Raw genomic sequence first — 288,358 nt, forward strand, 5'->3', positions numbered from 1 at the left:
TTGGCCAGATGGCTTCTGAGGAAGGGTGTCTGGCTCTTAAAAAAGATCCACATGAGAAGTGTAAGTATTATTTTCTTCTGCAGGATATTTTCACTCCAACATGTGATGCTATCTTGTGACTATGAAAAGTACCGAGATCAGTCAGAAAGCCACCATGCTGAGGATAGCAGAACAGGAAGAGAAAAATCCTGGGAATCTGAGACTGAACTAGTCCTAAAACATTCCAACCTTAAAACTTCAAGAATGTGAGATTTCAATAGGCCCGTGTTTAAGCTGCTGAGATGAATGCATTTGTCTAAAACTTGCAGAGAGTTAATTGATGTAGAATGCATGCGGTCACAGAGAGATTTTCCTGGGAGGCAAACATTGGGAAGCATTTTGGTTCAGGAAAGGTTTCTTAAGAAGTATTATGTAGAAGACCGAGGAAAGAAGTAGCTTCAGGTAGAAATGAAACTGTTAACTAAGCAGTATGAATGCCATGGATCAAAAGATAGACCAAGATAATCAGACTTTTATGTGCTCATCTATTTTAGTCATTAGAATATATCTCTTGGGGGGTGGGGGTAAGCATGACCTTGAGAAGCTTAGACAAACACTAAAGGGCCAACTGTCAGCTGTCTCCATTGACAGCACTCTCAGCAACTGAGGCATGAATTTCTTTATTAAGAAAAATTGGATGGTACAATACAGTGTCTATTTTGATACATGTTTACTAGAACCATTCAAAGAATAGATGTCAGACTAGACTCATAAAAAGTACAGCTTGTAGACCTAAAATACCTGCACAACGTCTGGTAGACTGTAGTTTATACTAATGATTCCATTCATGTATTTATGCTATGCTTTCTTTTATTTAACTTACCTTTGCTGATTGCTGAAGGCTAATAATGGAATAGTCTATAAATACCCATGCATTATTACTAAGCTGTTATTGGTCTGGATTTAAATAAAGTCAATCTGGTTTGGTGATTACTAAATGATTAGCTGAACTTCCAAGACTTTCTGACTCTTGAAACTCCTCTCTTGGCTTCTCACTCACCTCTGACCCTTTCCTGCCATTTTGCTCTATCTTAGGTATTCTCTGAGGCAGCATCTTTGACACCAACTTGGCTATCTCATTAAAAGTTTGTGTAATTAGCATACCCTGCCATGTTCTTAATTTCTTTCAAACTTACCAGATTCTCAAACCATTTCCAGTACTGACATTTAAAACAGACATTAGCTCTTTGTCTTCCAGGACATTCCAGATGTTTTTGGAGGACCTAACCACTTTCAACTTAAGACCATCTAGAAATAGTTCTTATTGTTTTTGATGAAATGAGCTCACTTTCAACTTTCTAGTTACATTTTTATTCTATTACCCTTCAATTATACTTATTAAAAATCTTAGATTTGATGGAGCAGTTCTCAGTGCCCCACACCACAGCTTTACCTGCCTCCCAAGAGGCAAGCTATAACCAGACACACACAAGTGCAACACCCTGACAACCATGCCCCAATATCCCCACCAGCAGGAACCCCAGCAAAACTAGCAGCCATGAGTTTTGCCTGTCTGGTAGGAGCTCCATCTTCCTTTTGGTCTACACCTACCCCAGCTGCAGTTGTAAACACTGCACTATGCCCCATCCCACAACTCTGCCTGCCTCCCAAGAGGCAGATTCTAACCCAGCAAGTTCTAACAGCAGTTGTACCCACAGCCCTACTTGCCTCATAGGAGGCCTGCTCAAACTGTAGACATACAGCTGCATCTGACTCTTGGGAGACATAATCTAACACATAAAACTCAGACCAACTAACACCAGAGAAACTAGATAACTAAAGGCCAGCTAAAGAATGTAATTAATGGAAGCCAGTGTAATATGCCACCATCAGAATCCAGCTCTACTACTACAGCAAGCCCTGGATATATTAATACAACTGAAGAGCAAGACTGTTCCCTTAAATCCCATCTCAGAAAGATGATAGAGGCCTTTAAAGAGAATGTAAATAATTCCCATAAAGAAACACAGGAAAACACAATCAAACAAGTAGAAGCCCTTACAGAGGAAACAAATGAGTACCTTAAAGAAATACAGGAAAATTCAATAAAATAGGACAAGGAAATGAATAAAATGGTTCAAAACCTAAAAATGGAAATGGAAACAATAAAGAAAACACAAGTGGAGGCAAACCTGGAGATGGAAAAACCTAAGTAAGAGAATAGGAGCTACAGACACAAGCATCACTAATAGAATACAAGAGATGGAAGCTAGCATAGATGATATTGATACATTTACATAGGTCAAAGAAAAGGCCTAATCGGCCATCACTGGAAGGAGAGGCCCTTGGTCTTGCAAAGATTATATGCCCCAATACAGGGGAATGCCAGGGCCAGGAAGGGGGAGTGGGTGGGTTGTGGAGCACGGTGGGGGGAGGGTATAAGGGACTTTCAGGATAGTATTTGAATTGTAAATGAAGAAAATATGTAATAAAAATTGTTTAAATAATAACAATAATAAAAAAGTTCCTAACTCAACACATCCAGGAAATTTGAGACACTATGTAAAGACCAAACCTAAAAATAGTAGGAACAGAAGAGGGTAAAAATTCCCAGTTCAAAGGGCCAGAAAACAACTTCAACAAAATCTTCAAAGAAACTTTCCCTAACCTAAAGAAAGAGATTGCTATAAATATACAAGAAGCTTACAGAACACCAAGAAGATTAGAACAGAAAAGAAAATCTTCCTGCTACATAATAATTAAAACATTAAATGTACATAACAAAGAAAGAATATTAAAAGCTGCAAGGGGAAAAGGCCAAGTAACATATAAAGACAGACCTATCAGAATTACATCTGACTTCTCAATAGAGATGCTAAAAGCCAGAAGATCCTGACCAGATGTCTTCTGAAATCTAAAAGAGCACAGATGTTAGCCAAGACTACTATACCTAGCAAAACGTTCAATTGCCATAGATGGAGAAACCAAGACATTCCATGACAAAAACAAATTTAAATGATACCTTTCAACTAATCCAGCCCTCAGAGGATAATAGAAAGAAAATGATGACACAAGGATAGTAACTACACCTAAGAAAACACAACAAATTAAACAACTCATAGCAAAATCAAAGAAGAGAATCGCACACATTTAGTAATTCCTCCAAAATCAAAGTAACAGGAATTAACTATCATTGGTCATTAATATCTCTCAACATTAATGGCCTCAATTAAAAAACAAAAAACAAAAAAACAAAAAGACAGATACTAACTCAGAGTAAAGAGCTGGAAAAAAGTTTTCCAAGCAAAAAGAACCAAGAAAGAATCTGGAGTAAACATTCTATTATCTAATAAAATAGACTTTCAACTAAAAGTCATCAAAAGAGATTAGGAAGGACACTTCATACTCATCATAGAAAAAAAGTTCACCAAGATGAAATCTCAACTCTGAACATCTATGCCCCTAATGCAAGGGTACCCACATTCATCAAAAACCTTTACTAAAGCACAAATCACACAATAAACCACACGCACTAATAGTGGGTAACTTCAACACCCCATTCTCACCAGTGGACAGATCATGAAAACAGAAATTATATAGAAACACAGTGAAACTAGCAGATGTTATGAACCAAATGGGTTTAACAGATATCTACAGAATCTTTTACCCTGAAATAAAAGAATATATCTTCTTCTCATGATCTCAAAGAACCTTCTCCAAAATTGATCATATAATCAGACACAAAGCAAGCCTCAACAGATACAAGAAGATTGAAATAACCCCTTGCACCTATCAGATCTCCACGGATTAAGGCTGGACTTTAACAACAACACAAACAACAGAAAGCCCACATACACATGGAAGCTAAACAATGTTCTAATCAATGATAACTTGGTCAGGGAAGAAATAAAAAAAAACAAAGACTTTCTAGAATTCAGTGAAAATGAAGCCACAACATACCCAAACTAATGGGACACAATGAAAGCAGTCCTAAGAGGAAAACTCACAGCTCCGTGTGTCTCCAAAAAGAAACTGGAGAGAGCATACACTAACAGCTTGACAGCACACCTAAAAGCTCTAGAACAAACAAACAAACAAACAAACAAACAACAACAAAAAAAGCAAATTCACCCAAGAGGAATAGATGGCAGGAAATAATCAAACTCAGGTCTGAAATCAACCAACTGGAAACAAAAAGACCTATACAAAGAATTAACCAAACCAGGAGCTGGTTCTTTGAGAAAAATCAACAAAATAGATAAACCCTTAGGCAGCCTAACTAGGAGGCACAGAGACAGTATCCTAATTAACAAAATCAGAAACAAAAAAGGGGGACATAGCAACAGAAACTGATGAAATCACCCCCCACCCCAAAATAAATCATCAGATCCTACTACAAAAGGCTATACTGAACAAAACTAGAAAACCTGGATGAAATGGACACTTTTCTAGAGAGATTCCAGGTACCAAAGTTAAATCAGGATCAGATTAATGATCTAAACAGTGTCATATCCCCCAAAGAAATAGAAACAGTCATTAATAGTCTTCCAACAATGCCACGTACTCCGGTCGAGTAAGCTTGACAGACTCTGAAGCCTAAAAGCCACTCATGAGGCAGAGAGTTTCAAAGAAGCTCACCTCCTAGAGTTTTGGCGTTCTCATTTATCCATATACTCATACTCTATTCCCGAGTTAGTCTGGTGTATGGATCTACAAGCTCTCTTTTAATATTTTATTATAAATGCCTTTTAAGATTAAATTTTGTTATAGTTAGTCTCCCCAGTGCTCCAAGATCCCAGAAGCCACTGAGCTTAGAATCCTGTGAGAAGGCAGTAAGGAAATAAACCTATTCAGTTATTAATTAAGCATTACAATAGACAGAGCCAGTGACTCAACTGGTCTGCAGAAAGAGCCAGGGAATCTCACTGAGATAGAAATCTTCAGTACAGGCTACATTGCATATTAAAAGCAAGTTGGTATATTCTCCTGACAAATGGAGATTCTCCAGATACTTAAAAGTTACACTCATATAAGAATTTAGCAAGGCCTAGGAAATTAGGGGTGTTGTGATATTGCATTATTCTTGAGGCCTGCCAAGAGCAGAACCCCCTGGTGCTAGCCTTCACAAGGTTCAAAGGTATAACACTAGAGTGTGAAATCCTTGCCAGTCACTAAGCTGATAATAGGCAGGACTACTTTATCCTTACTGTAAACATTTATCTGGTTCCTGTAAATCCTTTTGAAGTCATTCCTTTGTTTTGTACCTGGTAACTTCAATGTACCTTGCCTGCTGTGACTTCCGACCCCTTGTACTATATAAGATTGGTGTTCACTTTGTGACAATACATTCAGATTCTACACAACCTCTCCTGTGTGCATCTGTCTGTCATTTCATTCAATGCTTTGCCCACCTGCAACTAGAGACCAGTTCCATGCAGACATAGGGACCCAGAGGGTCTGCGGCACAAAAACAACAAAAAAAGCCCAGGACCTGATTGGTTTAGTACAGAATTCTATCAGACCTTCAAAGAAGACCTAATACCAATACTTCACAAACTATTTCACAAAATAGAGGGTATTCTACCCAATTCATTCTATGAAACCACAGTCACTTGATACCTAAACCACACAAAGAACCAAAAAAGAAAGAGAACTTCAGGCCAATTTCCCTTATGAATATCGATGCAAAAATATTCAATAAAATTTCTTGCAAACTGAATAGGCTTGAGTAGGCTGGCTTTGACCTTTCTGCCACTGAGTATGAGACCACCTGTGGTGGAGCCTTCCACTTAGATGGCTCTATCACCTGCTGCTGCTCTTCTCCAAGAAGAGCTACCTGCTACCTGCTGAGAGGCCCTTGAGATATTCTGGAGACAGCATCTGGCAGATCACCTACAGGCTGGCAACAGGCATCAAGAATGGATTGTCAGGGAATGGACCTCCCCCCTTTATAAGCACAGACTCTTACTAAACATGGGGGCATTGAACAGAAACATGTCTTGGCCACCATTATTTCTCTCCCATTTCCTTCCATACAGCTCCGGCCTCCCACTCAGGAACCCAGTTAGTGTGGCCCCAGGCAGTTACAAGAACACATTAAAACAATCATCTATCATGATCAAGTAGGCTTTAATCTAGGGATGCAGGGATGGTTCAATATACAGAAATCCATCAATGTAATGCACTATATAAACAAACTCAAAGGAAAAAAAAAACACATGATCATCTCATTATATGCTGAGAAAGCATTTGACAAAATCCAACACCCCTTGATGATAAAAGTCTTGGAAAGATCAGGAATTCAAAGCCCATACCATAACATAGTAAAATCAATATACAGAAAACCAGTAGCCAACATCAAACTAAATAGAGAGAAACTTGAAGCAACCCCACTAAAGTCAGGGACTAGACAAGGCTGCCCACTTTCTCCCTACCTATTTAATATAGTACTTGAAGTCCTAGCCAGAGCTATTAGACAACAAAAGGAGATCAACGGGATACAAATTGGAAAGGAAGAAGGCAAAACAATAGTATTTGCAGATGATATGACAATATATGTAATTGACCCAAAAAATTCCACCAAGAGATCTCATAAACCTGATAAACAACTTCAGCAAAGTGGCTGGATATAAAACTAACTCAAACAAATCAGTGGCCTTCCTCTATTCAAAGGATAGACATGTTGAGAAGGAAATTAGCAAAACAACACCCTTCACAATAGTCACAAATAATATTAAAAAAACCTTGGTGTGACACTAACTAAGCAACTGAAAGATCTGTATGATAAGAACTTCAAGTCTCTGAAGAAAGAATTGGAAAAAGGTCTGAGAAGATGGAGAGATATCTCATGCTCATCGATTGGCAGGATTGACATAGTAAAAATAACCATCTTTCTGAAAGCAATCTACAGATTCAATGCAATCCCCATGAAAATTCCAACTCAATTCTTCACAGATTTAGAAAGAGCAATTTTTAAGTTCATCTGGAATAACAAACAAACAAACAAACAAACCAGGAGAGTGAAAACTATTCTCAACAATAAAAGAAACTCTGGGGGAATCATAATCCCTGACCTAAAGCTGTGATAAAGACTACATGGTACTTACTGGTACAGTGACAGACAGGTAGATAAATGGAACAGAATTGAAGACCCAGAAATGAACCCACCTACCTATGGTCACTTGATCTTTTACAAAGGAGCTAAAACCATCCAATGGAAAGAAGACAGCATTTTCAACAAATGGTGCTGGCTCAACTGGATGTTAGCATGTAGAAGAATAGGAATTGATCCATTCGTATATTCTCATACAAAGCACAAATCCAAGTGGATCAAGGGTCTCCAAAGAAAACCCAAGACACTGAAATGTATAGAGAAGAAAGTGTGGAATAGCCTCAAACATATGGGCATGGGGGGGGGGGTGCGGAATTCCTGAACAGAACAACAATGGCTTGTGTTCTAAGATCGAGAATCTACAAATGGGACCACATAAAATTGCAAAGCTTCTGTAAGGCAAAGGACACTGTCAATAAGACAAAAAGGCAACCAACAGATTGGGGAAAGATCTTTACCAATCCTACATCTGATAGAAAGCTAATATCCCATATATACAAAGAACTCATGAAGTTAGACTCCAGAGAACCAAACAACCCTATTAAAATATGGGGTACAGAGCTAAACAGAGAATTCTCAACTGAGGAATACCAAAGGGCAGAGAAGCACCTAAAGAAATGTTCAACATCCTTAATCATCAGGGAAATGCAAATCAAAACAACCCTGAGATTCTACCTCACACCAGTCAAAATGGCTAAGACCAAAAACTCAGGTGACAGCAGATGCTGGTGAGGATGTGGAGAAAGAGGAACACTCCTCCATTGATGGTGGGATTGCAAGCTTGTACAACCACTCTGGAAATCACTCTGGTGGTTCCTTAGAAAATTGGACACAGTACTACCTGAGGACCCAGCAATACCACCCCTGGGCATATACCCAGAATGTGCTCCAACATGTAATAAGGACACACATGCTCCACTATGTTCATAGCAGCCTTATTTATAATGGCCAAGACCTGGAAAGAACACCGATGTCTCTCAAAAGAGGAATGGATACAGAAAATGTGGTACATTTACACAATGGAGTACTACTCAGCTATTAAAAACAATGAATTTATGAAATTCTTAGACAAATGGATGGCTCTAGAGAACATCATCCTAAGTGAGGTAACCCAATCACAAAAGATCACACATGATATGCACTCACTGATAAGTGGATATTAGCCCAGAAGCTCGGAATACCCAAGATATAATTCACAAACCACATGAAACTCAAGAAGAAGGAAGACCAAAGTGTGGATACTTTGACCCTTCTTAGAAGGAGAAACAAAACACCCATAGAAGGAGTTACAGAGACAAAGTGTGGAACAGAGACTGAAGGAATGACCATGCAGAGACTGCCCCACCTGGTGATCCATTCCATATACAATCACCAAACCCCAACACTATTGTGCAAGCCAACAAGAGCTTGCTGACAGGAGCCTGATATAGATGTCTCCTGAGAGGCTCTTCCAGTGGCTGGCAAATACAGAGGTGTATGCTCTCAGCCATCCATTGGGCTGAGCATGGGGTACCCAATAGAGGAGCTATAGAAAGGACCCAAGGACTTGAGGGGGTTTGCAGCCCCATAGGCAAAACAACAATATGAACTAACCAGTACCCCCAGAGCTTCCAGGGACTAAACCACCAATCAAAGAAAACACATGGTGGGACTCATGGCTCTAGGTGCATATGTAGCAGAGGATGGCCTAGTCGGACATCAATGGGAGAAGAGGCCCTTGGTCCTGTCAAGGCTCTATGACCCGGTGTAGGGGAATGCCTGGGCCAGGAATTGGGAGTCAGTGGGTTTGTTGAGCAGGAGGAGGGGTGAGGGTATAGGGGGAGGGGGGGTTTGGAGGGGAAACCAAGAAAGGGATAAAATTTGAAATGTAAATAAAGAAAATATCCAATAAAGAAAAAATCAGTAATGAAAATGGAGATATAACACAGAAATAGAGGAAATCCAAAAATCACTAGGCCTTACTTCAACAGCCTGTTCTCCACAAAACCAGAAAATCTAAACAAAGTGGATGAGTTTCTAGACAGATGCCACTTACCAAAGTTAAATCAAGCTCAGTTAAACTGTCTAGTCCCATAACCCCTAAGGAAATAGAAGCAGTCATTTAAAGTCTCCAAAACAAAAGAAGCCCAGGGTAAGATGGTTTTTGGGCAGAATTTTACCAGATATTCAAAGAGCTGATACCAATACTCCTCAATCTATTTCACAAACTAGAAACAGAGCAAACACTACTCATTCATTCTATGAGGTCACAATTACCAGAAACCTAAACTACATTAAGAGTCAACAAAGTAAGAAAACTTCAGGCCAATTTCACATATGGACACTGATGAAAAAATACTCAATAAAATCCTTGCAAACCAAATCCAAGAACACTTCAAAAACAAACAAACAAACAACCACGATCAAATAGGCTTCATCCCAGGGATGTAGGGATGGTTCAATATATGACAATCCATAAATGTAATCTACTATATAAATGATCTGAAAAACAAAAACCACTTAATCATCTCATTAGATACTGAAAAGGCCTTTGACAAAATCAAACACCTCTTCATGTTAAAAGTTTTGGAGAGCTCAGGGATTCAAGGTACATACCTAAACATAATAAAATCAATATATATCATGCTAATAGCCAACATCAAATTAAATGAAGAAAAATTAAAGCAATCCCATTAAAATCAGAGACAAGACAAGGCTGCCACCTGTCCCCTAATTATTTAGTATAGTTCTTGAAGTTCTAGCTAGAGCCATAAGACAGTGGAAGGAGATCAAGGGAATACTAATTTGAAAGTAGTAATCAAGGTATCAGTATTCACAGATGATATGATACTATACATAACCATTCTCTAAAACTCTACCAGAGAACTCCTTTAGCTGATAAACAACTTCATCAAAGTGACTGGATACAAAATTATCTCAAAGAACACAGTTGCCCTCCTTCATACAAATAAGTAGGCAGAGAAAGAAATTAAGGAAACAACACCCTTCACAATAACTACAAATAATATAACTATCTAGGTATAACTCTAGCAAGTGAAAGATCTGTACTACAAGAACTTCAAGTCTCTGAAGAAAGAAACTGAAGAAGATATTACTAGATGGCAAGATCTCTCGTGCTTATGGGCCAGTAGGATTAACATAGTGAAAATGGCCACCTTATCAAAAGTAATCTACAGATTCAATGCAATCCCTATTAAAATTCCAACACAATATTTTACAGAACTTGAAAGAGCAATTCTCAACTTCATGTGGAGAAACAAACAAACAAACAAACAAACAGGATAACTGTAACAAACCTGAACAATAAAAGAACCTCTAGAGGAATCACCATCACCTCTAGCAGTACTATAGAGCAATAGTGATAAAAACTGCATGGTATTGGTACAGAAACAAACAGGTTGATTAGTGGAATTGAATTGAAGACCCAGAAATAAACTCACACTCCTATGGATACTTGATTTTTGACAAAGAAGTTAAAACCAAATAACAGAAAAAAGCAAAGCATCTTCAAGAAATGGTGCTGGTCTAACTGGAAGTCTGCATGTAGAGAATGAAATTAGATCCATATTTATCACTCTGAACAAAACTGAAGTCCAAGTGGATCAAAGACCTCACCCTAAAACTAGATACACTAGACCTAGTAGAAAGCGGGAAATACCCTCGAACACATTGGTACAGGAGACATGTTCCAGAACAGAACACCAAATGGCTCAGACTCTAAGATCATCAATTGATAAATGGGACCTCATGAAACTGCAATGCTTCTATAATGAAAAGGACACTTTCAACAGGACAAAATTGTAACCTACATATTGGGAAAATATCTCCACTAATACTACATCTGACAGGGGGTTAGTATTCAAAATACATAAAGAGCTCAAGAAGTTAAACTTCAGTAAACCAACTAACCCAATTAAAATAATAATGGGACACAGAACTAAACAGAATTCTCAATAGAGGAATCTCAAATGGCCAAAAATCACTTAGTCAGCATCCGTAGTTATCAGTGAAATGCAAATCAAAACAATCCTGCTTAAGGTGGAAACCTTAAGTAAATCAAAATGACTAAGATCAAAAACTTAAGTGACAACACATGTTGGCAAGGATTCGGAGAAAGGGGAACACTCCTCTATTGCTGGTGGGACTACAAACTGGCACAACTACTCTGGAAATCGATCTGATGGTTTCTCACTCCTGGGCATATTACATTCATAGCAGATTTATTCATAACAGCCAGAAACTGGAAACAACCAAGATGTCCCTTAACTGAATAATAGATACAGAAAATGTGGTCCATTTACACAATGGAATACTATACAGTTATTGAAACAATGACATCATGAATTTATGGAAATTGATGGAAATAGAAAATATCATCCTGAGTGATGTAACCCAGACCCAAAATGATAGGTATGGAATGTATTTACTGATAAGTGGATATTTGCCATAAAATACAGAAGAGCCATGATATATCCTCAGACCCAAGGAAGTTAATAACAAGAAGAAAGGTCAAATCAAGGACGCTTGAATCGCACTTAGAAGGGGAAACAAAGTAGTCATAGGAGGAAGAGGGAGGGAACTGAGAGGGAGAGAGAAGGGGAAGGGGAAGGGGAAGGGGAAGGGGAAGGGGAAGGGGAAGGGGAAGGGGGAGGCAGGACCAGGTGTGGGAAGAGACAGGAGAGAGTCTCAGTGGGCCAAGAGAATAAATAGAAATCCTCAGCTTCCTGGGGTATGGGGGAGGGGATTCTGGGATAGGGGTGGTTCCTGAAAGTCAATGTGGGTTACCTTGACAGTGGGGATATGGAACCTGAAGAGGCTACCTCCTGGAGGTAGCCATTACAGGACGCCCAGTGGAAGGATAGGCACAGGAACCCACCTGTAAAACTTTTGATCCACCCCCAATGGAGGAGCTAGAGAAAGTACCCAAGGAGCTAAAGGGATCTGCAACCCTATAGGTGGAACAACATTATGAACTAACCAGTACCCCAGAGCTCTTGACTCTAGCTGCATATGTATCAAAAGATGGCCTAGTCAGCCATCACTGGAAAGAGAGGCCCATTGGACACACAAACTTTATATGCCCCAGTACAGGGGAACACCAGGGCCAAAAAGTGGGAGTGGGTGGGTAGGGGAGTGGGGGAGGGGAGTGTATTGGGGACTTTTTGGATAGCATTGGAAATGTAAATGAGGAAAATACCTAATAAAAAATAATTCTAAAAAAAACCAAAAAAACAAAAAACTTTTGATCCAAAATTTGTCCTGTGTTAAAAAAAAAGCAGAGATGGAGCAGAGACTCAAGGTAAGGCCAACCTACAACCAGCTCAACTGGAAACCCATCCCCTGGACAAGCAGCAATCCCCGACATTATTAATGAAACTGTTATGCTTGCAGACAGGAGCCTAGCATAACTGTCCTCTGAGAGGTTATACCCAGTAGCGGACTGAAAAAGAATCAGATACCCACAACCACACATTAGATGGAGGTAGGGAACACCTATGGAACAGTTAGGGGAAGGATAGAAGGCCCAGAAGTATATGGTCACACCACAGGAAGACTAAGAGAGTCAACAAACCTGGACCCCTGGGGGATCTCAGAATCAGAACCACAAAATAAAGAACATACCTCACCCGACTCCCACCCCTCACATAAGTAGCAGACAGGCAGCTTAGTTTTCATGGCTGCCTTGTCTTGTCTCAGAGGGATAGGATATGTCTAATCTAGTAGAAGCCTAATGTACCAGGGTTAGGGGATATACAGGGAGGAGTCCCAGCCTCCCAGTGGAGAAGAAGAGCAGGTGGTGGCGGCGGCAGCAGCGGGTAAGGGACTCTACTTGGTGAGGGGGTACCCCAGGAAGGGCACAGTGCTTGGGATGTAAACAAATTAATTAATTAATTAATTTTAGAAAAATCTTGGATTCACATTTGGATGCCAGGTGTGAAACACAGGACACATCTATTGATTTATCTAATTTGACTGGCTACTTATTTCAAAAGATACATTGATCATATTTAATAGCCCAGCCACTCATTTTCACTGGTTGCTCTTGAAAATATTTTTAAACTCATGTTTATATTTTTCAGTTGATTAATTTTTTCTGGGTATTTATTACCCCTTACTTTGATAGTGGTCTACTACATCTATCTATCTATCTGTCTGCCTGCCTGCCTGCCTGCCATCTATCTATCTATCTATCTATCTATCTATCTATCTATCTATCTATCTATCTATCCGTTTATTTAGTTATTTATTTGGGAGTATGGCGGTGATGCCCATGCTGTGGTATTTATGCCACAGTGTGTGTGTGCGTGTGTGTGTGTGTGTGTGTGTGTGTGTGTGTGTGTGTGTGTGTGTAAGTCACAGGACTATGTGAGTGGGTCAGTTCTTTTATTTCATCACGTGGGTTCACAGATCAAACAAAAGCCATCAGGTTTGACAAGAAGTATCTTTACTCACTGAGACATCTCCCTGGCCCATTTGGCATTACTCTTAATACATCTGTGTAATAAGGCTTACAATACTACATTCTAAGGAAGAACTACATCATTCTTGAAGGCTTCTAGTCCTTAGAATATGTTACCCTAAAGAAGATGATCAATAAGTAACTAATAACTAACTAACGTAGTAATCATTCTAAGATGATTTTTTACATCTTTGTAGATGTTAAGGCCATCTAACATCAGAACACTTCCATCTCTCTCTTATATCATCTGTAGCAAGTGAGGGATCATACTACTGCTACATTACATTTCAGGTGCTCTGAGCTCCTATAAACCTTACTGCCTCTGAGGTTTTCCTGAAGAATTTAGATATAGCTCATCTGAGGGAGGGGGTTTCAGCTTCAGTGTGTGTGAATGTCAATAAGCCTGTGTGGTAGGCAAAACCTTTTCCGCAGTCATTTTATGTTTTGCATACAGGGCCCTGCAATTGCAGCAGACAAAAGACAGATTAACAGAAGAAAAGGTTCATTTTATTTGATGCTAATATTTTTACATGTCATAGAGATCTCATAGAAGAAAAAGAAGTGAAAAACCACAAAGAAGCAGTCAAATACACCGGCTGAAACACAATTTTAACAAAAGGCAATGAGTTGGAGGAGCAGTGCGAAGACAAAGGAACGGGACTTGAGCATCTAGGCATGGTGAATTGTGAGAAGACAAACACAGAAGATAAAGGTTATTTAGTAAGTTTTGTTTTGCATGTTGCTTTTGAGCTGATAAGAGCCTTGAGTTGTCTCGGGGATTAACAATCCTATGATTAAGAGTCTTTCTTCCTGCTAGCAGAGAGGGGAGGGAAGGCACCTTCAAAATGCCCTGGGTTTTAGCTAAACAGAGAAGAGGGGAGACAGAGGTCCTCTGTATGGGCTGTTTTTTCAGTTATATTAAACTCCCAAATTGGAATGGCATATTATAATATCCTTCTTGCCTTCTTCACGGATGACTATTAAACTGGAAACTGGGGGATAAATGGTCCTTTCTTACCTTCTAGAAGGCACAGTGTAGGAATGTCAGCGAAACTAGTGGCTCTCAATGTTTAATTTCCTCTCCAAATTTATTGACCTCACACCCTACACAAATTATTGTTTGACCATCCACCTACCCTTGCTCCCTCCCTCTTTGCCGTTCCTTCCTTTACTTAATTTTTCTTAAGACAGGATTTCATATGACTCCAGCTGATCTTGAACTCCTTATTTAGTCAAGGCTAGTCTTGGACTGCTGACAATCTTGCAGGCACCTCACGACAATACGGATTATCAGCATGTGCCACCATACAGATAGATAACAGCTTCAAGTCAGCCTTTCATAGGTTCTGTTTTCAAGGGGATCCTACACTAAAATAGCCACCTTGCTTTGGTTTCTTTACAGTAGCACATAGCTACAGTAAAGACTATAAAATTGTCTCCAGCCATTGCTTTTACATACCATTTTCTACCATTCTCTGAAACCCCTTCCTTTTAGGATCTTAGTGTATCCTGTACCACCTAAAATCCACATATTCAACTCAAGTCACTGATGTAATATCATGGCATAGAACCTGGAGAAAATGAGTAAATCCTGGATCAGAACCATTAGAGGCGGCATTTAAGGGAAGTGCAAGGAGTTTGCTCACTCTTTTTACCATGTGAGAACACAATAAAATATACCATCTTGAAATTACAGACTTGGCCCTCACCAGATGCTAAAACTGGTACCTTGGTCTTGGACATCTCAGACTCCACAATTACGAATAATAATTTGTATTGTGTATAATTACTTCTGTTACATTTTTTGTTCTAACAACACAAATGAAGTCAAGATGCTCTCTAATTGTTGAGGTTCTAAGATATAGTTAATAAAAATAGAGGATATCCACCGGAATATAAACTCAGAATTCCTTAGTAGTATATAAATATGTTTCCTGCAATTAATTATGTTTAATACTACTTTTATTTACATATAATTTTAATTTAACTAGGCATCTATTATATTCAGCAAGCCTGACAATTACCCCTTTTTCTTTTTTTCCTTTTTTTAAAAAATGGATAATTTCTTTATTTTCATTTCAAATGTTATCCCCTTTCCCGGTTTCCCTCCCTCCCAGAAATATCCTATCACATCCTCCCTTCCACTGCTTCTATGAAGGTGTCCCTCCACCCACATACCCACTCCCACTTCCCTGCCCTCAATTCCTCTACACTGGAGCATCTAGCCAGCCTTCATAAGAACAAGAACATGTCTTTCCACTGATACATGACAAGGCCATCCTCTGCTACATATACAGCTGGAGCCACGTGTACTACTTTGTTGATGGTTTAGTCCCTGGGAGTTCTAGGGGGGTGTCTGGTTGGTTGATATTGTTCTTCCTATGGGGTTGCGAACCCCTTCAACTTCTTCAGTCCTTTAACTCTTCTATTGGGAAACCTACGCTCAGTCCAATGGTTGGCTATGAATATCCACCTCTGTATTTGTAAGGCTCTGGCAGGGCCTCTCAGGAGACAGCCATATCAGGCTCCTTTCAGCATGCACTTCTTGGCATCCACAATAGTGTCTGGGTTTGGTGACTGTATATGGGATGAATCCCCACGGTGGGACAGTCTCTGGGTGGCCTTTTCTTCAGTTTCTGCTCAACATTTTGTCTCTGTATTTCCTCCCATGGGTATTTTGTTCCCCCTTCTAAGAACTTTATCTCCATATTTGCTCTTGTATTTTGTTCTCCTTCTAAGAAGGATCAAAGTATCCACACTTTGTTCTTACTTCTTATTGAGCTACATGTGGTCTGTGAATTCTATCCTGTGAATTCTATCTTACCACTGTTTTCATTGTGTCCCATAAGTTTTTGTATGATGTGTCTCCCTTTTCGTTAAATTCTAAAAAGTCTTTAATTTCTTTCTTTATTTCTTCCTTGACCAAGTTATCATTGAGTAGGGTGTTGTTCAGTTTCCTGGTACATGTGTGTTTTCCATTGTTTTTGTTGGAATTTAAGACCAGCTGTAGTCTGTGGTGATCTAATAGGGTGAATAGGATTATTTCAATCTTTTTATATCTGTTGAGGCCTGCTTTGTGTCCAAGTATATGGTCAATTTTGGAGAAAGTACCATGAGGTGCTGAGAAGAAATTATATTCTTTTGCTTTAGGATTAAATGTTCTATAAATATTTGTTAGATCCATTTGGTTCATAACTTCTGTTAGTTTCACAGTGTCTCTGTTTAGCTTCTGTTTGCATGATCTGTCCATTGCTGAGAGTGAGGTGTTAAAGTCTCACACTGTTATTGTGTGGGGTACAATGTGTGCTTTGAGCTTTAGTAAATTTTCTTTTATGAATGTGGGTGCCCTTCCATTTGTAGGATATATGTTCAGAATTGAGAATTCATCTTGGTAGATTTTTTTCTTTTACCAGTATCACATGTCCTTCCTTATCCAAAAGGATAAAGAAGGAAAGATATTCAAAAGATAGCTTTAGGTTGAAAGTGGATTTTATTTGATATTCGAATGGCTACTCCAGCTTGTTTCTTGAGACCATTTCCTTAGAAAATTATATTCCAACTTTTACTCTTAGGTAGTATCTGTCTTTGTCACTGAGATGAATTTCTTATATGCAGCAAAATACTGGGTCCTGTTTACATATCCAGTTTGTTATTCTAGGTCTTTTTATTGGGCAATTGAGTCCATTGATGTTAAGAGATATTAACAAAAAGTGATAGTCCTGCCATTTTTGTTGTTAGAGGTGGAATTATGTTTGTGTGCCTATCTTCTTTTGGGTTTGTTGAAAGATTATTTTCTTGCTTTTGCTAGCATGTAGTTTCCCTCCTTGTGTTGGTGTTTTCCATTTATTATCCTTTGTAGGGCAGGATTTGTGGAAAGATATTGTGTAAATTTGGTTTTGTCATGGAATATCTTGTTTTATCCATCTATGGTAATTGAGAGTTTTGCTGGGCATAGTAGTCTGGGTTGGCATTTGTGTTCTCTTAGAGCCTGTATGACATCTGCTCAGGATCTTCTGCCTTTCTTAGTCTCTGGTGAGAAATTTGGTATAGTTCTGATAGGTCTGCCTTAGATTTGGTCTTCTCATTGTGTTCTGGATTTCCTGGATGTTTTGGATTAGGAGCTTTTTGCATTATGCATTATGAACTATGCATTTTCTTTGACTGCTGTGTCAATGTTTTCTAAGGTATCTTCTGCCCCTGAGATTCTCTCCTCTATCTCTTGTATTCTGTTGATGATGCTTGTGTCTATGTCTCCTGATCACTTTCCTAGGTTTCCTATCTCCGGGGTTGTCTACCTTTGTGATTTCTTTATTGTTTCTATTTCCATTTTTAGATCTTGGATGGTTTCCTTCACCTGTTTGATTGTGTTTTCCTGTAATTCTTTAAGGGATTTTTGTGTTTCATCTTTAAGGGCTTCTATCTGTTTACCTGTGTTCTCCTGTATTTTTTTTTCCCCTTGAGGGATTTTTGTGTTTCCTCTTTAAGGGTTTCTACCTGTTTAGCAGTGTTCTTCTGTATTTCTTTTTTTTATTTTAATTAGGTATTTTCTTCATTTACATTTCCAATGCTACCCCAAAAGTCCCACATACCCTCCTCCCCCTCCTCCCCTACCCCTCCACTCCCACTTCTTGGCCCTGGCATTCCCCTGTACTGAGGCATACAAACTTTGCAAGACCAAGGGGCCTCTCTTTCCAATGATGGCTGACTAGGCCATCTTCTGATACATATGCAGCTAGAGACAAGAGCTCCGGCGGGTACTGGTTAGTTCATATTTTTGTTCCACCTATAGGATTGCAGATCCCTTCAGCTCCTTGGGTACTTTCTCTAGCTCCTCCATTGGGGACCCTGTGATCCATCCTGAATTTGCCTGAAATTCCTAGGCAAATGGATGGACCTGGAGGGCATCATCCTGAGTGAGGTAACACAATCACAAAAGAACTCACATGATATGTACTCACTGATAAGAGGATATTATCCCAGAAACTTAGAATACCCAAGATATAAGATACAATTTGCAAAAAATATGAAACTCAAGAACAGACGAAAGTGTAGATACTTTGCTCCTTCTTAGAACTGGGAACAAAATACCCATGGAAGGAGTTACAGAGACAAAGTTTGGAGCTGAGACAAAAGGATGGACCATCTAGAGACTGCCATCCAAGGATCCATCCCATAATCAGCTTCCAAATGCTGAAACCATTGCATACACTAGCAAGATTTTGCTGAAAGGACCCTGATATGGCTGTGTCTTTTGAGACTATGCCAGGGCCTGGCAAACACAGAAGTGGATGCTCACAGTCAACTATTGGATGGATCACAGGGCCCCCAATGGAGGAGCTAGAGAAAGTACCCAAGGAGCTGAAGGGATCTGCAACCCTATAGGTGGAACAACAATATGAACTAACCAATACCCACCGGAGCTCATGTCTCTAGCTGCATATGAATCAGAAGATGGCCTAGTTGGCCATCAGTGGAATGAGAGGCCCATTGGTCATGCAAACTTTATATGCCTCAGTACAGGGGAACGCCAAGGCCAAGAAGTGGGAGTGGGTGGGGGAGTGTGTGGGGGACTTTTGGGATAGCATTGGAAATGTAAATGAAATAAATACCTAATTTTAAAAAAACTGAGCAAATTAAGTGTTTTATACTGTAATAGAAACCATACTAAATTAAGTTGCTGTTGATGCTTGATAATTTTGCTTTCTTTGATCCTTTGCTTAGGGGGAAATATTGATTCTTTATCTACGGTTAAGCAAGGAATAATTATATGGAGTCAAACATTCATTATAGGTTATAATTATTAAACATTGATTTTATATTTCAATAAATTATTACTTTTTGTAGACCAATGATTAAAATGTATTTTTCTTTTCTGATGCTAAATGAGTAAATAGCTCAAAATAATTAAAAAGTTTTATAGTACCAAAGCAAAGAAACCTTATGCTTTTGTTCCCACTGTGATTTAAAGTTTCACTAAAAACTTCCATATTCCTTCCTTGATATTGAAAAGCTGATAATAAAATTATAGAGATTCTTAAATATGGAGTTCAATTGTAATCCTGTGCTGGTCACCATGAACAAGTTACTGTATCTCCAGAAACTTGAGGTTTTTTTCTCCTTCATCAGACTTGTTTTAGGGAGCAGATGTAATGCCACAAACAGTCTGTAGTGGAAGGGGACAACTTGTGTTCGCTGTCCACAATATTCCATGCCAAAGTGTACTCATTCATTGACATTGGTGACTATTTTTTTTCTCAATCACTTCATTTACCTTTTATTGAAGAGACGTGTTGCAAGGTTTTCCCTTTTTATCATATACAGCATTGGGTATCCACTGGCTCCTGTATATGGGAAAACACAACCATGTACCTGCACTTCTATTCTTACAACCAAGTTTTACATGTCTTAAAAGATGTGCCATACAAAAGTGCCATTCAAGGCAGAGTGTCACTGTTTTCATAGTCTGTCAGTTCCCTGCCATATGCTGTTCTCAGAGCATCCTTGGAAGCAGGCGACACTGCTAGGATTCCTACAACTGTCCTAACAAACCATATGGAGGTCAATGCCTTTCTTCAGGGACTGTTTGTTTCCTCCCCAGGGTATCACTATTTTCCCTCCCTCTTCCTCCAGAGGAAATATTGAGATAACCATTCCACAAAATACCTATGAACAAACATTACACAAATTATAATCTTGTATCTTCCGAATGTGTTTTTGTTTCATTTATGATCGAGAATTTCACACCACAATACTCTTATACATCCTTCCCTCTTGATAAAGTTCCAATTCCTGAATATATAGGTCAGAGTCACTCCTGAAAGAAACAGCCAACCACTATGATGAGCTAAATGCCTCATCTTTCTGGATGTTATACTGGGTGGTATCCAAATCTTAGGTTCTCTAATTGACAATGCTAAAATCAACAGGACTCTAACTTTTTAAAACTATGATTTCATAATATGTGCTAGAATCTGTTTTATAATTCCTTTGCCAATAAATTATTCATTTTCTGAGTATCTTTGATTCCTTTCTCTGGTTATCCAAAAAACATATTTGATTAGTGGAATGGCTGTTGTTTAGTAAACAGATTAAACAAGCAGATTTCCCAAGGGCAACTTGCTGTTGCACCAAGCCACTTGACAATTGTAAGGAAAGGAAAAAAAAATCTTTTATCTGCTCATCCTAGATTCATGGCTGATGTCTCTCTAACAAAAGACAGATCAACAATAGAAAACTTAAAAATGTATGATTATGAGCTTGTGTGACTTGGGAAATATTATAAAGAAGTGGAGACTCAAAGAAATTGTTAGATTATAGTAGTTTTTAAGTGGATTTGATGTTGTGGGTGTGTATACTAGAATAAAAACTGTATGGTTGCTAGATTGACTAGGGAAAACTAGGAAGATGCCTTTGTTTAGATTCTTCCTCCATGATCATCCATCTTAACAGATTTACACACTATTTTCCTCTGGGCATAAGGGGGCCATATCTCAAAGTAGAGCTTCTCATTTACTTTAGGGGAAAGCCAGAAAAACTTTCCCAGGGATTACAACCTGCTTCTGAGAATAAGAAACATCAGAGGAAACTTGAGTAATTTTTACCAGTTATTTCAGTTTAAACTACTCAATAAGCTGTAGTGAGACATTTCATGGTGATGCCTACTAAATGATGTCAATTGTTCCAGTATAATCATCTAAAATTCTGGAGGTCCTAGTACCCGGAATTCCCTTTGCATATGCCAGGATATGGACACATGTGTATCTCAAGAATGCCAGGATGGGGGTAAGCAGGAGTGGGTGGGTGGGTAGGGGAGCACCCTCATAGAAGCAGAGGGAGGGGAGAGGATAGAGGGTTTTGAGAGGTGAAATCAGGAAAGGGGATAACATTTGAAATGTAAATAAAGAAGATATCTAATAAAAAAAGAAAAAAGAGAAAATTTCCTTAAGAAAGAAAAAATAAAAAGAATACCATGAGAAAAATAAGAAGTCTCTTGAGGAATTATCTTCATTTGTTTTAATAAAAAATACAAATTGTAACTGATCTCTGCTCAGGTTTCTAAATAGTTTTACCTAATTAAAAAAAAAAAGACAGCTATGTATTCTTTTAATAAATGAGAAAAAGGTGAACAATCCTCTCTTTGAAAGTCAGTCATGTTACCTCTGATTAAGAAAAGGATCTTTTTGCTGGTGAGGATGTGGAGAAAGAGGAACACTCCTCCACTGCTAGTGGAATTGCAAGCTTGTACAACCACTCTGTAAGTCAGTCTGGAGGTTCCTCAGAAAAGTGAACATAATACTACAGGCAAAACCTGTCCTGGGCATATACCCAGAAGATGTTCCAACTGGTAATAAGAACACATTCTTCACTATGTTCATAGCAGCCTTATTTATAATAGCCAGAAGCTGGAAAGAACCCAGATGTCCCTCAACAGAAGAATGGATACAGAAAATGTGGTACATTTACACAATGGAATACTACTCAGCTATTAAAAACAATGGATTTATGACATTCTTGGACAAATAGATGTATCTGGAGGATATATCATCCTTAGTGAGGTAACCCAATCACAAAAGAAGTCATTAGATATGCAGTCACTGATGAGTGGATATTAGCCCAGAAACATAGAACACCCAAGATACAATTTGCAAAACACAAGAAAATCAAGAAGAGGGAAGACCAATGGGTGGATACTTCATTCCTCCTTAGAATGGGGAACAAAATACCCATGAAAGGAGTTACAGAGACAGTTTGGAGCTAAGACGAAAGGATAGACTATCCAGAGACTTCCCCACCCGGGGACCCATCCTATAATCAGCCACCAAATGCAGACACTATTGCATATGCCAGAAAGATTTTGCTGAAGGGACCCTGTTATAGCTGTCTCATATGAGGCTATGCCAGTGCCTGGCAAATACAGAAGTGGATGCTCACAGTCATCTACAGGGCCCCCAATGGAGGAGCTAGAGAAAGTACCCAAGGAGTTGAAGGGGTCTGCAATCCTATAGGTGGAACAACAATATGAATTAACCAGTACCCCCATATCTCACATCTCTAGCTGCATATGTAGCAGAAGATGGCCTAGTTGGCCATCACAGGAAAGAGAGGCCCCTTGGTATTGCAAACTTTATATGCCCCAGTACAGGGGAATGCCAGGGCCAAGAAGCGGGAGTGGGTGGGTAGGGAAGCAGGGCGGGGGGGGGGGGGGAGTATAGGGAACTTTCAGGATAGCATTTGAAAAGTATTTAAGGAAAAATCTAATTAAAAAAAGAGAAAATGATCTTTTTGGAAGGAAATTAAAGAGTATATTTTGTTCAGCAAAAGGTCATCACACATCAAATGATCATCTTGTCTAAACCTAATTTACTTCTAGAGAGAAAGCAAGCAGTAGTATGGGCCAGATAGCTTTTTTTTTTACCCCTTTTTCTGATGATTGAGCTTTGCATGCCTCTGAATAATCAACTTCTACCAGAACATTTCTGAATCTATAGTGAAAACAACATAATAATGTACAATGGTTTGCTTTCTATTATTCAATCATCAGTTGCATGGTTGATTAACATATGCAAATGTCAGATAAAAGTGTACAAATTTTCTATGGCTGTAGTGATGTCGGAAGGGTATCACAGACTCTCATTACACAAAATAGCCAAAGAAATGTTATCAAGGCTTAAAACTGGTAGGTGAGTGAGACAGACACGATGCAGATAGGGCTACAGCCCATTCTCTATACTTGTTCCTTCTTGCCTCCCCCACCCCTCTAGATAATGATCATCTCCAGGAGACATTTAGGATCCCATTGGAACATAATTTGAAAATTAATGACATAGAGTAAAACAGATGGACTGAAGCAATTGATGAAGCCTTGTGCTAATCCTGGCTCCGAAACACTAGCTGTATGAGTCAGTGCAAATTACCAGGACTCCCTGAGCCCTTTTAGCATTTGTGGACTTAAGATGGTGTTAGAGATGAAGTAAGTGAGATAATGCCTATAATGACTCATGGAGATATAACTGGCATGAAATAGTTGTGCAGTAACTGACAACTATGTTATTATTGAGGGAAATACTTGAGACTTCAAATGTTGTTAATGAAATTTCTATGTGCTAGAAGTTGGTAAAGAATCATGCTGTTGAAATCTATGGCTTACTTTGTATGCAATAATGGCACAGAGAAAAACCCTATGTTCCTTCTGAATTCATCAGATCCTGTCCAGATTCTTGTTTGTTTGTTTGTTTATGCTGGGAATCAAGGCCAGGACCTCATATATACTAAGTAGTCACCCAATCCCAGGGCTCCAGTTTTAACAAAGGAAACCTAACTTTTTCCTCTGTTAACTCAGGAAGCTACATAAACATGGAGTAAAAGACAACCAAGAAGACTGCAATTTGAGGGAAAGTGTGGTTGAAAGTAGCAAGACACTTTTACTACCAGGAGATACCTTTTGACCCTGCTAAGTGACTGGGTCCACTTTCCTTTGAGCTAAAAGCATTATCATCTTCTAGAATCAGCAAGCCAAACAACTTCAGCACTGGAAAGGAACTTATACATCAGTTAGTTCAAGCCTTTTGGTTTTAATGCACAGCAAATAGTGGGGATTGGGGAAGTGGGTGGGAGTAGGGAGACAGAGGTGATTTCTGAAACACAAATACATCTGGTAAGACTGGCCTACTTACCTATTAATCCCATCTTGTAAACTCTACTATTGCTTCCATTGCAGGGTTGACTGATATTGAGCAAAGCATTGTGAAGTGAGTTGGGAGGGTATTTAGATGACCAGGCCCTGTCTTGGTCCATCAGGTCAAAAGAAGCAAAAATGGAAGGGGTTTCTGGATAATAAAACCCTGTAAAGTCATGATTATTGTTCCCAGCTGCTTAAGACGGGTATGCTGAGGACTCATTCAGTCTGAAGGAGCCGCCTGCCTTTGTAAACCTTTTTTTTTTCTTTTTGAATCTTTCTTTTTTTTATTAGATATTTTCTTTATTTACATTTCAAATGCTATCCCAAAAGTGACCTATACACTCCCTCTGCCCTGCTCCCCTACCCACCCACTCCTGCTTCTTGGCCCTGGCATTCCCCTGTACTGGGGCATATAAAGTTTGCAATACCAAGGGGTCTCTCTTCCCAGTAATGGCCAACTAGACCATCTTCTGATACATATGCAGCTAGAGACATGAGCTCTGGGGGTACTGGTTAGTTCATATTGTTGTTCCACCTATAGTGTTGCAGACCCCTTCAGCTCCTTGGGTACTTTCTCTAGCTCCTCCATTGGGGGCCCTGTAGATGACTGTGAGCATCCACTTCTGTATTTGCCAGGCACTGGCATAGTCTCACACGAGACAGCTATATCAGGGTCCCTTCAGCAAAATCTTGCTGGCATCCAATCAGTTACCACAGAGCATTAGAGACAGAAAAGAGCTTAGCCTCATCAAGGCTATGTTTCTTGAGAATGGAAGGACTTGGGAGTAGGTGATAAAAAAATAGGGTTCACAAGTTGAAAGTTAAGTGAGATTCAGAGAATTTAGGATATTGTTGTCAAAATGCAAAAAAAAAAAAAAAAAAAACAACAACAACAACAAAAAAAACCTAGGTTTTTCTTCTTTATGCTTTTACTGCATATTGATTCCCCAAACAGAACAAGAGGGATGTAGGGTAGGATCATGAGACAAATGAACTCTGTAAAGATGTGGTCTCATAATTTAAGAACTAAATAAACCATTAATGAAGAAAGCTCTTTTTTTTGTCTTTGAAAATACCCATCTGCTATCAAGATTGAAGAACAGATCTTCACACTATCAATATTAGCAGCTCAGTGGAGAGGAAAACCAGCCTTCTGAGTGAGTCTCAGTGTTGTGATTAGTTCACTGACATCATTTTTTGGGGGTGGGGGCAGGTTGAAAAATTAATTCCAGAAGGCTTAAATTGCCAACAGGAACTTTATGCTACAGATAGATGATGTTGAACATATCACATAAATGACAGTTTTCAAAATTAGTAAGAAGTTTATCTGCAAGAAATGATCCTCGAGACCTTGGATGTCTCTGTAGTTTTATACAAAGTGAACATGAGAGCTGTTACCAGTTCTGCAAGGATGGGATTTGAAACAGCAACTACAACGCCATGAAGATTATGAAGTGTGTGTTTGCAAAAATAAAATTGTAGGGGCTGGGGCGATAAGTCAGTAGTGAAAGTGCTTGCTGTGCAAGTGGAAAGACCTGAGCTTAGATTCCAGCACCCACAGATCAGACTTAGCATGCCATGTGCATGAAGAAGCAAAACTTGAAAGGGGCCCTAGAACCTGCTGGCGTACCAGCCTAGCTGCTGCTGTAAGGTCTAAGGTCAGTGAAAAGATTGTCTCAAAAAAACAAGGTGGGAATAAATTGAGGAAGACAACTGTCATCAACCTTTGGCATCCATAAACATACATAATTGTAAGCAGCAGCAGCATACACATGTGTATTCATATGAACGTAAGTGCATGCATATGACATGAAGCAATAAAAAAGCTGAGGCCAAAACTCTAATGACAATTTTCCTAGATTATTGTTCACAGTTCTCATTGTCTATTAATCAAAAAGCACATTTCTATTTTTCAATTCTAAAGTAGTTTATAAGTTTAACTTATAGTTTGATGTAAATACTGAAAAAATACTAGCTTATTTTGTTTATGTGTCCTATAATGAATTTTTTGAAGCCAATTTTAAAACAAGAATTGATAATCAGAGAAGTTATTTCCAGAGAAAGTCGTTTGCTGAAAAAAAATTTGCTTTAAACTTAGCTCTAGGGAACAAATACACTTCCTGGGTTTGTTGTTGTTGTTGTTTAAAAAATTACGTAGCTGTTGGGTCTGGAAGATGGCTCAGGGTAAAAGCCCTAACCATAAAAACCTGAATACCTAAATTCAATCTCTAGAACCTACATAAAAACCCTGCTGCAGCTGTGTGTATCTATCAGCGCAGCATTCCTACTAGGAAATGGGAATTGGAAACAGAAAAATTGCCCATTAACTCATGGGCCTGCTAGCTTTGAGTACAAGAGAGACTCTGTCTCAACAAGGTAGAAGACAAGAAAAGATTCTTGAAAGTTGTTCTCTCACGTTCACATATGCTGTGGCCAAAATAAGAATGAATGTAACGGAAATCATCCAGGGATCCTATCAAGTTTTCCTTCATTTATCTGGAAAAAAATTGGGAGAATGTTTGGTGGTATCTGTCACAATCTACAGGAACCTCAGCGCAGACAAATCAAGAAGACGGAATTCCTTGCATATTACAGACTAATGAGCCCTTCGTATAGGTCTTTCTCCCCTCAGTGCCCCTTGCTTATGTCTAATACATGGGTACACTCACCATTCTGACATTCTTCTGAATTACTAGCCCTTTCTGACTAATCTTAGACAATGTCATGAAATAGAAACTTGTCACCAATGACCTGAGTCTTTACTCCCAACAGGCTCTCTCTTGAGAGACAGAACTTTAAATTCACAAATTGCTTTTTACTTTTAGTCTTGCATAGAGTCAATTCATCTACAATTAAAAATGCTCTTCTTAGATTATATGAAAGTTACCTTAAGAATTAAGGACTAAGGTTTCTAGTCTGGCCAATCAGGATTTGAATTTACTAGTGTATAACTTTTACAAGTTATTTAACGTTTGTGTATTACTATTTCTTATTTTCAGTGAAAATGAATAGCAAAAGCAACTTCATCTATGGTGGCATCCCTGAAAAAGTAAATGTTCAGAAATTTTGTGAACTGGCTTTTAAACCTAGCCATCAAGACAAATATAACTATATGAAATTCATATGAAATAAATAATATGAAAATAATAAGCATGCAGTACTTATCACTTTCTAATTATTTTACTATGCTCTGGGCTTAGGGATGATTTATGTCTATGGTAGCTGGTACAATGAACTACTACATAATCGCAGACTATTGCACATCTCTTCATAGTCTGACCATGTTTGTGAAGTCAAATTAATAGCTGGATTCAAACAAGGCAAAAAATTTATGCCATGGAGATCAGAAAACACAACAAATTCAGACATTTTGCATTCTAAAATAGTTGTTTATGAAGCACACCATTGCTTGTGTCCATGGTATACAAATAAGTTGAGGTAATGTGTGAAATGCATTAAATGTGTGACTTATATATTCAATAAATAGTAATAATTATTGGTGGTATTATTTCCATCTGATCAGCTGGGGAATTGGTTGATTATTGTCTATTTCAGTGCCTATAAATATTTTTTAGAGTTTATGAAAATTTCTTAGTATTATGTATTTCTATTCCTTTTAAATTTGAATTATAACTTAACATACCCATTTACACAGAAGGAAAAACAGAGTTTTGTCTATTGACATAAGGAGTATAACTAATAATGGAGCATGGCAACAATGTAATGGAAAGTTTCTGGCACCATTCATGTATGACTCAATTGAGAAGGGTTTCATTGTGTTGTTATTTCCCTTTTAAACTGGGCATTACTTCTCATTAGCATATGTTACTTGAATGAAGTAAAGAATTTCATTACAACATGCTAATAATATACTTTTATGGTGTTTCCTCCCTCAATTGCTCTTAATACACTCCCTTCTTCCACCCTTCACATGCTTACAATTTTACCTTTAAGTAAAAAAAGGTCAAATATTGACAATATAATGTTTTGATCTATAATCATATTCAACCCAACAAATCTGATATTCAAACTGAGTTGGTTTTTTCCTTAAACTTTTAAATTTTTTGGTTCTTATTAATTTTCTCTGATTCATATTGGGATTTTTAATTTTTTTATCCTATTTTTTTGAAAATAGAATTTGTTCATGATTGTTACTTTTCTTCATCATTCCTATAGTGCAAACAATTTAATTAAGATAAATTCAATTTATGTATATGAGTTCCAGGCAGCTTAAATAAAGGTGTATAAAATTATTTGACCATAATAGTCTTATGCTTTCTATGCTAAAGAATAATATGTTAGCATCATACCTAAAAAAAAATTACAAGACAAAAGAATTATCACCTAGCTTTGAGACGAAGAAAGACAGAATAAGTAGTTGATGTTTGTATAGAATTTGTGCTATTTTCTGGTTCTGATTTAAGACCAAAGAATGGCTAAATTATATGTATTACCCTATGCTTTAAAAGCACTCACTACATTAGCATTAGCTTAGAAAACCCCAAATTGCTTTTAAAAATGGTCAAGCCAAAATAGAAGAAAAAACATGGTTTTGTGCCCAATGTACAATTACACAATTACAGAATTTATATGCTTGCAGTTGGATTTACAAAAACTCCTTAATGTACTAAAGTATGGTCTAATTGCTCACTAGTAAAAGAGGGAATCACTCTCTAATTAGATAAATACCTTTTTATAGCAATCTTAGTAAACACTGCTCTATTTGCAAAGGGGTAGTAAAGAGTTGGGTCTGTGTGATCAATGCCTGTTTTCACCCTGTTGTTCCTAGTGGGGCAGGGTCAGCTTGGAATGCAGGATTCTTGCCCAGAGCTGCTCAGCATTCCAGACTAAGAGCTCTAATCAGCCTCTCCTTTAGTCAACAGCATTCAAGAGATGAAAGGAAGCAGTGGTTTCATTTTCCCCCCAGCTAATTGAAGTCAAAATAGTAATTGACTCTTATTTGCTTTTCCAACACATCCTCTGGGAATAACCTCAGGGTCAAAGGAGTTCTGAGTCCCTAAATCTTGCCCCCAAATAGAACCTGTTTGCCTTAGTTGAAGATCTTGTAAGGCCTCCTCTTCTAAAACACTTAAGAAAGCAGCTGCCTTCTCTTTAGTTGCACACAATAGAAATCGTTGCCATGGTATCAATAAGGCCCTAGTCCTAGTTCCCAGTCTCTAACCTTGGAAGTTCTGAGTATCTCCATGTTCCCACCTATAACTTAAGATATTGGGTTAAAAATGTTCTTTTAATATCTCATAGTTCTATATGAATTATAAAGTACAATTCTGTAAAGCATGCCAGAGGAGGCGTCCTGTTACTAATTCTACAGATAAACCTTTCTGCTTCTCCAGAATTTCAGGCTCTACCATTTTCTTATCTTGGTTATATCCTTAAGCTATATCAAATGGCTTTCTTGTTATGAACCTTAGAAAAGGGACTGTAATTTGCTCATATCTGTTAGATTAAAAACAACTATAACAAAGAAACCTCTATTTCCATTCATAGAAGAAGAAATGGAGCTGATAACTCCAAATTCAAATGATGCAAATATGACAAAGACATGAGACAAAAGGATATAAGCAATGGGCTGGGAGACAGTTTAGTATGTAAAGCCCGAGGACATGAGATCTAATCCTGAGAATCATGTAAAGCTAAGTGTGTTGGTGCTTGTACTCATTTGCAGTGCCCCTAGGGCAAGACAGGCAGGCAGAATCCCAGAAATATGTGGGCCTTCAGCCCTGCTGTACATAGCAGTGAAAAGAGACCCTGTTTCAAACGACAGGAAAGCCAAGAAGGAACACTTGAGGGTGTTCCCTGATGTCACCTGCATTCCTTGTTACCCACATATCCACTTTCACTCACAAACAAGAACATCCATATACTTAGCAGCAAGGAGAGGGAGGGGGAGGGGGTAGAAAAAAACAGGAGGGGAGGGAATGGAATATACAAAATTCTACACTGGATGTATGCCTCAGGACTGTCTATAACTCCATAACTCCAGCTCCAGGGCATCTGACATCCTCTTCTGGACTCCTTGAGCAACCACAAGCACATGCCCATCCAAACATGCTCACATACTCACATTCACTGGGTTTAAGAAAAAAAAAGCTAGTTTGGGTCCACTGGGTTCTGCTTAACAGAGAGATGGAACAAATGGTAGGAAAGAGAGATGAATTAAAGCAATGTAGAAGTCAAACACTAACAAGCGAATGGTAAAAATAAAGGTTAGTATGAGAAACTAAACTGGTTAAAGATGGAGTGAGTCTTATGTTTCTGCTATGACCCCTAGAGTGAAGTCAAAGAAGTATGTTTGGAGGGTTAGGTTTCTAATTAACTAAATTCTAGGATTCAGATTCCTCTATGTATTTTCTGTGATATCTGTGTGCCTTGGCAGAGGCCTCAGTAGATCCATCGTATCTGTAGCTTTGGATAATAACTTGACTCATATTTGTTTGAATCTGGTTTATTCTGCCTGATATTAATTGAGTTTAACTTACTTCTGATTCCACAAGAGAAAGGTGGTGGTTTCTTAAAACAGCAATGATGACAAACCCTAAACAAAAAGGAGAAAAAAATAAAAACTATAATTATGCTTATGAAAAACATCATACATGTTAACTGTAGAGAACTTGGACAATAAAATAAGATTATAATTATAGTTAACTGCCATTTTTCCTGTGTTTTCATCGAAACATTTTGTGTAGTTAAGATTATACCAAATTTGCAGAAAATTTCATATCTTAACTTTTCTTTTTACTAAAAATGCATAATCTAAAAAGTTTTATATGTGCATTATAGTTTACTTTAAACTTCATACATCTAGCTTTCTTATGTTGTAAACATTTCCATGATGACTATTGGTATGCAGCAAATTGTTTTTCATATTTTAGTTTTGTTTTGAGAACTATTTTCTCAGAGACATTCCTAAGAATAAAATTGTAAATATTTAAAGACTAAAATTTAAATATATATGGATACACATCCCTAAATCAGTTCCTCCAAAAAACAGAATCAGTTGTGACTGCAGTATAAGGCACTTCAAAATATTACTCTTTGACATTGAAATGACCAACTCCCAGAGCTTACTTTACTCTCTGAACCTCTACTGTAGAAGGCTTTTTGTGAGGGTAAGCATCATTGCTTAAGAATAACAAAATGACTATTAGAAATGTAATTTGTTATACCCAGTTCCCTTCAGCAAAATCTTGCTGGCATATGCAATAGTGTCTGGGTTTGGTGGCTGATTATGGGATGGGTCCCCGGGTGGGGTAGTCGCTAGATAGTCCATCCTTTCGTCTTAGCTCCAAACTTTGTCTCTGTAACTCCTTTCATGGGTATTTTGTTCCCTATTCTAAGGAGGAATGAAGTATCCACACATTGGTCTTCCCTCTTCTTGATTTTCTTGTGTTTTGCAAATTGTATCTTGGGTATTCTAAGTTTCTGGGCTAATATCCACTTATCAGTGAGTGCATATCATGTGAGTTCTTTTGTGATTGGGTTACCTCACTAAGGATGATATCCTCCAGATACATCCATTTGTCCAAGAATTTCATAAATCCATTGTTTTTAATAGCTGAGTAGTACTCCATTATGTAAATGTACCACATTTTCTGTATCCATTCCTCTGTTGAGGGACATCTGGGTTCTTTCCAGCTTCTGGCTATTATAAATAAGGCTGCTATGAACATAGTGGAGCATGTGTTCTTATTACCAGTTGGAACATCTTCTGGGTATATGCCCAGGAGAGGTATTGCTGGATCTTCCGGTAGTACTATGTCTGTGCCTGGCAAATACAGAAGTGGATGCTCACAGTCATCTATAAGATGGAACACAGAGCCCCTAATGAAGAAGCTAGAGAAAGTACCGAAGGAGCTAAAGGGGTCTGCAACCCTATAGGAGGAACAACGATGTGAACTAACCAGTACCCCCCAGAGTTGTGTCTCTAGTTGCATATGTAGCAGAGGATGGCCTAGTTGGCCATCAGTGGGAGGAGAGGCCCTTGGTCTTGCAAAGATCATATGCCCCAATACACCGGAATGCCAGGGCCAGGAAGGGGGAATAGTTGGGTTGGGGATCAGGGTGGGGGGAGGATATAGGGGGCTTTGGGGATAGCATTTGAAATGTAAATGAAGAATATATCTATTTTTAAAAAGGCATAGATTGTATGCTTTGTGTGTGTTTCCAGGCTATTTAGTTTTTAAAAGGAAAATGAATGAAGTAGGAAATTACAGAAGGGTTTGTGCCAGGCATCGGTCAGATCATAAAGGACTTCATGTGCCATACTCATAGGCTCAAACTTTGTTATCCAGGCAAAGGGGACATAGTTGAAGTTTTAGTCGGATGTTCTACTAGACAATGCTTGCGAGATTGGTGGGAAGATGAGTGCTAGAAAACAGTATTAAGACTTGGAATCTCCCACTGAGAAATAGTAAAATCTCAAATCAAGGAAGTAGGAATGTAAACGTGTGGAGGGGAAAAGGAAAGGAAAGGAAAACATGCTGATGTCAATGTAGCAGTAGTTAATAACTGAATGTGCTGAAAGAACAATTGTTGAAATAAAGAGTAATGTGTTGAAAGAATAATTTTATCATCATAAAGATAGTAAGTGTTACCAGGAGGCTGTGTTGATCAGGATAATGGCAGATGAGAAATACTGAGGGACAGACTAGAAGAATGATGAGAATTGGGTTGAAAGTGACAAAGTATAAACACCACATGCTCAAAAGGTCAGCAAGAACTAATATAGCTGTCACACAGGAAATTTAATTTCAACAGAAGTTTAAAATTGAAGGAACTCAAGCTTCTTTGTTAAGGTCAGTGAAGCTTTTCCATGTTTGGAGGGGTTCAAAGTTCTTTTTGGAGGTACTAAGTCTTCTTTTTGAGTATGGAAGATAAAAGGATCACTAAGGAAGAAACTGAAGTTTTATAACAGGGAAGAAAATTAATAGAAGGAGACACTTCAGAGTAGATGTGGAGAAGCTGTTGAATCTGAGAGGAAAGAACAGACTCTCTTGAAATGCATATTTCATGGGAAGAGACCATAAGATGATCTACTCTTACTGTCAAGGTTTCCCAAAAGCATCCTAGAGTTTCAAATATTCATGAGAAACACTAATAAAACTCACCAATACTGCTAATATTCAATTATGGTTCAGTATGCAGTTAGAATTTAAATTAAAATAAACAAAATTAAGCCATGCGTGCACATACATGCATACACACAAACACACACACACACACACACACACACACACACACACACACACATTCCAATTATAAAGTTTCAACTGCTTTAGCATGTGTTATCTTCCCAATATTTATGTGTAAAAATATTCAGAGTCTTGCACTCCTGAGAAGCTAACCAAGCTGGGTTGCTCAGACATTGCTGTAGCGTTGCTTTTGTATAGAGGCATGTAATTGGCTGATTGATTGCTCCCATGGTTGAAATCATTTCCAGTTTCCTCCTCCCTGGACATGGTTTCCATACACAGTAAAGACATTCCTATCACTTCAGAAATTCCACTGGTTTAGAGCTTACCTCCCAGAAGGCAGGGACAAAGGCCAGGCTTCTCTATTAAAAGGCCAAATACCAAGCAATGGAGTTGAGATGTCATTTTGTTTTGTACTTATTTATCGTTTTGTGATTTAGGCCTAAGCAGGTTTATATATTGAATAGGAATGGAAAGCTTCTAGTTCAGAGAAAGAAGACAGATTTAAGACGGCAAGATTTTTGAGAAGGACAGAAAGGATAGCTCTAGACAACAGGACAAAAACCGGACCGATAGCCTCCTTCAGTACATCAGGAAAAATGATGAAGACTGAATTGAAAACAAGATGTAAAAAGAAATTTTGATCAGTGGTCTTTAAAAAAAAAGAAAATTGAAAGCTAAATTATTTGCTGAGTATAAAGATCTTGAATAAAGTCAGGACTATGAAAAAATAAGTATGTATTATACCCACATAGTGGGGTGGGGCACATACCTTGTAGTGCATATGGAGGTCAGAGGACAACTTTATGGAGTCAGTTCTTTCCATCTAATTTTATGTGGGTCTGAGTCTCGAACTCAGGTTGGCAAGCTTGCATGGCAAGTGTCTTGATCCACCGATTCATCTTACCAGCAATATTTGAACACTGATCACCAGAAGTTCATAGCAATACTAGACTGTATAGTTTTATGGTGAATATGGTGAGAAAGTCCAGGTTTAAAGGGTTCTGGTGAAGAGAATTAGAAAGAGCATCCTGCCATGTTTCAAGTTACTGTTCTCATTGACAAGTCATAGGCTTCAGGTCATCTCAGTACCAGTAAATGTCTAAAAATGAATAAATAGAACTAAACCAGGAGATGGGGAGCAGAAAAGCATGTATAACAGGAGCATGGGTCAGAATGGGGGTCTACAGAGTCTGGCATTTGGGAATTAACATGGATAAGATAGCAGCCATGCTACAGTTTGCACTGTTTAACACCAAAAATTGAATTTCTGGGCAGGCCTGGTAGTTCCTGCCTCTGAACACAGCACTTAGAAGGCTAAGGCAAAAGAATTGTGAATTCCAGACCTGCTTGGTGTACATGAGGCTACCAATTTCAAAAACAAGCCACTGGAAAAGGACATGGAAAAGGACATGGACTGTACCTTAGAGGGTTCTGTGTGGATTTATAGATGTCAGTATTCAGGTGGAGCTCAGCCATGTCAGGCTCATGGCCCTGAGACTGAGGCAGTAGGGCATAAGTAAACCCAATTCAACAAATTTATATTTGTCACCATTGGTTTTGAAATTGTGGAAGGAGACTCTTTATGAGCAGAAAGCACACAGATAGTGCAAGAATTGAAATTAAACTTAGTGCTACCTATGTGTATTAGGAACTGGTCAACAACAGCAACAAAAGGATTAAGAGTTGGTGAGAATTTTTGCTACAGATTCTGTCTGCGCACCAACCTTCTTCAGACTTTGTAAATTACCGTGCTCTGAACAACCCCAACATGATGTTTGTCCAGAGAGCCTTTCTACCTCCCAACAATGAGTTATAATGACTGAGAAAATTTTAATCCCAGGAGTAGCCTTTGATCAATGACTGACAGAAGTGGGTGTATACTCTCACTGACTTCATCCTGGATTGGGATTGATTATAACAGTTCCTGGAGTTTCCCAAAGTCATTAAACTGGCATCACTCCAGCAGCAGTTTTAATAGACTTAATACACTTCGATGCCCCAGTGTAGGGAAGTGCCAGGGTAGGAAGGCAGGGGTGGGTGGGTGGGTGGAGAAGCACCATAATAGAGGCAGGGGAAGCAGGGATGGGATAGGTGGTTTCCCAAGCGGAGACCTAGAAAGGGGATAACATTTGAAATGTAAATAAAGAAAAGTTAAAGTTAAAAAAAAATAAGTCTTGCCCTGTATTGGCTACCTACACTCCCTCAATAAACGTGGGTCTACTTTGGAGGAACCCTCGAGCTTAGGAGCCTGTTGTCTTGCCTACACCATTTAATTTGACCAGACAACTGTGAATAATGGATATCATTATTTTCATCTTTTAAAACTGGAAGGATTAAGTGCTTAGGTAACTTAGCCCACATCATAGTTTGTAAAGGCAAATGTGGTATTTGAACCTACATTTGCCCTCACTACCACAGGGACAGGAGATAGCCATTCAGCATAAGGAGATCTCTGCACAAGATATCTATCCTTGCTTTTATTTCCTGTAATTTTGGAAGTGGAGTGATTAGTTAGACTGCTTTGGTGGTGGTGGTGGTGGGGAGGGGAGCACTTCATCTGTTTTGTTTCCCTGACTTTAATAAAATTCCCTTTGAAAATATTAGGCTCCTTTTTTCATGTTCAAGTGGAAGTAGAAAAGGTTTTCATTTTCTTCCACTCACAGGGAGAATTGAGTAAGTCATGAGGGTAGCTGTCCCAGTCAGCTTAGCTGCTGTTATTCTGAACCTCATTATTGTTCAGACCTTGTAAGGTTTAGTTTTACTAAGAAATCCCATTCATTATCGAGGACATGCAGCAAAAATAGACTTTGGGGAGTTAAATATAGAAAGTCCAGGACATCATCTAGATGTCAGAGTTATAAAAAAGACAATGATTCATAAAGTGTCAGAACAAAAAGAAATCTTAAGTACCACCCTGTTCACTTCATTTTACTGATGAGAGACCTCAGACCCAGAGAATATTAAGAAATGTGCTGAAAGTCACACTAAGGCAGTGGTGAATAGGGACGTTGCCAGATTGATTACCTGATTCAAATTTTGTTGTTGTTGTTGTTTTCTGTCCATGACATCACAGAGACCCCAATTGTCAAATTCTTACTTCCTTTACTCCAAAGTTCGTTTCATGTTTCATATGGCCAAGTGAACTAAAAAGAACTGGTCTTGACTGTGATTTATTCCTATATCAGAAAGTGAGACACTTCAAAGCAGACAGATAAGAGATTAATAGTTGTGGTGGTTTGAGTGAGAATGGCCCCCATAGGCTGATATCTTTGAGTACTTGGTTCCCAGTTGGTGGAACTGTTGAGGAAAGGTTAGGAAGTGTGACCTTGTTGGAAGAGATATGTCATCTGGGATGGGCACTGAGGTTTCAAAAGACTTATACCATTTCCAGTGTTTCCTCTCCCTGCCTTCTACTTGCTTATCAAGATGTGAGCTCTCAGTTTTTATCTCCCAATTATGGATTAGAACTCTCAGAAACCCTAACTCCTAAATAAACTCTTCCTTTTATATTACCTTGGTCATGCAAAAACTGTTTTGTTACACTAATAGAAAAGTAACTAAGACAGTGATGTTTCTTCAAACTGCATATATCTTTCTCACACTGTTTTGTTCATTTCTTTCCCTTAAGAACGTGTATCCCATAGTTAATAGAAAGCTTTACACCAGAAAGGTATCTGTATCAGGTAAACATTGTAGCAGTTTGAAAACATAGTCCCAAGAAGAGTCTATATGGTACAACAAAGGTGAGTTCCTATTTCCTGTTTTTTAAAGATCTTTATTCTTGGAACCCAGACAGCAGCATGTCTGAGGAAACTAGCATCCCAAGGAAATGTCCACATGGAAGGATCCCAGTGGCTTCATTTAGTATCAAAGGTGGAATGGCCAGCCAAATGAGTGAGCTGTCTTGGAACTGAAATTTCCAACACCATTTCAGAGGCCCCTGCAAAGGAAAGATGCGGCTTCCCTATTGAGCATCTTCAAATTATTGGACGGTGGGAAACAAATACTTGTTGCAAGTCATAAAGTGTTATTTTGTCTTGTTTGTATTTTAAGGGTGGTAGGTGCTGCCTTCAGGTTTTTTCTTACTACTGTCATAAAATGCTCTTGCAAAGGCAACTTAAGGGAGAAGGGGTTTATTTAGCATTTCAGATTACAGTCCACCTTGGCAAGGATGTCAGGCAGCAGAAGATTGAAGCACCTAGGCAGGTCATATTCACAGTCAAGAAACACAGAGGGAGGAATGCATAGGGTTGTTTAGTTCCCATTTCACCATTTACACATTAGAGGATGCTAACCAGGGAGTGGTGCTGCCCACAGTGGGCAGGTCTTCCTACCTCAATCAGCTTTAATCAGGTCTGCGCAAGGGCTCATCTTCCCAGGTGAATCTAGATTTTAATCAACTTGACTACTAACATTAACTCTCTCTATTACATAGCAAATACAACACGAAAAAATTGGTGTGCAACAAACTATGCAAAAACTCACTGGTTTGAATTTGGAGCTGATCTTCAGTTCATTTGAAACAGTTCTATCCTGTGTCTAGGGCCCAGAGTAGTTCAGGTCACATACCTGAAAGTAGCACTTTTCCTAGGAGAGCACAGTGTCAGCAGGCAAATAAAAACTACAGGTGGGGACGCCTTAGCTATTGTTCTTTCTGTCAGCATTGAGTAGAACTGAGCATCTTTGGAGTAAATGAAAATAGCTCCATTTAAACACATTAATAGATTCTCTGAGACCTCTTAGTAGATTATTTTACAGCTTTTAGAATACTTAAGATTAAAATAAATGTAAATTCAGAAAAAATGCATCTATAACATTTCTTTTTACTTTGATCATTGAGGCTGAGAACTGAGAAGTTCTGAACTGAGAAGAAAGAGCTACTTGGAGAAACATTTTTTTTTCATTCCCCCACTGTGTGAACTGAACTCTGTGATAGAATCTTGTGGCAAATACTTATGCTTTGTGAAAACAATTCTTCCAGGGGAAGTATTTTTATCAAATTCTAAGAAAATTCACGGGTTTCCCATGAGACTAAAAATATTCTCTTTGGGGAATAGTAGAAAAGGATAGTAAACGCCTTTGCTTTCCTGTTAAGTGAATGTTTTCTTTTAGAGCACTTAATTTTGAATGATAGCTAAAGAAAGCCAACATGTATCCGATAGTAGATAGGTATCGACTTAGCTGGCCTGAACCTGTGTTTCCCAGAATTTACCCCTTTATACCCTATTTTGTTAACTTGAGTTACTATAAACATTTGGGGCATGACATGGCAGTGGAAGCAAAAGAGTATCCATGGAAGGACAGTACAAGGGGCACAGACCCCATTGTTGATAAACCCAGACTTCCCTTGATTTCTTCTAGATCCTTTAACACTGCTCTTAATTCATAGACCCTGCAGGCAGCTTCTGGAGCTTCTCGGCTGCAGTTGGGTCTTCTAATTCTAAGTTGGGCTTTGTGATGAAGAGCACCAAGTTCTCCTCCATGTCACTGTGTCACCGAAATGGAAGTCTTTGGAAAGAGTGGAAATGTGGCTTAGTGACTGAACACTTGCCTAGCAAACTGCAGGCCCTAGTGTCAAATTTCAACATCACAAAGAAAAATAAAGTTGAGGGTTTCAGAGCAGTTGCTATGCATGTGAGATCTCTAGCTTGTCTCTTTTTTGCATTCCCTTTTGTCCCTTTTCTCCTCTTCTTCTCACCTATCTTCATTTCCCAACTGCCTTTCCCGATGACTTCAGACTTATCACCAGCCATAAATAGCCATATGAGACCTCGTTAATAAGCTTCCTAGATTGTGAGAGGTTTGAATTTCTGTAATGAATTCATTATTTTACATAATTGCTTATGATTTTTCTTATTTGATCAAACTGTTACAGATATAAAGACACTATGTAAAACTGAATATGATGGTTTTTATCAGAGATTCTAATCTTTTAATGTCAAGTGACTGTTTACCCAATGCCAATCACTGTGGCAGGCCCTGAAGAAAACAAAATAAATAAGACAGATGGTTCCTGGCCTGGGAAGCTCAGTCTGGGCCCCAGCATACATGCTGAGCTACCACTATTCACCATGGCATACAAAAAAATATGGTATTATCCAGTTCCTAGAATAAATATATATTCTCTAACCAGGATTCTTCTGTAATCTGTGATGTATTTCTGGTACTGCACAGATGCAAGATGACACACATGTATAACACTGGGGAATAGGATACATGACAATTATTTGCTGTTGCAACCTAGTGAAGTGCCACAGTCTTAGTGACCTAGAAATGGTAAAACAAATTTGTATCATTCCCAGAGCATAGAGCTAGAACTATATACAGGTAGTATTGCTAATAAAATAATCTAGGTTAAGAGGTTAGAAATGCAGCCTTCTCACCAGAGGAGATAAAATGGATCCCGGACATCAAGAGTTTGGTAGCAGAGAAGTGAGGAATGTGCAGGCTTCACGCTATGGGGAAGTCAGCACCAAATTTAGCACCTTTGGGGTATGGCACAGATATCATATTAGTTACATGAACAGGGTAAGAGGAAAACACAGTGATGTTTCTCCTTGCAGTGATGATATCTTATACGCAAATTTCTAAAACTTACAGACGTTCATCCTCATAGCTGGTTAAACATAGTTTAAGCATAGTATGGTACATCCATCTGAAGGCATAAATTGTAATGAAGTCCGTTTGAAGGACAGGTGATTAAAAGAAAAGATAAATCAAGTACAGGGTCCAGCCTATGTACAATAAGCTGCCATTGAGGTTTATGGAGTAATAAAACATAACCTATATCCATATTTTCTTGTCTAAGTATGTGGTATGTTCAGGAGAATTTGTAAGAAAGCAGTGGCATTGGTAACTTCTAGAGGGGTGCACAAATAGGCTAGAGGATACAAATAAAAGGCAGACTTTACAGCGAATATGCTTATACCCTTTCCATGTTACTATGTGAATTGAGTATGTATGTAAAAATTTTAAAAATAAAATGATGAAAGTTGGGGGAATGGGGAGGGCTTTACCCGAGCATCTGCAGGAGCCATCTTCGTTCCCGGATCCCCACAAGACTAGTCTGCACAGGTGGGAGTGGGGACAACAGAAGCTAACAGCTTCTGGAACAGGCCCTGTTTCAGGCCTTCATCTTCTTCAAGGAGGCATATCCAAACAACATATATCTGTGTACCTTCTCTGCAAGAGGAGAGCTTGGCTGCAGAGAGTGCTCTAAACACTGAAAATCAGGAGAGAGCTAGTCTCCCAGGTCTGCTGGTAGAGGCTAAAAGAATCACGAAAGGAACAAGCTCTAACCAGAGACAACTAAAACAACTGACTCCAGAGATTACCAGATGGCGAAAGGCAGACTTAAGAATCTTACTAACAGAAATCAAGACTACTCGCCATCATCAGAATCCAACACTCCCACCTCAGCCAGTCCTGGGTACCCCAACACACCCAAAAACCTAGACCCGGATTTAAAGGCATATCTCATGATGATGGTAGAGGATATCAAGAAGTACTTTAATAACTCACTTAAAGAAATACAGGAGAACACTGCTAAAGAGTTACAAGTCCTTAAAGAAAAAGAGGAAAACACATCCAAACAGGTGATGGAAATGAGCAAAACCATACTAGACCTAAAAAGAGAAGTGGACACAATAAAGAAAACACAAAGTGAGGCAATGCTGGAGATAGAAACCCTAGGAAAAAAACCTGGAACCATAGATTCGAGCATCAGCAACAGAATACAAGAGATGGAAGAGAGAATCTCAGGTGCAGAAGATTCCATAGAGAACATTAGCACAACAATCAAAGAAAATGCAAAATGCGAAAAGATCCTAACTCAAAACATCCAGGAAATCCAGGACACAATGAGAAGACCAAACCGACAGATAATAGGAATAGATGAGAATAAAGATTTTCAACTTAAAGGGCCAGCAAATATCTTCAACAAAATTATAGAAGAAAACTTCCCAAACATAAAGAAAGAGATGCCCATGAACATACAAGAAGCCTACAGAACTCCAAATAGACTGGACCAGAAAAGAAATTCCTCCCAACACATAATAATCAGAACAACAAATGCACTAAATAAAGATAGAATATTGAAAGCAGTAAGGGAAAAAGGTCAAGTAACATATAAAGGCAGGGCTATCAGAATTACACCAGATTTTTCACCAGAGACTATGAAAGCCAGAAGATCCCGGGCAGATGTTATGCAGACACTAGGAGAACACAAATGCCAGCCCAGGCTACTATACCCAGCCAAACTTTCAATTACCATTGATGGAGAAACCAAAGTATTCCATGAGAAAACCAAATTTACACATTGTCTTTCCATGAAACCATCCCTTCAAAGGATAATAACAGAAAAAAAAAACAATACAAGGACAGAAAACACATCTTAGAAAAAGCAAGAAAGTAATCCTTCAACAAACCTAAAAAAAAAAAAAAAAAGACAGCCACAAGAACAGAATGCCAACTCTAACAACAAAAATAATAGGAAGCAACAATTACTTTTCCTTAATATCTCTTAATATCAATAGACTTAACTCCCCAATAAAAAGATATAGACTAACAGACTGGCTACACAAACAAGACCCAACATTCTGCTGCTTACACGAAACCCATCTCAGGGAAAAATACAGATACTACCTCAGAATGAAAGGTAGGAAAACAAATTTCCAAGCAAATGGTCTGTAGAAATAAGCTGAAGTAGACATTCTAATATCGAATAAAATCGACTTCCAACCCAAAATCATCAAAAAAGACAAGGAGGGGCACTTCATACTCATCAAAGGTAAAATCCTCCAAGATGAACTCTCAATTCTGAATATCTATGCTTCAAATACAAGGGCAGCCACATTCATTAAAGAAACTTTAATAAAGCTCAAAGCACACATTGCATCTCACAAAATAATAGTGAGAGACTTCAACATACCACTTTTATCAATGGACAAATCATGGAAACAGAAACTAAACAGGGACACAGTGAAACTAACAGAAGTTATGAAACAAATGGATCTAACAGATATCTACAGAACATTTTGTCCTAAAACAAAAGGATATAACTTCTTCTCAGCACCTCATGGTACCTTCTCCAAAATATAATTGGTCACAAAACAGGCCTCAACAGATACAAAAATATTGAAATTGTCCCATGCATCCTATAAGATTACCATGGACTAAGGCTGATCTTCAATAACAACATAAATAATAGAAAGCCAACATTCACGTGGAAACTGAACAAAACTCTTCTCAATGATACCTTGGTCAAGGAAGGAATAAAGGAAGAAATTATGGACTTTTTAGAATTTAATGAAAATGAAGCCACAACATACCCAAACTTATGGGACACAATGAAAGCATTTCTAAGAGGAAAACTCATAGCTCTGAGTGCCTCCAAAAAGAAACTAGAGAGAACATACACTACAGCTTGACAACACACCTAAAAGATCTAGAACAAAAGGAAGCAAATTCACCCAAGAGGAGTAGAAGGCAGGAAGTAATCAAACTCAGGGGCGAAATCAACCAAGTGGAAACAAGAAGAACTATTCAAAGAATCAACCAAAGGAGGAGCTGGTTCTTTGAGAAAATCAACAAGATAGATAAACACTTAGCCATACTCACTAAAGGGCACAGGGACAGCATCCTAACTAACAAAATCAGAAATGAAAAGGGAGACATAGCAACAGATCCTGAAGAAATCCAAAACACCATCAGATCCTTCTACAAAAGGCGATACTCAACAAAATTGGAGACCTGGATGAAATGGACAAATTTCTAGACAGATACTGGGTACCAAAGTTAAATCAGGATCAGGTTAATGATCTCAACAGTCCTATATCCCCTAAAGAAATTGAAGCAGTCATTAATAGTCTCACAATAAAAAAAAAAAAAAACCCAGGACCAGATGGGTTTAGTACAGAGTTCTATCAGACCTTCAAAGAAGATCTAATTCCAGTTCTTCACAAACTATTCCACAAAATAGAAGCAGAATGTACTCTATCAAACTCATTTTAGGAATCCAATATTACTCTGATAACTAAACCACAGAAAGACCCAACAAAGATAGAAAACTTCAGACCAATTTCCCTTATGAATATCGATGCAAAAATACTCAATAAAATCCTCGGTAACTGAATCCAAGAACACATCAAAACAATCATACATCCTGACCAAGTAGGTTTCATTCCAGGGATGCAGGGATGGTTAAATATATGGAAATCTATCAATGTGATCCATTATATAAACAAACTCAAAGACAAAAACCACATGATCATCTCGTTAGATGATGAGAAAGCTTTTGACATTATCCAACACCCATTCATGATAAAACTCTTGGAAGGATTAGGAATTCAAGGCCCATATCTAAACATGATAAAAGCAATCTACAACAAATCAGTAGCCAACATCAAAGTAAATGGTGAGAAGCTGGAAGCAATCCCACTAAAATCAGGGACTAGACAAGGCTGCCCACTTTCTCCCTACCTATTCAACATTGTACTTGAAGTCCTAGCCAAAGCAATTCGACAACAAAAGGAGGTCAAGGGGATACATATTGGAAAGGAAGAAGTCAAAATATCACTTTTTGCAGATGATATGATAGTATATATAAGTGACCCTAAAAATTCTACCAGAGAACTCCTAAACTTGATAAACAGGTTCAATGAAGTATCTGGATATAAATTTAACTCAAACACGTCAATGGCCTTTCTCTACACAAAGGATGAACAGGCTGAGAAAAAATTAGGGAAACAACACCCTTCTCAATAGTCACAAATAATATAAAGTACCTTGGCATGACTCTAACTAAGGAAGTGAAAGATCTGTGTGATAAGAACTTCAAGTCTCTGAAGAAAAATTAAGGAAAGATCACCCATGCTCATGGATTGGCAGGAACAATATAGTAAAAATGTCTATCTTTCCAATAGCAATCTACAGATTCAATGCAATCCCCATCTAAAGTCCAACTCAATTCTTCAACGAATTGGAAATAAGGGCAATTTGCAAATTCATCTGGAATAACAAAAAACCTAGGATAGCAAAAACTCTTCTCAAGGATAAAAGAACCTCTGGTGGAATCACTATGCCTGACCTAAAGCTGTACTACAGAGCAATTGTGATAAAAACTGCATGGTACTGGTATAGTGACAGACAGGTAGACCAATGGAATAGAATTGAAGACCCAGAAATGAACCCACACACCTATGGTCAATTGATCTTTGACAAGGGACCTAAAACCATCCAGTGGAGAAAAGGCAGCCTTTTCAACAAATAGTGCTGGCACAACTGGTGGTTATCATGCAGAAGAATACGAATTGATCCATTACTATCTCCTTGTACTAAGGTCAAATCTAAGTAGATTAAGGAACTCCACATAAAACCAGAGACACTGAAACTTATAGAGGAGAGAGTGGGGAAAAGCCTTGAAGATATGGGCATAGGGGAAAAATTCCTGAATAGAACAGCAAAGGCTTGTGCTGATCAAGAATCGACAAATGGGACCTCATAAAATTGCAAAGCTTCTGTAAGTCAAAAGACACTGCCAATAAGACAAAAAGGCCACCAACAGATTGGGAAAGTATCTTTACCTATCCTAAATAAGATAGGGGACTAATATCCAATATATATAAAGAATTCAAGAAGGTGGACTCCAGAAAAACAAATAACCCCATTAAAAATGGGGCTCAGAGCTAAACAAAGATTTCTCACATGAGGAATACCAAATGGCTGAGAAGCACCTGAAAAAATGTTCAGCATCCTTAATCATCAGGGAAATGCAAATCAAAACAACCCTGAGATTCCATCTCACACCAGTCAGAATGGCTAAGATTAAAAATTCAGGTGACAGCAGATGCTGGTGAGGACGTGGAGAAAGAGGAATATTTCTCCATTGTTGGTGTGATTGCAAGCTTGTACAACCACTCTGGAAATCAGTCTGGTGGTTCCTCAAAAAATTGGACATAGTACTACCGGAGGATCCTGCAATACCTCTCCTGGGCATATATCCAGAAGATGTTCCAACCGGTAAGATGGACACATGCTCCACTATGTTCATAGGAGCCTTTTTTATAATAGTCAGAAGCTGGAAAGAACCCAGATGCCCCTCAACAGAGGAATGGATACAGAAAATGTGGTACATTTACCCAATGGAGTACTACTCAGCTATTAAAAGGAATGAATTTATGAAATTCCTAGGCAAATGGATGGACCTGGAGGGCATCATCCTGAGTGAGGTAACTCAATCACAAAAGAACTCACATGATATGTATTCATTTTTAAGTGGATATTAGCCCAGAAATTTAGAATACCCAAGATACAAGATACAATTTGCAAAACACATGAAACTCAAGAATAACGAAGACCAAAGTGTCGATACTTTGCCCCTTCTTGGAATTGGAAGCAAGGCACCCATGGAAGGAGCTACAGAGACAGAGTTTGGAGCTGAGACGAAAGGATGGACCCTCTAGGGACTCCCATACCTGGGGATCCATCCCATAATCAGCCTCCAAACGCTGACACCATTGCATACACTAGCAAGATTTTGCTGAAAGGACCCTCATATAGCTGTCTCTTGTGAGACTATGCCGGGGCCTAGCAAACACAGAAGTGGATGCTCACAGTCAGCTATTGGATGGATCACAGGGCCCCCAATGGAGAAGCTGGAGGAGCTGGGGGGATCTGCAACCCTATAGGTGGAACAACAATATGAACTAACCAGTAACCCCCCCCCCCCCCAGAGATCGTGTCTCTAGCTGCATATGTATCAGAAGATGGCCTGGTAGGCCTTCCATGAAAGAGAGGCCCATTGGTTGTGCAGACCTTATATGCCTCCATACAGGGGAATGCCAGGGCCAAGAGGTGGGATTTGGTGGGTGGGTTGTGAGTGTGGGTGGATGTGGGGAATTTTTGGGATAGCATTGGAAATGTAAATGAAATAAATACCTAATAATAATTAAAAAAAGAAAAGAAAGTTGGGAGAAGGTGGTCAGGGCCATGTAAAGAGACTTGGAGCCCCCAGGGGGAGAAATGGTGCTACAGAGGATTTGGATGTACCTGTGTGCCTCTTGGCCTTGTCACATATTTTACAATTCTCTAGATGGCAGATTTTTAAAAGCAGGGAAATTTGAGCTTTGAACAAGAAGTGCTTTGCTTATACTGCACTGGAGTGTAAAAGGTTCACTGGAGTGTAAGACTTAGCTCCAGTCTGAAGCTAAGAGGTCAAGGGTAATCACTTTCAGTGGAAACTATTACACATGAACAAAGTTACCTACTTGTTAAACAGTCTTCTGCTGACAAGCTCCCAACATAATGAGGAAATTGGAAGCTTGGGAGGTCGTCTTCAAAGAGCATACCATCCATTTACCATATCCAGTATTAAAACAAAACAAAACAAAACAAAACACAGACTCAAATCCAAACATCCCGGAGAGAAGCTTAAAAGGCTGGTCAGGGCTTAAACAAAAGAAAACTCTTGCCTGCTAGGAGCCCATTTTCTTGTTAACCACCTCAACAGAACATTCAATCAGTGAACTACATAGTCTTGTATGACAGAGCCTCAGGCCTTCAAACAAAATTGTTGAAGGAGGGAATGCCATTAGAACCTCTGGAGACTAGCTAAGACACTCCCATGCTGCATTCCCCAGGGACTACAATTGCTGACTCTTTTAGGAGACATACTTTTTCATTTGCTTTCTCAATTACGGTTTTCCCCCCTTGTCAAACCAGCAACACAGAAATACCAAAGGCAGTCAGCCATTGCCTTATTCTCTGGAAGAGAGAGAAGCAGAAAACTCCTCAATCTCTCCCTGGCAAACCCCTTCAGGCTCCAAAGAAAAATCATGGGCTATGAGCAGAAAATACGCAGCAGCATAGCCCTGTCAGGATTGCAGTCTTGCTGTTTGTCACTATGCAGATTTTTAAATGTGCAGAGAGAAAGAAGAGATAAAAGGGCCTAGGACCCTCAGGCACAGAGCAAGTCATCCCACCTCGATTAGCCCTTCCTTCCTTCTGTCACCAGGTTTAAGGGGAACATGAAAGGAAACTGCAGCTGCAGGATGCCCCTTTGCCTGTCTACTCCTAGTCCAACCTACTTTCATCTCTTGCCCTAAAAAATAAATAGGACAGTGTGAAGACGGGGAGAAAAGAAAGGAGTTACAAACCTCACCTTCTACCTTGACCCTTTCTCTCCTGTTTTAAGGCCATTTTTTTTTAAATCAGAACCTTCTTCAACTGAAATAGTGATTTTTCTTTCGGGAAAGTCTGAGTTGATTTTACTAAGCAAGGGTAAATTACCCAAAGCAGAAAAAAATATGCTATTTTCTATAATGGAAAATACAGTAATCTTTTCAGAGCCAGGCTTTATACAATTATCACATGTCTGAGCTGGAGAAGAACTTACACATCATCTTTTTCAAATCTCACATTTGCAGACAACTGAAACCCAGAGAGTTAATTGACCTGTCCATGCTAGTTGCTGAGCCAGTTCCCAGAGGGAGGTTGCCTGAATGCTATCCAGGATGTTTATCAATAGACTTCAAGGTGAGAATTACATTTTAAAGTAAGACAGGCCTTATGCTGAATCTTGAGTATATCATAATAATGCTAAGTTCCAAGTTCAATAGTGCTTAATCTTAATAGTGGGAACTACAACCAGTTGAGATGTGAATAGCTGAAAATGGCAATTGCTGCCTTTATTAAGCTATAGCGTCAGGAGTTATGCTCAGCTCTTGAAGTGCATTATCCATAATCCACAGAAAACCTACAGAAAGAGATGATATTTCCATTATATGGTTTAATATGATGTTAAGTAAACTGCTTAAGGTGACCACGCTGTTAGGAGGATAAAATTGAGATGGAAATTCAATTCCATCTAAAGTCAAATCTTGTGTTCTCCCCACAGTATTGTTTCCTCTGTTGTGACACAGGATAATTATGTGTACCTTAGGTTGTTATTATGAATTATATAGCCTTCTGATATATAATTATTAGTTTCCAGTAAGTATAAAAATGATGCCTCTCATGTTGTTATGGACATTGACATAGATATGAATTGCCTAAAGTCACACAGCATCTTGGATTTGCATGAACGTTATCCAGTCCTATTTTTATGTTTTACCCCTTTGTATTGGGTCTACTGAAGTTAGGGATGATGTTTCTACTGGCCAGGATTTAAGCTAAATAATTACCCCAAGATGTAAGAAGGAGGCATATGTATACAAATACATTGTGTTGTATTTATTGACAATACAATATATTGATATACTGTAGTGTTTCCTAACTTTAGCATCTCTTTAGAGTCACATGAAGAATTTAGAAAACCAGATACCCAAGCCACTTGTTGTCAAAGGTATACAGTATTTTGACATTATAATATGATATTGTCATCTGAAAATGAAAAAAAAAAAGTATCTGGGAGGTAACAAGGCATGATAAAATCCCCTCACAAGAATCATTCCTAACTGAATTCATAGCTATCCTAGGATGCATGCAGAGTGTGGATTATAAGTTCACATGCCAAGACAAATGACGTGAGAGTAACTTACAGTGGGGAGTAAGTATTCTTAGAGCTCCGCATTAAGCAAATACAACTGAGAACCATTGGCTTAGAGACATGCTAGGAGAGTTGTTCACCATGATATGCTCTATTTTCCATGGCTTTGCCACTCATGGGCAATCTCTTATTTTAAAGCTTTCTCTTCAAATGATGCGTAGTCTTAATAGCGTTCTCACGCCCGGCCAGGAAGAACACAACAGACCAGAATCTTCTGCGGCAAAACTTTATTGCTTACATCTTCAGGAGCTAGGAGCGCAAACCCCCAGCCCCAAAAGCGAAAGCCCCTTCTATATTGAAACCGAAACCCCTTCCCTATTTAGGAGAGTTATATTTCGCCTAGGACGCATCACTCCCTGATTGGCTGCAGCCCATGGCCGAGCTGACGTTCACGGGAAAGGCAGAGTACAAGTAGTCGTAAAATACCCTTGGCACATGCGCAGATTATTTGTTTACCACTTAGAACACAGGATGTCAGCGCCATCTTGTGACGGCGAATGTGGGGGCGGCTCCCAACATCTCCCCCTTTTCTTTTAATAAGAGCAAATAGGACACCCATATCAATGAGAGTGGAGATAGAGGTCAAATCTCCAGTGTGTAGGTAAAGGAGCCATGTACAGGATTAGCTCTTAGGCTCACAGGCTTTTACCCAGAGCAATCCTGACCTGCTCCCGTGTCGTTTTGCCTGGAGAGAAGGACACTTGGACACTCAACCTTCTTGAAAGATGACATGTCTCCCTAGAATAGGCTCATATATGCCGCAGAGCCCTTCTATTGCAGTGCTTAGCCGTGCAACTCTCTCGGGCTGCTGAAGCACACTCACTCTATCCCGTGCAATGAGACTAGCCTCATGGGATATAAGAGCTGAGTGGCCAGCGACCTATTGCCTAAGCATAGATATATCAGGGGAAGCTCCATGTTCTAGTCCTGCAAGCGCCTGGGCAATAACCACCTTGTCTCTCCTAGTTTAGGCCTTAAGCTTACAGACCAACCAAAGAAGCAACACTAATCCACAGCAAAGTGTATCTCCAAATAATATCAATCCCACCCATTCTTTAAAGAAAGAAAATGCTGAGGAGATCCAATTGGGTAATCCTTTGGTCAGGGACAGGTCCAAGCGCGTGGAGTTGACCTGAAGTCTCAATTCCCGAAGGATCTGTTCAAATTCAGCCATCCAATTCTGTAACATATACTGAAAAAGACTTTTTGACAAATTAGCTGCCCTAGTAAATTTAACATACTGAATGAAAGTAACACACAATCCCGGAAACTTTTGTTTACACCCCAGCTGAGCTATTTGCCATAATACATCTAGTTGTATCTGGACAAGATCTATGAGTTAAAAGACAACTTGAGGACAAGAACAGAGAACCTGAAGTTCCCCTTTATAATCCTGATCTACAACTCCAGGGTGGACAATAAGACCTTGTAGGCTGCAAGAGCCTGTCTCTGTCATTATTGTCCAGTGGCTTCACCTGCTCGGGAGAGCGCCTTCCAGGCCCTAATAGCCTTTTCATCTGATTCAGAACTATTAAGAACTGGCTCCTTGAGCTCACCTAGTGATGAGTATAGGCTCCTTCTCCTAGAAACCTCTGCTGATTGATCTTTTTTCTTTTCTTTTTCCTTCTCCTTCCTTCTAATCTCTCCCCAGGTATTCTTACCTGACCTAAACTTTTCCTCGGGTTCAAGACCCTTGGAAAGGCCTGTATACTTATTTTGTGTAACATATTTTCTCTTTGCTCCTACTCTCTCTCCCCGCTTTACTTCTGATAGATTGTCCTAAATTTCATCTAGAATCCGCCCTGCCTTAACCACTTGATAACATGTGAAAAGGAACAAAAGGGCTTCTAACACTAGAAAAAATTCAAGGCCAAACATACCTTGCAAAGCCATTTTCCACTTTACTTCTGATAGACTGTCTTGAATTTCGTTAGAAAGTTCAAGGCCAGGTGTACCTTGTAAAGCTATTTTCCACTTTACTTCTGATAGACTGTCTTGAATTTCGTTAGAAAGTTTAAGACCAGACTTACCTCGTAAAGCTGTACTCACTGGTACTCTCGTTCCCCAGCTGAAAAGTTCTGAATTCATGCAGTTGAATCCTTCTTAACAGTCTGCTTTACGGGAACCTTTATTACCGCGACCCGCAGTTCTGGTTCTGGAATGAGGGATCTTCCTTGCGCCGGTCCCGAGTTTTCTTGTATTTTTTCGTCCCGGATTTTTTCTCGTCCCGGATTTCAGCACCAATTCTTAATAGCGTTCTCACGCCCGGCCAGGAAGAACACAACAGACCAGAATCTTCTGCGGCAAAACTTTATTGCTTACATCTTCAGGAGCTAGGAGCGCAAACCCCCAGCCCCAAAAGCGAAAGCCCCTTCTATATTGAAACCGAAACCCCTTCCCTATTTAGGAGAGTTATATTTCGCCTAGGACGCATCACTCCCTGATTGGCTGCAGCCCATGGCCGAGCTGACGTTCACGGGAAAGGCAGAGTACAAGTAGTCGTAAAATACCCTTGGCACATGCGCAGATTATTTGTTTACCACTTAGAACACAGGATGTCAGCGCCATCTTGTGACGGCGAATGTGGGGGCGGCTCCCAACAGCGTAGTTGTTGACAAATCACACTCTTTAATTCTCTAGGCTGTCAGAACATAAATACATTTTGATAAGACAGTAACCATCTCCCATTTTCCAGATTAGAAACCTCACACTTGGGTTATAAAAAATTGTGACTAATTAGTCACATGATTAAACCTGAAAACTTGGTTCCAGGATTAAAATTTTTCTGAGACCCCATTTTAGCATATTTCTTTTCATTTCAATATCAAAGAGAAAGTGGAGTCTTACCTTGTTTTTCTCATATTAAATTAATCATTTAAAAACTATCTACTTGGGGCTGGAGAGATGGCTCAGCGGTTAAGAGCACTGGCTGCTTGTTCTTCCAGAGGTCCTGAGTTCAATTCCCAGCAACCACATGGTGGCTCACAACCATCTGTAATGGGATCCAATGCCCTCTTCTGGTGTGTCTGAAGACAGCTACAGTGTACTCAAAAATGAAATAAATACAACTTTAAAAAATATATCTACAGGGCTAGAAAGATGTTTCGCCAGCTAAGACCACTTGCTGCATTTGCAGAGGACCAGACTGGTTCTTAGCATTTATCTCACATCTAGTGGTTCATGCCTGCCTGTAACTCCAGTTTCAGGAGATCCAATGCCCTCCTCTGGCCTCTGTGAACACTTGTACAACTCGAGGCTCTTCCTCTTCCTCTCCCTGTCACCCCTCTCTCTGTCTTACTCTTCCTCTCCTCAATATAAAATTAAATTCTAAAAAAAAATATCTGCCTTTAAATTGAAGTTTTAAAAATGACTTATAGCCACAAGAAAATTCAAAGCCAGTAACTGCTGATCATGTAATGGTAATGTCATGGGTATGGACTAATATTAGGAATATTGCTCTAGCAATGTGATTAGCAGATTTTATTTCTGACTATAATTTCATCTTTAAACTGAATATGGAAACTTCTAAATTGTACAAAATTTGAACAGAACTGGTTCTTGGGAGAGAGTTTGATCAAGTTTTTGTTATCTCACTAAAATCTGATTCTTGATACATAACACAGTCAGGAATTGTTCAGAATTTCAACCAAGTCCTGGCATCATGTATATCATATTTATGGCTGAAAAGATTACAAGTGCTGTAAGTCATTGCTTCTAAATATTAAAATACAGACAAGCACAAGTGCGTTTTTGTTAGGCAAAATCTCACAACCCCAACAAAGTTTCCTTATTTTAAATGTGAATAAAATGAAGTCAGAAGTATGTTTTCCAACGAAAGTGCAAAAATAAATGGTCCTAGGAGGACTATTAAGAGAAGGTCAGTATGTATTTATCACAAGCCTGGGTAGGCTGCCAGCTTGATGGCTAATTCTAACTATCCTTTATTTTTCCATTAGCCAGGATTTATATGGTATATTTTCTGAAGTTAAGAGTCATCTATTTTTGCAAGGTGCTATATTTGCAAAATTAAATAACCCACAACCTTGCCTATTCAATACTGTACAAGACATAGGCATACCTTGAGCTAGGTGAATGCATTACATGTGTCATAAAAACAAGATTCCACACAGGACTTTTAGTTACTAATTGTAAGAGAACTTTAGAGATATTGTTGCCTGCATCCTTCCAATCCGTTATTATTTCAGTGTGTCCTCATTCCTGTAGTTCTTATTATTGCAGTGTGCCTTCCTCTCTCTAGTTCATGAGTGGATGTTGAAGCCTTTGCTTATCAGATTGGAAGCTGTTAAAGCTATGGTACTTTGTCACCTACTGTCAAATCATTTGGCAGTTATTCAGGAGTCATACTTCTCACTTAATTATTAAATATACTTAACTATCAGGTGTGCAATTTGCTGTAGAAATGTAACAATAGACCATCTTCTCTAATGGGATTTCAACAGGGATGGAACTAGAGGGACAAATCTAGTTCTGCAAGTCATTAAGAAAATAGGGCATTCTAGTACCAAAGGGGTTTGTAACAAGGAAAAGTAGTATAAAGAAAATCAAGTATACAGCTAGTTTAACTATTTACTCCTGAGAAATGTATGTTATAGTTTTTTAAGAGAATAATAATTTATTTTGGAGCTAGTTTGAGTGAGCAAGGTCAGGAATTAGGTTAGCCCAAATTCCATGTTCCAGTGTGGAAACACTTTCATGAAGTGTCATAGTTTTAAAGAATAAAGAAAACCTTAAATCAAGGCAAGTTTTAAATATATTAGTGAGTGCATCAAAGAGATGATTACAGCAAGATGGGTGTGGACATTTCTGCAAGCCTAAGATACTATTTGACAAGCTTGCTAGCTTTTAGATTGGTGGAAGCCAGTGGGTTTGCTGAGTTAATAGATTCAAAAGATTTTTATGAGTCACAGGATGTTAGTTCTGACAGAGAGGTGGCCAAGGAATGACTGAGGGCTAGAACTAGCCCAAGAAAAGGTAAATAGTCCCTGGACCTTCAACATTGCAGCCTCTCCACAGTCCTTGAAGTTGCAATCAGTCTCTGCAGGCACTGTGTCTGTCCAGGAATTGTCATTCACTGTCCCTCCAGTAGTATTGTCATTCACTGTCCCTCCAGTAGTATAGCATCACATTTTGTGCACTGGGGTGGTATACATATATATATATATATATATATATATATATATATATATATATATATATAGTTTATAAAATATGTTAAGTTCTCTCATAGCTAGGAAGGCTCATTTTGTAGGATCTCATATGGGTGATGCTGAGTAGTGATCAGGACGGCAGTCTTCAGGAGAGAGGTATAACTGATGAAGGCCATTAAAAATGAAATTTCTGTATCACATCAAAACTACTAACCATCATGGGCAAGATCTATTTTTTTTACCCTTCCTCATATATCTGACATAATATTTACCTGTGGAACATAATAGGACTTCTATACCTAAAATTAAGTAATCAAGAACACAGTGTGCCTAATAGAGTGAAGGTAACAAATGAAAGAAATGTATTTAAAAGAATAAAAATTTATGTACTTTAACTAGATTGACTATATGTTGTCTCCCAGTATTTGTATTTGTTTGGTATGTATGAACTATCTTATATTTAAATGATTAAAGATGGAAACTTAGAAGGAATCACTTTAGTAGCTCCCTTTCTATTAGTAAAATACGAATTTTGATTAATTTTTAATCACTTCTAGGGACATTATAGGCACTAATTAGTTAAGAAACATCAGTACTTAAGGAATAAAACATTCTGAAAATTGTGCTTATTAGATATTGATGTGTTTTGTATAACTTGATTAAGAGTTAATGCAAACCTTTGGTTATCTAAAAGCTAGATTTCTTTGTTTTATCCAAATTATGAGAATGAATATTTATATATATATATTCATATATACACATATGAATATATATTACACATATATTATATATATTATATATGTGTGTGTGTGTAACAAAAATTCTTGAAACTTGTAAGCACAAGTTTTGAATAAGTCAGGGATTTAGGATAAGCAAACAGTCATAACAAAAGGGCATGATCAAACAAAAGGACATAATAGCTTCATTTATAACTCTATTAAACCAAGGTTACTAGGGGGAAAAGCTGGTTAGTGGTGGAGGATGACTTTAATCCAAGCATTAGGGATGCAGAGGCAGGTGGATCTCTGAGTTTGAGGCCAATCTGGTCTACACAATGAGTTCTAGAACAGCCAGGGCTACATAGATAAACCCTGTCTTGGAAAAAAAAACACAAAAACCAACCAACCAAACAAACAAAAACAGCAACAAATAAAAATAAAAACAAACAAAACAAAACAAAAATGAAAGCTAATATTTTATCAGTTAGAAATATTCCAGGTGGAATATTAAATATCATAAACAAATGTTTAAATCTAATTAAAAAACACCAAAGAACCATAAACATTGGGAAAATGTTTAGCTACTCAGATTACTAGATGTTAGTTGCTCTGAAGATGAGTATCCAGCATTTTCAAAGTCAGATGTGTGGACTGTCAGAGAAAGTAAAAAAGTTCATTGTCCTAAGTTTCCTAGTCTAGGAGAGAGTTAGAACTACCTGGATACATTTGTTGATAGGATGTCTTTTTGTTTTCTTTAGTTGATGAAATCATCTGGTTCTTTATCCTTTGAGGAAGTCTTTGCACTAATTTTATGTTAAAAAGTAAAAGCTTTGTCCTATGGAAAAACATATAAAACTAAAATTTAATCACAGCTTTTAAATGTTCACTTAGTAAAACAATAAAGTGAAGTTCTTATTGTTTTAAGTTATTGATTTATTTATTTTTAGTAAGCATTACTAAGAACAAATCAATACTTAAGAAAATATTGTTGTAGAAAATCAAGTATACATTGTATCTAAGGGTATTGAATTAGCTTGTTATAGATTTTAGTGAAGAATATATATTTGTTTTTAAATGAGTAAATTATGATTTTACTTGTGTTTTATACTCTGACAAGAATAAAAACAGGCTTGACTTGATGGTTGAGTAAACTCATCCAGGATATCTATTAAAAATAAGCCTAAAAAGTTTCTTGAATTTAAACTTTATAAACTTCTGATTTTCTCTTTAAAATTGATGGTGACCGAGATGAGTTTGTGTGTACAGAAGGGGTATGTCAAAGTTACTAGAATAGAGATGGAATCCTAGGGTAGAATGAGAAACAAACTGAATCATTTGCTGCAATTATAAATCATGTCTGCCCTTAGGCAGCTGACAATTTCTAAGGCTAACCTATAATTCTTTTCATTCTTGGAATCTTTTCAAACCCTAAACTAGCTTTATATAATCATCCAAAGCCAGTGGGGTTTTTTTGTTTTTTGTTTTTTATTTTTTGTGGTGGTGGTGTATTTATATTTCTATTCATTAATAACAACTAAAAACAAAACATACAAGAAAATAAGACTTAATATGAGTGTAGGTGATGCCATGTTTGTTTGCTGTGTTAGTCCAGTTTTTAATGTTGTTGTTATACCCATTAAGGAAGACCAGTTTTTATATAAAGCATTTCTTTCCTTTTTATTTTCTCTATTTCTCGTTACTTAAGAGGAAATTTTCACAGGAGAACAGTTTGTAGCAAAAATGTACGAATTTGTGCCACAATCTATGGAAACATAAAGGGTTAGTTTAGCCTCATGAGTTGTAGACCTATTTTATGTCATTGAACTGAGAAATTCTATTCCTTGTGCTTCATTTCTTTAATTATTTAAGGTATTTCATTAAGGTAAAATGCATCTCAGGGCTCCTCTTGAGATCATAGCTACCAAGAAGCATGTGGAAGCAAGAAAGCCTTGCTCTAACTCATCGATTGAGAACATGAACCCTCCAGAGTTGGAATTCTTTTGCAAAATGATTACAACAACTGCTACTTGAAAAATAATTTCTTCATTGAGAATTATGATCTGTTTTGGCAAGCTGCTCTGCTTGGATCTTGAATTGTCCCCAGGTTGTTCTGCCATTAAGAAGATGTGTGTCCTTTAAGAAGAGTGGCTGGTGGAAAGTCTGAAGGTCATTAAAGTCATGACAAAGATGGGGATTTTTGGATCCTGATACCTTACTCTACTTCTTTATATCACTATTATTGTTTGTATTATTTTCTGCTGCTATAATAAAACACCACAACGAAAAGTAACCTATGGAAGAAGAATGTAGTCTGGCTGATGGTTCCAGAGGGATGAGAGTCCATCATGGCAGGAAAGCATGGTCCTAAGTGGCAGGCATGGCAGCAGGAACAGAAACTGAATGCTCACATACTTAACCACAAAAAGGAAGTCAAAAGAATAAACTAGAAGTGAGATGGAGTTATAAATTCTCAAATCCCATCCCCACTGACATAATTTCTCTACCAAGGCCATATCTCCTAAATTTCCCCAAACGGTGCCACCAACTATGGACCATCTATTCAGATACCTGAGCCTATGGGAAACACTTTTCATCCAAATCACCATATTCTCTTTGATTTTAGTCACTGAGAGGAGATGTCTTGCTTTCAAGCCAGTACATGCTCCTGATATAATATAGTCATTCACCATAGGCCCTCAAACAGTGGGATCATGGAATGGACCCTCCAAAACAGAATCAAAATTAGCCATTTCTATTTATAAGCTAATTACTTCAGACACGTCATTAAAGACGTGGTAAACTAATATACAAGCATCATAGTTTTATTCTGGGTCAACTTTTTTTTTCAATGCAAAAACAAGAGGTTCATTTTCTGGCACGTCGGGGTTGACCCTCAATTAGTCCCTCAAGACGAGTTACCAAGAAGGCGACCCTGAATAACTATTAAAAGGAGTTTTTATACTTTTTAGGGGCACAGGTTACATTCGCAAGATTACAGTTCTAACTTACTGGATAAGCATATTGACCTTTAAATCTATTGGCTGCCAAGCATGACACACATTTGAACTCTACCTGAGACTTTCCAGAGGGTCAGTAAATTCTGAGAATTTTTTATTCAAGAATGTTCCTGTGGGTGGAGAATGGAACTTGGCCTAGCTTTGACCCCAGGCCGGAGGGGGAATCTGTAAGGAGGGTGTGGGACTGGAAAAAGCCCTTAGGGTCCCTCCTTTCCCCCTTTTTCTTGTAGAAGCTCCAATCCTGGAGCTATGCTCAGGAGTCTTGGGTAACTAACTCATTCTTCAGGTCCTGTCCTCAGGGTCTCATGTTGTTGGTGCAGGACCATCAGCTGCACTGCTCCTATTCTCTCTTTTATGAAGGCTATAAGCTTGTTTAGTAAGCAGGGTTCAAAGGTAATCAATAGCAGGAAAACAATTAGGGGTCCTAACAAGATGGGTAGGAGGGTGGTTAACCAACGGGAGGAGTTAAACCAAGACTCGAACCGCCCTGACTCTGTTCTCTTTCTCTCTTCCACTTGGCTAGCCCTTCTCTCACCTTGGTCATTGAATTGTTAACTACTCCCAGAATGGTCTCCAGTACGTGCTTCCCAAATTTCACACCCTCAGGTAGCACAGAAAAAGTAGTTGGCCCCTTAACACTGATGGGCCTGCTCCTGGCTTCTCCTATCATGGGAGCACACATATATGGGGGTTTCTCTCAGGACACTCCTCAACTGTGGATGTGCACACCCTAAGCCCCACCCTCCAAGGCTGCTTCTGGGACACGGTTTAGAGTCACAAGACCCTTGTCCCCCACATTCAGGCAATCCCCCTGCCATGTTTCCAGGACAGGGACACCCCAGGAATCGAGGCCCACTGCATTCTGGGTCAACATAACTAAACTGGAAATACAGTGCCTTAGAATTTCCTTCCTTGTATAGATTTAGAGCACAAGACATGTTTTTAAAGGACAATGTAGATAAAGTATATTCATCTTCCTCTTCAATTATCCATACAGGACATAAGGTATTATTTAAATTTTACCTCTACCTGTTGCCTCATCTTGGTTGTGGGAAGTGTTTAGTATATTCAACTCCTACAACAAATAAGCATTTATCTTTAAGACAAACAAAACCAGCTTTGACATGAATATCCCTCCAACAATATTGAAGGTGCAAAGTTGTTAGAGTAAGCTCTGGATGGTTGCAGTGGTTCTGGTTCAATATTTCAGTTTAGAATTTATCTTTATTTACCTTGCTTTATTGTTTTCTTTGCTTTCTGACTTTCAGTCTCCAGAGTTCAAGTTCCAGGACGAGACTCAAAAGCAACAGCCACACATACACCATTTAATTCATTTATACAAATTGTATGATGTCAAATTCCTATCATTCCTCAATATAGTTATTTATTGTATTATAAATATATTTATATAATATATTATAAATGATTTATATTATAAATATACTGATGTAACTAGAGATAGAAAGAGTCATGGGCAAGAAAAGTTAATACAGAGAGATACAGATAAGAACCATGTAATGAATCTACTTTCCTGATCAAATACTGCCTGATTCTAGAAGCTTGGATCCCTCAAGAAACTGGAAGGTCTCCTCAAGAGGAGGAGGAGGTTAAACAGATAGCAACTAAGGAGAACATTTCAGACTTCAGTTAATTTCTGTTCTCTTTCTATTGACTTTTTCCTGTCTCCACGGCTGACTTCTTCCCTTTCTTCAAGCCACAGCTGTTTTGTTTATTGATATTGCCTTGATTCCCACCCATTGATTGCCTCAATCAATGCCTCAAATAGGCTGATATGCCTTAAGACAGTTCTGGTGAACTCTGGGGAGGCTCTCTGAAAACAGATCTTACCTGCTTTCTGAATCTCTGCATTAGTTGTTGTCAGACAATATAATTGTTAGCCACCTTCTTAGTCTTCAGATGTGAAAGGACATTCCTTGTCTAAACAGCACTTTACAAGAGAATGAGGGCATTTTATGTGTTTGTAATCATTTCCAACCCAAGTTCAAACAGAAGGCCAGTTGTGAAAGTCTCTATTAAAAATAAGACTGAATAAAAATCAATTCCATTTAAAATATCATAAAAAGGGAAAAAATAGCAAAAATATAAAATTGAGCCAGGCCTTTAACCCAAGTACTCAGAGGCATAAGCAGGCAGATCTTTGTAAATTTGAGGGTAACTAAGCCTCCATAGTGAGTTCAAGGTCAGCCAGGAATGCATAGTGAGACATTGCTTAAAAACAAATTTTAAAAAGTGGTCTTAAATTTATACTATAAAGAGAATGTTTAAAAAATTAAAGAAAGGCAAAATAAATACAGAGATATTTTATAATCATAGAACACATAATATTACTACGATAGCAACATTTCCAAAATTCATGTACAGAACCTATGTAATTCATATCAGAATCACAACTGATTTTTGTAAGAATTTAATAAGTGTATGCTAAAATTTATGTGCCAAAACAAATGTCCCTGAAAAATCAAAATAATCTTGAAAAAGAACACAATGTTTATTAGGGAGCAACAATAGTGAGCAAAATGTGGTACTAGTCTAAGCATATAGATCAATAGGATATAATTAAATGTCCATAATTTTTTTCATGTATTATTATCTGATTTCCCTCAAGAACAACAATATGGTTCAAAAGAGGAAAAGCAGACATTTAAAAAAATGATGTTAAAAATGATGTTGAGATACACATTGAATAATTCACACATACACACACAAAATAAAGTTGTGACTCCAACATACTCTGTCCATATATACACTTATATTATATATGATTTAGAGCCATAAAATTATTGGAAGAAAACTTAGACATGAATAATTTTATATTATGCATGGTATGTCATCAAAACCAGAAGCAAAAAGAAAAGTATATAGATCAACTAAATAATGTAAAAATTAGAAACATTCAGGCTCCAAAGATGCTATGAAGAAAGTAAGTCTATAACTCAGAGGTTGGAAGAGTACCTTATAAATTACATATCTCATAGGAAACTTTTATCTGCAATATCTAAAGGGTACTTAGAACCAATAACAAAAGATAAATAATGTGATTAAAGCCTTACTAGCTATTTCTCTAAAGAAGATATATAAATGTTCAATAAAAAACATGAAAAGGTCTAAATTAGTCATCAGATAAATATGAATTATACCCACATCATGATGTCACTTTATATTCACCAAATTATCTATAATATAAAAAGTTTAATAATCAGTGCTGACAATGTGCCCCCCATATACTAGAGGTAGAAATGGAAGATGATGTAAGCACTTTAAAATGTAGTCTGACAGCTCTTCAAATGTGTAAACACAGTTACCATATGATTCAGCAATTCTGCCTGTAGGCATATACTTTAAAATACTAAAGAGAGAAAACAAAGACCCATGACTAGAATAGAGAAAGACTCATCATTTTCATCGATTGCAGAATTAATATTGTGAAATTTCTTTGAGTAATGAAACCTAAAGAAATGTACAGATTCAATACATTTACAACCAAAATTCACATAAATACACAAAAAATAAAATACAAATTTTAATATTCACGTGGAAGCACAAAGGTCTACAAATAGCCCAAGCAGTCCAGTTCAGAAAGAGCAGTGACATGGGCATCACAATACCTGGTTTGAATTACTACAGAGCTAGAATAACCAAAAAAAAAAAAAGAGTTGGAGGGAATAGAAGACCTAGAAATAGCCCCCGACAGATACCTGAAGCCATGTGATTCTGGACAAAGACAGCCTCCAGTGTCTTTAAGAAATAATGGTAGAGTAACTGGATTGTCCTCTTATGTAGATGTCTAAAGGTAAGTTGCCATCTCTTACTCTATACTCAACTCAGAATGGAGAAAAACTTTAATGTAAGACCTGAAACTTTGAAATTACTAGTAGAATGCATATAAGAAACACTTGAAGATATTGTAGCATACAAGTCTTAGATAGGACTTGAAAACATAGGAAGAAAAACAAGAATTGGCAAATTGGAATTGTATAAAATTCAGAGGCTTCTTAGCAGCAAAGTAGATGATTATTATAGCAAAAATACAACTTATAGAATGGCAGACTATTATATCTGACAAAGGACTAATATCCAGGATATATAAAGAACTAAAAAGCTGTCAAAATAAGCAATTCCATCAATAATGGGTAACACATCTAAACAGACAGAAATATATGAAAAATGGACAGCAGCCTTGGGCATGAGAGAAATGCAAACCAAGCTATATTGAAAGTCTGTATCAAAGAAGTAAGAATTGTTATTAGGAAAACAAACAAGAATGCTGACAAAAGCTGGAGAAAATAAACCTTCTACTTTGTTGGCATGGTTATAAAATACACCAACCACTTTGTAAAACGACATAGAGATTCCTCAAAAAAAAGGAAGAAAGAAAGAAAGAAAGAAACAAAACAAAACTAAAGCTATTGTGAAATCTAGCTATCTCATGCCTGAATATACAACCTAAAAAAAAAATGTTAGAATACAACAGAGGCACCTGCACACCCTTGTTTATTGGTATACTCTTCACAAAAGCCAAAACATATTCTCAGCCTAGGTGTCTGTCAATAGAAGAATTGATAAAAGAAATGTAGTCTATTCATGAGAATGTTATTCATCCATAAAGGATAATTACATTATGATCATGTCATTTACAGAAAAAGAACTGGAAATAACTAAATAAAATATGTGAGAGTCGGAAAGATATGTATTGCACCAATTTTTATATGACTGGAAAGCAAGAGAAGGACAATTAGGGAAAGGATAAAAAGGCAAAGGCAAGGAATGTTGAATGGAGGATGTATAGGAACAAATCATTGTGTATAGAGAACTTTCAGAAGTCCATAATGCAGCTAAGATGACAATAATTAATATATATTTTATATAAAGTTAGTATGATATATATGCATATAAAATGAAGATTGAGAGCACACAGCAACATGGAGAAGCCTTAAGAATATGTGCCGAATAAAAGAAATGAGTTACTAAAAATCACTTATTTCATAATTCCATGTATATAAAATGAGCAGAATCGGCAGATTCATCTGGAATAACAAAAAACCGAGGATAGCAAAAACTCTTCTCAAGGATAAAAGAACCTCTGGTGGAATCACCATGCCGGACCTAAAACTGTACTACAGAGCAATTGTGATCAAAACTGCATGGTACTGGTATAGTGACAGACAAGTAGACCAATGGAACAGAATTGAAGACCCAGAGATGAACCCACACACCTATGGTCACTTGATCTTTGACAAGGGAGCTAAAACCATCCAGTGGAAAAAAGACAGCATTTTCAACAAATGGTGCTGGCACAACTGGCGGTTATCATGTAGAAGAATGCGAATTGATCCATTTCTATCTCCTTTTACTAAGGTCAAATCTAAGTGGATTAAGGAACTCCACATAAAACCAGAGACACTGAAACGTATAGAGGAGAAAGTAGGGAAAAGCCTCGAAGATATGGGTACACGGGAAAAATTCCTGAATAGAACAGCAATGGCTTGTGCTGTAAGATCAAGAATCGATAAATGGGACCTCATAAAATTGCAAAGCTTCTGCAAAGCAAAAGACACCGTCAATAAGACAAAAAGGCCACCAACAGATTGGGAAAGGATCTTTACCTATCCCAAATCGGATAGGGGACTAATATCCAATATATATAAAGAACTCAAGAAGGTGGACTCCAGAAAATCAAATAACCCCATTAAAAAATGGGGCTCAGATCTGAACAAAGAATTCTCACCTGAGGAATACCGAATGGCAGAGAAGCACCTGAAAAAATGTTCAACATCCTTAATCATCAGGGAAATGCAAATCAAAACAACAGTGAGATTCCACCTCACACCAGTCAGAATGGCTAAGATCAAAAATTCAGGTGACAGCAGATGCTGGCGTGGATGTGGAGAAAGAGGAACACTCCTCCATTGTTGGTGGGATTGCTGGCTTGTACAACCACTCTGGAAATCAGTCTGGCGGTTCCTCAGGAAATTGGACATAGTACTACCGGAGGATCCAGCAATACCTCTCCTGGGCATATATCCAGAAGATGCCCCAACTGGTAAGAAGGACACATGCTCCACTATGTTCATAGCAGCCTTATTTATAATAGCCAGAAGCTGGAAAGAACCCAGATGCCCCTCAACAGAGGAATGGATACAGAAAATGTGGTACATCTACACAATGGAGTACTACTCAGCTATTAAAAAGAATGAATTTATGAAATTCCTAGCCAAATGGATGGACCTGGGGGGCATCATCCTGAGTGAGGTAACACATTCACAAAGGAACTCACACAATATGTACTCACTGATAAGTGGATATTAGCCCAAAACCTAGGATACCCAAGATATAAGATACAATTTCCTAAACACATGAAACTCAAGAAAAATGAAGACTGAAGTGTGGACACTATGGCCCTCCTTAGAAGTGGGAACAAAACACCCTTGGAAGGAGTTACAGAGACAAAGTTTGGAGCTGAGATGAAAGGATGGTCCATGTAGAGACTTCCATATCCAGGGATCCACCCCATAATCAGCATCCAAACGCTGACACCATTGCATACACTAGCAAGATTTTATCGAAAGGACCCAGATGTAGCTGTCTCTTGTGAGACTATGCCGGGGCCTAGCAAACACAGAAGTGGATGCTCACAGTCAGCTAATGGATGGATCACAGGGCTCCCAATGGAGGAGCTAGAGAAAGCACCCAAGGAGCTAAAGGGATCTGCAACCCTATAGGCAGAACAACATTATGAACTAACCAGTACCCCGGAGCTCTTGACTCTAGCTGCATATGTATCAAAAGATGGCCTAGTTGGCCATCACTGGAAAGAGAGGCCCATTGGACACGCAAACTTTATATGCCCCAGTACAGGGGAACGCCAGGGCCAAAAAGGGGGAGTGGGTGGGTAGGGGATTGGGGGTGGGTGGGTATGGGGGACTTTTGGTATAGCATTGGAAATGTAAATGAGCTAAATACCTAATAAAAAATGGAAAAAAAATGGGGCTCAGAGCTGAACAAAGAATTCTCACCTGAGGAATACCGAATGGCAGAGAAGCACCTGAAAAAATGTTCAACATCCTTAATCATCAGGGAAATGCAAATCAAAACAACACTGAGATTCCACTTCACTCCAGTCAGAATGGCTAAGATCAAAAACTCAGGTGACAGCAGATGTTGGCGAGGATGTGGAGAAAGGGGAACACTCCTCCATTGTTGGTGGGATTGCAAGCTTGTACAACCACTCTGGAAATCAGTCTGGCGGTTCCTCAGAAAATTGGACATAGTACTACCGGAGGATCCCGCAATACCTCTCCTGGGCATATATCCAGAAGATGTCCCAACCGGTAAGAAGAACACATGCTCCACTATGTTCACAGCAGCCTTGTTTATAATAGCCAGAAGCTGGAGAGAACCCAGATGCCCCTCAACAGAGGAATGGATACAGAAAATGTGGTACATTTACACAATGGAATACTACTCAGCTATTAAAAAAATGAATTTATGAAATTCCTAGGCAAATGGATGGACCTGGAGGGTATCATCCTGAGTGAAGTAACCCAATCACAAAGGAACTCGCACAATATGTACTCACTGATAAGTGGATAATAGCCCAGAAACTTAGGATACCCAAGATATAAGATACAACTTGCCAAACGCATGAAATTCAAGAAGAATGAAGACCAAAGTGTGGACACTTTACCCTTTCTTAGAAATGGGAACAAAACACCCATAGAAGGAGTTATAGAGACAAAATTTGGAGCTGTGACGAAAGGATGGACCATCTAGTGACTGCCATATGCAGGGATCCATCCCATAATCAGCTTCCAAATGCTGACACCATTGCATACACTAGCAAGATTTCGCTGAAAGGACCCAGTTATAGCTCTCTCTTGTGAGACTATGCCGGGGCCTAGCAAACACAGAAGTGGATGATCACAGTCAGCTATTGGATGGGTCACACGGCCCCTAATGGAGGAGCTCGAGAAATTACCCAAGCAGCTATAGGGAATTGCAACCCTATAGGTGGACCAACAATATGAACTAACTAGTACCCAGGAGCTCTTGTCTTTAGCTGCATATGTATCAAAAGATGGCCTAGTCGGCCATCACTGCAAAGAGAGGCCCATTGGACACGCAAACTTTATATGCCCCAGTACAGGGGAACGCCAGGGCCAAAAAGGGGGAGTGGGTGGGTAGGGGATTGGTGGGGTGGCTATGGGGGACCTTTGGGATAGCATTGAAAATGTAAATGAGGAAAATGCCTAATTTAAAAAAAATTTTAAAAAAAGAAAAAAAAAGACTATCGATACTACAAAAAAAAAAATCTAATGCTGATTTTCTATATGTTGAATTGTCCATGATTATACTAAAATCTTGCCTTGAACTTGCCTCAGCCCTTCATGACTGCCTAAAGTGTCAATGATTACTACTTACTTTTGTTGTTCTTTCCTTTAAAAAGGCAATACAGGATGTTACATAGCAGATGGAAATAAAGTGTGAGGGAAGAAATTCAGAATCCTTGAAAAAAAAATGAGCAGACTAGGTAAATGAACAAAGGTATAAGGAAATTCCTCATGGCTCGCACTGTAAGGGATTGGGGAACTGAGAAGTGTGGCATTTGTTTCTGCAGTGATGAAATGCACAGATATTGATCATTGTCGTGTATGCAGAGATGTGAGAACAGTAAGAGCCATTTATTATGTACTTTATGAACTGTACAAATTTATAATTATGTCTCAATAAAACAGTTTTGTAAACAGAATAATAAAGAAAACTTGCTTAGAGAAAAAAATTCCTCTACTATCAGGTAAATCTGAAGCATTGGGGAAGTGGCCACAAGTCAGCACGGAGTGTGAGGGATCCTATGGGCAAATTGCACATTTTTAGGAGCAAACGACTAGCATATTGGGTAGAATTTTTTTCTTCAGGGGTAAACCCAACAGCTGAAGTGAACCCAAAACATAAATGGCATTTCTTTCTACTTGAGATAGAAGAAACCTGTTCTAATTAGTAATATGATGGGTATCTATTTTCAGAATGGACATAATAGTGCCAATAGGAATTTTTCTAAGTTGCAAACAACAGTTTAAAGTATTCTCTTTGGCTTGGTGCATATGAACTGAATGAAAAATGAATTCTCCCAAACGTGTTGGCTATTTTATAACCTTTGACCTTTTGTGCAGACCTCCAGATAATTCTATTGTATTTTTCTGTCTTTTAAGTATTATTTTTAAAATTAAAAACATGTGGGTTGTAGAGATGGCTCAGAAGTTAAGAGCACCTGATGCTCTTACAGAGGACCCAAGTTCTGTTTCCATCACCCATGTCAAGTAGCTTACACTCATCTGTAACTCCAGTTCCAGGATATTCTATACCTCTGGCTTCTACAACCACTAGCACTTACATATGCATACCTACACACATACACACAAGCAAGCACACACACAGACACACACACTAAATTAAAAATAAAATTGAAAAATACTCTCATATGTTAATACTGTAAAGATTCAAAAAGTGTTGTCTCTTATGCTCAAGCACCCAGAAGAGAAGGGAAGATCCAATTAAAAACCTTAAGTAGTAGCTTTTGTATCCAACTAGAAAATAATTCTGGCATAATCAAGAATTCATCAGCGGCAGGCCTTCTAAAGAACATATCATATATCATGCCTCTCAAGCAGTTCAGTCCTGAAGGACTGTAAATTATATGTTCATCTGGATCATATGTCACCTTACATCAACATCACCTGCAGACTTAATAAAGCAAATTCCTGGACATCATTCCCACATGGGATTTTCAGAGTGGGTAGTAGAGTAGAATGACAGAAGGCCTTTTAGTGTTCTCAAAGTTTTCTCAGGGGCAAAACTGATACATAGAAGTTGGGAAACATTTTGCTATGCTATACATCTGTGGCCCTCCATTCTACCTTCATGTGCAGCAAACTGAACAATTTAAAGCCCTGAATTAGAATGTATAGCTGAATGGACTTTTGCAAGGTATTTCACAACAGCCAGCAAAGACTCATTATGACCAATTGTGTTTTATTTTTCTCTTTCCCATTAATTCACTACCTCCACCCAAGCCCCATCTACATCAGTGAGGAGTCACATTGGCGTGAAATCAGGAGTAATAACAATCTGTGTTTACTATAACGCCTTGCATTTGCATAGTAGTTTAAAGATGTCCACAAGGTGTCATTCTCATTATCTCCTTTCATTCTCAGAATAACCATATGAAGCACTATAAGATGTTATTATGATCTTCATTCTACTGACTTAATGCAATTGAGTCTTAGGGAGGTGTTAAGTGACTTGCCAAAGGCAAAAAGCCATAAAAGCAAACAAAGGAACGAAAGCAATTGAGCACCTAAATACTCACTATTCTTTCTTCTACATTATGCTTCTCTGCCTTATTGCTGATTCATTTTGAGAAACTACTAGGTGACAATGGAGAAACTCACTCAAATTGGTTCCTAAATTACATTTCTATAGAATCAAAGTGCGACTGTGGATAACTAGACAAGAAAGACCAGTGAATAAATTAAAGCTACCAAATATTTATAGTTTACCTAGTCAAGGAGGAGTTCAAGGAGCTATGCTTAAAACCACTTCTGGCTTTAGCATGTCAACATTTTATAACTCATAAGATAAAGCTGATTGTTTCACAAAGAGATTCCTCCAACAGGACTGAATGAAAAGTCAAACTCTTACTGGCTAATTTTATGTAAACTTGGAGAGTAGAAAACCTCATTTGCGAAAATGTCTCCATAAGATTTGACTATAGGCAAGCCTGTAGGGCATTTTCTTAGTGATTGAACGGGGAGCCCATTGTGGATGATTCTATTCCTGGGCTGGTGGTCCTGGGTGCCATAAGAAAGCAGGCTGAGCAAGCTATGGGGAACAAGCCAGTAACCTCTTCCCCATGGCCTCTGAATTAAGTTCTGCTACCAGGTTCCTGCCCTGCTTGAGTTCCTGCCCTGGAACTGTGAGGTAGAAGCATAAGCCTAAACAACCATTTCCTCCCAAAGTTGTTTTGGTCATGATGGTTCATCACAGTAACAGTAACCCTAACTAGGACAGATAGTTGTTTGATATATTTGTAGTATAAGTATGCTACGATAGCTTAACTAACCCTACTGCAAAATAGCAGCAACTTGACTCCCTCAATAAAGGATCCAGAGCAGATTAGGCAGATTAGAGTCCATGGAGTTATTCATATTTAAAAATTCAGGATTATTCCATCCTATGATCCTGTCATCAAAAAACAAAACCAAAAACAAGACAAAAAGAGAGGGACAGGAGAGATAGTTTGGTGTTTCTGAGCACTGGCTGCTCTTGCAGCGAACCTGGGTTCAAGCTCCCCACACCCACAGGATGAGTTGCACCCATTTGTAACTTCTTTTCTAGGGGATCTCTTGCCCTATTCTACCTCTCTTGCACACAGGGAAAGAACAAGACATACTTGCTTGTAAAATACTCATAGATATGAAATGATCTTTCATTTAAAAAAAAAACAAGTAAAACATGGGAAGTTATTGGAAGATTTGTGAACTAGGACAGATGTGGCATACATCCCTTTATTTTTTTTATATTCCATTGGCCACAATTCAACTGTAAGGAACCCTCAGAAATGTCTAGTTAATGTGAATTTAATTGTAGTTTTTATGTCTAATAATGGGCATGTTTGAGCACAAGAAGTGAAAACCTGCCATTGTTTACTTTGGGTTAGATTTCATTTTACATAATAGCTGCTCAAAACAGCCTTGCAGAGCCCTGTTTCTATAGTCTGTCACCCAGTCTTTGCATTCTTTTCTCCATGGTTCATTTAGAACTTGCTAATCCTTCTGGTTCTTCCTATAATGGTAGATCTATGCTGTGAAAGATGCCCACCTAACCCTTCAAATTATGCCTCTCTCTCTCTCTCTCTCTCTCTCTCTCTCTCTCTCTCTCTCTCTCTCGTGCTATGAAAAGACTTGCTTTTTATAAAGTGAAGTAGGCCCAAGTCCTTTGGGTCTCTCAGGTCTTCAGGTCAAAATAGTGGTTTTAACTTTGATATTAGCTACTACATATAGCATAATTTCTTTGTTACATTTTCTGACAAGTTTTCTGATATATTTTCACATTCTGGTGATTAAATCCATGGCCTAATAAATGGTAGACAAGAATTCTGCCACTGACTATATCTCTAATCCCCCCCCTTTTATGCAAAATTTTTGTTTGTTACTTTTTGTTTTGAGACAGGGTCTCATTAAATTGCCCAGTCTAGCTTTGAAATTGACTTGCCTTAGTCTCCTGAGTAGCTGGGACTATAAGCATGTGTTGCTAGGCCCAAGTAACTTCAAATGCTTTTTCTGGCGATGCTATCTTGAGAAAGTATCTTTAGTAACTATGATGGAACCCTCATCTTGTCCACTTGACACCCAGTAGACAGACCATCAAACATATCTTTGTCTACAACATTTAGCCTCTGAAAATGTCTTCAAGGGATTATCTTGACTTCATTAATTGAGGTAGGAAGACCTGCCCTCTGTGGATGCTGTTATTCCCTAGGCAAGTGGTCTTTGAGTGTGTTAACAGTGGAAAAGTAATTTGAACATTAGCATGTACAGATGTATTTATTTTTCTCTACTCCTGTCAGAATAATATGGCAATCTATTCCAAGTTTCTACTTGACTTCCTCACAATGATGGAGTTTAACCTGGAATTGTGAGCCAAACACATCCTTTCTACTTCAGATATCTTTTGTGAAGATATTTTATTACAGCAACAGGAAAAATTAAGGGAATAACAATTATGAAAAGTTATGAAGCATATACATGAAAATATTTATAACAGTGTTTATAAATAGTGAATAATTGAAAAGAGTAAAATGTCCAAATGTCCTAAAAGAGTAAGTTCTACTAACATTTTTGTGGTACTTGTATACAAAACATATACTTCATAAATTCATTAAAATGATCACTCAAGTCCATACTTGCCTAAATAAAAACATTTATAATATGAAAATGAAAATGCTTATTTAAATGGCAACTGTAGCATGACTATAGGTATTTATTTATTGTTTATTTACATTTCAAATGTTATTCCCCTTCCTAGTTGCAAACCCCTTTAGCTCCTTCAGTTCTTTCCCTAACTCTTCCATTGGGGTTCCCCTGCCCAGTCCAATGGTCGGCTGTGAGCATCCACATCTGTATCAGTAAGGCTCTGGCAGGGTCTCTCAGGAAACAGCTGAATCAGGCTCTTGTCAGCAAGCACTTCTCAGCATCAGCAATAGTGTCTGGGTTTGGTATCTGCATGTGGGTTGGTTCCCTAGGTGGGGCAGTCTCTGGGTGGTCTTTCCTTCAGTCTCTGTTCCACTCTTTGTCCCTGTATTTCCTTTAGACAGGAGCAATTCTGGGTTAAAATTCTGAGAAGGGTTGGTGGCTCCATCCCTCAATGGGGAGGTTGAGGGGTTTCAGTGCCTAAGCTCTGGATACAGTCTCTATAGGTTCTCTCTCCCCTTTGTTGGGTATATCAACTAATGTCATCCCCATTGGGTCCTGGGAGCCTCTTGCTTTCCTAGCATCTGGGACTTTCTGTTGGCTACCCCTAGTTACCCATCCCCCATTGCTACATACGTCTGTTCAATTCATGACTATAGTTTTAAAATGAATGTTTCTATTGGAAAATTTTAGGATCACACCCAAATATTCAGTGATTATTTTTGAAATTGTGAGATTTATTGTTCTAATAATGCTTTACTCACTTATCTGTTTTCTTCTTTACAGTTAGCATATCAGTAAAGTGGAAAATGAAATACGGGATAATTTAAAGAAGATAGTCATATTTACAGATTAATGGCGTTTCCCTTAGTGTTTGTGAAAGCAGTCACTTTGCAGTATAGCCTACACACTCAGCTATCTCTTCCACTTTAGAAATGGTTAAATGCAACTCTCATTTGATATTTTACTTAAGGTGGAATTTAACGAAATAACATACAGGTTTATCAACTAACACCCTTTCCCAAAGGCAAGAGAGTAAAAGAGTGATTTATTTGTACTTTTGTCAAATCAGTGCCTTTGATTTTAATATGATCTGATAAAAAAGAAACACACAGATATTTCCCTCTTAACCAAAATTTATAGAAAAAAAAATAGCCACCTTACTTAGAAAAAGAGGACTGGTGGATTATTTACATAACTCAAGAGGAAAAGTTAACAGCAACAACAATGAACACTCCCATTGATTTAAAAGCCACCAGGCTAATGAACTGACATGATGCTGTCTTGGATAGCATTTTGCCAAAGTGACATAAGTCTAGAGTTACCTGGGAAGAGGAACCTCAGTACATACAGGAGTTCTATATAAAGCAAAGTAGAGAGGGATTTAAGGAAAACTTCCAAGGTGTTATTACTTACATTCAGATTCTGAAGGTTCTGCACAAGGTGATAAGAGCTCACAAAGATAGCTGGGGGATGTTGAACAGCATAGGATGCTAAAGACAGGTACCTGAGGATCCATTGAGACCAACTAAAAAGGATATACCCATGCAGAGGTACATCTTTAGAGGTTAGATTGGCCTCCATGTGATGAAGTCTATGAAGAAGAGAGCTATTCATGAAGGCATTAGAATGGAAAAGAAGCATCAACAAGGACATCTTCTTAAAAGAATTTCTAGCAATATCATGGGATATAAGCAATGTTTGGGAAAGACAAAAAGAAGAAAAGGAGTACATCAAGGAAAACCTTAAATGTCGACTGAGCAATGAAGAGGGCCATTCAAACCAAAAAAGAAGATGAAAGAAGTGAACATTTTCAAATGAGGATACATTTATTATTTTATTTATTCTTAATTCCATAAAGGTAGTAAAGTGGCTTGCAGAAAAATAATCACATAAAAATAGCAAAGTGAACAAAAAAACAGTAAAGAATACAAATTAGTTTAGAAAATATGTACTAGTTTAAAATAAGATAAAGTATAGGCTAACTTTGATAATTTGAACAGGTATTATCATGGAAGCCAACATAAAAAAAGATTGTATATTTAATTGATCAACTATACTATAGATCAGTTTTCTCATGATTACTCTCAAAGGCAGCAGCTCCAGAGACCAATTTGAATGTAGTGTTTGGAGATATCTAACTAGAAATGTCAATAACATCCTATGGCTGCCTTGTATTCCAGAGTTATATCTAAGCTAAATAGATGTTTGAGTGAGAGTCTTCATCATTCATATGGCCATCAGACAATGGACTGAGCTCAACAAGCATGGCTGTTAACTAAGTAGTTAGCAAAGCAAACTGATAATATGGAGCAAGGTGATGTCTTATGATCCTAAGAAATATGCTACTGGTGTTACTAAATTACTGAGCAGATAAATGTGTATTGAGTACCTATATTGTATGAGGAGTGCATTGTGGAATGGGGATATGACAATGAATGAAACAGGCATAAATCTTACCATCATACATGATGTGTTCTATTGGAACACCATAGTACAGAAATAATAAAAGATCCAGAAATCTCTCATTAAGGCCAACAATTAATAAATGAGACCTAAGGGGTCTGAAGAAATGGCTCAGTGGTTAAGAGCACTGGTTGCTCCTCTAGAGAATCCAGGTACAATTGCCAACACCCACATGGCAGTTCATAACTTTCTTTGACTCCAGTTCTAGGGGATCCATGGCAACAGGAATGTTCATGGTGCACATATTTATGCATGCAGGAAAATAAATGAACCATCATGAAACTGAAAATCCTTTGCCAATTACACATTCAATAGAGGGTAACTACCTAAAGTATGTAAATGACAACAACAACCCCCCCCCAAATGACATCAGGAAAACAACCAATTTAAAAATGGAGTACAGATCTAAACAGATTTCTCAATAGATGAAACACAAATGGCTGAGAAGCATTTAAAGAAATGTTGGACACCCTTAGTCATCAAGGAAATGAAAATCAAAACTACTTTGAGATTTCATCTTACACCTGTCAGAAATGGCCAAATTCAATAAAACAAATGACAGCACAGTCTGTCAAGGATGTGGGAAAAGGGAACACTCAAAGTAGTGTGACAGTTCCTCAGCTATACCACTCTTGGCATATACCAAAAGGACTGCACATCCTCTACATCCTCCTATAAAGATAACCTGCTGTATTGCTGCTCTAGTCATCAAAGTCAGAAATTGAAAGTAGCCTAGATGTCCATCAATTGATGAATGAATAATAAAAATGTAGATATTTATACAATGAAATATTATCAGCCATAAAAAATAAAATCATAAGATTCACAGGTAAATGGATGGAGCTAGAGAAAATCATTCCGAATGATGAACTCAGACGCAAAGAGACAAATATCATATGCTTTCTCTAGCTATTACCTGGATGTTAGCTCTTAAGCCTTTGTTATATGTGCTACACACAACCCCAGAGAATGGTTATAGCGTAAAGAACTGGGGTAGAAGGTAGGATATCCTAAGGAAATGGAAATAGAATAAAAACTTATGGAGAGATTGGGAGGGAGATTAAAAGAGACAGCACTAATGGAAGAAATATAGAGAAAAACAGCTAAACCTAAAAAGGCCATTTGAAGGGTCACATGAAAACCTCATACAGTAGAAACTTCTTAAAATATATACATGTATAAAAGAAACCTAAGTATACTTGCCAAATAATAAGAGAGACATGTCTTTGCACCAAATGAAAACCCCAGTGCCAGAAATGAGTTACATCTAATTGAGTTATTGGCCACAGGAGCACTATGGGAATCTCCAAACAACCCAGGCTGTTGTCAAGGCTATAGGTTGCTCTTCATAAACTGATGGCAATGCCCTATTGGTGAAGAAAACACCTATATAATTAATTGAACATGGAGAGTGTAACTTGTGCCTACCAACAACCTTTACCCTTTCTAACTAATGTTCACGTTACTAAAAGATACTCTTTATATTACCAGAGGAGAAACCTAAACACCATCTGATTTACAAATCCTTTTAATATACATTGGTGACCTGCTTGTAATACACCATATGTTGGTACAATAGTGGCACAAAAGTTGAAGTAACCAGCCAATATCTGATTGGACATGAGATGGAACCTATGCTGGAAATTGCATAGCCCAAGAACCTAGGGGGAAACCAAATGCCACTGTTCTTCCAAAACAGATAAATGTACAAATAAAATGACTCCTAATGACTTTCTGCTATACTCACAGATCAATTTCTCACTCAGCCATCATCACGGAACCTTATTCTTGCAATAGATGGGGACTAACACAAGAGATCCTTAACTGGGCAATATGCATTAACTGAGAGATTTGGGAACACAGTCCTAAATGAGATGTCTTTATCAAATCCTCCCCACAGAGCTCACAGAACTATGCTGAGGAAGAACTATGCCAGAAAGGTTATAGGAGCCAAAGTGGATGGATGCCACCAAGAAAACAGTATCTTCAAGACACAACAGAACTGATGCACATATGAACCGTCAGAGACTGGCAATGTATACAAAGCCTTCTTCACAGATGATGTTTAATCCAAACTGAGAGGGGTAAGTAGACAAATGGTCACACCCCTCAACCAAAAATCTATCTACATTTGACAACTGTTAGCCAAAGAATATTTTTCCCTGTAGTCTCACAGAGTATATAAAACACACTTAGTGTAGGCTCCATGTCCAGCAGTAAATAGCTGACCTAAACTGAACTCAATAGTATTTTTGTAAACTTATTGGTCTCATATTGTGTTGTTTAGCATTTTTTTTCTGTCTTACTGGTCTTTTGCTTGGATGTCATGGTTTCTATTTTGTGGTGTATTTGTGTCTTTCTTATGTTTTTTCTTTGTTTTGTTTGTTTTCTAAACAGAGAGTGGGAAAAAAGGAAAAGGAGTTGTAGAGGTAGGGAAAAAAGCCTCATCAGAATATAGTATATGGAAAAAAAAGTTTCAATAAGAGAAAAGGAAAAAATTCACAAGGTAAAACCACCCTAACACTAAACCACCAATCAAAGAAAACACGTGGAGGGATTAGTGGCTATAGCTGCATATGTAGCTCTGGTTGCCTGGTCGGTCATTAATGGGAGGAGAGGCCCTTGGTCCTGTGAAGGCTCTATGCCCCAGTATAGGGGAATGCCTGGGACAGGAATCAGGAGTGGGTGGGTTGGGGAGCAGGGGGAGGGGGAGGGGATAGGGGATTTTCAGAGGGGAAACTAGGAAAGGGGATAACCAATTATTGGGGCATTGCAACTAAAAAATATTTCTCATGGATGAACCTATAAACAAAGGTTTCTCAAAAATAGAAAGAAAGAAAGAAAGAAAGAAAGAAAGAAAGAAAGAAAGAAAGAAAGAAAGAAAGAAAGAAAGAAAGAAAGGAGGGAAGGAGGGAAGGAGGGAAGGAAGGAAGGAAGGAAGGAAGGAAGGAAGGAAGGAAGGAAGGAAGGAAGGAAGGAAGGGGAAGAGAAGAGAGAAGAGAAGAGAAGAGAAGAGAAGAGAAGAGAAGAGAAGAGAAGAGAAGAGAAGAGAAGAGAAGAGAAGAGAAGAGAAGAGAAGAGAAGAGAATGCATGGGCTCACACTTTTCAATTTCTGAGCAGAATTTCCAGTTGTAATGTGTTGTATTTCTAAAATATAGAAACAGAAATAAATGTGTTCTACTCTCTTCCTGCAAAGAAAATACCAGAAGCTTTAACAAACTCAGAAATTGACTTTGGAGATTCTGCTCATAGAGAGCATTGATTGTTTAACCATTAACTGTAACATTTCATTAGTTTGTCTTTTTGTAAAGTATACCTCTTGTTCACATGGTTCTCAAATTCACATTTATGTGCCTAACAAGCTAAACAATATATAAAAATGCTATGTGAACCAAAAACCAAAACAAACCAACAAACACACAACAAAAATAACAAAAACCCTTTCATACTCTAGAACAATTTAGAATCCCTTTCTTGGACATGGAACTGCTGAAGTCATGACGACAGTTACTTGTTAAAAATACCTGGCAATATCTAGTTTCCCCAGAAAAACAAAAATTATATCCATCAATAAGCAAGACTGTGTAATGGTCTTTATTTTAAGGTGCTCTGTTTCATCATATTCCATATATTATCCTTATGTATTTGCTTTGTATATTTATAAGAAGATTAATTTACTTGTTGAGCAAACAGTCCAAGTATTATTTAGCTACTGTCTCTAGTCATCATTTTAAGGCTCATCATAGCTTAAGAGATGCACTGACTAGAAAGCTTATTCCCCCATAAAAGATAGTCTATGCTGTTCCAAAGACCTCACTAGTACCATATAAAATAGTACCCAGTATACATTACAGCTCCACAAATTTTATGGAGCAATCAAAGCATCTCTTCTAGGAATTTTGGCCATGAAAAGTAAGAAATAATAAGAAAAAGTGACAGAAAACATAAAAAAGATGATGTAGTTATACTGAGAGCAGACAAAGCAGATTTTTTCAAGACAAAGTAGATTTTAAGCTTTCACCAGAGAAAATGGAACATTTTATTGGGAGAGGGAAAAGGTTTATGTTTTTACAGCATGTTCCATTTTCCAGTGTCTGGAATTGAACCACTAAACTACAGTTCCCAGCCTTTTAAAGTGTGTGTGTGTGTGTGTGTGTGTGTGTGTGTGTGTGTGTGTGTGTGTGTGTGTGTAGGTGCATATGCACTTATGTTGATATGTGTGGAGGCCTAAGGTGGATGTTGGCTGGCTTCGTTGATTGCTTTCTACATTATATACTGAGGCAGGGTTTCTTTCTCAACCTAGAGGGCTTAGTTTCAGCTTGTCTAACTAGCCAATTTAATCTGTAGATTCTTTTCTGTGCCTTGTGTGAGCTAGGATTATATGCAGGGTAACACTACCACCCAGCTTTTAAGTAGGGTTTAAGAACCTGACCTCTATTCTTCCTACTTGTAGAGCAAGGGTTTTTACCAATTAAACCATTTCTCCAGTCGCATCCCCAGCTTTCTATGTGGTTAGAAATCATAACCCAAAATGTATAGCTAACCAATATGGAATCTAAAAGAGGGAAAAGAAAACTTACAAACTAAAGGAAAGAATACCAAAATATGTGATCAAAACATGGGAGTTTAAAATTTTAAGATTCTTATTCAAAATAACTAGAATAGAAAAGACAAGTTAAAATGAAGAAAAAATAAGTTTAAAACACTCAGTGAAGACTTGAATATACTTGAAATATTTGTCTATTTGAACTACTATAAAATTTTTAAACTAGTCAACGCACATAAACACACACATACACACACACACACACACACACACACACACACAATTTTATTGTAATTCTGGAAGTTAGGTATTCTAATATTAACAAATGCAATACATAGTGAGAGTTTAATTCTTCATATATGATCACATTTTTCTGTGTCTTTATGCAGCAGAAGGGCAAAGAAGCCAACAAGATGTTTCAAGTATCTTTGTTTATGAGAGTATTATGGCATTCATAAAGATTGAGCTTTCAAGAGCTCATCACCCTTCCCCCAGAAGCTTCACTTTTGCATTATTTTGATGATGAGGTTTCAATATGTAGATTGGGATGGGGATTGTACCACAGCACTTAGTCTAACACTACACCCAAAAATAACAAAAATATCTGAAAAGTATATATAGGTACCAGTAGATAAATTAAATTAGTAATAAACAATGCCTAGTGGTTTGGGTGAGATGACTGGTAAAAGAGCTTGAGTGCAAGGAAAAGGACTTGTATACAAACCATATGTCCTAATGTCAATCACTGGAACCTGCAGTGGATGAAAAATACTAACTCCTGAAAGTTGTCCTTATGTACACTGTGACATGTATGCATGGCCTCTGCACACACTTCATAATATACCATAATAATATTTGGTTAAAATCAATATGGCTGGATGGATTAATTCTACCAAACCTTTAAAATAAAATGGATAAGAACCCTTTATTTTTTTCCAAAGAAGATAACAATTCTTTATCCTTTTTGTGAGACTGCTATTACATTTATACCAAAATAAGGAAAGCATATCTCAAGAAACTACAAAACAATAACTTTTATAAATTCAGCATGAAAATCCTCAAAAAAGAAATCAGCAAACTGTATCTAACAACACTTGAAAATAATTGTACACTGGGCTCAAATGGGATTCATTTCAACAATGCAAGTTTTGTTTTAACAGCTGAAAATCAATTCATATATAGTACTGTATCCTTAGAATAAGACCAAATAAACCTCCTAATCCTAAAAAATTGATAAGATTTAACATTTCTTCATGAATTAAACATTAAAAATGGGAGTAAAAAATTCTCCACTCAATTACAAGTATCTAAAATACCCATAACTAACATTGAATTTAATCATAAGGGTGGATAATTTTCTCATAACATTAGAAGTAAGTTAAGGATAGATTCTCTTGGCCTTTATAGTCAGTGTTGTGATGGAGACTCTAGATAGGAAATTTGACAAGAACAACCAATAAAAAACATTTAGACTATAAATAAATAATACTGTAGATACAGATGACGTAATCTAATATGTATAAAATCATAAGGAATCATTAAAATGGTAGAACTAATAAATCAGTTGAACATGTTAACAGGGTACATATCAACATATAAAGAAAGATAAATTGCTTTTCTAAATACTTGCAATGAAATGTAATTAGAGTAATTCTGATATAATAACAGAAAAGCAATAAAATACTTAGGATAAGAAAGAAGAACAATATATGTACTCTGAAAAGAAAACTATTGAAAGAAATTAAAGATGAAAACAAAATGTAAAAAAATATTACCTTATTTGTGGATCACAAAACAATTATTTTTGATAAATGCTCCTCAAATTACTATATTTTTAATATAGTTCCTGTAAAACCCCAGCAAATACTTATGGACATTAGAAAGACTCAGAATTGCAGGGAAACAAGTAGGCTAACTGCATATCTTCACCTCTCCTTTCTCTCCTCTAAATTCAATTACCCAGTTTCACCTCACCTCTGTAGCAGACCACTGGCTGGGGTCTCCCCCTCTTTCCCCTTGGTTCTTACAATCTCTAGTGGACCACACAGATTTTTCTTTTCCAACTTTCCTCCCAACTCATCCTGTTATCTGATTCCCAAATCCAACAGACATTCCCTGGGAACCTGCCATGCAAGCTTGCCAGAGTAGCAAGTCAGTCAGCAAAGTAAGTAGGCAAGCTTTAAATTCTTCATCCTGCCTCCTCGCCTCCAAATCTAACCCCCAGCCTCCTTTCCCGATCTGTAGTAGATTACTTATATGGCTTCTCCTCACTCTCTGCTCCTATTCCCAAGGACAGACCCTGGTAGATCATCCTACCTTACTCCCTATAGACCTATGAACCCCAACAGTCCTTCCTTCTAGACCATTCTCATTCCTAAGTGTCAGTTACCAAGACCTAGAAACACATTTTACTTGGAACACCCAATGGTCACAACTAGCAAGAATCTAGAAGAATTTCCTACCAGGAAACATACACCCTACCACATTCTCTGAAGAACCAAGGAGTGCAACAGAAAATAAGGAACAAACCCCTACCTACCCAACAAAGACCAGATATCAGTATGTAGAATCACAATGTTCCCAAACCCAGATGCCTAGACAGCAGCATAAAAACACAACCAATTAACAGTCAGGACAATATGCCTCCACTAGAACCCAGCAACTCTACCACAATAGGTTCTGAGAATTACCATATAACTGGAGAACAAGAAGACCTTAAAACAGTCTTTATCAAGACAATAGAGATCCTTAAGGAGGAAATGAATAAATCTCTAAAAGACAGATATGAAAACACAAACAATGTAAGGAATTGAATAAAATAATCCAAGGAAGGCAAGAAAGTGGAAAGAGAATCAATAAAGAAAACCCAAACTGAGGGAAATCTGAACATGAAAAAAAAGTGAAGTTAGAATAGGAAACACAGAGCAAGGCTCACAAACAGTATACAAGAGGATATCTGGGACACTATAAAAAGATCAAATATAGGAATAATAGGAATAGAGAAAGGAGAAGAAACCCAGGCCAAAGGCATGGAAATTATTTCCAACAAAATCATAAAGGAAAACTTCCTTAACCTGAAGAAGGTGCCATGGGATTAACAGTAAAATGGTCATCCTGCCAAAATCAATTTACAGATGTAATGCAATGACATCAAAATTACCAACAATTATTTATGATATTGAAATAACAATTTTAACTTTATATGGAAACACAAAATCTCAGGATAGCTAAATCAATCCTGAAAATCAAAGAACAGTGAGAGAAATCACCATTTAAAGTTCTATTATACTACATTTCAAGTTGTCTACATTTCAAGTTGTACTATATTAATAAACTCCTCATGGTATTGTCACAAAAAGAGACAGGTAGACCAACTGAATTGAACACTTATCCATTGATGATAGTAGTGAAAAATTGTACAGCCACTGTGGAAATCAATGTGGTGATAGGAATCTTCCTTCTCAGGAAGATAGGAATATGTCTACTTCAGGATCCAGTCATACCACTCTTGGGTATATATCCAAAGGACTCTACACCCTACCATATAGACACTTGCACAAGCATGCTCACTGCTGTTTTTTGAAGCTGCCAATACTGGGATTGAATTACATATAATTGAGTTGTTAGACAAAGGAGTTCCATGGGAACCTCCAAAGAACTCAGACTGTTGCCACATTATTCTGTCCAGTACAAACTGATAGCAAGGCCCCAGTGCTGAAGACAACACTTACATAAATCATTGAACATGGAGAAATTGAGCTGGTGCCTACATAAAGCTTTTTATCCCTACATGTATTTGGTTTTACTCTAGGTTTGATGGCATAAGAAGGTATTCTTCATGTTACCAAAGGAGAAATGTAAGGACCAAATCAGCTACAAATTCTTTGGTCTTCAGTATTCCCCGCCTATAATATATGTTAGTGCAATGGTGACACAAAGTTTGTGGGAGTAACAACCAACATCTGATTTGACTTAAGGCCCACTATACAACATGGATTCCAAATCCATCACTGCTTGGGGGACTGAGACCTGAGACTAGATATCCCAGGAATCTAGAGTAAAAACAAATACTACTGTTCATATAATAATGATGATGATAATTATAATAATAACAAAAACAATAAAAATAACATAGGAAAAATGATTCTTCACACCATTCTACGATATTCATAGATCAGTGATTTGCTCAGTCATCATCAGAGAAGCTTCCTCCTGAAGCAGAGAGGAACACAAAGAGACCCATATCAAGACATTATGCAGAGAATGAGAGACTTTGAAACACTCAGCCTTAAACAGGATGCCTCTATCAAATCCCTCCTCTTATAGAACCCTGCCAGAGTCCAAGAAGGGCATAAAGGGATGGAGAACACTGAATAAACAAGGCCTCCAAAAGCAAAAGGAGCAAACACATATAAAGGCACAGAGCCTACACTGGACTGCACCTGATGGGGTCCTAGAGCTGAAAGGAGAAGTGGACACATGCCCCATGTTTAACCCAGAAACTGTTTCCATTGATGCCCACTTATGAATTAACATTATATTTTTCTTCAGGGAGTCTTACTAGGGAAACAAACTACTCTTAAAGTCAGGCTGCAGTAGATGGCCAACAGCAAACAAACATAATAGAATTATTGGAACGTCCTTGTCTCATAATGGTATGATAGGGCTTTAAAAAGTAAACATTATTTATATATGCATTTTCCCTTTTTACCCTATAATATAATATATATTATATTTTCTAGTTTAGTGTTTTTATTGAATTCTTGAGTGTGCAAACAAATGAGTATGTGCATCTCTATCTGCTTCATGATCCCTTTGGAGGGGGTAGAACTCTTCCTTCTGTTTTTGTTGTGTTTTGGTCTTTTCTGATGTATTTGGGATTTTAAAATCTTATTATATTTTATTTTACTATTACTCCTTAGAAGCCTGTTTGTTTCCTAATAAGGAATAGAAAGTGGTGGAATCAGATGAAATGGGAAGAACTTGGAGGAGGAGGAGGAGGAGGAGGAGGAGGAGGAGGAGGAGGAGGAGGAGGAGGTGAAACCATAATCAGGATACAATATGTGACAAAAAATCCCTAATTTTGAGAAAGGTTTGGCAGGGAGGGAGGGAGGGAGGGAGGGAGGGAAGGAGGGAGGGAGGGAGGGAAGCAGGTAGAGAAAGAGAGAGAGAGAGACAGAGACAGAGAGAGAGACGATGTCTATAAGACAGACCATTTTTTGATCTTTTATGTTCCTAAACCTTTCTCATATCTTACAAACATAGACATATTTAACATTTTTTAAAAATGGGAATTTTTAGGTTTCAGGTAATTTTGATATGTGTTTCTAGACATAGTTTTCATATGCTGTTTATGACAAAAATTTAACAAGTTATGAACACTTCAATTTTTATTAATTATGTTATCTACTAAAATATTATTTTTACTTTGCATGCCCAATTAAACCTACATGCAGCCTTATGAATTTGATTATTGTGATTATGTATCTAAAGGCCTGGTAAATAATAAAAAAAAAAAACTCTCAGAATATCTAGAACAGTCTTGAAGGGAAAAAAATGGGATGCCTCTTGCTATCTAATTTCATAAGTTACTACAAAGTTACCATAATCATAAAAATATATTGTCATCATAAAGATAAACAGACATCAATGGAGTAGAATTAGGAGTCCTGAAATCTAAACATTTATGGCCAATTGATTCATAGTGACTGTTCAGTAGGCAAAGGAATGATCCTCTCAACAATTGGTGCTGGCATAATGAAATAACTAAAGGAAAAAAATATGGTCTCACTTTATATCATATACAAAAGTTAACGTGAAATAAGCCAAAGGTTGAATGCTGAAAAAAAAATGAAAGCAAGAACAGCAAACTATTGTAGAGCTCATGGAATAGAAAACAAAGGAAAATCTTCATATCCTGTAACTAGGCAATGGTCTCTTTGTCTTAGACAAAAATCTACAGATAAGGAAAAATAGATAAATATGGATTTTCATCAATATTAAAAAATGTTCATGTTTTAAAAGGCAATATCAAGAATGGAAAACAATAACCTAAAGAATGGGAAAAGTACTTGCAAATTAATATGATAAGTGTCTGTATCAAGATATTATAAACGAATGCTTATAGCTAACATTAAAAGACAAATAATTGAACCCAAAACCAGGTAAAGTAGTAAGGTAAGCATAATCATAGTAAAAATGGTTATCTTGCCAAAAGCAATCTACAGATTCAATGCAATCCCCATCAAAATTCCAACTCAATTCTTCAACGAATTAGAAAGATCAATCTGCAAATTCATCTGGAATAACAAAAAACCTAGGATAGCAAAAACTCTTCTCAAGAATAAAAGAACCTCTGGTGGAATTACCATGCCTAACCTAAAGCTGTACTACAGAGCAATTGTGATAAAAACTGCATGGTACTGGTTTAGCTACAGACAAGTAGACCAGTGGAATACAATTGAAGACCCAGAAATGAAACCACACACCTATGGTCACTTGATCTTTGACAAGGGAGCTAAAACCATCCAGTGGAAAAAGGACAGCATTTTCAACAAATGGCGGTTAACATGTAGAAGAATGCAAATTGATCCAATCCTATCTCCTTGTACTAAGGTCAAATCTAAGTGGATCAAGGAACTCCACATAAAACCAGAGACACTGAAACTTATAGAGGAGAAAGTGGGGAAAAGCCTCGAAGATATGGGCACAGGGGAAAAATTCCTGAATAGAACAGCAATGGCTTGTGCTGTAAGATCGAGAATTGACAAATGGGACCTCATAAAATTGCAAAACTTCTGCAAAGCAAAAGACACCGTCAATAAGACAAAAAGGCCACCAATAGACTGGGAAAGGATCTTTACCTATCCTAAATCAGATAGGGGACTAATATCCAATATATATAAAGAACTAAAGAAGGTGGACTCCAGAAAATCAAATAACCCCATTAAAAAATGGGGCTCAGAGCTAAACAATGAATTCTCACCTGAGGAATACCAAATGGCTGAGAAGTACCTGAAAAAAAAATGTCCAGCATCCTTAATCACCAGGGAAATGCAAATCAAAACAACCCTGAGATTCCACCTCACACCAGTCAGAATGGCTAAGATCAAAAATTCAGGTGACAGCAGATGCTGGCGAGGATGTGGAGAAAGAGGAACACTCCTCCATTGTTGGTGTGATTGCAAGCTTGTACAACCACTCTGGAAATCAGTCTGGTGGTTCCTCAGAAAATTGGACATAGTACTACCAGAGGATCCCGCAATACCTCTCCTGGGCATATATCCAGAAGATGTCCCAACTGGTAAGAAGGACACATGCTCCACTATGTTCATAGCAGGCTTATTTATAATAGCCAGAAGCTGGAAAGAACCCAGATGCCCCTCAACAGAGGAATGGATACAGAAAATGTGGTACATTTACACAATGGAGTACTACTCAGCTATTAAAAATAATGAATTTATGAAATTCCTAGGCAAATGGATGGACCTGGAGGGCGTCATCCTGAGTGAGGTAACCCAATCACAAAAGAACTCACATGATATGTACTCACTGATAAGTGGATATTAGCCCAGAAACTTAGAATACCCAAGATACAAGATACAAAGCACTTTCATGTTTCATCTCAAGAAGAACGAAGACCAAAGTATGGACACTTTGCCCCTTCTTAGAATTGGGAACAAAACACCCATGGAAGGAGTTACAGAGACAAAGTTTAGAGCTAAGACAAAAGGATGGACCATCTAGAGACTGCCATACCCGGGGATCCACCCCATAATCAACTTCCAAACGCTGACACCATTGCATACACTAGCAAGATTTTGCTGAAAGGACTCTGATATAGCTGTCTCTTGTGAGGCTATGCCGGGGCCTAGCAAACACAGAAGTGGATGCTCACAGTCAGCTATTGGATGGATCACAGGGCCCCCAATGGAGGAGCTAGAGAAAGTATCCAAGGAGCTAAAGGGATCTGCAACCCTATAGGTGGAACAACATTATGAACTAACCAGTACCCAGGAGCTCATGTCTCTAGCTGCCTACGTATCAGAAGATTGCCTAGTTGGCCATCAGTGGATTGAGAGGCCATTGGTCGTGCAAACTTTATATGCCTCAGTACAGGGGAACACCAGGGCCAAGAAGTGGGAGTAGGTGGGTAGGGGTGTGGGGAGGAGTGTATGGGGGACTTTTGGGATAGCATTGGAAATGTAAATGAGGAAAATACCTAATTAAAAAAAATTTTTTAAAAGAATTTTTTAGTACATTTTAAAACACTGAAATAAAATTGAGTTCTGTTTGATATTTAATCATACTGGAATTAGGCACCAGGTATAATATGATAAATTGGAAAACTCCAAATATCTAAGAAATAATGTCTGGATTAAAGAAGTCATAACAGGTCAGGAAATGTTTTATGATGGAAAATTAATATATAATATCAAGTTTTGAGAAATATAAGCAAAGCAGCACTTAGATAAAAATGCATAGCTTTAAATGTTTGTGCTATAGAAGATTTAAAACCATTGACCAAAAGTGTGTGAATGAAATCTGCTAAAAAGAAGCTGAGATTGCAGTATTTTAGTACTGTAGATAGACTGGAATGTCGTAGGGACAAAGGTTCCCTTAGTATTGAGCTAGTTCTGCCTCTCTGCAATAGTCATTCCTTGCCCACCTGTGTTGACACTAACATTTTTTTAAAAATGCATTTACATCTCAAATGCTGCCCCCACTCTCAGTACCTTCCCCACAGGGTTCCTCCCCCTCTCTTTCCCCTTCACCATTGAGGGATGCTCCCCACCCCCACCCCCCAGTATCCCCCTACTCTGGTGCATCAAGTCTCTGCAGGATTAAACATTTCCTCTCCCACTCAGGTCAGACAAGCCAGCCCTCTGCTGCATGTATGACCAGGGCCTCAGGTCAGCCCCTGTATGCTCTTTGGTTGGTAGTTCAGCCTTAGGGAGCACCCAAGGGTCCACGTTAGATGATATTGTTGGTCTTCCTGTGGAGTTACCATCACCTTCAGGGTTTTCAGTCCTTCTCCTAACTATTCCATGGTGGTCCCTGACCTCCATTGAGTGTTTGGCTGTGGGTATCTGCATCTGTCTCAGTCAGCTACTGGGTAGAGTTTCTTAGAGGACAGCTATGCTAGGTTCCTGTCTGCAAGCACAACATAGCATCACTAATAGTGTCAGTGATTGTTACCTGCCCATGAGATAGGTCTCAAGTTGGGTCAGTCACTGGTTGGCCACTCTTTCAGTCTCTGCTATATCTTTGCCCATGCATTTCTTTTAGACAGGATCAATTTTGTCTCCGAAGTTTGGTATGTGAGTCATTGTTCCCATCCTTCCCCTGGAGATCCTGTGTGATTACTGGAGGTGGTCTCTTCAGGTTCCATATCCCCACTGTTGGGTATTTTGGCTAAGGTCACCCACACTGATTCCTGGGAGCGTCTCCAATTCCAGGTCTCTGTGACTTCCTAAAGATCTCCCCCTTCCCTGGCAGTTGCTTATTTCCATTCATTCTCCTTAGAGCCTAAGCCTAAGTATTCTGTTTAGGAACAAGAGACAAGTTGATAAATGGGACCTCATGAAACTGCAAAGCTTCTGTAAGGTAAAGGACACTGTCAATAGGAAAACTTCAGCCTACCAATTGGGAGAGGATCTTCACCCTATATCACAGAGAGCTAATAACCAAAATCTATAAAGAACTCAAGATGTTAGACACCAATGATCCAAATAACCCAATTTAAAAAATGGGGTTCAGAACTGAACAAGAATTCTCAAAATGGCCAATAAGCACTTAAAGAAATGTTCAGAGTCCCTAGTCATCAGGGAAATACAAGTCAAAATAACTATGAAATTCCATCTTACACCCATCAGAACGGCTAAGATCAAAAACTCAAGAGATAGCACATGCTGGTAAGGACATGGAGCAAGGGGAACACTTCTTCATTGCTGGTAGGAGTGCAAATTTATACAACCACTTTGAAAATCAATCTGGCACTTTCTCAGAAAACTGGGACTAGTTCTACCTCAAGATGCAGCTGCACCACTACTGGGCATATACCCCAAAGATGCTCCAACATCTCACAAAAATACTTGCTCTACTATGTTCATAGCAGATGTATTTGTGATAGCCAGAAATTGGAAACAACCTAGATGTCCCTCAGCTGAAGAATGGATGAAGAAAATGTAGCATCTACACAATGGAATACTAATGAGCTATTAAAACAAAGACATCATGAGTTTTTGTAGGCAAATGGAACAGCCAAACAGTGGATGAAGCTTGGAGACTCTTATAGAAGAATAGCAGGAAGAATTGTGGGCCCCGGAAGGGAATAGCAACTCCACAGGAAGTTACCTTAGGGCACTGAGAGTCTGAACCTCCAACCAAAGAACATACAGAAGCTGGACTTAGGCATCCCTGCGCATATATAGCAGATGTACAACTTGGCCTTCATGTGTGTCCTGAACAACTGGAACGGGGGCTATTCTAAAAGCCGTTGCCTGTCTGTGGGACACGTTCTACTAGCTGGGCTTCTTTGTCTGGTTTCTAGCCTTGCAGAGACTTGATGTGCTAGGGTAGGGAGATACCCAGAGTGGCCCCTATCCACTCAGAGGAGAAGGGGAGATGGGATGTAGGAAAGATTGTGGGAGGAGTGACTGGGACAGGGGCAGTGAGCTGGATGAAAGGTGAATATTTAAAAAATAATTTAATTAAATTTTAAAAAAAGAAATTAAAGAACAAAAGATTCAAAAAAAATCCTCTATTGAGGTTTGAGGGTAAAGAGAGAACTGTATAGAGCTGGTTGATCGAAAAGTTATTCAGACCATTTGGATATCTCTATGACATTCCTTCCTCCTGAACATGGGGTATGACACCTGATAGTTGCAGATTGTTGTTCAAATAATTCTTTTAAATGTTCAACATCCTTAATCATCAGGGAAAGGCAAATCAAAACAATCCTGAGATTCCACCTCACACCAGTCAGAATGGCTAAGATCAAAAATTCAGGTGACAGCAGATGCTGGCGTGGATGTGGAGAAAGAGGAGCACTCCTCCATTGTTGGTGGGATTGCAGGCTTGTACAACCACTCTGGAAATCAGTCTGGCGGTTCCTCAGGAAATTGGACATAGTACTACCGGAGGATCCAGCAATACCTCTCCTGGGCATATATCAAGAAGATGTCCCAACCGGTAAGAAGGACACATGCTCCACTATGTTCATAGCAGCCTTATTTATAATAGCCAGAAGCTGGAAAGAACCCAGATGCCCCTCAACAGAGGAATGGATACAGAAAATGTGGTACATTTACACAATGGAGTACTACTCAGCTATTAAAAATAATGAATTTATGAAATTCCTAGGCAAATGGATGGACCTGGAGGGCATCATCCTGAGTGAGGTAACCCAATCACAAAAGAACTCACATGATATGTACTCACTGATAAGTGGATATTAGCCCAGAAACTTAGAATACCCAAGATATAAGATACAATTTTCAAAACACATGAAACTCAAGAAGAAGAAAGACCAAAATGTGGACACTTCGACCCTTCTTAGAATTGGGAACAAAACACCCATGGAAGGAGTTACAGAGACAAAGTTTGGAGCTGAGACGAAAGGATGGGCCATGTAGAGACTGCCATATCCAGGGATCCACCCCATAATCAGCTTCCAAACGCTGACACCATTGCATACACTAGCAAGATTTATCGAAAGGACCCAGATGTAGCTGTCTCTTGTGAGACTATGCCGGGGCCTAGCAAACACAGAAGTGGATGCTCACAGTCAGCTATTGGATGGATCACAGGGCTCCCAATGGAGGAGCTAGAGAAAGCACCCAAGGAGCTAAAGGGATCTGCAACCCTATAGGTGGAACAACATTATGAACTAACCAGTACCCTGGAGCTCTTGACTCTAGCTGCATATGTATCAAAAGATGGCCTAGTCGGCCATCACTGGAAAGAGAGGCCCATTGGACACGCAATCTGTATGTGCCCCAGTACAGGGGAACGCCAGGGCCAAAAAAAAATGGAAATGAGTGGGTAGGGAAGTGGGGGGGAGGGTATGGGGGACTTTTGGGATAGCATTGGAAATGTAATTGAGGAAAATATGTAATAAAAAAAAGAAATAAAAAAAGGAATTCTTTTATTACTCCATTTCATGGTGAAAAGCTTGAAGGTCAGAGCTACCTTCGTCCTTGATTTTTCTCATCACTGAAGTGCTCTATTTTAGAGTTTTCTATTCTAAGCCTTATATGTCTGTTTTCTTACGGTAATGGAACCTATTGATAGATTGTAATCAGGACCATAACAAAAACATTAACAGAAGTGGCAAGCCATATCTTTAGGAAGTACTCACTTCCTCCATCCTGCTGCCCACACACAGAAGTCTCCTTTGTGTTATAGGTCACTGCCAACCTCTCTGCTGTCCCTCTTCTGGCCACTCCACTGCAGCCCTTGCATGAAGTTGGGACAGTATTTTGTAATAGACTGAATGTACCGTAGAGAACAGGAAATTGGAGACAGGGCAGATTCTTCTTCTGTTTTTCTAAGTGTTAGATGATTTAACATTAATATGCACATATTAGAATTCCCTGTATAGTTGAGAATTACAATAGATATGGAAAGAGAAACAATCTCAGAAAGAGGGTGTGAAGGAGGGAGGGATAAAAGAAAGAAGGGAAAAAAAAGAAGAAAAACTCACCACTACCATTAATAAACAAAACAAAACAAAACAAAACAATAGCCAAATATGTTTCCCTCCAAATGAAAGGACCCAGTATTTATGTGGAGAGGGATATTCAAATTCCATACTAATGCTTTTGAAAATTTTTACCCACCTTTCAAAGTAGTATTCCACACAGGTCTTGTTTAAGCCTAGGGTATATCTCCCTCATTTCTTATTTATTTCTAACTCTGAAATTGTAGCTCAGGGTGAAAAAAGATATTTGTCCTGTGGAGGCATCCTAAACTACACTGGAACTCTTCTTATATTATAATCTGAGCTTTTATTTTATTTTTTTCTGGTATGAGTTGTGGCTAAGTCTTCTGATTGTCTGATGGTTAACTACTCCACCACATACCTATGTGTATGCACATTCAGAGGACAAACAGAGACAATATAAATGATCCCAGTAAGGAGGAAAAAGCAAAGAATTTCCCAATGCTCTATAATTTACAAGGTCACCCATCTTACAATGGAGCTAATACAGCATATTATTATGTAAAGCAATGTTACTTCCTTTCTTTTATCCCCTTTCTTTCAAATTGTACCTCTTTGAGTCTGCCAAGAATAAGAAATGGCCCATTACTAAGCCATATACCTCTTAATGACTACTCTGTTAGCTACACAAAGACCTAGTTAAAGCTTGAAATTACCTCTTAAAAATTTTCAATTAGCTATCAGACAAAGGCCATCCTTTTCTCCAGTCTCTGGCTAAGGAAGATGACTTCAGTGCTTCAGAACTAAAAGTGACTATAGTCAGATTTCAGGAAATAGAATATCCTTAGTATTATGACATTTGTATTTCCTTACAACCAACTGGAAAATGGATGGGAAGAGCGATGAAGAAACAAAACAGATGGATGTTCATACTGATTTAATTCTAAAGCCCAATAGTTCACAAGGAAAGAAATGGAAACCGGGCAGTGGTGGCGCACGCCTTTAATACCAGCACTTGGGAGGCAGAAACAGGCAGATTTCTGAGTTTGAGGCTAGCCTGGTCTACAGAGTGAGTTCCAGGACAGCCAGGGGTACAAAGAGAAACCCTGTATCAACAAAGCAAAAACAAACAAGAAAGGAAGAAAGGAAGAAAGGAAGAAAGGAAGAAAGGAAGGAAGGAAGGAAGGAAGGAAGGAAGGAAGGAAGGAAGGAAGGAAGGAAGGAAGAAAGAAAGAAAGAAAGAAAGAAAGAAAGAAAGAAAGAAAGAAAGAAAGAAAGAAAGAGGGAGGGAGGGAGGGAGGGAGGGAGGGAGGGAGGAAGGAAGGAAGGAAGGAAGGAAGGAAGGAAGGAAGGAAGGAAGGAAGGAAGGAAGGAAAAATGAAAGAAAGAAATGGAAATTGCATCAAGAAGTTATATCTTAGATGTAAAGGCTACATGAATTTAGTAGGCACCACCTTATAGAAGAAAGACCATTAAGATCGAATGGTACTTCCCAGAAGTCACCAAACAGTGGCTGAATATAAAATCTAGAGACATGAAGAATACTTTTTTTAGTAACTTTCTCAAGGTAGACCAACATGAAAAAAAAAAAGTCCCCAAATGTTGCCTGTGATCATTTAGATGGAATTGATACATCTGTGTGGCTTTGGTTTTAAAATTAAATCCAACAAATAACAACTTTGAATGCACAACCCTATACCCTAGATACTATTCCTAACTAATGAGACTTCAACTTTCCTGACACTAAATTTGGGCAGAAGTGTCAAATCATTATAATAACTACAAGCTGGCCCCAGCTAAAATAGCATCTCAGCAGCCTGCCACTGGCGGATAATCAACTGCACACCCACTGCTGGAATTGATACACAGTTGCAGCACCAGAAAGTGATTAGACTATACCTTTTGGTGCCAAACAATGCAGTACAGCAAATTAACCTTTGCCCAGAATAATTATTTTTCTACTTTCTGGATGTCTAAGTCAGTTAAGCATTTTCAGATCAATGCAACCATATGTCCACCTGTAACACTTGAAAAATTGTTCTTCATTTGCTAAATAACCCTTCTGTCTCACAAAAGGCATGCTATGTCTTCCAACTCAGAAGAATAGGCGACCTGGTATTTCAAAGTCCACAACACAGTAAATAGTCCAGAAGGGCTGATCTATTTACAACATATTAAGATGCCACTTTTAAACGTTTGGCACACTTGATTCAAACTTGTAGTTCTACACAAAGCCAGTTCAATTTTCTTAGGACTGTAACTCTCAATATATTTTTCTATATTGTATATCTTTGTGGTAGTAACTGGCTTTGTAGAATGATGTTTGAGAAAAGTGGGTTTGCATGGAGAAGAACAAAAACCTACAAGTTCTTACTCATGGAGAAGCAATTTCAGGAGGAAAATGGCATAAGGTAGACAGCTACTCCGAATAGTTCAGATTATTTCTTAAGTCTCAGGTTTTCTTATTTATGTATTTCTAGATTTTCATCTAAAATGCAATGATACCAATATTAAATTGATCATTAGAGCAATATTACGTAGAAATTTAGTTTATATCCAATATGTCAATGTTCAACCGTATAACTCTTCTAGTTTATTGATAGCATACTTCTTTCATATAAACTTTGTGCAAATCAGTCATCAAATAAATGTAGTACCACAAACATGCTCCTCTTAAAGGAGATATAGAGGAAGAAACCAAGCCAACAAGAAAAGTAACAGTCTTCATTGGTATGGTGGCTCATGACTATAAAGCCAGTTACTTAGGAGACCATTGTAGAAAGGGTACAAGTTCACAGCCTGCCTGGGCCACACAATTTCATCTTTGCCTAAGCAATGTATCAAGTCCTTGTCTCCAAAATAAAAAAACCAAACAAACATAAAATTAAAGAGACCAGGAATGTTGTATAGTGGTAGAGTACTTGCCTAGAGCTTATTACAAACACCTATTATTTAAGCCTCATTACTATTTTTTCAATTATAACATTTTGTTATATGAAATGTAGTCTAATGTGAATTTCAAATTAAGATATAATGGTTGATAATTTATCCTGGTGCTTATTTTCTAATTTTTAGCTAATACACAGAAACATAGAAGTCATACATATGTTAATAGAATACTATGTAATGGTCAATGAATGCTCATGATTGATGTATATGTATATTTAAATCTCATTAAACATTTACCTCTTCAAGAATATATGCTTATTTGTGGTGAACACTTTCCATAACCATTTCTTCTAGCTTTAGGATGTATAGTACATTGTTATGTACTACAAATGTAATGATTAGTCTCTAGTCCACCCATGTCACATATGACAAGATTTTATTCCTTTTCTAATGGCTGAATAAAATTCTATTGTATATCTACACTATAGTTATTTATTTTATTATTCATATGACAATTGGTAGACACAGGTTTCAGCATTTTGACTGTTGTGATTAGGGCTTCAGTGCATGTGGAAGGCAGATATTTCATCTGGATGCTGGCTTCATCGATTTGCATTTATACTGACTAGTGCAATTGTGAGATCATATAGTGGTTCTATTGTAAAGATTGTTAAGACCGTATATACAATTTTTTTGCATAATGGATGTACTAATATAGAATGTTCTCTCCTCTGGGGATTTGTTCCTTAAATCCTTAAGTCATGTAGAAAAGATCATTAAAAGATATTATCCTGAAAAATGTTCAAGGTATTTATTGAAAAAAAAAATGTCCTGTTGAATTAAACTCAATCTGTTTGGTACCCCAAAAGCAAGTATCTGAACTATCCATGGTGCTGAGCGTTCCCACTGACCATTTCCAGACACTCACAGGACAAGAGATGTTTGACACTAACTTCCTCCAACTGCAATACTAGGTGGTAATTTTGAAGTAAAAATGTACAAATGGACACTGGTGTTCGTTAGACCTTTTACCTTTCATAGATTTTGTGACAGTATAAGAAAGGAGTAAACTGAAATATTTCCCTGCAAACTCATCTTCTATCCTGCTTTGCAGCATGAGTAATTGAGGGAAATTTTAATATTCATGTCTTGGATTTGTGTCTCTGATTACACACAATTCATCAAGATCTCACTCTTCACAAGCTATTTAATACTCAGGAAGTCATTTAAATCATTTTAGAATCTTCCCAAAATCTAGCAGGGAGTTATGTTTCTAAATGACATACAAACCTGGAACACTTGCATATTTCATTTAGATCTAAATGAAGAAACCATAAGAAATTTGAAATGGGAAAAAACCTTACTGTATCTCCTCTCTGTCAAAATGAAGGGTCTAAAGCAGTATCATGCAAGGATGCCCCCTGATAATTTCATCTGGACATGGTGTACAGAATCTTGTGTGTGTGTGTGTGTGTGTGTGTGTGTGTGTGTGTGTGTGTGTGTGTACAGGTATGGGTCCACATGTATTTGTGCACATGTGTTGGTCAGAGGTCAATCTTGGGTATAATTTATTAGAAACTTTCTATATTGTTTCTTGAAAAAAAATCTCTCACTGGGCCCTGAGGCTCATCAGTTTGCCAGTGAGCCCTGTAGATGTGACTGTTTCCATCTCCCCAGTATGGGGATTATTGTTTTGTTTTTTGTTTTCTAGGTTTTTTTTTGGGTTTTTGTGTGTGTGTGTGTGTGTGTGTGTGTGTGTGTGTGTGTGTTTTCAAGACAGGGTTTCTCTGTGTAGCCCTGGCTGTCCTGGAACTCTGTAGACCAGGCTAGCCTGCAACTCAGAAATCTGCCTGTCTCTGCCTCCCAAGTGCTGGGATTAAAAGTGTGTGCCACCACTGCCCTGCGTCAGGGATTATTGGAATGCTACAAAAAACCCTTGCTTTTTATATAGGTATTGTGACAAGCATTTTACCAACTAAGCTACCTCCATATGACTTAGAATCTTATATTATAAAATTATATATGCTGTTCATTGTGTATGACCCTATTTTCATTTCTGTGTCATCTGCTTTAATGGGAAAATTGGGTATAAGAGGAATAAAATTAGACATAAATTCTAATGACCAAGTTTGAGTGCTTGTTTCCTGACCTGTATGATCTTGGAGAAATTATTGTACATCACCTATTATACATACCTTATGAATTTTAAACACATCAAAAGAGATAATGAGCCTGAACATATTTAATAATCATTTAATTGCTAAGCAAAGTTAATTATCATTTTCTAATAAATCTACAGTTGTGCTCATTTATAGAGTTTTAGCTTCAACAAGGATTTTATATTTATTGCATTAACAATATATTTGTCAGGTACACACCTAGGAGCATGAGGGAAATTGGAGGTGGCTAGGAGTTTTACTCAAAACAGACATTTAGTTCTTTTGAGGCCAAGATGGAATGTCAGTACCATAATTTTGTCTGTTAAGTGCCCTATTGTGGTCAGTTCTTAATAAAAGAAGGGAAAAACCTACAAAGTCCTAGGAAAGTTATTTTTATAATGCTTTAATGTTATACATTTTAACATATTTTATGTGAAATTGGTCCAAACTATTGTAATTTTCAAAGAATGTACCACTTATTTTTCTTTCAAGTATTCTTACTTGTACTATGCAGCATGGCATATAATTATACAGAGACACTTTGAAGTACACTCTTGACTTTTACATTATATTTGCTTAAAATGTTAGATACCAACTGTGGTGGTTTGAATAAGAATGCCCCCCATAGGCTCATTTATTTGAATGTTCAGTTCCCAGTTAGGAGACTGTTTAGGAAAAACTATGAGGTGTGGCGTTCTTGGAGAAAGTATGTCACTGGGAGCTTTGAGGCTTCAAAAGTCCATGCTATGCTCAGTCTCCTCTTTCTGCCTCCTGACTGTAGATCAGGATGTGAACTGTCAGTTATTGCTCCAAACCTATCCCTGTCTGCCTGCTGCTATGCTTCCCACCATGAGGATCATGGACTCACCCCTGAAACTGGAAGAAAGTCCTCAGTTAAATATGTGTTTAAGTTTTCTTTTATAAGTTGCCTTGTTCTTGGTGTCTCTTCATAGCCATAGGACAGTAACTAAGGCATCAACATATTTTAAAATTAATTTTGTCTTTTGTATCTTTCATATCTCAAATAAGAGGAAATATGCATGTTTATCAGCATGTGTGAAGGTGAATTTAATTAGGGATGTCAAATTTAAGTAGAGAATTACACCATAAAGATATATCAAGAACACCATCTTGGTAGCTGATAATTTTTTCCTTCCAGCATGCGATAAAATTCCAATCCCACCACTATTTCGTTTTCCAGTCCCAATATTCAGCTGCTAATAGTTCAAGTCAGAAGTTTATCTCTGGAAAGTTGATAGCAAAATAATTTCAAACTGGCAGAAAGTATCAAACAACTTCTTTGATATTTACACCAAAATATTCAGGAAATGGAGAAGCTTTCAGGGAGAATTGCAGACCTAATTCACTGTAATTCTCTATTCGATTTACTGTGATTTTCTCCCTGTATATGTGAAAGAATCAAAGGATCCATGAAAATGGGATCATTTATGGGAAATAGTGCCTGTTATCAAGTACAGATAAGTGGAATGTTATGACTGAGATGTGATGCATACAGGCACAGGAGTAGGAAAACCAGGTAGGCAGAAATTTCTTGGAAGATCTAGAGAGTGAAACAGTTCTCTACAAAAAAAAAATGTGAAGAATAATATGTGAAAAAATCAGTGAAAAGGGGAGATAACTGATGACAGAGTGTGTCAGTAATAATTGAGTTCATTCAGACAAAGCCGCCGGGTAACCTGTAGCTTATAAGAAGGAACTGAAAAGATAGTGATGAGAGGAACATGGCAGGTTACACTTATGTACAAATGAGAGTACAGATGAAATGGGAGTCTTGATGGGCAAAGTGCATGAATTCACTGGAATTTAGGATGAGAATTTACTTTAAAATGTGTAATAAACTTTTTTCCACTGGAGTATAGTAATAGCTTTTACATGCAGCACATATAAAATGAAGAATTGTTGTGCTGAGTAAAAGAAGTCTTACACCACAGAAATACATACATGACTATAGCTCATTCATATGATGTTGTACCTAAGGCAAAACTAATTTAATGTAAAGAAATAAATCAGTGGTTGTCTTTTAGGGTTTGGATTCAGACCCATTGGCTTGGAAGAGGTAAACTGTAAGACTTTTCCTTGAGACATATGACCCAGAATGGGCACCTGTGACAAAACAAAGAAGTTAGTTTATCCCAGTCTAGTCTGATGAACCAATATATTTATTTATTAGGGTAACAAAGTGTGGGTGACTCACAAGCAGGCACTTCATTTAAGAGCTATCCCGGACATGACCAATGGCACATGAGAGTTGTATCACTAGAGCTCCTTGCCCAGTTTGGAGACATCTCTCCTGGAAGGTCTCCACCCAGCAACTGTTTACTGTGTATATAATCTTGGAGAAGGACCTTGAGAATCCTTTAACTTTTTGATACTCTGGGTCCTGATGGATTTTATGAACTTCTGGAGTTTTATTTGCATTCTTCTCCATTCTAGGAGACAATGCTTCAATTTGAAAATCATAGGCATATAATCAGATATGATATTTCTAAAGTGAGGACTATAGTTTTTGTACTTTATCTTAAGTTTTGATGCCAATTGCATATACATGCAAAAGCTCACCAGGTTTATGAATTCCACTATCAATTTTATACCAAAAGATCTATAAATAAATGTATTTGGCATTTCACTGATGAAGAGTTTGGAGCACACTGATATTTCTACCGTACTTTAGTAATAGATCAAAATATAAAAGAATTTGATAGACTAAGAATGAAGGGATGGCTATGCATGTTATAAAATAAGTTTAAGAAGGATTACCTGTAGAATAAATATTGTGGGTTCATTGTGGTCATATCATAATTTTCAACTTTTCTGTATGTTTACAACATGTTATAATAAAATGTTGGGAAACCATGAGAGGTGGGAGAAAGGAAACACATGCATCTTTCTGACCCTTTTGTTTCACTGTTTTTTTGGGGGTTTTTTTGTTTGTTTGTTTTGTTGTTTTTTTTTTTTTGTTGTTGTTGTTGTCTTTTGTTTTTCGAGACAGGGTTTCTCTGTATAGCCCTGGCTGTCCTGGAACTCACTTTGTAGACCAGGCTGGCCTCGAACTCAGAAATCTGCCTGCCTCTGCCTCCCAAGTGCTGGGATTAAAGGCGTGAGCCACCACGCCTGGCTTGTTTCACCTTTTTATCTTGACTTTTGGGAGCTTTAGAGTTATTTGATTTTTTTAAAAACACCAACCTGCCTTATCTGTGATTCTTTTCTTTATTATCTACACCTGTCTTAGTTGTCTTTTCTTTCTATAACTTCTCAACACTATTTTGTAATTTATCAACATAATATTATCTATGCTTGAAAATATTTATTTGTGCAGGTGTGTGTGTACACGTGCATGTGCGCACATGCACATGTTTGTGAGTACCCACAAAGGTCATAAGAAGGAGTCATATGCCCTGGAGTTGGAAATACATGTGGTTGCCTCCTGTCATGGGTGTTGGGAACCGAACTCAGATCCTCTGGAAGGTTTGCAGTTTCTCTTAATTGCTGAACCATCTCTCCACTACCCCCGCCCCCTTAAAGAATATCTAAGCTGTTATAAACTGCTATATATTTGGAAGTAGAAAATATACTATAGTTTACCTAAAACTAGGTAGTTTTAGGTGCTGTTAGTAAATTATGTTACTCTAATTCAAATTTTCATGATATACTTCACAAACATACTGATAGAAATGAGACGTTTACTCTACATTGTTATGTTAGCAAGTCATCTTGAAGCAACTAAGAAGAAACTGTGAGGTTAGGTGCTTTTACTTTAAGAAATCAAGGCTAACTCCCAATATGCTGCATTCTCCATTCACTCCCTAGAATGTCCAAGTGTTGAAAATTCTCATCACAATAGAGCGATCACTGATGTGGAAACAGATGTCATGCCTCTCAACTGGCTTTTGTCATACACAAAATGAATCTAGGCCGTCTCTCTTGGAGATTAGAGGGAAAAAGTTCAACTGTATGATAAAAGTTTCAACTGTCAAGTTAAACTGAGTATCTCTACATATTACAGTCTTATAAGCTCTCAGTGAGAAGAGAAAGAAATAGCTATCCATCATGGTTCACTCATCTGGGGTAATTTATTCTTCTTAAATACATCTAAATACCAGGATATGATTGACTTTCCAATTATATATTCATAAGCAGGAAAATATTTAATTAAAATGTATAAAAAGAAAAAATGTAGGAATGGTAATGTGATCTCAGAATAAAGAAAAAAATTATTTTTTTTGTTTTTTTTGTTTTTTTTTTGTTTTTTTTTTAATTTTTTTTAATTAGGTATTTTCCTCGTTTACATTTTCAATGCTATCCCAAAGGTCCCCCATACCCACCCCCCCCAATCCCCTACCCACCCACTCACCCTTTTTGGCCTTGGCGTTCCCCTGTACTGGGGCATATAAAGTTTGCAATACCAAGGGGCCTCGCTTTGCACTGATGGCCAACTAGGCGATCTTTTGATACATATGCAGCTAAAGACAAGAGCTCCCGGGTACTGGTTAGTTCATATTGTTGTTCCACCTATAGGGTTGCAGTTCCCTTTAGCTCCTTGGGTAATTTCTCTAGCTCCTCCATTAGGGGCCGTGTGACCCATCCAATAGCTGACTGTGAGCATCCACTTCTGTGTTTGCTAGGCCCCGGCATAGTCTCACAAGAGACAGCTATAACTGGGTCCTTTCAGCGAAATCTTGCTAGTGTATGCAATGGTGTCAGCATTTGGAAGCTGATTATGGGATGGATCCCTGCATATGGCAGTCACTAGATGGTCCATCCTTTCGTCACAGCTCCAAATTTTGTCTCTATAACTCCTTCTATGGGTGTTTTGTTCCCATTTCTAAGAAAGGGTAAAGTGTCCACACTTTGGTCTTTGTTCTTCTTGAATTTCATGCGTTTGGCAAGTTGTATCTTATATCTTGGGTATCCTAAGTTTCTGGGCTATTATCCACTTATCAGTGAGTACATATTGTGCGAGTTCCTTTGTGATTGGGTTACTTCACTCAGGATGATACCCTCCAGGTCCATCCATTTGCCTAGGAATTTCATAAATTCATTTTTTTAATAGCTGAGTAGTATTCCATTGTGTAAATGTACCAAATTTTCTGTATCCATTCCTCTGTTGAGGGGCATCTGGGTTCTTTCCAGCTTCTGGCTATTATAAACAAGGCTGCTATGAACATAGTGGAGCATGTGTTCTTCTTACCGGTTGGGACATCTTCTGGATATATGCCCAGGAGAGGTATTGCGGGATCCTCTGGTAGTACTATGTCCAATTTTCTGAGGAACTGCCAGACTGATTTCCAGAGTGGTTGTACAAGCTTGCAATCCCACCAACAATGGAGGAGTGTTCCCCTTTCTCCACATCCTCGCCAGCATCTGCTGTCACCTGAGTTTTTGATCTTAGCCATTCTGACTGGAGTGAAGTGGAATCTCAGTGTTGTTTTGATTTGCATTTCCCTGATGATTAAGGATGTTGAACATTTTTTTCAGGTGCTTCTCTGCCATTAGGTATTCCTCAGGTGAGAATTCTTTGTTCAGCTCTGAGCCCCATTTTTTAATGGGGTTATTTGATTTTCTGGAGTCCACCTTCTTGAGTTCTTTATATATATTGGATATTAGTCCCCTATCCGATTTGGGATAGGTAAAGATCCTTTCCCAATCTGTTGGTGGTCTTTTTGTCTTATTGATGGTGTCTTTTGCTTTGCAGAAGCTTTGCAATTTTATGAGGTCCCATTTATCGATTCTTGATCTTACAGCACAAGCCATTGCTGTTCTATTCAGGAATTTTTCCCGTGTACCCATATCTTCGAGGCTTTTCCCTACTTTCTCCTCTATACGTTTCAGTGTCTCTGGTTTTATGTGGAGTTCCTTAATCCACTTAGATTTGACCTTAGTAAAAGGAGATAGAAATGGATCAATTCACATTCTTCTACATGATAACCGCCAGTTGTGCCAGCACCATTTGTTGAAAATGCTGTCTTTTTTCCACTGGATGCTTTTAGCTCCCTTGTCAAAGATCAAGTGACCATAGGTGTGTGGGTTCATCTCTGGGTCTTCAATTCTGTTCCATTGGTCTACTTGTCTGTCACTATACCAGTACCATGCAGTTTTGATCACAATTGCTCTGTAGTACAGTTTTAGGTCCGGCATGGTGATTCCACCAGAGGTTCTTTTATCCTTGAGAAGAGTTTTTGCTATCCTCGGTTTTTTGTTATTCCAGATGAATCTGCCAATTGCCCTTTCTAATTCGTTGAAGAATTGAGTTGGAATTGTGGTGGGGATTGCATTGAATCTGTAGATTGCTTTTGGCAAGATAGCCATTTTTACAATGTTGATCCTGCCAATCCATGAGCATGGGAGATCTTTCCATCTTCTGAGATCTTCTTTAATTTCTTTCTTTAGAGACTTGAAGTTCTTATCACACAGATCTTTCACTTCCTTAGTTAGAGTCATGCCAAGGTATTTTATATTATTTGTGACTATTGAGAAGGGTGTTGTTTCCCTAATTTCTTTCTCAGCCTGTTTATCCTTTGTGTACAGAAAGGCCATTGACTTGTTTGAGGCAGGCAGATACAAAATCAGGCAGATTCCTGAATTTAAGGTTAGCCTGGGACCAAATTTTGGTCCCAGCTTGGTCAGAATGGTAACCTCAGGTCTGGAACCCACCCAGCTAAATTTATTGTTTGTACTTACAAAGGCAGGCACCCACCCAGCTAAATTTATTGTTTGTACTTACAAAGGCAGGCAGATCTCTGAATCCATTTGTAATGTTAAAAAGTGTACTTTCTGGGATGTGGAGATGGCTCAGCAGGTAGGAGCACTGACTGCTCTTCTGAAGGACCAAATCTCAGCAACCACATGGTGGCTCACAACCACCCATAATGAGATCTGACGCCCTCTTCTGGTGTGTCTGAAGACAGCTACAGTGTACTAATATATAATAATAAATAAATCTTTTTAAAAATGTGCTTGCTGACTTTTTCTAAGAATCTTGGGTCTGGAGTCAGAGAATGATTCAAGGGATAATCAAATGGGAACCTGGAGTAAATGACTAAATTGATATGTAAATGAACAACTGGGCCTTTGTCTGTGAGAGCTGTGCTATCTGGATGAGCTATCTGGAGATCTCCAGAGAACACTGTCTTGAGCCAAACACGTGTACCCCACGATTTGACTTTGAGTCATTTTTTTCACCATGCTTATCCCTTCTTTCAGGAAGTCCTCTCCAAGCTGAAGCTGGTCCTTGGCAGTAAACTACAACAATGACTTGTCTAACAAGATATGCCTACTGGTGCAATAGTGCCATGAGTGTTTTGGGAGTAACCAAGCACTTTCTGATTAGGCTCTAGTGCTTACTCTATGAGATGAAAACCATACCTAACACTGTTATAGGAGTCAAAGAACCTGTGACTAGATTTGTCATATGTCCTAGAGTAGAACACAATACTATTATTCTGCTAAACGGAGATAGTATTTAGACAACTCCCAATGACTTTTTACTATACTCATTGATCAGAGCATTTCTCAACTCTCATCAGTGAAATTTCTCCTTAGAATAGATGGCAATTAAGTCAGAGACACACAACTTCAGCATTTAGAGAATAAGAGTCTTTGGAGTGTTCAGCCATAAATGGGACATATATATTACACTCCTCTCCCAAAGACTCAGAGGTCTTTATATAAGTAGGGGTAGAAAAGTTGCAAGAGCCAGACATCATAGATAACATCAAAAAGTGTTATTTTACAAACAGAAGAGGGCAGTTGTATTTATGTACTCACAGTGATTGTGACAGTATGCATAAGACCTACACAAGTTCAAGCCATACAAAATCTTATCATAGCAAGGAGAAAGTAAGCATAATGTCCCACCCTTAGCTGAGGAGCTGTAGGCACTTGATAGCTGCTGAAAAAGGAATGATGTGACTTCTGATCAGTTGACCACATGGCAGAGCAGGCACTGCTCCCAAAATTATTTGAGCAACACAAACTGAATGTGATAGGGAAGAAAGAAGTAGGTGAAGAATAGATGTAATAAGTGCTGGGGAAAGGAAAGTGAATATATTCAAAACATACCAGATGAGATGCTCAAAGAATTAAAAAAATATATCATTTAAAATTAATTTCACCTCCAAAATAGTGTCAATTTTTGTTTATTTATTTTATTTATTTGTTTTTTTTATTAAAGACAAACTTTCACTCAGCCCATGCTTAATCTTGGATATGTTCATATTTCTAAAATAAATCTTAAATGACTAGAAATATGAACACATCCATATTTATGTCCCCAAAAAGCCAACATATTAAAGATCAATAGATTAAGTAAATGGGAACTTAAATTATTCATGATTTTATTAAATAATACCTAAGTTAAAATATATGCATATTTATAATGGACATATATAGTATATAATAATTAAATGTAGTATATAATAATTAAAATGACTATTAAAATGAATGGAGAATAAAATGTAGCATAGAAAACATTGTAAAATGGCTTGGGGGAGATGGCTCAGTTGGTAAAGTCCTCATTGCCCAAGTTTGAGGACCTAATTTTGAACCTGGTGACCATGTAAAAAGCCAGCATGATTTGTGTACCTCTGTCCTCTGAACGAGCAACAGGGAATTTGGATCTGGGGGATACACAAGCTAACCAGTCTAGCTGAATCTACCACCTGTAGGTTAAATGAGATACCTTTTTTCAAAAACTGTAAGACAGGGAATGATAGAAGAAGACATCCAATGTCAGCCTTTGGCTTCCACACGTACAAGTGAACCCTGGCTGCTACTACTACTACTACTACTACTACTACTACTACTACTCACACGCATACACGCGCGCGCACACACACACACACACACACAAGTTATAGAAATTAATAAATGGAAGAAATATGCTAAAATGTTTGCACACAAGATTTTAAGTGATCATTTTGTTATATAGAATTTTCTAGGCATGTGATAATCTTATTAACCAAACAGAACTAATAAAAAATTCTGAAGAAACTTCTATTACCTAAATCTAAATATTTTTCCTATCATAAGAGTCTCTCTTTTTTCCTCTTCTTTTTTCTCTTTTCTTTTCTTTTCTTTTCTTTTCTTCTTTTCTTTTCCTTTCTTTTCTTTCTTTCCTTTCCTTTCCTTTTCTTCTTTTCTTTTCTTTCTTTTTCTTTTCTTTCTTTTTCCTTTCTTTCTTCTTTTAATGGCTACTGAAATAGTCATTTTTTTTCAAAATCTTATTTATTACACAACACCATAATGTGCATCCAAACAATTTATATGTTCTTAATTTCTACTTTTAAATATGAACTTTTATTCTAAAAAGTCAAATTAGAAAGTAGGCAATAAAGCGTTTAAATATAAGCAATGATAAATTGTTCTAAGAATTCTTAAATTCATGCTACCACAAGTGAAATATTAAAAACAAAGTTCTTTAAGAGGCAAATGACATTTTGCTTTATAAATTTGAACATGGGAAGCCATGAAAGCTCTTTATTTTCACTCAAGTGCACGGTTTGTATTTATAATATGGTAGTACATTGGCAAATTGATTAGCTTTTGCTTTCAGTGAACCACCCCAAAACCAAATGACTTGGATCAGTAACCATTTATTTAGTTAATAATTGACTATTTGGGCTCATCTCAGCTGAATAATGCTTCTGACCTCATATTTATATGTCTGTGATCCTCTACCAGGCTGCCAACATAAAGCTGGTATAGGATGGCCTGATTAGGCATGACTTGCCTGTAGTTCATATGGCCTCTCATTCCTCAGCACAATAGCTCTGGCTTATTCTCATGGCATGTGCTGAAGGTGATCATGTGATCATTTTCGGATTAAGCTCAGAAGTAACAAACTTTCGTTTCTGCTTCTTTCTAGTGACCAGAGAAAGTCACAAGGCCAGATCATATTTAGAAAGACAAGCACTGGGATTTTTTTTAAATACAAGACAATTTGTGTATAGATAAGGCCATCAAGTACTCATAGGTTATTGGTTGTGACAGAGACTAAGGACTTAAAAGAACTTATGTCAATGGTTATTAGGGATTTCTAATGTATCCATCTCTTGCTAGAGGGATCAGTTCACTTTACACTCCTCTAGTATGATTTCACATTGCCTGATAAATGGCTTCAAGTTTTCCTTCAACTCCTGGTCTAACCTTGTGATAAGACTGTGTTAGCTCTAAGAATGAAAACATATTTTGGCTAATTGTTGCAGAAAGGGAATTTAGTTAACGAGTAGTAGAACTTTCAGGACATTCAGAAAATCAAATCTGGAGTTTAGAATAATACTGAAAATGATGTTTCAGAATTTCTTTGTGAAGCATGGCTATTGCTCTTGCAAGACTCAGAAAGAACAGACTGTATATCCAAGACAAACATGCTGAATGCTGCATTACTGATTGTGACAATGATCACAGCCATTCCTGGAAAAGACAATGCTGTTATCTGCATATTTAGGAATTCTCTGTAATCTCTGACTTTTTTGTTTGTTTGCTAATTGTTTCAGAGTCTAGAGAGGACTGCTTGGAAAGCAAGTAGCTATGTTTCGGCAACTAAAAAGGCTGAGAAGGTTAATATTTGGTATTTTTAGTTTCTATAGTGGTGGGAAGATAACACAATAATAGGTCTCATATATAGGGAATTTCTCTTATATGGAAAAGAATTTCTAGTCCCATCTGAAAAAATAAAATGATATACAATTGTTAGTACCCTTCCTTTCACTATCTATGTACTCCTTCATACAAAATTATTTTTTTAACCTGCACAGAATGACTAAGTACTCTTTTCATCAATATTTGTCCACTGCATCCTCTTCTATTTCTATAATAAAACCTATATAAATTATGATTATATACCTTATAGTTCTTCACTGACCTAATTTATATGGGAAAATGTGTGTACCACATAAACTTCATATTTTCATCTCAAGAATAACACTTATGGAATCTACCAGGCTTTGTTTAAATGTATTGATTTGCTGATAGATTATCTAGTCCAAAGTAGTCAGTCCTAATCACATGTACACATGAACAACACTAACTTAGCATGTTATATGTAAGTACTAAAAATAAATAATAATAATGAAAAGTAGCCATAAATTTGGGAGGAACAGGGGAGCATGAGAGAAGTTGGAGGGAAAGGAGTAGAAATTAAGCAAATACAATATTAATGTATAAAATTCTCAAAAAATTTTAAAGAAAAAAAGTACATTGATTCCTTGATCAATTATATTTATACACTTAACAAGACTTCAGTTTAGTCTTTGACGATTCTGCTTGATTGTCACGATTTGTTCAGATCCTATACCTATTCTGTGTCTAGGTTCTTTGCCACATGATTTTGCTATACCTCCCACTAAAGCAACAGGTTATATTCCCTTTCTCAATTAAATTTAGACATATACATGCAACTTGATTTGGCCAATGGAATGGAGCAAGTGAAGCAGAGCTGACCTTGGGCCTTCAGAGATAATATATATTTCCACTTGATGTCCTGAGCCTCTACCATCACTATAAGAACTACATAGCCACAACCAGCTGATATTTCAAAATTTCAAAATTATTTGAAAGATTAAAAAAGAGAATTAGAGCAGAATCAAGTCAGTGAAATGTGGATCTCTGGTTTAGAGTGATTTGCTATATACAACCATTGTAGCTCTAGATAACTGATAGATTTTGATAGTGATAAGCTAATAGAAAACTTTAAGTTGAGGGTACCAGTATTTTTATACCCTTGTGCAAATACCAAAAAAAAAAATCTATTATTTACACTAAATGGTCTGGTGGATATCTCTTGGCACATAACTTGGGCCCTAGATCTTGTTCTTACTGTTTTGTATATGAATCTAAGAAAAATATGCCAAGATATGTGAAGTAGAGACTATTACAGAAAATGACCAATCAAATTGGAGAGTTGTGACACCCAGTCCCAAAGAACATATCTACAAAATAACTCCAATATCTAAATCTCTGGAAATACTGCAAAAGAGAGAATAAAGGGAGCTTGTAAGAGCCAGTGGACCAGAGTTTGCTGTGAGAGTGTCTCCAATCATGTCAGAAGCTACATCCATAAAGTATTGTCCAAACATGACTGAACAAAGATCACAACAATAGACCTGCCAAAGTAGACAGAGGAAAAATTGTGAGGCCTCAATCCTATACAATGAACTGCAGCAGCTAAGGAAAGGTAAGAGTGGGAGCAGTAGTCTCCCTGAGAGCACACCAACTGGTAATATAATAATAAATGATCAGTCTTAAAAATATACATGCAGGCAACATTATCTCAACTTAGCAGGTTATATTTAAAACTAGGCATTACATACATATATGTATATAACAATTAATGAAAAACAAGGCCAGGAATTTGAAAGAGAGCAGGAAGGGATATATATGAAAGTTTGGAGGGAGGAAACAGGAGAGGAAAATTATGGAATAATATTACAATATCAAAATTAAAGAAAAAAAGATAAGCAAAATACATAAAATACCTCTAATTGCAACATATCACTATCATGATAGTTATTTTTATATCCTTTACTATTTGGGTACCTTCTATGTTCCCAGGATAATAATGTTTTTATATTTTTATTAGAATCTTGCTACATAGCCTATGCTGACCTCAAACTTGTGATTCTCATGCTATAGCCTCCTAAAGCCTGGTGATTACAGTTGGTTGGCACCATACTTAACTCAGAGTAGCATTATTGTCCCCAGAGGCTAAAGAATGTTAAATAACTTTCCAAAGACCACCAACTAAAACAAAAGAGAAAAAGGATTTTGCCCAAGATTGTAAGATTCTGTTGATCTATAGATTATCTCATTCAGGGAAAAATGCTATCTATAATCAAGCACATTATGTTAATAATTATATGACACTTTATGAAATATTTGTACAAATACTGTTTGAAAAAAACACACAATATTTTTTAAAAGAACACTAATCCACTTTTATTTATTAGTGTAAGTCCAGGAGGGGCACAGCATCACACAGTCTGTGTCTGATGACTTTCATTAGCAGGAAGGTTGCTGTACAATTTGGAATTTGTCATGAATCATGCTGCTTTTTCCACAGGCCAGGTTACCTTTCTCCACACTGCTCTGTCTTTGTTCAGTCGGCCTCCAGGCTAAATGTGGTTTTTTTTTTTTTTTTGTTTTGTTTTGTTTTTTGTTCTTTATACACATAAGCACATCTCTTGCCTGATTAGAATTCAGTTTCCACCAATCAAAGAAAACACATGGAGGGATTCATGACTCTAGCTGCATATGTAGCAGAGGATGGCCTAGTCGGTCATCAATGGGAGGAGAGGCCCTAGGTCCTATGAAGGTTCTATGCCCCAGTGTAAGGAATGCCAGGGCCAGGAAGCACTAGTGGGTAGGTTGGGGAACAGGTGGATGTGGAGGGGATTTTCAGAGGGGAAACTGGAAAGGGGATAACATCTGAAATGTAAATAAAGAAAATATCTAATAAAAATATTAAAAAAAGAGTTCAGTTTCTTCTCAGGCATAAACACTTTCAATTTTAAAGAGAATCAAGTGCTCTATTTCTGGAGACCCCGTTTATACCCAGCTAAAATGGCCTTGCATCATAGCCACCCAGATCTATTTGCTGTTTAGAAGTCCTGTTCCCAGGAAACCACAGAAATCTGTCCCCACAGTTTAAAAGCAGGAACTTGCCTGACCTTCAAAGATGCCAGGATGGCAGAAGGAGACATACAATATCTTTATAAAATGGTTATTACAGTATGGTCAATTAAAAGATGAATTCCAAAGTTTTGAGGCATTGTATGATTTTATCTAATATAAAATCACCAATATGCCCTGGTACTAAAAAACAGGATATGTTTATCCTAGTGCCTTATTGAAACATTTAAAAGAACCTTAGCACAAATAATTAAGGATATTGTTCAAATGAGTGAGCATCCCTGGATAGTTGGTTAAAATATCTGAATTAATATGTGGTCTAATAGCAACAACCAAGTGAAACAGTCTAGTCATTCATTCCCACTGAAGACTTTAATTCACTTTCTCTATTCAAATGGCCTGCAACACAAACACCTCTATAAACTTTCTGTTGATACTCCTGGGATACATCCTAAATTACTTATTTCTTCTCATATTTGATTTCCATTTATTTAGCCATGGATCACTTTCAGTTTTATTTAGTAAAGATGCTTGCTTCCTCTTTTATTACCCTCTGCATCACTGCAGGCCACCACTGTGAATTTCAGCTTGCCTTGTTGTCTTCTCTGCTAATATTGCTGTACAATCCCATTTCTAAAGACAAGCTTTTAATGTTAGGTAATGGCAATAACAAGTCTGCTTCTCTTTCTGAACATTACAATGCAAGTGTTCTGTTTTGAAAAAAGAAAGGCTTGTACTTTGATGAATATCCCATTTGCATTTGTGTCTTTCAACTTTTCTAAAATGAAAATAAAATTGTCAATCAAAACAACAATCTTGCAGGTGAATTTTAGGCAAACCATTTGTGAATTCAAAAACACTAACAGAAAAAGACAAAGATAAAACACCATTGTTACACCTTTCAAAAGAATAAGTCACTAATGACATACCTATTACTTGAAATTTGGGCATAATTATATTGCTTATTTCATAGACTTATCCTTATATAAAGCTATCTAAATATAAAATTCCTTTTTTCTCCAGAAGTGGAGAGAAACCCAGCTCCAAATCCTAAAAGAAGAAATGTGGATGCAAAGCTGAGCGTAGAGCTTGAACCATTAATGAGACAATGAGTGGTCTTTTCACTTTGTTTATTCAGCAGATGCACAATGCTTGCTATGGGAACACATTTTGTATTGTATTCGCCACTTTTCAAAGTCCACCAAATGCAAACGGTAGACTTTGTTTAAATTTGGAGTCCAAAAGAAACTGACTCCAAGACAAAATTTCAAGTGTAGGAGGCAAACTTGGGACACGATGAAAAGAATATTGGGAGAATAACAAACAAGGGAGACAAAGGAAACAAAAAAACATATTATGGGCTTTGTTATGTTACCAAGGAAGAAAACGAGCTTTTAAACTTTCTGGGTTCTTTAGGAATAGTATAAAATACGCTGCAAGGTACAGATCCATGTCTGTTTTCAGCTTAAAGGATGCTTCTGAGGCCACAAATTGTCTAGCACATTCAGTTTTCTGCTGAGCAGGCCTGGTGCTTCCACAGCCATTTAAACAGTCTTTGAGTGGAGCTATACTTTTTGCCACAAACTACCTTTGGTGGTATGTGAAGCTGCCAGTTCAGGAGTTAAGAGATAGTCATCATAAAGTATGTTGTATCTTACAATAAAAACTTAATTTAATAGTAGACTAACAGTGGTCTATTTTTATTTTTTATTTTTGTAGTATCCAAGATCTGAGATATTCCTTTATATTTGACCAATTTCTTTCTTCCTTTCTTTTCTTTTTTCTTTTCTTTTCTTTTCTTTTCTTTCTCTCTTTCTCTCTTTCTCTCTCTCTCTCTCTCTCTCTCTCTCTCTCTCTCTCTCTCTTTCTTGATTACTTTATTTATTTACATTTCAAATGTCCCCCTTCCTGGTTTCCCCTCTGCAACCCCCCATCCCATACCCCTCCCCTTTAACTCTATGAGGGTGCTCCTCCACCCACTTACCAACTCCCACCTCATTGCTCTAGCATTCCCCTACACTGGGGCATTGAGCCTTCACAGGACCAAGGGTCTCCCCTCCAATTGATACCAAATACGGCCATCTTCTGTTCCATATGTGTCTGGAGCCATGGGTCCCTCCATGTATACTTTTTGGTTGGTGGTTTAGTTCCTGGCAACTCTGGGGTAGAGGGGGGTCTGGTTAGTTGATATGGGGGGGTCTGGTTAGCAAACCCCTTCAGCTCCTTCAGTCCTTCCCGTAGCCTTTCTAGTGGAGTCCCTGGGTTCAGTTGGATGATTGGCTGTGTCTGCATCTGTATCAGTCAGGTGCTCGCAGAGCCTCTCAGGGGACAGCTATATCAGGCTCCTGTCAACAAGCACTTTTTGGCATCAGTAACTGTATCAGGGTTTGGTGTCTGCAGACTGTATGAATCCCAAGGTGGGGTAGTCTGTGGATGGCCTTTCCTTCAGTCTTTACTCCATTTTTTTTTGTCCCTGCATTTCCTTTACACCAGAACAATTCTGGGTTAAATTTTTTGAGATGGGTGGATGGCTTCAACTGAGGACTGTGCCTGTCCACTGGATATGGTCTCTACAGGTTCTATCTCCACTTTGTAGGATATTTCACCTAATGTCATCCTTGTTGGGTCCTGGGAGCCTCTTACTTCCCTGGTATCTGGGACCTTCTAGTGGCTGAGCAATTTCTTGTCATATGCTTTGAAGGAAAAATAAAGATTGAACTGTAGCCTACCATTGAAAAGAGGGTTTATTCATTGTCCAAACAATCCTTGTATTTAGGGCCCACCAATCACTTGTGGTATTGATTGTAGACAAGTGACCACAAGAAGGCAGATAAATAAAACTAAATCTTGTGACACTGCTTGGCAGTGGAGGAACAGCAGCACCCAGACCCAAAGGAGCTCTGTCAAAGGTAGAGACAGTGTGCTGCCTTGTGTTTAAGATCCTCAACAGAACAGCCCCCTGTGAACAGTGTTCAACTGTGGCCATTGTAGTACCCTTACTAGATACCAGATACTAGCAAGCCTCTCTCAGCAAAATGCTCATTTTTGTGCCTTCCTCATCTTTCTAGAGATCATGTACTAATTTGACTTACCAATACATTTGATATTTGCATACATTGATCAGGGTCAATTTTTATTGCTTGCAACTGAAAATATTAACTATAGTTAACAGATCTGGGGTATAGCCCTGCAACTACTATTTTTAACAGCTCCTCAAACTACGGCAAATTTGAAGAACCACTGCTCTAGTTCTATTTTCTCAAAAGGAAAAATCAGTATAATAATATATGAGTAGAGTGCCTGTGATGCTCGAATAAACTAATTACCTACAAGAACTTCAAAAGTATGAATAAGATGATTTCACAATTGAAGGCAGCAACTAAATGATAATTTTGGAGTAATTTTCCACTCAAAATGAATGGATTTCTTTAAAGCATTTCAGCTACTTTGCAAAGAAATTTATTTAAATACTGATATCTTACAGTGAACTACCTGGCTATCCCAGGCCCAAATTTATATTGATCACAAAAATAGCCTCACTCCTTCACTCTCTCCTGCATTCTAACCATTTGTAATGTGGCGTTATAGCTCCTATGATCATGAGTTAGAATCTAGTTTTCTGTCTTTTGCTTTGGGCTATACAATAGTGTTACAGGTAACAGTGTGCCCATTTTTTAGCTTAATTATTAAGAGGTTTTTTTAAATCTCTCTTTTGTTTTTAATTGAAAAAATTTTGCACAATATATTCTGAGCACGTTTCCCTGCCCCAACTCCTAAATCCTTTTCACTTCCCCACCTACCCAACCCAATGCCTTTTTTCCTCTCTAAAAAAATCAAACAAAAAATAAACAACACACACATAAAACACACAAATTACAAACACAAGTCAGAAACCATAAAACACAAACAAAAGATCAATAAGATAAAAAATGTCCAAGCCAAGCAATTTGAGCCAAAAAGACTTCAAAATTATCATTGAGCTTATTTTGTGTTGACCAGCTCCTCCTGGGGATAATGCCTACCATGAAGTATAGATAATACACTCAGTAAAACTAACTGTTTTGCAAGCTGGTATCAATTACTCATAGATTAGGGATGGGAGTTAACTTTCCCTCCCTGTGCTGGGATCTGGTCTGGCTTAAGCCTGTGAAGGGCCTGTGAGGTTTTGTATCTTTTCTTTCTCGCTCTTAGAACTCTATTAAGTAACCAGTTAATGAACACAAACTAGGCTACAGGACCATGAGAATGGAGATACTCTAACTAATAGCCAACCAACCATTCAAAGAGTAGATCCTTAGCTGACTCTGATTAGGTTGTTACCCACTGAAGTTTGGATTACCAATGAAATAAATGATTGATTCTTTTTAAGACTACTGCATTGAAATATCACTTATTGTGCAACAACAGATAACCATACAGTCTCTGATATAGTTTCTGATTTTTATTCAAAATTTGAAAGTACCTGAGCCTGTAAGATTATTCATTAAAGTCTTGGCTTGGCACACTTCAATCAGTCAGTGTCATGCAATAAATATATAGAATAACCTTGCTGCCATCTTCCTCTGGCTCACAACTTGATATTCAGTAATTGGATTATGGAGTTAGGACTCGTACTGACTAACCAAGAGCTCTGCCAAGTACCTCATTATATTTTTATCAACAGGAATTTGTTCAGTGTGCCTTGTGTTAATTCACTTTCTTTTATTATATCTAAATACTTAAGACAATTGACTTAAAGAATCATAGATTGATTTTGGATTATGGCTTCGGAAGTTTCACCCCATGGTAATTTGGCCTCATTTCTTTGTGACAGAGGTAAAACTAAACATTATGACAGAGATAGTATTGTACAGCTAAGCCTATTAACTCCTCATAGCTTGGAAAGGAAATAGGGGAGAGCAGAGAGAGAATTGCTATGATATGATAAAGTTGACAAAAGCATGACCCCCATATTACTTTCAAACATGTCCCGCCTTCCTAATTTCCATCACTTTCCAAAATCTTGGAAATCATTTGATACAAACAGAACTCTCACTGCACACAATGTCACATCCAAATGTAGTGGCATTAGGAACCAAGCCTCAACATATGAATTCCCAGAAGTCACTTCATATCTAAAACACAACATGCATCAAATACATATCTTTCAAAATGTCAAATGACCAATATTTAAAATCAGCATTCATTTAAAGCTGAATAATGCCATTTTAGTATTTCAGGTGAAAGTAGTTGTTAATTATTATAATCATATATTTATAATCTATCATTAAAATTTAAAGGTTTAATATAGGGCAATGATAATGATCATATAATCTTTAATAATTCAGACAGTCTTGAATTATGGTAATTCAGAAATGATTTTTCACTTATAATGTTTGATACACATTCAGAAAAAAATTGTATTTCCAATTTTTAATTTGATACTTTTCCAGACAGCTATATAACAAATAAAAATAATAATATTAATATTTACATTATAATATAATGCAAGAACCATAGTTTGTATAGTAATGATCTATTTTGATACTAAATAATATCAGCTAAATTTGGTAATAGAAGAAAAATGCTTTTGTTTCACCTCACCATCATTAAGATAATGATGATAATGTTGGCATCAAATGACTTCCTTCCTCCCTAATGGTAAACAACTAAGGGAAAGACCATACTTATCTACTTGTTAAACATTTTTAAATTAAATTTTACATGTATGGGTGTTTTGCCCGCATGTATATGTGCCACATGTGCCTGATGACCACAGAGGACAGGAGAGGTTGTTGGAGCCCCTGGGACTGGAGCTACAAATTGTTGCTCGTTAGTCCTCAGAAAGAGAAGCAGGTGCTCTGAACCACTGAGCCTTCTATCCAGCTCCTTTATCGCTTTTTCAATCCTAGCCTTCACGACTGGATGATGATGCTAATACAAAATTACATTATTCCAATCATGCAAATGAAAATGCCTTGCACTAACTGAAGAAGATTTCTAGATACTTTCAAAAGGAGCTATAATTGATTTCTCTATTGCAGTGTTTATTTCTAATAGTTTTCATTCACATGCTACTTGAAACAATAACCTGAGAGAAATTATTTCCAAACTCTGTGTGTGGATTGAAGAAAAATAACATGCTTTGGAACATAGAAATTGGCTTTCAAGATAAGAATCATCCTTGAATTTGCATCTGCATGTCAGCTTTCATTGTTGGAATACCAGTTCAGCACACTGGCCGGAGAGGAATGATAGACATGTCTGCCTCTTAGCTACTATAATAAAACACATCTTAAGCCATAATATTACTGCTGCAACTTTTAAAGGCAAATTTACTACCATACAAGCAACCACAAGTTTTTATAAAGTATTGTAGTGTTACTATTTTTAAAATAGTGTATTCAGACTACTTTCTAACACATATAGTAGTGGTCATTTTTCCTTGTAGGTTTGGACAGTGTGGAGAGCCAGGGCACAACAGTTCCCAAATAGATTGCACTTCCTTGTAACACATCTGTCTAACCCCTCACTTAACATGAAGTCTATGATTTGCTAAAGAATGGGAAAGGTGTTTTGTTTTGTTTTGTTTTGTTTTGTTTTGTTTTGTTTTGTTTTGTTTTGTTTTGTTTTCATCTGTCCTACAATATCTTTTGGAGCACAGAAGTGAATGGACAAAAATTTTATAATTGTGTGTCCAAATTATATAAAACATTCATTATGCATGTTGGATTTCCAAAGACAATGATATGATAATTTTATTCATTGGTTTCCCAACCTGTAAAAAGCTTCTCAATCAACTGTGTTATGCTAGCTGTTGAGTAAAACCTAGAAATCACTTGACAAACAAGGAAATCAGAAGCACAGTTGAATTCTTTACTGAGCCAACCAAGTTGCTAAATTTCAAGGAGACTTCACAAATTTCTGAATAACCAATGATTATATATACAAGAAACTGAGGCTATATGTATCCAATAATAACACCAGACATTGGAGGGATGGCAGAGTATAATTCCGACATTTTAGTCATGTGGTTTTGTTTTTGTTTGTGTTTTTGTTCTGTTTTGTTTTGTTTTTGTATTAGTTTGTTTTTGGACTTTCTTTTTTTTCCAATTTTTTTATTAGGTATTTTCTTCATTTACATTTCAAATGCTATCCCGAAAGTCCCCCATAGCCTCCCCCCACCCCATTCCCCTATCCACCCACTCCCTCTTCTTGGCCCTGGTGTTCCCCTGTACTGGGGCATATAAAGTTTGCAATACCAAGGGGCCTCGCTTCCCAATGATGGCCGACTAGGCCATCTTCTGATACATATGCAGCTAGAGACACAAGCTCTAAGGTATTGGTTAATTCATATTGTTGTTCCACTATAGGGTTGCAGACCCCTTTAGCTCCTTGGGTACTTTCTCTAGCTCCTCCATTGGGGGTCCTGTGTTCCATTCAATAGCTGACTGTGACCATCCACTTATATGTTTGCCAGACACTGGCATAGCCTCACAAGAGACAGCTATATCAGGGTCCTTTCAGCAAAATCTTGCTGGCATGTGCAATGGTGTCAGTGTTTGGAGGCTGATTATGGGATGGATCCCCGGGTATGGCAGTCTCTAGATGGTCCATCCTTTCATCTCAGCTCCAAACTTTGTCTCTGTAACTCCTTCTATGGGTGTTTTGTTCCCAATTCTAAGAAGGGTCGAAGTGTCCACACTTGGGTCTTCATTCTTCTTGAGTTTCATGTGTTTTGCAAATTGTATCTTGGGTATTCTAAGTTTCTGGGCTAATATCCACTTATCAGTGAGTACATATGATGTGAGTTCTTTTGTGATTAGGTTACCTCACTCAGGATGATGCCCTTCAGATCCATCCATTTGCCTAGGAATTTCATAAATCCATTGTTTTTAATAGCTGAGTAGTACTCCATTGTGTAAATGTACCACATTTTCTGTATCCATTCCTCTGTTGAGGGACATCTGGGTTCTTTCCAGCTTCTGGCTATTATAAATAAAACTGCTATGAACATAGTGGAGCATGTGTCCTTATTACCAGTTGGAACATCTTCTGGATATATGCCCAGGAGAAGTATTGCCAGATCCTCAGGTAGTACTATGTTCAATTTTTCTGAGGAATCACCAGACTGATTTCCAGAGTAGTTTTGCAATCCCACCAGCAATTGAAGAGTGTTCCTCTTTCTCCTCATCCTCATCAGCAAATACTGTCACCTGAATTTTTGATCTTAGTCATTCTGACTGGAGTGAAGTGGAATCTCAGGGTTGTTTTGATTTGCATTTCCCTGATGATTAAGGATGCTGAACATTTCTTTAGGTGCTTCTCTGTCCATTTTATCCAGGTTTTCCAGTTTTGTTGAGTATAGCCTTTGGTAGAAGGATCTGATTGTGTTTTGGATTTCTTCAGGATCTGTTGTTATGTCTCCCTTTTCATTTCTGATTTTGTTAATTAGGATGCTGCCCCTGTGCCCTCTAGTGAGTCTGGATAAGGGTTTATCTATCTTGTTGATTTTCTCAAAGAACCAGCTTTGGTTGATTCTTAGAACCTCCTTTGGTTGATTCTTAGAATAGTTCTTTTTGTTTCTACTTGGTTGATTTCAGCCCTGAGTTTGATTATTTCCAGCCATCTACTCCTCTTCGATGAATTTGCTTCCTTTAGTTCTAGAGCTTCTAGGTGTGCTGTCAGGCTGCTAGTGTATGCTCTCTCTAGTTTCTTTTTGGAGGCACTCAGGCTATAAGTTGTCCTCTTAGAACTGCCTTCATTGTGTCCCATAAGTTTTGGTATGTTGTGGCTTTATTTTCATTAAACGCTAAAAAGTCTTTAATTCCTTTCTTTATTTCTTCCTTGACCAAGGTATCATTGAGTAGACCGTTGTTCAGTTTCCACGTGAATGTTGGCTTTCTATTATTTATGCTGTTATTTAGAATCAGTGTTAGTCCCTGGTGATCTGATAGGATGCATGGGATAATTTCAATATTTTTGTATCTGTTGAGGCCTGTTTTGTGACCGATTATATGGTCAATTTTGGAGGAGGTACCATGTGGTAGTGAGAAGAAGGTATATCCTTTTATTTTAGGATAAAATGTTCTGTAGGTATCTTTTAAATCCATTTGTTTCATAACTTCTGTTAGTGTACATATGTCTTTGTTTAGTTTCTGTTTCCAGGATATGTCCATTGATGAGTGTGGTGTGTTGAAGTCTCCCGCTATTATTGTGTGAGGTGCAATGTGTGCTTTGAGCTTTACTAAAGTGTCTTTAATGAATGTGGCTGCCCTTGCATTTGGAGCATAGATATTCAGAATTGAGAGTTCATCTTGGCAGATTTTACCTTTGATGTATATGAAGTGCCCCTCCTTGTCTTTTTTGATAACTTTGGGTTGGAAGTTGATTTTATTCGATATTAGAATTGCTAATCCAGCTTGTTTCTTCAGACCATTTGCTTGGAAAATTGTTTTCCAGCTTTTCACTCTGAGGTAGTGTCTGTATTTTCCCCTGAGATGGGTTTCCAGCAAGCAGCAAAATGTTGGGCCCTGTTTGTGTAGCCAGTCTGTTAGTCTATGTCTTTTTATTGGGGAGTTGAGTCCACTGATATTAAGAGATATTAAGTAAAAGTAATTGTTGGTTCCTATTATTTTTGTTGTTAGAGTTGGCATTCTGTTCTTGTTGCTGTCTTCTTTTAGGTTTGTTGAAGGATTACTTTCTTGCTTTTTCTAGGGCATAGTTTCCGTCCTTGTATTTTTTTTCTGTTATTATCCTTTTAATGGGTTGGATTAGTGGAAAGATATTGTGTGAATTTGGTTTTGTCATGGAATAATTTGGTTTTTCCATATATAGTAATTGAGAGTTTGGCTGGATATAGTAGCCTGGGCCTGCATTTGTGTTCTCTTAGTGTCTGTATAACAGCTGTCCAGGATCTTCTGACTTTCATAGTCTCTGGATAGATGTCTGGAGTAATTCTAATAGGCCTCCCTTAATATGTTACTTTACCTGTTTTCCTTGCTGCTTTTAATATTTTGTCTTTATTTAGTGCATTTGTTGTTCTGATTATAATGTGTCAGGAGGAATTTCTTTTCTGGTCCAGTCTATTTGGAGTTCTGTAAGCTTCTTGTATGTTCATGGACACCTCTTTCTTTAGGTATGGAAAGTTTTCTTCTATAATTTTGTTGAAGATATTTGCTGGCCCTTTAAGTTGAAAATCTTCATTCTCATCTACTCCTATTATCTGTAGGTTTTGTCTTCTCATTGTGTCCTGGATTTCCTGGATGTTTTGAGTTAAGGATCTTTTTGCATTTTTCATTTTCTTTGATTGTTGTGTCCATATTCCCTATGTTATCTTCTGTACCTGAGATTCTCTCTTACATCTCTTGTATTCTGTTGCTGATGCTCATATCTATGGTTCCTGATTTCTTTCCTAGGGTTTCTATCTCCACAGTTGTCTCCCTTTGGGTTTTCTTTATTGTTCCTACTTCCATTTTTAGATCCTGGATGGTTTTTTTCAATACCATCACCTGTTTTGTAGTGTTTTCCTGTAACTCTTTAAGGCATTTTTGTGTTTCCTCTTTAAATGCTTCTAGCTGTTTACCTGTGTTTTCCTGTATTTCCTTCTTAAAGTCCTCCATTATCATCATCATAAGTGACTTTAGATCCATGTCTTGCTTTTCTGGTGTGATAGTGTATCCAGGACTTGCTATGGTTGGAGAGTTTGGTTCTGATGATGCCAGATAACCTTGGTTTCTGTTGCTTCTGTTCTTATGCTTGCCTCCTGCCATCTGATTATCTCAAATATTTACTGTCCTCAATATATCTGATTGGAGTCTGTCCTTCCTATAATCCCAGTTGATTCAGGACTCCTTAGAGTCCAGTTTTCTCTGTGATCCTTTGCTTGTTGGCTCCTGTGAACCTGAGGTTCTGGTTTTTTCAGAGTTCTTGACAGTCATGTTCCTCTGAGACCCTGAAATACTGGTGTGACCAAGCTCCTTTTATCCTGGGATCCTGTTGTCAAAGATCCTGGGCATGTTACAGTGCCTAGAAGTGGTGTCTCCTTTGAGGAGCATGGAGCTGTCTGGTCAGTGGTCCTAAGATCTCATGGGACCGTGGGGGTGTCCACCGACTGTGTGCCCAAGGTGACCTGGTGCTGGTGCCGACTGAAAGGGCTTTAGTCATGTTTTTTATCGATGAATATTGCTACCTAGCAGTTTTAAAGGGCAAAAATTCAGAGAATTCAAAGAACTTTTCTATACAACTTCTAAAATAACCAACACCATATTTTTTTAAAATATTTTTTAAAGTTTTGGGTTTGGGGCTGGATAGATTGCTCAGTGATTAAAGGCACTGGGTGCTTTTCCAGAGGACACAGGTTTGATTCCCAGCACCCACATGACAGCTTACAGCTCTCTGCAACTCAGATCCCAAGAGTCATGACACCTTCTTCTAGCTTCTTTGGCCACTAAGTGCTCACAGGGTACACAGATATATATGCAGATACAACACCCACACACATAGAAAATAAAAATAATTTTAAAATTGGATTCATAGACTTAAAATTATAAGAAAATGTCTTTTTTAAAATTAATCATTTTATTGATTTACATTCCAAATATTCCCCTTCCTGGTTTCGACTTTACCCCTACCTATAGTCCCATCCCCCCTCCACTTTCCCCCTGAGGGTGTTCCTCCACCCACTCACATTCTCCTGCTTCACCACTCTAGCATCCCCTTACACTGGGGCATCAAGCCTCCACAAGGCCAATGGCCTTCCTTCCCATTGATGCCAGATAAGGCATCATATGTATCTGGAGCCATGGATCTCTCCATGTGTACTCTTTGGTTCTTGGTTTAGTTACTGGGAGCTCTGAGGGGTCTGGTTAGTTGATATTGTTCTTCCTATGGGGTTGCAATCCTCTTCAGCTTCTTCAGTCCTTCCCTTAGCTCTTCCATTGGGGTCTCTGGGCTTAATTCGATGGTTAGCTATAAGTGTCTGCATCTGTGTTAGTCAGGTGTTGGCAGAACCTCTTAGGACAGCCACACCAGGCTCCTGTCAGCAAGCACTTCTTGGCATCAGTAAGTGTCAGGGTTTGGTGTCTGCAGATGGGATGGTTGGATTCCACAGGTACAATGGTCTCTGGACGGCCTTTCTTTCAGTCTCTGCTCCATTTTCTGTCCCTGTCTTTCCTTTGGAAAGGAACAATTTTGGGTTAAAAAATGAGATGAGTGGGTGGTCCCCTCTCTCAACTGGGGGCAGTGCCTATCTACTGGAGGTGGCCTCTACAGGTTCTATCTCCCTAAGATTCTACCTCACACCAATCAAAACGGCTAAGATCAAAAACTCAGGTGACAGCAGATGCTAGTGAGGATGTGGAGAAAAAGGAACACTCCTTCATTGTTGGTGGGATTGAAAGATGGTTAAACCACTTTGGAAAACAACCTGGCGGTTCCTTAGAAAATTAGAAATAGTTCTACCTGAGGATCCAGCTATACAATTACTAGGAATATACCCAAAAATTGCTCCAACATATAACAAGGACACATGTTTCACTATGTTTATAGCAGCCTTATTTATAGTAGTCAGAAGCTGAAAACAACCCAGATGTCCTCAACAGAAAAATGGACACACAAAATTTGGTCCATTTACACAATGGAGTACTACCAGATATTAAATACAATGACTTCACAAAATTCGCAGGCAAGTGGATGGAACTTGAAGATATCATACTGAGTAAAGTAAACCAGACACAAAAAAACACACATGGTATGTCCTCACTGATTAGTGGATAAAGCTCAGAATACACCCAATACAACCCACAAACCATATGAAGCTTAACAAGCAGGAAGCCCAAAGTGTGGATAGCTCAATACTACATAGAAGAGAGAACGAAATAATTACAAGAGGTAGCAGGAGGAAGGGGCTTAGGAGGAAGAGAGGAGGAGGAGGGAAAAAAGGGGGCAGGACTAGGTATGGGAAGGGACCAGAGAGAAGTACAGAGGGTCAGGAAATTGAATAGAAATATGTAGCAGTAGGGGATGGGGAACTGAGGGTAGCCACTAGAAAGTCCCAGACACCAGGGAAGCAAGAGGATCCCAGGAGGAAACAGGGATAATTTTGGCTGAAATACCCAATAAAGAGGAGTTAAGAAAGTATCTTTATAAGCTTTTGCTTTGAGCTAGCAAGATGGCTAAGTGACCAAAGGCACACTCTTTAAATTTTTAATTAGGTATTTTCTTCATTTACATTTCAAATGCTATCCCAAAAGTCCCCCATACCCTCCCCCCCACTCCCCTACCCACTCACTCCCACTTCTTGGCCCTGGCATTCCCCTGTACTGAGGCATATAAAGTTTGCAAGACCAATGGGCCTCTATTTCCAATGTTGGCCGACTAGGCCATCTTCTGATACATATACAGCTAGAGACATGAGCTCTGGGGGGTACTGGTTGGTTCATATTGTTGTCCCACTATAGGGTTGCAGACCCCTTTAGCTCCTTGGGTACTTTCTCTAGCTCCTCCATTGGGGGCCCTGTGATCCATCCAATAGCTGACTGTGAGCATCCACTTCTGTGTTTGCTAGGCCCCGGCATAACCTCACAAGAGACAGCTATATCTGGGTCCTTTCAGCAAAATCTTGCTAGTGTATGCAATGGTTTCAGCATTTGGAGACTGATTATGGGATGGATCCCCGGATATGGCAGTCTCTAGATGGTGCATCCTTTTGTCTCAGCTCCAAACTTTGTCTCTGTAACTCCTTCCATGGGTGTTTTTTCCCAATTCTAAGAAGGGGCAAAGTGTCCACATTTTGGTCTTCCTTCTTCTTGAGTTTCATGTGTTTTGAAAATTGTATTTTATATCTTGGGTATTCTAAGTTTCTGGGCTAATATCCACTTATCAGTGAGTACATATCATGTGAGTTCTTTTGTGATTGGGTTACCTCACTCAGGATGACGCCCTCCAGGTCCATCCATTTGCCTAGGAATTTCATAAATTCGTTCTTTTTAATAGCTGAGTTGTACTCCATTGTGTAAATGTACCACATTTTTTGTATCCATTCCTCTGTTGAGGGGCATCTGGGTTCTTTCCAGATTCTGGCTATTATAAATAAGGCTGCTATGAACATAGTGGAGCATGTGTTCTTACCAGTTGGAAAATCTTCCGGATATATGCCCAGGAGAGGTATTTCAGGATCCTCCGGTAGTACTATGTCCAATTTTCTGAGGAACCGCCAGACTGATTTCCAGAGTGGTTGTATAAGCTTGCAATCCCACCAACAATGGAGGAGTGTTCCTCTTTCTCCAAATCCTCACCAGCATCTGCTGTCACCTGAATTTTTGATCTTAGCCATTCTGACTGGTGTGAGGTAGAATCTCAGGGTTGTTTTGATTTGCATTTCCCTGATGATTAAGGATGCTAAGCATTTTTTCAGGTGCCTCTCAGCCATTCGGTATTCCTCAGGTGAGAATTCTTTGTTTAGCTCTCTACCCCATTTATTAATGGGGTTATTTGATTTTCTGGAGTCCACCTTCTTGAGTTCTTTATATATATTAGATATTAGTCCCCTATCTGATTTAGGATAGGTAAAGATCCTTTCCCAATCCAAAGGCACACCTAATGCCTAGCCCGATGACCCTTTGGTTCCTGCTCTGCTCTCTGTGTTTGTATGAGCTTTGCTCAGCTGTTTCGAGGGCCTTGTTCTCCTTATGTCATGCATGTCCTGTCTCACCAACTGCTTGAGCTTCTTCTGGGTTCCCTGAGTTCTGAAGAGAGAGATTTGATGGAGACACTTCATTAGTAATGAGTGTTCTCTGCATAATGTTTGACTATGGATCTTTGTGTTTGTTCCCACCTGCTACATGAGGATGCATTTCTGATGGTGGCTGGATAAGGTGCTGATCTATGAGTATAGCACAATATCATATGGAGTCATTTTATTGTTCCATTTTTTTCAGACCCATACATTTAGTTTTACTATAGGTCCCTAGGCTATCAAGACTCTGTCTGGTTCTTGATCTTCCAAGCAGTGTCATATATGGATTCTATCTCATGAAGTGGGCCTTAAGTCAAATCAGACATTGGTTGGCTACTCCCACAAGCTTCTTATCACCATTACCCTAGCATATTTTGCAGGCAGGACAGATTATAGATAAAAGGGTTTCTGGCTGAATTGTTTTTTTTTTTCTTTTAGTAGCCTTCAGAGTACCTTCTTGTACCAAAGAAACTAGCAGGAAGAGGTAAGGCTCTATGTAGGTACCAAGTTGACCTCTCCATGTTCAATGAGTTATGTAGGTGTTGTCTTTTGCCATGGGGCCTTGCTGTCAATTCATAGAAAGAAGCCTGTAGTTATGGCAACAGCCTGGATTGTTTGAGGATTTCCATGGGACCATTTGGTCCACAACTCAATTGGAAGAAAAACAAGCTTGGAACTGGAAGCTTCATTTGTTGTCAAGAGATGGCAAGTTAAGGCTCTCCCTCACTATTTGGAGACTTTGTTAGGAATGACTTCAGATATTATAGCACATTTTCACTGCACAGGGTTTTCATAACACATCTCAAATGCCCTTCAATTCTAGCTGTCTCTCCCCTCATTCTTTCTTTCATCTTCATCCCCTCCTCCTTCCAACCCTATGCTGTCATTTTAATCCTGCTTCACCTCATCCATTGTCCAGTCCATTCACAAAAATTTATTCTCTTTTCTCTCTCAGGGATATCCATATATCCCTCCCTAAACACTTTATACCTAAGCTCTATGGGTCTACTGAGTTGGTTATCCTTTACAGCTAATGTCTACTTATTAGTGAGTACATACCATGTTTGTCTTTCTGGGTCTGAGTTACCTTATTCAGAGTGATTTTTTTTCTGTTCCATCTATTTGCCTGCAAATTTCATGGTCTCGCTTTTTCTTTTCTTTTCTTTTTCTTTTTAAGAGACGAGTAATACTCCATTGTGTAAATGTTACACATTTTAAGAAATCAATTCTTTGGTTGAGAGACATCTAAGTTGTTTCTGGATATTAAGAATAGAGCAAAAATGAACGTGACTGAGTAAAGTGTCTGTGGTAGGATGGAACATCCTTTGGGTGTATGCCCAATAGTGATATAGCTTGATCTTGATGGATATTGATTCCCAACTTTCTGAGAACTGACATATTGATTTCCAAAGTAACTGTACAATTTGCACTCTTACCAGGAATTGAGGCATGTTCCCCTTATTTATAGCCTCTCCAGCATGAGCTGTCGCTGGTGTTACCGATCTTAGCCATATAAACACACACACACACCTGTCTATATATCTATACAAATATATATGCTCATTTTAAAGTTTAGTTGTAAGAACAAATTAGGTTCATGTTTGGGTTACTATATTTTCTATAATAGTTTCTGTATATTCTTTGTTCAAGATTGAGAGAAATTTAGTAAGTTTACATTTATTATTTTATGTTTTTCTGTACATGATAACTTGTGAAGGCAAAACCAACACTCAGCTATCACATCACCCTTCAAAATATGATGAATTATTACTTTGACATTTTTCTTGAAATATTCTGAAAATAAACAGCTGCATTTCAAAAATCTTGATGCTATTTTATTACATTTTATAATTATTATCTGTAACAATTGTACAACAATAATTATTATGTAATCTAATATTTATTATTTAGTCATTATTATCAAAATCTTATAAATACTATTAGTCAAAACTGATAATTGTCTTTTATAAACTTGGGCTTTCATAATATATAATATGTATATATAATATGTATTTTTCCTTTTTAATCATTCCATTAACTCCTTGAAAATTCTTAATTACTGTTTTGTGCATAAAGCAGTAATTTTTGATGACTTCTGTAAGCATTGCTAATTGTCAAACCTTTTTACTTTTATGAGAAGCCAAATATACATTTTTAATCATAATTAACTATTAAAATTCCAATAAATAAATCACACACAGAGAATTTAACTCCATGGCAATTAGAGTGCTCATCAGTATTTGAAAATCAACATCATGAAATGAACAATACAAATAATAATCTTTACTGTCATTCTGCTAATATTTACATAACTATTGTTACTATACTATGCAGATATAATGGCAGTCAAATTAAAAAAATCTTCTTAGTGATATTAAGATAAGCAAGAGTTTATCTACCATTTCGAAGAACAAGTGAAAACTAAGTTCTTGTTTGATTCCCAAGTCAAAGTCAAATCTTCATGTGTCTCTGCTTTGTGTGTTTAAAATTCCCCCAAAGATTTTAGGGTGCCTTAGGTATTTATATGCATATGGTTCACTTCTTTTTACATGGAAACATGACATTGTTGCTAAGTTCACTGGTTTTGGAAGGTTGATCTTAAAATTAGAAAATTTCATTGTTTGTTACATAAGAATGTGTATATGGTTGAAAATAGGCTCTCAAGGAGTTCTTTTCCTACCTACATATACCAGCTGCTTATTTTGCTTTAAGTATAGACTGGATTTCCCAGTTTTAGTCTTCTAAAGCACTTTTTATCTTTGTAGTTTTAGAATCCAGCTTTGATTCTATGGGAAAATTCAGGCTATTTTACTGGACAAAGAAGACATGAGGGCCCATTAATAATTTGAAAAAGAGCTGTCATATAAATAAAAGATGTTATTTGCCTGAAGTAATTATTACCTACATCTGCTAAACTAGGCCTAGTTCTGGAAACTTCTAGGCTCATTACAATCTAACCTAGGCCTAGAATGTTTTCAGCCTCTTAGACTTGCTGCTGTATAAGCTCACCCTTTCTAGTTCTTTCTAAACTCTGGCTGGCTGGTTCAACTCAGCTGTTATGGCTCAGACTTCCTACAGTTGACTGATTGATTCAGTCTGGCTTTTTACTAGGCTTGCGACTTTTCGCTCTGCTTGGTTTCAAACTCTGGCCATCTGTTCTAATCTTCTGATTCCTTCTCATTCTCTAATTCAGTTCTGTCTTCACATGTGTCTAACTTGTTCTCTCTTCAGCTCGCCTCTGTAAAACTTCCAGTAAAACTGGGTCCTCTTCTCTTCTTTCCTGGCAATGCTCTGTCTTAAGTAGCCTCTCTTTTCTCTCAGTTCTCATGAGAATTGGGCATATCCTGTGCTGTCAAATCTTTCTCTGATTCATCACTTTGTCACGCAATTAGACATCACTTTCAAACATGGGTGCTTCCTTCTATGAATTAATTTTGCCTTCATTGTTTGGGATTAAGGGTTTGTACTAACAGCATATCAGTACTCCAGCCAGAAAGATTAAACGTGTGTGCTAAGGCTGAGCCACACCACAACTAGGAACTGGTTTTCCCAATAAACAACACAATCTCAGGGTTCACAATGTGATCAAATATCTGCAACAATACTGGGTAAAACTGAATTTTCAAATGGAAATAAAAAATACTTAGACTGTAGAATTGCATGTATGTTCCACCCCATGCAAAAACATATATGATCCCAGGCAACACTCATGGAGTATAAGAATCACTATTAAATTCATGTCATCATAACAAACAGTCAATAGCTATTGTTTTAATCCATTAAACTTTGTGATAGTTTGCTACTTAGCAAAGAGTAATGGAGGTAGACACTGGAACCTAATCTGGAGTCCTGTCATTCACCTTCAACTTCAAATATGTGACTGAGTTTGACATGTGTAGAGGGTCTAGTGTGGAAGGAAAATGAGAAGAAGATACTGGAGACTATAGAAGTGGATGAATTATACATTGGCAGGATATTTGACAAAATTTATGCCTGTAGTATTTTGGTAGACTGAAAGGAAACTTGTATATGTATGTATCTGGCTAAATTTCAAGAAAGGCTGTTGAAACGGTCAGTTTACTTTTCTTAGCCCTGTATTTCATTTCAAGGGAAAGATAAACTCAAGAACATATTAAAGTTTTTAATAACACTAGAGGAAATATGAAGATCTGATACAGTCTCCCCAATAGATAAAAGCTTTGCATCTTAAAAAGCACTTGGGAACAAACATTAAATTCAGCATGTCACCAGTGAACTGCAGCCTCATGGTTAAGATCAGAAGTGGGGATGAATGTTTTAATGAAAGACCTCAAAAATCCTATCTCAACCAGATGAAGGCTTTTAAAGTGATGTAAAGTCATCGTTTCCATACTTCGACACTGAAGTCTGTGTAGACAAAACCTGTTAAGAAGATTGTAGATGAGACATTTGTCTAGTGTCCAGTGGGTTAGAATTTGATAAAACCATCAGAGATATGGCTGGGTGGATTTCAGTGTTGCTCTGGGACAACACCTACAAAGTCTCTTTCTTTCGAACTCAGAAATCCGCCTGCCTCTGCCTCCTGAGTGCTGGGATTAAAGGTGTGTGCCACCATGTCAGGATCAAAGTGTCATTCATTATTCCTAACTTGGGCTCTAAAAGGATTTGTATGGTTCCTTCCTCCTTGTCTCATGTTTGTCTGTTGAAGCACATATAACATTTTCATTGTTTTTTTTTTTTTTTGAGAGAGAGAGAGAGAGAAAGAGAGAGAAACTACAACTAAGCAGTTGCAACAAAGAAGCCCTCCCAAATCCTCATCCACATCTGAGCTGTACTTTCTTTCAATAATAACCCAATTTGAGCTAATGCTACAATAATATGGCATTAAGATTGGGATTTTTACTGTATTTTGCATACATATGAATTTTAACAATTGAATAATGATAGCAGATGGCATCTAAAAATGTCTATAACAATTACTTCTTTGCCTCTACCTGCATGCTTTTAGCATAAAAAGCTTCTCTTCCCTTTCAATAGGCTAGTTTGTGAATTTCTTTAACCCAGAGAATTTAGCAGAGGTCCCATTGCATTGGTTTGGGGCTTTGACATTCAGTGGAGGTTTATACTTTTGGTTCAATATAACTCAGTTGTTATTTAGTAACAAAATTCCAGTTATTGTGCTGGAGATAGAAGATCGAGAATCGATAAATGGGACCTCATAAAATTGCAAAGCTTCTGCAAGGCAAAAGACACCGTCAATAAGACAAAAAGACCACCAACAGATTGAGAAAGGATCTTTACCTATCTCAAATCGGACAGGGGACTAATATCCAATATATATAAATAACTCAAGAAGGTAGACTCCATAAAATCAAATAACCCCATTAAAAAATGGGGCTCAGAACTGAACAAAGATTTCTCACCCGAGGAATACTGAATGGCAGAGAAGCACCTGAAAAAATGTTCAACATCTTTAATCATCAGGGAAATGCAAATCAAAACAACCCTGAGATTCCACCTCACACCAGTCAGAATGGCTAAGATGAAAAATTCAGGTGACAGCAGATGCCGGCGAGGATGTGGGGAAAGAGGAACACTCCTCCATTGTTGGTGGGATTGCAGGCTTGTACAACCACTCTGGAAATCAGTCTGGCAGTTCCTCAGAAAATTGGACATAGTACTACCGGAGGATCCTGCAATACCTCTCCTGGGCATATATCCAGAAGATGTCCCAACCGATAAGAAGGACACATGCTCCACTATGTTCATAGCAGCCTTATTTATAATAGCCAGAAGCTGGAAAGAACCCAGATGCCCCTCAACAGAGGAATGGATACAGAAAATGTGGTACATTTACACAATGGAGTACTACTCAGCTATTAAAAACAATGGATTTATGAAATTCCTAGCCAAATGGATGGACCTGGAGGGCATCATCCTGAGTGAGGTAACCCAATCACAAAGGAACTCTCACAATATGTACTCACTGATAAGTGGATATTAGCCCAGAAACTTAGGATACCCAAGATATAAGATATAATTTGCTAAAAACATTAAACTCAAGAGAACGAAGACCAAAGTGTGGACACTTTGCCCCTTCTTAGAATAGGAAACAAAACACCCAATGGAAGGAGTTACAGAGACAAAATCTGGAAGTGTGACGAAAGGATGGACCATCTAGTGATTGCCATATCCAGAGATCCATCCCATGATCAGCTTCCAAACGCTGACACCATTGTATACACTAGCAAGATATTGCTGAAAGGACCCAGATATAGCTGTCTCTTGTGAGACTATGCCAGTGCCTAGCAAACACAGAAGTGGATGCTCACAGTCAGCTATTGAATGGACCACAGGGCCCCCAATGGAGGAACTAGAGAAAGCACCCAAGGAACTAAAGGGAACTGCAACCCTATAGGTGGAACAACAATATGAACTAAGCAATACCCCAGAGCTCTTGTCTCTAGCTGCATATGTATCAAAAGATGGCCTAGTCGGCCATCACTGCAAAGAGAGGCCCATTGGACTTGCAAACTTTATATGCCCCAGTACAGGGGAATGCCAGGGCCAAAAAGGGGGAGTGGGTGGGTAGGGGAGTAGGGGGGGTATGGGGGACTTTTGGTATAGCATTGGAAATGTAAATGAGCTAAATACCTAATAAAAAATTAAAAAAAAACAAAAAAAAGTTTTATATAGAGTTAAACTTTAAGTTCATAAATATGTTTTCCTTCTGTTTGGGTAATCAAAAATTGAGGCATAAGTAAGAATGTATGATATGGTTGTCTGTAGTCACAAAACTTTTCTGACTGAATTAAAACAATGCTTCATCTTTGTTAATAGTAAAAGTGGTAATGCATTATGACATGTATAAGAAGGTATGAGGTGAGGAGAATTTGGACATGAGTATATCATGTGCACTTTTAGAAATATTATATCCAAGGCAAATGAATATAAAGACTCCCTAAAGTAGAAAAAAAAAAGAAGAAGACATTCAGCAAGGCCCTAGACAATGGGCTACCAGATAGCGAGAGTAGAAATGAGGCACCTTAAATAACAATTAGTATTTATTATACTGGGAGGCAAGGTAGAGAAGTATCAATGCTCACACCACAACAGAAGCTTAAGTTTTGATAGCCATCTACTCATAATTTCAAAACAGCTGAAAAAAATAAGTTAAGAGATCATGGTACCACGTGACAGCTTAATGAGAAGAGAACAACTCAAAGAACTAGGAAACCATCAAATAAATCCCAAAATTAACAAATGGAAGGAAATACAGATCGTATAAAAACTTAAACTGGTGGTAGAAGAATAAGAGAAATGTTAATGAAAATATTAGCTGATTTTTGAAAAGGTGAGCAAAATTCATAAACATTTAGCCAGATTAAGAAAAACCCTTAGTTATCCTAGGAAAAATACCAAGAATGAATCATGAAAAACAAGGCAATCTGAACAGACCAGTAACAGATGAGTCTAATCCAGTATTGTGCATTTTATATTTATAAAAGTCCCACATTTATGGAATCAATAACACAACTGCATACCTTTCTTATTAAGCATGGATTCTTTTTTTTAATATAATAACATCTGAATACAGCTTTTTCTCCCTCTATTCTTCCCAGTTCTTCCCTACCTCTTCTGTTCCTTCCTGTTTCTCATTATAAAAGAACAGGCTTCTAAGAGATAACAACAAAACATAGCAAAATACAATATAATATAATAACATAAAACAAAAACCATCATATTGAAGTTGAACAGAACAAGCCAACAGAAAAATAAGTCCCTAGAGAGGGCACAAGAATTGGAGACCTGCTAGCTCACACACTCAGGAATCAAATAAAAACATTAAACTGAAAGTTATAAGTTATACACAGAGGACCTGATGCAGATCCATGCCAGCCTTGTATTTGCTGCTTCAGTCTTTGTGAGTTTATGTGACCTTTTCACAGTTGATTTAGAGGGCTATGTTTTCCTGCTGTGCTCCATCCCTTCTGGCTCTTACACTCTTTCCTCCTTCTCTTCCACAGGGTTACCTGAGCTCTGAAGGGAGGGGTTTATAGCTGTGTCTTCCAAGATCTCTTTCTCTGTGAAATGCCTGGGGCTGTGATATTTGTTCCCATCTGCTGCAGAAGGAAGGCTCTCTGGTGATGGCTGAATATGGCACTAGTCTATGCATATAGCAGAATATCATTAGGAGTGTTTTGTTTGTTTTTGACAAGTATTAGTTGGTCTTATCCTAGATTTCTGGGTTATCTAGCCTCTGGTCCTTGACACCCAAGCACTGTCAGGGTATGGGTTCCATTTCCTGGAGTGGGCCTTAAGTCAAATCATGCATTTCTTGGTTGTTATTTCCATAAGTTTTGTGCCATCATTGCCTTAGCATATTTTGCAGGTGGGACAGATTATAGATCAAAGTTTTCGTAGATGTGTTAAATTTTTTCTTTTGGTAGCCTTCATAGTACCTAAGACAACTAGAATGTAGGGATGAAGGCTCTGTATAGACACCATCTGGACTTCCTCATGTTCAATGAGTTGTGTGGGTGTTGTCCTCAGCGATTGGGCCTTACTGTCAGTTTGCAGAGAACAACCTATTATCTTGGCAACAAACAGCTTGGGTTGTTTGGGGATTTCCATGGTACCCTTTGGCCAACAATTCAATTGGATGAAACCCAGTCCTAGTACTGAATGTTGCATTTAGTGACAAGAGATTAGAACTATTCCAAGAATTAGAGAGAATAAATGAAAAGTCATTATATGTGATCAGCATTCCGTTGTCATCAGATAATGCATTATAAAACAGAAACTAAGTAGACCAGTATCCCAGATGAAAACAGGTGCAAAAAAAAACCCAATAAAATACTATTAAGCTACTTTTAACATGATCAAGTAGGATTTATCCCCAGGAAACAAGGATAATTCAGTATATGCAGAAATCAGCAAATGTGAAATGGCACACTAATAGAACGAAAACCAAGAATTGTATGATCATCTCAATAGATACAGAAAGGCAGCTGAGAAAATTTAGTGTCTTTCTTAAGATGAAAACTCTCTACCAAATAACTGTACAAAGGATATGCTTCAACATAATAAAGGCCATTTACAAGGGTCCCAAATTTTACATTATGATTACTGAAAAAAGTTGAAAGTTTGTCTTCTAAACTCAAAAGAAAACAATCTTCACATACTTGGCATTTGTATTTATCAAACTCCTAAAAATTTTGCAAACAACACAAAGAAATAAACTCACCCAAATCACAAAGAAAGATCTTAAATTATCTCTGTGTGCAGATGACATGTTCTTACATACATAATTCTTAAAGATCATACACACACACACACACACACACACACACACATTGCTAGAACTAATACATCCATTGAAGTTGTATGATAAAGAATTAACATAAAAGCATTAATATTTTTATACACTAACAAGAAACCACTGTAGAGAAGAAAATTATCTCATTTATAGTTGCTGCAAATAAAGACCATTAGGTATAAAATTGACTAAGGCAGTGACATATCTGCACATAGAAATTAATAAAAAAAAGAGAAGTTGAAGACCAATTCATTGAAATATAGTCCATGTTTATGGATTAGAAAAGATAGTGTTACTTTAATAGTACAATGCCTATACTACCTAAAGTGATCTCTGGATTCAATGGAAGGTTCAAAAATATTCTGATTATATTTTTTCACTGGGATGGAAATGAAAAAAAATCTAAAATTTGTTTGGAATAACAAAACACTGAATATCCAATGAAATCTTAAGAAAAATGAACATACCTGGAGGCATTATACTACTTAAATTTTAATTTACTACATAGTTATATTAATCAAAATTATACAGTACTGGCATAGGAACAGACATAAAAATAAATGGAAGAGAAAAGAAAGACTGAAAAGAAGTGCATATGTTTATAATCAATTGATTTTGGACAAAGTTGCTGAGAAGACACCAAGGGGAATAATTCAGTGTTCAATAAATAATACAGGGAAATTTGAGATATCCTGTGTATCAGATATTTGCATTACAATTCATATCAATAGCAAAATTACACTTATGTTGTGGATGGGCCTGGTGCTGTTTGTATTTTGATGCCAATTCCTGGGAGGGGTTGCAAACAAGGAGTGAGTCATGTACTCAGATGACTTCTTGTGAACCAATCCCCTAATGAATAAAGGAGCCAATCACTGGGTGAGTAGGCGGGACTTCCAGGTTGGAGAGAGGAAGCAGGAGAGAGTTAGGTCCTTTGGGAGGGGGATAGCTAAGGACAAGATGTAATTACAAGTGTCTCCTGTTTTCAATGGCGGATCGGTCAGGATTTGTCACAGGAGGATTTAGAGTTAATAAGGCTTACAAGATTAGGATTTTAGTTGCTGTGCCCAATGATTGAGTTACCATCATTTCTGAACTAAGTTTGTGTTGTGTTTTCCTTCACGTGGCAGCTTGTCTGGGTTCAAGAGAGAAAGGTACAATAGCAAAGCATGAGTTTGCCTGATATGCACCACAAAGGCCATGGGGGATTTGAACCATGGGTTTGGCATGGTAATGACCTGTCAATGGGAACCTAGTAAACTGGGTGGAAAGATTATGGAGTTCTGAGTCAAAGTCTCCATGAGATAAAAACAGGTCGGCCATTTCCCGCCAGTGCTGGGTCAGAGGCACAAGCGCAGGAACATGCTGGTTCTTTTTTCAATATTTCCTGCAACATTACGAAGTAACAACAAAGTAATTGTATTGTTGTGGGGTTACTACAACATGAGGGGCTATGTAAAGAGTCACAGCATTAAGAACATTGAGAACCACTGAGCAAAAGGAAACATAACCAAAGAATCAACCTCCAAAAGGGAAGGATGAATTTATAATCAACATGCCTCATAAGAGCCTGATATTAAAATACATAGCAAACTCAGGTACCTGAATTATAAGAGAATAACTCAGCTTTTAAAGGGAAAAAAGAACCTGGACAGTAAAGCATATAAATGGCCAACAGGTACACAAAATAATATGTTATACATCAATAGTTATCAGACAAATTAAATTCCCAATCAGATATAATTTTACTACTTTTAGAAGTGTATTATTAAAAAGACAAAAATAATAAGTTAGTAAGAATGTAGAGGAGTGGAAGCATGCGTATACTGTTTGTAAGAATGAAAAGTAATACAGTTTTTAATGAAAAACAGTATGGAGGTACTGCAAAAATTGTAAATCCAAACTACCATCTAATCCACCAATATTACTACCAGGTTTATATTCCTAAAGATATGCAAAATATGCTAAAAAAATCACTATCCCCTCATGTTCACTGCAGCATTATTTAACAGAGGAAATGTAGCAAGCTCATGCAATAAAATACATTTTCTCCTTCAAAATGAAGAAAACACTATAATTTGTATCAGTATAGAAGAAATGAGAAAGTACAATGTTAAGTGAAATAATCCACAGAAAAACAAACACTTCATGATCTTAATTACATGTAGCGGGTAAAAAGAAAACTCATAAATTAAAAAAATAAAATGGGAGTTGCTAGAGGTGAGAAGATTAGGTGTAATTAATTAGGGACATGCTGGCTGAATTATATAAAATCTCAGAGAGAAGTTGCAAGGATGAGGGACAGTTTCCATCTGTAAAGACACACAACTTGGGGTAAAGATAATAAGCAAAATTTGTCCTCTAAAATAAGAACAGAAATCTATCTTGTGTCTAAGATATTACTACCTTAATCCCAACCAAATGCTTATTGCTCGCAAGGAAAGGCCAGGAATTCTCATCCAAGAGCAATTACAAACAGAAAGCTGAGTTTCAGGAGGAGGAAGAAGAACAACATTGGTAATTAAATCCCAACCTTGAATCATAGGCTTACATATCCTTGTAAGGCCTAAGATTAAGCTGGGACAAGAATAAAATTCAGCTGTTGTATTTCAAGGTAAGTGCCAAGTAACAAGCGACAGCAGTCTATTTCTGGGAAAGGTCAACAGCACGAGAGAGCATCTTTATGGTGCAGGAATGGAGAGAAGACTGAGATCCTGCAGAAGAGGGGGAGGAAGGATTATAGGAGCAAAATTGGTAGAGGACACCAGAACACAGTCCACAGACTCAACTAAGCAGGGTTCATAGTGGCTCACTGAGACTGAAGTGGTAACTATGGAGCCTGTGTAGATCTGTACTAGGCCCTTTGCACGTATGTTATGGTTGTGTATCTTGGTGTTCTTGTGGGACTCATAACAATGACAGTCAGGGGTATCTCTGACTCTTTTGCCTGCACTAAGAACCCTTTTTCCCCTATTGGGTTGCTGGTCCAACCTTGATATGAGAGTTTGCACCTAGCCTTATTGAATCTTGTTAATACTGTGTTTGGTTGGTATCATTGGAAGGCCTACTTTTTTTCTGAAGGTAATCGAGGAGGAGTGGATCTGTGGGCAGACAGGAGTCTGGGAGTAGAACAGAGAGGGGAGGCTGCCGTCAGGAAGTAGTGTATGAGAGAAGAATAAAAAAAGAAAAGAATAGAAAGGAAAAACAAAACCTAGAAAGAAGAGAAAATACTAAGGGAAAAAATTCCCTAGTGGGAGTTTAGTTTAAGGTAATTTTAAGGTGAGTCTTTAATTTAAGCACTATAACAAAGCAGTCTGCTGCCAAACACAGTTGAAATCTACAGAACACTGACAATTCAGTCAACAACAATGAAAAAGCAACTACTTTATTTCCTAACTAGTCTTGCTCAATTTCCCATACTCATATTAACTGCCTAAGAGAAGAAGCTGTTCCTGTTTATACATGTAAATATTTTAGTACAAATCTCTACTGCTAACACCATATTGAGCAGTCAATTAAAAATAATAAAACACAAAAAGGTAACCCAGCATCAAAAGTAAAAGCAATTAACAGAGTCAAATTATGGAGCCATCATAAAAGGTTTTAAAAATAACTCTAAATTAAATAACTCTAGCTTACAGATCTATTGAAAATAATTGGACAAAGTAATTGAAAAGGAATATTGTTAACTTCAGCAGAGTAAATGGGAAGAATGAAGTGTCAAGTAGAAATGTCTGAAATGAGAGATCCCCTCAATGAATTTATTAAAAGACTAATAAAAGACATACTTGGAGAACTAGAAGACTGATTAATATAAAAGATCTAAATGTAAATAAAAAGAGAAAAATATCTGAAATAAATTTTTTGAGAGATGTTGATACATATCCCAAAGTCTAAACTATTGTCCTAGGAAAAGAAACAAAAAGAGGGAGTAGGAGGGATGAGAAGAATAAAAAAGGCAAAATCAATATTTAAAGAGATAATGCCTGAGAAATTTTAAGATGTAATGAAACACCAAAGATATCCAAGATTCACAGAGGTCCCTAAACATGACAAGTTTTAATGAAAGCACTTGTATAGACCTCATAGTCACACTAAGAAAAAAAGAAAGATAAAAATAATATCTTAAAAGATGTCAAGGGAAAATGAGATACCACACACAGAGTATCTTAGTTTGGGTTTTACTGCTGTGAAGAGACACCATGGCCAACTCTTTTTTTTTCCTCTGGTTTTTCTTGGCAGGGCTCTGTATAGCCCTGATTGTCCTGGAACATACTCTGTAGACCAGGCTGGCCTTGAAATCAGAAATCTGCCTGCCTCTGCCTTCTAAGTGCTGGGATTAAAGGCATGAGCCACTACTGCCCAGCATGGCTAATTCTTATAAATGACAGAATGTAATTGGGGCTGGCTGACAGATTCAGAGGCTCAGTCCATTGTCATCAAGGTTGGAACATGGCAGCATCCAAACAGGCATGGCATGGGAGAAACTGAGAGTTCCATATATTTGATCTGAAGGCCAATAAGAGAAGACTATCTCTTCCACACTGGGCTGAGCTTTAAAGCCCACCACCAAAGTGACATACTTTCTCCAACAAGGCCACAAGTCCACACTTTCTTTCTTTTATTTTTTTAAATAAATAATTTTTCTGTTTATTTTTTAGTGACTATATTTGTTTTTTATTTTAATTAGGTATTTTCTTCATTTACATTTCCAACGCTATCCCAAAAGTCCCCCATACCCTCCCCACCCACTCCCACTTCTTGGCCCTGGCATTCCCCTGTACTGAAGCATATAAAGTTTGCAAGACCAATGGGCCTCTTTTTCCACTGATGGCCAACTAGGCCATCTTCTGATACATATGCAGCTAGAGACACGAGCTCCGGGGGGTACTGGTTAGTTCATATTGTTGTTCCACCTATAGGGTTGCAGACCCCTTTAGCTCCTTGGGTACTCTCTCTAGATCCTCCATTGGGGGCACACTTTCTAATAGTGCCTCTTCTCATGAGCCAAGCATATTCAAAACCACCACACAGAGTAACAGAAAAAGGGATCGAAGGTTATTTTTCAACAGAAACCATAAACGCCAGAAAATAATGAAGTGACTTTAAAGAAAAAAATAACCATGTCAATCTGAGTTCTATGTCCAATGTAAATGTCTTAAAACCAAAATGGAAAAAGGCTGTTTTTCTAGATTAAATTAACACTGAAAGAATTTGCTGACAGAAAACACTCTGTAAAAAATATTCAAATTAGTTTCTTCTGAAAGGAAAATGACAACCAACAATAGCTGAAATCTGTATGAAGAAATTAAAGCAACACAAATTACAAAATTTAGGTAAATTTAGATACAAGATTTGTTATTCTTCATCAAGGATCTCAAACATGTGTGGTATTTTACTTTATGTAAGGAAGCCTCTCATAGAGATAAAAACACAGATTGGAGAAAATAGTCACAAACTTTCATTATAGCATTATTTGCAGTAAGGGATATTTAAATAATAAATTTTGATAATGAGTAATTGAATAATTGAGGAAATATTTATAACTTCCTATTTATGGAAGATGAGCAGGCACATCATTTTATAAACATGTGGTTGTGTTATTGTTTTCTTGTCTGATATAAACAACTTAAATGTCTGATGTAAACAATGAATATGTTTTGGTTCTCAGTTTCAGAGTGTTAAGTCTTTCAATTAGACCCTCTGCTCTCGGGCACAGCAGAGCTTTGGCAGGAGAATGTAGTGGAGGATTTTTTCCTCTTCTTAGTGGACAGGAAGCTGCAAACAAGACAGACATTTGAGATTACTGTAATCTTAAAAGGCATTTTTTCTGTTAGGATAATCATAGAAGGAGGTGTAATATAAATATTAAGACTCACTGTTGTTGAATTTTGATATTGTTTATTTTGTTACATTCGTGGTTTCATAAGGTTTTGTTTTGGGGGGGTTGTTTGTTTGTTTGTTTGTTTGTTTTTGCTTTCACACAAAACCCTGGATCAATAGTTTGGTTTGCTCCTGAAATACTAAGAACATTTTCTTAATGTTAAAATAATTTTATCTTCATATATGTAACTTGTTTGCCAATTAAAAAACAATCAGGTATATCAATTTCTATACTCCAAACTAGCAAAACTTAAATAAGACACAGTGAATATGCAATAGTGCCAGTGACAGAGACATCATTAGTGAGTGTTACTTCTAGGAAGAATTTTTTCCTGAAATTACTAAAATTGAAATGACATAATTTTTAGCTCCTTCTTCACATCAATAAAACCATACCCAAAGGGAAAATCAGTTCTTAGCCTATGAAATTAGAATGGTCAAACCAAACAATAAAACCTACTACCTTAAGTCTAATTTACCTCTCATATAATAATAAAAAAAATTGATACAGGGTCTTACCATGGAGATAAAGCTGACCCCAAACCAAAGACACTCCTGACACAGCCTCCTAAATATTTGGATTACAGGCATGGACAGAATTCCCAGTTCTTATTAGCTTTTTAATATGGTTTTCTTAAAGTTATAAACAAGTTTTTTCTGTTTCTATTAGTGAGACTGTCTACATCATTTCTAAATGTACATTTGTTGTTGTCTGTTCAGTAGGTTATAAGAGAGTAACATACCCTGGATGAGTTATCAACACAAAAACTTACTTTTCATAGTTCTGTGTACTGGAAAGTTTAAGATCCAAGTACATACTCTCTGATGAAAGCCTGCTTTCTCTTTTCAGAAATGACCATTTTCCTTGTCTTCACACAACAGAAAGGGGGAGGGGGGTGAGAGGGAGAGGGAGAGGGAGAGATTGTGTTTCTTAAGGGACACAAGTTTTGTTCATGTGACCCTTGATTCATCTCCTGAAGAACACATACCATAACATCATAACTTGGAGATCCAGACTTTAGCATGTAAACATTAGGTGTCAGTAAACACTTTCTCTACTGTAACATTAGTATAAAATTCCAGAACAGATGAGGTAGGATCAAAAGCTGAGGAAACATTTCCTTGGCTTGAAGGTCTGCTTGAAGGACTCATGGAACTCAGGGTGGATCATACTGTATTTGCTTCAAGGAAGAGATGCCATTAATAATCAATAGAAAGCAAAGCTGCCTAGAGTAGTTCAGATAGAACAGGCTTCTAAGAACCAATGAAGTCACATGGGAAACAGTTTCCCAAGCAAACAGCTGTGATAACAGATAATAAAGTATTTACCAAAAAATTTCTTAGAGATCCAGGACCTGAGCTTTCTATTGAACACTGGTCAATGTAGAAAACTAATGTTTCTGGCTAAATTTCAGAGTTAGAAGAAACACAGAGTAGGAGCTCTTGGGAAACCATATTGGTTGCATGAACAGTTTAGACATAGCAATCCTCAATTGTGAAATAAGTGGTTGAAACACTCTCAGAATCCAAATTTCCAGATGCCAGTCCTAGACTGATCTAACAAACAGGCCATTTTAAATATAATTAATACAATTCTTCTCTATACTGCAGTGGACTGGACATTTAATTGACTCTGAGGGAAAGGAAAAACTATTTCTACTAAAGAAGCTGTTGTTTGATGTTTCCAAATAATACTTTCTTTACGTATTATGCCTGATTTTAATGTTATAAGGACATATGTCTCCAGCGAACTTCAACATAAAAATATCCCATATGGATTAAACTATATCTTGGGAGTCTTATTAGTCTAAGGCATTTCCAGCAGTATGAAAAAAATCAAAGTTTTATTTATGCATGTACAATAGAAACTATTAATTTTCAGTCATACTAATAAATAAAATTGAGGTTTCAAATATTAAAATAAATTTAAATCATTAAGTGCAGTAGCACTGGAGAGAGTGGAAGCTGAGGAAGGTTGTTCAAATTCCTTTATCAACTTATGTAAAAGCACCAAGTAGCCAAGTTCTATGTGGCTTTCTCTAAAATATCAAGCTTGTATGGGAATTAAATCTACTCCTTTAGTCAGTGAGGCATTCAGGATAAGAATGTTACTATTTGGGGATAACAAAGTTGTGGGAATCCAAAAGAGTATCAAGAGCTCTAAAGATAGCCCTAGTTTAAGGACACATCTGCTGATGGCCATTGACACAGTATTCGCTCAATGGCCTACTTCCAAATATGCTCAAATATAGAAGGAAAGGAGCTCTGACATTAGTGGACAAGTGAAAAATGCATTAAGTCTTAGCAGGAGACCAACCTAGATTCAAATATCTATGTTACCAAATAACTATATTATTCTTGACAAGACTTTAAATTTTTTTCTAAACCTTAATTTTGCCCTGTATAAAATTCAGAAAATAGTAACTAACTCCGAGGGTCCTTATGGGTATTACACTGGAAGTAACATCCCCATTAGAATGAAGATTATGGAAGGAGCACTGGAAAAGTTGGATAGCTTTATCCTGGGATGTTGCACCATAGTTCTTTATTTTAGATGTTGCAGGAGCCATTCTTTAAAGGCGAGGAAAGCAGAGAGAATACAGCCCTGTAATATAAGTAGAAACTAAATTTCTCAACTTGTTATCCTGGGCATCTGCTCATATAAAAATACATTAAGACTGGAAAGTATTTATTTTACAGAAGAGTGTGTAGTGCACTGCAATTTTTTTCTTAATAGGAAAGGCCAAGAAACTGCAGATTCTGATTTTTTTCATGTTTAGCATAGAAGCTTCAAGTAAGAGGGTTTTTTCCAAGAAAATCTAATAAACCAGCAAAGGTAGAGAACTTCAATCTCACTGCTCATTTACATCCCCCAAATTCTGATTGAATCTTTCGCCAGGAGTGCCATAAATCTCTTACAATGGGAACTTCCTGTAGGGTACACTGTGTGAAAAAATTAGAGGGGATGATTGCACATCAACATTAAAACAACATGAAGTATAGATCATCAACACAACCAAGGAAAAAGGAGATTTGAGAAAGTGATTTTTTCTAAAGCACTGAGTCTAAGTCTATGGATATTACAATGATTTCACAGCAGCTGTTAAAACTGTTCCTATGTGATGGGGCTGGCAAATTATAAAAATGAAAGGGTTGCCTTTACCACACAAGATGAGGGAAAAAAGAGAAACATCATGTCAAAAGCCATTTCTTATGTACTATAAATAACAACAACAAGACAGAGATGGTATAAAACAGGACAAACTCCATATAGAATACAGGAAAGGACAGGTAGGTGCTCATTCTCACATCTGTATTTATTTGGTATGGTGGGTGGTTTTGTTCTGTTTTGCACATACTAAATGGTCCTTGGTGGTACAAAATGCTCCTTAGTTTCTCTGTGTGCCATACACCTGTGAAATGCAGTGAAAAAGATAAATGATGTTGACAAAAGTGTTATGACTTTACTTCATTCACAAAAGTCATTTTATCCTAGGAGATTTAGATAAAAGAAGCTATTTTTCTTGTGTGTGGAAAGGTCACAGCATAAATAAATACTCATGCAACTACTGCATAGACATTATATTCAAAGGTAAATAGATGGGAGTTCCCATGTAATTTTTTGAGCAAATGATAACACTCCTTTCCCTTCCCTTTTCTGAAAAGAAAGAATTTCTATAGCCTATGAAGGGTTTCTTTAAGCTTTCAGAAAAAAAAAAAACTTTATTCTTTCGTTTGTTTGTTTGTTTTGTTGTTGTTGTTTTTCCAGACAGGGTTTCTCTGTGCAGTCCTGGCTGTCCTGGAACTCACTCTGTAGACCAGGCTGGCCTCCAACTCAGAAATCTGCCTGCCTCTGCCTCCCAAGTGCTGGGATCAAAGGCATGAGCCTTAGACTTTTGTATACATAATGGCATTGTTTCCTTTCAAATCATTCTTGTTGACTTGGGATAACAAGCTCAATTAACACTGAGATATTTATACATAGGTCAGTAAGTCCCCTTGAAAGGAAGACTCCTGCGGAAGGAAAGCACTGTGTTTAAGCCTGTGCTTTGAAGTGAGAAAGAAATTCATTTTAATGCCTATTTTGCCCCCAACAAGCTGCATGGATTTAGCACACCACAGAAGCTCTGGAAATACAATTATTCACCTATACTTGTAGTGCAATACTGCCAGAAGTGTGGAGAGGCTTCTTTGAGGACAGTATTTGCAATATATTTAGTAGGGTGCCAAGCACGTGGTAGGAATTTAAGAAATAGTTGCAATTATATTGTGAGTACTTGTCTTCAAAGTTGAAGTCTGTCAACATGCATGCTAAGAAAGGGCCTGTAAAAGGCTACTATGGGAACGTAACCTTATGGGACAGGTTTTATGTGCAGTCTGTCAATCATGCAATCGAAACATTATTTCCTCTAAAGATGTATTTGCTTCTAATCCTTCACCCAAGTGAGAAATGTAATGAAAGACTCATGATTTACAGATTTCTATTTATAATTTCTATAAAAATGCTCTCTGGTGACCAATACAATTAAGCTTAAGAATAAAAATTGAGAGCTATTCATCAAGTCCCATTTCTCTTCTTGATGAGCACCAACTACAATGAACTTTTTCTAGCCTCCCATGGAACTATGTGAATTTTAAGCAATAGTGTGTGAACAGAATTCAAGTACTATGGTAGACTGATGTGTGAATAAGAAATAATTTACATGATATTATTGTAAAGGAATTTTATTACAGTAACACATCTGCTCTGGCTATTACAGACATGCTCTTTATACAAACCTTTAATCACTAACAATGTAAGTAAAGTTAGTTTGTAGAAGGAAACAGAGGGTAGAAAATTTCTTGGACCTTTAAAAGCTCTGTCAGCACCCATGAATGAGTGAAATAGAACTACTGCTGATATTGACCCTAATGACTATGTAACTGGTGAAACAATAGCCTACAATCATATATATCAATATGTCCATTATTTTTGAATGTAGATGAAGTCATTTGAAAAGAGATTGTAGGCAAGGCATTCCTAGAGACTTCTCTAGAAGACCTCAGCCTTCAGGGATTTGTAAAAGTTAAGGTGAGGATAGGCATTGGACTAAGGAGTGCAAATCAATAAGCAATATTTGAGGTGATCCATTACTGATGGCAAACTTCCTATGAGATAATCCTGTAAATACAGGAAACTCCTAAGGGGATTAGCTTTTAACCCCATGAAATAAACAACACAAGCCAGGTATACCCTTCCAGCAATCCACAGAGCAAGGAGAGAATACTAAACTAGGTATTGGAGACCTAATGCAGGCTACAGGAGGAAATGCAGTCCTAGACATAGCCTTAAGTAAAAATTTCACACTATCCATAGCCTTAAGTAAAAATTTCACACTATCACCAAAAATTCAATGCTATAAAATACCCACTGGAGTTCATGGACCTTTACTCCCAAGACCAGTAGGAGAGTAGGAATGGTTTTAGAAAGAGGTAGCCTAACATCTCAAGGATTCATTGGATATCCAGGAATTATAGGTGAAAACTTCAAGGGAAGGATTGAGATTATGGCTTATGTTAAGAAAAATAAGTACTTTAAATCAGGAGACAGGATGTCTTAGCTTCTATTGCTTCCATATGTCAAAGGCAAAGCAGCCCAGTTGGAAGTACTAAAAGAAAGATTTTGTTTGTTTGTTTGTTGTTTTGCAAACTGATATCAATGACCAGAGACCAAAATTAAAATTAAGTTAAAATTAAAATGAAATGATATTGAAATGGAAGGTTTAGTGGACAGAGGAGATGATGTAACTATAGTCTCATTAGAATCTTGGAATCTACATTGTTCCCTTCAGAAGGCATCTACATGATTTGTTGGGATTGGAACAATATCCCTAGTAAAACAACATGTAAGAAAAATTAAATGTGTGGGACCAGAAAGTCAAATTGGAAGAATAAAGCCTTATATGGCAGATAAAGCTATAATCCTATGGGGAAGATATCTACTATAATAGTGGGAAGCTCAGATTAATATTCTTTCAATCTCAGAAAACATATACCTATTTTAACTGGCATTGTATATTGACATCTTCTGTAAGATGGCTTGATTGTTTTTAGATTTAAATGGGTGACAAGCTAGGCTCACTGGAGTGGAGGAGAGTATGGAATGTGACATAAACTCTAGTTTATGTGTGGATTTATAAAGATATAATTATACCTTAATAAACAGAAATAGGAGATAAGATTAACTTAAAGATACTGGATTAGAAAAAACTATTAAATTAGATCAACTTGTATACTTTTTTCTTTTTTTTATTAGATATTTTCTTTACTTACATTTCAAATGCTATTCCAAAAGTTCCCTATACCCTCCCCTCGCCATGCTCCCCTACCCACCAACTCCCACTTCTTGGCCCTGGCATTCTTCTGTACTGGGGCATATAAAGTTTGCAATACCAAGGGGCATCTCTTCCCAATGATGGCTGACTAGGCCATCTTCTGCTACAAATGCAGCTAGAGACACGAGCTCTGGGGGTACTGGTTAGTTCATATTGTTGTTCCACCTATAGGGTTGCAGACTCCTTTAGCTCCTTGGGTGCTTTCTCTAGGTTCTCTATTGGGGGCCCTGTGTTCCATTGTATAGATGACAGTGAGCATTCAATTCTGTATTTGCCAGGCACTGGCATAGCCTCATATGAGACAGCTATACCAGGGTCCCTTCATCAAAATCTTTCTGGCATATGCAATAGTGTCTGGGTTTAGTGGCTGATTGTGGGATGGATCCCTCGGTAGGGTAGTCTCTGGATAGACCATCCTTTCGTCTTAGCTCCAAACTTTGTCTCTGTAATTCCTTTCATGGGTATTTTGTTCCCTTTTCTAAGGAGGAATGAAGTATCCACACGTTGGTCTTCTCTCTTCTTGATTTTCTTGTTCAACTTGTATACTTTAAAGATGTTTGAACATCAGAATGAAAGTCAGTTGGGGAGAAAGTTTTGTCTATATTTCCACAGGTGATGAAAGATTATGTCTTTCATCAAAATTGATAAAGAACCAATCCAACTAAGAGAGGCTTCCACATAAAAAGTATAACTCAAGGAAGGAAGTGACAAAGAAAGACAGCAACACAGATGACACTGAATGCTGATTTCCCCCCTTCCCTCATGGGGATAGCTCAACAAACTTTCTGAAAATAACAGACCATTCACCAGACTGGCAGACTGGCAAAGCTTGATGATGAAATGGATATTTGCTGAAGGACAGATGATCAGGATTGCAGTTATGAATGATCAACATATCTTCATAAGGACATTAGGACTGTTAAATTCGTGGTATTGTTTATATCCTAAAAGTTAAACAATGTACAATTTTTAGCTTGAACAGAAAGAAGGAAGATGCAGATGAATTTTAATTGAGCAACATGGCTGCTCTGGCAAGAATACAAACATGCTCTAAGTACACATACCTTTAATCCCTAACAATGTAGGAAAAGCTAGTTTGTAGAGAGAAGCAGCCATGTTGTTCGGTGATGTGTAATTGAGGGGTGGACAAAGTGATGAATCAGAGTTTTAACAGAATGATCAAAGATAGGATACACCTAACTCTCATAAGAACAGCACAGGAAAGAGTCTATTTAAGAGCAGTACAGACAGACAGACAGACAGAGACACAGAGAGAGACAGGGACAGAGGCAGAGAGAGACAGACACAGAGACACAGAGACACAGACACACACACACACAGTGAAGGCAGTTTTAACGAGTAGTTTTACAAACACAAGTTGCAGGTGAAGACAGAATGAAAGGGAACCAGAACATTAGAACACATTGCCAGAGTTAGTTTGAGACCAAGCAAAGCAAAACTTCAGAAACTGAGAAAAGTCAGTTTGAATCAGTTAGCTTGGAGAGGCGTTTGGGCCAGAACAGTTGAGTTGAACCATTCAGCAAGAATTCAGAAAGAACTAGAAAGGGTAAGCTTATTCAGAAGTAAGTCTCAGAGGCTGAAAACATTCTAGGCTTAGATTAAATCATATGGAGGCTAGATGCTTCCAGGACTAGACCTAGGATAGCAGACAGAGTCAGATTGCCTCTAAGATAACAATTACTTCAGGCAAATAAAAGATAATTTTCTGTATTATAGCTTGAAGTTCATTTGTCACAGCAACTAGCTTTATCCCAATTGTTACAAATGACAAATAAAAACCTCTTCTTCTGCAGTTTTATTTATTTATTTTTACATTATCTTATACTTCAATGCTGTCACTGAGTCTCTACTATGTCCAGTCACATCTTTTGGGTCACTCAGCAATAGCTATGCTTTTTTTTTTTTTTTTTTGGCTATCACAATGGAAAAGTGCTACTGGCATCCAATTAATAGAGACCATAAATGCAACTAAACATCATACAATGCACAGGATAGCCCCTTCTCCACATGAATGAATTACCTAGTCTTGAGCCTCAGTTAAGTAGCCCTGCTCTACATTTTGATGAGGTCACCACACCCTTCTCAACAAGCCAGTTATCTATCATTCTCCAAATGAATTGTCCTTCCATTTTCCTCTCTAACTGTCCTACTTTTATAAATAATGAACAAAATGATTTTTATTTTTGGCTTCCTATAACAAAATGAAAATATGTAGAGATATGGCTTGTTTCCCAGCCTCTATGCAACCCCCATCAGTTCACAGCTGTCACACACTTGCGAACTCCATAGGAAAGTAGGAGCTTTGTTTTCTTGTTTGTCTCTGTATCCTCAGATGATAGAATAATACCTGGTACATATGAGTAATTGACAATATTTGTTGAGTGAATAATTCCGTCTTATAAACTATAGGGAGGAGCAGAACCTGGGGCATTTGGGAGCACCTTCCCCATTTTAATTGACCAGAAATTCCTCAAATCTTTTAACTATTGCCCAGGCAAGGAAACCTGGTTTGTTGGTCCTATGAAAAATCTCTACATTTCAAATGGTGCTAGATAACTTTTTTTAACCTGCACAGGGGCTTGGAGAGATGGTTTGGAGGAAGAGAATACTTCCTGCTTGTCCCATGGGCCTGTGTTCAGTTCACAGAATCCACATGATGGCTCATCGCCATTCAATACCCCAGTTCAAGGTGATATTTCACCCTCTTCTAGCATCCATGGACACCAGGCACACAAGGCATGCACATATGTACACACAGACAAAACATTCAAATGTAAAAATTAAAAATAAATAAATCTTTCTAGAGATATAAAAAGACCCAAAACACTGTATAACCAGCACTGTCTAACATGTTAAAACCGGACAACATACACCTATCAGTCTCATTTGACTCCAGGTCTCATGTAATATGTCAATATTTTTTATATTAGCATTGGTCATCACTGGGCTTTTACTGTGTCAGGCATGAGGTAAGTAAATTTTCATGGTACCTCAATAGCTTAAAACAATACATTGAACTTTATCTCATAATTAGAGTTGACAAGAGAATTTCTAGATGTCCTTGGCTACAGTCAACTTTCAGTCAGCTATGTGTTTATTCTCCAGTAGGTTTTCTGGCTCTAGATGTGTGGGGCTAGTGAGACATAAACTTGCCTTCTTTCAGGAGGCTAAGTTGAGCTAGTTTTAGTGGCAACAATAGTCCAAGGGGTCCGAAACAGAAGTGCAGGTCCTCTTGAGGTCCAAATGCAAAATATTTCAACTGTGCATGACAGCCTTCCAACTGTCCAAAGCAAATAAAAAATTGAGCAGACCAAGGGTCTTGCTATATGCCTAGAGTTTGAGCCAATGGTAACTGCAGTCCTGCCTGAATTTCAGAAGGTTGTTCGTCCTGGATTCCTCTTTGCTACATCTCAGATGTCTGCTAGCTCCCTTTTCCTCCATGGTTATCATATCAGGCAGGGAATACCAACTGCTGGCTCTTAGCCACCTTACAGCTATGGAGTTTACTTATCAGAGTACTTTTTTCTAGCAAGTGTCCCACTGGACAATAGGCAAATCTAGATATAATGCTTTGTCTCAAACCCTCACTGTATTTCAACTTCCATTGTTAAGCAGGCATTACACAATTCTGCTCAAAACAAAGCCAAATTGAGCTTCCTTGGGAAAGCTTGGATGGGGGATGTCTATAAAATATCTCTAAATGGGGCTACAATCTACTGCCTAGAAACATGAACATTGTCTAATTCTTCATTTATAAGCACTGTGAAAGACCTATCCCATCATTAGTCTATGTATTCCAGAAGCTGCAAATCCCAAACGTCCTTAAAGGTTGCAAGCATATTTGCTGAAAGACTAAGGAACTGGCTTCATGAGTTCCAGATTGCTGAATGCTAGCCCTACATATGTTGCAAAAGCATGACTGGTTTGCAAACTGTTGGGGACAAATCCCTTGTTTTCCTTCTGGCTTGGTTTTGAATAGAGAGTAGGATGCTAGGCGGGACGGAGTGGGTGTAGAGCTAGAACAGGCATTGTTGTGCAGGGCTCTGGATGCCCCTGCACGAAGTCTGAAACAAAAAGCAAAGATTCATTTGGCAAACAGCTTTTAGGATGAGTCATGTGAGGGAAGTAGGGCTGGGTGTCCACTCTTTGTGCTTTCTGGGGATCATGGAAATATTTAAATTGTTGGGGAAATAGAGTGGGTAGGAAGCAAGTAGAAAAGGTAAGAGAGGGGGGAGGGAGGGCTCGAGAAGGGGAGGGAGGGAGGGAGAGAGGGAGGGAAGGAGGGAAGGAGGGAGGGAAAGAGGGAGGGAAGGGGAGAGAGAAAGGTAAAGGGAGAGAGAGGGAAAAGGATAGAGGGGGAAGGGAGAGAGAGAGAGAGAGAGAGAGAGAGAGACTTTCCTAACTTTAAAGGAAGAAATAACAAGCTCCTCGCTTTGTTTAAAAGTATAAATTGTAACAAGAGAAATGGCCTTCTCTGATTATAGAAAGCTCTTAAAATTCTGGTGGTTTGAAAGGTTTAAGAGGCTTTAATTGAGCTGTGCATGGTTTTAGACATCTATAATCTCAGCTTTCAGGAAGATGAGGTAGGAGAATCACAAGTTCAAGATCAGTTTAAGCTATAGAGAGACCCTATCTCAATTTTTGAAGAAAGAAAAGACAAAGGAACAGAAGAAATTGGACACTCCAATTCAGGGTTTCTCTTCTAACAAAGTATCTGATTCAGTTTGCTTTAATACATTTAAGTTGCTGAGAATTTTTAATTCATTTATAGTGAGCATATATAACAGAGATCCAGTACTAGACCCTATGTTTCAGATTATATTTTCAATATTTAATACATTCAATCAAAAGAAAGAAAGTACAACATAGTTCCATGGCAGCTTCTTTTTTTTCTTTTTTTTTCTTTTCTTTTCTTTTCTTTTCTTTTCTTTTCTTTTCTTTTCTTTTCTTTTCTTTTCCCTTCCTTCCTTCCTTCCTTCCTTCCTTCCTTCCTTCCTTCCTTCCTTCTTTTTTCAATTTTTTATTAGATATTTTCTTCCTTTACATTTCAAATGCTATCCTGAAAGTCCCCTATGCCCTCCCCACACCTTGCTCCCCTACCCTCCCACTCCCACTTCTTGGCCCTGGCGTTCCCCTGTACTGGGGCATATAAAGTTTACAATACCAAGGGGCCTCTCTTCCCAATGATGGCCCACTAAGCCATCTTCTGCTACATATGCAGCTAGAGTCACGCTCTGGGGGTACTGGTTAGTTCATATTGTTGTTCCTCCTATAGGGTTGCAGACCCCTTCAGCTCCTTGGGTACTTTCTCTAGGTCCTTCTTTAGGGGCCCTGTGTTCCAGCCAATAGATGACTGTAAGCATCCACTTCTGTATTTGCCAGGCACTGGAATAGCCTCACAAGAGACAGCTATATCAGGGTCCTTTCAGCAAAATCTTTCTGGCATATGCAATGGTGTCTGCATTTGGTGGTTGTATATGGGATGGATCCCGTAGTGGGGCAGTCTCTGGATGGTACTTCCTTTCATCTCAGCTCTGAACTTTGTCTCTGTAACTCCTTCCATCCATGGCAGCTTCTTGTTTTGGGGCCATTCCTTAAAGTACACAGTTTGGGCAGGTTCTGTATTTTAAATGCACAATGTTCTAATTCTTATTTTTAAGCACTGTGAAAATCCTATCCCATAATTAGTTTATGCATTCCAGAAGCCAAAAACCCCAAATGTCCCCTTGTTAAGATTACCTTCATCATTACAAAATTTGACTTCGACCTAAAATAGATGAATTGATGACTTATCCTGAAAATTACTCCATCATTCAATGGGACTTCATGTACAATAATAATGTCACGTCCCAAAGAATCTCAGAACAAATGGCTAATTGTGGTGCCCAACTAGCAGGCCAGAGTATCTGCTTGGCCTCTAGGCTCACTCAGTACTTGCAGCTCCTATGTGCAGTTCTCAACAACCCTCCTCCTCCCCTAAACCTAAGCCTCTCCAACATAGGACTGCATTTCCCTTCCCCCAGCTTCCTTCTCTTTCCTCTATAACCCTGCTATTAGGGCCACATGCTTTCTTGCTCTTCTTTTGTCTTTCTCTCTTCCCTTACCCTCTTGCTCTCCCTCTCTCTCCTCTTATGATCCAGCTCAGTCTGCTGATCATGTTTAGTGTACTTTTCTCCCTACTCTGAACTCTTCCAGATGCCTTTGGCTGTATTCTCCATTCTATCTACAATGAAATCTTTCTCCTTAACCATACCTAGGAGTATCCATGTCCTCATCTTCATTCAAACATCACATAATGAAACAACAAACTTGTTATTCTTCCAAGAGGAATATGAATATATGGGGTGCATTTTATCTGTTATGTATCATATATTCTATTGTAAGTCAATCTCAAGCATGTCCAAACTGAGCCTGTAGATTAATTTGGTAGCATTTTTACTATTATCCTTACTATACAATCATAGCTAAAATGTATTCTATTCTTTCTTTGGCAAAACTTAGGACAAATGTTACAATTGTTTCTTAATATTGTTACCAGAAATAATGATAATGAAACACTCAGCCCACCTTCTTCCCAAATGATAAAGGGAATATAGCTAATTTTCTTATTAGCTATTTCCTATAGCTAATAAGAAAATTGAGTATGATTTAAATAATGGACTTCATATTAAAACCCTTGACTTTGTGACAGCAATATCTTAGTTGTAGCTGTACCTATTTTATATATTTCACTGATATTCATACATATGTATGTATTATATATGCTTTCCATATTTTTCTTGTGTTTTCATTTTGCCTTTAAATGTATTATTTGTTTCATACATGAATACAATATGTTTGGATCAAATCTACCTTCTCCTACAACTCTTCTTCCATCCCTCACTTCCTCCCTCCAACTTCATATACTCTTTAAATTCAGAGTTCTCTTAGTACTGCCTATATGTGCACAGATGTAGGGCCATCTATTGGAGTATAGGCAACCTTATCAGGGCTTGCATCCTTAAAGATACTGACTCCATCCCCCCAGCAGCCATCAAATACTAACACCCTCCTCACTAAGGGTTAGACTTCATGAGTCTCTCCCTGTTGTATAGCAGTTTCCTCCAAATTAATGAACCCCTTAAGGAAGCAGAAGGATGTTTATGAGATTCAGGAGGAAAATGAAATGTTACGTCTAGGAAAACATAAAACCATAAAACCAGAAAGTCTGTAAGGCTTCTCCTCAGTTTTCTAGGTGGAAAGAACTGGGGAAGGAGATTGGCTAGCTGAGTTTCAGACAGATCTTGAGGACTTGTTGAGTTATCTACAAACAGTGCAGAAAGCTTCAGGGTTTCAGCTTTCATGAAGAATTACCCCTGTTGGGATGGGCTTTCTGGTGATGGTGATGGTGATGGTGATGGTGATGGTGATGGTGATGGTGATGGTGATGGTGATGGGCTTTCTGCTTTGGGTTACCACCCCTGCTCCTGTAAGTAAATCCTTCATTCACGCACCTGTTAGTAACTCCAATAAAAACATATTGGTTCACTAAGTGAAGTTTGATCTGCTATGGGTTCTCTTTCTGGAGTAAATCGATATTTTTTCATGTGCCATATCTCTCTAAGAAAATTTCCTCAGATAATACTCCCCATATCCATGCTGGGACTCTGGATGGCTTGATCTTATGCAAGTCTTCTGCATGATGTCACAGTTGATTTTAGTTCCTCTATGCAGCTTCCATGAGGTACCTGGAAAACTCTGTTTCCTTGTAGTTATTCACCACCTTATAAGCTTTCTGCCCCCTCTTCCATGATTATTCTTGACTTTGAATGGAGGAAATCTGATATATATGTGCATGTGCTAGCATCCTACATTCTCTTATTCCTTGCATGTTGACCATTTAGAAGTTTGTATTCATTTCCATCCTGCAAATAAGGAGCTTCTTCAATGAAGACTGAGAATTGTACTAGTATAATCCTTAAATATTAGTATAATACTTAAGTATTAATGTAATAGTACTTAAAGATAAGTAAGCTGTACTTTAATACTATGTGATATCTTCAGCAATGGGGGTCACATCATCAAGTTCTGAAAGGTAATCAATACCTTGGATTGTTTAAAGAAGATCTATGCAAGCTCATGGACCAACAAATAGAAGGGAAGTAATCTACATCTGGAACTGGGCTTTTTGATTGATAGCCAATGACATCTGGGAAAGGTTTAACTTCTTGTAAAAGTTAACTCTATTTAAATTCTTTTTTAATATATGTATATATTTTGGAAGCGTCTACAATAATAAGCTTCTATGTGGCTTCTGTAAATCTTTTAATATTAGTTATCCCTCTCTGTTACCCTTCCTCTACCCTGCCTTCCCACTCAACTCAACACTCTCTGTCACATTATCTGTTCCCCTTCTCCCTTCATAGTCCCTGTATTGCACGGCCCTCTCTCTGCTTAAGTCTCTCTGCTCCATGTCATACATTTAGTTTTCATCTTCTACAAGCTTTTAAGTTATACATTTTAATCTCAGTGCCTTAATGTTTAAACATCCATCACTGACAAAAAAGTCAATTTAATATGTTCTGTAACATGAGCATTTGAATTCCACTTGGTCATTTTCTTCTTTCTTTGCCACGTGTGTGGATGGGTGACTGCAGAGCTAAAGATTTTGTCAAGATCCTCATGAGGGCTAAGCAGATGCTTTGCTATTGAATTCTCACAGCCTCTTTTTCTAAACGATATTTTACAGAGCATTTGAGTTCTCTATAGTCTTAATTTCCAAATTAGAAATGTCTAATTGGCTGTATACCATTGCATTTTAATGCTATCAATACTATAGATGTAGAATGCTTATAGAGCCAATGAAAATCTGTGACACTTCTTGAGAAAAAATAGCTGTATGCTGTCCCACTCCTCTCTTGTCATTTTCTGAATGCGAGATGGGCCAACTCTCAACACTGCTTGATTGCCTTATTTCTGAACAGTACAATTATACCAAAAGTTCTTGATTTCTCGGTTCAGAAAATTTAGGTTGTCTTTCCAGTTTGGAGAGTGAATTGTTATATCAACTACCACAATTATTGTTTTATGGCTAGACAGTTCTAGCTCATTTATACCAAGGAGTGTACCATAGTTACACATTCTTTCCTGGAATCCTGAAGATCATTTTCCATTTTGTTTTTTGCTTCATTTTCTACATTATCATTATGAATTCAACTCCAGGGCTTTTTTGTTGTTAAATAAATCTCCTCTGAATATGTTTAAATGCATCCTAAGACAGCCAGGCTGAACTATTTCCTTGAAGAATCTCATGAGCAATTATCCTTTTTTTTTTTTTAATTTTCCTTGAGATAGGTCAGATTATCCAGAGAAGAAACTTCTGGTGAATTCATTCAGAACAAAATAAAACTGACTAACATTGTGAGTACAGGGTAGAAGAAAGAGTGCAGAGAGTCTTAGTATTTTATTTGTAAACTGTAAACTCGGGCTCAATCATCCTTTTCATACAGTACTTTGATTTGAGTCCAGAACTTTTCTATTATACTCTTTCCAAAACAAGAAAGACCCATCTATTTTTATATCTTTCTAAAATAAGAAAGATCTAAGTCTGGCTTGGAAATAAAGTGGTCCTCTAGTGTAGTAAGAGAAGTTAGATACATTTTTTTTTCCTCAAACAGGTCTCAAGAGAAAGAATGCCAAAAAGTATGCTGTGAGATTTTTGTCTTCTAGATATGAAAGGGAAGCTACAACCATGGAATCTCAACAATATGGCTGCCTAAAGAAGACCCAAACAATGCCAACAATAGTTGACATTCTAATATGGGTAGGGGAAATATCACAGATGTAATTTTCTTTAAATATGTATTTATATATACTTACATTTACATATATATGTATCTATCTATATCTATATCTATCTATCTATCTATATCCATATATATGTGTATATATATGGATACATATATGGATATATATGCATATATAAACATGAAATTGAGCAGGAGCAGGGGCTAAGAAGACATGGGAGAAATTGGAATGGAAGAGGGGAAGGATGGGAAATGATATAAATTTTTTAATTGTTCTTTTTTTATTATTAGAAATTTTCTTCATTTACATTTCAAATGCTATACCAAAAGTTCCCTATACCCTCACCCACCCTGCTCCCTAACCCACCCACTCCCATTTCCTGGCCCTGGAATTCACCTGTACTGGGGCATATGATCTTCAAAAGACCAAGGGCCTCTCCTCGAATGATGGCCAACTAGGCCATCATCTGCTACATATGCAGCTAAAGACAGGAGCTCTAAGGGTTACTGGTTAGTTCATATTGTTGTTCCTCCTATAGGGTTACAGACCCCTTCAGCTCCTTGGGTACTTTCTCTAGCTCCTTCATTGGGGGCCCTGTGTTCCATCGAATAGATGACTATGAGCATCCACTTCTGTATTTACCAGGTACTGACATAGCCTCACAAGAGACATATATATCAGGATCCTGTCAGCAAAAGCTTTTTGGCATATGCAATAGTGTCTGGGTTTGGTGGCTGTTTATGTCATGGATCCCCAGATGGGGCAGTCTCTGGATGGTCCTTACTTCCATCTCAATTACAAACTTTGCCTCTGTAACTACGTCCATGGGTATTTTGTTCCCCATTCTAAGGAGGAACAAACTATCCACACTTTGGTCTTCCTTCTTCTTGAGCTTCATGTGGTTTGTGAATTGTATCTTGGGTATTCCAAGCTTCTGGGCTAATATCCACTTATCAGTGAGTGCATATCATGTGTTTTCTTTTGTGATTTGGTTACCTCACTCAGGATGATATTCTCCAGATCCATCCATTTGCTTAAGAATTTCATAAGTTCATTGTTTTAAATAGCTGCATAGTACTCCATTGTGTAAATGTACCAAAATTTCTGTATCCATTCCTCTGTTGAGGGACACCTGGGTTCTTTCCAGCTTCTGGCTATTATAAATAAGGCTGCTGTGAACATAGTGGAGCATGTGTTCTTATTACCAGTTGGAACATCTTCTGAGTATATGCCCAGGAGAGGAATTGATGGATCTGCCAGTAGTACTATGTCTAATTTTCTGAGGAACCACCAGACTGATTTCCATAGTGGTTGTACCAGCTTGCAAGCCCACCAGCAATGGAGGAGTGTTCCTTTTTCACCACAACCTCGCCAACATCTGCTGTCACCTGAATTTTTGATCATAGCCATTTTCACTGGTAGGAGGTAGAATCTCAGGGTTGCTTTGATTTATGTTTCCCTAATGATTAAGGATGGTGAACATTTTTTTAGGTGCCTCTGAGCCCTCCAGTATCAATCACTTGAGAATCTTTTGTTTATCTCTGTACCCCATTTTTAATGGGATTATTTGAATTTCTGGAGTCCAGCTTCTTGAGCTCTTTGTATATATTGGATATTAGTCCCCTATCAGATTTAGGATATGTAAAAATCCTTTGCCAAACTGTTGGTGGCCTTTTTGTCTTATTGACAGTGTCTTTTGCCTTACAGAAGCTTTGAAATTTTATGAGTTCCCATTTGTTGATTCTTGTTCTTACAGCACAGGCCATTGCTCTTCTGTTTAGGGATTTTTTTCCCCTGTGCCCATATCTTCAAGGTTTTTCCCCACTTTCTCCTATATAAATTTTAGTGTCTCTGGTTTTATACGCATTTCCTTGATCCACTTAAACTTGAGCTTTGTACAAGGAGAAAAGAATGGATCAATTTGCATTCTTCAACATGATACCATCAGTTGAGCCACTACCATTTACTGAAAATGCTGTCTCTTTTCCACTGGATAGTTTTAGCTCCTTTGTCAAGATCAAGTAACCATAGGTGTGTGGGTTCATTTCTGGGTTTTAAATTCTATTCCATTAATATATCTGTCTCTCACTGTACAAGGAACAGGCAGGTTTTTTTTTCATAATTGCTCTGTAGTACAGCTTGAGATCAGGCATGGTGATTCAACCAGAGGTTCTTTTATTGTTGAGAATGTTTTTTACTCTCCTAGGTTTCTTGTTATTCCAGATGAATTTGCAAATTGCCCTTTCTAACTCAGTGAATAATTGAGTTGGAATTTTGATGGGGATTGTATTGAAACTTTTGGCACAATAGCCATTTTGACTATATTAATCCTGCCAATCCATGAGCATGGGAGATCTTTCCATCTTCTGAGATCTTCTTTGATTTCTTTATTCAGAGACTTGAAGTTCTTATCATACAGATTTTTCACTTCCTTAGTTAGAGTCACACCAAGGTATTTTATATTATTTGTGACTATTGTAAAGGGTGTTGTTTCCCTAATTTCTTTCTCAGCCTGTTTATCCTTTGTGTAGAGAAAGACCACTGATTTTCAGTTAACTTTATATCCAGCTACTGCATTAAAGCTGTTTATCAGGTTTAGGAGTTCTACAGTGGAATTTTTAGGGTCATTTATATCATATCATCTGCAAATAGTGATATTTTGACTTCTTCCTTTCCAATTTGTATTCCCTTGATCTCCTTTTGTTGTCAAATTGCTCTGGCTAGAACTTCAAGTACTATATTGAATAGGTAGGGAGAAAGTGGGCAGCCTTGTCTAGTCCCTGATTTTAGTGGGATTGCTTCGAGTTTCTCTCCATTTATTTTGATGTTGGCTACTGGTTTGCTGTATATTGATTTTATTATGTTTAGGTATGGGCCTTGAATTCCTGATCTTTCTAAGACTTTTATCATGAATGGGTGTTGGATTTTGTCAAATGCTTTCTCAGCATCTAAAGAGATGATCATGTGATTTTTTTTCTTGAGTTTGTTTATATAGTGGATTACATTGATGGATATCCGTAAATTAAACCTTATCCCTACATTCCTGGGATGAAGCCTACTTGATCATGATGAATGATCATTTTGATGTTTTCTTGGATTCGTTGCAAGAATTTTATTGAGTATTTTTGCATCAATATTCATAAGAGAAATTGGTCTGAAGTTTTTCTTTCTCTGTTGGGCATTTGTGTGATTTAGGTATCAGTGTAATTGTGGCTTCATAGAATGAATTGGGTAGAGTAGCTTCTGTTTCTATTTTGTGATATAGTTTGAGGAGAATTAGAGTTACATCGTCTTTGAAGGTCTGATAGAACTCTGCACTAAACCCATCTGGTTCTGGGCTTTTTTTTTTAGGTTAGGAGACTATTTTTTCTTTTTTTAATTATTATTAGATATATTCTTCATTTACATTTCAAATGCTATCCCAAAAGCCCCCTATACCTTCCCCTCACCCTGCTCCCCAACCCACCCACTCCCACTTCCTGGCCCTGGTATTCCCTTGTAGTGGGGCATATGATCTTTCCAAGACCAAGGGCTTCTCCCCCCATTGATGGCAAACTAGGCCATCCTCCGCTACATATGCAACTAGAGACACAGCTCTGGAGGGTACTGGTTAGTTCATATCGTAGTTCCTCCTATAGGGTTGCAGACCCCTTTAGCTCCTTGGGAAAATTTTCTAGCTCTTTCATTAGGGGTCCTGTGTTCCATCCAATAGATGACTATGAGCATACTCTCCTGTATGTGCCAGGCATTGGCATAGACTCACAAGAGAGAGATATGTCAGGGTCCTGTCAGCAAAAACTTACTGGCATATTCAATAGTATCTGGGTTTGGTGGTTGTATATGGTATGGATCCCCGGGTGGGACAGTCTCTGGATTGTCTTTCCTTCCATCTCAGCTCTGAACTTTGTCTCTGTAACTCCTTCCATGGGTATTTTTCCCCATTCTAAGAAGGAGCAAAATATCTACACTTTGGTCTTCCTTCTTGAATATTGTGTGTTTTGCAAATTGTATCTTGGATATTCTAAGTTTCTGGGCTAATATCTGCTTATCAGTGAGTGTATGTCATGTGTGTTCTCTTGTAATTGGGTTACCTCACTCAGGATGATATCCTCCAGATGCATCCATTTGTGTAAGAATTTCATGAATACATTGTTTTTAATTGATGAATATACCCAGAAGATGTTTCAACTTGTAATAAGGACACATGCCCCACTATGTTCATAACAGCCGTATTTATAATAGTCAGAAGCTGTCAGAAGCTGGAAAGAACCCAGATGTCCTGCAACAGAAGAATGGATACAGAAAATGTGTTACATTTACACAATGGAGTATACTCAGCAATTAAAAACAATGAATTCATGAAATTCTTAGGTTGGGAGACTATTAATGATTGCTTCTATTTCTTTAGGGGATATAGGATGGTTTAGATCATTAATCTGATACTGATATAACTTTGGTACCTGGTATCTGTCGAGAAAATTGTCCATTTCATCCAGATTTTCCAGTTTCGTTGAGTATACCTTTTTGTATTATGACATGATGATGCTTTGGATTTCCTCAGGTTCTGTTGTTATGTCTCGCTTTTCATTTCTGATTTTGTTAATTAGAATACTGTCCTTGTGCCCTCTAGTTAGTTAGGATACTGTCCTTGTGCCCTCTAGTTTGTCTGGCTAAGGGTATATCTATCTTGTTGATTTTCTAAAAAAGAAAGAAAGGAAGAAAGGAAGAAAGGAAGAAAGGAAGAAAGGAAGAAAGGAAGAAAGGAAGAAAGAAAGAAAGAAAGAAAGAAAGAAAGAAAGAAAGAAAGAAAGAAAGAAAGAAAGGAAGGAAGGAAGGAAGGGAGAGAGAGAAAGAGAGAGAAAGGAAGAAAGAAAGAAAGAAAGAAAGAAAGAAAGAAAGAAAGAAAGAAAGAAAGAAAGGAAGGAAGGAAGGAAGGAAGGAAGGAAGGAAGGAAGGAAGGAAGGAAGGAAACAGCTCCTGGTTTGGTTGATTCTTTTCATAGTTCTTTCTGTTCCTACTTGATTGATTTCAGCCCAGAGTTTGATTATTTCCTGCCATCTACTCATCTTGAGTTAATTTGCTTCCTTTTGTTCTAGAGCTTTTAGGTGTGCTGTCAAGCTGCTAGTATGTGCTCTCTGTAGTTTCTTTTTGGCAGCACTCAGAACTATGAGTTTTCCTCTTAGGACTACTTTCATCATGTCCCATAAGTTTGCGTATGTTGTGGCTTCGTTTTCATTAAACTCTAAAAAGTCTTTAATTTCTTTATTTATTTCTTCCTTGACCAAGTTATCATTGAGTAGAGTGCTGTTCAGCTTCCATGTCAATGTTAGCTTTCTATTATTTATGTTGTGATTGAAGATCAGCCTTAGTCCATGGTGATCTGATAGGATGCATGGGATAATTTCAATACTTTTGTTTATGCTGAGGCCTGTTTTATGACTAATTACATGGTCAATTTTGGAGAAGGTACCATGAGGTGATGAGAAGAAGGTATATCCTTTTGTTTTAGGATAAAGTGTTCTGTAGATATCGGTTAAATCCATTTGTTTCATAACTTCTGTTAGTTTTACTGTGTCTCTGTTAATTTTTTTGTTTCCAGGATCTGTCCATTGATGAGAGTAGGGTGTTGAAGTCTCCAACTATTATTGTGTGAGGTGCAATGTGTGCTTTGAGCTTTACTAAAGTTTCCTTGATAAATGTGTCTGCCCTTGCATTTGGAGCATAGATATTCAGAAGTGAGAGTTCATCTTGGAAGCTTTTACCTTTGATGAGTATTAAGTACTCGCCTTATCTTTTTTGATAATTTTGGGTTGGAAGTTGATTTTAGTTGATATTAGAATGGCTACTCCAGCTTTTTTTCTTTGGACCATTTACTTGGAAAATTATTTTCCAGCCTTTTACTCTGAAGTAGTTTCTGTCTTTGTCCCTGAAGTGGGTTTCCTGTATGCAGCAAAATGTTGGGTCCTGTTTATGTAGCCAGTCTGTTTGTCTATGTTTTTTGGGGGGAAGAATTAAATCACTTGATATTCAGAGATATTAAGGAAAAGTAATTGTTTCTTCCTATTATTTTGGTTGTTGGAGTTGGGATTCTGTCCTTGCTGCTATCTTCATTTAGGTTTGTTGCAGAATTACTTTCTTGCTTTTTCTAGGGCATCATTTCCCTACTTGTGTTGGTTTTTTTCCTATATTATCTTTTGAATGGCTGGATTCATGGGAAGATATTGTGTGAATTTGGTTTTGTCATGGAATACTTTTGTTTCTCCATCTATGTTAATTGAGAGTTTTGCTGGGTATAGTAGCCTGGGCCTGCATTTGTGTTCTCTTAGTGTCTCTATAACATCTGTCCAGGATCTTCTGGCTTTCACAGTCTCTGGTGAGAAGTCTGGAGTAATTCCAATGGCCTGCCTTTATATGTTACTTGACATTTTTCCTTAATGCTGTTAATATTCTATCTCTATTTAGAGTATTTGTTGTTCTGATTATTTTTTTCCATTTTTTATTAGGTATTTAGCTCATTTACATTTCCAATGCTATACCAAAAGTCCCCCATACCCACCCACCCCCAATCCCCTACCCACCCATTCCCCCTTTTTGGCCCTGGCATTCCCCTGTACTGGGGCATATAAAGTTTGGGTGTCCAATGGGCCTCTCTTTCCAGTGATGGCCGACTAGGCCATCTTTTGATACATATGCAGCTAGAGTCAAGAGCTCCGGGGTACTGGTTAGTTCATAATGTTGTTCCGCCTATAGGGTTGCAGATCCCTTTAGCTCCTTGGCTACTTTCTCTAGCTCCTCCATTGGGAGCCCTGTGATCCATCCATTAGCTGACTGTGAGCATCCACTTCTGTGTTTGCTAGGCCCCGGCATAGTCTCACAAGAGACAGCTACATCTGGGTCCTTTCAATAAAATCTTGCTAGTGTATGCAATGGTGTCAGCGTTTGGATGCTGATTATGGGGTGGATCCCTGGATATGGAAGTCTCTACATGGACCATCCTTTCATCTCAGCTCCAAACTTTGTCTCTGTAACTCCTTCCAAGGGTGTTTTGTTCCCACTTCTAAGGAGGGGCATAGTGTCCACACTTCAGTCTTCATTTTTCTTGAGTTTCATGTGTTCTGATTATTATATATCGGGAGGAATTCCTTTCTGGTCCAGTCGATTTGGAGTTCTGTAGGCTTCTTGTATGTTCATGGGCATCTCTCTCTTTAGGTTTGGGAAGATTTCTTCTATAATTTTGTTGAAGGTATTTACTGACCCTTTAAGTTGAAAGTCTTCATTCTCATCTATACCGATTATCCTTAGGTTTGGTCTTCTCATTGTATCCTAGATTTCCTCGATGTTTTGAGTTAGAATCTTTTTGCATTTTGCATTTTCTGTGATTGTTGTGCCCATGTTCTCTATGGAATCTTCTGCACCTGAGATTCTCTCTTCTGTCTCTTGTATTCTGTTGCTGATGCTCAAATCTATGGCTCCTGATTTCTTTCCTAGGATTTCTATCTCCAGAGTTGTCTCCCTTTGGGTTTTCTTTATTGTTTCTACTTCCATTTTTAGATTCTGGATGGTTTTGTTCAATTCTTTCACCTGTTCGGTAGTATTTTCCTGTAACTCTTTAAGGGATTTTTGTGTTTTCTCTTTAAGGACTTCTAGCTGTTTACCTGTGTTCTCCTGTATTTCTTAAAGGAGTTATTGATTTCCTTCTTAAAGTCTTCCATCATCATCATGAGAAGTGACTTTAGATCCATATCTTGCTTTTCTGGTGTGATGGTATATCCAGGACTTACTATGGTGGGAGTGTTTGGTTCTGATGATACCAAGTAACCTTGGTTTCTGTTGATTCTGTTTTTATGCTTGCCTTCTGCCATCTGATTATCTCAAGTGCTTGTTGCCCTCAATATATCTGATTGGAACCTGTCCTTCCTGTAATCCTGGTTGATTCAGGACTCCTCAGAGTCCAGCTTTCTCTGTGATCCTATGATTCTGGTATCCTGTGAACCTGAGATTCTGGGTGTGTCAGAGTTCTTGGCAGTCAAGCTTACTCTGAGACCCTGAGGTCCTTGTTTGACCAAGCTCCTGGGATTCTGGGATCCTGAAATCCTAAGATCTTGGGCATGTTACATCGCCTGGAATTGGTGTCTCCTCTGTGTACCATGGGGCGGTCTGATGTGTTCAAAATCAAGGTATACCAGCACTAATCAGAAGGAAACCAATCTGCTGGTCAGGCAGAGTTCCTGTGTCCTTGCTCCTGCTGTCATAGACTTATCACGATGGGTTTAGAACAGATGTTGTGTTCCACTCACCAGTGAACCTAAGGTCCTGGATGTTGTAGGGCACCTGTGCCATGGAGAATCCTCTGGGGAAGTGGGACCATCCGCTGAGTTTGTGCCCAAGGTCTACACTTTGTCTTGAATATTAATGTATCATGGTACACTTCCCACATTGATGGTTATTTTTCTCTCAGTACTTGGAAAACATATAATGATTCTGTTGCCATTGCAAAGAAATATATTCACTTTCAGTTTATTCTTCATGCCTCAGCACTTTGTATTCCCCTTGTCTATATCGAGGTGGTGAGACCTCAATAATTTTTCATCATGTCTCCCTTCACCTGAATCTGTTTTCTTGCCTTAACCACCCATTGAACTTTGTTCCCTTTAGTAATTATATTTCTATTTCTAGAAATACTATCTAGTTGTATTAATCTGTCTGGGAATATTTGGTACTGGGCCTTCTGTTACTTCTGTAATAACTTTAAACATTCTTATTTTGTTGTAAATAGTTGTTCTTTTATCTGAATTTTAGGTGGTGTAATTCTGCTGATTCTTCTTCACAGTACTCCCTACCCCCTACATACCATAAGCATCATCTAGCTTGGGATTGTGAGTGCCTACTTGATTTGCCTTTATCGATGAAAGCCTTGTGATGAGTAGAACATGGTTTTTGGAAAGGTTTGTGTTTTCTTTGATTGGGCAAACTCAAAATGACTTTAATTTCTTCTATTGATTGAGTTTCTCCTAAGAGATATAATTGACATAAATTTGAACATTTCCCCCCCCCCAAAAAAAATCCCCCTAGACTCCTAAATTAGCAAGATAGAGATTTTTATTCCTTTTTTAGGGATCATATCAGTTTGTCACTGCAATTTTCTTTGTCATCTTTCATAACTCTCCATTTTCCCCATTAGCCATTAGCTCTCTTAGAAATTATTCTGTTATCAGATATTCCAAGCTTCAAGCTCAGACTCAGCTTCCTATGTTAGTTTTCAACTCTCAGTGTATTTTTGTCTTTTCCAGATTTCCATATGCTCCTAGAAGATCAATTGTTCATTTAAAATAATTTAAGACCTTTTTGTCAAAGATACCACATACTTTGGAGACAGGACTTGGAAGATCAAACTAGGACTGATGAAAAGTCTCTTCCTTCCTCAGAACCAGCTCGTATAGTATCAGAAAATGCTATGCAGGTTGCCAGGGAAGAAAGTAGTCAATCTTCCTATCTTGCTGGAAAGCTTTAAACCACAGCAACTCCCTTGAGCAAAGTATCTCCAGTGGTTAAATAGTGTCATTCATATCTCAGAGGTAAGCAACACCTGTTTACTTGAACTTAAGGACTGCTCAATAGCATAGAACTCGCATCTGGTACTATAAATAGAGGCAGGATCCATAGCTGTAGTAGTTCTAGAGCCTAAAGAAAACTCTACTACTGTAATTTTCCTAAATGAGTACAGGCTCCAACTGTACTTTCCAACTGTATCTTCCAACTGTATTCTCAATACTTTCTACCCATAGAGAAGTATAGCTCTAACCTCTCAGCAAAGAAGTTTCTTATTGCAACAGTTGATCAAAATGCAGAGAAAAAGTGACAGTGGGGTACCTAGCCCAACTGTAGGTTAGGTCTAAACTAAGTGGTGCAATTATTTACGGATTCACTTGGCAAATAAATCACACATTCTTTAAAAAACAATAGCTGCTGATTTTGCCATACTAAATTAGTATCTGTGGAATATATATGTGTGTGCTTGGAAGAGCAAGATGCAGCATTTCTGCTTTTGAAAGCACAGACAAGAATTGTAAATTCTTACCTGAACTAGTTTGTAATTACTGTGGAAATTTTACAATTACTTTCTCTATATCAAACTTTGAACTATAAAAAATTATGAAATAAATCATTTAACTTGATATCATACACAAGATACTTTATTGAAAAATTGGGAAAGAAATTATTATTGCACTTTTCTTTAGTACTATAATTAAAGTTCTTAAGTCAACAATACTCCATATTTTACAAGAAAAAAATTACAAGTTAGATTCTAAAAATAAAGTTTCCCAAGTAACTTAAGTCAAGAAGGTAAAGTGATAATGATATACACCATACATTAATTTTATATCTGCAAAATCACCTTATACATTTAAAGTTAGTTGACTCATATTGAGGTGTTGGCAAAGTTTCTCACCAACAGATTGGGAAAGGAAAGACTTATTTACTATATCTAAGTACACTGTAGCTGTCTTCAGATGCACCAGAAGAAGGCATCAGATCTCATTACGGGTGGTTGTGAGCCACCATGTGGTTGCTGAGATTTGAACTCAGGACCTTCAGAAGAGCAGTCAGTGCTCTTAACCGCTGAGCCATCTCTCCAGTTCTGGGAAAGGATCTTTACCAATCCTAAATCAGATAGGAGACTAATATCCAATATATATAAAGAACTCAAGAAGATGGACTCCAGAAAATCAAATAACCCTATTTTAAAAATGGGGGTCAAAGCTAAACAAAGAATTCTCACCTGAGGAATACCGAAGAGCTGAGAAGCACCTGAAAAAAGGTTCAACATCCTTAATCATCAGGGAAATTCAAATCAAAACAACCCTGAGATTCCACCTCACACCAGTCAGAATGGCTGAGATAAAAAATTCAGGTGACAGCAGATGCTGGCCAGGATGTGGAGAAAGAGGAACACTCCTCCATTGCTGGTGGGATTGCAAGCTTGTACAATCACTCTGGACATCAGTCTGGTGGTTCCTCAGAAAATTGGACATAGTACTACCAGAAGATCCATCAATTCCTCTCCTGGGCATATACCCAGAAGATGTTCCAACTTGTAATAAGGACACATGCACCACTATGTTCATAGCAGCCTTATTTATAATAGCCAGAAGCTGGAAAGAACCCAGATGTCCCTCAACAGGAGAATGGATACAGAAAATGTGATATATTTACACAATGGAGTACTATTCAGCAATTAAAAACAATGAATGTATGAAATTCTTGGACAAAGGGATGGATCTGGAGGACATCATCCTGAGTGAGGTAAGCCAATCACAAAGGAGCCCACATGGTATGCACTCACTGATAAGCAGATATTAGCCCAGAAACTTAGATTACCCAAGATACAATTTGCAAAGCACATGAAACTCAAGAACAAGGAAGACCAAAGTGTGGATACTTCATTCCTTCTTAGAATGGGGAACAAAATACCCATGGAAGGAGTTACAGAGACAAAGTTCAGAGCTAAGATGGAAGGAAAGTCAATCCAGAGACTGCCCCACCAGGGGATCCATACCATATACAACCACCAAACCCAGATACTATTGAATATGCCATAAAGAGTTTGCTGACAAGACCATTACACAGCTCTCTCTTGTGAGTCTATGCCAATGCCTGGCAAATACAGAAGTGGATGCTTACAGTCATCTATAGGATGGAACACAGGGCCCCTAGTGAAGGACCTAGAGAAAGTACCCAAGGAGCTAAAGGGGTCTGCAACCCTATATGTGGAACAACAATATGAACTAACCAGTACCCCCAGAGCTGAGTCTTTAGTTGCATATGTAGCAGAGTATGGCCAAGTCGTCCATCATTGGGAAGAGAGGCCCCTTAATCTTACAAACTTTATATGCCCCAGTACAGGGTAATGCCAGGGCTAAGAAGTGGGGGGGGTTGGGGAGCAGGGTGGGGGATTCTCTAGTGGGCTTTGGGGATAGCATTTGTAATGTACATGAAGAAAATATCTAATAAAAATAAATTTAAAAAGAATTGTATAGTATTTTCATCTTTGCAACATATGAAGTGTACATTGAAGCTATTTAAGTCTGCCATTACAGCACTACATGAAATCAGCTAAGGATGCTATTTAAATGAGTGAGCATAGCCATGTGCCAATATATTTTATTTATAAAATTAGCCTATAGCCTAGATTTGCCTGTGAGTTGTAATTTGTTCCTGTTTTAACTTTCATGTTAGGATTGGGCTTCTCTTAAGGGAATGTTTAATACCTAAAAGGGAACAATTGGCAAGTTTGAAGAAAATTCTATTTGTTACTCATGTTTCCCTCATAGTGTGTCAAAGAAAAGACCAAAGAGTTAACTGTCAAAACTCAAGAAATAAATCCACTTTACTTATGTTAACTGAGAAATCCAAACTAAAGTCCAAAGCAAAGGAAAATTAAGAAAGCTAGTTTCCCAAACTGGCATGCTGGTACACAACTAGAATCCCAGCATTCAAGCAGATGAAACAGGAAGCTTGGATTCTCCGGGCTAGCCTATGCTACAAAATGAGTTATGGGACAGCCTGAACTGCATAATTAGACCTGTCTTAAAATGTAGTTACAATAAGAAATCGATCCTCTTGTTGTGTTATATCTTTTAGTTGTTCCAAGCTTCTGTGCTGTTTCTTAACTTGTTATAAGATTAGTAGTTAATCAGTCCTAGGACATGGACAGGGCCCTTGTTATGGCTGTCTGCACAAGAGAAAATCAGTCAATATTCCAGAATAGATGGAAAAGGGACTCTTATGGTCCCACCACTACCAGAGGAGCTATTAGCATTTGATGGCTGCTGGTGAAGGAAAAGTATGTTTTCTTCAGGAGTATCATTCCCACATGTTGCCCCTGCTTCAAGGAATGGTCCTATCCCATGAATGAACTGGATTCAATAGGTTATATCTTCTTTTTTAAAACTTTTTTTTTTAAATTGGGAGAGGTAAATGGTAGAAAGGAAGTTCAGGATTATTTGGGCAGGGAAGTATAGGTGGGTGGGCATGATAAATATGTGTTGTACAAATGTATGAAATTCTCCATGAATAAACTTTTAAAAGTGAAAAGAAAATTATTCTTTAATGTAGGTCCATAGCTCATCTACCTAGAAGGTTCAGATGGTAAGATCTCAACTACAAAGCCTAAATGAGTTCAAGATCAGCATGGGTGGCCTAGGGAGACATCATCTTGAAATACAAATAGGAAATAAAGAGCCAAGACGTTCTGTTAATTGGTAGAGCATATGCCTGGCATACGTGAGGTCCTGAGTTCTATATTGTTCACTTCAAATTAAGAAAAGAAAAAAAATTGGCTCTTATATTTCAAGTTAATTTTTCTTTGAAGAATTTTATTAATGAATCAATCAATGTATATCTTTGCTATTAGTTTGTCTAATTCCAACATATCATACTCACAGACTTGTGAACTTGCCATTTGACATTTTTATTCTCCTCTACTAAAGAATACTAAAAATGAGCAGTAAGTCCAGCATGCTTTGTGAATAAAAACATCTATGTTGATATCATCCCCATATCATGCTTTTACTGCACAACATCCATGTAATAGTATGCAATTTCAGCTAATAAAATATTAGAAATCCATTCAGAACTTAATCAAAAACATTAACCTATAGGGATCCATTCTGACAAGAGAGCCATTGAAGTCTGTTGATATACTTATAATATTTAAGTGCATTTCCAGTTTCAATCAGGGTTGGTTTCTAAACTTAAATCACTTTTTAAGTACCTTTCTTGTCATTATCTCAGTCGATCTCATAGCAATGTGGTTCTATATGTCAATGTAAAATGTATTTTGATGCATTCTTTGGATGTCCAGTACATTTAAACAATGTATCTTGATCATATATATCCATCATTATCTCTCTTCAACTCCCCCTATGCCGTTCTGCTACCACTCAACCTTATGTTCTCTTTTTTGGTTAACTGTTTCTTTTTTTTTTTTTTTTCCATTTTTTATTAGGTATTTAACTCATTTACATTTCCAATGCTATACCAAAAGTCCCCCATATCCACCCACCCCCACTCCCCTGCCCACCCACTCCCCCTTTTTGGCCCTGGTATTCCCCTGTACTGGGGCATATAAAGTTTGCAAGTCCAATGGGCCTCTCTTTCCAGTGATGGCCGACTAGGCCATCTTTTGATATATATGCAGCTAGAGTCAAGAGCTCCGGGGTACTGGTTAGCTCATAATGTTGTTCCACCTATAGGGTTGCAGATCCCTTTAGCTCCTTGGCTACTTTCTCTAGCTCCTCCATTGGGAGCCCTATGATCCATCCATTAGCTGACTGTGAGCATCCACTTCTGTGTTTGCTGGGCCCCGGCATAGTCTCACAAGAGACAGCTACATCTGCGTCCTTTCAATAAAATCTTGCTAGTGTATGCAATGGTGTCAGCGTTTGGATGCTGATTATGGGGTGGATCCCTGGCTATGGCAGTCTCTACATGGTCCATCCTTTCATCTCAGCTCCAAACTCCGTCTCTGTAACTCCTTCCATGGGTGTTTTGTTCCCAAATCTAAGGAGGGGCATAGTGTCCACACTTCAGTCTTCATTCTCCATGAGTTTCATGTGTTTAGCAAATTATATCTTATATCTTGGGTATCCTAGGTTTGGGGCTAATATCCACTTATCAGTGAATACATATTGTGTGAGTTTCTTTGTGAATGTGTTACCTCACTCAGGATGATGCCCTCCAGGTCCATCCATTTGGCTAGGAATTTCATAAATTCATTCTTTTTAATAGCTGAGTAGTACTCCATTGTGTAGATGTACCACATTTTCTGTATCCATTCCTCTGTTGAGGGGCATCTAGGTTCTTTCCAGCTTCTGGCTATTATAAATAAGGCTGCTATGAACATAGTGGAGCATGTGTCCTTCTTACCTGTTGGGGCATCTTCTGGATATATGCCCAGGAGAGGTATTGCTGGATCCTCCGGTAGTACTATGTCCAGTTTTCTGAGGAACCGCCAGACTGATTTCCAGAGTGGTTGTACAAGCCTGCACTCCCACCAACAATGGAGGAGTGTTCCTCTTTCTCCACATCCTCGCCAGCATCTGCTGTCACCTGAATTTTTGATCTTAGCCATTCTGACTGGTGTGAGGTGGAATCTCAGGGTTGTTTTGATTTGCATTTCCCTGATGATTAAGGATGTTGAACATTTTTTCAAGTGCTTCTCTGCCATTCGGTATTCCTCAGGTGAGAATTCTTTGTTCAGTTCTGAGCCCCATTTTTTAATGGGGTTATTTGATTTTCTGAAGTCCACCTTCTTGAGTTCTTTATATATGTTGGATATTAGTCCCCTATCTGATTTAGGATAGGTAAAGATCCTTTCCCAATCTGTTGGTGGTCTTTTTGTCTTATTAACGGTGTCTTTTGCCTTGCAGAAACTTTGGAGTTTCATTAGGTCCCATTTGTCGATTCTCGATCTTACAGCACAAGCCATTGCTGTTCTGTTCAGGAATTTTTCCCCTGTGCCCATATCTTCAAGGCTTTTCCCCACTTTCTCCTCTATAAGTTTCAGTGTCTCTGGTTTTATGTGAAGTTCCTTGATCCACTTAGATTTGACCTTAGTACAAGGAGATAAGTATGGATCGATTCGCATTCTTCTACACGATAACAACCAGTTGTGCCAGCACCAATTGTTGAAAATGCTGTCTTTCTTCCACTGGATGGTTTTAGCTCCCTTGTCGAAGATCAAGTGACCATAGGTGTGTGGGTTCATTTCTGGATCTTCAATTCTATTCCATTGGTCTACTTGTCTGTCTCTATACCAGTACCATGCAGTTTTTATCACAATTGCTCTGTAGTAAAGCTTTAGGTCTGGCATGGTGATTCCGCCAGAAGTTCTTTTATCCTTGAGAAGACTTTTTGCTATCCTAGGTTTTTGGTTATTCCAGACAAATTTGCAAATTGCTCCTTCCAATTCGTTGAAGAATTGAGTTGGAATTTTGATGGGGATTGCATTGAATCTGTAGATTGCTTTTGGCAAGATAGCCATTTTTACAATGTTGATCCTGCCAATCCATGAGCATGGGAGATCTTTCCATCTTCTGAGATCTTCTTTAATTTCTTTCTTCAGAGATTTGAAGTTTTTATCATACAGATCTTTCACCTCCTTAGTTAGAGTCACGCCAAGATATTTTATATTATTTGTGACTATTGAGAAGGGTGTTGTTTCCCTAATTTCTTTCTCAGCCTGTTTATTCTTTGTATAGAGAAAGGCCATTGACTTGTTTGAGTTTATTTTATATCCAGCTACTTCACCGAAGCTGTTTATCAGGTTTAGAAGTTCTCTGGTAGAATTTTTAGGGTCACTTATATATACTATCATATCATCTGCAAAAAGTGATATTTTGACTTCCTCTTTTCCAATTTGTATCCCCTTGATCTCCTTTTGTTGTCGAATTGCTCTGGCTAATACTTCAAGTACTATGTTGAAAAGGTAGGGAGAAAGTGGGCAGCCTTGTCTAGTCCCTGATTTTAGTGGGATTGCTTCCAGCTTCTCTCCATTTACTTTGATGTTGGCTACTGGTTTGCTGTAGATTGCTTTTATCATGTTTAGGTATGGGCCTTGAATTCCTGATCTTTCCAAAACTTTTATCATGAATGGGTGTTGGATCTTGTCAAATGCTTTTTCTGCATCTAACGAGATGATCATGTGGTTTTTGTCTTTGAGTTTGTTTATATAATGGATTACATTGATGGATTTTCGTATATTAAACCATCCCTGCATCCCTGGAATAAAACCTACTTGGTCAGGATGGATGATTGCTTTAATGTGTTCTTGGATTCGGTTAGCGAGAATTTTATTGAGGATTTTTGCATCGATATTCATAAGAGAAATTGGTCTGAAGTTCTCTATCTTTGTTGGATCTTTCTGTGGTTTAGGTATCAGAGTAATAGTGGCTTCATAAAATGAGTTGGGTAGAGTACCTTCTACTTCTATTTTGTGAAATAGTTTGTGCAGAATTGGAATTAGATCTTCTTTGAAGGTCTGATAGAACTCTGCACTAAACCCATCTGGTCCTGGGCTTTTTTTGGTTGGGAGACTATTAATAACTGCTTCTATTTCTTTAGGTGATATGGGACTGTTTAGATGGTCAACTTGATCCTGATTCAACTTTGGTACCTGGTATCTGTCCAGAAATTTGTCCATTTCGTCCAGGTTTTCCAGTTTTGTTGAGTATAGCCTTTTGTAGAAGGATCTGATGGTGTTTTGGATTTCTTCAGGATCTGTTGTTATGTCTCCCTTTTCATTTCTGATTTTGTTAATTAGGATTTTGTCCCTGTGCCCTTTAGTGAGTCTAGCTAAGGGTTTATCTATCTTGTTGATTTTCTCAAAGAACCAACTCCTCGTTTGGTTAATTCTTTGAATAGTTCTTCTTGTTTCCACTTGGTTGATTTCACCCCTGAGTTTGATTATTTCCTGCCGTCTACTCCTCTTGGGTGAATTTGCTTCCTTTTTTTCTAGGGCTTTTAGATGTGTTGTCAAGCTGCTAGTATGTGCTGTCTCCCGTTTCTTCTTGGAGGCACTCAGCGCTATGAGTTTCCCTCTTAGAAATGCTTTCATTGTGTCCCATAGGTTTGGGTACGTTGTGGCTTCATTTTCATTAAACTCTAAAAAGTCTTTAATTTCTTTCTTTATTCCTTCCTTGACCAAGGTATCATTGAGAAGAGTGTTATTCAGTTTCCACGTGAATGTTGGCTTTCCATTATTTATGTTGTTATTGAAGATCAGTCTTAGGCCATGGTGGTCTGATAGGATACATGGGACAATTTCAATATTTTTGTATCTATTGAGGCCTGTTTTGTGACCAATTATATGGTCAATTTTGGAGAAGGTCCCGTGAGGTGCTGAGAAGAAGGTATATCCTTTTGTTTTAGGATAAAATGTTCTGTAGATATCTGTCAGGTCCATTTGTTTCATAACTTCTGTTAGTTTCACTGTGTCCCTGTTTAGTTTCTGTTTCCACGATCTGTCCTTTGAAGAAAGTGGTGTGTTGAAGTCTCCCACTATTATTGTGTGAGGTGCAATGTATGCTTTGAGCTTTACTAAAGTGTCTCTAATGAATGTGGCTGCCCTTGCATTTGGTGCGTAGATATTCAGAATTGAGAGTTCCTCTTGGAGGATTTTACCTTTGATGAGTATGAAGTGTCCCTCCTTGTCTTTTTTGATAACTTTGGGTTGGAAGTCGATTTTATCCGATATTAAAATGGCTACTCCAGCTTGTTTCTTCAGTCCATTTGCTTGGAAAATTGTTTTCCAGCCTTTCACTCTGAGGTAGTGTCTGTCTTTTTCCCTGAGATGGGTTTCCTGTAAGCAGCAGAATGTTGGGTCCTGTTTGTGTAGCCAGTCTGTTAGTCTATGTCTTTTTATTGGGGAATTGAGTCCATTGATATTAAGAGATATTAAGGAAAAGTAATTGTTGCTCCCTTTTATTTTTGTTGTTAGAGTTGGCATTCTGTTCTTGTGGCTGTCTTCTTTTTGGTTTGTTGAATGATTACTTTCTTGGTTGTTCTAGGGCGTGATTTCCGTCCTTGTATTGCTTCTTTTCTGTTATTATCCTTTGAAGGGCTGGATTCGTGGAAAGATATTGTGTGAACTTGGTTTTGTCGTGGAATACTTTGGTTTCTCCATCTATGGTAATTGAGAGTTTGGCCGGGTATAGTAGCCTGGGCTGGCATTTGTGTTCTCTTAGTGTCTGTATAACATCTGTCCAGGCTCTTCTGGCTTTCATAGTCTCTGGTGAAAAGTCTGGTGTAAGTCTGATAGGCCTTCCTTTATATGTTACTTGACCTTTCTCCCTTACTGCTTTTAATATTCTATCTTTATTTAGTGCATTTGTTGTTCTGATTATTATGTGTCGGGAGGAATTTCTTTTCTGGTCCAGTCTATTTGGAGTTCTGTATGCTTCTTGTATGATCATGGGCATCTCTTTTTTTATGTTTGGGAAGTTTTCTTCTATTATTTTGTTGAAGATATTAGCTGGCCCTTTAAGTTGAAAATCTTCATTCTCATCAATTCCTATTATCCGTAGGTTTGGTCTTCTCATTGTGTCCTGGATTACCTGGATGTTTTGAGTTAGGATCCTTTTGCATTTTGTATTTTCTTTGACTGTTGTGTCGATGTTCTCTATGGAATCTTCTGCACCTGAGATTCTCTCTTCCATTTCTTGTATTCTGTTGCTGATGCTCGCATCTATGGTTCCAGATCTCTTTCCTAGGGTTTCTATCTCCAGCGTTGCCTCGCTTTGGGTTTTCTTTATTGTGTCTACTTCCCCTTTTAGTTCTAGTATGGTTTTGTTCATTTCCATCACCTGTTTGGCTGTGTTTTCCTGCTTTTCTTTAAGAGCCTGTAACTCTTTAGCAGTGCTCTCCTGTAAATCTTTAAGTGACTTATGAAAGTCCTTCTTGATGTCCTCTATCATCATCATGAGAAATGTTTTTAAATCTGGGTCTAGATTTTCGGTTGTGTTGGGGTGCCCAGGACTAGGTGGGGTGGGAGTGCTGCGTTCTGATGATGGTGAGTGGTCTTGATTTCTGTTAGTAGGATTCTTACGTTTGCCTTTCGCCATCTGGTAATCTCTGAAGCTAGCTGTTTTAGTTGTCACTGTTAAGAGCTTGTTCTTCAGGTGACTCTGTTAGCCTCTATGAGCAGACCTGGAGGGTAGCACTCTCCTTAGTTTCAGTGGGCAGAGTATTCTCTGCAGGCAAGCTCTCTTCTTGCAAGGCAGGTACCCAGATATCTGGTGTTCGAACCAGACTCCTGGCAGAAGTTGTGTTCCACTCACTAGAGGTCTTAGGATCACGTGTGGAATCCTGTGTGGGCCCTTGCGGGTGTCAGGCGACTCAGCTGGCAAGGTAGCCGGGGCTCGAGTGGAGTGGAAGGGGTTTGTGCCCCAGATCAAGCCCGGGTAGCCTGCTTCCCTATGTACCGCAGTCTCAAGTTCCACGCGATTGGATTGGGGTAGGCGCTGTGTTCCACTCACCAGAGGTCTTAGGGTCCCGTGGGGAGTCCCGTGTGGGCCCTTGCGGGTGTTGGGCAAGACTCTGCTGTCAAGGTAGCCCGGGGCTCGAGTCTCGAGTCGAGCGGAAGGGACTTGTGCCCCAGATCAGGCCCGGGTAGCCTGCTTCCCTATGTACTGCAGTCTCAAGTTCCGCGCGATTGGATTGGGGCAGGCACTGTGATCCACTCACCAGAGGTCTTAGGGTCCCGTGGGGAGTCCCGTGTGGACCCTTGCGGGTGTTGGGCAAGACTCTGCTGGCAAGGTAGCCCGGGGCTCGAGTCTCGAGTCGAGCGGAAGGGACTTGTGCCCCAGATCAGGCCCGGGTAGCCTGCTTCCCTATGTACCGCAGTCTCGAGTTCCGCGCGATTGGATTGGGGCAGGCACTGTGGTCCACTCACCAGAGGTCTTAGGGTCCCGTGGGGAGTCCCGTGTGGGTCCTTGCGGGTGTTGGGCAAGACTCTGCTGGCAAGGTAGCCCGGGGCTCGAGTCTCGAGTCGAGCGGAAGGGCCTGTTTCTTTATTAACAATGCTCTCTCTCTCTCTCTCTCTCTCACACACACACACACACACACACACACACACACACACACACACATTTTCTTCATACATCATGTTTAGGAAGCTAAGCTCTATTGGGAGCAAGCATGATTCCTTATTCACTGTTGAATAATGCACCTAGAGCAACTACAAATTCTTAACAACACATCATAAATATTTATTGATGTATAAATGAGTGAACAAGAAAGCAAGACATTTATTAAAGCTTCTAGTGAGATGAGGAAATAAAACTTCAGGGCTATTCAATGGTTTGTCTAAGGCTAAAATAGCTGGTAAGTAGAATAGAACTGAAGTCCAGATAAAATTAAATAATGCAAACAACATGTTTAACACAGTACCTTGGTGCTCTAGGTGTGAATTAAATATACCTTCTATTATTTTACATGCAAGCTAAAAAATACGTAGTGTTCTTTCTGCATATGAAAGATACATGATCATCATAGAAATTAATTCAATACTTCAGTTGTTTTAAGTCTTATCAATTAAATAGTATCTACTAGAGGGTAAGTACATTTACCATAGCTAACCTAGTGTATCTTTTTTCATTTTCCTTCATTTCCAGTGACTTCATTTAAAACATAGAGAAAATTGCATTGCATTTATGCAAAATATGTAAAAATTCATCCTGTCAGCTATCATATGCCAATTTTTCCATGTCAAAGAGAAAAAAATCCATTGAGCCCCCAGAAATATATGCAGACTGTTGCTTCCTTTGGCAAATTCTGAGCCATTTACTCTGTAAATTACTGTGAATTGCAAACAAAAGTCCAGAAATAGGTCTGTGAAGATTCACACCAGTCAGGCAGTTCTGTAAATAGCCTCGCCAGAGTTCTGTTTTAAATACTTCCATTATTAACGATGGCATGTCATCCTTAAAGCTGATTACCATGCAGCAGCCCCCAATGGTAGTGCAAACATTTCAAAACCAGAACTAACAGAGATGTGGGCTTTATAGAAAACCTTTGCCACATTGCTGCTAACCAAGCAATCTATTGACACAAAGGAACCATTTACTTTCCTATGCTAGCCATTTGGAAAGTGATACATTTCAGTTAGGGCGGAGAGCTTTCAGTTTTTAAACTAAAGCTAATATTTATTTTTTTAAAGTACCGTAAATTTTCCTTTTTGATCTTTTTTGAAGACCTTTAATAGAAGTCTTTAGAGGGATTGTTTGCATACTATCACAAAATGATGTTTTCTTGAAACACTTAAATAGAATTCAGTGTTTACAGAATTATTTTTCTACATCTTCTGTATTTGCCTCAGTACAGGGGAATGCCAGGGCCAAGAAGTGGGAGTGGATGGGTGGGGGAGTGGGTGGGAGAGGGGTGTGGGGGACTTTTGGGATAGCATTGGAAATGTAAATGAAATAAATACCTAATTAAAAAATATTTCTCTAGTATCCTACCTCTCCTACTTTAATAGGTATAATTACTGCAAATAATTAATGTAGATAATTTGGTGAGTTTGGATGTATATTCACCAATGCCATTCAACTTCTTGTTTGTTGTTTTTGTTTTTCAATACAGAGTCTTATCTAACTAAGTGTGGCCTTGAGTTTGCAGGTAGCCCAGGATGTTCTTGAATTCCTGATCCTCCTATCTCCATCTCTCAAGTGCTGAAACTCGAGGTATGTGCCCACCCTACCTCGAGTTGTGTGATGCTAGAAGCCAAACTCAGGACATCGTGGAGGTTTCCCTTGGTTACCATAATTATGTTTTGCTAAAACTCTTCCCCTCTTTCATACTGTGCTTCAAAAGTTATAAAAACTAAAACCTGGGGCTGTGTGGATTTGGTCTGGTTCTGCATCCTTAGTAGCACATGACACATGCTTATTCATTTATTCAAATGATTTTAATTAAGTACCTGCTGTGTGCCTGCTTTGTTCTGAGCAGTGAATATAGCTTTGTCAAACAGTCCAAGGAACAAACTGTCCCCACAAAGCTCTGGTCCCAAAGAAGACAGGGATGCAAGAGATGAAGGGAGGAAAGGAGGAAGAAATAAATATTTATTTAACATTTATGAGAAGAATTTTTTCAGGGAAAGACTAAGAAGTCACTTTATTCTTAAGTCATGTGCTAAATCAAGTTTCTTTAAGGAAGTCTATTATATATAATAGCCATTTTTCTATTTCTTAATGCCAAACAATGTCTTCACAGAGTCAATTATACAGAGTATATAACTGCTCACCTAATTTGAGTTTAGAAAACCCAGAAAGTTTTCCTAATTTTCTGAAAGTCTGTCCTTCCATATATTACTTGATACTAAAATATCTTTCAAATGCAATAATATCTTTTATTTCCCACAGAAAAGGAACTCTGAAACAATACTGCGATGTATTCATGACTATCGGTGAATGAATGAAGAGTAAATGAGAAGGCTATTGATCCAGGCAGTTCTCCTTGGAAATGTAACTTGTGTAGAATACATTGTGGAAAATTTCTTAAGTCACACAATCTACGGTAAAATTATCCACAAGGAAGGAGAAAATTCACATGGCCAAGGTCAGACCCTAGTAAAGACCACCATTTCCTAGTCTGTCCATTTTCCACCTGGGAGCACATTCTAGTTCGCTCGGCCTGGGTTTGATTTCAGCAGTGAAAAGAACCAATGGTCTTTTGTTATTGAGCAAGTGTGAAGCAGCAGCTTCACCACTGAACTATTTAAAAACGGGAGCCCATGATTAGGAAGTTAGGTGTCTGGAGTTCAAAGGAACCTTGAGATATTAGACTTCTCTATTTCTTTGTAGAGGGATGGAAGGTTTTGACAGGAAGGTTTTGACCCCAGTGCCATTCAAGTTTACATTGGACCAAGTCCCTCTGGTTGGGAAATGATAACATCTTTCAGACTCTAGTCCATTGCTTAAAAACTTAGTGTGGCCTCTGTACCATATTCACATAACCAGCTGAGATTTTTTATTAATGTCAAACAAGTTTTCTTTATTCTTTCGAAGGAAGGGTTGAAGTGTTGAGGAAAAATTAGATAAGAAACCCCAATCACATCATTTGCAGGATGAAAACAGTTCCCATAAGGTACAAAATGAGAATCAGAGGACATTGACAACAGCCTTCCATTATTTTCCATTTTAGTTAAAAAACTCCTGCCAAATAAGACCAACATAGTCAACACACCTCGACCCCTAGGAACTCTCAGAGCCACCCAACCAAAGAGCTCACACAAGCTAGAAGGAGCCCACCCCCACCATCCCATTTCTGCACATAAGTAGCAGACAGGCAGCTCAGTCTTCATCTCTGCCTTGTGAGGTCCCAGTGGGAGAGGATGAGCCTAACCTGGCAGAAATTTGATGTGTTAGGGTGGGGGGTGGAAATTTCAGAGAGCACATCCTCTCAGAGGAGAATGGGAGGGGGTAGGGGAAGGAAGTCTGTAAGGGAGGGACCAGGAGGGGGAACGGGATGTAAATAAACAAACAAACAAACAAATAAATAAATATTTTTTAAAAAGAGGAAATATAAGAGAGAATGTATGTCAATACTGCCTTCTTTTTTTAAAAAATATTTTATTAGGTATTTTCCTCATTTACATCTCCAATGCTATCCCAAAAGTCCCCCATACCCTCCCCCCCACACTCCTTTACCCACCCACTCCCACTTTTTGGCCCTGGCGTTCCCCTGTACTGGGGCATATAAAGTTTGCATGTCCAATGGGCCTCTCTTTCCAGTGATGGCTGACTAGGCCATCTTTTGATACATATGCAGCTAGAGTCAAGAGCTCCAGGAAACTGGTTAGTTCATAATGTTGTTCCACCTATAGGGTTGCAGATCCCTTTAGCTCCTTGGGTATTTTCTTGAGCTCCTCCATTGGGGGCCCTGTGATCCATCCAATAGCTGACTGTGAGCATCCACTTCTGTGTTTGCTAGGCCCCTGCATAGCCTCACAAGAGACAGCTATATCAGGGTCCTTTCAGCAAAATCTGCAATATGCAATGGCGTCAGTGTTTGGAGGCTGATTATGGGATGGATCCTTGGATATGGCAGTCTCTAGATGGTCCATCCTTTTGTCTCAGTTCCAAACTTTGTCTCTGTAACTCCTTCCATGGGTGTTTTGTTCCCAATTGTAAGAAGGGGCAAAGTGTCTACACTTTGGTCTTCGTTCTTTAGTGTCATGCATTTCACAAATTGTATCTTATATCTTGGGTATTCTAAGTTTTTGGGCTAATATCCACTTATCAGTGAGTACATATCATTTGAGTTCTTTTGTGATTGGGTTACCTCACTCAGGATGATGCCCTCCAGGTCCAACCATTTGCCTAGGAATTTCATAAATTCATTCTTTTTAATAGCTGAGTAGTACTCCATTGTGTAAATGTACCACATTTTTTTGTATCCATTCCTCTGTTGAGGGGCATCTGGGATATTTCCATCTTCTGGCTATTATAAATAAGGCTGCTATGAACATAGTAGAGCATGTGTCGTTCTTACCGGTTGGGACATCTTCTGGATATATGCCCAGGAGAGGTATTGCGGGATCCTCCGGTAGTATTATGTCCAATTTTCTGAGGAACCGCCAGACTGATTTCCAGAGTGGTTGTAAAAGCTTGCAATCCCACCAACAATGGAGGAGTGTTCCTCTTTCTCCACATCCTTGCCAGCATCTGCTGTCACATGAATTTTTGATCTTAACCATTCTGGCTGGTGTGAAGTGGAATCTCAGTATTGTTTTGATTTGCATTTCCCTGATGATTAAGGATGCTGAACATCTTTTTAGGTGCTTCTCGGCCATTCGGTATTCCTCAGGTGAGAATTCTTTGTTTAGCTCTGAGCCCCATTTTTAAATGGGGTTATTTGATTTTCTCAAGTCCACCTTCTTGAGTTCTTTATATATGTTGTATATTATTCTCCTATCTGATTTAGGATAGGTAAAGATCCTTTCCCAATCTGTTGGTGGCCTTTTTGTCTTGTCGATGGTGTCTTCTGCCTTAGAGAAGCTTTGCAGTTTTATGAGGTCCCATTTGTCAATTCTCGATCTTACAGCACAAGCCATTGCTGTTCTATTCAGGAATTTTTCCCCTGTGCCCATATCTTCGAGGCTTTTCCCCACTTTCTCCTCTATAAGTTTCAGTGTCTCTGGTTTTATGTGGAGTTCCTTGATCCACTTAGATTTGACCTAAGTACAAGGAGATAGGAATGGATCAATTCTCATTCTTCTACATGATAACCACCAGTTGTGCCAGCACCATTTGTTGAAAATGCTGTCTTTTTTCCACTGGATGGTTTTAGCTCCCTTGTCTAAGATCAAGTGACCATAGGTGTGTGGGTTCATTTCTGGGTCTTCAATTCTATTCCATTGGTCTACTTGTCTGTTGCTATACCAGTACCATGCAGTTTTTAATCACAATGTACACAGTGTGTATTCTCTGAATTCTACCTGTCTGATTTCCTGTGGTGCTCTCCCAAGGCACTTGGTTAATATGATCAACTCCAAACAGCATTATTTTCATTGTTTTTATCTATAGAAATGCATTTTGTCTTCAACTAGCATGTTTCTGGATTGTCACTTATTTACACTTGAGAATCCTTGTGCATTGAAAACACTGTGTTGGAAATTTACCTTGAAGTATTTTGGATTTATATTTGCATAGACTTACTCTCAAATCCCTTCCTAAAAAGTTAAGTAAATAAAGGCACTTTATATCTATTAGTTACTAAAAACAAAGTGTCTCAATTAAAACTAGCAAAGAAGGAAAAACAACATTAATTAATTTAAAAATATAGAAGCAAATATTTAGAATTCCTGGAAAATGAAAATTTAAATATATACAAGCTCAATTTCAATTTCAGAGAAAAGAAATATTCTTATGTAGCCAGGCACATCTAATTCTGTATTTTCTCTCTTCAGTTTTCTCCATTTTACACAGAAGAACAGGTCAGATGACTATGATCTTCAGCTTTTGATTGTTGATGGATCAATCTTGTGATTTGCATTTAACATTAACTCTTCTTGTTTCCAAGAACTCTGGCTTTATTTTTCAGAGCTTGCTTCATAGGCCACATAAAGAGATGTTTTGACTAACACATCATGTTACAGGTTTTTGTTTTTAATCAATTTATTTATTTACATCACAATTGCTGCCCCTTCCCAGTTCCCTTCCTCCATCCTCTTCTCCTCTGAGAGAGTGGGGATCACTTGGGTATCCCACACACACACCCTGGCACAGCAAGTCTCTGCAGGGTTCGGTATATCCTCTCCCACTGAGCCCAGATAAGGCAGACACATTGGGGAAGGATTTTACAGTCAGGTTGCATATTTAGGGGAGCGTCTCCATTCCCTGTCATAAGTATTTTAAATAACAATTTACATGATTGAAATCGTGTCTTGACAGAGACATGGGTCCTTCAATGTGTACTCTTTGGTTGGTGGTTTAGTCCCTGGGAGCTCTGGGGATACTGGTTGGTTCATATTGTTGTTCCTCCTATGGGGTTATAAACCCCTTCAGCTCCTTGGGTATTTTCTCTAGGTTCTCCATTGGGGACCCTGTGCTCAGTCCAATGGTTGACTGAGAGCATCCACCTCTGTATTTTCCAGGCACTGGTAGAGCCTCTCAGGAGACAGCTATATCAGGCTCCTGTCAGCAAGCACTTGTTGGCATCCACATTAGAGTCTGGATTTGGTGACTGTATATGGGATGGAACCCCAGGTGGGGCTACATAGGTAGCAGAGGATGGCCTTGCCTGTCATCAATGAAGGAGAGGCCCTTGGTCCTGTGAAGGCTTGATGCCCCAGTGTAGGGGAATGCCAGGATCAGGAAGCAGGAGTGCAGGGGGAGGGGATAGGGGTTTTTCGGAGGGAAAACCAGAAAGGGGGATAACATTTGAAATGTAAAGAAAGAAAATATCAAAAATTTAAAAAATTAAATAAATTGTGTCTTGAAAAATAGCAGCTTTTAAAGTAAGTTCATGTATGTTAGCCTCTTCTTACCCAATGACATGGCCATTCCTAATCCTAGAGCTTGTTCTTGGGCTTATAGAATCTGTTTATTACTGTATCCACTCAAAGAAGCGATACTTAAAACAAGATGTAGCTTTACCCATTTTCTTGAGTGTATGTAAAGAATGTTACAGAAAAATTAAGTACCATCTTGGGAGTGTCAAGGGACAACATTAATTTATTTGAGAACAAAATGCTCCGAGTTCTTCATAATGAGTATTGCACAAATCTGGAAATACAGACTTAAGAATGCAGTTCTGAAAAGCACCTTCATTTAGACAGAAAATACCACTTGATAATCAATATAAAACTAGTCCACTGAGGCCCAGATGCAGTCCAAACTAAACAAGCATATACACATTAGGCCCTCTGAGGAGATGAATTACAGAGCTGACTTTGCCAATACAATCTAATGCTCTTTATTTGCCTTCAAAGAAATGTAGGCAAAATGTTTTTCCTCCTCAGGCTCCATGCCAGGCACATGCTGTGCAGGCACGGTCAAATGTGGATTTCATATCTGAGCTAAACTCATTTCCTGCCTAAGTCACCCTTGTATGTATTCCCATCCCTGTCTTTCCAGTCCTTCCCACTATTACCTTAGAGTGGCGTCACTGTTCATCTCTCAAAGAAGAGAAATACTTTTATTTATCAATTATTAATAAGCAGTAACTACTACCACTGGCGTGTGTTTACCTTCCTATTACCAGTTACTTGCTACTCTGGTGACATGAAAACATCTCATTTGCCTTGATTTGATGTATAAACATTCAGAAGATGATGACCACACACAGCAGCCTGAAGAAATGAGGACAGAAAGATTAAAGATAAAATATAATTTGTGAAGCTTAAAGTCAACAGTTACGTAACAGGATCGATGACCCTTTAGCTTTTGTCCGCAAGTGGCCTCCCAATTTGAATTTAATGTCTATTGAACCTAAGTAACAAATAGCTACTGCCAATGACTTCAAAGACAGACAGACAGACAGACAGACAGACAGACAGACAGAGAAAAAGAGAGAGGGGGGGAGGGAGGGAGGGAGGGAGGGAGGGAGGGAGGGAGAATGACCACTGATCACGCATTGTGGGCTAATATGAGAAAAGCTTTCACAAAAACAAAACAACACAACAACAACAAACCCCTAAGATGAGGAATTGTCTCAGTGATATCAGTGGTTCTCAGTCAGGGACAATGCTGCCTTCCAGGAACATTTGAGACTGTTTTTGATTATTTAACGTTAGGGATGATGCAACTCAGTAGCGTCCTGTAGCACTTAGGTAAGTTCGCTCCAGCAAAGTGCTATCTGGCTTAAAATTTAAACTGATATCAGAGGTAATATGTGTATAAATTAGGATGTTAATTTTGTTCATGTTGCAATAGAACCACTGAGAGTCTCAGATGCAAATATAGATTTTCTTTAATACAGATTTGCTTGACAGAAAAATAAACAATTGGGTATATCTCGTTTCTCTCCTGTACTGTTTGCTCTAGAATGGTAGGGGAGCGTCAAGATGCAGGATTGATTCTAGAGCAGAATTTTAAAGAGAACAAAAAGAAAGATTAAAAAAAATTAAATACTTTTTGAGACCTGATGTTAAGCAATGGGGTCATGTTAACATTCGTTTCTTCTACAGGGACTGAATTCAATGAGTATTTCAACAAAACTACCTCTTCCTCATTTAAAATTCAAAAGAGTTAAAATTCAATAAACTTGAATAAAATGAGATTTTATTAATTAAATTTAATGTATTAATTAAAATCAGAGATCAGTGGCAATTTTGCCTCAAGAAAACTTAACTTATTTATAGAGATGCACATATGCAAAAACTGAATGTGGAAAGAGCAGGATAATGTGCAACAAGAAGCTTCCAATGTGGAATCGAAGGATTTCAGACTAGTGGAGAATACTAAAATAACTAATAATTATTTATGAAAAAATGTAGTTATTTTTTTTACATTTATCATTCTGAACCACAAAAAAAAGATAAAAAAATAAAAACAAGAAAATCGTAACATGCTTCTGGTGGCCATTTTGCAATTTACAAAGTACTCTGACATAATTCTCATAATTTCTAGAATAATGTGTGGCGTCTCTTTTTTTTCATAATGACTGTTTTCTCTCAGGTGTTCAAGTACTTGGCTCCACAGAACTGTTGAGGAAGTATGTATATTCTAAGCACCCAAGTGGCAGTAATTACAGTTAAAAACGTCCACCTGATTAATGCCAGAGAGAAGAAGATGGAAGACACAACCTACATGTGAAGCCTATCACACCACCAAGCTAATGTACTGGGAAATCCTAAGTGGATAACTCGCTGCTGAAATTCGTGGGGAGTCATGGAAACTCAATAAATCATGTGTACAGGCTGTAAACTTGCCAGCAAATCAATTACAATATCTTTACAATTTCTTTCCGTTTGTAACTAAAATAAGAACACCAGGGATCTGAAAAATAAGCTATCATTGATTGCTTAAAAATCAGTTCTTGAGGTAATGAAAGACACCCCAGTCACCATTCATTAGCAAGGCCTTCATTATATCATTTACAGCATACATTTGCTGAATGCGAAAATGGATTCTCTACATATAAGCATGATAACACAAACCCATTATCAGTAACACATATGCATTTTCAGCTGTTTTTCTAGTATTTAAAATGAATTCGCTGGCTGAGAGTGGAGCTCAGTGGTAGAGTGCTTGATTAGCATGTACTGGCCCTTAGGGTCAATCCCTAGCACTTCAAAAATAATAAGGAATTTGCATTGTGATAACCACATATTCTCACCTAGCTTTAAGACAATAACCGGACTAAGAATGCACTGAACCCACGATATAGTTTATGTCGTTATACATAATTAGTAGCAGAGAGCAAATAATAACCTGATTTTTATTCAAGTCACTAGTAAAGCCCCTACATTTGCTTTTAGCAACTGTGCCACGGTTAGAGCCAACAGAAAAGAGTTAACAATATTCAATAGATGTTTCTTTGGATCATATAATTGTACTGCATGACAAAGCTTTAAAAATTTTAGTAACAGCTTATATTTTATAGGAGAAAAATCTAAGACTCGGGAAGAGGTTATGAGGGTCATTCAAATATATTGAGCCAAAGTGGTGGCTCACCTGGATCAATAATTCAAGATTCTGAGCCTTCAGTTCAATGATCTTTTCACCACAGCGCATAGCACACTGTCTTGAGGTCAGGCTTAGTGTACTGTTCCTTGTGCTACATTAAAAACAAAAATGAAACAGCACAAAAACATCAGGTCTACTTATCAAGAGAGTTATTACAGAGATGTGCGGCTAATTTGTTTGAACCAGCTTGAAATAAATAATATTAATACTTCCAGTTCATGTCAACTAATAATTTCAGGTTTTTAAATCACTAATCAATGAAAGACTGTATACCACCTTTCAAAAAAAGGTGCTTTCCTTCATATGTCCTGAGAGTGTTCACATTCTCAAAGATGAATCAAAGACATAAACTTGTACAGATATTATTTATTAATCAAATAACACACTATATGCTTTTTTTAAATTCAAAGATACAGTATTCATCCACCATTGATTCTCTAATAATATTTCCATAATTATTTTCTAGTCCAGAAACAATGTTGCATGTATTAAGACTATGCCTAAAATCAAAATATTTTGAGACTTCATCTTACAAAAGTCTGAATGTCTAAGATCAAGCAAACAAGTGACATTCACGCAGGAGAGGATGTGGAGTAAGGGGAACACTCATCCATTGCTAATGGGAGTGCAATCTTGTACAACCACTATGAAAATCAGCATGGTAGTACCTCAGGAAGATGGAATTGATCTACCTCAAGACCCAGCTATACCCAAAGGATGATTCCTTCTTCCACAGACGTTTGTTCAACCATGTTAATTCCTGCTGTATTTATAGTAGCCAGAAATTAAAGACAACTTAAATATCCCTCAACAGAAGAATGGGTAAAGGAAATGTGGCACATTTACACAATGGAGTATTTACTCAGCTGTTTAAAATGATATCATAAAATTTTCAGGCAAAAGGATAATACTAGAAAAAATAATCCTGTGTAGGGTAATCCATACCCAGAGAGACAACTATGGTATGTATTCACTTATATGTGAATGCTAGGTAAATAATAACTAAGCTATAATTTATGGAACCACAGAGGTTATTATAGGGTAAGGGAATGGGGTTGGGGTGGATCCCAGATAGAGCTCCCTAGAAAAGGGAAATTGACTACATAGTGAAGAATGGATGGGCAAAGTTACTAGAATGGGATGAGGGAGTAGGGAGAGGGAAGGAAGATGGGGAATTAGGGAGGGAATAGAAGGAGAAGGAACTAAAATTAAAGGCCATATGAGGATAGTATAGAAACCAATACAGGAGAAGCTCTATAATAGGTACACACAGGAAGATGATCTAAAAATGCCAGCTAATGGGGGAAACCAGGTTCCAACTTGTAACCAAATGAAGCTTTCAGCACTGAGATCTCATTTAGTTGTTGGCTAAAATGGTTCATGGGAATCCCCAAACAACCCAAGCTATTGCCAAGACATTTGTTGTCCACAAACTGACAGCAAGGCCCTATTGCTAAAGATAACACCGGCATAACTCATTGAACATGGAGAAATCAAGCTGGTGCCTACATAGAGCTTTCACCTCTACCTGAGAATGTCTTTTGGTACAGGAAGGCATTCGCATGCTATCAAAACAGAAGTGTAAACACCAACCTAGTCACAAGTTTGTTTGTTTTTTTAAATCTACAGTGGTGTTCTAACTACAAGATATGCTACTGCAGTGGTGTCACAATGATTATGGGATTAACCAACCACTATCTTATTTGACTTAAAGCTTACCCCATGAGATGGAGCCTATACACAACATTGTTTGGATAAGCAAAAAAAAATAGACTAGATAGTCAAGGGACCTAGGATAAAACCAAATAATACTGTCTTAAAACCAGAATATATATATATATGACTTCTAATGACATTCTGATGACATGTTATCAGCAACTCATTCAGTCATCATCAAAGAAGCTTTCTCCTGCAGTAAATGGAAAGAAATACAGAAACCCAATCCATACTATATTTGGAAAATAAGAGACCTGGAAGACCCAGCTCTAAATGGGATATTTTGACCAAATCCCTCATCTTTGAGACTCAGAAAAAGGAATGGAGGACACTAAGGAAACAAAGCCCTCTAAATCAATACGGTCAAATCTCATATGAATGCACAGAGACTGAGGCAGCATGCACAGGGCCTACAATGATCTGTACCATATATATTACATATATATGTAGCCAAAGTGCTACATATAATAATAGCTAAAAATGGAGGTAAGCAAGACTAAGTATAGAACTCTGTTTTCATGTGAAAAGTTTCCATTTATTTCTTTACTCATACCTTTTGCCAAGTAACCTTGATCCTTTCTCGCATGAGTTGTGATTTCTCACACTTGAGCTTAGCCAGGTTAAATTCTTAGGATAATAAAATCTAGCAAATGGGACATAAAATTCTTTAAGAAAACAAAACAAAACAAAACAAAAACCCTATATTTCCACAATTGAGCTCACACCTCTTTTTTTAATCTTAGACTTTCTCCCTGAGAAACACAAGTCTAACATAGCACCTGCTACCCTCCAAGCAGGATGAGAGATGCTGAGAACACCCCTACTTGCCTTGGTGAAGGTACTCCAAACTGACCACTTTAGAATAAAACTCAGCCGAGAAAATAGACACATGGAATAATAAGTAATGGATGATGTCAAAGCTACTGGGTTTTAGGGCTATTTAAAACATATCAGTACCTATCAGCATGGAATTGTTCCTTATGATTTGAGTTATTTAACAGTTATAGAAAGAGGTGAATGGATAACTTGAATAATAAGATTAACCCTCACTACAGGAAAATCCATGGGTCCTATGTAGGAGTTTTATTAGGTTTATGGATGCGGAGTGTAGATAAGATGTGAAGCAGTCAGTGGTATGGAGGGAACTTCCAGAAGCTCCTAACCAGTAGTCACAAGGAGCTTTGGGTATGTTTTGGAGGATGGAGTGAGCTTTGTAAGAGAAAAAAATATTCCCAGTTAGGGTTGCACATGCCTGTAATCTCAGCACTCAGGAGGTTGAGACAAGACACACACAAATTTGAGTCTAACATGGGCTACATTGCAAGATCCTGTCTTTAAAAATGAAGAAAGAAAGAAAGAAAGAAAGAAAGAAAGAAAGAAAGAAAGAAAGAAAGAAAGGAAGGAAGAAAGAAAGAAGGCAAAATGAAAAGGAAAAAGGAGCACTATCAATAAGGCTTGTGTGATGGAGTAACATGTAAGACTCTTCAAGGCTTTGTTCTGTCTTGAGGCTATAGAATACCAAAAAAAAAAAAAAAAAAAAAAAAAAAAAAAAAAAAAAAAAAAAAAGACATAATCTACCAGACTGAATTAAGCAAAGCAGAGGCTGAGTTTTTGGTTCATACAGTCTGTGACCATGAAGAAAAGGAACAAGGAGTGCTGAGAGGGAGTAGAGCTGCTTTCTTGAAGGTGTGGTTAGGGTCAATCTAGAAATTGTAAGTCTGTTCCTAAACCAGGGGTTCAACATTCTTATGTTCCTTGTGTCTTTCTAAAGGGAGGTTAACCCTTCACATATCCTTCCAGAGTAAAGTACTATAAGGCCCTGTACTCATTACATCAGCAATATTGAGAAAACTGTCAATATTTGCTTCATCCCAGGGATGAAGGGATGGTTCAATATACAGAAATCCATCAACATAATCTACTATATAAACAAACTCAAAGAAAAGAATTACATGATCATCTCATCAGATGCTAAAAAGAATTTGAAAAATACAACACCCTGTCATGTTAAAAGTCTTGGAAAAACCAGTAATTGAAAACACATACCTAAACATAATAAATGCAATACACAACAAACCAGCAACCAACGTCAAACTAAATGGAGAGAAACTTGAAACAATCCCACTAAAATCAGGGACTAGACAAGGCTGCCTGCTCTCCCCCTACCTATTCAATATAGTACTTAAATTTCTAGCCAGAGCTACTAGACAACAACAGGAGGTCAAAGGAATACAAAATGGAAAGGAAGAGTCAAAATATCACTATTTACAGATCATAAGATAGTATACTTAAGTGACCCCAAAAATTCTACCAGAGAACTTCTACAGCTGATAAACAACTTCAGCAAAATGGCTGGATATAAAATTAACTCAAACCAATCAGTAGCCTTCTTGTACTTAAAAGATAAACAGTCTGAGAAAGAAATTAGGGAAACTAATTCACAACACCCTTCACAATAGTCACAAATAATAGAAAATATCTTGGTGTGACTGTAACTAAGCAACTGAAAGATCTGTATGATAAGAGCTTCAAGTATCTGAAGAAAGAAATAGAAGAAGACCTCAGAAGATGGAAAGACCTCCCATGCTCATGGATTGGCAGGATCAATATCGTAAAAATGGCCATCCCACCAAAAGCAATCTACAGATTCAATGCAATCCCCATCAAAATTCTAACTTAATTTTTCACAGAGATAGAAAGAATAACTCTTAACCTCATATGGAATAACAAAAACCCAGGATAGCAAAAACTCTTCTCAACAACAAAGGAACCTCTGGTGGAATCACCATGCCTGATCTCAAGCTGTACTAAGAGCAATTGTGATAAAAACTGCATGGTACTGGTACAGCGACAGACAGGTAGATCAATGGAATACAATTGAAGGCCCAGAAACGAACCCACACACCTATGGTCACTTGATCTTTGACAAGGGAGCTAAAACCATCCAGTGGAAAAAAAGATGGCGTTTTCAACAAATGGTTCTGGTCTAACTGGCAGTCTGCGTGTAGAAGAATTCAACTTGATTTATTTTTATCTCTTTGTACATAGCTCAAGTCCAAGTGGATCAAGGACCTCCATATAAAACCAGATACACTGAACCTAATAGAAGCGAAAGTAGGAAATAGCCTTGAACACATTGGCACAGGGGAAAATTCCCTTAACAAAACGAAATGGCTCAGGTTCTAAGATCAACAATTGACAAATGGAACTTCATGAAACTGAAAAACTTCTATAAGGCAAAGGACACTCTCAATAGGACAAAACAGCAACTTACATGTTGAGTAAGTCTTAAGTCCCAAATAAGAGCTATTGGTTATCACAAGGTATGAATGCCAATATCACATCTATAGGGTTATTATGCCATTCTGATCATTGTTGTGGTTCATAGACATCATAGTGGACTAAGACTGTTGCTTGCTTCTCTTCTTTGCAAGCTTGCATGGTACCTGCTGTTATCATGAAAGCTAGTCTCCATGGAACTTTCAAATCAGTTCAAGTGCAAGGCCCTCTGTATCCTGTGTATGAAGTTCTTGGCGTCTTCAATAATAGGAACAACAAAGGACAATGGAAGTATTCTATAATGTTTTGGGAGTCTCTTCAGAAACAAAAGAGGGCTTTCTCATGCCTGCTATTGGGGTGTTTGTTAGATGGCCTTTTGTTCTTGGAAGGAGCATTGTCAGCCCAGATGGGACAGTTGGAGAAAGAACCATACAAAAGTAAAAGCACAAAAGGTCTTTATACAATACCAAATGGTCATCCTTGAAAAGATGCATAGAAGTAACATTATATGAAGTGAATAGGTTGTGTTTAGGTATTTAGGTATTTAGGTATTTAGGTATTTAGGTATTTAGGTATTTAGGTATATATATATATATAAACCATGAGAAAAGAGGGCATGAATTTGAAAGATAGCAAGGAATAGTAAGTGGTGGGAGGGATTAGAGGGAAAGTAAAAGGGAAGAAATGATGTAACTGTACCATAATCTCAAAAAATAAAAGAAATATGACATGTGGCTTTTGCATCCACAACATGCAATTCTTGGCCAATAGGAGGAACTATATAACAAAAACTCCGGAAAAGAAACTGTAAAGACTGATTGACTGATTATAATTTCAATTCTGTGGAGAGATTGGAATCATTGAAAAGATAGTTTCCTAATCTTGGGCATTGTCTACATCTCCAGAACAGCCATTCCTTGCTCATCTCTGTGTCAAAGCTAACAACTTGGGACTAATAGGATCCTTTTAGAACTTATTAATGTGTCAGACCACTAGAATTCACCAACTCTAAATCTAAGAATGTCATAAGCTATCATCGCAGACCTCTAGAAAAGCTTCTCCTTTCTTGCTGTAACCACCTCTGATGTACTTACCTTGATTTATGACTTTTCGTTCTCTAAAACTATGAAACCTCATGAAATTCCACATTGGAGCATAGAATTTTGGGTAACCTAAACTTGCGTTGCTGGTTCATGGTTACTCAAAATGATTTCAGAATAAACAATCTTTTATTCCCTTTAAAAACGTTATGTAAAAATAAAGCTGATTAGTATTATATTTCATTGTATCATTATATAACATTTTAATTATTCATCCATTGATGGATGTTTTTGTCACCTCCACCTTTGTCCATTGTGAGTACTATTTCTGAGAATATTGCTGTAAAAATACCTCTTCAATTCCAATTCAGTTTGGGAGGCATATACAGAGAAAAAGAACTTCTGGAATCTTGATAGTTCTACTTTGTTTAAACAAATTATTTTATTTATTTATATTCGAGTTTTTGCCTTCCCCCTCAGTTCCCTCTTCCACAATTCCTCATTCTGTTCCTCCTCCCTCTTGCCTCAGAAAGGGTGCTCCCCGCCCAGGCCTCCCCCTTCTCTGGGGCCTCAAGTCTCTGGAGGATTAAGCACATTTTCTCCTACTGAGGCCAGACCAGGGAGACTTCTGCTACATACATGCTGGGGGTTGGGGGGTCCTCAGACCAGCCAGTGTATGCTCCTGGTTGGTGGCTCAGTCTCTGGGAGGTCCCTGGGTCAGAGTTAGTTGATACTGCTGGTCTTCTTAAGGGGTCGCTCTCCCTTTCAGCTTCTTCAACCCTTCTCCTAATTGAACCATATTGGTGTCCGACTTTATCCAAGGGTTGGGTTTAAGTTCCTGCCTCTGTCTCGTTCAGCTGCTGGTAGGGCCTCCCAGAGGACAGCCATGCTAGGCTCCTGTCCATAAGCACACCATAACATCAGTTATAGCATCAGGCTTTGTGCCCCACCATGAGATGGAACCCAAGTTGGTCCAGTCACTGAACTGCCTTTCCTTCAGTCTCTTCTTCATTTTTGTCCCTGCAGTTCTTTTAGACAGGAACAATTCTGGGACAAGAATTTTGACTGTGGGTTAGTAACCCTGTCCCTCCAGCTGAGGCCATGTCTATTTACTGGAGGTGAGTCTTTGAGTTCCCTTTCCCCAATGTTGGGCATTTTGGCTAACGTCACCCTCAATGCGTCCTGAGAGTGTCTCACCTCCTGGGTCTGTGGTACTTTCTAGAGAGTTCCCCCACCTTCTACTCCCTGAGGCTGTTTATTTGCATTCATTCTCTTGGCCCTCTGGGCCTCTCTTCTGTACCCACCCCATATCTGATCTTGTCCCCCCTTTTTCCTCCCCCTTGCCTTCTCCCGCCTAGGTCCTTCCCCCTTTCTGTCTCATGTGATTATTTCCTTCCCCCTTGTGAGTGGGATTGAAGTCTCCTCACTTGAGCCTTTCTGCTTGTCATTATTTCTTATGATCTGTAGGTTGGATCATAAGTATTCTGTACTCTTTTGGCTAATATACATTTTTCAATGAGTACATACCATGCATGCCCTTTTCAGTCTGAGTTACCTCCCTCAGGATGATATTTTCTATTTCAATCCATTTGCCTACAAAATTCATGATTTCCTCTTTTTAAATAGCTGAATAGTATTCTGTTGTGTGAATGAACCACATTTTCTGTATCCATTCTTTGGGTGAGGGGCATCTGGGTTGTTTCCAGCTTCTGGCTATTACAAATAAGGCTGCTATGAACATGATGGAACATGTGTCCTTGTGATATGGTGGGGAATCTTTTAGGTATATGCCCAAGAGTGGTATAGCTGGGTCTTCAGGTAGAACTGTTTCTAATTTTCTGATGAACCTCCAGGTTGATTTTCAGAGTGGTCGTACAGTTTACAATCCCACCAGCCATGAAGGAGTGTTCCTCTTTCTCCACATCCTTGCCAGCATGTGCTGTCACTTGAGTTCTTGATCTTAGCCATTCTGATTGGTGTGAGGTGGAATCTCAGGGTTGATTTGATTTGCATTTCTCTGCGACTAAAGACTTTCATAGTTTACCTTTAATTTTTGCTTTTTAGAAAATTTTTATCATATCTATTTTGCTATACGGCAATGAAATTCATAATAACATAATCTATCTTCAAAGATAATTTTCAATTTTACAAAGTATCATGATAGGACACTAAAAGGAAATTATTGATAATTTAGGTATTACCACAATTGTTAGAGACTTAATTTATCATAATAAATAAATTTGCATTTTTAAGACATAAAATTGATGTATGTTACATAATGAAAGGAATTTATATGATGTGTATATATGTCTGTTAGACAGGATTCTGATTTCAACTTTATAACATTCTCAAATAGTAATATGAACACAGTAAAAAGATTAGTAGCTGCTGAGGATTGAAAAAGCAAGGAATAAATTTGTAAAACACAAGAGATTTTTTAATGCAGTGAAACTATCCTGTATGTTAGTATAAAGTGAATATATGTCATTATAAATTTTCCAAACTTGTAGACTATAAGGCACCGTGAACTCTAATGTAAACTCTAGTCTTCAGGTAACAGTAATGAGTTAAAATTCATTTCTTTTAATAAATGTACCATGCTTGTGTAGGATGTTAACGTTAGGAAAGACGATACTAAGATGGGTGTATGGAAAGTCTTTGTACTTTCTGCTCCATTTTGCTGTGAAGCTAATGCTATTCTAAAAACTAAATTATATATTATTAACAATTACTTAAGCAGTCAAGAGCTGAAACTAGATACATTTCTGTAGAAAAGAAAGAAAGCAGACTGGCAATGATGGTTACTAGTAGATCATTTGCTCATCATTAATGAATGTACTCAAGATCTGGATTTGATCTCTAGCACTGCAATAAATAAATAAATAAATAAATAAATAAATAAATTTACTATTATTGAAGCCCAATGTTTAATATTTTGCAATAAAAGTAAATGACTACGTAAACATACAAGCACATACACACACACATTCCTTTCCACCCTTGGGATATCCACAATACAGACAGGTACATAGTCAACTCAGCTCAGAAATATTTATTGTATTGTCTACGCAAATGATCTAACTGACATGACAATAGTCACATAATGTTCAAGATTGGTAAATAAGTCCTAGTAAACTTCCAAAGGAATTACATTGAAGTTTTCTTCAGTGTAGGTGACACATGATAGATAGATAGATAGATAGATAGATAGATAGATAGATAGATAGATAGATAGACAGACAGACAGATGGACGGACAGATGATGGACAGACAGTAGGACACAAGCAGACAGACAGACAGATGGACAGACAAAAACCTGCATACTAGAGTACAGCTTAACAACAGATAGATAGATAGATAGATAGATAGATAGATAGATAGATAGATAGATAGATAGATATGTACATACATATGTACATACATATACCACATAGATTCACAGGTGAAAAGAAATAGATAAACAGATAGATATTGAAATAGTAAATTGTAGACTGTTTTTTCTGATGTTGTCCAATACATTAAAGTGTATTTTATATTAAGAAGAATATCCTCTTACATGGCCATATTATTAAAAACAAAAATATTAAACATGATACAATGTTGTTATTCAAAGTATAGCCATATTTCCCTTTTGACAATTGCTTAATTTCCTTTATGAAAGTTCTTTCAAGATCCAAAATCCTTGGGCCAAATACTACTTTTGGATGTAATGTGGCTTAAGTCTGAAAATGTCTGGCAGACTTTCTTTATCTTGTATGACACTGATATTTTTGAAAAATTTTTAAGTAAACTTTCTTTTGTTTTTGTCAAATGTTCGATAGTGATTATCCAGATGGTGTGTTTTCACTGGGAATACCACAAAAATAATGTTATACCCTGTCGATGTATCTCATCAACAGGTAAATTATTTTATTGTCTTCCATTAATAGAGATGCAGAATCTTCTCACGGGGGGGGGGGCTATCTAAGAAAACCAAGCTCACACAAACCAATACAAAATACTGTTTGATTCTATTGTCTTTTCATAACTAAGCGAAAGCGTAAGCTGATTTGATCTAAACAGCATTTTTTATCAAAAAGAAAAGTAAACCCTTGTGAACATAATTTAGTGAACATCAGTTTTATTGACAAGAGCCAAGACTTTTGAAGCAAGATTAAGTTATATTGAAAATTAATATACATGGTGAAGCATCCTATTAAAGGATGAGGTGGCATTTATCAGAGACTTAGCTGGCCACCAAAGGATATTGCTTTACAGTCAGTGTAGTTGGAAATTCCTGTATCCGAAGGTAAGAGGACCACCTTACGAGATGGTGTATGCCTTTGAGATAGGTTAGCTGTAAACTGCTTTCCTACAGCTCAATGAAATGAAAAGCACTAGATTCATTTTTCTCTCATTTTGCTTCCATCTGATTTTGTTCAGCTAGCAAAGTACTTGAAGTAAAGCATCTATTAATCTTGGAACAACCACTGAATTTAATTACCATGTCTAATGTTAGCTTGTACAAAGTGTTATAGGGATATGTTTTCTTCCATAAGAAGTACAGCACAATATGTTCTTCTATTTCAAATCGGTTTGACTTAATTTCAGTGCTTTGACAAGAAAAAGCAACACTGCTTCCGACCTTCATAGTCAGGCTGCTATCTCTTGTTGAACTGCACACCTGAGAAAACTCACATCCCACTTGCCTTCATCCTGATGCACTGCTATGCAAAACTATTTCCATTTGCTACCCACCGCCCTCCACAAAAAAAAAAAAAAAAAAATGAGGAGAGCATGAATAGCTGTTGTGTTCCAAGGGACCATGATGAATTTTATTAGTGTACAAAGCATATTGCATGAATTTGCTAGGGGTCTTTATTCTGAGCTCTCATATGTTCTGCAAAGCTGTCATCTTAAGCTGCGCATACAATGGTGCTGAATGGCTCATTCCATTCCCTTATATGGCTAGTCACCTTTTCGGGTGAGTAGTGGGTGGCTATGAAACTCCACACACTATGATGGCAGTCAATAGGAAGTTTCTATTTTCCCATATATTTTTGAGAGAAGCAAGGAGAAATGAAAACGGGAAGTCATATTACTTCTCTGTGGGAATCTTTTGAATTAAGAGGCTTTAAAAACTATTTTCAACAGAAAGGTTACTCAATAAAATTCCGGATGACAGGTACAGGAAAACATACACAGAAAACAGTAGTGAAGGAGTGAGGAGAGAAATTTCAAGAATAGAAAGAGCTATTCAGGTTATACATTTAAAATGAACTACACAACTTTTTAAGATTTGTCAACCAGGGTCTATTTTCTCTGAGAGTCCAGGAAAGGGGAGATAACTCTGGTGCCTGTGATCTGTGTAATGAATGTAGACTAGAACACATTTCAAATTTTAGTTTTTTGGGCTTTTATCTTGTAAAGCTGGATCAGAAAGAGTTATATTAAACAAGCATAATAGCCTTATCTTTACCTACCATGTACCATACTTTTCTAAATTTTTCTATTACATTTGATTTCTGGTCAATAATGAAAATGATTTTATATTATAATAAAATATAGTATTCCTGTTTTAATCTTGTCTAAAGTAAATCATTACATGTTTCTGGATGGAACCACGCACACTGTGAAGATGTCAAATTATGACAACAAATAAATAAAACCTTATAAATATTTTGTATTTGATCTATGATACTAACAATGGATAAAATCTAATATTTATGCTTTTATTATTCAAATCCTCAGTCCTTCATTCATAATCATTGTTTTTCCTTCTTCCTAATCCTATCTCTGCTCACTTTCATACCCCTTACTTTGCTGCCCGACTTGCTAAATTATGTGCTTTGATTGTCCCAATTCGTCTATCTCCTGGCCCTGATTCCTCGTTTCTTTTCCAGACACCCAATTTCAGAGTTTTGAATACTTCACATCCTCCTGGATACAGCTATTTTCAGAAGAAAGGAATGGAGACAATATCTCATATATCCCAGGCTGGCCTTGAATTTCCTACATAGCAGAGGAGGACCTTGAACTCCTGATGCCCTTACCTCTATCTTCTGAATGCTGGAATTAAATGCATGTTCTACTACATCCAGCTGTATGCAGGATAAATGTATATTACCACCTGAATACAATATCCTCCTTATTTATTTTTTCATAAGCCTGTGATTATATCTTTTGTTGTGTGTTTTGTACCTTTGTTCATGCATTTATACAACAGTTGTTTATTAAATGTCTCCTCATTGCTAGATGGCATATGTCAGAGACATAGCTATATATAAGACCCTGTAGATCGGAGACCTCAGGCATCATACATTTTCTTAAGAAATACAAAGGAAACAATTAGAAAAGTATGATATTTGTAAAAGAGAAAATAGAAGATGCTGTGTGTGTGCCTGACAACTCATGTCTCTAAACTAGTCTTAATAGGTTAGAAGTGCTTGTCCTTGGTCAAGGGGATCAAATGATTTGGCATGAAGATTAATTTACACTTTACTTGGCTTAAATTACATGTGATGAAAGATGAGATGAGCGACTGCTGTACAAGCCTAGAGCAACCCACTCACATCCGCATATAGCTTGGGATTCTGAAGGCAATCGAAAACAATGCTGATCAACATTGCATCCACAGTGTTTCAGAATCTTCCAGTGAGAGGCAGATTTGAAGCTGACAATTCCATAAGATAGACTTTTCCTAAGGCTTCTATACAGGCATGTCCTTATAGCAGGTACTAAGGTGATGCTGTTAATGGCAAAGCATGCTCCCTCCTTCAAGCAGCTTAGGGATGTAACAGGAAAGAAATGTGAACAAATAATTGATTATTGATTCATAAATCTATCTGTGTAGTAGCTTACTGCTTCTGTCTTTATGCTCTTCTGCCAGTTTCTTTCTGTTCAAGTTCCTCTATAGGTACTTCACTAGAAAGGAAGTTAGCCAATTCTCTTTGCAAGCTATTTTTTATTTGATACATGAAGACTTCGTGGGGGAAATCTTGACCCTCTCAGGACAGACTCTCTGTAATTGCTGTAATGGGGTATCAACCCCTACCCACTTAGGTCCCAACAGTCTTAGACTACAACAATGGAGGGGAATGGCAAGTCATCTATTTTGTTTCTCATGCAACTCCTGTAGTTTCAGTCTCAAAGGCATATTTAGCTGAAAAGCTATCACAATTCTATTGTTTTGTTGCTTTGAAAGAATTTGTACAGTATATGTAAAGATAAAGCTCAAAGCTTTTTTGTCTTTGGGTGTTTTTCTGTGCATACGGAGAAACAAAATATTCAATAACAATAATAGCATATCTTAACTCTTTATGCTACTGAAATATAAATGATACAGTGTCTGATTTCAGGAATCACTTCTCCCTATATATAGTGGATCTCTTAGCACAGTGCCTTGCTACTAACTCTGCACTCAACTGGTAAAACAGTGAATGAAGAATTGCAGAATGAAGAAATAAGGAAATAAATGACCAGCTAAAGAAGCTAACACATAAGTTTCTAAGTTGACTGTAAGATTCAGCAATGAGAGTCAGGTAGATCTCTGTGAAATTGAAACCAGCCTGGTCTACAGAGTGAATTCCAGCCAAACCAGAGTGACACAGTAAAACAAGAGCTACACACTGATACACAGTTAGCCCCTGTCTCAAATAAGAATGAAGATGCTTAAAGTCAACCTAGAAAGAGGGATGTGAAAGAGTGATTCCATTTTACCGTTTTTATTGCAATACCCATATAATTAAGATCAGATTTATGATTTAAAATTAATAATTCAATTTAAAATTAATGGCCTCTTGTAAAGCATTTTGCTACACATACATGAAAAAAGATCGTGGCCACCCACAAGTGAAATATCCTGTTAACACCTACAACTTCTATCTGCTTCAATCTTGTGCCATGTCTGAAATGACAGTAGTATAACCAAAATAAAGGAAATGATTACTATTTCTTCAAGCAGATTAAATATGTATACCAAAATTGTCTCAAATAAATTAACAGTGAAGAGCTACAAGATAAGAAAGAAGACTTGGCTGCAGAGGACTCACTTTTTTCTTATTAACTATTTTTTCTATGTTCAAAGTCATGTTACTAGTCTTCTTACTCTGAAGTGTTGTCCCCAGTTATATTAAAAAACATGTGAGCAATCCAGTCCTAAGCAAATGGGATGAAATATAATTATTTAAATCAAATATAAAATGATAAAATAAGAAAAATCCCTACAACATTTAAAAACAAAGATGAATGAAAGCAGCATTATAGAGAAGAAAAGCAAAGACACCACCTAAACTAAATGATAAAGTTTCATTATTATTGTTATTATTATTATTATTATTATTATTATTATTATTATCAGTAATGGGGCAAGCTAACATCTTAAACTGCTTGAAATGAGACATTTTAATGGACATCACATCACTTGTATACCATTTCTTCAGAAGAGCTAACCCCAATGTAATCATGAAAACGCATCAGGAGAACACAAATAAATGAAGATACTTTCCATGTCATAATTGATTAGCACTCATCAGGAATATCAAGGAGATAAAATCCAAGGAAAGAATGAGGAATTGCCATGGATTGAAGAGATTAAAAGAGGCATAAAAATCCAATGCTATATAGGATCCTGGCTACAATCCTAGCTCAGAGAAAGAACTTCGCTGGAAAAATAAATGCTCTTTGAATCTGAGAGCTACAGTTTAGTCAATAACACTTTACCACAGTTAATTTCCTAGTTTGAGACTTGTACACTGGTTATATAAAATGTTTATTCGGGAAAGTTGAATGCTATGGTTGGAATGCATACCCCATATTTCCTGTGCTGAATTTACAACCTGATACAACAGTGTTGAGAGATGGGATCTTTATGAGGTGTTTAGTTCTAAGGGTTATGTCCTTATGACTAGATTAATGTCACTATTGATGGAGTAGGTTCATTATCAACAGAGAAAGTTTGTTATATCAACTTCTTGCCCTTTTGCCAACTCCACCATGAGATGACACAGCAAGAAAGCCCTTACCAAATACTAATGGCTCCATCTTGGACTTCCCAGATTCCGAACTGTAAAAAATATATGTGTTTTTTATAAATTACTCTGCCTGCAATACCACCTAACAATGGGGTGGTAGAAGCACATATGCTTATAAGTTACAAATGGAGAAAGAAACTAAATAAGAAGTATATAGAAACATTGTATATCACTTTTGTAAACAGAGTAGCAATCTGGAGGCTGGAGCTGATGCAGATGCAGAAGGGGTGCTGCTTATTGGCTTGCTTCCCATAGTTTGCTCACCCTCCTCTTTTATAAACTACCATCAGATCAGAATGACACTACCCCCAATGGTCTGGGCTCTCCCTCATCAATTACTAATTAAGAAAATGCTCAATAGGTTTGCCTATATCCTTATCTCATGGAAACATTTTCTTCTTTTTTTAAGAAATAATGTACAATTTTATTTAGTATCTTTTTATGTTTAGAAATTATGAGTTATAAAAATGCAGACATTGCTCACTCTCACCTCTACATGATTTATTCATTAAAAAATACAAGAGCAGAAACAAATTTACAGTCATTCAGTTGATTCAATTTTATATATTTCCATTAATTTATTATTCACTTTACATCCTGATCACAATGTATCCCCTCCTCCCAGAACTCCCTTCACATGTCCCCTCCTCCCTCCCCATACCCCCTATCCTTTACTTCTGAGGAGAGAGAGGGCCCTCCCAATGCCACCCTGGCACATCAGGTCACTACAGGACTAGACACATCCTCTCCCACTGAGGCCAGACAAAGCATCCCACTTAGGGAAGCATATCCCACAGGTAGGCAATGGCTTTAGAGACATCTCCACTCCAGTTTTGGGATGACTCAAATGAGACTCAGGCTGCACATCTACTACAGGAAGCCCTAGGTCCAGCCAGGGTATGTTCTTTGGTTGGTGGTTTCATCTCTATGAAGCCCCAAGGGTCCTGGTTAGTTGACTCTGTTGATCTTCTTGTGGACTTCCTATCTCCTATGGGTTCCTCAGTCCTTCCCCTAACTTCCACAAGACCTTCTGAACTCCATCTAATGTTTGGCTGTGGTGGCAACATTTTTTTAATCAAGGCTTCCTCCTCTTAGATGACTTTAGTTTGTGTCTAGTTGGCACAAAACTAACCAGAACAAGGATATATCATACAATTATAAAAAATAGGGTTTGGTAAGATGGTGTGATTTAATTGTTAAAATGATCTGTGATACACCCATTTATCCTGTCTTTACTAACAGAATCCATGGCTGGAATCACTCCCAATACATGTACAAGCCGGGCTGTGGGCACTCTAGTGCTCACTGTCACAAGCCCTATCTGAGTTTTGCAGTAGTAATTGGTTATACTACAACAGTTTGTTCTTTGACATCCCTGGAAGGCCTTCTCTTCTTTGAAGGGAAACAGAGGAAGGATAGATCCGGGGAAGAGAGCAGGTGTTGGGGGAAACTGAGAGGAGAGAGGGGACAGTTCAGTGCAGACATATGAGAGAATAATAATTCAAATCAAAGAATTTAAAAAAAAAGAGTTTAGAAAGCAAAATTAAAGTTTAAAGAGTTTTGAACTCACTCCCACCTTCTCCTTAAAGTGGTATCCTTCCCTCTCACCCCTGATTTTCAGCCTACCAAACCAAAAGGATGCTTGCCATTATCATGCCACTCTAACTTCAGAGGTAAAAATAAGCTTACCACTTACCAATGAAAAAAACCTTCCAATATCTCGGGTATTTAAGCGTGAAACCCAGTTCATCTGAGTCCAAATATAAATAAAAACAAAATGTACCACCTAAACCACTCTTCACCCAATTTGCCTTATCTCCAATGTCTGGGAATAGAATTTTGGAAACACTCCTCACCATAATGTGGAAACTCCTCCTAATTTCCAATCAGTTTCCAGTAAGTTAAAGGCTTTTTCTGTCAGAACCGCCTGAGTTTTTACAAAGGCAATTAAGATTTTACCAGCTTGAGGCTAACATTCTTCAGATTCAATCAGATGCCAAAGCTGAAGTGAAATCCTATCTAAGTTGGGAGTGATTTTCATCTGTATTCTACTAACTGGAGTTAAATCATGAAATGTATATAAAAATTCTGAACTATTTTTCAAACAAAAAGAAGTTGGCTGAAAGGGAAAGCTGCTAATACTCAACAATGTATACAATGTTTCTTCCTGTATCTTGAGCAAAGTCAACCCGCAATTTTTGGTAAGGACTCACACAAGCTTCAGTTCCCAGCTATGAATCTGTCCTTTTTTCATTTTGATTCTCACTGAAGGTCAAATTTCCTTAAGCCTTAGCGTAATCTAGAATTTTGCTCCAATTTATATAAGTATCAACTTATACTACCATCTAAAACATCTGCAATTTCACTTAAACATTCTGTTGATACCGACTTTATTATTTCTCTAAATATCATCATCCTAAAACTGACTCTGCCAATAGTATTTCAGATTATACCAAAATGACTTGTTTTTCTCTCCTCCATCTCCTCCATCTCCTCCTCCTCCTCTTCCTCCTTTTCTTCTTCTTTCTCCTCCTCCTCCTCCTTCTTCATCTTCTTCATCATCTTCTTGTTGTTGTGAATGTATACATTTCGATACTTGAATGTTTTCTTACAAGTCTATATTGAAATATTTATACATTCAGCAGTATTATAAAAGTTGTATTTACTTGAAATCATCTTTGTTAAGTCACTTGCACAAAAAAATCTAAAGAGCAATGTTCAAGGGCTCCATGGGTAAAGGCGCCTTCTGTCAAGCCTGAGAACCTGAGTTCAGTGAAAGAAGAAAACTGAGCTGCAAGTTGCTCTCTGACATTCATGTGCTCTGTGGTATAGACACACATGTACATGTTAAAGAAAGAAATAAGTGAATAAATATTTTAAAATTCAAAAGATAATAAGGAAAGACAAATAAGCCTATCTAAAATGACCCAAAGATATCAAAGATGTGCAAAATGACTTATATACACATGAAAAGATGGTAAACACTATACACCATTAGGAAAATATGAATAAAACTATAATGACTTCACACCTAGTAGGAATGCCCATAATAAAAAAAAAGACAAAAAAAATATGTGTTGGCATGAATAAAGAAATTGGAACTAAAGACATTAATGCTAGGAAGGTAAGAAGGTTCAGATGCTTTGGAAAATGGTCCTGCAATTCCTCTAAGTGTGACACAGAGTTGCCATATGACCTAACATTCTGCTTTCAGGTATAGTAAGGCAATGATAAGGTTACTTCAGTTAATAACTGGATGAATGTAGAAAGACTGATTATCATATCAGTATAATAAAGGAGGAAAATTCCTATCTCTCTCTAAGCAAAAGAAGCAGCAAAAGAAATTGAAACTACAGAAGATAAAGCCCATTAAAAAACTTACAGTGGAGTTTAGCAAAGGCTTTTTTTTAAACTATCCACAAGCTTTTTAATAAGTTTGAAAAGATGAACCCCAGAACTGAAAGGTTTTCATTAATTGAGAAGACTGTTCATGATGCATTTTCCACTTATAAACAAATCTATGATTAATAAACTGCTAAACAAGCACCAAGGGTGTATTTCTGAAAACACTAACCCCTTCTCCAGAAGAGCCTCTAACAAAACGAAGCCCTGTTATAGCAAGAAGTGACAGTTTCATGCATGTGTGCTTGTGTCCCTAAAGACCATCTGGTAGGAAAAGTATAGTTGCCAAAGACAGTAAAACTCATCATCTTGAATCTGTAGGAACCTAGGTTGGGTGCTTGTGTCTTCTTAAAAAGTATTGTTTGGAGCCGGGTGTGGTGGCGCACACCATTAATCCCAGCACTTGGGAGGCAGAGGCAGGCAGATTTCTGAGTTCAAGGCCAGCCTGGTCTACAAAGTGAGTTTCAGGACAGCCAGGACTATACAGAGAAACCCTGTCTCGAAAAAAACAAACAAACAAAAGTATTGTTTGTGGGACAAGAAATATGGCTCAGCAGTTGCTCTTGCAGAGAACTGAGTTCAATTCCCAGCACCTGTATGGTGGCGCACAACCACCAGTAACTCCAGTTCCAGGAGAGCCTCTTCTGACCTCCATGGACACCATGTATGCAAGTGGTACATATACATAAATCTAGGCAAACACTCATACACATAAAACAAACTGAATCTTTAAAATTTTGTTTTGTTTGATAATTTCATGTATGCATATGTGTTTTAATCAAATACATCCCTTACACACCTCCCTTATCTCCAGTACCACTTTGCCATCCCAACTTTATGAACTCTTTTAAATCTTGTAGTCTACTTCGTTCATGGATATAAGAGCATCTACTGGAGCATGAATGGCCTTTCAGGGACCACATCCCTGAAGATAACCAATTATTTCTCCCCAGCAGCCACCAAATGCCAATACTTTTTCAACTAGGAGTGAAACTTCATTACCACTTCCAGCATCTGTGCTGGGATTTTGGATTATTCTTGTATGGATCATGTGCATTTTCCCCCAGTTTCTGTTAGTTTATGTAGACAATGGTTACCATGTTTCTTTCTCCCTCTTTTTTCTTTCTTTTTTTATTCATTTATTTTTTTGAGATTATAAATACATTTCTTCCTTCCCTTTCCTCCCTCCAAACCTTCCTATATAGCCTTCCTTACTCTTTCAAAATCATGACCTTTTTGTTATTAGTTGTTGTTAAGTATATGTATGTATATTTATTCACATATATTCCTAAATACAACCTGATTACTCTATATACTGTTACTTGTATGTATGGTTTCAGGGCGGACTATTTGCTATTGAACAACCAGTTGGTGTGCTCCTTTCTGCGGAAGACTTTCCCCAACTCTTACTATTCCTTAGTTGCCTGAAGTTCTTCAGGTAAAGTTGAGACTTCATGGGTAGCTGCCTTCACTTTTAATAAGCATGTTAGAAGAAATAAGATAAAAACAGAAAAAATGTAGAATAAGCGTGAATAACAGGAAATGTTTTGTACAGTTGCGAAATGTAGTTATTTTTCAAGCCAAAAATTACCACAAAAGACAGAAAATATTTTTTAAAATTGTGATGGTATATAAAGTAAATACGTTGGCCCGGCTGGGGAGGCGACCTAAGCCACAGCAGCAGCGGTCGCCATCTTGGTCCGGGACCCGCCGAACTTAGGAAATTAGTCTGAACAGGTGAGAGGGTGCGCCAGAGAACCTGACAGCTTCTGGAACAGGCGGAAGCACAGAGGCGCTGAGGCAGCACCCTGCGTGGGCCGGGGACAGCCGGCCACCATCCGGACCAGAGGACAGGTGCCCGCCTGGCTGGGGAGGCAACCTAAGCCACAGCAGCAGCGGTCGCCATCTTGGTCCGGGACCCGCCGAACTTAGGAAATTAGTCTGAACAGGTGAGAGGGTGCGCCAGAGAACCTGACAGCCTCTGGAACAGGCAGAAGCACAGAGGGGCTGAGGCAGCACCCTGTGTGGGCCGGGGACAGCCGGCCACCATCCGGACCGGAGGACAGGTGCCCGCCCGGCTGGGGAGGCGACCTAAGCCACAGCAGCAGCGGTCGCCATCTTGGTCCCGGGACTCCAAGGAACTTAGGAATTTAGTCTGCTTAGGTGAGAGTCTGTACCACCTGGGAACTGCCAAAGCAACACAGTGTCTGAGAAAGGTCCTGTTTTGGGCCTTCTTCTTCGGCCAGGAGGAGGTCCAAATACAAGATATCTGCGCACCTTCCCTGTAAGAGAGCTTGCCAGCAGAGAGTGCTCTGAGCACTGAAACTCAGAGGAGAGAATCTGTCTCCCAGGTCTGCTGATAGACGGTAACAGAATCACCAGAAGAACAATCTCTAAACAGAGTCAACTATAACTACTAACTCCAGAGATTACCAGATGGCGAAAGGTAAACGGAGGAATCTTACTAACAGGAACCAAGACCACTCACCATCACCAGAACCCAGCACACCCACTTCGCCCAGTCCAGGGAACCCCAACACACCTGAGAACCTAGACCTAGATTTAAAAGCATATCTCATGATGATGGTAGAGGACATCAAGAAGGACTTTAATAAATCACTTAAAGAAATACAGGAGAACACTGCTAAAGAGTTACAAGTCCTTAAAGAAAAACAGGAAAACACAATCAAACAGGTAGAAGTCCTTACAGAAAAAGAGGAAAAAACATACAAACAGGTGATGGAAATGAACAAAACCATACTAGACCTAAAAAGGGAAGTAGACACAATAAAGAAAACTCAAAGCGAGGCAACACTAGAGATAGAAACCCTAGGAAAGAAATCTGGAACCATAGATTTGAGCATCAGCAACAGAATACAAGAGATGGAAGAGAGAATCTCAGGTGCAGAAGATTCCATAGAGAACATTGGCACAACAATCAAAGAAAATGGAAAATGCAAAAAGATCCTAACTCAAAATATCCAGGAAATCCAGGACACAATAAGAAGACCAAACGTACGGATAATAGGAGTGGATGAGAATGAAGATTTTCAACTCAAAGGTCCAGCAAACATCTTCAACAAAATTATTGAAGAAAACTTCCCAAATCTAAAGAATGAGATGCATATGAACATACAAGAAGCCTACAGAACTCCAAATAGACTGGATCAGAAAAGAAATTCCTCCCGACACATAATAATCAGAACATCAAATGCACTAAATAAAGATAGAATACTAAAAGCAGTAAGGGAAAAAGGTCAAGTTACATATAAAGGCAAGCCTATCAGAATTACACCAGATTTTTCACCAGAGACTATGAAAGCCAGAAGAGCCTGGACAGATGTTATACAGACACTAAGAGAACACAAACTGCAGCCCAGGCTACTATACCCAGCCAAACTCTCAATTATCATAGAGGGAGAAACCAAAGTATTCCACGACAAAACCAAATTCACGCATTATCTCTCCACGAATCCAGCCCTTCAAAGGATAATAACAGAAAAAAACCAATACAAGAACGGGAACAACGCCCTAGAAAAAACAAGAAGGTAATCCCTCAACAAACCTAAAAGAAGACAGCCACAAGAACAGAATGCCACCTTTAACAACTAAAATAACAGGAAGCAACAATTACTTTTCCTTAATATCTCTTAACATCAATGGTCTCAACTCGCCAATAAAAAGACATAGACTAACAAACTGGCTACACAAACAAGACCCAACATTTTGCTGCTTACAGGAAACTCATCTCAGAGAAAAAGATAGACACTACCTCAGAATGAAAGGCTGGAAAACAATTTTCCAAGCAAATGGTATGAAGAAACAAGCAGGAGTAGCCATCCTAATATCTGATAAGATTGACTTCCAACCCAAAGTCATCAAAAAAGACAAGGAGGGACACTTCATTCTCATCAAAGGTAAAATCCTCCAAGAGGAACTCTCAATTCTGAATATCTATGCTCCAAATACAAGAGCAGCCACATTCACTAAAGAAACTTTAGTAAAGCTCAAAGCACACATTGCACCTCACAAAATAATAGTGGGAGACTTCAACACACCACTTTCACCAATGGACAGATCATGGAAACAGAAACTAAACAGGGACACACTGAAACTAACAGAAGTGATGAAACAAATGGATCTGACAGATATCTACAGAACATTTTATCCTAAAACAAAAGGATATACCTTCTTCTCAGCACCTCATGGTACCTTCTCCAAAATTGACCACATAATAGGTCACAAATCAGGCCTCAACAGATTCAAAAATATTGAAATTGTCCCATGTATCCTATCAGATCACCATGCACTAAGGCTGATCTTCAATAACAAAATAAATAACAGAAAGCCAACACTCACATGGAAACTGAACAACACTCTTCTCAATGATACCTTGGTCAAGGAAGGAATAAAGAAAGAAATTAAAGACTTTTTAGAGTTTAATGACAATGAAGCCACAACGTACCCAAACCTTTGGGACACAATGAAAGCATTTCTAAGAGGGAAACTCATAGCTATGAGTGCCTTCAAGAAAAAACGGGAGAGAGCACATACTAGCAGCTTGACAACACATCTAAAAGCTCTAGAAAAAAAGGAAGCAAATTCACCCAAGAGGAGTAGACGGCAGGAAATAATCAAACTCAGGGGTGAAATCAACCAAGTGGAAACAAGAAGAACTATTCAAAGAATTAACCAAACGAGGAGTTGGTTCTTTGAGAAAATCAACAAGATAGATAAACCCTTAGCTAGACTCACTAAAGGGCACAGGGACAAAATCCTAATTAACAAAATCAGAAATGAAAAGGGAGACATAACAACAGATCCTGAAGAAATCCAAAACACCATCAGATCCTTCTACAAAAGGCTATACTCAACAAAACTGGAAAACCTGGACGAAATGGACAAATTTCTGGACAGATACCAGGTACCAAAGTTGAATCAGGATCACGTTGACCTTCTAAACAGTCCCATATCCCCTAAAGAAATAGAAGCAGTTATTAATAGTCTCCCAGCCAAAAAAAGCCCAGGACCAGACGGGTTTAGTGCAGAGTTCTATCAGACCTTCAAAGAAGATCTAACTCCAGTTCTGCACAAACTTTTTCACAAGATAGAAGTAGAAGGTATTCTACCCAACTCATTTTATGAAGCCACTATTACTCTGATACCTAAACCACAGAAAGATCCAACAAAGATAGAGAACTTCAGACCAATTTCTCTTATGAACATCGATGCAAAAATTCTTAATAAAATTCTCGCTAACCGAATCCAAGAACACATTAAAGCAATCATCCATCCTGACCAAGTAGGTTTTATTCCAGGGATGCAGGGATGGTTTAATATACGAAAATCCATCAATGTAATCCATTATATAAACAAACTCAAAGACAAAAACCACATGATCATCTCGTTAGATGCAGAAAAAGCATTTGACAAGATCCAACACCCATTCATGATAAAAGTTCTGGAAAGATCAGGAATTCAAGGCCAATACCTAAACATGATAAAAGCAATCTACAGCAAACCAGTAGCCAACATCAAAGTAAATGGAGAGAAGCTGGAAGCAATCCCACTAAAATCAGGGACTAGACAAGGCTGCCCACTTTCTCCCTACCTTTTCAACATAGTACTTGAAGTATTAGCCAGAGCAATTCGACAACAAAAGGAGATCAAGGGGATACAAATTGGAAAAGAGGAAGTCAAAATATCACTTTTTGCAGATGATATGATAGTATATATAAGTGACCCTAAAAATTCCAACAGAGAACTCCTAAACCTGATAAACAGCTTCGGTGAAGTAGCTGGATATAAAATTAACTCAAACAAGTCAATGGCCTTTCTCTACACAAAGAATAAACAGGCTGAGAAAGAAATTAGGGAAACAACACCCTTCTCAATAGCCACAAATAATATAAAATATCTCGGCGTGACTCTAACGAAGGAAGTGAAAGATCTGTATGATAAAAACTTCAAGTCCCTGAAGAAAGAAATTAAAGAAGATCTCAGAAGATGGAAAGATCTCCCATGCTCATGGATTGGCAGGACCAACATTGTAAAAATGGCTATCTTGCCAAAAGCAATCTACAGATTCAATGCAATCCCCATTAAAATTCCAACTCAATTCTTCAACGAATTAGAAGGAGCAATTTGCAAATTCATCTGGAATAACAAAAAACCGAGGATAGCAAAAACTCTTCTCAAGGATAAAAGAACCTCTGGTGGAATCACCATGCCTGACCTAAAGCTTTACTACAGAGCAATTGTGATAAAAACTGCATGGTACTGGTATAGAGACAGACAAGTGGACCAATGGAATAGAATTGAAGACCCAGAAATGAACCCACACACCTATGGTCACTTGATCTTCGACAAGGGAGCCAAAACCATCCAGTGGAAGAAAGACAGCATTTTCAACAATTGGTGCTGGCACAACTGGTTGTTATCATGTAGAAGAATGCGAATCGATCCATACTTATCTCCTTGTACTAAGGTCAAATCTAAGTGGATCAAGGAACTTCACATAAAACCAGAGACACTGAAACTTATAGAGGAGAAAGTGGGGAAAAGCCTTGAAGATATGGGCACAGGGGAAAAATTCCTGAACAGAACAGCAATGGCTTGTACTGTAAGATCGAGAATTGACAAATGGGACCTAATGAAACTCCAAAGTTTCTGCAAGGCAAAAGACACTGTCTATAAGACAAAAAGACCACCAACAGACTGGGAAAGGATCTTTACCTATCCTAAATCAGATAGGGGACTAATATCCAACATATATAAAGAACTCAAGAAGGTGGACCTCAGAAAATCAAATAACCCCCTTAAAAAATGGGGCTCAGAACTGAACAAAGAATTCTCACCTGAGGAATACCGAATGGCAGAGAAGCACCTGAAAAAATGTTCAACATCCTTAATCATCAGGGAAATGCAAATCAAAACAACCCTGAGATTCCACCTCACACCAGTGAGAATGGCTAAGATCAAAAATTCAGGTGACAGCAGATGCTGGCGAGGATGTGGAGAAAGAGGAACACTCCTCCATTGTTGGTGGGATTGCAGGCTTGTACAACCACTCTGGAAATCAGTCTGGCGGTTCCTCAGAAAATTGGACATAGTACTACCGGAGGATCCAGCAATACCTCTCCTGGGCATATATCCAGAAGAAGCCCCAACTGGTAAGAAGGACACATGCTCCACTATGTTCATAGCAGCCTTATTTATAATAGCCAGAAACTGGAAAGAACCCAGATGCCCCTCAACAGAGGAATGGATACAGAAAATGTGGTACATCTACACAATGGAGTACTACTCAGCTATTAAAAAGAATGAATTTATGAAATTCCTAGCCAAATGGATGGACCTGGAGAGCATCATCCTGAGTGAGGTAACACAATCACAAAGGAACTCACACAATATGTACTCACTGATAAGTGGATACTAGCCCAAAACCTAGGATACCCACGATATAAGATACAATTTCCTAAACACATGAAACTCAAGAAAAATGAAGACTGAAGTGTGGACACTATGCCCCTCCTTAGAAGTGGGAACAAAACACCCATGGAAGGAGTTACAGAAACAAAGTATGGAGCTGAGATGAAAGGATGGACCATGTAGAGTCTGCCATATCCAGGGATCCACCCCATAATCAGCTTCCAAATGCTGACACCATTGCATACACTAGCAAGATTTTACTGAAAGGACCCAGATGTAGCTGTCTCTTGTGAGACTATGCCGGGACCTAGCAAACACAGAAGTGGATGCTCACAGTCAGCTAATGGATGGATCACAGGGCTCCCAATGGAGGAGCTAGAGAAAGTACCCAAGGAGCTAAAGGGATCTTCAACCCTATAGGTGGAACAACATTATGATCTAACCAGTACCCCTGAGCTCTTGACTCTAGCTGCATATGTATCAAAAGATGGCCTAGTCGGCCATCACTGGAAAGAGAGGCCCATTGGACACGCAGACTTTGTGTGCCCCGGTACAGGGGAACGCCAGGGCCAAAGGGGGGGAGTGGGTGGGTAGGGGAGTGGGGGTGGGTGGGTAAGGGGGACTTTTGGTATAGCATTGGAAATGTAAATGAGCTAAATACCTAATAAAAAATGGAAAAAAAAAATAAAAAAAAAAATAAAGTAAATACGTTATAATAAACTAAAACTGTTGAAAAAATATTTTTATTTTTTATTTTATTAGATATTTTCTTTATTTACATTTCAAGTTTTATCCCCTTTCCTCATTTCTCCTCTGAAATCTCCCTATCCTATCCCTCTCCCCTGCTCACTAACCCACCCACTCCTGTTCCCTGTCCTGACATTCCACTACAATGTGACATCGAGCCTTCACAAGACCAAAGACCTCTCCTCTCATTGATATCCCACAAGGCCATCCTCTGCTACATATGCAGCTGGAGCCTTGAGTCTTTCCATGTGTACTCTTTAGTTGGCAGTTTACATCCTGTGAGCTCTGGAGATACTGGTTGGTTCATCTTGTTGTTCCTCCTATGGGGCTGCAAACCCTTTCAGCTCCTTGGGTCCTTTCCCTAAGTCCTCCATTGGGGACACTGCTCAGTCCAGTAGTTGACTGAGAGCATCCACCTCTGAATTTGTCAGGCTCTGGCAGAGCCTCTCAGGAGACAGCTATATCAGGCTCCTGTCAGCAAGCACTTGGTGACATCCACAATAGTGTCTGGGTTTGGGAACTGTATATGGAATGGATACCCAGGTGGGACAGTCACTTGATGGCCTTTCCTTCAGTTTTTGCTCCAAACTTTATTCCTGTATATCCTCCCATGGGTATTTTGTTCCCCTGTCTAAGGACCAAAGTATCCACACTATGGTCTTCCTTCTTGAGCTTCATGTGGTCTGTGAACTGTATCATTGGAATTCTGAACTTTTGATCTAATAACCACTTATCAGTGAGTGCATACTATGTGTGTTCTTTTGTGATTGGGTTACCTCACTCAGGATGATATTTTCTAGTTCCATCCATTTGCTAAAGAACTACATGAATTCATTGTTTTTAATAGCTGAGTAGTATTCCATTGTATAAATGTTCATTTCTGTATCCATTCCTCTGTTGAAGGACATCTGGGTTCTTTTCAGCTTCTGGCTATTATAAACAAGGCTGCTATGAATATAGTGAAGCATGTGTCCTTATTACATATTGGAATATCTTCTGGGCATATGCCCAGGGGTGGTATAGCTGGGTCTTCAGGTAGTACTATGTTCAATTTTCTGAGGAACTGCTATACTGAGTTCCAGAGTGCTTGTACCAGCTTGTAATCCCACCAGCAATGGAGGAGTGTTCTTCATTTTACACATCCTAGTCAGAATCTGCTGTCACCTGAGGTTTTGATCTTAGCCATTCTAACTGGTGTGATGTGGAATCTCAGGGATGTTTTGACTTGTATTTCCCTGATGACTAAGGATGTTGAACACTTCTTCTTCTTCTTCTTCTTCTTCTTCTTCTTCTTCTTCTTCTTCTTCTTCTTCTTCTTCTTCTTCTTCTTCTTCTTCTTCTTCTTCTTCTTCTTCTTTTTTAACACACAAACACTTATGCAGAAGCAACTATCTCATGCCTGTGGATTTTTTGAAGAATATTTTTTTTCTTTTTTAAAATTAGATATTTTCTTAATTTACATTTCAAATGTTATGCTGAAAGTCCCCTATAACCTTCCCACCCTGCTCCCCAACCTACCCACTCCTGCTTTCTGGCCCTGGCATTCCCCTGTAGTGGGGCATATGATCTTCCCAAGACCAAGGGCCTCTCCTCCCATTGATGGCCGACTAGGCCAATCACTGCTACATATGCAACTAGAGACACGGTTCTGTGGGGTACTGGTTAGTTCATATTGTTAATCCTCCTATAGGGTTGCCGACCCCTTTAGCTCCTTCGGTACTTTCTCTAGCTCCTTCTTTAGGGGCCCTGTGTTCCATCCAATAGATGACTGTGAGCATCCACTTCTGTATTTGCCAGGTATTGGCATAGCCTCACACGAGACAGCTATATCAGGGTCCTGTCAGCAAAATCTTTTTGGCATATGTACTAGTGTCTGGGTTTGGTGGTTGTATATGTGATGGATCCCCAGGTGGGGAAGTCTCTGGATGGTCCTTTCTACTGTATCAGCCCCGAACTTTGTCTCTGTAACTCCTTCCATGGGAATTTTGTTCCCCATTCTAAGAAGGAATGAAGTATCCACATTTTGGTCTTCCTTCTCTTGAGTTTCATGTATTTTGTAAATTGTATCTTGGGTAGTCTAAGTTTCTGGGCTATAATCCACTTATCAGTGAGTGCATACTATGTGTGTTCTTTTGTGATTGGGTTACCTCATTCAGGATGATATCCTCCAGATGCATCCATTTGCCTAAGAATTTCATAAATTCATTGTTTTTAATTGCTGAGTAGTACTCCATTGTGTAAGTGTACTATATTTTCTGTATCCATTACTCTGTTGAGGGACATCTGGTTTCTTTCCAGGTTTTGGCTATTATAAATAAGGCTGCTATGAACATAGTGGAGCATGTGTCCTTATTACAAGTTGGAGCATCTTCTGGGTATATGCCCAGGAGAGGTATTGCTGGATCTTCTGGTAGTACTATGTTCAATTTTCTGAGGAACCGCTAGACTGACTTCCATAGTACTTGTACCAGCTTGCAATCCCACCAGCAATGGAGGAGTGTTCCTCTTTCTTCACATCCTCGCCAACATCTGTTGTCACCTGAATTTTTGATCTTAGCCATTCTGACTGGTGTGAGGTGGAATTTCAGGGTTGTTTTGATTTGCATTTCCCTGATGATTAAGGATGTTGAGCATTTCTTTAGGTGCTTCTCTGCCCTTCAGTATTCCTCAGTTGAGAATTCTTTGTTTAGCTCTGTACCCCATATTTTCATAGGGTTATTTGGTTCTCCAGAGTTCAACTTCTTGAGTTCTTTATATATATTGGATATTAGCCCCTTATCAGATTTAGGATTGGTAAAGATCTTTTCCCAATCTGTTGGGTTGCCATTTTGTCCTATTGACAGTGTCCTTTGCCTTACAGAAGTTTTGCAATTTTATGAGGTTCCATTTGTCAATTCTTGATCTTAGAGCATAAGCCATTGGTGTTCTGTTCAGGAAAATTTCCCCTGTTCCCATGTACTCTGCCCCACTTTCTTTTCTATTAGTTTCCATGTATCTGGTAAATCATATTTTTAAATAGAAGACTAAGATATAGCTCAGTAGTCAAATATTTGTCTTGTATTTATGTACATTCAATACCCAGTGACACAAAAATTCATGTAGCCTAAGTGTATGTTGTTCAAGTCTATAATAGTTTATGCTAACAACCTAATCCTTCAGTCACTTATTTATCAACTCACCTAGAGAAACTTCTAGTCCTGATAGCACCATTCAGTATAAATGAGCTGTACAAATACATCAGTTTTAATCTTTTATGCTGTTTATATTATATGTTACTGTATCCTTTCTATACTTACCATTGTATTACAAATATCTATAGTATCCATTAATCTGTTGTACAACTTTTTAACTTAGGATCAATAAGGTATATGATTATACACCATAAAGCATTATGTAAAAATATAGTGTTCAAATAAATGAAATAAAGTTTCTTAGAATACATACCCATCATTAAACAAAATCATGATTATATATACTCAGAACACATAAGATTACTCATAGGCATGAATATTTATACCAGTATTATTCATAACAATTTGGTACTAGATACAAAGTGAATATTTATCAATAAATAGTTAAATATAATTTGGTGTACCAATATAATCAATGTTATTCAGCCATACAAAGGAATGAAGTCCTTACATATACTATGGCCTAAATGAACTTTGGAAACTTTGTTAAAGATGAGAGTTGAAGGTAACCAAACACTGTTTTGTGTGTGTGTGTGTGTATGTATATATATATATATATATATATATATATATATATATATATATATATGTATATATATATATATATTAAATGAGATGTCCAAAAGAGGCAAAATTATAAATCGAGCAAGTCCACAGGTATACTTTAGAACTTTCTAATTTGAGATATTTGATGATTTAAACAATGGCTATAGCAATAAGATCAAGTTTTAGGTAATAGGAAGTATGTAAACAATAAAGAAATGAAGTTATTAAAAATATCATCTCCAAAAGACATCAATATTGCAGACATAATAGGACAGTAGAGGGAGACGCTAATTATTCTAGAAACAGAAACTTTCTGATAAATTTGGGAGTGCTTTAGAGGAACATAACAAGAACAGGAACATATGGAAAGTAGAGCCTTAGCTCCCTTAGTTAGACAAAAGACACCTATCTTTGAAGTATTAATATTATCAAACTTAGAGTCACATTTGGTGGCCAAGGCCAGATCTGGCCACCCATCCTTCATAAGCCAATTAAAGGTGGAAAGCAGACACATTGGTAATGAAGCCAAAGAGGTCCAGCTAATGAACTTTACCCCTTCGTCTGTCTTCTGGGTCCTGGAGTGAGATTAAAGTTTAGTGGGCCAAGGGAACATCTAAGTAGTCCTATTTGATGTGTCATCCCACCAACTACTGATCCATCATTGCCTGGGCCACAAGTCTCACCCTATAAAATGGTCTAACAAGCTGTTTGTCATAGTTAGTATTTCGTTGCTGTAAAGTGACACCACAACCAAGGCAATTCTTATGAAGGAAAATACTCAATTAGGGCTTACTTACAGTTTTAGAGATTCAATACATTATCATCATGATTGATATGACAGAGTCCGGATCACCATAGGCTTTGCTACCCTTGGGGCCAGGTGTCCTGGATGCTATATAAAAGGCTGAGCAAAACCTGGAGAGCAAGCCAGTAAGCAGCATTCCTCCTTGACCTCTATTTTAGGTCTACCTACAAATTTCTCCCTTGAGGTTCTGTCCTGACTTCTATGAATGATGGAGTATGATCTTAAACCTGGAAGATGAAATAAAACCTTCTTATCCCCAAATTGCTTTTGTTCTTGGAGGCTTATCACAGAAATAAAAAACTAACTAAGACAGGTCCTCTTCTAGCAAAGTCTACAATAGTCCATTCCAGTTTAGTTTGTAACCTTCTTATTACAGTTTCATACCTTCTGGTTATTGTTTTTAATTTCTTTTCAACCAAATGGTAATACATTGTTTCAACCTTATTCTATTCTATTCTATTCTATTCTATTCTATTCTATTCTATTCATCCAAAAAGTCATTTACAAAAAGAAAAGTATACGTTTCTTCTTTCCTATAAATGGCAAATAGGTCTTTTATGAATTTAACAGCAGTGTTAAAAGGCAAACTTTCAAAATTATGTTCATGGAAGATTTATCCTTTGACAAAGAAAGTGGGGGCAGAGGGAGGGTCCAGATGAAGTTAATCGGGAAAGAAGATAGTCAGATATAAGGAAATTCCTTTTATTTTGTATTATGTTCCTATTCAGGCTCTCTATATAAAGTTTTACTGTATGTATCTACTCTCTGCTGTACTCTTCTCAGAAAAAAGAAATCAGTATCATTGTTAATGTTTTTTTCTGTTACTCTGGTCTCTATCACAGGGACTTCGTAAATCACAATGGTCCATCTCAATTTGCATTGCAATCATTCACTAGACATTTGAAATTGTCAATTCTCAGACTCCTAGATTCCTCTCTCTGATGCTATAATTCTCTTTCCTGCATCTTAACACATCATAGGTCTCACTTTTCGTTTTCTGGCTATGTGCAGACCTCTACTCTTGCCCACTCCTGAACCTTTCACCCTAATTTGTAGTTAACAGTCTTAATGGTGCAAGTCTTAGGTATAAAGCCCCAGCTATACAATGCCTTATCACTTTAATCTCCCTGGCTTTTCCATACTACTGATAGTATTACTAAAATGCTGGCTACTATCAGCTGGGTCTGCCATAATTGCTGCTATCTAATCTTAAACGACTATTAACTGCTCATAAAAATCCTTCCACTTCCCTTTACAAAAAAAAAAAAAAAAGAAAAAAGAAAAACGTTTATGAGGTGCCTCCACAATGTCTCCTCTGACTCAAGTCACTGTCTATGAGCACAGCATTTCAGCTTGAATTCTCTCCAGTTTAAACCCTCTGCATTCTAGTTCCACCCCACCCCCCTCATTTTGAGGCAAAGACAGCTCTGCTTATTATTATCATCATCATCCTTCAGTTCATTGTGGACAATGGATAATCTGCCTAGAAAGATGCCAATCTCTCTTGCTCCAAATCTTCCATTGAAGTAGAATTGGATTAACCAGCCATCCATAGCCCTCCATAAAGTAGTCAAATTTATCATGCCACAATAATTCAAATTATTTCCTGTATATCATGTTATGTTTACATCAACATAAACCATTTGTTCTTTTCCAAGAGAGGCCTGAATTCCATGCTTCAATGCTTGGTAAAGCCAAGGCATTGCCTTTTATTTCTATAATTGGAGTTTAAATCCTAACCGCATCATTTGGCAGTTGGGTAACTTTCATTAAGGACATAGAATTAGTGGCCATTGGTTCCCTAGTTACTTGTAAGAATCAAGTAAAATGATACTTGCAGTACTAAAAAAAAAGATAAAAACCTATATAATGCTGAGATACAATGGGGAGTGTTGTTTTTTATTCCACAAATATTCATTTAGCACCCACTATTGGCAAGCATTAGTACTGCAACTGTTCACTTTCCAAATGAACATTATACGTGTACTTAAAAAGTAGAACAAATATGTACCTCCTGAGTTACATAAACAAAAACAACTGAGAAGATTCAAGCTCACATAAGCTAGGGATTTGGAAATAAAATGAAAACAACACTTCCTCATAGGTTGATGGCCAGTTTCAACTTAAAACCACCCTCCTGTAGATCTTACACCATCATGGCTGCATTTGCGGACATTAAAATGAGTTCACATCAAATAACTTAGACAAAAGGATGCTGAAAATTTATGAAAATCATACTGGAATCTTTTATTCCTCAGAATATTTTAAAAACTGTGTTGCTTTAACTAATCCCAAGTCTAGAATCTCTTCAGTCCATGCCAGATGGGATGGTCAGGAGCAGATTGCACACACAAGCTTGCAAGAGAACATGGCTCTATAAATATAGCTTCCCTTTATGGTGGCTGAAACTCTACTTTGTATAGGAGAAGACCTTACTGAAAAGAGTGTTGTTTTCTTTCACTAATCATCAGTACAAAAGAACATGCCAAATGTGCATTTTCTCCAGTACTAGCAGACTTGCTATGCTGGTACCCCAAAACTGAATTTTTGAATCTCAGGGTATTGGGGAGGGGAGTGGGTCGACAAAAGATACCCAGTGAACAAGCTGTTTCTCTCTCCCTGCCCGTCTTTTTGAAAAAAAAATCCAAAATAGAAAATTTAAAAGCTTAAAAAACTTCGAGGCAATTTAATTTAAGTTGCTTCCCATGACTTTAAACACTGAATATTCACACCTACGTCAGTACTACATTGAGAACCTCCTACTCAGAGACTGTATTTAGGAGAGGAAGGATGCTGTGGTCTGAGATGAGGACTAGATTTGAGGGATCTTAAGTTCGGAGAAGAATTCTTTAGTAAGACTCCATAGTTCAGCAAATTTTTATCCTTTCTCCTCCATGGAGATTCTGGGAAAAATTCTCATAGAGCCTCTCCTTATGAATAATTATGGGAGATTAAAAAATGATTACAAGATAAAATAAAATTTCTTAGAACCTATTTCATGGCTTACATACATTCTGATTCAAACAACAGTGTTGTTCCTAAGAATCTGGGTATACCCTGAGTGAGTTTCAGCTCCAGGATCTCCTGAAAGAACCCCAAGGAACAGGCATTGCTGTGTGTCAATGAGAACAATGCAACATATATATATATATATATATATATATATATATATATATATATATATATATATATATAATAGAGCTTGTGCCACTATTAGATTTTAATGTATAGGGCAGATTTCTGGATCATCCCATTTTTAGGGAAAATGCATTTTAGCTTTAGTTTTTAAGCCATAACATGGTCAAATTGCATATCTGGTCTATTACTTCACACCCCACCATTTTCATGTTTTTTAGCTTAAGCCAAGCCAGGTGAGTAGGCGTCATCCAAGATAAAATCTTGCTGACTTTTTTTTCCTCCAAAGAAAAGCTAGCGAACAGGAGGTAATAAATGCTATGCTTCCTACTCAGACTTTGTCACATAAGATGTCAGTTCTTTATTTTAATTATATTCCTTGCCAGCTCAAAGAGGCAAGTAATTTTGCTGCATATTATCCTACCTTTGTAAGAGTTCTTCACAGGCAACAGTGGAAGAGGTCTTTCATTTGTTGTGCCAGAGTTGGTTTTAATATCCAGTTCCCAGCCACTCTCTTGTATCTTGAGAAAAGAACCAGTTTATGTACTGTCAAAAAAGAGAAGCAGAACAAATAATTACTTAAATGCCAGTATATTTGAAACTTAAAATCTTCTCCAAAGCAATGTAACAATACAAAGAGGTTAAAATTTTATTTTAAAGAGGCAACTCCCCCCACTACAATTGAGTAGTGGTATTGATCAAAGTGGTGATCAAATGCAAACATCATCAAGAAGATGGGATGGAGGGGAAACTAAGGATTTCTCTTAGTTGGATATAGGAGACCAGGTTATAAAATGAGGATTCTATTTGTGTGCTTGACACAGAGACCACTGCAAGAATGGTGAGGAAAGACTATAGAGAAGGAAAGGGAAATATTCAAGGTACACTGTAAATTCCACCACCACAGCAGCAACTGAAGTCAAATCCCAACAGAAACCCCTAGGAAGCAGTATAAAATATATACTTCATGGTTATCTCATTTTATAAGGGATGATTTATTGGAAATAGATACCAAATTTCTGGCAGCCATTGGCTTAGGGCTACTCTTGTGAAATTAAAGGGTATATTTCACTGATATTTGCCATCTGCTTCTCCAGTTTCAAAAAAAAAAAAAGTTCTCAGGTCCAGAGATGCAGATATTGGCATCTAGAAGGAAGCTAGAACCTGGTGGCTGTCCAGGATCAAAGAAGGGCAAGCAACATACTATTAGCTTCTTCTACACAGCCTCTTTGTGCTGGTTGGGGATTTTCTGAGTGAGAATGTTGTGTTGGCCCCTGATTACGGAAGCGCTAGATACAGTTGGCAGAAGTAGCAAACAAAAACACAGAATGAAAACAAGGTCGATCTACAAAGGAGGAAACAATGATCTACTTGCCCTCTTCTCTCCTTACCAGTATCTGACACTTGCCTTTGCTCAGGTGAGACACCTTTGCTTACATGCTAAAAGTCAAGGTGTTGGTCTTTTTTGTATTTATCTGTACAGAGATGCAAAACATGGATTTTTACCTTAAAACTGGATGATCTGAGTCCTTTCCAATATGTTATGTAAGTTATAATTACCAGCAAATAAGTAACACATGCATATATTTATTGAGGGTTTTAATTGTTTATTTTTGAAATTTTTCATACATGTAATAAGATCACATACATGAAATATGATCACATTATACCTCATTTCTTTTTTCCAAATTCTGCACTCCATTTCATGCTCAACACATTTCCATCTCACATTTTTTTTTGATAACCCAGTAAGTCCAGTTAGTGCTTCCCAAATGTGCATGGGTGCAGAGCATCCACTGGAGCAAGGGAATCCAATGAGTAACCACATACTCGAAGAAGAATGATATCTTCCAACAACTATCCACTTGTAACAGCTTCTACAGTAAGTGGGGCTTGGAAATTTTCTACACCAACTATATTGGGAGTTTGGCTGCCTTGATCTTGTGTAGGTTTTGTTAACTATGCTGGGAGTTTGGCTGGCTCAATCATATATAGGTATTATGTAAATAACCCCAGCTACTGTGAGTTCATGAGTGCCATAGCCATTCCATGACCACAAGACAGCACTTCACAGCATTCCTATCCATACTTCAGCTCTTATAGTCATTTCACCTCTGCAATGTTCCCTGAACCTTGGTGATACTGGGGTTAATCTAGTCATTCCATTTAGTGCTGAGAATTTAGTCTTTTATTTGTGGTGGTTTAGCTGGTCATGCTTCTGTGCACTGATTGCTGCCCACAGTAAAAAGAAGTTTCTCTGATGAAGGGTGAGAACAGCCCAGGTCTATGTACATAAATACGAATATTTAGAAGAATGCTTAACAGTACAACTTAGCAAAATGATAATAGCCTTATTGCCATCATACCACATACCATATGGTATACCATTATACTATAGGGCTATAACATCCCCAGCCATGGACTTTTACCAGGATTACAGCACCAGGCATGAAATCCCCTCCTGTGAAGCAAGCCTCAAATTCAATCAGACAGCCATTGGTAAGCTCATCACAGTCAAGCTAATGTTGATCATGTTGGCACATCTTGCCTGGCAGATCAGCATTGCAATACCTAAGACCCAGTGCTGAGTAAGATTACTATGGTGTGTTTCCTCCTTCATCAGCCTGTATAGCACCTTACACTCACCCATATCAAAAATATTGCTCCTGTCTAAAGGAAATGCGTGGGCAAAAAATGGAGCAGAGACTGAAGGAAAGGCCACGCAGAGACTGCCTCACCTAGGGATCCATTTCATCTGCAGAAACCAAACTCAGACACTATTGCTGATGCCAAGAAGTGCTAGTTGACAGGAGTCTGATATAGCTGTCTCCTGAGAGGCTCTTCCAGAGTCTGACCAATCAATACAGATGCAGATGCTCGAAGCCAACCATTGGACTGAGCACAGGGTCCCCAATGGGGGAGTTAGAGAAAGGACTCAAGAAGCTGAAGGGTTTTGCAACCCCATAGGAAAAACAACAATATCACCAACCAGACCTCACAGAGCTCCCAGGGACTAAACCACCAACCAAAGAATACATATGGAGGGATGCATGGATCCAGCTACAGATGTAGCAGAGGATTGCCTTTTCTGGCAACAATTGGAGGGAGGGCTCTTGGTCCTGTGGAAACTTGATGCCCCAACATAGGGTAATGCTAGGGCAGTGAGGCAGGAGTGGGTGGGTGGATGAGGGAGCACCCTCATAGAAGCAGGGGAAGGGGATAGGGGGCTTCCAGAGGGGAATTGGGGAAAGGGGATAACATTTGAAATGTAAATAAAATACCCAATTAGAAAGGGAAAGAAAGAAAACTAGTCACAGGGAGGAAGTTTCTTAGTTCACTTGAGGTCTATTTCTCTATGTCCTATAGAGAAAGTGTGTGGTGTCTTCAGCAATTGGATCTTATCATGCAATTCCTGTGTGAGTAACAAAAGAGACATCTGGTACCTCTATGACCAATAACTTTTAGGGAGGTATTCAATGCCTGGCACTATTATTTTTATTCAATAACCTCTGTCTTTCTGGGCATACATTGTCCACCCAAACAAGGCAATTCCATTCAAGTTGTTTATTATTTTCTTTTACATGAATGGGTGTTTTGACTTTATGTATGTCGGTGTACCACATTCATGCCTGTTGCCTTAAAGGTCACAGGAAAGCACTGGATCCTCTGGAACTGAGTTACATATGGTTGTGAACCACTGTGTGGGTGCTAGAAATTGGACCTGGGTCCATGAGAAGAGCATCCAGTGCTCTTAACTAATGAGCCATCTCTCTAGACTCTCAACTCGTTTTAAGTTGTATTTGAAATTAGCTTACTAAGTGGTGGGTTTCTGTAAAGTGTTTTCATGGATTCTTAATTTTGGTTAACTCACCCACTAACTTCTTTTTCTTTCTGTTCTCAGCCTCACTTAACCCTTTAACCCTCTGTTGTTCCCTCTCTTCTTCCATTTTGCATGTGACCTACTATCTCCTCAGTTTGAAAGACTTATTTGACTTTTAATGGACAAAAAGCAGGAGGTTGCACATGTAAGCGCAGGCGCCTGCAGAAGTCAGATGTACTGACTACTCTAGGAGCTGGAGTTCCAGGCAGGTGAAAGCTACCCTGTATGAACCCTGGGAACTGAACTTTGGTCATTAGCTTTTAAATGATGAACAATCTCTCTAAATACTATTTTTATTTTAAGTTGGGTTGTAATTCAGCCAAACTTCCCCCTTTTCTATCCCCTTCCTTTGACTTAGTCCTCCCTTTCAACCTGTTTCCCCCATAGTCCCACATCCTTTCTTCTTAATCCTTCCCACCCCCATTATTCCAACTCATTAGCGTGTCTTTCCTTTGTGGTTAATCTACTATTCTCCCTCCCTAATGTGTCTTTGCCCAAAAGACTCCTTTCTAGTTTTCTACTTCCACTTGTGCCATAAGTTAAACATACAAAATGAAACATTGGGAGACAAAACAGGTAAAATGGCGTTCTCCAGGGAAGAGTAAACCAATTGTTTGTCTAATAACAAATGGCCATTCTAAAGCATATACATACAAGTAACATTGTAATGTCAAGGAGATTGTATTTATGTATTAATAAATATACACATACACACGCATGCACACCTATATAATAACAATCAAAGAAAAGAGGCCATGAATTTGAAAGAGAGCAAGGAAATGCAAGGGAAGGGATAAATGATGCAATTATAATCTAAAAAATAAAATTATAATAATATTTTTAAATTAAAAAGAAAAATATTCAAAGTGCAAATTACCTTTCTGAGCTCAAGTTAACTTATTCATTATAATTTTTCCCAGTTCCATTCCTTTACCTTAATATTTCATTATTTTATTTTGTTTTGTTTTATTTTGTTTTGTTTTGTTTTGCATATAGGTGTTCTGTATGTGTGTATGTCTGTGTACAACTCATGTGATTGGTGGCTGTGAAGGCCAGAAGATGGTGTCAGATTCTCTGAAACTGGAGTTACGGATAGTTATCAACTATGTTCTCAAACACTAAGCCACCAACCAAAGAGCACAGAGGGTGGTCTAAGCCCCACCTCCCCACCCCACCTCACATATATGTAGCAGAGGGCTGCCTTGTCTGGTCTCAGGGGGAAGGATGTGCCTATTCCTGTAGAGACTTGATGCCCCAGGGAAACTGGATGGGGGGAGCACCCTCTCAGAGAGGAAGGGGAGGGGGTGAAGAACTCTGAGAGGGGAACCAGGAAGAGGTCAACAATCGGGATGTAAATAAATAAAATAATTAAAAATTAATTTAAAAAAGAATTGAATCTGAGTCCTCTGGAAGAGCAGTTTGTGCTCTTACCTGCTCAGGCACCTCTCTAGCCCCACAAGATAATGTGACTTGTATGCATTATTCATTTAATCTTCACAACTACATTATGAGGTGGGTACTGTCATTATCCCTCATGTCTAGATAAGGAATCAAAGATACAGAAAGATGAAGTAGCTTGCTGAGAAAAGCCAAGGTAGAAACTATACTCAACAATGTTAATAATGGAAAGGAGATAAACAGCACAAAAGGACCACATTTGGGTACCCAACAACTGGAGAAGGGGCTTACCCTGACTCTGTAACCTACCTGTGGATACTATTCCCTAAACTTGACTGGCCTCAGTGGGAGAGGATGTACCTAGTCCTTCAGCGACTTGAGGTGTCAGGGTAGGCTGGTGCGGGGTCGGGGGAGCTACCCTTTCTCAGAGGTGAAAGGGGGGGATTACAGGTGAGAGGAGGATTAAGAAAAGAGGTGGGCAGTGATCAGAATGTAAAGTGAATAAATAAATTAATTAATGGTGAAAAAGAAATGAAGGTGAGAAATGCAATATGGAGTATAGAAAAGAAAGGCTTTGAGCCATGGATCAGACCTGAGGACTACAAAAAACTAAAAATAGGAAATAATTATTAGTAGTTATCTAATCCTTTTCCTACCACAGGAAAAGACCAGTTTGAAAGAGAAGCCACCAGACCACCAGTATCTAAATAAGTGCTCAGATGAGCTAATGCATACCCAAACATCACCCTTACTACTGCAAAACTGATGAGCTAAATTTAATAAAAGTAGCACAATAAATGTAAAGGAAAGACATTGCTTTTAATTAAGTTTGCTCTTTCTTTGGAATTAATTTTCAAATGCAAACAAGATGTTCATGATAATCATAAGCAAGATGAGATGAAAATGGGAAGGTGTCATTTTATTAGAAAGCCTTGGAAGATAATAAAGTGATAGTTTGTCTTTGAACAGAAAATAATTCTGGATGGAAGCTGTTTCAGGCTCTATACCTTCCAAATAGCCCATTAAATCCTTGAAATACTCTTTTTTTCTTAGAAGCTAGGCATGCAATGGGCTTGTGAGAGAGTTTTGGGTGGCTTTTGTTATCCAGTCTTAGCCTACCTATAAGACTGGGCAAATAACAGATAAAAAACCAGAGTAGGAAAAAAGTCACTGCAATCTTCTCTAGAACTTGGGTGTAGTGGCACAAAATTGTAATCCCAGAACTTGTGAGGCAGGAGGATAGCTCCAAGTTCAAGGTCTGCCCCCTATATAGCCACTTACAGAATAGCTAGGCAGCCCTTTCTCAAACATAAAAAAAAAAATGAAAAGAATAAAAAATAAGGAAGAATGGCAGGTCAGGGCAAAACAAAATATTTTCTGGAACCAGAGTTGGTTGCTAAGAAAAGTTGTCTAAAGACACAGCTGACTGTAGAAAGCAATGACTTCGAATAGTTGCTAGAAACAAATGCAAGAACAGTTACAAAGTCACAGACAGCTGAGTCCCCTATCATTATGCTTATCCATTGGAAGGATGAAAATGGAAACCCAAAATGAACCTTTTCTAGTTTTGTCTACTGGATGAGCCCAGAGACAATGATAATAGCAAGTAGTAATGAGCATATCTAATGGCCTGATTTGGTTTCTATATTTACCCCTGAGATTATCTCTGGAGGAATAGCTGGTTTTAGCTCCTGGACAGGGAAAGTATGGTAATAACTTTGAAATATGTTAGCATGTCAGAGAGTAAGAAAAGCATTCAGAATATTAAAAGGACATGAAGGCTAGCTTGAGATCATTCCTACTGGGCAAATTTGAGCCAATTTGAGCATCAAAAATAATAATAGGCATACATTAATGTTGGCTGAATAAATAAAAACCCACAGGTCTAAATGATTCTTGGGAGAAAAGAAGAGAGGAAGGAATAACAGAAATGCTATTTTATACATAAGGATGCTGACTAATAAATACAAAAGCACTAGCAGACATTAAAACATCAACCCTTTGAAAATAGAATGCAATAATTGGTTGTCACAAGAATGATAAAATCATTGAGTAAAGAGTTCTTGGGAACAAAATGTCTTTTAGATAGTAATCAACATCTACCCTTACACACTTACTGATTGCAAAGGAAAAGCTTTCCTCTTCATTATCAAAGCCTGGTGAGTTCAATGGAGTGTCTATGTCTAAAATGTGCCTTGTAATGAGTACTGTCTGTAGAGAGTTGTTGTAAAGATTAAATAATCCAATCCATACAAAAGATACAGCACCATAGCCTCCAGTAAGGGCTCCATATATTAACAGTAAAGAGAATTATGATTCTATCTAAACTAAGAGTTTAGAATACATTCAGTACCAATGGATTACTTTCTCCCATTTGCCAAGACCTTAAGCAAATCACAAACTGTAGTAATCGCATGGAAGATATCAAAAAGCAACACAGAGAGTATCTGGACATCAAGACACTGTGTATAATCAGTCTTCTCCAGACCTTACAGCGATGGAGCTGGTCCATCACCAGAAAAGACCTAGGATGCTCCTCTCCTTCCTTTTCTCCCAATAGAAACGAGATGAGGGTTGAATCAAGGAATTTATAAAGACAAATAGGCAAACTTCTGCTGAGATACCTCAAAGAAGATTATTAAAGTTGCAAGGGACACATTACTCTAATGTCAGCTGTTTTATTTCATTCCTGCTAAGACTTTGCTCCTTAGAAAAGATGTCTGGATGAGAAATATGTCCCTTATAGTTACTTCAACTCAACGTAAGTATTCACCTATTCACATATTTATTGAGGGAGTAATCATGGAGTCAGAAGGAGTTTTTAAGCCTAGATTATCAGGGCACCTTGGACTTTACTCTTAGAGAGCAACTTTGCCTGTAATGAATTATAATTACTACTATCTGCTTTTCTTTGACATAGGACTTTCCCCAGTGATTCACACCTGCACTACCTACTCCCACAAAGCAGGCCATGAGTATTAGGATGTTGAAGCCTTCAGAACCCAATCTATGCCAAACAGAACATTAGTATCTATCTATTCCTCAGACCTGTGAGACCCTGGGTAGAATAGCTTTAAGATGTGTATTCAATACTGGAAGGAATGGTAACAAAAAAATTATCATTTTGCTTAATCAAATACTCCTGTTTGGTTACCATTCCTATCCTGTTTCAGAACCTTTATCTTAATTGTACTTTATCCTTCTGGAGAAAAAAATTATCATGCCTGGCTAAACTAATACAGCTGTTTCTAGAGTCCTAAATAAACTATGAAACCAAAACACGGAAGCTGCTATGAAAAGCTACATTGAAAATGTGCACACACCTGTCACTGAGAGATGCTGTAACTACCTTGGAGAATTTTTGGTACTAATTTCTATTGAATTGACTTATATGAGAAACAAAGAGTAGTTTATAATCCATCTGGAGGCACAACAGTGTTCTTATGTGACTCAAAATCTTTACCAACTGCCATGCTGGAGAGCCTGAAGCAGGTGCTGAGAAGGTGCCAAGAGTGAAGGGGCCACAGGGATTCATAGCTGGTCTGTGAACTGAGGAAATTGACTAGTTGGCAGGTGAATTGCTTGCTATTTTGATAATTAACACAATCCTGCCAGTTTACAGTGATGGAACACTATAGTGCTCTTCCTTAAGCACTCATAGGTTTGATGATATTTGTACAATGGGGGTTTTTCAATGTCAGCTTTTTTCTTATTATTCTTAGCAGGTCAAGAACAAGAACAAATTTTAGTGAGATACAATGAGGTCTTGAGCACCAGTGCTTTTGTATAGTTAAATCGTGAGCTAGTTAGTACCTTTGAATTAACCTTGAATTAATCTTGTAAGAATTAACCAGCAACAAAATAGATTATATTAAAGCCACAACTTGTGCAGTATATTTATTTCTTCAAAAATCACCTCAGGGTCATTATAAAAATACAAAATTTCATTGTTCTACTGGTGTTTGAAAAATGGTTACAGGATAGATGACTTGATACTGTGAATGCTAATTTGTTCCCAAGTAATTACAATAAAACAACAAAACTTTTGTACATTTGAGTGCATTCACCTCCCTTAGAATACTTGCAAACAAAAGGATATTTTTTTCACATCTGAAAAAAAAAAAAGAAGTTTCAAACACATCAAACTAGGTTACTGATAAATGTATTAAAAAATATCCCCAAGCATTTTTAGAATAATGATAAGCAGGGCCCAGAGCAAAGGTTCGGCATTTAAGAGCTCTTGTTACTCTTACACAGGAATCTTTTTGGTTCCCATGAAAGTGGCTCACAGCTGCCTGTAACTCAGATCCAAAGGGACCTGACACTCTGTTCTGGAATCCACCAGCACACATTGGCATGGAACATATAGATATATGACAAAAACATGTACATGGTATTACAATTATATGAGCATACAAATATTAGGAAGACAGAAAATTTTTTAATATTTTTTATTACGTATTTTCCTCAATTACATTTCCAATGCTATCCCAAAAGTCCCCCACTCCCTTACCCAACCATTCCCATTTTTTGGCCCTGGTGTTCCCCTGTACTGGGGCATATAAAGTTTGCCTGTCCAATGGGCATCTCTTTCCAGTGATGGCCGACTAGGCCATCTTTTGATACATATGCAGCTAGAGTCAAGAGGTCCAGGGTACTGGTTAGTTCATAATGTTGCACCTACAGGGTTGCAGATCTCTTTAGCTCCTTGGATACTTTCTCTAGCTCCTCCATTGGGGGCCCTGTGATTCATCCAATAGTTGACTGTGAGCATCCACTTCTGTGTTTGCTAGGCCCCGGCCTAGTCTCACAAGAGACAGCTATATCACGGTCCTTGCAACAAACGCTTGTTAGTGTATGCAATGGTGTCATTAAAGAAATGAACAAAATTGCATCAAGAGTTCCACCCAAAGCAAACTGCATTGCCACAAATGAGAGCAAGATGAGGCTAGGCATCTAACTTGATTTGTTTCCTTTCTTTCATCTCTTTATGTTTTTTCTCTCTCCTTCACTGCTTTGAAATATTTTTATTGTTTTCCTTCTTTGGTTTATTTTTTATTAGTGTATATCATTGTAAAATAATGATGGGTTTCATTTTCATGTTTTCATACTTGCATGCCGTGTACTGTTTCTTACTTGAATGTTATTGTTGTTTAGCAACGTTGTTCTTTGGTGTTTACTCTAGAAATTACAAGTATCAACTTACTGGACTAATAAAAAGTGACACTCCTCTGGAAAACAGAAAAGGTCATTGCTCCTCCCTCCCCCTCGCCATTTGTTTCTTTTTCACTCTTGTAATCTTTTTATGTATCATAATTCTAATTATTTTAAACTATATCAGATATTGTGCTATCATAGAGTGGTTTTCAAAATCTTTGCTATTCTATCCTTTGTTGAACTTTCCTGTTTTGGACTCGTGTGATTCCTTGAGTTTGTGGCTTGATGGCTTCTATCAATTCTCAAACTTTATATCTTTGAATATGACCTTTGCTACATTCTTTTACACCTCTCCTTCTATCTCAAATAATACATACTATAATTTTTCATTTTGTTCCATGTACATTTGTGCTCTGTCTGCATGTTCCATCCTTCTGTTTTCCATGTTGTCTAAATGTGCATATTTACCATCTTTTCAGATTATTGTTGACTTTTAAGCTGTGCCTGACATGTGAAAAAGTCAACCTATTGAATTCTTAATTTCAAATAGTGCATCTTCGCTTCTTGAATTTCTAATTGATCACGCTGTATTTTACAGGGCTTTGCTGATTCATCTCTTGAAAATACTAATAACAATTATTTTAAATTATATGCCTAGAAACTACATTTCTCAATGTCCCCATGTTTTGGTGAGTTCATATTGTGATACGGTTGATACATTTTATTGAATGCTAGAGAATGTATGTGGAGCTTTTAGAAATAAATTGATATTCTGAATGATGTCATAGACCCACAGAGAGAATTTATTCATGCTTTTGGCATTCAGTTGGTTTAAGAAGACCACTTTAGTCTCATTGCAGATTGAACTGATTCAAGATTGAGATAATTCAAAGTTGACACAAAAGTGACCATCTTACTACTGATAATGTCATCTCTAAACCTTGGCTATTTTGAAAACAAAGAAAACATAGATTTTGCTGAAAGAACCCAGATATAGCTGTCTCTTGTGAGACTATGCCGGGTCCTAGCAAACACAGAAGTGAATGCTCACAGTCAGCTATTGGATAGATCATAGGGACCCCAATGGAGGAGCTAGAGAAAGTAACCAAGGAGCTAAAGGGATCTGCAACCCTATAGGTGGAACAACAATATGAACTACCCAGTACTCCCCAGAGCTCGTGTCTCTAGCTGCATATGTAGCAGAAGATGGCCTAGTTGGCCATCAGTGGAAAGAGAGGCCCATTGGTTTTGCAAACTTTATATGCCTCAGTACAGGGGAAAGCCAGGGCCAAGAAGTGGGAGTGGGTAGGTGGGGGAATGGGTGGGGGAGTGTGTGGGGACTTTTGGGATAGCATTGGAAATGTAAATGAAATAAATACCTAGAAAGAAAGAAAGAAAGAAAGAAAGGAAGAAAGAAAGAAGGAAAGAGGCAAAAAAGAAAGAAAGAAAACATAACAACAGTATACTCACCATCAGAGTCCAAACTTTTTAAACTGTATTGATTATTCATGCTCAATCAGATGGCTTTCATGCTAACAGTGTTTTAGGCATAGGCACAAGTCTATACTCAAACCTCATAAAAAACTTTCAGATCAATATTTTCATTCCAGATTATAACAATAGCACCTGTAGCATTCAGAAACAATTCATACTAGTAATTTGAAACATATCTTTAATCTATAACAAAATGAAGCCATACAATATAGGATGATAAGTAATAAATGTATATTCAAAAGTCTTTACCAAACCCATGCTCAAGAGATGAATTATTTAGAATTTATGTACCACCTCGTATCACAATGTTTCTTTTCTTATAAATGGAAAAGAAGAAGAGGAATTGTGTTATCATCATTATCTACTGCCACCCTCGACAGCCTGTAATAAGCTTCAAGACTATCTTCCTTTACTACAGAACAATGACTCACCTACAGTTATATAACACTTAGTTCCGAGGAATCCAAATCTCTCATTTTCTCCTTAGTCTCAGAGGCAGTTATTGTTTGAAGCTATAAATGGTTTTAAGGAAATATTCAAGCTGCAAACGAAGGAAAAATGTAAGAATCTACCAAGTTGTGCTTACCATTATGATGACCTATCTTAACTGTCTCATCATGCACTCTTTGAGTCTTGGAAGTGTTGACACTTAAATTATATGACCCTGAGAATAGAATCTCTGTAGGTGATGTGTTAGTTACTTTGCATAGTTATGACCAGAATGCTTGTCAGAAACGACTAAAAAGAAGGGAAGATTTTGACTTGTATTTTCTGAAATGTCAATCTCTGGTCCCTGGCTCCATCAAATCTGGGCCCTTGGCAAGGCAGAGCCTTATGGCAGTGGGAATATGTAGATGAAGAGGTAGACAGGAAGCAGAGAGAGGGAGAGGGACCAGGGATCTGTTATAATGTCAAAATTTGGACTTCCTCCAATTAGGCCTATCTCCTAAAATTTTCAGAACTGCCTAAAACACCACCATTAACTTGGAACCAAGTAGTCAGCACATGAGTCTAAGGGAGAAATTTCATATTCAAAATGTAACAGTATCATGTTTGCCTTATCCATGTCTTTGATCTCAGAAAATAGAATTTACTAGGTCAGTAAAAGGTGATAACCCCTCAGGGAAATTAACAAATAGTCACAAAGAGGCTGAAACTCATCCACATGCTTTGGAAACTGAGGAAGCCTATTCAGAAGAATGGCAGAATTATCTCATCAGGAAATGTTCAAACAGACATCATCATTGGGAACTGCCACCACAGAAGATGCTAGGTTTGAATTTTATTTTATTTTATTTTATTTAGATCTATTTTATTTTTATGTGTATGAGTATTGTTCATTCATGGATGCCTGTGTACCATGTGTGTTTCTGTACCTATGGAGGTCAGAAGAAGTGTTGAGTCCTCTTGAACTGGAGTTACAGATGGTTTTGAATCAACATGCAGTACTTAGTATTAAAAAAAAAAACCCAAAACAAAAACAACAACAACCAAAAAAACCCAGGTCCTCTGCAAGACCAACAGTGCTCTTAAGTTCTAAGTCATCTCTCTAGTCCCTAAACTTGAATTTTAAAATGCAGTGTTAAGTTTAAAGTTTAAGGATATACTTTTAATATACTCTTTTGGAGAAGACATTGGGAAATATTCTTTCAAATATTGCTGATGGGAATATACATTAGTCTGACTTCTGTGTAGCAATATTACATTGTTTGGAACTAGCAATTCAATCTCTGTATACTATCCAACATATTCCTAACTCACATGCTTGAGAAAATTTATTGCAACATTGATTGAAAATACTAAAACATCTATGTAAACTGGGTTAAATAAGTTATTGCATCATTCTATAACATACAGTCAGTTAAATATTATGTAGTTGCATAAAGAAATGTGTGCATTTTATAAGTACTACTATGGAATCAGGCATTCTTATACCAGTATCTTCAGGGGATTTATGGGAAGGTAAAAGATATGTTCAATGATAGCCTTGAGGAATAGGAAAGAGTGGCCTATCTCATGAAAATGAAAGTGAATGGCATGTTAAATATTAACTTTCCATATTTAATAATAAAGACTATAATATGTGCACATTATTTGATCTAGTCTATATTTAAAATTATTCATGGATTCTAAGCTCTGAATGTTCTTAATGAAAAAATGTTAAGTTGTAGATACAAATTGTGCAGACAGTGTACTAAGTTGCTCATTAACATTTGTCCTGGTTTTTATTTTTAATCAACTTGATACATGCTAGAGTCTTCTAGGAAGAGAAAACATCAATTGAGGAATTAGTGCCAACAGATTGGCCTGGAAATCTGTGCTTTGTTTTGATTGATGGTTGATGCAGAAGGACCCAGGCCACTCTGGGTTGGTGCCACCCTTTGGATGGCGGTTCCAGGTAAAATCAAAAAGCAAGCTGAATAAGCCAGGGAGAGAAAGCTAGTAAGTAGTGTTTCTCTGTGGTCTCTGCTTCATTTTCTGCCCCTCTGTTCATGTTCTGTTTGAGTTCTGACGTGGCTTGCCCCAGTGATCAACAATGACCAAGACTTGTAAACCAAACAAAACCCTTTCTCTCCAATGCTTTTAGTCATGGTCTTTATCACAGAGATATAAAGCAAACTAGGATATTATTTGTCTGGATGATGAAGAAGAAAGACTCTAGAAGAATTAAAGACTAACAATCATAAATTTGTAGTTAAATCTATATAGAATCTGTTCTCAAATTAAAGTTAAAATTTTGTCTAATTCTAATAAAGAAAAACTGGCAGAGTTCTCTATAACATTGGAGGCTTTAAAAAAAAAAGCTCTAAGAACTAGCAACTTCTAACCTTGAGATTATAGATGTTTATTATCATAAACTACATTTGTTAAGATGTTTTCACAGAAATATAGTTTTTTTTTCACTTAAAATTGTGAGCTCTGAATGCTGAGCTGCTGTGAACTCTGGAGTCTGTATTCAACAACTGGAGGTTGATTTTACTCATCATCCTTGAGATAATTAACCTGCATATTATGGCCAAAACTATCTAGCTTTAATTGCTTAACTGGTGTAAAAGACCATGCAGACTCTCTAAAAACAAGAAACAAGTTTAAATGTTCCTTGTTGAAGTTGTTTCCCATGTAAAATAAATAAGCATACAGAGTAACTGAGAAAAGGGACCAATTTTTGTCTTTCATAATAAGGCATGAACACTAGAATTATTTTTCTCGGAGAAGATGGAACCAAGGTGTCCTGAAAGCAACAGAAAGAACTGAATGTGTGTGTGTGTGTGTGTGTGTGTGTGTGTGTGTGTGTGTGTGTGTGTGTATCAAGGGGCGGGGGTGTTACATTACCTGAGAAGGTTTTAGGGAAAACTGAGTCTTTGAGGAGATGGATAAAATATAGGATGATTGAAGACACAAAAATGGAACTCGAAGTCCCAGGGGAAATTTTTTGGGAGACAAATGATACCTCATTCTGTTGAAATCAGGCTCTTTGGAAGTGGCAGACACCAAATAGATGAATCATAGAAGGTGGTACCTAGAAGATATGATAAGATTATGATCTGGCCCAACTCTCATTTCTTATTACTAACCTTGATTCCTCCTGATATTCCACAAAGAGATATGAAATCATATTTACCACTGCATGAAGGAGAACGTGATTAGATAAAATATAAAACGTGATAGATAACCAGTTTGACAAAATAAGAGTTGTAGATTTCTGTGTAGTTGAGTGGGGTTGGGGTAAACTGCTCAGGTATACCTGAATAGCAGGCAGTTGTAAATATAATTTAAAAGGGTCAAATGGGGACAAGGAAATTGAGAATATTGCATGAGATGAGCATGTCTCCTGTCCCAGTCTATGGTGTAGCTAAAAGTTGGACAACAGGCTATGTATTGGCTTTCTTTTTGTTCCTGCTCCTTACTCTACCCATTTCTATTTCTTTGCCCTTTTCTTAACTTTCTTTTTTGTTGACTTTAGCTCATCCTTCTCTCTGTTGCTAACTTCTCCAATTGCTGATTGCCTTTAGTCATTAAACATGCTTAAGTTTTCATTCCCTAACAAAATCTTTCCCAAGAGTTGCTTCTTTAGCAAGATACCCCATCACCATATTTTTCTTCCCAGTGAGATAGATGCTTTTTGTTCTTCCACTTATGTACCCCACATTCTCTAGCTTTCTGCAATCTGGCTTTTATAAACTTGTGGTCTATGTTCTTTAATTTTCTCTAGCCATGCCCTAATGTCCTAGCCAAAAAGTACAGAATACCCATGATAGAAGCCACAGACCATAAGTTTAACAAGAAGGAAGGCCCAAGTGAGGATGCTCCAATCCCACTTAGAAGGGGGAAGGAAATGATCACTGGAGACAGAGGAAAGGAGGGATGTGGGTGGGAGAGGGGAAAGGTAGGGCAGGATCAGGTATGGAGGGAGAGACAGGAGAGAAGCCCAGAGGACCAGGGGAATGAATTTAAATATGCAGCTGTGGGGAGTGGGGTGTGAACTTCTAGAAAGTACCAAACCTAATTGCTAATTAGCCCACTAAACTTAGCATCATGAAGTTTTGTTGAGTATTCTCTTTACAAATGTTTTTCCCTGGCTTTGGGCTGCATTGCTTTCCTTTTTTTCTCTTCAACTCCTCCCCTCTAAGCTCCACTTAGTCCACTCTCCTGGTTTTATCTTCAAGTGTTCTATCGTTTGTGTCTGTTGGCTACTACTTCAGTCTGAAACTCGAAGGAGGGAGACTACTAAAAGCCACATAACTTGGGGGCCATATTCAATCTCCATCACCAGGAGACTCGCTGCAACCACCTGCTGCCACAGACATCAGGAGAAAAATATGTAAATTTTTTAGGTGGAATTCTATCTGATATTTAATTGATAATGATTAATAAGATTATGATTAATACGATGTTTAGTAAGATGCCACTAAAGTAGAATAATCGCAGAATGCTACCTAGCACTTAACATTTTGCCACTCTCAGTTCCTGGCTCCTGAGTCTGATTAAATGTGCTACTTGTGCTGTTCTCCACTAAATTCCATTACATTCTTTCAAGCTAAAAGTAGGTCCTGACAGGGAGGATGAGAATTGACACCAATTACTTAGTATCAGATCTACATTCTTTTGTCCTTCTTCTCATGTGTGATCACTAGTAAGAAAGAAGCAAAAATGATAGAATTTTAAAGGTGAAAACCTGAGGGTATCTGGGGGTTTATGAATGTGAAAAGGCTGAATTTTGGGTGTTTGGGAGCTTTACGAATTTTCACAAGCTTGGCACATGCTATCTGTGCTGAGATACCTTATGTGACATTGCCTCCAGCCCTCTGGTTGTTTTCCATTCTCCTTAATTCCTTGGGCTGCCCACTTTTTATCTCTAGCTATGATTCTAGGTCTTACCAGTCTCCTGTGTTTCACATCCATCCTTCCAAGTGATGGTTGGAAAACTCCACATAGATATCCTGCAGGTATTTTGACTTTGTCTGTAATACCTTCTTTATTGCACCCTTCAACAACTTTATCTCATCCCCAAACAACAAAAGGACAAATTTTTCATCAAGGAATGGAAAACCATCCTCAACTCTTCCCTAGCTCTCTTCAATTCCACCATGTATTTCCATTGACATTCACTCCATATTTCCCCCATCTGTCAACTCCTTCACACCCACTTCCACTTGCCCTAGTTTCATGCCTCAGCACTTTTTGCCTGGACTTGCGTAGCCTCCAGATACTCCCCTTTCCAATCTGTCTTTTACACTTTCCTCAAAAAATATGTTTCTTTAAAAACAAATGAATCCAATGTCTGGTTTTAAAATCTCTATTAAAAGACTGTTGCAAAATAAATTCATTCACCTGTCTTGCTGGCCAGTCTGAGGTTGCCATATGGACCCCCAAAAACTATTGCTTGGAGAATTTTTTAATTGGGATAGAATTTACATACAATAAAATAGACAGGTGTTATTTTGATTAGCTTTGATAAATGTATACACTCAGGTAATGGCCTAATAAAATACAGACCATTTCCATCACATTAGAAAATTCCCTAATTCCCCCTTCCAATAAATTCCTGCACTGCCATAGACAAACACTGTTCTCCTTCTTATTACCATTGATTATGTTTGTCTGTTTTCATCATAAAGTATAGCCTCTCTCTGTCGCACAGCATAATGATTTTAAGAGCCTTTATTTTGTTTTGCATATGGGCAGGTTATTGTTTTGTTGTTGCTGCTGCTGGTTTTGAATGTCCCACTGAAGGGTGATACCATTTCCAGTGTGTGGCTGGAAACAAACATTCATGTAGAAATGTCATGGTGGAGCTAAGCATTCATTTTAGGTACATATATAGGGATGGGATATCTGAATCACAAAAGAATTTAGTTAACTATATTTTTAAAATGTCTTAGCACTGTTGTATGTATTCACAAGGCATTAAAGTATCTTATTTTCCTAAATGTCTATTCCAGAATTCCTTTCTTTTCATCATTTTTTGGTTGGGTTTTTATGTGCTTCATATATTCACTGAAAGTAGTCATTGTATGCCCTTACTTCAACAATTCCTTCCTTTGGTCAGATGCCCTATATTTTAAATCTTTTCTACTAGCTTAGCTTTGCATTTTCTCAACTTTAATAAACAGAAGTTATAAACGTTGGTAAAATCTATTCATCAACTGTTTCTTCTTAAATAATTTTTTATTGTTTGAAAATTTCATATATTTATACAGTGTTTTGTTTTTGTTTTGCCTTGAGACAGAATCTCACTATGCAACCCAGAATGACCTAGAACTCACTATGCCGTCCAGGCTGGTCCCAGATTCACAGAGCTCAATCTACCGCTGCCTTTAGTATACTGGTATTAAATGCAAGTACCATCATACCAGATGTTATAGAATATATTTTGATCACATCCATTTACTACTACCTCTTTCCTGTTCCTCCTAATGTCCCCTTTTTAATCTCTCTCCCAACTTCATCATCATCCTCGTCATCATCATTATCGTTGTTGTTGATAACCCCTTGAGTCCCATTAGGGCTGTTCATTATACACACGAGTATGGGGACATCCAATGAAGCATGGGCAACCTACCAGCAGTCACATCCCCAGAGGAGAGTGACTATCCTTCAATAGCCATAAATTATCACTAGCTCCTCTACCATGTATTTAGTCCATGGTACTCCTCTCCATCCATGTTGGTCATGTAGTGTGAATACTTGTGGCTTGAAGTGTGAAACAATCATGTTATGTCCAGAAATCAGCATTTTACAGCTCTCTTTACAGCTCTCTTCTCTGCCTTTTCACCTCTTCTCTGCCTTTTCACCCCTGTTCCTCGATGATCTCTCAATCATTGCTGAGGGGAGGTTTATATAGATAAAAATGTATATAGTACTCACTTATACCTGAGTACTCACAATTATGAATCTCTATGTTAACAACTACTCAGCTGTAAACAGTTGCTTAAAAAAAAAACAACTAAAGTTAGAAGCCACACAAATTTATGGGCATAATCAGAAGTATTTAGAGAGCAGTTTGAAATCATGACTATGGTAGTTTGAATAGGAATGACCCCCATGGACTCATATAATTGAATGCTTATTAACCAGGGAGTGGCACTATTTGAGAAGAATTATGAGATATGGCCTTGTTGGGAGTGGATGTGGCCTTGTTAGAGGAAGTGTGTCACTGGGAGTAGGCTTTGATGTTTCAAAAGCCCATTGTTGAACCAGTGTACCCCTCACTCCGACTATAGATCATGATGTAGAACACTCAGTTACAGTACCATGTCTGTGTATCACCATGCTCCCTATCATGATGATAATGGACTAACTTCTGAAACTGTTAAGTAAGACCCCAATTAAATACTTTCCTCTGTAAGAGTTGCTTTGGGTATAGTGTCTTTACAGCCTTAGAAGAGTGACCAAGACATAGACCATTAACCAAAAATTAAAAGAAAGAAAGAGAGAGAGAGAGAGAGAGAGAGAGAGAGAGAGAGAGAGAGAGGGAGAGAGAGAGAGAGAGAGAGAGAGAGAGAGAGAGAGAGAGAGAGGAAGGAAGGAAGGAAGGAAAGAAGGAAGAAAGAAAGAAAGAAAGAAAGAAAGAAAGAAAGAAAGAGAGAGAGAGAGAGAGGGAGGGAGGGAGGGAGGGAGGGAGGGAGGGAGGGAGGGAGGGAGGAAGGAAGGAAGGAAGGAAGGAAGGAAGGAAGGAAGGAAGGAAGGAAGGAAGGAAGGAAGGAAGAAAAAGAAAGTAGGTTCCTATGATCTTTTCAGTCAAGGGCTCTTGACCATTATTACAGTACCAGTCATAAACTCGCTCCTATGCAGTAGATCTCCTATACAATATAAAGTATTTGCTTAATCCACAAATATTCATGCCACTATTGTATCAGTGTTCAAATCTTTCTAGGCAAGTTGATATTTTTCACATATGGGGTCTGGTACTAGGTGACACTATTAATGTATTTTCCTGACAGCACCTGCAAAGTACCTTCTACTACTAATACAACCCCTTAGGAAACCAGTGTAGAGTTTTCTCAAAAAGCTAAAAATAGGATTGCCATATGACCCAGCTATCCAAGACACATACCCAAATAACTTTTTAGCCTATTATAGAGACACTTGCATATCCTTGTTCACAGGGATAGTATTTACAGTAACTAGGAAATGGAATCAACCAAGATGTCCATCAATTGATGAGTGGAAAAAGAAAATGTGGTATATATACACAATGGCATATTAATCAACAGTAAAGAAAAATGAAATTTACAGATAAATATATAGATCTGGAAAAATGCACTAAGTGAAGTCACCCAGAACACAGATGCTGCATGCTCTCTCCCTTTTGTGATCCTAACATAGAATCTTTTGTTTTATATGTTTAAACTGAAGTACACATGGAAGATAGGAAATTGTTTCTGTTATGTTTGTACCTGTGCCCCATATAATTCCCTTGCCACAGACAGCAAACTTTCTCTCTAGTAGCTTTCTTCTAGAAAGCTTTTAATTTTTAGCTTTTACTATGTCTTTGATGCAACTTGATTTGATATATATGTGTGTGTGTGTGTGTGTGTGTGTGTGTGTGTGTGTGTGTGTGTGGTTTCAGTATTCATTATTTTAAATTGGTTTACGCCTATATTGAAAATTAGTGGGTTAATAAGTGCCAATCTCTTTCTGCATTGCTCATCTTAAAACTCAATGAATAATCTACTTTTTGTAACTACCACCATTCCAATTAGTGTGGCTATAATAAATCTTAAAGTCAGGTGATACAGGTGGACCAGTTTTGAGTTCTTTTCTAGAATAATTAGGTTAATTCCAGCCTTTTGTATATTTGTACAAATTTTTAAATCAGTTCATCTGTGTCCATTTTATAAGTATCTTAATACTATTATTAGAGTTCTACTGGGTTTATATATTAAAATGAGGAGAAACAACATCTTAATAAGACCAAGTCTTACAATCCATCCCCATAGTGTAGTGCTCTCTTTAGGCCTTCTACCAGTATTTTGTCATTGTCTCATTAGTATTTGCAAAGTAAGATATTTATGACTTTTGGTCATATTGCAAATGGAATTCTTAAGTTCCATTATTCAATTACTTGCTGCAAGAGTTTATAAATAAAAATGAATTTTATATCAAACTTGATTCAAATATCCTTGATAGTCTTAGTTTTTGTTTGTTTATTCTCTAAGAGTTTTAGTGTGAAATCATTTTTCATTTCATTTGCTTTTTCTTTCCAATGTGAATACATTTGTTTTCTGGTAATGTGAAAGACTTCTAATGCATTGTTAAATGGAAATGGTGACAAAGACTTGGTCGTTTCCAAACCTAAAAGACTATTTTAAATAGTTTATCATTGAGTAAAATGCTAAATGGAGACTTTGTTAGCTGCCTTTACTTAGAATGAAAAAATAGTCCCCTCATATTCATATTTCTCAGATAATTTTTATGATGAATAATGTTAAAATTTAGTCAAATTCTTTTCTTTATCTATTGAGATAATCTGGAGGGGTTTCTGCCTAATTCTCATAGTAGTTAATTAAATGGATTTAAAATATAAAACCTGATAGTCGGCCATCACTGGAAAGAGAGGCCCATTGGACTTGCAAACTTTATATGCCCCAGTACAGGGGAACGCCAGGGCCAAAAAGTGGGAGTGGGTGGGTAGGGGAGTGGGGGGGAGAGCATGGGGGACTTTTGGAATAGCATTGGAAATGTAAATGAGGAAAATACCTAATTAAAAAAATAATAAAAATAAATAAATAAATAAAATATAAAACCTGATAAATCTCATTTAGAGTATGTTGTCTTGTTCCATGTATTTTGGGATTAAATTAGTTGTTTTGCTAAGAAATCTTTTTAGGGGCTGGGCAGCGGTGGCGCATGCCTTTAATCCCAGCACTTAGGAGGCAGAGCCAGGCAAATTTCTGAGTTTGAGGCCAGCCTGGTCTACAGAATGAGTTCCAGGACAGCCAGGGCTACACAGAGAAACCCTGTCTCAAAAAACCAAAAACCAAAAACAACAACAACAACAAAAAAAGAAATCTTTTTTGAAAAATTGTAATTGTCAGCTCCCTGAGTTTATATCAAAGTTCATAATACTTTTAGTCTAAGATATTTGCTTTTTATTTACTATTTATATTGAAAAATTGTTTTCATACACTATATATTGAGCTTGTTTTTCTCCTTCCCCAACTCCTCCCAGATGCTACCCACTCAACTTTATGTTCTTTATCTGTGTCTTTCAAAACAAAGGAAGAAAAAGGCAAGAAACACACACACACACACATACACATACACACACACACATTCACACATTTTAAAAAGCCACACAAAAAAAACAATGATCAAAGCAAACAAGTCAAAGCCAACAGTAAAGCAAAACAAAACAAAAGGTCCTCAAAAATACCACTGAGTTTGTTTTGTGTTGACCAACTGCTCTTAGAGCATGGAACTTGCTCTTGAGTATAGTTGATATACCCAGTGATACACCATTGAAGACAACTCGTTTTCCTGTGGTGAGCATGTAACAGCATAGCTATTTATCATAATATATTCAAAATCATACTCAATATGCTTACTTTTCACAGTGAACTCATAATAATTTTTGCCTAATTAGAGTATCACAATATACTTATCATGGATTGGGGAAACTTCTGCTGCCACCTTTCTTCACAGCTCCAATTCCTCTAGGATTTAGTCTCTCAGGTTCTAGTCTCTAAAACAGTAGGGAACTTCAATTTCTATCTCTGCTTGAGCTCCAGCTTCCAGTATAAAGACAGATACTATTCATAAACAAAAATACCTTGTACATTTCCTTCTCTTAATATCACATATTGTATCCTTTACCTGAATATAATTTTTGCACTTATTTTTTTCAATTTATTTTTTCTACTTACTCACTTTACATCCTGCTCACTGTCCCCCTCCCAGTAACCCCCCTCATTCTTCCCCCAATGCCCTCTCCCCTTCTCCTCTGAACAGGTGCCCCTCCCCAGGCATCCCCCACCCTGGCACTTCATGTCTCTGTGAGGCTAGGCATTTCCTCTCCCACTGAGGCCAGACAAGGCAGCCCAACTAGAACAACATATCCTGCATACAGGCAACAGCTTTTGGGAAAGTCTCCAGTCCAGTTGTTTGGGACCCACAAGAAGACCAAGCTGCATATCTGATACATATGTGCAAGAAGGCCTAAGTCCAACCCATGTATGTTCTTTTTCTTTTTTTATTCAATTAATCCATATATTTACACTCTATATTTTACTGTCCCACCACCTACCCTCCGACTGTTCCACACCCCACAGGTGGTTCAGATTCTGAGAACCCTAAGGGTCCAACTTAGTTGACTCTGTTGGTCTTCTGTGGAGTTCCTGTCCCCTTTGCTGTCCCACAATCTTTCTTCCTATTCTTCCATAAGATTCTCCAGGCTCTATCCATGTCTGGCTATGAGTGTCTGTATCTGTTTAAGTCAGCTTCTGGGTGGAGCCTCTCAGAGGAAAACTTGCTCCAGTCTACAAGCATCATTCTCAGACAAGGATCTCCTTCCCTGTCTCATGCTTTCAATCTCTTCCTGCTATTACCATTTATGCATTAAAATTGCCATGAGATGCCAGTGTGGTATCATGTACCTGTAATCCTTGCATGTGAGAGTCTGAGACAGTAGGATCACAAGTTTGATGTCAGCCTGAGCTATAGAGAGAAAGTCTGTCACAGAGTCAAAATCTGGCAAGGATTCTTTTGGGCATTCTGAAGGAATATAAACATCAGGTCATTGTGTATTGCCTTATGGACTGGCTGCTTCTGGATACAATGAAGCTTTCTTTTATCCTCTTCCTAACCTCCAGTCCCACTCCCATATCACCACCCCTCCCCATCCCTACTTGCTCCTCTGAACTTCTGCGCATGCATATATGATGCATCCTTTCTCTTTTGTATTAGCTGTTTTATTTGAAGCCCTTAATTCTCCTAGAAAGGTTTTTTTCCTAAGAAATTCTATGTATTTTTAAGGAAGTCTATGTATGACTTCTTCCACTAACTGTAGGTTACAGAATATCTTAGAGTCAAGTAATGGGTACTTTTTATTGCATCCAATCCCCCTCTGAAATGTACTGGGACCTTGATTCTGTAAGGACATTTGTTTCTACACTTTTAACAAGTCCCCAAACTGCTTCTTCAATAGCTGAGCTGACCTGTCACAACATGTACTCTGGGCCACTGCCCCTGGGAAATGCTGGCAAAGTCTGTTAATATTCCTTTTAAAAAAATCCCCCAAGTTCAAGTTACACATCTATTTTTGTATTATCTTCTTTTGAGGAAATTAAAGGGCATATAACCCAGTGTTAGGGATGCTTTCAGCAATCGCCCTGCTCGGGAAGAAAACAGAGGTGTCCCCGAACAGCAAATGCTTCAGAATTGTGAGGAGAGCACACTCTAACATTCCCAAGTGTCTCTGTAGGAGCAGTAGCTTTCCTGTTACTGTCTCCTGGAGTTTCTTGATCTAAGTGTGCTGGTGTGGGTAGAGAGGCAGCTAGCAAATCCCCCGGTGACTTTAATGCTTAGGAAACTTCATGCAAATCACAATCTTGTGTTCTGCCTCAAGAACTCCAGGCTTCCCAAAGGCACAGATACAAAGTAAGCCTGTGCGTGATCCCTAGCCAATGTGTTTACATCTGTGCTTCAGTATTTCTGTATATGAATTGTGAAAATCACAGCCCTTCAACTAGGTTGCCTTGTCCTTGGGGGCAGCAATTGAATTCCTTCTTTAACAACAGGTCCTTCCTTGTCAGCCTGCTAGGCCCCCACTATAAGTTATATACCTGAGGCAGGAGAAGTTCACCAGCCCTGAACCGAATGGTTTTTGTACAATTACTGTAGGTTTATATTAGAAAAGCCACACATCAGTCAGATTGGATTTCTAGACCCCTAAATTGTTTTCAAAATGAAAACATGGCTTACAGAGCTCTATTCTTTAGGCCAGCATCTTTCACTGCCTTTCGATCATTGCTGTTATAAAAGGGAAGGTAAAGTTACCTCACAAATATGGACCCAGAAGCAAAATTGTACATGGAGTGGGAACAATGTCTGCATCATCTCACATTTCTTGTCCTCAAGATGCAGTATTGAATAACACAATGAACATTCTAGGCCTCCAATACATGATCTTCAGTGAGGCAGAGTGCATCGTCCCCTGCAGTCATCTGATTCAGCTATCCTATGCTAGAAGCTGGGATTTAGAGCCATCACATCAAGCAGAAGTGAAGACAATGGGATGTTTTGGAGATTATGTCTATGAGACTGGTTTAATATACATGACTGTTTCTGAACCTAAGGATTCTAGGGTTGAGGCAAAATTTTAATTTAAAAATCATTCATGGAACTGAACTTCTAAACAAGGAATGAAATTAGTAGAATGGTTGGATGAATTTAAAAGGTAATTGTGGAGAAGTACTTCTCCAAGGTTTGTAAAGCTAAATTATGGTTTTTAATCCTATTTCAAGGTTCAGAGCTCATAGCTACCTTCTTTATCAACGAGTGTTGGCAAGATAATGAAATGCAACCAGCAAGCATGTTACAGGATCATTGCAGTGGCAGTGTGTAAAGTCATTCACATTTCTGGGCTGAAACAATTGTAAAATACTGGAAAACGAAGACAGGTCTATGAAGCCTTGATAAAGAAAATAGTCATTTAAATGTGTTTATGACTACACATTTTATTTTCCCTCTCATGAGTAGCTATAGTGAAGCAATTAGTGACTGTGCTCAAAGATGGAAAATGAATACACCGAGGCTTCACTACAGACCAGAGTTCTCTCAGTTGAACTAAAACAAGTAAAGATTATTTTAACCTCTATGCATATTTCTGAGATGAAAAGAATATATAAAATTTGCTGAAAGGACCCAGATATAGCTGTCTCTTGTGAGACTATGCCGGGGCCTAGCAAACACAGAAGTGAATACTCACAGTCAGCTATTGGATGGATCACAGGGCCCCCAATGGAGGAGCTAGAGAAAGTACCCAAGGAGCTAAAGGGGTTTGCAACCCTATAGGTGGAACAACAATATGAACTAAGCAGTACCCCCAGAGCTCATGTCTCTAGCTGCATATGTATCAGAAGATGACCTAGTCGGCCATCATTGGAAAGAGAGGCCCATTGGTCTTGCAAACTTTATATGCCTCAGTACAGGGGATCACCAGGGCCAAGAAGTAGGAGTGGGGGGGTAGGGTAGTGGGGAGAGGGTATGGGGGACTTTTGGGATAGCATTGGAAATGTAAATGAAGAAAATACCTAATAAAAAAAAGAAAGAAAATTTGACTACTATTAAATCTACTGTGCAAATCCTACCTGATGAGTTCTTGATTTTAGTGTATAGAGTTTGCAATTTTAGAATGTTTAATAAATTGCTATTTTCCAGCTCTTGACTGAAATAGCTCACCTAGCTATAACATTAATTAAACATATTAATATTCGTCTATGTTATTTTAAAGCATGTGGCTAATAACTCACTATCTGGCTCTCTGATAGGTCTGTTGCCATATTCTGCCTTTCCTTTTCATAAAAATAAATTGATATCTTTTGTCATGTTTGGTTACAGTTTTCTAATGGAAGACTGCACAATGTGTTTGACAATGATCAAGATAATTTGAGTGTTTGAATAGTTATTTTCCCCCAGTAAGGTTCTATGTTTGCTTCTGGCAGGGGAGAGCTGAACTGATATGAAGCTGGGCTTTGTAAAAATGGTTCCTTTACGAGTTTACCCTCGACCCAGCCAGAGCTATAATTGAAGTGTCTCAGTTTACCCAGAACTATTACTTTTTAACTCTGTCCCATAAGATGCCTAAGTCTTCTGTTTAATTTCCCAATGTCTCTTAAGGACTGCCTTCAAATTTGTGAATGCCTTAGGAATTCTTGATAGACCTCTTAACCTATCCAAGCCACAGTTTCCCTGTGTTTAGTGTGACAAGCCTGGCAGAAATGAAGATATTCTAAAGAGACCCATGTCCCTCAGTCTGATTACCAGACTATTTATTGATGCAATTGACCCCAAAGAAATGGGCATTTCTTGGTGTTAGATGGAAAAGACATCAGTTAGAGAGGCCAACTTGGAAAAAGATTTCACAACTTGTCAGACTACCTTACAGGGTGAGACTGAAGCCCAGATAAAGCAGAGTCAATGTCAGTGGGACCACACCTTGAAAAGGACTGCTTAGATTTGTATATCTTTGGCCCTCTATTTAAACTTTGATCTCATTTCAAGACCTCAAAAACACCATTGCTATACCTTCTTTTTCCTCTTCACAAAGCGGTCACATGAACACATTTTTTTCTGCTTTCCATTTTTAAATTAGCATTTTTAATTGACTTATTGCGAATGGGTGGCCACAGCTGATTTGGGGCATGGGCTGTGACCCCTCAAGTTCTTCAACTGTAGGATGAGGCTAATACTACAGACTTGTCGGGGACTTTGTGAACTTTCATGAAGCAAGTGATAGAAGGCTTGGTAGCTAATAGGACCTCTAAATATGACATTTTCCTCCCATCTTTTGTAGATCCAATTCTTCCTGTCAAAATGTTCCAAGCAAAATGACAATGACTGCCATATGGCAGTTGTTCCAGACAAGGTTTGAAGGAGAGGGAAGCATTATTCCAAGTGCCTTTTTGTAGCATCTGAAGCACAAATACCTTATGCCTCTCGTATATGTGGAATTCAGCAACACAGTTCATCTCTTTCCTCAAAATAACCCAGAAAAAAGCACAAGTTATTTAGAGGTAAAGTACCTAATTCTGAATGCAATATTTATGCACTAATTTGAATTTCACATGAGGGAACATGCAAGCATTTTGCTTACCCTTGAAAAACAAAATGTGTAGCATGTGCATACATATTATTAAAGGGCAAGGGACATGCATGGACTGAGGGACATATGTGATAGGTTCTTATTCTCTGTGTGCTCAGCAGACCCTGAAAACTAGTTGGCAGTATTGTGGATTAGACTACACCATAAAGAATATTTCCTCTAATTTCTTGTTTACCTCAAAAATAAAACAAAGAAACAAACAAACAAATGATAAAAATAGAATACAAAAGTGGGTAGGCACAGAGGTGAGGAGGAACTGGGAGGAGTTGGGGAAGGAAGAGTGTGACCAAAATATATTAATTTTTTAAAGAGATACTGCTACACTAGGTGTGGAAATACATGTCTGTAATCCCACCACTGAATTCTAGCCTGGGATACCTAAAGAGTGAGTTCTAGTCAAGCCTGGACTACATAGTGAGACTGTCTTAATCCATACCTCTCACATACACAAAAAGTAAAATAGACAAAAAGAAAAACATTAGACTTCTTTCCACCTTCAGAAGCAAGGAAGTTCTTTGTAGTAGTAGTTTTAAGGAAATGCCATAATGCAATGAGTTCTTTAATACCAACAATCTCAGTCTACATGATAATGGCAAAGGTCTGCACATGTAACATTATATATACACACACACACACACATATATATACACATATTCAATGCTAAGTTAGAGTCTTTAAAAATCATTGTTGAGTTATGAATTGCATACAATAAACTACACCCATTTAAAATATACACATGTCTATTTCTTTTATTTACATACATGAAACCTCAATAATAGATATAGAGCATTGTGGAACCCTCACATAGCGATTCCTAGAGGACCCTTTGTGTTCATCTCCATCCACCTTCGGTCTTCGGTACTCACTGATCTGCTCTTCATCACTGTATTGCATTAATTAGTATTTGTCATTTAGTTTGCATTGTCTAGAATTTTATACAAATGTAACTGTAAAGCATATCTGCTTTCATTTGCCTCACTTCTTTTATTCGCCATGGTGTATTGGCTTGATCTATTTTCATGTATGTTACTGGCTCATCCTTTTTTATTGCTGAGGTGAATTCTATTTCATAGAAATTATATATATTTACCTTATCTGCTGTTCAGTTACCAGTGAGTATTAGCATTTTCTTCCTATAGCAAATAAAGCTTTTGTGAATAAGTGCACACAAGCCATTTTATTTTCATGTATCCTGAATAACTACCTAGGAATGTAATGGCTGGGTCATATGGTAGTTGTATGCTTACTTCTATTAGAAACAGATGAATCATTTAGAAAAGTGGTTGTAGTGGGGTTGTTTGTTTTTGTTCTTAAATTCTCAACAGTGAACATTAAAGTTCAGCTGTGTATACACTTCTTCACCTATGTTTTAGTTCCTTAAGAGAAGTAACAATGAGTAAACTCAGTGGTAGTTAATACTTGCCAATATTTGTCATTCAGCAAATCCCTTATTCTCTAACCCTATATATAAAAATAGATATAAAAACAATCAAAATACATAGATAAGGTAGCTCCCACCCTCATCAAAGAAGCTTCGTTTTGTAGCAAATAGAGGTCATTACAAAACCCACAATCAATCAAAATGCAGAGATTAACTAATAAGTGGAGAACCTAAGGCTCATGGAACATCACAGAAGAAGTGAAGTAATATTAAGATCCAGAGGAAAAGGAAGTCTGTTACAACGTAGTGTCTTGTAGACAAAACAGGGATGCTTTACCCATGAAACCTCAAGAATATGGCAACCTAAACAAGACCTACACAAGGACCACATTGTTAGCATGCCAACAGATATGGGACCCACCCTAGATGAGGAGTTTTAGGCAACCAATGTTTGCTAAGAGTGGAAGAATGTATTTATATATGAATTCTCAAAATTTTTAAATTAAAAATGATATATGCAGGTGCATGTAGACATTATATAGAGCTAGATAGATAGCCCTATACCTGTGGTCACTCAGAAAACCCTGGTTAAAACTCAACAGATCACAAAGCAATACAAAATTTCATTATTATGAAAATAGGACCTGTAGGGAAAAAGGAGGTTAGATGGGAAGGAGATAAGAGAAAGTGAGGGTAAGCATAATCAGAATGCACTATATATGCAAATTTTTAAAAGAATAAATTTAGTTTTATTTATTATGTAACTATATATTTATAAATTTTATTAAAAAGTTTATTTGTTTGTTTGTTTGTTTGTTTTGGGTAGGATTAAAAGCTTGTGCCACCATACCCAGCTCTTTTCTGTGTATATTAATGATCAAATGATATCTGGATGTAAAGATGGTAACACATAATCACTGCTACAAATGTTGTCTATCATGATTTTCTAAGTTCTACATTTGCCATGTTGTTTTATCTTCCCAACAACATCAAAGTATAAATACTTATTTTAGATACTTTGACGATTCAGAGGCTGAGTCAGGAGAAAACATTAAAAAATTACATAGGAAACAGATGGAGGATTGGCATTTGAATTCAAGCAATGGGATTTCCGAGTACCAGAGTTTGTTGTTCCATTTGGTGCTTGCACATTCTAATAGGCTTAAGAGTGTATATTAGTGACTGCTGCCATCAATCCAGCCAGCACGTCACATGATTGGTTTAATACTTGCCCCTTGTTAAGTCAATCATCCAACAGGGCACTGCTTCCTCTTCTTGTGTTCCAGTTGTTTAAGCTGGATTATTAGCATCTAAATAAAAATTGTAGTTTAAAAATCCTACATATATTTAATTCCAGCACTCTGGAGGCTGAGGCAGGCAGATCTCTCTGGGTTTGAGGCCAACCTAATCTACATAGTGAGTTCCAGGATAGCCAAAGCTGCATAGTGAGACCTTGTATCAGAAACAGAATAAAACAAAACAACAAAAACAACTTCATATGTCTAATACCATACCTGTCCCCTCTATTTCATTTAAAAATGTCTCCAGCCCTTTAGGTATTATCCTAGTATCTTCACTACCTGAAATGATAACCCTTAGAGATAAGCACCTATCTAGCTGAAAATCTATCTGTCAGTATCTACTCTACAACTTAGCAGTTCTACTCTCAGAACTGTTGCCTGGCAGAAATGAATGCATGTTTTTAAAAACAAAATTTACAAAATTAAAATTAAGTGTATTAGAACATTCATGTCAATGGTACTTGCAATGAGAAGTACCAAATGACCATCAACAGAACAGCAGTAAATTTTGTTTAAGTGATACAAAAACAATACAGAGCCACAAAAATAAGCAAATTACAGCTGTGTGTAGATACATATGAAAATCAAATAAACATATTATTGAGTTAAGAAGCCAGGCTCAGAAAAATCAATACAGCATAATTCCATTTGTATGAAATTCTAAACCAGGCAGAATAATGGCTAGCTTGATTAGAGTGAGGCACAGTGAGAGATTGAAAGAGTACATGAACAAGGCCTCCAGAGTGCTGGTGATACTATATTTATATGGATGCTTGGTTCTTGGTGTTCAATGTGTGATAATTCATCAATCTGCCTAATTTTTTATTTCTGTGCTTTCCTATGTTTGACTTAAAATAAAAAAATCAAAATAAATCAACCCTCCTCACTGTTTCTTCATCTAAATATCAAACCATTGCAAAGCTTCTTCAAGCGCTTTCATTGGCCCTTATTTTAAGCTTCTACTCAAAAATAACTTGTAAGAAAGTTGACCCAAACCACTTATTGCCAATAATAAGAATGTGTTGACTTCACTCTTACAATGAAGCATGTTTTCCTTTCTTCCCATTTCCCTATGTGCCAGCTAATTTTTATGTCAGCTTGACACAAACTAGAAACATGAGAGGACTGGAGCTCAGCTGAGACAATTCATCCATAAGATTCCCTTTGCTTAGTAAGTGATATAGGAGAGCCCAAACCATTGTGGGGAGGGGGGCATCCCTGAGTTGGTGGTCCTGGAATCTACAGGAAAGCATCTTGAGCAAGTCATAGTTAGCAAGCAGATAAGCACCCCACGTAGCCTCTGCATCAGGTTCCTGCCCTATTTGAGTTCCTTCCTGACTTCCTTCAATGATGAACAGTGATGTGGAAGTAGAAGCTGAGTAAACCTTTCCTCCACAAGTTGCTTTGGCTGTGGTTTTTCAACACAGCAATAGAAACCCTAACTTAAGACACCCATGTTTAAAAAAAAAAAAACAGATCAAAATCAAACCTAAAAATATAGGAAATATAGGACTTAAGCAGAGTAATGACTTTAGGTAAAAACAATACTTCTGGCCAGTTAAGTCTAAGGGGGCAATCGTGGAGAATGAGTAAGTCAGATAAATTAGCAGCCACCCACAGCAAAGCAGCAAACAATGTGGGTATTTGAAAAGTTCCTTTTAAAAAAAATACAATTAATTTTACTAAGAAAAAAAAACCCCATTGATCTTGGCCCACTTCTACTGGTAAGTAGTGCACCTCATATTGAAAGGAAGCCTCTGCAAACCTGCAATCACCACATTTGTCAGAACTGCCCCAAAACATAAATATGTGAAAGCCAGAAACCAGCTGGAAGAAATAGATTGAAATATGTTCATCTTTGAGTCATTCCTTTCCTTCATATTCATTATTTTAGCAACTTAAATCATGAGAGAGTAGCCAGCTGATGTTCTTGTCTTTAGATGCTTTAGGTAATTATTATTTCTTTAATTTACTGAGCAAAGCAATTTCATGTGCAATGGCATCCAGCCTACCATTAGTTATAAATTTTGCTCCTTGATGACTTTTCTTGGGTACAGTGAAAGCTGTAAACATATATAACATTCTTCTGCTTATACTTATCAAAAGCATTTGTTATTGTTTCCTATAAGCCAGTGGTTCTCAACCTTCCTAATGTTATGACCCTTTAATACAGACCCTCATATTGGGGTGAGCCCAAACCATAAGATTACTTTCATTGCTACTTCATATCTATAATTCTGCTACTTTTATGAATCATAATGCAAATATTTGATATGCTGTTACACATATGGAACTTTTGGATCCACACTGATCTATCTGATCACCAAAGAGAGTAACTACATAATAATGGAAGAAGGACTTAGCAAGTGACTGGCTAGCCAAAGTGGGGTCTCTAGACCAATAGCATTAGCATTCTTTGAGAGCCTTTTAGGAACAGACTCTTGGCCACTGCTCACACCTACAGAATTAGACTTAATGTCTTATAAGGGTCTTCAGATGCCAGCTTTGACTGTGTATGCTTTGAAACGCTGTTGTAAGGTGTAAACTTCAAGAAGAGCTGAATCTCCAAGAAGGGTCCAGACTAGCTACTGGGCCTAAATTCAAGTTGAAGTCTGCTAGCCATTTGTTGACTGAGAGTTACATACATAATCTTTGTTTCTGCAGAAGTACATTTTGATATCCACAGCATTTGCCTTGGTATGTACCTGCTTCAATTACAAAAATAAACAACCTCCAGAAAATCCCATTTCAGGACCTCAAATTGACCAGTGAACAAGCTGGAACCTACAATCAAATGGAAATACCAACCAGCCAGGACTAAGCACTTCTGTCCTACAGGTTTGCATTCCTTATTTTCACAGTAGATGCAGGTATGTACCTGGAAGAGAACTTTCTCAACACCATATATTCCCTTATTCTTCCAATGACATTCACTTCCATTTTGTATGAAAGGCTGCAACTTCTGGCTGAAATACTGCTTCATTTTTTGGAGTTAGGAGATAAGTTCATTTCTAGTGACTTTTTGTTGACACAGAAAATACTGTCTTCTTTCTGTGGGTAGTAGACAAAGAATTTTTCCCAATTTGTGTTAAACACAGTATGTTCTTTCTTTCAGCATACAAAATAAATGCCAATTTACAGATTGTGTCCTAACCTTTTCAACCAGAGAGAAAGGCTTGCACCTCACAAGATTTCAAGAAAAGATAGGCTATTCAGACTCTATACAGTGCTTGCCTAGCATGCTTAAGGCCCTGTTTATAGCTCCCATTAGCCAATCACCATCGTGGTACTCCCCATCAAGAGTTGAAAGGTTTCTTGAAAGAGGCTGTAGAGCTTGAATGGATAGAGGGTAGAGAAAGGGTGGGATTGAAATTTCAGATGCTCGTCCTCTTTCTTCTAGGCTCCACTTCCCACAGCTTCCCAAATAGAAAATTAGAAGATTCTTTTCTGAGGAAATTATCTCAAGAAAAAGCTGTATAGATTCTCATTTTTTGAGGAAGCTCCAGCAAAATGACTGGCCTTCAGCCAATCACATCATATTCACCTAGCTTTTCTGTATTTATTTCTAAGTATGGATGAACAACACAAGATTAAAAAAAAACATTCTGGATTGCCTCTACCATAACTATCAGACTCTGTTTTGGTTAAAGTTTCTGTTGTTGTGCTAAAACACCATGACTGTAAACAACTTGGGGAGGAAAGGTTTATGTAGCTTATACAACCTGAATTACAGTTTATCGAGAGACGCCAAGGCAGGAACTCAAACGGGCAGGAACCTGGAGGCAGGAGCTGATGCAGAGGCCATGGAATGGTGCTGCTTACTGGCTTGTTTACCATATATTGCTCATCCTGCTTGCTCATAGCACCCAGGAGGACATCCAGCCCAGGAGTGAAAACACCCATTTTAAGGATGGGCCCTCTCACACTAATCACCAGTCAAAATGCAGCACTGGGTTGTCGACAGACCAACCTGGTAGGAACATTTTCTTTTTCAACTAAGGTTTCTTCTTTCAAAATGGCTCTAGATTGTGTCAAGTGACATAAAATGAGTCAGGATAGACTCCAACCAAGCACACAAAAAGAAAAGGTAATTTTAAATAAAATCATAATAATAAAAACACAATGGGAGAGTGTAAGAGAAAAGCTTACATCCGGACAGCAATATGAGAATGTTACAACAATGGAATAATAAAACACTTAAGAGCATTTGTGGATTGAATGTGATAACTAAAACCACCTCAAAACTCAATTAATGGGTTCAAATATAACTATGAGAAAATATCTCCAGCAGGTAAACTGAAGGACCTAGGGAGATAGAGTTCAATAGTTTGGGATATAAAACACCCGGCTCATAAGAATTTCTAAGTCCAACTTAGGTAAAGAAATTGTAAAGAGGCAATAACAGGACATTTCATCAGAATTAAGAAATGAAATTCCAAAAGGCGAGAGCTCATAGAATCCTAAGTACAATATAGAACACACACTGAACATTAATGGTGTGTATTATTTTTCAGTGCTACATTAACAAAGACAACTAGAAAAGGCTTAAAATCCTCCAAGAGAAAATTATTGTAAAGAATCAGGATCTCATCAGACTTCTCAGATGTCATAGTAGTAACTGACCAATGTCCACATTTTGATGGAAAATTATTTTGATTCTGGAATAATTTGGGTACTAGCCAAATTAAAGCTTATGATTAGGAGGAGCAGTTTTTCAAGTATGAGAGAAATTTAAAATCTGTTTCTAGAAAGGTACTTAACACATGTCTCATTAACAAAGCAAAATACACATGCAAAATGTTATCCAAGTACTAGGGAATGCCATACAAAGGAGAGAACAGTGTTTCCTTATTAATAAAGAAAATTGTTCTAGAAGGACTATCTAGTAAATCTCTATGACAAACAATGTAGGATGAGTGTGTATAACTGAAGACTAGCACAGCAGAGTGGGGATGGAACTGATTGGTTCCTGGTGTGTTAGACAATATCAAGAAGTAGCTACACTTTGTGGAAGAGTGTAGAAAGAACTCATGACTGCTTCTCAGCAAGCTAAGGATATAGAAGTAAACCAATCACTAGCCCCCAAAACTACAGCAATAGAACTTTACAAAAAAAGGCATTGCATTCTCTATACCCTAGCTGGGAATAATACCACATGGTCATAATTTTTATCATCTCTATGACAACATACCTGAAAGAAGCAACTTCTGGAAGGAAAGATTTATTCTAGCTCACGATTTTAGAAGTACACAGTTCATCATGGCAGGGAAAGCAGAGTGACGCTGTGGTAGTGGGAGCAGATGCTAATGGCTTCACATAGATGCAGACCAGGAAGTAGAGAAAGTACTCCCCAAAACAATGGTTGGTGAAACCATGAAAAGCCTGTGTCTACTGACCTACTTCTGCTAATGAGGCCCCAATTCCTAAAGGCTTTTCAGAACAGCAGCTTAAGCTGAGGATCAAGCACCCGAAGCATAACCATGCAGAGCAATGATTCTCAACCTTCCTAATGCTTCAACCTTTGAATACAGTTCCTCCTGTTATAGTGACCCTGAACATAAAATTATTTCTGTTGAGTTATGAAGTACATTGTACTTCACACAATACAGTATGTCACTGTTATGTATGTAAATATCTGATATGTAGGATATCTGTTATGCAGCCCTCAAGGGGATTGCAATCCACATGTTGAAAACCACTGCTCTGGAGGCTATTTCAGGTTGAAATCAGCATTCCAACCCTATCCCTCAAAGGCTGTGGCCACCTTATAATGCAAAATCTACTCAGTCCAACTTTAAGACTCCTCATCAATCCAAACACTTCAAAATCTTCATCTCTACTAAGATTCAAGGAAAACACTTTCTCTTTCTATCTTTATCCATTTATTATGACATGAATGGAATTTTTTTCTTATTAAGAAATTTTCAGGCATTGGAAAATGATCACTATATGTGTGATGCTCTAGTACCTCTGAGATCACATTATAGTATCTTCACTTATGTGAGGACTGGTCCTGTTGGGCTTTTCCTACATTCATAAGGTAGCAACACAAAGGAAAATTCTAAGCAGGGTCAGAGTTCTTGAGCAAACTGATATGACAAGATGCTAATGGCTTCACATAGATGCAGACCAGGAAGTAGAGAAAGTACTCCCCAAAACAATGGTTGGTGAAACCATGAAAAGCCTGTGTCTACTGACCTACTTCTGCTAATGAGGCCCCAATTCAAGGGCGAAAATTAAATTCAAGGGCATCTTAACAGGAGTCATGGACTTAAAAGTAAAATGAGGATCAAGAAGCCTAGATAAAGAAGCATTATATATGAACTTGGACCTCAGTGTCCTAATCACTCAGGAATCTCATACTTCTAGCTAGGAATAATCATCAGTTTCATCTGACACAAAAGGCTGTGTACCTCCAGGCAGTGCCAACTAGATGAGGCAGAGTGGCACGGATCCAGAGCAGAGCCACGCGGGGCCAACCATCGCCTAGGCAGAGGGAAGCCAGGCTGAAAAGAGCCCTTCAGTTTTGATTACTCATTATCCTGACTTAGTGGCTCCTCAGCTGTCTTTGTGACAGCCAGGAGCAGTGACCAGTGGAGCATTAAGTCAACAAATGTTATCATCACTGCAATACTAATCATGTTATCATCCATCATAATAGTGTTTGTTCTGAGAGGAGACTCAGAAGGCGAGGGGCTCCATTTGAGAAAAAGCAAAGGGGGAAAGGAATTGTGCACAGTCCAGATATGTCAGAAAGAGGTGGGAAAGAAGAGGGAACACTGAATCAAGAATGAAATAAAGGGATGAAAGGAAAGTAGAATAAAGGAAAATGGCACAGCCTACAGAGGAGAGAAACATAAACTGGCTTCATAGATTTCCTGCCATAGTCACATTCTATACAGTGTGTTGATGATTTAGAAATGCCAGTGGGAAGATCTCCACTTACATGACAGATACTGCCAGTGCTCCACTCCCTTACTCTTTGATTCCCTTACCATGTTAATCCATACAAGTCAAACTGCCAATGGCATATACATATGTCTTTGCCACAGGCATGGCCTGGGGCTACCAAACCAACTTTAGGCCTTAAATAACAGCTTCTTTAAATTTGTAACTCCAAGAGTTATCATGAATCAATGTCAAGTGATATCTATTTTGTGGGTGGGCACATAGCAGAACATAATTATAAATGAGGAATTTAACTGACTTTTAAAGAGTACCTTATATTGACTGTCTCTTTTGTGCTCCACCCCCATCCCTGCTTGCAGCAATGTTTCTGTGACCCTGGTTGTATGAGTTTCCTCCAAGATTGAAATATTCCATCCTATAGAGGAGCTCTTTAAATAAGGAGATAACTCCAAAAAATGCTTGAGGAAGTCCCTGAAACTGACCAGATTTACCAGACTTCTCCATCCCAGATTAAGCAATAAATAAAGCTGCTGAGAGTCACTCACAACCAACCTGAAAAGAAGACTCCTAAACAAGCCAAGCTACAAAGAAGTCTCTTAGAGGACAATGGTTACAAAGAAGATTCCCAAACCAAGCCACCTGCCTGGAAGAAGGAAAGATAAGCTGAGCTACCTAAAAATGGTTTAAGACCAGAATCTCTTGGAAAAGACACTCTCCAATCTGTTGAGGTCCCTGTGGACTTTGCAATGTTCTCCAGGTTCTCAGCTTTGTGAGTTGTCACCCATGCTGAGGTGGAATTTTGGTAGTGTTGCTGTCTCTGAGGACATGTTTGCTCCTATAAGTAATCTATCACCAAAATTCCTGTAAGTAACACCAATGAAACTCATGGGTTCACCAACGTTGGTTCTATCTGTACTTTGGTCTGTCATGGGTTCCCTATCTGACATGAGAAGATGTGTATGTAGCTCCTGTTCAGGGAAACTTTTGTTGTACAATAGCCTCCCATATTGATAAGCTAATCTCAACATATTTCTTTGGGAATATAACTAAGATAAACATTTTGCTGTCACACATTGACCATATCAAAGCAAGAGCTGTTGTTTTCTCTCTCTGTTAACTACAGCAGGGTCCAAGGCAGTACAGCTGACAAAGAATGTCTAATAACTACAGCACCTTTTAAAGCTCATCTCTTTGATCTTTCTATTTAGTGGGTCAATCAGCATACAGCTAGCAACTAAGAAAATATAATCCATATAAGATCATGTCCAGAGATGATGATACATCCAAGGCAGAGTCTTGGACTAAAAAAGCAAAGAGAACTCATTTTCAATACTCTACACTCACAAGTTAGAAACAACATGCTGCATAGACCCATCTTAGTTAATTTTCTGTTGCTTTAATAAAACACCCTGACCAAAATCAAATTGTGGAAGAATTGACTTTGATTACTGTTTCAGAAGGATAAAAATCCACCATGGTGGGGAGGCATGACAGAAAGTGACAGGCATGGTGACAGAAGTAGGAAGCTGAGAGCTCACCTCTTCAGACATAATCATGAAACACACACACACACACACACACAGAGAGAGAGAGAGAGAGAGAGAGAGAGAGAGAGAGAGAGAGAGAGAGCAAACTAATACTTCAGAGAAGCTAGATAATCCCAAAGGCTACTGAAATAAAACCTTAAAGATCTTTTTATAAAGTCAGTTAGATGCTGTTTTACTGGGACAAACACATAAAAAGAGGTTAACTAGAGTGGACATAGGTAAAAGACTAAGACTCATAAAAGAACTTTTAGCTAAAACAGACACAAAAGAAAAGATGTTACATTAAAACAAACATGATAAAAGAATCTTTGCTAATGACATACTGATATTGGTCCACTTTGAATTGCATAATTGAACTACATTTGTCAGGACTCCATAGAGAGAAAAACACCAAAAACCTGATGGCATACTACAATTTCTTGCTGCTTCTGTGGACTTGGACTGATTGACAGAGTGATGTCAGCTGAGACAGACATATGTACAGAGACAAGACTCATGGAGGACACATGACGTTTGGAGAAACTATAAAAAATGACTCTACAGACAATGATGGAGGCAGAGCTAGGCTTCCTTTATAGAGCTAACTATACAATGCTTGTTGGTCTTGCTCTTCACTGGTCTTTGCTTCACTGGGAGAGCCATAGCAAAAAACTTCTGATGTTCCTACTGCTCTCTCCTGCTGATTCACGCTAAAACTGAGGCCAAGTTGTCTCTGCTAGATAGTTCTTGTTTACTAAATGTTTGTAGATGGATCAAGCTGCTGCTACTAACCTGTGACTAAACTGTGGATTTCTGGACAACATGGATGGGAGTTACTACAGACAAACCTTTCTAAATAAGTTTACTTTCTCCATATCTTTTCTTTTCCACTATCTCTGATGGATTATGGGCTAAAAGAGAGATTAAATGTTTAAAACCCATCATTAAAAATATACTTAGGAAAATTACTGGGAGTTACAGCCTACTCCTAATAATGCACCACACCAAATCTGAACCACCTAAAAGTCTCTAAATAGTACCACCAAGTAGGAATCAAATGTTTAAATACCTGAGCCTATGGGATATATTTCTCATTCATCACATCACGGCAGGCATGATATGGTATCATTTGTATTATATGTAAACAATCATAGTGACTGTGGCCCTGTGCTATATCACATACATTCACTGTCATGTAGATAGTTATGCTAATGCATGTAGTATTAGTATATGGGGCTGTTTTTCAGTCTTTGTAACAAGACTTAAAGACATTCAATATAAAGCAATGATTAAAAATAGATCCTGGTGAACAGCTTAAAGACAGGGTCCAAACAGGGTTGAGTACAACCACACCATATAGCAAAAGTTTAAATCCTTCAAGTAATTCAATTACAAGGTATTGAATATTTGCATATAATACCACAACACTCCACTTCATACTAAAAACCAAAGGATTCAATGATGAAAATCATGAATCATTAGCTGTCACTTCTGATTCTTCATTCTCTGTATAAGATCCACACATTTACCTAAGAAACTGCTATCCCTGCCGTTCCCATTTAGTGTATGGAACACAGAGGTTAAATGACTTGCCATTCAACAAACTGACTCCCAATTAGTGGTGCCACTGAATTAGATCTGCTATTTCATAGCCGTAGCCCCTGTTTCACTATTGTCTTGGAATTTACATTCTGGTGAGCAAAACAGACCTTACATAAGACATTAATCATATTTGCAATCATTTCACTTCAGTTTTAATCTGGACCTTGTGGGAGGTGCACAGAATGTACAGAATGCCCTGAGTATGCTCGCCAGCTTATTCACTTCACAAGTACATATTGATTGCATCCTCTGTGCCAGGTTCTGAGGGAGATATTAGAAATTTAATGAACAAAACATATACCCCTGTGCTGTCTTCCAGGAGAAGAGGGGTGTCAGACATTATTTGAATAATGACACTCATTTACATGTGATCACAAAGCGGTAAATGCTTTGAAGGAAAGTACCAAGAGTTATAAGAGCACATAATAGAAGGGCTTGACATTTAAAATGAGATCAAATGAGCTCTGAACGATGAGTAACAGTTACCTTGGTGAAGAGAAAAGGAAAACACATTTCGGGGAGGCATGTGCCAAGGTTCTGAGCTCAGAAAAAGAAAATGTAAGACAGCAGGAGAGGGTTGGTACTGCTGAAATCCAGTGAATGAGAAGGCATGCAAGGACTATTGATAGTCAGCCGGGGTCATGCGACCTATAGAGCTAATCAGGGTACTTTCAAAGTTAAGAGGATAATGATAAGTCAAAACAACAGGTGAAAAGGTAATGGATTAAGTAAATTGAGAACAATGGTGACCCTAGTTTGGGCCTTATAAATTAAGGTTTCATTCTTTTAGCCTAAGAACTATAAGAAGCCACTGAATGATTTTAAATGCCAAAAGAGACTATATTATTTTGATTATTATTAATAATATTCTAGTAGTAGAATCAATAAGAAGGCAGCAAAAGTCAATAGGGGTAGATATGTAGGAATTTGTGACAATAATCCAGATATGAGTGGAAATGCCTTTGACCAAGGTGTTACCAATAAATATTAAGAAATCAGATAGAAGCTAGTGAGGATGGAGACTAACAGAGGTTTAGAAGACAAGACAAAACTAACAAAACTGCTTTGTAAAAGAAATTGACATTCAAAGTATAAGGCATGAGAAAAGTAAAGAAATGTAGTTGGGTTTTCAACATCATTTAATGTTTATGGGGGAATTTTTGGCTTTATTTAAACAAAAGCAGATGATAAGGAATGACCCCATACTAGTTTTCAAATTAGTCTTATTAAATTTTCAAAACTAGTGTCAGATGCCATTTGATTTTTGTCCCAGTGGAAACAACCACATGGGAGGGAGAAAAAGCAACTCCTTCAAGGGAATTGTATGAAATCCATTGATTTTCCATGTGGATAAATTAATTCAGAGTATAGCAATCTCTTAACAATGTTGAGTCTCTTCTCTCTCTCTCTCTCTCTCTCTCTCTCTCTCTCTCTCTCTCTCTGTTTCACCCCGACTCCTTTGACTTTTTTCTTTCTAGCCCTTTTTCTCTCCTTTCCCTTTCCCCCAATTCTCTGTCCACCCCACATGCAACCCCCATTCCAAGTAGCCTTCTTTCCACTTTGATGTCCTGTATAACATTTTCTGCTCTACCCCAGCCCCTCTCACCCTTTGTTCTCATTTCACAGTTTCCTATCTAGCCTCATCATCTATAACCAATCCCATGACCTCTCATTTACATACATACAAACATTAAAGTTAAGAATCTGTGACAATTTGTGATTTTTTTTCTTTTTGGCATCTCCTTTGTTGTTGATTTATTTACTTCTGAGGCTGATCAAGCTGATTGTACTTAGAACAACTCTAAGCAAACTTGAATTCCTTTTACATTAAGGACATTTATCAAAATTCAAATAATACATAGTGTGTCATCTTTTCCAAAACTGAAACCTTTCATTCTCACTTGATGTGAATATAAGAGCACACATTTGAGTAGCAATTTTAATGACTATTTATTCTAATCACATTTTTATAATGTCTCTTTTTTCATATTCATTTGCATTGGGTCAGGCTGATATTTCTCTCTCTCGTTTTTAACCAAAAATTCTGAAACTTAAAAATAGTTTTACTTTACAGAAATTTGTATTTACGAGAAAACAAGTGAATAATTCAAAGTAAGGATTTTTTGGGATGGGGAGTGGTCTGGGAATGAAATCCAAAGATTAACGAGTCGTATTCCCTTAATTTGAAGAAAAGCTCAGAAATCACTTGTGTTCTACTTTCTCCCCTCTACTCAGAAAGTCCTTAGTTTATGCTTATCTTGGAGGCTTTTCCCTCTAGAAACCTCAAAGTTTCAAGTCTTTTATTAAGGTTTTGATCCATTTAGAATTAAGTTTTGTGCAGGGTGAAAGATGGGAGTCCAGATTCATACACATGAACATACTTACTTTTCCAAAAAACATTTGTTAAAGAAGTTATCTTTTCTTTTAATTAGTGTTTTTGACTTTTGTTTTACTTAGGTGGCTATAGATTCATTGATTTCATAATTTCAGACCTTACATTAAGGTGTTTGATCTTTGTGGAACTGTTTTTGTATAGAATAAAGATCTGGTTTTGACCCTATACATGTAAATATCCAGTTTCATGGAACCATTTGATCAAAAAGCTGTCTTTCTTTCAGTTTGTGTTTAAGATTTTAGCAAAAATTAGGTGGGTATAGCTGTGGCTAATATCTAGGTCTTTTATTCTACTACAATAACCTACACATATGTTTCTGTAGTGACACAATAATCATTTTTTCATTCGGGCTCATTAGTATAATTTGAAATGGGAAAAGGTGATGCCTCCAGCATTATTTTTGTTCAGGACTGGTTTAGTTGTACATGAACGTTTGTTTCCATTTTAATTACCAATTATTTTTCTATCACTATAAAGACCATTGATGGAATATTGAAGAGTATTATATTGAATCTGTAGATTGTTTTTGATAGGGCAGCTATTTTCACGAGGCTAATAATTCTGATCTTTCCTCAGTGTCTTCAAATTTTTCATCAACAAAATCCATGACTTCTTGATTAGATTTACTCCAAGGTACTTTATTGTTTCTTGGACTATTGTAAATGAGATTGTTAGCCTTGTTTTTCCCCCCAATATGTTTAACATTGGTATATAGAAAAATAGGAAGACTATTGATTTTTTTGTATGTTAATTTTTATATTCTGCCACACTAATGAATGTGCTTATCAATTTCTAGTCTTTTGGGGTCTCTTAGATATAGAATCATATAATGTGAAGACAAGGATATTTTAACACTTTTCCTATTTGTAACCATTTTATATCTTTGTTTTACTGCTTTAGCTAAGTCTTCAAATAATGTATTGAATAAGAGTGGAAAGAGAGGACAGCCTTATTTTGTTTCTGATCATAAATGAAATACTTTAAACTTTTCTTTGTTTAACACACATTGGCTATAGCTATAGGTTTGTTATATACAGGTTTAATATTTTAATAGATAGTTTCTTTATTTACATTTCAAATGTTATCCCCTTTCCTAGTTTCCCCTCTGAATACCTCCAATCCCTTTCCCCCACCCACTGTCCACCAATGCACCCACTCCTGCTTCCTGGCCATGGCATTCCCCTATATTGATCCTTCACAGGACCAAGGGCCTCTCCTACCATTGATGACTGACTAGGCCATCCTATGTTACATATGCAGCTAGAGCTATGAGTCCCACCATGTATTTTCTTTGATTGGTGGTTTAGTCCCAGGGAGCTCTGGAGGTACTGGTTAGTTCATATGGTTGTTCCTCCTATGGGTCTGCAAACCCCTTCAGCTCCTTGGGTACTTTCACTAGCTCCTTCATTGAGGACCCTGTGCTCTGTCCAATGGATGGCGGTGAGCACCCACTTTTGTATTTGTCAGGCACTGGCAAAGTCTCTCAGGAGACAGCTCTATTAGGTTCCTGTCAGCAAGCTCTTGTTGGCATACACAATAGTGTCTCGTTTTGGTGGTTGTTTATGGAAGGGATCCCCAGGTGGGGCAGTCTCTGGCTGGTCATTCCTTCAGTCTCTAATTCACACTTTGTAACTCCTTCCATGGATATTTTGTTCCCCCTTCTAAGAAGGATCAAAGTATCCACACTTTGGTCTTCCTTCTTCTTGAGTTTCATTTGTTTAGCAAATTTTATCTTGGGTAGTCTAAGTATCTGGGCTAATATCCACTTATCAGTGAGTGCATATCATATATGTTCTTTTGTAATTGGGTTATCTCATTCAGGATGATATCCTACAGACAAATCCATTTGTCTAAGAATTTCATAAATTCATTGTTTTTAATAGCTGAGTTGTACTCCATTATGTAAATGTACCACATTTTCTGTATCCATTCTTCTGTTTAGGGACATCTGTTTGTTTCCAGCTTCTGACTAAAATAAATAAGGCTGCTATGAACATAGTGGAGCATGTGTTCTTATGACATGTTGTAGCATCTTGTGGGTATGCCCAGGAGTGGTATTGCTGGGTCCTCCAGTAGCACCATTTACAGTATTCTGAGGAATGGCCAAACTGATTTCCAGAGTGGTTGTATCAGCTTGCAATTCCACCAGCAATGGAGGAGTGTTCCTCTTTCTTCACATCCTCGTCAGCATCTGCTGTCACCTGAGTTTTTGATCTTAGCCATTTTGACTGGTGTGAGGTGGAATCTCAGGGTTGTTTTGGTTATAATTATCAGGTCGAATTTCCCTGATAACTAAGGATGTAGGACAGTTTTTAGGTGCTTCTCAGCCATTCAGTACTCCGCAGTTGAAAATTCTTTGTTTAGCTCTGTACCCCATTTTTAATAGGGTTATTTGTTTTTCTGGAGTCTAACTTCTTGAGTTCTTTGTATATATTGGATACTAGCCCTCTGTCAGATTTAGGATTGGTAAAGATCATTTCCTAATCTGTTGGTAGCCTTTTTGTCTTATTGACAGTGTCCTTTGCCTTAAAGAAGCTTTGCAATTTTATGAGGTCCGATTTGTTAATTCTTGATCTTACAGCACAAGCCATTGGTGTTCTGTTCAAGAATTTTCCCCACTTTCTCTTCAATTTGATTCAGTGTCTCTGGTTTTATGTGGAGGTCCTTGATCCATTTACACTTGAGCTTTGTACAAGGAGATGAGAATGAATCAATTCACATTCTTCTACATGATAACTGCAAGGTAAGCCAGCACCATTTGTTGCAAATGCTGTCTTTTTTCCACTGGATGGTTTTAGCTCTCTTGTCAAATATCAAGTGACCATAGGTGTGTGGGTTCATTTCTGGGTCTTCAATTCTGTTCCATTGATCTATATGTGTGTCATTGTACCAGTACTATGCAGTTTTTATAACAACTGTTCTGTAGTACAGCTTGAGGTCAGGGATGGTGATTCCACCAGAATTTCTTTTATTGTTGAGAATATTTTTTGCTATCCTAGGGTTTTTGTTATTCTAGATGAATATGCAAATTGCCCTTTCTAACTCCATGAAGAATTGAGTTGGAATTTTGATGGGGATTGCATTGAATCTGTAGATTGCTTTTGGCTGGATAGACATTTTTACTATATTGATCCTGCCAATCCATGAGCATAGGAGATCTTTCCATCTTCTAAGATCTTCTTTGATTTCTTTCTTTAGAGACTTGAATTTCTTATCATACAGATCTTTACTTCCTTAGTTAGAGTCACACTGAGGTATTTTATGTTATTTGTGACTATTGTGAAGGGTGTTGTTTCCCTAATTTCTTTCTCACCCTGTTTATCCTCTGTGTAGACAAAGGCCACTGATTTGTTTGAGTTAATTTTATATCCAGCTACTGCACTGAAGTTGTTTATCAGGGTTAGGAGTTCTCTGGTGGAATTTTTGGGGTCAGTTATGTATACTATCATATCATCTGCAAATAGTGATATTTTGACTTCTTTCTTTCCAATTTATATCTCTTTGACCTCCTTTGTTATCTAATTTCTCGGGCTAGGACTTCAATTACTATATTGAATAGGTAGGGAGAGAATGGGCAGCCTTGTCCCTGATTTTAGTGGAATTCTTTCAAGTTTTTTTTCATTTAGTTTGATGTTGGCTACCTGTTTGCTGAATATTGCTTTTACTATGTTTAGGTATGGGCCTTGAATTCCTGAACTTTCCAAGTCTTTTATCATGGATGGGTGTTGGATTTTGTCATAAGCTTTCTCAGCATCTAATGAGATGATAATGTTTTTTTTCCCCTTTGAGTTTGTTTATATAGTGGATTATGTTGATAGATTTCCATATATTGAACCCTCCCTGCATCCCTGGAATGAAGCCTACTTGGTAATGATGGATGATCGTTTTGATGTGTTCTTGGATTCAGTTTATGAGAATTTTATTGAGTATTTTTGCATAGATATTCCCGGATATGAGATTCTCCATTGATGAGAGTGGGGTGTTGAAGTTTCCCACTATTATTGTGTGAGGTGTAGTGTGTACTTTGAGCTTTAGTGAAGTTTCTTTTATGTATGTGGATGACCTTACATTTGGAGCATAGATGTTCAGAATTGAAAGTTCATCTTGGTAGATTTTACCTTTGATGAGTATGAAATGCCCCTCCTTGTCTTTTTTGATAACTTTAGGTTGAAAGTCAATTCTATTCTACATTAGAATGGATACTCCAGCTTGTTTCTTGGGACCATTTGCTTGGAAAATTGTTTTCCAGCCTTTTACTCTGAGGTAGTGTCTGTCTTTGTCACTGAGGTGGGTTTCCCAAATGCAGCAAAATGTTGGGTCTGTTTTCATAGCCAGTTTGTTAGTCTATGTCTTTTCATTGGGGAATTGAGTCCATTGATATTAAGAGATATCAAGGAAAAGTAATTGTTGCTTCCTGTAATTTTTGTTGTTAGAGTTGGGATTCTCTGTTCATGTGGCTATCTTTTAGGTTTGTTGAAAGATTATTTTCTTGCTTTTTCTGGGGTGTAATTTCCCTCCTTGCTTTGGAGTTTTCCCTTTATTATCCTTTGAAGGGCTGGATTTGTGGAAAGACTTTAAATCTGAGTCTTGCTTTTCAGATGTGTTGAGTTATCTAGGACTCGCTGAGGTGGGGGTACTGGGTTCTGATGATGTCAAGAAATCTTGTTTTCTGTTGGTAAGATTCTGTGTCTGCCTTTCACCATCTGGTAATCTCTGGTGTTAGATGTTCTTGCTGTCTCTGGCTGGAGCTTGTTCTTCCTGTGAGTCTGTAAGCCTGTGTCAGCACTCCTGGGAGACAAGCTCTCTTCTAACAAGACCAGTACACTGAGGACTGTGGAACTGCCCTACCTCCTGGATGCAGATATAGGCCTGTAGGATCCTTCTTAACTCTTCTGCTGCTTCTGTGGTCTCTATGCTCCTGAGTGGACTGGCCTTAGAGAGTCACTGGAGAGAAAATAGAGATCTGACCTGAGTCCTGGGGTCAGACACTTCCAGGAGGCAAGCTCTCCTCTGTCAGGGAAGGTACACAGAGGACTGAGGATCAGCTCCACCCCCTGAGTGAAGATGTAGGCCTGTAGGAGCCTGTCCCAGCTGCTCTGCTGCATCTTTGGCCTGTGTGCTCCTGATTGGACCCGCCTTAGAGAGTCACCGGAGAGAAAATCCATATGCCGGTTTAATTACATTAATTTATCTTCCCTCTATCCATGACATCTCCTGAATTCTTTATCACAAGGGGATGTTAGATTTTTTTCAAAGGTGCTCTGCATATTTGGAGATGATCACATGGTCTCTCATTTTGAATCAACCAATGTGTTTAATTACATTTTGATTTGTATATGTTGAACTGTTTCTGCATCAGTAATGAAGCCAACTTGACCATGATGAAGGGTCTCTTGGTCGTTGTATTAGTTAATTATTAGTTAATTTTCTATTGCTGTGATAAAAGTCCTTGGCCAAGGCAACTTATAAAAGGAACAATTTATATTCAATTTATGATCCCGAAGTGTTAGAGTCCATTATGATGGGGACAGTATGGCAGCAGGAGGTAAATGTGGCAGGTAGAGCTGGAACTGAGGCTGAGGACTCTCATCTCAAACCATAAATGGGAAGCAAAGACATCAAACTGGGGATGTCACACGGTTTTGGAAACTTTTGAAACTTCAAAATCTGCTCCTAGTGATTTAGTTTCTCCATAAAGGCCACAAAACATAAATTGCCCAAATAGCACCATCAACTGGGGACAAACTATTCAAATGTCTAAGAATGTGGGGACATCTCATTCATCCACCACAGGTGAATTTGAGAGATATTTGACTTGTAAATATTTTGTTGAGATATTTTGCATCTATATTCATCAGAGATATTTGGAATTTTCTTTTTTCTTGCTGTTGTCAAGTTTTATAATATCTGAAAGTGTTGTGCAGGCTGATAAGGGAGAAAAATCACTTACATAGCTATAGACCTTGAATGCTACAATATCAACCTAACAAGAAGGTTCTGCTCATTAATGCAATAGTGGTCTGATTGTTATGGGAATAACAAACCATTTTCCACCTTATTTGAGGACTTCTCTACAGGCACAGTTTATACCTGGTACTGTAAATCTTTTCAAAAGCCAATGGTTAGGATAGTCAGAGACACTTTTTGAGGCAGGGTACCCACTACTGTTGCTTTTATAAATTGATAAATAGGCATAGTATCAAACTAAATTCTAAATATTTATGCTTATATATATATTTGGGACATCTATATCATCACTACCACCCCCTAAGACTTAGGAAAAAGAGGTGAAAAGAATGAAATAACTGAAGAATGAGAAAGTAGTACTATGAAATGCTATCTTCTGGTATCTGTGGCTAATACATATGAATTCACAGCAGCCTGCACAAGACTTGTATAAGACCAGGCTCATCAATATTCAGTCATGGATGTGAGAAGGGTTCATAATGCCCCATCCCTCCCAGATAAGCTATAGGCAGTTAATGATTTTATGGTAATGGAGAGCCCTATTCCTTAGTGATGCAGCCACTGGTAAGCTGCTCTTGCTCAAGTAAATATCCCTCCACCCATACACATGCAAAAAACCATAATGAAATACAGTGGGACACAGAAAAGTATACAAAAGTACAAGACAGACTTGCTGGGGGAAAAAGATGGAAGTAGAAAGGAAAGAGAGAGTACTAACAGGGATAGTATAATCGGTATTCTCTCTCTCTCTCTCTCTCTCTCTCTCTCTCTCTCTCTCTCTCTAAATCAGAAAGAAAATTCAGCATCTTAATCCCCACGTCCTTATATTTCCACTATGTTTCATAACCTTAAATATACATGGCTATAACAACAAAGAAAAAAAGAGGCTACTGATTTGAAAAAAAGAGTAAGGGACTGGGGCACATGGGAGAACTTCTCCAAGGGGGAAACAATATAATCATATTATAATCTCAAAAATTAAATAAAATTTTTTTCTAAAGTTTTGAACATCCAGCCTCATGCAATTTTTAATGAAACTATTGGGTCACAGGATATAATCATTTATTTACTTAATTTTCTCTGCAAGAAAAACATTCATCTATTTTCATACAAATCTTAAATTTCTCCTAGTATTCAATTTCACAATATTAAATCAATGGTCATGTCCTTTTAGCATGAAAGCAACTGTAACTTGTTTTGGAAATTATATTTTACTGAGACTTTTCCATGGCAAAATAGAGCTAATTTGATAAAAACTTCACTAATTTAATCTTAGGTTACAATCTCATTAACCTTCACGCAAATTTAAATCAGAGCAATCACCTTTCCCTGGAGCAGTAGAAAATAATGAACAGGTTGCTTATTTGTTATTTTTGTGTTTAAATCTAACCAAAGAAAATGGCAAGAATAATTTGCCTTTCATTTCATTTAAAACTCCTGAAGTGGAATTTCAGGCAGCATGTGTATGTTCAGATAGAAAATTGTATTATTTCAGTCGTTCATTGCTGAAACAATAGACATGATATTCTGTAACAATGAATGTATGGAGATATTTTAATTCAATATTTTAATTATGTGGGATATACACAGGAACACATACTATTTTAAAATGTTCTTTTGGTTCTATTTTACAAGAAACAAAATGAAGATTATTAGTAATACGGGTCACTACTGCTTGAAAGTTGTCGATCTCAGTCCCCATTATTATTGGTTATTAAATCAGTAAAGTTTTTCAGTTAATAATAGGCTAACTGGTTAATATTCATAAGACATTACCTTAACTCTTTTTGGGATATCTTTTCATTTGTCCTACTACAAACATAAAGTTACCATACTGCCTCTCTTGCTTTTAACCATGAAACATCTCAGTAGAGTAACCTTTTGGATTCTTCTTTACAGTCAGTTTTAACCCTGGCATCTATTGAAGCTGTATTCTGAAAGATCATTAATGAAAGGGTGGCTTTTCCCTGCTACTAAACAAAACGTTTGACCCCTTTTCAGTCCTCACACTAACTGACATTTATCTGCAACATTTAACATTGTCAGTGTTAACAGCACTGCTCGTCATGGTAGGGATCCATTGCAGCCTTTTACTTTGAAGAAGTGGGAAACATAAAAGTTAGAAATAAAATGAGATGATACAGCATATTTGGGTGGGCAGTGAGTCTGGTGAGTCATTGGGGACAGACAAACTAGACAAAAAAACAGAGTTAAAGAAACAGAGAAAGAACTTCTCTAGACTTGGATCAGGACATCTGGAGAATCTGTTCTCAGAGCACTCTCTTTTTGATAAAACAAAACAACAACAACAACTACTACTACTACTACTTCTACTACAACAACTACAACTACAACTACAACAACTACAACTACAACTACAACTACAACTACAACTACAACTACAACTACAACTACAACTACAACTACATCTATCTGCATTGTTCACCCACAATATGGGGAGGAAGAAAAGAAGGCAGTCACCCACCTTCCCATCGTTTATGAAATATTTACTAACAATCTACCTTATTCTGTTAAATGCTGAAGATTTTCACATTAGTAAGGCTCCTAACCAAATCAAAGTTTTAAGTTCAACATGAAAATTTCCCTGTATTCTAATCTTTATATCACACCCATCACCAAACTAATTATTTCCCTTCCTTTGACTTTCTTTAAAAGTAACAGATTGGCACAGGGACTCACCTTGTAGCCTAAGTTAGCCTTGAACTTTCTGTATACCTCAGGCTGGCCTCAATCTTATAATAATCCTCCTTCCTCAGCCTCCCAAATACTGGAGTTGTAGATATGAACCACCATAACCAGCTTCTAACTTCCTTGTTTCAATTATAGACAACTACTGTTCACTTCAGCTTGAAAGTCTCGATTTATTACTGTTTCTAAAATAACCATTCCTGTCCTCTATTTCTACTGCTATGCCCTTGGTTCAGGTCTTCATTAATTTTCTATTAGAATAATGTTCTTTCTGGCTTCTAGCTTCCAGTTTCTCCTGAATTCAATTCATTCTGCCCAAGGCCATCAAAATACTTTTTTTAAAGCAAATATATCAATCTCCTAGTGAAAACCATCATGAATTCCACAAACTAGAAATTCAAAGCACTTATCAGCTTACCTTCTGGCATGCACACTTTGTTCTCCAACTGTATTAACATGGTAAGTTAAACAATGATACCCAACGATGCCTTTGTCTGAATTCGCAAAATCTGTAGATATGTACTTTAATAGTCTTTGCAGATATACATAAGAATCTTACAATAAAAAATGTATAAAGGGTTTAATGGCATTACAAAAGTCCTTATACTAAGAAGGCCAGAGGTCAGAACAAAAGGAGATGTAATGACATGCAGAGATTGCAGCAAAGAAGCCACAAATCAAGGACTGACAGGAGCCTCTAGGAAAAGGCATGCCAAAACTTCTTCCCTGGAGCCTCAAGAATAAAATGAACCCTTCCAACCTTTAGATTTTAGCCATATAAGATTTATCTAGGACTTCTAATTATTGGAACAAAAATAAAAATAAAACTTCTCATCGTTTAAGCCAGCAAGTTTGTGATAATTTGTTATAATAGCATAAGGAACCTACTATAATTCATTAGCTTTTGCTACATAAATTGGTATAGAACCTCACTCATATACAAGCATAAACATGTGGCTCACATGTGACTCTGCTGATCTTAGTTGAGTTTCACTGGGCTTGACTCTCTGCTATTCATTCACCACTTCTTTATGGACCTCTCACTCTTGTGGAAATTTCAAGCTGTCTAGAAACTACCCTATTCATAATAAGGGGAAGCCACAGCACAAACTTTATTAGCCAAACACACATTGCTCACACATCACATCTCTGACACTGCATTAATCATTACTTAAAACAACTTACCCAAGCAAACCCTAACAAAGTACTTTCTCCTTGGAAAGAACTTGAAAGTCTCTGGAAAAAAGGCATAAATTTAGGGAGATTGGAATAAAGAGGTTATCTGGTATATCCAGTTATGCACTATTACACTATTAAAACAGTTTTCAATAAACAAACAAGGGTAAAACAAATAAAGAAGAACCTAATTTGTACCCTTTACTGATTTTCTAATGTAAATACTTCCATTGTAGTTGGTTTTAAGTTACCAACATAACATCAACAAACATAAATGTGGGATTAAATATATGTAATGGATTCTGGTGGCCAGTCCTGCACAGAATTGAATCTTCACATTGTTCAAACCAGTTATTCCATGCTCCTATATAAACAGTACTACGACAGTCATCTCTCATGCTATTTTTTCTACTTAAAATCCATCTATCTTTATATCCTTTCCACCTTTGCACACAAAGTCTTTACTTTTTTTCATTTTTGAGAATGTCATACAAGTATACACCTACGCCCCTTTTTTTGCTTCTCGAACATCTCCCCAAACACTTCCTCCCAACTTGATATTCCCCCTCCATGATAACCCACTAAATACAGTTACTGCTGCCTACATGTGCATGGGTATGAGACCACACACTGTAGCATGGGAAAGTTATCAGTAGTCACATCCTCAAAAAAGAATCCTTCCTTCCCAGACAACTGCTCACTGCCAATAGCTACTCAGCAAGGGGAGGGGCCTGGAGATCACCAACCCATCTAAATTGGGATTTTGGTCAATTTGGTAACCACAGCTGCTGTGTTCTTGGTTGCTGTAGCCATGTCATGTCCATAAGCCAGTATTTCTTTTCTTTTATTTTATTTTTTTAATTGGGTATTTATTTCATTTACATTTCCAATGCTATCCCAAAAGTCCCCAACATGCTCCCCCACCCACTCCCCCACCCACCCACTCCCACTTCTTGGCCCTGGCATTCCCCTGCACTGAGGCATATAAAGTTTGCACGACCAGTGGGCCTCTCTTTCCACTGATGGCCGAGTAGGCCATCTTCTGATTCATATGCAGCTAGAGACACGAGCTCGGGGGGGGGGGGGGGTATTGGTTAGTTCATATTGTTGTTCCACCTATAGGGTTGCAGACCCCTTCGGCTCCTTGGGTACTTTCTCTAGCTCCTCCATTGGGGGCCCTGTGATCCATCTAATAGCTGACTGTGAGCATCCACTTCTGTGTTAAGCCAGTATTTCAAAGCATTTTTCTCCATTCATCAGCTCTTACATTCTTTCCACCTTCCATTCCTTTTGTTTCCTGGGGTTAAGTTAGCTTTCCTATTTAGGGTTGAGGACTCAGTCTCTTACTCTCTCAGAACACTGATCAGCTTTGCTTCTCTGCATTGATTGATGCCCACTGCAAAAAGAAGCTTCCCTGACCAAGGCTGGGAGCAGCCCAAGTTTATGTACATAAATATAAATATTCAGAGGGCAGTTTGACAGGGTGACCATTCAGCAAAACAACTATCAGGTTTTACCCCCGGACCTATGACCTCTCCAGTCATGGGCATTTGACTAGGATTACAGTAGCAGACATGAAATTCCCCCAAATCCAATCAGACAGCAGTTAGTTTTACCATAACCATCATGCTTTGCCTTTCATCCATCTTGCTCTCTGGACTTCAAAGTAGAATGAGTTTTTTTTAATTGGGTATTTATTTCATTTACATTTCCAATGCTATCCCAAAAGTCCCCCACATGCTCCCCTACCCACTCCCCCACCCACCCACTCCCACTTCTTGGCCCTGGCGTTCCCCTGTACTGAGGCATATAAAGTTTGCACGACCAATGGGCCTCTCTTTCCACTGGTGGCCAACTAGGCCATCTTCTGATTCATATGCAGCTAGAGACACGAGCTCCATGTGTGGGGGTGTGTGTGTGTAACTGGTTAGTTCATATTGTTGTCCCACCTATAGGGTTGCAGAGTTCTTAAAGCACTTTATATAGAATAGGTGTTATCAACTACTTAGTGGATGGATGAATAAATGAAGACACAGGTAAATAAGTTACTTAGCCTTATTCAACTGGTGATACTCTGACTGGCCATCATCTAAAAGAAGAAGGAAAATAACAACAAAAGGCAGCTAAGAATCATGGATGAATCAGCCACCCAATCCAAGTAAAACTTTAGAACTCTTGAGCATGCATGTTGGGTGAGGAGATTTTTTTTCTTCCTATGGTATTCAGAACTGGGTATTTGAAAGCTCTCACAAAAATGAATTCTGAAAAACAAAGCAAAACATTTTCTTCTCCAACATTAGGAAACAGAAGTTCTGACACCCACAGAAAATTTAGAGGCTGTTAGTGACTATAACAGTGGCAAATGAGCCTGCTTCATAATCCATTATAGTTTTTCAGAAATCTTCCATTTTTATTGTTAAGAAGAAGCCACAGCTATTATCACCTGGCAGCTGTCAAGACCTGGGAATTCCCATTGTTGGCACCATGATGGTTTTCTGTGGAAAGTGCCCTTTTCTCTTTTATCATCAAAGCCATACCTGTGAATGGGGCTGTCTTCCAAAACTCAGTTTTCCAGTCCTCAGCACAGAGAGCAAGTCTGTTTGGAAATGAGAGGATTGTGGAGACAATTTTGAGAGTTTATGATCCAAGAACATTCCTGCTGTGGTATTTGGAAAATGAAAAACTAAGATTTTCATTTCTATTGCTTTTTGTCTTTTCTTAAAACCCTTGCATGCTAGGAGAAACATAACAAAATACAGATAGTCCCTGTTCTCTTAAGCAAAGCATCTTTAGAATAGAGATATAGCATTGGTACATAAAATATACATACATATCTATCTTCCTTAACATTCCAAATAGTTTTGTATATGTAGGTAGAAAGCTTACAATCCTAGAAAGTACCGCTCATTTTAGTGAGACAAATCATGAAAAAACTTGGTGTGCCATGTCAATCTAATATGCTATCATAGGGCTCAACACATACCTCAGTGGCTAAGAGCACTTGTTGCTCTTGCAGTGGACTGGGTTTTGTTGTCAGCACCTACATGCTACCTCACAACCATTTGTAGTTCAAGTGGATCCAATGCCTTCTTCTGACCACCGTGGACACCAAAAATATAGGTGGTACACAAACATACATACAGGGAAAACACCCATACAAGTTAAATTTAAAAGTCAAAGATTTAAATAAACTACTGTCCTGGGAACTCTTTTATGTTGGTGGGGGGGGGGGATGAAAATTAATTAAATCACAATATAAAATTGTACACAGGTCCCACTTAACCCTAAACTCAGAACTGCTATAGAATCCAGTAATCCCACTTCAGAGTATGTATGCATGAAACCAGTACATCAAAGACATAATTACATTCCATTGATTATTCTAGCATTCTATATAATGTCCCAGATATCAAGTACAGAACCTATAAGAGATAAATAAATAAAGCAAACAAATTATATGAAGACAATAGAATATTATTCAGCCACAATGGGGCTGCAATCCTGTCATTATAATTAAATGAATAACTGGCAGAAATTATGCTAGTTAAAGTAAGCTCAACACAGAAATATAATATTATATATTTTCATTCACATTGGGAATTAAAATGACATGGAGGACAAAACAAGAATAGTGATTATTACAAGCTAGGGAGCACAGTAAGAGCAGAAGTTAGAAAGGGAAACAAAAAGACAGATAAATAGGAGAATTAATTTCCTTAAATTTCAAGTAACTTTAGTTGTAAGGGTATATCTTATAAAGAACTAAATGAAGGGATTCCAGAGGCTACAAATGCAAAGAAATGATAAATCTTTAGAGGCATGGAAGTGCTAGCCACACTGCCTTGATCATTTTATACTATATACATTTATCAAAGTATACAATACCTCAGAAACATATCCAACTATGAGTCTTTTCAAATGTAACAAAATTACCTTTCCTAAATAGCACTGAATGGCCATAATTACAGTGTCTTCTCTGTCTTAATAAGACAATAAGCCTAGATACTAGGTCCAGTGGCTCTAAATGATGCTCATCGTCATTCACTCAGTCACTTATTTAACAGCCATATATTATATACCTGATGCATTAATGATAGTGTTTGACCCTAAAGATACCAAGTATAATTTTTTAAGAATCCAATCCTAAGAAGTTGAGTCAAAAAAAGGAAAAGAAACACAATTGAAATTGAGATTTCAGCATCTCATCAAACATTCACAGTGAAAATCTATTATTAAAAATGAGGTAACAGTTCAAAGGAGTCACATGAGCAATGGTACAGATTCTACTGGATCTATTCCCACATAGTTACTGAAAATCTCAAGAGTCCTTTAAAGTATGGCTTAAATATCTCTGGAAATCCTCTGGGATATCTCATTTATATCATGAAGATATGAACTCTGGCCAAGAACCTTGGAGTTTAATGAGCTGGAGTTTTTATGACAGTCCTTACTTAGTAAGTAGGATCCTAGATTTTCCAATATCTTACTGATAATTGGGGATTCCATTTTAGTTGCTCTTGAGACTCTCTGCTCAGTATGAGACTTATAGTAATGCAACGGACAAATCCAGAAAACAAACACAATGCTTCCCCCCAAATCCTCAGGTACTTTTACTATTTGTGTTATGGACTCTTCTTTCTTCATTTAAAATTGTCTGAGTTATAACAGGGCCTCCACATCAGCTTAGAAATCAAGATCAGACAATCTGCAATATTTAAGACACAGAGACTCTGGTTATTCTTGTAATACTTAAACACTTAAAACAATAGAAGAAACAGAGAAAGCTTCCTATAGAAAGCCACATCCACAAGCTAAGACACCCACTCTGAGGACTAAAGGATGAAAGAAGGAGATTCCAAATAAAAGTTAAAAATAATAATAGTAGTCATGAGGCAAAGGACTACATTTCACTTTAATCATTACATTCTAGGAGCCACTGAAAACTGTGAAACAGAAGTTATGCAACTATGTCATGTTTGAGTAGTATTATGTTAACATCACCAATCTAATGTGTGTAGTCGGATGACTTCATTTGGATTTTCTCATTCTGATGTTTATTTGAACATTTTAAACAGTACAAGTTATAGTAATACTTATATAAAGCATAATTGCTAATGAAATCAAAATGATTCTTTGGATTATATTAATTATTGAGTTTCAGAAACAGAAAGGATGGATGTTTAAGTTCAAAATGAAGGTACACAACTGAAATCTAATTGAGTGGAGATTTAGAAACTGACCTGACACTTAAGAATAGCAAAGAAGGATGTTAGAAGAAAGTATGTCACCGATTTCACAGTGAATGGCAAAGGCAATTTGCTTCACGAAAGCAAAATAAGCAGTTTGAGTGTGACCAAAACTTGGAAGAGACTAATGTGGACAATATTAAGGGATGTAGTCAAGCTGGGCATGGCAGTGCATGCCTAGAGTCCTAGCACTCAGGAGGTTAAGACAGGAGGGTGCTAAGTCTGAAGCCTGCCTAGGCTTCACATCAAGAGAGGGAAAGAAAGAGGGAGAGTAGGGATTTTTTTCAGCAAGTACATTTACTATATGGAAGGCTTTGGAGGAAGATAAGGGAGAGGAGAAATGATGAAGTTATAATCTCAAAAATTAAAGTAATAATTTAAAACCAATCAATCAATAAAGTAATATTATACATAAAAAATCTTGCTCCTAATACTCAAGAAAATATCCAGTGAAATAGACCACCTGAAATTAGGAAAATGAAAGTTAAAAAGTCCAGTGTAGTTTGTAATAGGTTTATCCAATGTAATCACATTGGGAAGAGGGACAAAGATATCTAGGAACCCCCAAAGTCCATCTTTAAGGTCATCAATTAGAATAAAAATTTCAAAAGAATACCAAGATTTGCACATGAAAATAGTCTCAGTACTGCCTAAAACTGGCCCATCAACTTCTGAACCTCAGCTTTATCTTGTCAGAAGTTCTGGCAAGTTGTTTTATTATTATTATTATTATTTATTGGATATTTTATTTATACTTCAAATGTTATCCCTTTTCGTGGGTACCTCCCAGCCCCGTCGAAACTTCCTTTCTCATACCCCTCCCTCTGCTTCTATGAAGGTGTACCCCATCCACCCACCCACTCCTGCCTCCCTACCCTCTATTCCCCTACACTGGGGTATCTATCTAGCCTTCACAGGACCAAGGTCCTCTCCTCCCATTGATGTCTGAAAAGGCCATCCTCTGCTACATATGTGACTGGAGCCATGGGTCCAAGTACTACTTGGTTGGTGGTTTAGTCTCTGGGAGCTCTGGAGAATCTGGTTGGTTGATATTGTTGTTCTTCCTATGGGGCTGCAAACCCCTTCAGCTCCTTCAGCCTTTCTCTAGCTCCTTTATTGGGGATCCTGTGCTCAGTCCAATGGTTGGCTGCAAACATCCACCTCTGTGTTTGTCAGATTCTGGCAGAGCCTCTCAGGAGACAGCCATATCAGGCTTTCATCAGCAAGTACTTCTTGGCACCCACAATGGTGTCTGGATTTGGTTTCTGTATATGGGATGGATCCCCAGATGGGACAGTCTCTGCATCGCCTTTCCTTCAATTTCTGCTGTATTCTTTGTCTCCATATTTGCTCCTGTGAGTAAAAACAATGAATTCATGAAATTCTTAGGCAAATGGATGGAACTAGAGATTATCATCCTAAGTGAGGTAACCCAATCACAAAAGAACATTCTCACTGATAAGTGGATATTAGCCCAAAAGCTCAGAATACCTAAGATACAATTCACAGACTACATGAAGCTCAAGAAGAAGGAAGACCAAAGTGTGGCAAGTTGTTAACATTGTGCAATCTCTTTACTAGAGACAAGTCCCCCTCTTCCTAGCACCTTTTCTTGCCCTCTGCATGAGATTTCTGGGGTGATCTCCATTTCTTTGGGGTCTGTTGTTTCAATACTTTGATAACCAGATTGTCTCTTTAGAATATCTTCACTTTTACCAAGCCTGTTAACAGTTCCTCATTATCTGTTTTAAAATTTCAGTCTTGAAGCAGAATATATTTATGTCTGAAACAAATATAATAAAGAGAATGCAAATAGGAACCAAAGTTAGAACACATTTAAAAAATATGACTCATACCTTGATCCAGCTTACATTCTTGCACAAAAAGAAAACCAGTTTAGATGGAAAAAGGTAAAATACTTATTATTTCAGTTGTGGGAAATGTTTTAGAAAATTAGAGGGAAAAGAAATAAAATAGAATTTTACAAAAAGATTTTCAGCATACCACCAAAAAATGCCCTTGGAATATGGAGAGCATTGCAGCAATTTCAAAGATCAACTGATTCAAACATTGAAAAGCTACATATACTTTCCTGTCATATGAGTCATGTAATATAAGTGATATTGCTGCTGCCCAATTAATAACTTGGGTACATGTCATCTGCAATGACTTAGTGAGTTTTAAAAAAATGTTGCCAATTAGTGATCTAATAATCCAACTTAGGGCATAGAAAGTTTGAATAGTTGCCATTTCTCAAATGAAGATTTCAGCTAGATTGAACAAAATTAGTTTCTATTATAACACAATGTTCTGCTATTTAACTTTGAAAATACAGATTTATTGTCTTTTTTAAAGCAAAGACTGATGTTTCCCTTATTACTTTGTTCTGCTGCATAATACATATTGAAAATATTTGTGCTCAGGTTTCTGAAGCAAATGTAGGGAAAGCGTCATGGATACAGTTATTAAAATTGTTCTGTACACATGCAAATGCTGTGAGTCACTGCCAGTTTATGAATCTGGTAACAGAAATAGAAGACAATGATCTGCTGTTCTCTGCTAGTGCTTATTGACTGAGCTGGAGAGAGGAGCTTTGCAAAGATTTATTGTACAGTACTTTTAAATCAAATTCAAGCTATCCTCTAAGCAGAAGCCAAATATCCAATAATCAAAGACAAAAATTGAAGTGGCATTTATATTTTTCATTGATATCACTCTACACATGAATAAATTCAACGTTTTGTCCTAGCTTTATAGAGATATAATTCACACAACATACAATTAAGCCATTTAAAGGGCACAGTTAAATGGCTTTTTAACATAGTTAGGCAATTAGGTAATCATCCACAATCCAATTTTCAAAAATTTTCATCATCCCAAAACAAACAGCTCTGCATGTTAATGATCGCTCTCCTTTCCACCCTCACCTTCCTCTTCTTGACATTTTCTGGCAGCCACAAAGTTAGTTTTGGTCTCTATGAATTTGTTGGTTGTGAAAATTTCATATAAATGGAATCATCGAATGAACAGATTCTGTTACAGACTTCTCTTGATGACCTTAATGTGTTTATGGTTGCCGCATGAATAAGTATTCCATTCCTTTATTACTAAGTAATAACACCATATTTTATAGGTTTACCATATTTTCTGTCTGCATTTATCAGTTGATGGTATTTTGTAATTTCTACTTTGAAGCTTGTCCTAGTACCATTTCTACTGCTATGATAAAACACCCTGATCAAAAGGGAAAAAAGATTTCTTAAGTTATTTTATTTATTTACATTCCAGTCATTCCCTCTCCACTCCCACCCCCACTTCAGTCCTCTGCTGGTAGGGCCTTTCAGAGGAAAGTTACAGAAATTACTATCAGTACTAGAGGGTGGGCTCTGGAAAAACAAAACAAAACATGGTTTGTTTATTTTTGTTGTTGTTTAAGGGATGTAAAAGATTTTGGAACTTTGGGAGAGAAAACAGTTAGATGGTGTGGGCAGAACTTATAAAGAGATATTCTAGTGTTGGGAGCCGCGCCCACATTCGCCGTTACAAGATGGCGCTGACAGCTGTGTTCTAAGTGGTAAACAAATAATCTGCGCATGTGCCGAGGGTGGTTCTCCACTCCATGTGCTCTGCCTTCCCCGTGACGTCAACTCGGCCGATGGGCTGCAGCCAATCAGGGAGTGACACGTCCTAGGCGAAGGATAATTCTCCTTAATAGGGACGGGGTTTCGTTTTCTCGCTCTCTTGCTTCTTACACTCTTGCTCCTGAAGATGTAAGCAATAAAGTTTTGCCGCAGAAGATTCTGGTCTGTGGTGTTCTTCCTGGCCGGGCGTGAGAACGCGTCTAATAACAATTGGTGCCGAATTCCGGGACGAGAAAAAAACTCGGGACTGGCGCAAGGAAGATCCCTCATTCCAGAACCAGAACTGCGGGTCGCGGTAATAAAGGTTCCCGTAAAGCAGACTGTTAAGAAGGATTCAACTGTATGAATTCAGAACTTTTCAGCTGGGGAACGAGAGTACCAGTGAGTACAGCTTTACGAGGTAAGTCTGGTCTTGAACTTTCTAAGGAAATTCAAGACAGTCTATCAGAAGTAAAGTGGAATATGTTTGGCCTTGAATTTTTTCTGGTGTTAGGAGCCCTTTTGTTCCTTTTCACATGTTATCAAGTGATTAAGATAGGGCTGAAAATTCTAGATGAAATTCAGGACAATCTATCAGAAGTAAAGCGGGGAGAGAGAGTAGGAGCAAAGAGAAAATATGGTACACAAAATAAGTATACAGGCCTTTCCACGGGTCTTGAACCCGAGGAAAAGTTTAGGTCAGGTAAGAATACCTGGGGAGAGATTAGAAGGAAGGAAAAGAAAAAAGAAAAGAAAAAAGATCGATTAGCGGAGGTCTCTAGGAGATACTCGTCACTAGATGAGCTCAGGAAGCCAGCTCTTAGTAGCTCTGAAGCAGATGAAGAATTCTCCTCTGAGGAAACAGACTGGGAGGAAGAAGCAGCCCATTACCAGCCAGCTAATTGGTCAAGAAAAAAGCCAAAAGCGGCTGGCGAAAGCCAGCGTACTGTTCAACCTCAGGGCAGTCGGTTTCAAGGTCCGCCCTATGCAGAGCCCCCGCCCTGCGTAGTGCGTCAGCAATGCGCAGAGAGGCAATGCGCAGAGAGATGCGCAGAGAGGCAGTGCGCAGAGAGGCAGTGCGCAGACTCATTCATTCCCAGAGAGGAACAAAGGAAAATACAACAGGCATTTCCGGTCTTTGAAAGAGCCGAGGGTGGGCGTGTCCACGCTCCGGTAGAATACTTACAAATTAAAGAGCTTGCCGAGTCGGTCCGTAAATACGGAACCAATGCTAATTTTACCTTGGTGCAGTTAGACAGGCTCGCCGGCATGGCACTAACTCCTGCTGACTGGCAAACGGTTGTAAAAGCCGCTCTCCCTAGTATGGGCAAATATATGGAATGGAGAGCTCTTTGGCATGAAACTGCACAAGCGCAGGCCCGAGCAAACGCAGCTGCTTTGACTCCAGAGCAGAGAGATTGGACTTTTGACTTGTTAACGGGTCAGGGAGCTTATTCTGCTGATCAAACAAACTACCATTGGGGAGCTTATGCCCAGATTTCTTCCACGGCTATTAGGGCCTGGAAGGCGCTCTCCCGAGCAGGTGAAACCACTGGTCAATTAACAAAAGTTGTCCAGGGACCTCAGGAATCCTTCTCAGATTTTGTGGCCAGAATGACAGAGGCAGCAGAGCGTATTTTTGGAGATTCAGAGCAAGCCGCGCCTCTGGTAGAACAGCTAATCTATGAGCAAGCCACAAAGGAGTGCCGAGCGGCCATAGCCCCAAGAAAGAACAAAGGCTTACAAGACTGGCTCAGGGTCTGTCGAGAGCTTGGGGGACCTCTCACCAATGCAGGCTTAGCGGCCGCCATCCTTCAATCTCAGAACCGCTCCATGGGCAGAAATGATCAGAGGACATGTTTTAATTGCGGAAAGCCTGGGCATTTTAAGAAAGATTGCAGAGCTCCAGATAAACAGGGGGGGACTCTCACTCTTTGCTCTAAGTGTGGCAAGGGTTATCATAGAGCTGACCAGTGTCGCTCTGTGAGGGATATAAAGGGCAGAATCCTTCCCCCACCTGATAGTCAATCAGCTTATGTGCCAAAAAACGGGTCATCGGGCCCTCGGTCCCAGGGCCCTCAAAGATATGGGAACCGGTTTGTCAGGACCCAGGAAGCAGTCAGAGAGGCGACCCAGGAAGACCCACAAGGGTGGACCTGCGTGCCGCCTCCGACTTCCTATTAATGCCTCAAATGAGTATTCAGCCGGTGCCAGTGGAGCCTATACCATCCTTGCCCCCGGGAACCATGGGCCTTATTCTCGGCCGGGGTTCACTCACCTTGCAGGGCTTAGTAGTCCACCCTGGAGTTATGGATTGTCAACATTCCCCTGAAATACAGGTCCTGTGCTCAAGCCCTAAGGGCGTTTTTTCTATTAGTAAAGGAGATAGGATAGCTCAGCTGCTGCTCCTCCCTGATAATACCAGGGAGAAATCTGCAGGACCTGAGATAAAGAAAATGGGCTCCTCAGGAAATGATTCTGCCTATTTGGTTGTATCTTTAAATGATAGACCTAAGCTCCGCCTTAAGATCAACGGAAAAGAGTTTGAAGGCATCCTTGATACCGGAGCAGATAAAAGTATAATTTCTACACATTGGTGGCCCAAAGCATGGCCCACCACAGAGTCATCTCATTCATTACAGGGCCTAGGATATCAATCATGTCCCACTATAAGCTCCATTGCCTTGACGTGGGAATCCTCTGAAGGGCAGCAAGGGAAATTCATACCTTATGTGCTCCCACTCCCGGTTAACCTCTGGGGAAGGGATATTATGCAGCATTTGGGCCTTATTTTGTCCAATGAAAACGCCCCATCGGGAGGGTATTCAACTAAAGCAAAAAATATCATGGCAAAGATGGGTTATAAAGAAGGAAAAGGGTTAGGACATCAAGAACAGGGAAGGATAGAGCCTATCTTACCTAATGGAAACCAAGACAGACAGGGTCTGGGTTTTCCATAGCGGCCATTGGGGCAGCACGGCCCATACCATGGAAAACGGGGGACCCAGTGTGGGTTCCTCAATGGCACCTATCCTCTGAAAAACTAGAAGCTGTGATTCAACTGGTAGAGGAACAATTAAAACTAGGCCATATTGAGCCATCTACCTCACCTTGGAATACTCCAATTTTTGTAATTAAGAAAAAGTCAGGAAAGTGGAGACTGCTCCATGACCTCAGAGCCATTAATGAGCAAATGAACTTATTTGGCCCAGTACAGAGGGGTCTCCCTGTACTTTCCGCCTTACCACGTGGCTGGAATTTAATTATTATAGATATTAAAGATTGTTTCTTTTCTATACCTTTGTGTCCAAGGGATAGGCCCAGATTTGCCTTTACCATCCCCTCTATTAATCACATGGAACCTGATAAGAGGTATCAATGGAAGGTCTTACCACAGGGAATGTCCAATAGTCCTACTATGTGTCAACTTTATGTACAAGAAGCTCTTTTGCCAGTGAGGGAACAATTCCCCTCTTTAATTTTGCTCCTTTACATGGATGACATCCTCCTGTGCCATAAAGACCTTACCATGCTACAAAAGGCATATCCTTTTCTACTTAAAACTTTAAGTCAGTGGGGTTTACAGATAGCCACAGAAAAGGTCCAAATTTCTGATACAGGACAATTCTTGGGCTCTGTGGTGTCCCCAGATAAGATTGTGCCCCAAAAGGTAGAGATAAGAAGAGATCACCTCCATACCTTAAATGATTTTCAAAAGCTGTTGGGAGATATTAATTGGCTCAGACCTTTTTTAAAGATTCCTTCCGCTGAGTTAAGGCCTTTGTTTGGTATTTTAGAAGGAGATCCTCATATCTCCTCCCCTAGGACTCTTACTCTAGCTGCTAACCAGGCCTTACAAAAAGTGGAAAAAGCCTTACAGAATGCACAATTACAACGTATTGAGGATTCGCAGCCTTTCAGTTTGTGTGTCTTTAAGACAGCACAATTGCCAACTGCAGTTTTGTGGCAGAATGGGCCATTGTTGTGGATCCATCCAAACGTATCCCCAGCTAAAATAATAGATTGGTATCCTGATGCAATTGCACAGCTTGCCCTTAAAGGTCTAAAAGCAGCAATCACCCACTTTGGGCGAAGTCCATATCTTTTAATTGTACCTTATACCGCTGCACAGGTTCAAACCTTGGCAGCCACATCTAATGATTGGGCAGTTTTAGTTACCTCCTTTTCAGGAAAAATAGATAACCATTATCCAAAACATCCAATCTTACAGTTTGCCCAAAATCAATCTGTTGTGTTTCCACAAATAACAGTAAGAAACCCACTTAAAAATGGGATTGTGGTATATACTGATGGATCAAAAACTGGCATAGGTGCCTATGTGGCTAATGGTAAAGTGGTATCCAAACAATATAATGAAAATTCACCTCAAGTGGTAGAATGTTTAGTGGTTTTAGAAGTTTTAAAAACCTTTTTAGAACCCCTTAATATTGTGTCAGATTCCTGTTATGTGGTTAATGCAGTAAATCTTTTAGAAGTGGCTGGAGTGATTAAGCCTTCCAGTAGAGTTGCCAATATTTTTCAGCAGATACAATTAGTTTTGTTATCTAGAAGATTTCCTGTTTATATTACTCATGTTAGAGCCCATTCAGGCCTACCTGGCCCCATGGCTCTGGGAAATGATTTGGCAGATAAGGCCACTAAAGTGGTGGCTGCTGCCCTATCATCCCCGGTAGAGGCTGCAAGAAATTTTCATAACAATTTTCATGTGACGGCTGAAACATTACGCAGTCGTTTCTCCTTGACAAGAAAAGAAGCCCGTGACATTGTTACTCAATGTCAAAGCTGCTGTGAGTTCTTGCCAGTTCCTCATGTGGGAATTAACCCACGCGGTATTCGACCTCTACAGGTCTGGCAAATGGATGTTACACATGTTTCTTCCTTTGGAAAACTTCAATATCTCCATGTGTCCATTGACACATGTTCTGGCATCATGTTTGCTTCTCCGTTAACCGGAGAAAAAGCCTCACATGTGATTCAACATTGCCTTGAGGCATGGAGTGCTTGGGGGAAACCCAAACTCCTTAAGACTGATAATGGACCAGCTTATACGTCTCAAAAATTTCAGCAGTTCTGCCGTCAGATGGACGTAACCCACCTGACTGGACTTCCATACAACCCTCAAGGACAGGGTATTGTTGAGCGTGCGCATCGCACCCTCAAAACCTATCTTATAAAACAGAAGAGGGGAATTGAAGAGATTTTACCCCGAGCACCAAGAGTGTCTGTGTCTATGGCACTCTTTACACTCAATTTTTTAAATATTGATGCTCATGGCCATACTGCGGCTGAACGTCATTGTTCAGAGCCAGATAGGCCCAATGAGATGGTTAAATGGAAAAATGTCCTTGATAATAAATGGTATGGCCCGGATCCTATCTTGATAAGATCCAGGGGAGCTGTCTGTGTTTTCCCACAGAATGAAGACAACCCATTTTGGATACCAGAAAGACTCACCCGAAAAATCCAGACTGACCAAGGGAATACTAATGTCCCTCGTCTTGGTGATGTCCAGGGCGTCAATAATAAAGAGAGAGCAGCGTTGGGGGATAATGTCGATATTTCCACTCCCAATGACGGTGATGTATAATGCTCAAGTATTCTCCTGCTTTTTTACCACTAACTGGGAACTGGGTTTGGCCTTAATTCAGACAGCCTTGGCTCTGTCTGGACAGGTCCAGACGACTGACACCATTAACACTTTGTCAGCCTCAGTGACTACAGTCATAGATGAACAGGCCTCAGCTAATGTCAAGATACAGAGAGGTCTCATGCTGGTTAATCAACTCATAGATCTTGTCCAGATACAACTAGATGTATTATGACAAATAACTCAGCAGGGATGTGAACAAAAGTTTCCGGGATTGTGTGTTATTTCCATTCAGTATGTTAAATTTACTAGGGCAGCTAATTTGTCAAAAAGACTTTTTCAG

The sequence above is a fragment of the Mus musculus genome, chromosome X (genome assembly GCF_000001635.26).
Source record: "Mus musculus strain C57BL/6J chromosome X, GRCm38.p6 C57BL/6J".
Lineage (NCBI taxonomy): Eukaryota > Metazoa > Chordata > Mammalia > Rodentia > Muridae > Mus > Mus musculus.